Genomic DNA, 215,000 nt, shown 5'->3' with positions numbered 1-215,000 from the left:
TGTACAGCATGGGGCCAATGTGATTCATTGAAAATTGTATATGAAATGTGCTTAACCCATCAAATCCCAGACAATACATAAAAATTTTTGTGCTTTGGTGCCGATGGTAACTTTTCTGGTAGGTTTTACTATCTATTTTGAGTGCTTCATGAGGTAAACATTCTTTTCCATTTAAGCCTTTTGTGTTTATTTAAATCTGTTTTTGTTTGTTTTGGTTGCGACATTGTCAAAAGCCTCAAAATCTCATTTGTCAGTTTCTTTCTGAAGTTTGCATAAATTTGATAGATGAAGGACTCCTTGACAAAGGGTTAATATTGCAATTGTATGTTTAAAAGTTTGTAAAATAACATTTCTCTACAGTTATTATTTCATCTTCTTGTGATTTGTGCTGACAATAAAAGATGTAATGATAATCATGATATAAACATTCAAATATTTCATAAACTACATTTTGTGAAGTAGTATTCACTATGATAAAGAGTTTTGAACTTAGTGACAGACATACTGTATATATTGCTCAATGAAAGTGTCAATGCCATGCATTTTAATGTGCTGTTATCCCATTGAGGATGAGTTGATTGTGCTATAACAAGCATAATATACACAAGTATACATAGGAATAGTCTTCAACAGGTTAATAGCGGTTGCCACATTCAAGCCAGTTACAGTGTTCTTTGAAATCAGGTATATGTGTACGCCATATATTTTCATAGACTTGCACGCCATATATCTTCATAGCGAGTCTATTGTTTTGTTTTGTTTTCAAATTGGGACTTTGTGACAGTTTTGCAAGTTGTGAAATTCATGATCTTGGACTACTTACAGCAATGGATGGACAAATTACATGTGGGTAATTCCGTGAAGTTGGAGCACAAAGTGTGAAATTTAAGCATAACTCAATACTAATTATGCTATACATATATTATTGTTTATAGGCTTTACATTTGTATTGAGACCATACATTTTCCTGGAAATTTTGTGCCATTCAGACTCAATTTTGATGAAGTTATTAAAACGATATGTAACGGTGTCCTGTAGTATTGTGACGTGTCCATGTAGCATTGTGATAGATAAAATCTGGTCCTAAAAGACAAATTAATGCAATTAGCTTGACCAAAATTTGATATAATATGCATGGTTACTAGACTAGTCAGATAGCTAAATATCTTAACTCTCCTTTCCACAGTTTTACTTTTACAAGAAAATTACACAATGTGTCACTATGCTACGTGGTGTCCACCAAATGTCACAAAAAAGGACACCGCATAGCATCGTGATACATTTTGTAATTTTCTTTTAAAATTAAAACTGTGTACAGGAAATTTGAGATATTTAGCTATCTCATTCATATCTTGTAAATATGCATATTGCATCAAATTTTGGTCAAGCTAATTGCCATAATTTGCCTCTTAGGACCAAATTTTAAATATCACGATGCTACACGACTGTACGTGGACACGTCACGATGCTACAGGACACTGTTACATATTGTTTAATAACTTCATCAAAATTGAGTCTGAATGGCACAAAATTTCCAGGAAAATGTGTGGCCTTAATGCAAATGTAAAGCCTACAAACAATAAATGTATAGCATAATTAATATTTAGTTATGCTGAAATGTATTTTTTAAATATCACGATGCTACATGGACACTGCCCCAACTTCATGGAATTACCCATGTGTACGTCACTTTCATGTTTGGATCAGCCTTACTTTTTTCGTGTGGGACTCACAAAATTGGTAAAAATAAAAACCCAGTGAAATATATGCCTGTATACAATATTCCATCAAATCTATATGGAAACAAAACAAAATCTGATGTTTAAATGCTCCATTACCCTTTGTGAATGGTTGGAAACCTCCTGAAATATAAAGCTAGTATCTCACCAACGGAGACGTCTCCGCGACGTCTCCAACTTATCAGTCGTGCAGCAGTCGCGGAGACGTCTCCAACATAAAAATGTCTTGCGGTCTCACCAAGGAGACGTCTCTGAGACGAGTTATGGCAGGTGTAAAAAAATTTCAAGTATGAGGGAGCTGTTGCAGGATCACCTGACTTGATCTAGGCAGGATGTCAGCACGCAGATGGGTAACGTGGTTTCTAAAGTAGGTTAAACAGCGTCAAATAGAGTCGCAGAGACGTCTCCGCAACCTCTCACCAGTTTTTCTGGTCTCCAGCAGGTCTCGGCGACGTCTCGGAGACATCGCGGAGACATGGCGGAGACATGGCGGAGACGTCTCAGCAGTCGCGGATATGATTAGTCTCCACGACGTCTCCGCAACTGATGGAGACATCTCGGAGACGTCGAGGAGACTTCGCGAAAAATCGAACATGTTTAAATTTCTTGCGACTAATCGGAGACTCTGTAATTTTCAGGAGACGTCTCGGAGACGTCGCGGAGACGTCTCTGCAACTAGCAAAATCTGGAGTCGCGAACTAGTCGCGAACTAGTTTCAAGCTCGGTGAGATACCCCCTTAAGATAACCTTCTACTTTGCTCCAGGCCTTCTTTTTTGTTATGGAGGGGAGATAGGGTGTACAGGAGAGACCAATTTCTAAGAAACACATTGATAGAAAAATTCTATAAAAAAAAATCAAAAAGGTAAATGGAGAGATCCATAGAATATGCAGATCAAGCAAAGCTAGCAAGCAAAATTTTGTTTCCTGTCTTTGTTTTATGTTTTTATAGTTGTTTACTCACGTATACAGGTACACTGTACCTATAGAAATCTCCATCAAATTGTGTCTTTTATATGTTTTTTTGTTTGTTTGTGTGTTGACATGTGTTTTTTTAGAGGGGGGATAGGGAGGGGAGAATAGGATAGAGAGAAATTGATGGCAGACATTATTCTAATTTTGAGTAGCTAAACATCGACAACAACAAAACAAAGAAACTCCTTCTTGGCCAAGTATCCTTCAAAAATGATTTAAAGGAACATAAAATGGGACAATTAGATTGGCCTTTTTCTGAACTTAATGGGATGGGACCAAGGGTGAAAAATGTTACATACATGTAGGTGTAGTTGATTGACACTATGATTAATTTAATCAAACTGAGCCAAATTTTGTCAGCTCTGTTGTACATGACACTAAACACCACACAACGCTCCTTTCTCGCCTGTACGTTTCTCCCCCCTTTTTTATTGACACGTAAGATATGGACGAACATGTGTGAGGTGTCGTCTGCAGCGGGCCATGTATAATTGGTATTCAAACACACAGATGATGCCGGGCACTTTGTTTTCTAGGCATACAAGTGCTGCCTGAGTGTGCTAGGGCAGTCTTTATATGTCTCTCTCACATGTCTCTTTCTCCCTCTATCTCTCCCCCTCTCTTGCTCTCTCTCTCTTTTAACGGCATCAACGACGTTGGTAGTCGCGGATAGTGTTTGTCACACGGGGGCCTGGGCTAATATTTTGATAGCATCAGACGATTGACGATGTGACGCTGCTTCGTTACATGCAACAAGCTCCAGCAGCAGTTTGCCTGCAGGATTCTACTTGTCAACGTGGAGCAATATAAGACTATATCAAGACACTGCTCTGTGATGTGTGCTCAGGTCTGTTTCGCTTTAACAATACAGAGCGATATATTTCATATAAGACACAGCTCCGTGCTGTGTGCGCAGTTTAGTTTCCACTTACTATTACGCAACTGCTTATTATATTTCTGCCCCTTACATAGAAAGGAGACATTCCTATTTCTTGCTAAAATAATCACAAGAGAGTAGGTGATTACAAGATATCATACATGTTTGATTTGCAGAGTAATGGCACATATTTTGATATTCAAATCAGTTTCATAACAACTATTCAAAATTAGATATACAGATAAGCAGTGTCCTATCAAGGTATTTGAAGCTTTCTTTTCTGAATCTTCTCCTATTTCCTATAGAAAGGGGTATTAGTTGGTATTAGTATCGGCAAGTAGTGGTCAAGACAGTGTTTTCTTTTCTTATTCTTTTTTCCAAATATCCCCGTCTGCTATTCTCCAGCAACATATTTTATAATAATTAAAATGTAAAGTTTAAAGAGAAAGTTTCTCCAAATACATTATGTGCAAGCAGCAAATGTAAAAAAAAAAAGAAGTGACACAAATCACTTTTAAGCAAAATCATTCAGTCAGTAAAAAAATTGTGGCTATTTAAAGTTGTTACATTTCCATATGTAACCCTCGATCTCTAGGTGGGAATTGTACAACTTTTTATTACATCACAGTGGTGGAGTGATAAAAAAATGAGTAACAGGATTCTTTTAAGTCTTCATTCTTTTTTAAAGTACACCTTTTGTGGACCCATTAGGCCATCATTTTGTGTGCCCCCTGTAAGAACTAGGTCAAGTACCTTCAAATGTCGTAGAAATGCTTGTTTAAAATCAGTTTGTACTTTGTCCTGCAAAAAACAGTATTTGAAAAGAGCTTGCAGCAAGTTTTATTTATCAAAGGAAGCCACGGGGGAAGGTTATTCCAAATGTCATGGTTAGGGCAAAAACTGCCTGTTGTTACCATTTTTATGGTAAATTACACAAGACCGTGTGATCTTTCATATAAATTTATATGCCACATATTTTTTAGGTCTAATGTTTCGTCTGAGGCAATGTTATGAGTGGTAAAAATTGTGAATCTTACAAACCACATTGAAGAAATGCAAAACAGGTTTCATCTTTTATCATGAGAATTGTGTAAAATTATTACCTACCTGAGAAATGACACAATGTATTGTGTCTACAACAACTCGGGTAGAATGGCAGCCGAGATGATAGCTTGTGTTGTATAGTGTACGGTTTACCTCTTGTAGTACACTGTATCTAGATTAAAAAACAAAAATCAACAAACAAACAAAAACAACCAAGCATTACATTATCAATTCACTCTTTTTCCCCTCAAATCTTGTTTTCAAAATTCTACTTGTAGAATTCTTGAAAAGCCCCCAAATCACTGTCAGTAGTGTTGATGTCTGGGTATATGCCTATCACTGCAACTTTAATGTGTAATAAACCATTTGACTAACCACCAACATCAAGCCAATCAAAAATATTTCTACTGGGGAAACACACAACCGACATTTCATGAGATACATGTAGGTTTTATTGAAATAACCAGCAAAGGCACGCACCTGCGAATTGGCCGGGATCAAATATGCCTTGAAAAGAAAGAAGAAATGTGAGTATATACAATGTATATATATATATACGTAAGTAGAGTGTGAACTGCAATATGGCTGACAGTGCTCAACTATATAGGAGCCCATGTAGTACAATATATAGTAGGATGGAAGGCGTTGCTTTATTAGTGACTTAGCTGGACAGTCTGTTTCGGCCGAAGGCTTTGGCCTAAACAGACTGTCCAGCTAAGTCACTAATAAAGCAACGCCTTCCATCCTACTATATATTGTAATATATATATTCATATATATATATATATATATATATATATATATATATATATATATATATGTGCAATCTGTGGTAGCGTGATGACGACATGCCGAAAAAATTTCCCAGCCGCGGCCTGTTAATTTCCACACGCTAAAGACAAACCTGCGATTGATTCAGGAAGCCATATGGATTCTTAATTGATCACGGTTGAGTGGCTACAGCTTTACATTTAAATTTTGCATATGTTACAGACAGAGCCCCCTACCCCCCCCCCCCCCCCACCCTTCATCCCGTTTTAAACTACACGGTCTGTTACTTGGGTGTGCCTTGAAATATGAACCGTCTGCTATTGTTGTGGTATTGAATGTCACTCAGTACAATGGAGGTGTGTAAACAATCATGTTTATGGCACATGGTAGCAGATGACAGCTGTGTAAAAAAAAAAAAAAAAATCATGTACCTTTCTGATTCCCAGCATATGTGTGTGTGTGTGTGTGTGTGTGTGTGTGTGTGTGTGTGTGTTGTTTGTACGTGTGACAGAGAAGTAGAAAGATATTCATTTCATGGGAAGTTACCACATTTACAGGCTTAAAAATAAAATCTTGTTGCTGATTCATGACCCCATTTGTTTCTATTAATAAGATGTAAGAAATATCACACTAAAGCTACCTTCATGCACTTTTCTTTTTCATAAAACCACAACTGTGTAATATCTGCAGAAGATTGTCTGTGATAGACCATTTTTGACTCACACTTGTTAAATGCATCATGATTTGTGCAAGATGTGCTATAAAGTCTAACAACACAACAGATTCTTCTTTCAGGGTCCTGTTTTATGAAGAGTTATAATTGATTGCTGTAAAACGAGCAATGTTCGCGTGCATTTTAATTTCGTGAATTTCGCGAGCGCCAAGATTCGCGAAATTAAAATGCACGCGAAATTCTTGCCTACACTATACGCATTGAATGTCAGTGGCAGTTCGCGAAAAATTTCATGCTGCAAAAAAGGCTGTCGGCTCCAATTCGTGAAAAAAATCATGCCGCGAATATATCATGTTTTACAGTATATAGTTGATTCCTATCATAAGTACAGTTGTATATGGCAGCCTGTGTGGTAAGGAAATTTACAATTGATGTTATCTTTTGATAAAACGGGGCCCTGGTACACTGCAGAAATTATTTTTTTGGGTCATATCTTTAAATCAAATACAATGTTCATGGATTATTGCTTGTAGATCTACAGGAGTTGAGGATATAACCAATAAAATAAACATTAAGGTGATATCTTTGTGCACAAACAGTTCCTTGAACAATAAAAAATTAGGCCTACTAGAAAGTAATCCGTATTTGTTCAAGCATGTATGTGGCATATGATTGTGCATGGTTGTTAATTATTTGTGGACAGTGAAGTAAAGGTGTACACGGTGCCTGTAATGCTCAGACGAATGGTATTATTATTGTGGGTCTTTTTTTTTCTTCCAGCTGACGCTAAGCTAGGAGATAATCAATAGGTGCATGCAGGCTTTCAATAACGGAAGCTGTTTTGAGCTGCGCTGCTGTAATATTATTCACTAAAACGTGACAAGAGGCTTCTGCAGTGTGCATTGTTAATGCTTTTAGATTCTCACAAAAGAATGGAACACAAACTCTCCATTCACACATGCACACACACACGCACACACACAGACATAACTCGGTTTTTTTGTCGTATCAACATTTTTATTATCTTTTGAATATGATTTATTTTGGTAAAAGTGTAATAATTCTCATAACCATAATATTTGCTATTAGAATTATTTTTATAATCATGACCATCTCTGTGTCCAGTGTGGCTCAGTGGTTAAGACCACAGACTATCAATCATTAGGTCACTGGTTCAAGTCCCCTGCCTGTGCAGTGGTTGTGCCTCTAGGCAAGGAACTTTTAATACCCTAATTGCCCACACAGTCCTTTGAAGGGGACTTAAAAAGCTGTTGGTTCCATGCATGGCTGCTCACTGACAATTAATTACCTACTGCTACAATTGTACCTTAGTGGCCATGCAAGTCAAATCAGTTCAATTCAATTTTCTGCCACCTCAATCATTATTGTTATTGTTACAAGTATGGTTTGAATATCATTATGCTAATTTTAAAAGAGCACATTTATGATAAAAATGATTAACAGCATTTGTATTACATACATATAGTTTGTATATCAACGTCCGTATACGTGCTTATAGCAAACTTGATCATCAAAATTACAATTTGTGTGCAATTTACTTCAATTGGATATTCAGTCATTTTACACATCGTTTCAGCATATATTCACGTGGACAGAAGCAAAGCATAGTGATCAAAGTGTATGCAGTTTGTCGTTGTTGTTTTTGTGATAGTGGCTGGCATTAAGCTGCAACTCATGGTATGTTTTCACATAAAGAAAAAGCAATGGAGTATTATGAGCTGCCATGGTTGTGTGCAAAATGTGAATTGCTCAAGAATGTTGTACATTTTACATTTCGAGTGATCTTTTATGTCCAGGCTTTTCTATTCCTGAAGTGCAATCAATATTCACTTCTATTGGTGAGCTGTGGCCAACAGTATTTCACCATATGTGGCTATTGAGCAGCAGTTACGTTCTGTTCTTTATAATTTTTTTTTTTAATGCTGTATTCACGTAAATGGAACCATGTGGCACAGGCATCAATCATATTGAATTGAACAGTGTGCAAATATGGCAATTGGCATGAAGAGCTATTTTTAAACATTTCACGTCTCAGAAAACTATTTGAGTAGGATACAATGTTACAAGTTTATTGATTAGAAAAATGCCAGAAATAGCAAAGAACCAAAGAGTAGACAGGAAGTGGAAAATTAAAAGTGAACAAAAAAAAAATCACAGAATGGCAAGGGAATACTTTTGCATCGGTGTATTACGGAAGGGAAGTGTGAGCTAAAAATACAACTAACATGTGTGAAACTGTCTCCTGTTCAAAGTGACAAGAATGCTGAATGCATCAAGTGTTTTAATCAATGATTTTGTTTATGTCACAACAGGAGTGCACTGTATGTTCAAATATACAAGAGATACATTCATATCACACCAGACAAACTGATGACTTAAGTTTACCTCTTAGATATCTTACATCGAATAAATCTATCAAATGCTGAGAATTACTAGTTTGAAATTCTGTACCTGATTAAAAATTAAGTCGTGTCCGTCCATTGCCTATTTTATCCTGTTGAAGACGGGCTGACTTTGCTACAACATGCATTTCCCATAAACCTCTACCCGGGACTCGTCCTTAACGGATGAAGGATAAATATGAAATATATTTGATAAATGATTAGTTTCCACTGAAATTTAAGCAGATACTTACTTACTGTCTGCTGCAGTATCTTTATCTTCTTGCCATAGTTTGCTTGTTTATTTTTTCTTCTTCTTTAAAGTATATTTCAAAATTGTTTTATTTGGTTTTTTTTTCTCTTTTTATCAGTGTGTAGCATCTCTCTTTTTTGTATATTTTAATCCAATTTATAACGTTATGTTCACATCTTTGTTCTTTTGCATTTTAATGAGAATTTTGAAATGAATAAAATCAAATGAAATTGAAAAAAAAAGTATAGTAAAGGTCAATGTTGGTACTTGTCAAAGTTTATTGGTGAATTTTAACCCGTTGAGCTACAACACACATTTCCCATAGACACCTGCCCGAGTATACTCGGGACTCGTCTTCAACAGGTTAGGTAGTAAACTATGTGCAAATACATCAGTTGACATCATCAAGCCAGTTTATCTAAGAGGGAAATGTTGTTCAGTCCATCTTTCATCAACATCTTTATTGCAGGATTTGAAATATAAGCCGCAAAAGAAATTACAAATCTCTTACTATGATGGAAACATGAAGGATCAAGCAAAAGCTTCATTTTTTGTATGCGAATGATATGTAATTTAAAGTTTCTGTCAATGAAAGCTTTGTATAGCTACAGGGGTTTATAGCCAAATGATACTAGCATGGGCTTTTGTTTGAAATAAAAATAATTGCCAGCTGCTTTAGAAGATAACTTAATGCCTTAGTATAGATACTTGTACAGGGAGTTTCGAGTCCTACATTAGCATTGTCATTATTTTGCTTCCCAAAATTTATTTTACTGGTGATGTTATGTTTGCAGTCTGCAAGGGAACTATGTAAAGCCAGGATATTTCATTTAAGCATCATACCAGAATCCCACCCCATCCATTCTCCCCCCACCCCCTTCCTCAACACTTTACTGTTTCTCTCTGCTATTTCATCTCCTCAAAATGTACTTTTTTTCTTGTCTTCTGTCTCCCCGCGGGAACGGAAAGTGTCTATTTGACGTTGAGGTGCCAAATTATGACAGGAGCCCTGGAAGAAATAACATTGGCCAAAGGAAGTGACGCAAGAGAGGCCGCTTGCCGCCTCTTGCAAATTCGTTATCTGGTGAGAACGGCAAAAATCTTTTCTAAAAGGAAGGGGAAAGGAAAAAAACAAACATTGAGGTGTGATCAAATTTTACGGGCACACAGATTTGGACAGAGTGAAGACGATGCTGACACAAGTGATGAAAAGGAAGAAAGAAGAGGAAGAAATTGGGGAGGGGGAGGGAGGGCAGTGTGAGCTTCTGGTGACACCCTGGAAAGTAAAGATGCAAGATGGAGGAAGGGGGTGGGGAGGAGGAGGAAGAGAAGAAGATGAGAGCTTGGTAGGCGGACAAGAGAAGAAGAAGAAGAAGAAGACCTTGTTGTCAGGATATTGGAGGTGCACAAGGCAAGGTGTTGGTCTGGTAAATAATACCAGATGAGTCTCATGTGAATCGGATGAGATGAAGAAAGGGGGTTGCGGCTGACCGAAGTGTAGAAAGTGAGACACAAATATAAAGAAAGCCGATGTGGATGTATGCTGAAAGGTAAAAAGCGCAAGCGGAGGAATACATTCGGAGGGAAAACATGGTGTATGAGGGCAAGAGGGGTTCACTTGTACTCTTTGAAGACAAGTAATGGATAGGATGGGGTGGTGACCATTAGGGGATAATGCCCTTTATCAAGACTGCTTTGCTCTAGAATTTCATCGTGGCATTGCATGTAGGTTTTGAGGTTGCAGATCCCTGTGGATTTTGTTACTCTTTCTCTGCCATGGAGTCTTTTTAGTATCCAGTATTGCAGTAGGTTTACTCAAGTGGTAAATCTTACACCGTATTTACGACAGGTAAAAGATTTGATTCCCAAGCTGTTTTGGATCGTTCCGAGAAGGTGTTGCATAATCTACATATAGCTTTCAAGACGTGTGGCAAGTGATGGTAGAATAGCTACACTGCAAGCTGGAAACAGTTTGTGAAAAGGCCATTCAACTCAGAAGCTGATAGTTTGGGTCACTGTACATTATAACAAAACATGGATGCCTTTTCATTTACTTACAGTGTGCATATGCACAGCATACAGGTCAATTTCACATGCATTTTCACATGAAATGGAATTTAAAAAGCGTGCAATATGATTGATATGTGAGACTATTTGTTGACAATATGATGAAGGTGTGGCAGACTAGTGGCTCATTTTTAAAAGCAGCATGTTAAAAGGTTCATAAAGCACCAGGAATTGTAGGCTGCAGTATAAATGGAATATTTTAAGTACTTATTTCTGTAGTAGAAAATGTGGTTGGTAGGATATTCCAGCCTGAAGACTAGGCTACCATGACTTTGTCACAAAGGAAGTATCCACACTTAAATTAAATGTTATTATGTATCACAAATGTATTTTTACCTATTCATTTATAATATGTGCATTTATAGTTACATTGTATGTGTTGATGCAACATATTAGGTACAAATGGGTGTGCCTGCCATATATGTGTTGGATTCTGTTTGGTTGCAATCAAGTTCTCTAAGTTTCTTTAAGCAAAATCTCAAAGCCAATTTTTAAAAAGACTACATTTAATTATTTTGCTGTGATTACTTGAAATATCTCTGCATACTCACAATGGTGCCTTGCATGGGTGACTTCATTTGTTTGATCAATTTGTTGCTTAGCATCGTCATACAATACCTTGTACATTCCGTAAACTTTATCATATTCTTGGCATGTTGTATTCTTGCATTTTTCATCATTTTGACATTGACATATTGCACTAAAACCCTATATTATATCTTTGGAACGCACATCTATACAAGCTTTGCTTTTTAGTAGGTTCCTCATATTACACGTCACTTATATGTTCTTATACATTTGTGCAATTTTGTTTCAATTTTTTTTCTGAAATCAAATGGAATACAAAACTTTTATGAAATGTGGAATATGGAACATGAATAAAAAAAGTGTGATACATGTTTGCTGTAAGGAAAGAATTAATCCAACTTCACTTCTATTAGCAGAGTTTTATGGCAATGTGGGCAGCCACATAACAGAGTACAGTAGTAAACAATACCATATTCTCTTTGAAAGTACATCAGGAGATAGGAGACCCTGTCTTTTATATGTGTACCCATAGTAAGTGTTCCATATCATTAAACATATCGAAGAATTCTCAAATTTCCATCACAAAGTAATATAAGAGATACTTATTTACCACCAAATTTGTTGGAAGGAGGAGACAAAGGTTTTCTAACAAAAAGAATTTTGCCCAAACAAGAGCCTTGATTTTTTATTTTAATTATCAACTTTCTTTTGCTATTTTTCTTCTGTTTCATTTTGTTTTGCATAGTGCTTGGAGTTACAAACCTGTCCAATTGAAAATGAACAGGAAATATGGTGTAGCATTAAGAAACCCTATAAAACTCATTGTGGAAAAATCCTTTATTATTTGCGGACAGAATCTCTCTTTCAAATGCTCTTTTTTTTTTGGGGGGGGGGGGGTGGGAACCATTATTCTAAGGCTTCTTTTAGGAGAAATGTTTACAGATCTATGCAAGATCTGTATTCAGATTTTTTTTCACAAAGAAAAAGTAATAGTCATTCCTCATGCAATGTGCATTATGAAACACATAATAAATGAAAGGGGAGCAATGTGCTGTAATGGGAAAATCCAATTGTGGGACAGCTATGCAGAAGACCTGTCACCATGTCATCAGTACAGATCATCACATATCCCCCTTTGCAAATGTTACACAATTTTGTATTGTTGAAAAGTAATATCAGCCAACTTCATGTACGAAATTGAACAGTAATACACCTCAGAGTTTTGAAAAAAAAAGAAATGGAGAACTAACACCGTGTCACTTGAGAATATGCTCCCCGTTTGTACCATGAATAACAGTTGAAATTTTTCTCTCAATAAATACACTGCAAATCGTTAGCATTTATTCCCCCCTCCATTGCAAAGAAGTTTCCAGTTTTATTATTCTGAGGGGAGAATCTGCATTACCTACTGGAACAAAAGACTAGCTCATGAAAGGAATCTAATTTTTAGTGTTGCAAAAGGGACACACAAACTTTAAGATTTGATGAATCAAACCAGTCTTGGGCAAAGAGACTACACATGACACTTTGTAGCACTTTGGGAAACAGGCTAATCTGGAGACACATACACTCACATACCTACATTCATACACACATACACACATGCGTACACATGCAAACCAATCCAAGGAAAAACAAAAGTAGAACTGTCAATTCCCATGACCACCTTAAAAAAAATCAAAACAAAACAAAACAAAACAAAGCATGAAACGATGAAATGGAGTGTATTATGAAAGCGAATAAAAGAAATAGTTAAAAGAAGGCTGTAATGGGAGACTAGCACTCAGAAATGCTGTCAAGTATTCTCCAACAAGCACCGACTGTCTGAGGAACAATATTTTCACTATGATTTCCAGGTTAAGTGGCAGACTAATAAGCCAAACTTCTCGGAGTGCTGATTGACAAGCGGACCATTTTGTCTCAAGAACGGACTGATGAGGGCTGGGAGAGGAGAAGGAGATAGGGAGAGAGAGATGGAAAGAGAGAGATAGGAAGAGAGAGAGAGAGAGAGAATGATGGTAAGAGATCAACACAGTATGGCAGACAGAGAAGAAGAGAAGAGGAGGGGTGCTGCATAGTGGTATGAAAAAATAAGCATGACTTGTAATTTGGAGGAGAGAGCAGCATTATCGAATGGAAGCAGTAGAATGTGCCATTGTTGAGACTGACATAAATATCATGAGGAGAAAACATGGTTTTCTATCAAAACAATAACAACAAAAAAGAAACAGACGTGAAGGGATGAGGAAGAAGATTATCAATCGCAGAAAAAGAAACTTGATGGAAACTGATTTCAGTTCAATGCAAAGTGTGTTGATGTGTGTGTGTATGATATTCACACTGAAAATTCATTAGGTGTGTGTATATATATTAAAAAAAGATATTTAAACCAGAGACATACAAATATTTGGAGATGATAGAAAAAAGCAGAAAAACAGAACAGTCTTCCCAGAGATGGCTGTAAACAAGGACAGAGAAATGATAGCAATATCTGGATATTACAGGAATTGTTTGACGGTGGAGGATTAAGGACAATACGCTCCAGGGATATATACAAATGAAGCTTAAAAGAAAAAAAAGCCAGACAGAAAAAACAAGAAATGAGAACAAAAACCTAACGTAATCATACATATAGATTTTAATGTGTGGATAGAGAGGGAAAGAGAGAAAGAAAGAGGGAGAGAGAGAGAGAGAGAGAAGAGAGGGAGATAGAATGTGGAAGGAAAAAAGGAAGGAGAGATAGATATGTGATGTGTGTGTGTGTGTGTGTCTGTGTGTGTGCAGAGAGAGAGAGAGAGGGAGGAAACCTAGATACAGAAGAGCAAGTTAAAACAGGAGAGAAATAAACCGCAGAGAAGAGGAAGAAGACCAAAAGATGAGGGGGAAACCAGGGTGAAGAAGGACAAATGATGAAACGGAAGGGAATGGACATTTAAAGCGTGGGGAGAGATATAGTGAAAATGTAAAATATATATTCTTCCTCTTTCTCCTTTCTATTATTATGTTTTTTTCTCTCTCTACACACACACACACACACACACACACATATATATATATATATATATATATATATATATATATATATATATATACACATAACCATAACTGCTTCAAAATAAAATCTGTGATTGACTTGACAAAGCCCTATGGGCGAAAATTCATCAAAACTACGTCTTTCACGGAGTTTTCATATTGAACTACTGTTGTGAATATATATATATATATATATATATACACACACACATGTATATATATCTTACAGAGAGAGTGTGGGGGGGGGGGGGAGGAGAGAGATAAGAAGAGAGAAAGAGGAAAGAGAAACAAGAAGGATGATGCAAATGATGAAGAGAGAGGTGAACACTGGGATAGAGGAAGCAGGAACACAAGAAATATATATAATGAGGAAGAGAGAAAGAGAAGGAGAAAGAGGAGGAGGAGGAGGAGGAGAGGAGGGAGAGAGAGCACACAGGGTGGATTACTCTGCTTCATGGGATATGATTATTATGATAGCAGCATTGATTGAGAGCATGCAACACTATCCCAATAGTCCCATGTCAACAAACTGGTGTTGTGAAACCCGCCATCCACATCCCCCCATCGCCTGTCTGTCTGTCTATCAGTCTGTCCCATCTGTCTCGTCTGTCGGTCAAACATGTCTCTCGCCGTTCCCCGCGGGTCAGATTACTAAGTGCGCCGTGTTGACATTTTAAAAGGTAAATGATGTTTCTGTCATTTCTATACATGTAGTCTGTCTGTGATGTGACACTAAAGCGACATGCAGCTCCCAAAGAAGTCCTTCCATGCGTTGTTGTCTTTTGATGTATGCATATGTGTGGGTGTGTGTGTGTTATTTTTTATTGTGGAGTGAGGTTGGTACAAACTGAGGTTGTTTAACTTAAACCAGTATACATGTGATGTTGCTCTGGCATATTTGTGTACATAAGAGTGAGAAAATAGATGGCTGAATGTAGAAAGAGTTTGCTCATAACAAATTCAGCTATAGAATTAGTCAGTATGAAACATTCTACCCATGTCATAGTGTTGATCTTATTCCTGTACCTGTTCTATATAGTATAAATTTTGTTCAAGCATAGCCAATGCGCCAATGAACAGTAAAGATATAGAGTGTCTACATGTCTGTTTGTTCGCGTATATTTTTCTGAACAGTAAGAATGAAATCAAATACACTCTTAACAAATGTCAGCAAATGAAAATGTGATTCCCATAAGTTTTGATTGAAAAGGTGGGTAAATCCTTCAAGTAATTATTATTTCACTTCACATGAATATATCCTCATGAAGGAATTATGCCCATCTTCTCGAATAAAGAGTTCTATGCCACATTACTCCATTGACATAGTTTTCCAAAACATGTTCATATCTAAAGTAGATATACAACAGATATATTGTTAGATGTCAATAGCATTCTTAAAGTCAGTTGAGTATTTTATCAAAATATGTCAAATTTTCCAACTCTTCTACATTGTACTAACATACTTTTCAATCCCCGCCGAACGAGTTCGAGCAGGGGACTATGAAACGGGCTCCGTACGTGTGTGTGTCCGTGCGTCCGTCTGTCTGTCTGATTTCGATTCCGTTAGCTTTATGTGATGGCACTAGGTGAGGGCTTCAAAACTTCTACACAGAATTTTGACCTTTGACTTCTTTGACCTTTGACCTTGATTTTTTACCTATATTTTACATTGGCTACAAAATGCTACTCCTTCGCCATTTCTAACCCGATTTCGATTCCGTTAGCTTTATGTGATGGCACTAGGTGAGGGCTTCAAAACTTCTACACAGAATTTTGACCTTTGACTTTTTTGACCTTTGACCTTGATTTTTGACCTATATTGTACATTTTGCTACAAAATGCTACTTCCGGCGGGGACATATATTACGCACCGCGTAATTTCTACTTTTCCTTGTTTTTTATTTATTCATTTTTTTAAAACATGAGACATATTCAAATCAAAGTGACTTATAGGAACAAAGAAAAATCAGGTACACATTTTGGCTTACAAGTTCTTTTCTTTAGAGCTTTAATGACAGGTCAAAGACCCCAGATGATATAGAAGAAAGCAAGATAGTAGTTTTTATTCAAGCACCCACTTTTATATCTTTTTTTAATGTTGATCATTTAATCCTGATGACCCATTATGATTTCGTATCTTCCTGCCTACCACTTGAAATCCTCTTCTGTATATCTGTTTCTCCTCATCCATGTCTTCCCCCACAAGATGCCATCCTGAGCCCGGTATCATGAAGAACTTGTACTCGTCATAAAGAAACGAGCGTACCGTAGAGCTTCTGACTCTCATGTTGACAGTCGATTGGCTCTCGATGGGCTGCTGCCATGGCAACCGCAATTATTTGTAAGTTGCAGTGGTTAGAAAAGGGTCCCACAAATATTGCGGGGGCCCCCTCTGGAATGTTTCATGTTGCTTTTGCGAGCTCTGGGGAGCCGGAAAGTGCTTCGGTATGCGTTCCAATATGCAGGCATCACGATGGGCCAAATTGCGTGGCAGGAGCTGTTGAACTTTTGAGGGGTAATATGCTTGACTCTCTTCAAAATTATTGACATTTGGCTGCATCTGAGAAAAACATCTCTCTCTCTCCCTATCTATTTTTTTCCCTCTTTCTGCTTCAAAAATGGGGAAATAGAGAGTGATGACAGGACGTGAGACATGTCTGGGCACAGTCAGAAAATTTGCAATTCGCCAGTGCTTCTATCTTTTTTGGGTTTAATGATTGGTGGAATATATTCTTTTTTTCATCACTTCACTGCCAGACCGTGGCCCAAGTGCCAAATGTTTCTCTCAAATACTGCGCCAGGTTTTCAGGTGCTCTCTTCATCCCCAATATTTTGTATGCCGTTTGGGATTCTCCTATATTCTCTCGCAGTCTCTATTGACCTACATACTGAACATGAATCGTGGGGGACATGGGTCAACGATTGGTGTCACTTGTGCAGTCAGAATTGTGCATAGGGAAAATAATGTGTTTTATATATATACCTATGTGCTTAAAAAAAGCAATGCTGAAGAGTGGCAAATGTGCTATTACAGATTTTAGGCAAGTTTTAGATGATCTGTTTTTGAATGATCAAAAGTGTAATACTGTTAATTGTAGACTGATAAAGATTTTTCTGTTTTTTACGGAAGAGAAAAAGGGGCATAGACTGTGTTTGCTTTTGTGAATTTGTGACAAATGCCACAAAGCAATTAATTTTTCTTGGTTTCCAGTAAGTTGTTTATGGAACAAAGCGCATCAGATAAATAGATACTTGCAGTTTTTGTTTTTGCTTTTGTTTTGTTTGTTTGTTTGTTTGTTGTTGGTTTTTTTTTTTTTTTGGGGGGGGGGGTCTTGATCGGAGACTATTATGGGGCAGGGAGCACAGGGAACACTGGGATTAGGAGTAGGGTGTGTGTTTTGATTTGTACTTGTGGATTTCATGAATAGATTTGTGATGAATGAGTTTGTGATGGCGATATTGAAATTATGCTTGAGTGGTTGAGTGCTGAATGACATATCCCACTCCATTATCAGTATTGCAATTTGGCAGAAATGGAAAAAAAAAATGTTCAGGCAGTAATCGGAAGTAGCTTTGTCAACTTAATCATTTCCATGTATGATAGTATCATTATCATCCATACTTATGTTGTTGTATTTGCTGGAGTTATACTTCTGCAAGTGGTGGGGATATTAATTGCATCTTCATCATTGGCGTGATTGCTGTTGCTGCTGTTGTCATCATGCTTGCTGTGTACCTTTCTACTGATTCAGATGCCAATCAATCATTTCATTGTTTCTGAGCAATCAGTGAGTTTATATCTTGATTCATCGGAAATATGCGCGTGTCAGCTGATGACAGACTACAAGACAGGGCATAATTTTTAGTTTATACTATTTACTACGGAAATTATACATTTTCTTCATACCTTGGAATGCACAAACTCAATGAATGATATAAACTTATAAAAGGGTCAAAAGTCAAGTAAAAATCCTCAAATCCCCAAATACTTGCTGTCTTAGACAATATAGCCATGCATCCAATTAAACCCAGCGTAAGGAAAGTGAACAATCAACACATTTTTGACAAACATACATGTATCATTTTAATATTTTGTCAATTATGTGAAACTGTTGTCACACATTGTCAGGATGTACTATAGACCTATTGGGAGAACCATGCATTATGGAGGAGGTATGCCAGTCGCCATAGCGACATTTCTAGTTTGTTTTTGTTTTTTTGCTTGTTTGTTTTTTTAAACCAAACATATTATGAGATGAGAGAGAGAAGAGAGAGAGAGAGAGAGAGAGAGAGAAGTTCGTTCACCTCTTTTCTTCCATTGCATAGACCCTGTCAATGCTTTTAACCATTCTTCGTTGCTCCTGATCTAGCACTTCACGGCTTCGATTCACATCATCACGGAATTTGCTCTGCTGTGACACGTACCATTTGGAGCAAAATGCATTATGTAATATTTAGAGAGAGGACGAGAGAGCAATTAATGCGAGAGAGGATGAGGAGATTGGGGATGGGGTTTGTTGTTTCGGATGAAGAGGTGACATCCGGCTTCATGGCCAGGAATGTTGACCTGTCTGTTGACGGCGAGATGAGGGCGGCCGACAACACTTGATAATTCTGTCGTCAAATATGCGCGGCACAAACAGCCATATCGGACCGCTCATCGATTGGGCTTGGCGCCCCGAGTGCCTGTTACGTTTCGTTGTTTTCTCGAACGACCGATGAAGGACAGCCTGTGGATTTGAATTCAACACAAAGTTTGCAAGTTGTGACAAGATATTAGAGGGCTAACACTTTTGGTTACAGTCGCATATGGAAGTTGTCTTTCCATATTGCATTTCTATGACATAAATCTCAAAGCTAACAAATAAACACAGACTGATCATTGCCTACATTGACATTTGTGAGTGTCCCCTAATGTTAATGTGGCATTGTTTCATTTTGTTAAGAAGGAAGCAACTTCTTTAACCTGTTGAGGACTGACTGATTTTGCTCCAACATGCATTTCCCATTGACAGCTCCCTGAGTATAGTCGGTACGTGTCCTCAATGGGTTAATCTTTGACACACAAAAAAAAAACAACTGCAAATATGCTATTGTTTGTTTTATAAATGCTAAAATTTTTTTTCATTTTTCTGTTCCAGTGTGCATTTATTGCTATCATTCATCCTCCTCTGATGTTACTCAAATGTTAAGTTGAGTTGGAATTAATTTCAAACTTTGATAAGAAAGCCCTGTATGCACACATTTAATTCCTTTCTCGAGTAATGCACTTTCAGTACAGCAAAGAACCAAAAATTGTGTTTGCAGCATTTGCTTAACTTCATGCATGTTGAGGTTGATCATGTGTGTTGGTAAAGCTAATAGCTTGTTAAAGATTAATGAAGATCCTATATTAGCCATACTTTGGATGTTCAGATGCACTTTTGAAGTGTTTCTGAGATTTTTTTGCTTCCAATCTGTGTCTTTTAAGCAAATTAGAAAATAATGTAGCATATGTAACTGGTAACTGGGGAGTTTTGGGGGACCCACGACAATGCAACGTAGTGCGTCTGGAAAAATTGTAACCTAAGCACCCCCAGCTGCTGTCAGCAGTCCATCTCGTAGGCCCTTTTCTCCAGGACGCCACAAACTTTTCGGCTCAGATGAGTTCCTTCTCCGCAAACCTGTCATTCACGACCGTCTGTATATACGTCCTCGTTGTTTTACAATACACAACTTTGATTGGCATGGCCTTCTCTCGTAGTTAATCATCAGTGTCTTACAAGAACACTTTGAGAGCTGTTTATTTGTTTCCCATCTCTGACGGAAATGCATATTGTTGGCACGGCTGTCAAATCAAGATGTCAATCAATCAAATCAAGACATTGCTTTATTGCAAATATCCACTGTTTGTCACTTTGTATTTGGGTTATCACTCTGCCATTATTTTCTGTTGGCTTGCTGTGTGATGGAAAATTACACAATGCCAGCAAATGACCTTCATCAACTTGCTGAATTACTTTGATGCTTGCAGCAACACAATTCCTGCGAACACGGTATTCCCCCGACAGTCTCTGCAGGCATCGTTTTCATCTCCGAGCTGTGAAAGAGAAAAAATACACTCCGAGGGCTGAAAGACAGCAAAGATTCTTGCACTGTTGGACTTGGATTACCTCTGGGAACCACCACGCGGCTTCGTGATGTATTGAAGGGCTTGCGCTAAAGATGTGTAATCGGAGGTTCCATTTCTTGACCTGGCGGGAGGAGGAAGAGGAGGAGGAGGATGTGATTTAAAGCGCGACAGGCTGTTCAAACTTCTCGGGCGCGTTGATGGTGTTTGTAACAACGGCTGCATCAACAGGGTTAAGGGGAGTGGAGAGGGGAGCCGTAGGCGCCAGGATGCCAGCCAGAAATCTATGCATCAACCAAGTCTCTTCTGTTTGTCTTGGCCTGGCTATGCTTACCCTCTGCTTTTCTCATTATCTTGTATTTACCCCTGGATTTCCCCTCTCCCCCTCTCTCTCCTTCCCACTCATTTTCATTCTCTCTCTCTCTCACATTTTATCTCTCACGGTCTCTACATCTCTATCTTTATCTCTTCACTCTCTCTCTCCTCATTTCTCGCTGTCTCTATATATCTCTTTATTTTTTCGTTCTATCTCTATCTATCTTTCTGACTATCTTCATCTATCTATCTATCTATCTGTCTGTCTTTCTATCTATCTATCTATCTTTCTATCTATCTATCTATCTTTCTATCTCTTATACCTCTACCTCTATTTCAATATCTCTCTCTCTCTCTCTCTATGCTGCTTTATATATCTTGTCTCCATCTACTTCTCTAATCTGGTCTCTCTCTGACATCCTCAATCACGTCATTTCATTCCTCTCCATCTCTCTCCCTTCTTCTATATATCATCTGTCTTTCTGTCTCTTGCCGAAGAAATGCCACTTATACTGTCTGCCACTCTCCCTAACTCATTTCTCAGCACACTGATGAAAAGAGATGTTCAAACACAGCCTGTCCAGGCCACATGTTCTCTTTTACATATTAATCTTTCCTTTACATTATTTAAGTATCAAAACAAACAGACACACATACATGCACACACGCACACACACACAGTCACTTCAGATATATGTATATGTATATATATATATATATATATATATATATATATATATATATATATATATAATAAAGTCACAACAGAGGAATGCAGGAAATATTGGCTATTAATGCATTTCCTGCATTCCTCTGTTGTGACGTCATTATTGCTATTTCTAGTACTGCCAATACGCGGAACAACTGCAATATACATATGTATATATATATATATATATATATATATATATTATTAGCATATACACAGTCACTTCAGATAAATATTCAAAATATATATTAGCACACACACAGTCATTTCATACGCATTTTCTTTCTTTTTTTAATCTGTTCACAGACCTGGCTTTTCTGTTTCTAACTTGCTTCCCGTTGAGTATTTTTGTCACCAGCTTCATTTCAAGTTGGTATGAAGGGATTTTCCCTGTTGTGGGGGGAAAAACAATGATACATTCCTCTCCAGGGACTTTTCCTTGTATTAGGTGACTCAACCAATTACAGTGATTCATACCACGGCATGGGCTCCTGGTTCCGCTGAGATGATTGAGTGTAAAATGATTCCCGAACACTTCAGAATCCCAGTTTTGCAATTACTAAGGTAAACTTGCCTTGGGATTAAAGGACAAGTCCACCTTCATATACATAAGGATTGAGAGAATGCAGCAATATTAGTAGAACACATCAGTGAAAGTTTGAGGAAAATTGGACAATCTGTTCAAAAGTTACGAAAATTTTAAGTATCTGCGCAGTCACTGCTGGAAGAGAAGACTACTACAGTATATGATGTCACATGCGTACAACTATAAGGAAAATAAAAAGAGAATTTCACAAAACTTTGCTTTTTGAATAAAGTGCACAGTTCTTTGACTTGCTACTGACATATGTTAAGGGTAATATTATTCTCCCTGCCTTCTGAAAGAGAGAAGTCGAGTGTTCTTTTGTTATGGGAGAAAAATGGAAAAATGTTGAATTTTCTTTGTTCTTTCTTTATATCGTTGTACTCATGTGACATCACAAGCTATAGTAGTCTTTTCATCCAGCAGTGACTGAGCAGAAACTTCAAAACTTCATAACTTTTTAACAGATTGTCCAATTTTGCTCAAACTTTCACTGTTGTGTTCTACTAATATTGCTGCATTCACTCAACCCACATGTCTATGAAGGTGAACTTGTCCTTTAATCAATTTCTTAACAGTATCCACCTACCGTCCTGTGAAAAGTTTGCTTCCCTTAAAAACTTTTTTTCATCAAAAGGTTATTTCCTTTTTTTGCAATGTTGTTGTGAAAAGTACAGAGATGCCATGGAGAGGAATCAAGCGGTCTGTAGATGTAAGTTCTGCTATGCAGAGTTTAAGCTGGAAATTTTACCTCAAAAATATTCAGAAAAGACAGGTATATTCACTCTGAATCATATTGAGTTGTAAACTGATTTGTTTTAGTGTGCAGACAGACTTTGTTTCATGTTTTTATTTGAACTTAAATCATGGAAAACATGTCATTGGTGAGATTAAGAGCTTCATGATTTTTATAACTTTCCTTCAAAATATCTACACTCCCATTTCACTTCTATTCTGTTTAATTTACTCTATCGTATTTTCAAGAAAATGAGATATGTGATCATCTGTAAAACATATACAGTTTATATAATGATTATACAGAGCAGGCAACTATAATTTTCTACTATCTCTAGTAAGCTTCTTTTTTCTTTTTTCATCAAAAGTACGAAAAAGTTTTGAAGATGAAAAATAAGTTGTTGTCTTTTTCTGGAAATAGATTGAGTGCCTTTAACATATGTTTCCTTTTGTGTTCTTGTGTGCATCAGCATGTTTTATGGAACTAAGATTTTGGTAGTCCTGGTTATGCATTTAGGAAAAACAATAACGACATGCAAAATACACCGAGTAGAAGCTGCAATATGTAAGATTTTGCTGTTATTATGTTCCCTCAATGTCAAGGGACTACCAAATAAAAACATTTGAATGTGAATGTCAAATCCCACTTGTGAATTTCATTCCTTTTAATCTGTTGCCTCAAGTTTAATCTTCAACTAAAATCTTGTTCATCATTCTTTGATCTTATGTATGCTTCAAATATTTCTGCCTATCATGCTCTTTTGACTGTCTCGCAATGTTGGGACCTTCAAGAACACATGGATTTGTGCTCAGATATCCCATGATTAATCAACCCAGTTTTTGTAGCGATGAAGACACATTCAGTCCGCCTCATTTGGAGTGCGCGGTTTAATCTTTGAACAATAAGAAAATGAGCTCCGTGCTTTGGCTCCCTTGGAATTTTCAGAGCACATATTTGGAAAGCTTGATCGAGATTAACGCTGCCCTCCCGCGTGTGAGCGGGCAAAAAACATTCATCGTCTGGCTGTCTGCTACCTGGTTAATGATTGATGTTTTATTGATGATGATGATGATTAAACTGTAATTTGCTGGCTGGCAATTATTATGAGCTGTGGCCTGTTACGGCAACATCTCGTGTGGGTCTCTCGTCTTGCGCCGGAGCACATTTTTCACTTTCATGTCATGTCGTCTGGACCTAGGATCCTCGTCTGCCGAAAGTTGCAATATCTTACATCTTCAGCAAGCCAGCATCGTAGCACCCATCATTTCTTACACCACACGCAAGAAGCTAAATATTATTGAGCAATCTATTTTCCCCTGCCTTTTGAATACCTAACTACCCAGTCAATCACATTGGACAAATAAAGATGAAAAGAGCGATAAAGTTAATGTATAGACACAATCCCCCATGGCAGGCTTTGCACATTTTTGTTTTTAATGGCCATTAATACTTTATGCCCTGATTTGACAGGGCTAGCTACATATTTTATGATCCTGTGTTAAATAAAACTCACAATTTTTGCTGTCTTGAATTTATCTAGCACATTTTCTAAACATTGATTTGCCATTCACAATGATTTCATTTTTATAAGTGGAGAACTGATACAAACTGAAAATTAAACTAACTACAAGGTCATCTACTCTGAAATGTGACAATCTATACATTTTTTCTCCATATATTTTCTTTATTAATCTTTTATTGTTTTTCTCTTTATCTTTTCAAATAAAGACATATTTTTCAGTCGTCTACTTTCCTCTGAGCTAGGTGTTGCGACTTGTTTCTGTGCACTTCTCTTATTGCACATTTATCACGTCTATGGTGGTGATCATGGGGGGGGGGGGGGGATATATGAAACTTTGAGATCAGAATTTACCCACTACGTCCACACATTCCCTGTGTAGCAAAGTTGATATTCTTACAGATGAAGGTAGCAACAAAATGAAATGTATAGTGTCTGTCATTGGTTGTAGTTGCTTGACCAAACTTTTTGAATGCGGCGACCTATTGCAGGTCAACGGACTATCATTGACAGGGGACCACTAGAATCATGTGATAATGGGTGCGGACATGTGAACATTGGAAGCTGTGAAAGTCCTTGTCGTATAAATGTCAGAGTGACAAGGCACTGTTAGGTCGGTAATCAGGGATATGCATTTTGTTATATGAGGCATGCAAGTTGTCCAGTCACTGGCATATAAAACAGACCCACCCCCCCAAAAAAAAAAACAAAAAAAAAACAAAAAAAAACACACACACTAAAAAATAATAACAACAACGAAAAACTAACTGTTCAGGCATTGATGCCCTGTGGCTGTCCTTTGCAGTGGCAAGTTTACATTGTTGAACTTTATGGTACAGTGTACATCGTACTCTACATTCAGATAGAGTTGCAGTATTTAGGAAGAGTTGCAGAATTATGCTGGGAAAAGTGCAAATTGACGAATGCAAGTTCCAAACCTTTGACTGAGTGGCATCAATGTAGAAAATGATCATTCAAATACGGGAAACATCGCCTTGGGGGAAACTGTGCTTGTGCTGTTAATTGCCATGACTTTAAACATTGATTGTGCCATGACATGACAAAATCTAAACCGACTTCTTCACAGTACATTAGCATTTGCAGGGGAGAGCTATCTTTTAAGAGTCTGATCCTTGTAAAATCTGAAGAATTTGGAATGAATCCATTGGAAGAGAAATTTTGTGTTTGATTCTGCTCTAATTGTTTTGCATATATACTCTTTTTTTGTCTTGCTTTCTTTTGAAGATGGTAGGATTTATTGCCCGCACTTCATATTATGTAGGTGTGAAACAGATCCCCAGGGTAAAACCTCTGTTATGTGTGACAGACAGGTTCGTAAATGTGAACACACCCATATCGCTCTCTGCCATCTCCCATTGCGACATCACACGTGTCCAGGTGCCCTTTCGGGTTTGAAACGTAATGCATCTGATTCCCGCTGACAGCGAGGAGGGATAAACATCAGTCGTAAAATGTCAGCCGGGGAAGAGAAGTGCAGACGGCAGCTTGCCAAAGTGTCACACACATCTCCTTTTCGTTTTTTGCCACCACCTCAAACCTGTTGCTCGGTACTTGATGTTGTTGTTGTTGTTTTTTTTTGGGGGGGGGGGCAGGGAGGGGGGGAGGCCAGAGGGGATGAGGACACGGTGGGGGCGTTGGGGGAGAAGGCTATCTCAGTCACATGAATGTGAGGAACATGTGTGCTAGTAGGTCACATTTTGCCTGTCTTACATCTAGCTCCTTTGCTTGTCTGCTTACTTCAGTTTTCTTGTTATTGTTTTTGTGTGTGTATTATCATGTTATCCTTCTGACTTCAACTCTGTATCTGAATGTTTGACCTCTTCATTTCATGCCTGCCTGAACTTTCTCCCTATTTCTTCACTGTAACATCTGAGGTGTTTAGTTCAATGCCTCTTCTCTTGTATGTTGAGACTGTAGGCCGATTGCTTTATTTTTTTGTGTGTGTATTTGTATGGTTGTGATGCTCTCTCTTTCTCCCTGTCTGTCTGTCTGTATGGCTGTCAGTTTGTGTCTTTGTTTCTCGCTCTCTCTAAAATCATTTTTTTTTTCTGTCTGTGGGTCTGGTTGCACAATCATTTATTTTCCTATCATACGCACTTTTACTGCCTATATTTCCATAGGTCTATATATCTAGCCATCTATTTAGCTATCAATTTCTATCTGTCTATATATCCTCTATATATCCATCTATCTATCTCTCCAACCATCCAGCTCATTTCTCTACTCGTTAGGTTCAGTCATTCTATTCTTAAAAATGTATCAAATGTGAAATGAACACAAATCTGCTTTCAAAAGTTCTGTTTTCCCTAGTATCCTTTTCTGTAATCTGTACTCCTTTTTCTGTCTCTTTCTATCAGTCTGTCCTTCTATCAGTCTATCCTTCTATCTGTCTATCTAAATATCTACAGATTAGAAACATTGTTCCAAGTTGAGCTGCCCATTCTTTCTTGTCTTTCTAGAGCAGGATTCAAGGTTTAAGGGTTGCCTACGATGTACTGTAATACTTGAGCTTCATGCGGAATAAATTAGCAATCTACAGTGAGGGCCAAAAAGTCACTGGAGAGTGATAGCTATTCAAAACAATCATCACCATCAATGTTCTTGTCAAAGTACATCATTCATACTTTATGTTGATCAGAGACAATGTCCTCATTGATGACTATTAGTGATAAAAATTTACTCTCATCTGGATTTGCTTTCTTTTGCTGGGAGTCTCATGATGTAAAAACGTTTAATCTTGGTATAATATTTCTCTGCTCGCTGATTTCATCAAGAGTCATTAACTCAAATGGAGACATCATAACAGCCTATAAAAAAAAAGATGAAAAGCATCATTAAAGAGGTTGGCATGCAGTACATCGATCACTGATACGGGAAGCAAGGAAAGCGACAATTTGTGATACCCATCTTATAATGTACGAAGTGACCTTGCCACAAGTTTTCCGCGCCATTGAATCACCCTATAATGGCTTCTGCATGACTTGCGACGTCAGTCTTGCGAGCTTCATTCACTGGCCCATCCTGAGGGGTTATCCTACTCTACTCACCTTTTGGGCAGTCGTCGAAATCCACTCCGTGTTTCTACTCTGTCTTGATAGTCTGTATCTCTGAGTCGTAACATGATGCTGTTCTCATCATCGCATTGTCTGTTGTAATGATTGCATTTTGTTCATCTGAGGTTACTTCATGAGTGTATCAACCTTTGGGTAATCACTGTAAAACCATTTTCGCTTTCAGGAGTACGTGGCCTCACATCTCAAAATCCACAAGAGGTCCTCCAAGTCTAATGTTTTCCGTAGATCTGGAAGTTCATGTTATGATTGAACTATGTTGATTTCAAATATTTGGTATTTTTCTGAAGGAATAGTTGTTTTTTTCATAAAATCTCAAGTTTGCAAGCATGAAATTATGCAAAAGCACATTTTTTTTTTTTAAATCACAGTGTTTTGCAGACTCTAATTTGTCCAGTTTAATTTGTTTCCCCCATTGTCCTTCTGTAATATACCTGTGAATGTGTAACTGAAAACCTGAGAAATGATTTCCAAATGGCAGCAAATGCATTGTGTAATTACCATGCATGTCAAATTAGACTGTCAGCTCAAGTTTGGGATAAACTAATAATCCTTTCATAATGGTTGCTATAATTGCACTCCAATAGACCCTGAACTTCAAAGCCATTTGTCTCAAAATAGACTCTCCCATGAAATAAATTTCCTCTTTTTTTTTAATGCATTTATTTTGATCATAGATCATCCCTTCCTACTTTGTACGTGTGCAAACTCGTGCTACAAGTGTGCAACAGCATGTTCAAAGGGGCTATTGTCAGTGATTGCAATAATTATTTGATACCAAATGTGCGGCCAGTAAAAATAACGCACAGCCCACAGCCAGTAATGACTGCAGAGTTCTCCCAATCTGCTTCAGTATGTATATTGTTGATATTGCATATAATAGTTGGGATTTTGTTTGTGTTGATGATCTCAACAATTGAAGAAAACAACCAAGTTTTTTTTTCTTTTTTTTATATTCCTTCAATGTTCACGTTTGTTGCCATGCAACATGGTGACAGGTATTATCTCGTGACGTTCATGAAGAGTTGGGAATATTTACGTAATCGTTGTCTGGCTTAATGAATTGTACTCAACCTTTTTTGGGGGTCAAAAATTACATCATAGACATAAGCAAACTGACCTAGGGACTTATTGAATATGGCCCCCAGAGATCTTCTGGGAAGTCATGCATATTTGATGGATTGATTGCAAATTATCGATACATCTTGTGGAGCAAGGTTTTTATGGACGGGGAGACAAAGGAAAATAAATACGGGTGATAGGTGATGGGAGCTGGCATTGGGTTTGCACCAAAAGGCGCAAGCTGTCGTTAAAGGAGCGTGCACGTTGAGTGAGCACTCGTGTTAATTGGGAAGATCGATCTGGGCTGCAAGCGAAGAAAAAGAGAGAGAAAAAAAACTGGAAGTCTCCTCAAAGTGCTGTCGGAAAAGAAAATTGATTTGCCCCAATGAATATTGCCCGGGAAGGTTCGATGATCAATTGTAGCGCAATATTCATTGGTGCTGGCTGGAGTGAGTGACTCAGAACATCCGTTTTTGACCCATCCAATACTGTGCTTTCATAACCACCCAAAACTCAAGTCCCTCTGTATATCTTTGTAGTTCACACAAATTGAAATTAACTGAACTCACTCTTAACATAGAAAATCAAGTTTTCAGTTTCAGTAAGTTTTATTTCTCCATTTGTATAAAAGAAAAAAAAATGTATGACAATATGAAATATATTCACAAGTTGTGGAAACGTAAACAAGAGTTCTCATTACAAATATATAATCATGTGAATAATACATATTTTTCATTACAAATCTGTAAGTATACAGGTGGAGGAGACTGTTATCAATAGGCAAATCACTTGACTTGGACGACAGCCTCTAAACGTCATGGCTTGTAATAATTCTATTTTTGTTTTCAAGTTTTCACATTGGGCAGTTTTTGAGCAATTCCAGAAGAAGCGATGATAATCACTTACATTGTATGTAAAGTGGTTTTGTATGAAAGTGTAAGCAGTTGATTACTGTAAAAACGAGGAATGTTCACGAGCATTCTAATTTCGCAAATATCACGAGAGCCAAGATTTGTGAAATTAATATGCATGTGAAAGTTCTTGTCGTACACAATGTGCGTCGAATGATAGTGGCAACTCGTGAAAATTCCATGCCGCGAAAAAGACCGTCTGCTCCAATACGCGAAAATGTCATGCCGCGAAAATATCGTGTTTTACAGTAACCAGACGCCTATCTGATACAATCCTATACAAATTAATTGGTATACAAACAAAACTGCTAAAAATTTCATTGAGTCAACACGTCAATATTTTCACTTTAGAAAAAAAAAGTTCCGCCTATCTTCATGGTAGTTTGTGCTTCTTTGATTTTATTGCTAGAGACAAGTAGGTTGACAGTCCAAGAACTTGCTAGATGATAGCAACTCTCCATCATCATGTAAAAGACTTTGTTTATTTGTTTTTCTCTCCATATTTGCTACTTTAAACAGATATATGATGACGTATTGGCTAAAGATGTATGACGTCTCCGTTAGTCTGACCCTCCATAATTTGGTGGGACTTACATGACACGTCATGCATTTGGACACATCACACGCGATGTTGCAGCTTTGCTCTGCTGCAATCATGTCTTGAAATATGACGTGTACGGAAATCTCAGCCATGGTTACTGCCGAGGATCCTTCTGTGCTGACGTCCATTCCAAACTCGACTGCTCTCTGAAGAAAACAGAGACTTATCAGAAAAAGCGACAACAGATCAAATGTAAATTGATTGAAAGGAGTTTTTGTGAGGAGGTGCACTGCCTTGTGTCACAAATATTTTTGCAATCTAACGGTATGTTTCGAGGCGACTTCTTTCTAGGTTGTTGTTTGTTTGTTTTTTCATAACATTTCAATGTGTCTAGATACTCGGGAAATTAATTTGTTATCAAAGACGATTCTTAGTGGTAGACCTGGCAATTTATGCAACTCAGCTGCAGTTTTGTAAAAAGGAACTCTTTATTATATTTCTTTACAGCTACTTCACTAAAAACATCTGAATGTGCATTCAACTTTCTATTATTCGTCAGATTTAGTTAAGTTTTAATTTGTCTGAGAAATGAGATGGTATCAAACATTAAGAGATTGATTGCTATGCATACTCCACTGACGTGCTTCTGAATTTATATCATTGCATGTTTGATAGAATGATATCTATATATGAAAATTCCAATATTTTTGCATGATTGCTGTTGCATATCACTGTCTCGACAAGACTTTAAGTTATAGAGATGTAACGACAACGAATAAAAAAAAATAATATGTTGAAAATATACAACAAGTTAAAGATAAATTATGATTTACATTTGTATCATATGAAATATGAGCATGTGGCATTTAGTATAATTCCTGGAAAATAAACTTCACAAAACACAATGATGCGAATCAACGCTGGACTGTCATGGGCAGCGGTTTAGGAGATTTCAGGAGTCTCGTTTAATCTCTCATAGGCTGCGACAAGACATGGCTGGAAGCCCTCGCTGCAATTTCGTTCGGGCCGTGTTTGCTCAGTCAAAGAGCTAATAATTGTCACATGACTTGTCATCAATCAGAAAATTTCCTCGACTGACGAGAGAGAAGAACAAGAGAAGCAACCACCTCAATATCTTTCTCTTTTATTTCAAGTCCTGCATCACTACTTTTCTATCCCTGATAAATTACAGTCATCCATCCCCATCTTTTCCTTGGGGGCTTTTCTCTGAATATCACGACAAGCTACTTGTGTTTGTTCTCTTGTTCTCTTTATTTTCCTGTCGCCACGACTGGCTCTAATCTGATTAAATCGTCATTTGTTCTGGACGTTAGATCTCTGGTTGGGCATGAAAATAACATGACATGCGTCATAGTCAATATGAGCATATTTCACAATTCTCTCGGGTTGCAGAACGTAATACGAAAGGTTAATGGCCTGCTGTTCAGAGGAGATGAGACGAAAAAAACAAGCCGAGTTTTGTTTTTCTTGTATTTTCCTCCAATTGAAAGTGTGATGGAGACTATGTTTATTTGTTGTATGACTGTATCGAAAATTGTCGATCGTGGTGCACTATTTTTGCAAACGTAGACTGATGCTGTGACTTCTTCCTAGAGACAGCCATTTTTTTCATTGGTGGAATTGAGTTTTAGTGCTTTTTAGTCTCTTCTTGATTGTTTTCTTCTGTTTAAAAAAAAATTTTAAAAAGTGTGCAACTGTGACAGAACTATCAAACTTGAATATGTACATGCAATTGGCATTTGTGGATAAGTTTTGTTTTTCATCTTGTTTTAATCAAAGCATGATACTTTAAAGGTGCATGGTCTCGGCGTTTTAGTCAAATGCATACGCGGGCGCATGGCGCAAGTTTCCTATAGAGACCTACGCTATCGACTCCTCTTTAGCGCCTACGCTGTGGCCCACTTCCCCGAGTCCGAAGAAGTCCGATTCACTGTAGTCAGTGGTCGGATCACAGTTCAACTCATGATTTGGCTGAGGGGGATGACAGCTTTAGCAAACTTCTTTTATGATGTCATAATAACAAGCACATATGCACGCACCCTGGCATTACTACGAGACTGCGCGATGCGCAGAGAAGACAACGAAGGCAATGTTACTTAGCAACACCTACGCACTTTACTCTTTATGACAGCTCAACTTTGGTTATCTTCGTATCAATGCTGATGGTAATTGCCAGTATCATCAACAGCACCCTGTACACTACCGAACTATGCACCTTTAAGTATTGCTCATGCTAGAGCATATCTGCACATAAAAAGTTACTATGATAAGGTATCACTTGATGTTTGCCCCAGTAGTAGCTGTTGGAAGAAGGACTAAGCAGGTTCTGTAGATAAAGTGTAGGCATGGCATTGGTGGAATTTGCCTCTTCGCTAGTGCACTATCATTTGTTCATCTTTCTAATGATCAGATTCTAGGTCTGGAGACTGCTACAGGGCACTCTAAGGAAGCACTACAAGAATTGAGGTGGCTACCCAGATTGCCACATCAAGCCCAAATCAGATTGAATGAGAACCCCAAATATAAATTGAAAGAATCGCATATCATGCATCATCCCACATGCTATCACTAACGAGCAGTTATGAAACAGAAGAGTATATTTCACTTCCCATCTCATCTTTGTTTATTCTGTCAAAAGAGAAGTCCTAGTTTAAAAGATCTATTCTAAATGTTATCGATTATCAAATTATGCAATATCCTCGTAGTCAGAATTACTGGGTATTATTACATGTACTAGTATACAATTAAACTATGTGCAGTGATACAATGTGACAGTGACTGTGTAGTGAATCGTTTAAAGGGATCGTACAGTTTTGGTTGAGACCTAATTCCAGGTTTCTAACATTTTTTGGTGAAATAATGAGAGACCTCTTATTGAAATATGAAAGAGCACATAATTCTATGAGGAATTCAATGTTCATTTGATGAAAATTGGTTTTGAAATGGCTGAGATATCCAAGAAAGAGCAATTCTAATGAAGTGTGGGACCCACATTTTATTACGATCGCTTTGTTTTACTTTGTTTTTGGATGTTTCAGTCATTCCAAACCCGATCTACATCAAATAAACTTTCAATTCTTTTTGAAATGGTATGCTCTGTACTATATCATAAGTGTTTTCTTGGTATCTCACAAAAAGTTAAAAGCCCAATTCTCATCTCCACCAAGACTGTACCATCCCTTTAAATGTATGCCATAAGTTCTTCAAATAGAGAACATTACGATGGTATGATGGGGTGGTAAACCAATCATGTTTTGACAGAAATTCATTTCATGAGTACATGTTTATGGTAGCAGCCTAATTCTAGCATTGTAGCATTCGCTTTTCAAACCCAAGAGGTACAAGGTGATATTGCATGGGAAAGTGTGTTACTAAAGTAGATACTTTGACATTATGTCACAGAGCATTAAACTTTGAACATGTTTACCAGCCTGCATGGAGATCTTAGCAAGAATATGTTGGAAAAAAATGTTATTAGCAAATTTAAAACAACAAAAATGTAGTGATTCCTTCACAAATGTGTATGTACAGTGTAAATGTATATTTATTTGTAGATGTGTACATGTACAAAATGTACAAAAAAGGCATATGTTCATACGTACATATGAACATATATCATAGGTATACAGATGAAGAGTTTGTTTGCAAAAACCGATAAGTCCATATTTGTCAAATGGAGATATTTGCGATTAAAGGTCAAGAAAAATAAAGAGAATTATAAGAAAATTTTTGCTTCTTTTGACCATAACTTCAAAAAAATACCTTTATATGTAGTGACCAATATATCATTTAAAAGGTATTATTTTGTACTTTATGACAGAGACCGTACTTCAAAATCTTCAAAAATGGACTTGTCGGTTTTTGCAAACAAACTCTTCAGATATTTGTAGTTGCTGATTTGTATGTTATTGAAGACTTACTTCTTGGTATATGTTTCATTTGAGTTATACATGTATATATTTTTTTTCGTGCCAGTTCAATATGATTGAACTCAGAAGAAGTAACTTCACCATTTTCAGTTGTGTTTTTTAAAAGCTTATTTCCATATACATTTGCAGTCATTATAATAACAGATTGTGCATATGGTCTTATTCACCCAGGGTAGGTACTTCAGTGCAAATGTTGGTCTTTTTTCTTTGTTTATTTTTCGTGTTTTACCCTAGCATTGGCGGGGACCCTTCTATACTCCAGGGACCTACGTACATGTCATGTGAACTTTTGTGCATATTTTGTGCATTTTGCAAGAATGAATAAATCCCAGAGCACTGAAAGTTAAAACCAAAAAAATGCAAAAAACAAAGATAAGCAAACAAACCAGCAACAGAGAAAGCAGTGTGTACCCATTACTGCACATTAATGGCGAATGATCAATCAAATTGCTCTTATGTTTGTTTGTTTGTTGCAGACTCTGGCAATTAGGGAGTCCTTCTTGCGTGTTTGGCGGAGAGGGCACCAAGCTGGCGACGGTGTTCGCGAGTTCGGTGATCAAGACTTCAACCTGGAAGGTGGTGAGTGCAGCGTTGGGTGAGTGAGAAATTAACAATTGCAATCACATTCCTCCATTCTTACTAGGCGAATAAGAGAGCAAACGACTGCAGTACTCCACATGACTCCTGTTGGTTGACTTCAATTCAATTTATTCGGCACAAAATAAATCAAAAGTACATTATGTACACAGTAAAAACAAAAACAATGTGTATAAACATACATGCACATAGTTTGGAAATTAATGCCGGGACCCCTTTGAAGCATCTGGTGCTTGTTGTTGGGGCCCAAAACAGAATTATACAAAATACAGTTGCTAAATAGCATATTGTGCAAAAATTAAAATTAAAAAAAAATATATATATACAAAAAAATACTTATCAGCCCTATACTATGCACACACACACACACACACTTAAATTTGTATAATTTATCTTCCTTGTATGAGTTCATAACCTGCTGGTTGGTTTTTTTTAAAGCTTTTTCTGTGGTGTCTAATATTGTAGATCCAAGAGAAATTGTAAAAATTCAAATGGACAATGAATTCATGACATTTCAATTCCATCCGACTAGAGAATATTTAGCAAACTGTGGAAACACATTATTAATACCCCATTCCACTGAGAATTCTTATCATCAGTCACTCATCGGAAGCTAAGGACGAGATTGTTGCTTCTGGCCACCCACGGAAGTGTATCGGATCGCAATCTGATGAATCCGACTTGGTTGGTGGAGTATCAGGTGAGTGTCAGACATGATCCTCATCGCAGACAATCTTGCCTCGTCAGACCACCGCCCAACATGTTTGACACTGACCTGATAGTTGACCAACACAAGTCGGATCCATTATTGGACTGTGATCTGATACACTTCGATGGGTGGCCGGAAGCGATAAAGTTAGCTTCCGATGAGTGACAGACGATAGAAAATCTCTGTGGAATGGGGGTATTAAGGTTGAATTGCAGATAGGTGTGTGTATAACAAAGTGTACGAAATACATGCGACAAACTCAATTGCAAATCCCCCAATTCTCACTTCTATGATCTGCACTGGCTTCCAGTATGTCAGAGAATTTGATTTAAGCTCCTTCTCATCATGTATAAAGCACTATATGACTTAGCCCCCATCTATCTCATTTCGAACAAGTTTGCCTTATTATACATAGATGGATTGAGAGAATGCAGTAGTATCAGTAGAACGCATCAGTGAAAGTTTGAGGAAAATCAGACGATACCTTCAAAAGTTATGATTTTTTTGAAGTTTCAGTGCCGCTATTTCTGGATGAGAAGACTGCTGCAGCTTGTGATGTCACATATCTTGTACGTAGAGTAATACAAAGAAAATGTAAAGAAATCTCAACATATTTGTACTTTTCTCACGGAGCATTTGATTCGATTCTCCCAGAAGGTGGAGGAATAATATCAACCATACTAACAAGTCAAGATAATGTGTACTTTAAAAAAACAATGAAGTTTTGTGGAACTTGCTTTTGTCTCCAGCATAAAATCAGACCCCTCCCTTAGTAAACATGTGTACTGTATAAGCTGTTCACGTACAGATATTTTCGCGAATAAGGAGATCATGCACATTTTAGTGAGATGTTATTTTCATGATTTGACACCAAGGCTATCGTAAATCCAATATTAGCCTAGTGTATAGTGACATTTTCATGTGTTGTTCAATTCACGGTCTAGCAGTGATTGGCAAAATTTGCAAAAATTAAACCCTCTCAAAGATAACAGCTTACAGTGTTTCTCTTTGAGCATTGGTAGAGATGGAACAGAAAAGAGTGAAGGGGTGGGGGGGGGGGGGAGGGACTTGAGATAGAAGCACCTGCTTACCTGGGAAAGCGCCCTCGGCGAGGTTACAGCACGAGGTCATTGACATGCCAGGACCCAGATATACGCAGTTCTCTGCAATGGCTAATAGGAGGGGCAAGTGGGGGGGGGGGGGGGGGGGGGGGGGGGTAAGGAGGATCCCTCCACACCTTCTTGAAAGCTTGCCACTTTGCAGCGCATGAAAGGGTAGCAGCTGTGTTCCAGAGTTGTTAAGATGTTTAAGTGTCCGTTAAATGGCCGGCAGCAGTCACAAAATGAAGACGAAGAAAAGAATAGGGGAAAAATTATGTTAGAAATTGACTAAGTGCAATAGACTAATTATCTTGCATGAAGAGTTTTCTGATGATGTGTGGCAAGCATTCAGCTGTTGAAGCAATTATGAGAAATATCAAAGCATTGGGGGGGGGGGATGTGAAAGAACAGCCATCATAGTAACACAAACAAACATCCACTGTAGAAGAATAGGGGCTGTATATGCCATATATGTAGTGAGTTTAGTTCATTATAAATAGGGACTTTCCAAAAGTTTTATGAGTGGTTAAATTTGCAATCATTGGTGTTGTACAGAATGGAGAAATGTATGAGTGCACATTACATTCACATTGGGACTAGAGGCATTATTTTTGCATGTCTTTAAATTCACGAATAGCACCTGACTCACAAAATTTATGAAAAGAAAAACCTCATGAAATGTTTGGAGTATGCAATATTCTATTGTTCTGTTCTGGATGGTCTGACTGTTTGTCTATTCCTTGTTTGTTTGTTTGTTTGTTTTTCATCTGGCATATCTTTTTTTAACTCCCTCGCATCTGATTAGCATTTTTGGGGTGTTTTTTTTTTTTGGCTCTTTTTTCTGTGCTTTTATCTTTCTTGTTCATTATTCTATATTTTACTGATTTTTAAACTTTTGTATATATTCTCATATGCATGTTTATTCATCTTGAGCAGTTTTCCTTTCTCCTTTCTAGCTCTCTTTCTCTCTCTCTCTTCCATCTTTTCTATCTCTCCTGCTTTCCCTCTTTTTTTTTCTACCTACTTTTTTATCGCCCTCTTCAATTTTTACTCTCTCTATCTCTCTCTAACTTTTTCTCCAATTGCATCTGTCTTTCTCGCTCCCTCAGTCCGTTCAATTTTCTTTGTCAATGAACAGAGCTGTATTTTCTGCCTGCTGACGGCAGCCGTGTACTTTTGAAGCCAGAGTGTGAATTGATATGGAGTTCAGACAGTTTGATGGAAACTTGATACCGTTGCCTCTGGGAGGGATAAGAAAGCGTCACGTATCAATTTAAATGCATACAGCAGTGCGGCACATTTGTGTTTAATGTGCGCAACTTCCTGTTTTTCTCTCCCCATGGAAATGCTTTATCACCTGTCTAAAATGCACCGATTTATCTTGATTTTTTTTCTCCCCCCTCCCCTCCCATCGTCCATGTGAGCAATTTCGTAGCCACAGACAGTACCGTCGTGGGGAGAGATTCATGAGACAAAGTGTGAAGCACTTGGGGTATATATAATACAGCATGGAGCTTTTGCCATGTTTTCATTTGGTGCAGTCTCAAGGTATGATAAATTTTCCATTTACTCTATATGAATGCAGTGATGGAAAACAGATGGAAAGACAGTCGTGAATTTTATTCGTAACTGTATTCTATGTCAGCCTTTTATCTCAGTGTGAATGGTTTTATTCAAGGAAAACAGTCGCTTGACTATTTTTGAAGCCAGGTTGAGTATTCTCTTCTGTATGCAATATCTAGTGGTAACCATTTTATCATGCTGTACTTTATTTCCCATTCAAAGATTTCTCATACTTCATGCACTCTTAGAGAACTTGCAATCATTTTTTTTTTCTCGTCCATTTCATATCCAAAATCCTTCCATTTTGCCTTTTTCCCCCCTTGACTCTCCTTTATTAAGGTCTCGAAGACATGAAATGTATGAGAAAATGAAACAGGTGTTTTGAGAGCGCCGGGGGGAGCTAAATGAGATTACTCCAGATTCGAAGTGCTGGATGGGCCAATGGTGCACACTTTGATAATACCTGTTACCTGCTTCTTCTGAATGTGAGTTCATCAACACAAGTGGAGTCTCTGGCAAGAGAACACGCACGGGGGAGCTCCAAATTGGGTTTACCCCCCCTCCCCTTCTATAGCTTTTCACAAGTTTACTACAAAATGTTATCTGTCTCTATGGACACGTCTTTGTTACTATTTGTGAGTCGATTTGGCTGTCCTACTCAACATTTATATGAACACCTGCGTGAAAAACAGTACACATCGCTTGCTGCGTACTGCTTACACAAGGATGCCAGATTAAATTTTGTGGACACCAAACATGAGTTTGAGCACAGTGGCACAGTTTGTCCGCAAACTTCATTGTCAGTTATGGCCAGCATTCTGGCATCATGAGGATATTACTTGAATTAACAAACTTGTATACATGTAGTTGATAACCATTGCAGATATACTGAAAGCAATGGTAAACATAAATTATGCTTAACTCTTCATGTGCCATGGTGGAAACCCCCTTTGTGCCACATTATTCTGAGACACTAACGGTTTCATGCTTTGAGAGCACTATTCTGTTTTTCAAGTCTATGTAACTTCTATAGATTTCTGTTGATCTGGACAAATAGTGAGTAAAGTTGTAGAGAGAATGCCAAGCCTTGCTTTGATGTATTATTGTATGACAAATGTATGATTGTTTTTCTTTGAAATGACGAGTAGCTACATTACTGCAAAGGCGTAACTTTTGCACACAAAACAGTGACAGGAACTTAGAAATTACTCTCAAATCCAGTCAGAGAACACCTCTTGAAAATCAATCACTACATGAAATCCAAGCTGTATGTGAGAGGAACGGAAGCGCGAGAAACGCTTTCATTGTACCGCGGTATCCGCAGTATTTGGCTATTTATTGATCGGATTCGGCGGATTGTTGTATTTGAGCAGAATACTGTAAAACGAGGAATTTTCGCGTGCACTTTAATTTCGTGAATTTCGCGAGCGCCAAGATTCGCGAAATTAAAATGCACGCGAAAGTTCTTGTTTACACTGTATGCATTGACTGCCAGTGGCACTTTGCGAAAATTTCATGCCATGAAAAAGGCTGTCAGCTCCAATTCGCGAAAATTTCATGCTGCGAATATATCATGTTTTACAGTATGCGAAGTTGGCACGCCGTCGACTGAGTCGGACGTGCGAACGTGGCACATAAAGAGTTAAAGGGGAATTTACTCCAAATATATGTTTAGATTTTAGTGCATGCAGAAATACAAGTGGCACACAACAGTAAAGTTAAAGGAAAATTGAGGTGATCTGTTCATCATGCTGCTATTTCTGGATGAGAAGGCTATGACAATTTGTGACGTCAAAGGAGTGGAACAATATACACAAAATTCATGCATTTTCATTTTTCAAGCATAATGAAAAAGTACTTGACTTGCCTCCTTCAGAAGATGGGGGAATGATACTGTATTAACATGAACATATGTGCATGACCGTGCACCACAAAACAAACAAAGAGTCGCACCCCTTGATTTTAAGTGAGGACTCAAAAAAGGTGAAATGGTTCAACCAAGTCAATCTTGAGTTTTTCATATTTTTTGAAAGAGCTATCCTTCTTCTTCATTATTCTTCAGTTTGGTATCTTAACATGAATGGGAAAGTGTGTTTTTAACAGTTTTTCTTCAACCCTTTTTTGCGGAAGAGTAGAATGATCAGGTATGATTTAGAGGCCTCTTTTCATGTCTTGAAATCCTTTGCTCACTCTTCACTTTCAAGTCTAAAAACTTTTGAAAGGATAATGCTACTGCTTTGAAAGTTAGCACTAATCATGGGCAGAATGTGCTAATAGAACCTGCGTAATTTCAGCTTAATCTGATAATCACTTCACTGTTGTTGCTCCAGTGGTTTACATCCTGTGTTTTGTCCCTTTCATGGCACAGCTAGCACGGCTTGGTAAAGATTAAGCGCTTGAATAGACCGTGTACTTCAGAGCCTCTTTTCTCAGTTCACACTTTTCCAGAGTGTGTGCTTTCTTTCCAGCATTTAGGTAGGTTAGGGGAGTCCATTTGAATTGAGTTATTCATCATTTCAAAGCTTAGAGTCTGCTCTTTCAGAATCTGCCCTTAACTGAAAATCCACGTCTTGCGACTTTTTGTTGGTTTTGTGGTGCAAGGTCACATATGTCATTAACAGGTCAAGATAATGTGCACTTTTCTGTAAAGAATGATATTTTGTCAGATGCTCTTCACACTTCTTCATCAAAGTTGTACCATTGTGATGTCATACATATTCTTGTAGCCTTCCCATCTGGTGATGATGACACAGAGATCAATTACATTTCAAGAAATTCATAACTTTTGAAAATCCTGTCCAAATCACTTCAAACTTTACTGATGTGCTCCGCTAAATTGGTGCTCATTCATGCAATACAATAAAAAAACAACAACAGCAACAAATTCTCCCTCTTTTGCATTATACTTTTTAATGCACTTATGCCAAAAATCACACTTGGTAAGGAAGGTCTTATCACAGTCTTAGCTGGGTAATACTGGGACAGTGTCTGTGATTGAGATTTATGATTAGTGAATTGCATGTACTTAATCAAAATGCTGATGTTATATTGTTCATGTACGCAAATCTAGATAAATTGTACTCTTACATGTATTTGGCTGAAAGCAAGCACGAAAGGCGTTTTGTTTGTCTTTAAATCAATGGCCCAAGAGAACAATCGATCCACATTAACATCATATACCGTGCAGGATTACTTCTGTTTAATGTTTTAATGAATGCTCCTCTTAGTCAATTTGGCTGTGAGTTACCTCAGTTGGTAACGTGTCTGCTTCACATACCAAAGGACCCTGGTTCAATTCCCTGGTCCTACTTAGCAATATTGTGTGTAATCATACCATCCCCTCTAGTAAGAGGCAAAACACACTCTGTCCCTTGGATAGGAAATAAAATGGAGGTCCCATGTGTGAGAGAGATACAGCACATGCATGTAGAAGATCCCGCTTCATTTATTCATCACAAAGAGCAGGGTATTTAACCCGGTGAGGTGGTCCCGCTTTATATCCAACTGGACCCCATGGAAGACCAGCTATTGCAGCTGAATATGCACTATCCAGCCATCTTCTCAGATGGATATGAAACAAACAAACAAACAAACAAACTTGATTGAAAAATATGTTGGTTGAGTGTTCCCAATAGATCTGACGGGTGTGTACTGTGCCAACAATGCTTGTCTTAGGTAGATGTTAACCTAATGTCCATGTCAGAAGTCAACACGACATATCCATTCTTGCCTTCACTGCTTTCCTTCAACCGAGGTTGGAAAAACCCGTGGGCAGTGCACTTCTATCATGCGGCCAGTTGAGATATAATGTTCTAGTACCTTTGGAAGAGTTCTCTGGGTCCATCTTAGTCATACACAAAATCTGGATGAAATTTGCAAAGTGGGCTAAATGGTCTCATAAGTACTATCTTTGCCTGAAGAGATCTTTGTCATTTTTTCTCTTTTCCCCCATTATACGTGTCGAGTGACTCTTAACCTAGACTTTGCGAAAAGAAGACAAGTAAAAAGTCTGTTGGCATCAACATGGCTTCCTCCGTTCGTGGCTATTGAGGTATTAGTTCCTTCTTAGGACGATGCAGTACACTGTCAATAATCATTACATGTGGGAGTTGATCTGTGTTTTTTAGTTTCATTCAGCTAAGAGTGTATTCACATTGATTCTCTTACGTTGTAGCTATATCTGGTTTTGTCCTCTGTTTGTGGTTTGTTAGAGTGATTTGCATGGGGGGGGGGGGGGGGGGGGGAGGGGGGCTTTTCTTTGTGAACGTACATTGCAGTCACTCATTGTCAAGATTGTGTAAACCCCCATGCCTTTTCAGCTGGAAGTAATAACCACATTCTCTGTATGTCATTTCCGTACTTTTAGTCATGTTGCAACAGCGACCGGAAGTCTGTTTGACTCAAACATTGTCTGGATGTTTGTGCAAATGTATTTTTGGCTGTTGTGTTTTTTCATCTCTCCATTTTTGTCCACAGCCTTGAAAACTGTTAAGCAGAATTACACATACTTTGACCCGCACTGCCTTTATATATTAGTATTTATATAAGGATGCCAAAGTACAGGATTGATTTTTTTTTCAATATCAATTTTATTTTTGTATTTCTCGATGGAAAATACATAGAATATGAAAGAATATACTCATACAGAATGTCCAGCTTGGATATATACCAAAAAGAAAATGGAAACATAGTACATAGTGGTCAATGTGTCATTTTCAATCAAAGTAAAAGAATGCTAAAGAGGAATACAATGGAGCCTACTAAAAAGCATAACTTGCTGAGTGTAGTTCCCAACAAAAAGCCTAGTTTGAAGAACAGGATGAGGAGCGCAGGTACAACTAAAGACCAAAATAAAGAATAAACGATAAAAGAATGACTGCGAATACCCAGGGGTACAGAAGATTCTTCTCAAATACAATAAAATGAGAACAAGTAACCACATGCTACACACTATATAGCAGTTGCTCTAATAGCAGTTTTGACAGAGAAGTAATAATGTGAATGTGACATGATTTTATGGTTTTAATATTACAGCTTCCATTGAAACTACACAGGAAAATGTCGGAAAATGAAAGACATGTATAAACAATTCCTATATGTGATATACCAGCCAGCTGCAATGCAGCTGAATTGAATAGACAGAGAAAGAAAAAGATGAAAAGAGCCTTGTATTTGCATATCTATGAAACATATATACAGCCAGTAAGTACAATATGATAAACTTGATGTTATCATGTACCTTCAAGCTTCAGCCGAAACTGTCACTCAGTTGGGATGGGATAAGAAATCGAGTTAATACTAATATTGCTTTGAAGGCCATGATACTTATTGTAAATCAAGCCCGCCTTTTAAAATTCCAGATATCATTCAGGTATGAAAAAGCATTAGCAAGAGTATAATTTGAACCAAAAGAGTTAGTGGAAGGTGAATGTAAGTTAGACTTCATCGTATTGGGTTATGCAAAAGATGCTTTTATTAGTAGAAAGAAGTGGATTCAATCAGGTTTGACTGGTAGCTTGATTTACGAGCATATTGTGTGAAATGCTTCACTACCTTCAATGTAATTCCTTAACTTGGAAAAGCAAGGTTGCCCAGGAAGTTATAGTAGCTGAATTTATGAACAGCTTCAGAGAGTGCATCCTGCAGCACAATTCTTCACACACACACACAATTCTTCCAAAAAATGTCTGCTTCAGCAATAAATAAATAAAAATTAACAAACAAGCACCAAACTAGAAATTCTGCCAAGCAACAACATCAGCAACAAAAACATGTTGTTATAAGTTGGGATAAAAACAAGCCCCTCAAATCTGGCCAAAAAGAGGTGACCGGTCCAGTTTTCATGCCAGCTTGGAAAGGTCAAGCACCTTGGAGGTCACCGACCTGGATTTGGGCAACTCAATGAGAGGAGTCGGAATTGCAGCGGGGCGCGGGGGCAGCATACCTTCTTTCGCTTCTTCCGTCGCAAGTTCGTGCTCCATATACACTCAAATCTGCATCTATACCACTACGATAATGACGGTGCTTGTTCATTGTGGCGCAACTTCTTGTTTTATCCCGCCGATGCGGTCGTCGTCCTGACCCCGTTTGATTATTTGGATTTAATTAGGGCAAGCCGGGGAGCGCACAACGCAATTCTCACGCTGCACCAGCAGGGGAATATCAGTCGAAGTCCCTACGAAGACGTAGAGTGTGTGAATTAGTCACAGACCTCTTACTCAGCGGGAGCTCATACAACCTTTTGTAAGTGAGTGCTCACAAGTGAACTAGATGTAGATGTATTAAAAGTTACAAAATGTGTGACACAGGTAGTTATGGAAGCATGGGCATGATACTTGTTTTTGCAGGGTTGATCTACATGTAGGTCCTCTTGTACATGTATATCTATTAATTTTGAGGAATCCAGTTGCAAATGTGTGTGTGTGGTTTTTTTTTCTGTGTTCATGCAAGTTGCACATTTTATCAAGATGAAGCAGGGTATTTGTGTGCGTGTTATTTTATGTGAAAGATTAGGGGGAAAAAAAAGAAATGCAACAAAGTGCACCCACAAATACTTGTATGATTTACAGTTCACAGTAATGTACAATATGGCTAAATAATCTGAATGCCTGCTTTCAACAACACATATATGCACACACACACACATATGCACACACACACTCTCTCTCTTTCTCACTCACTTTACCTTGAATGCACACAGCAAGTTGTTACTACACTCTGGTGCCGATATGTTAATCCTACAGTGCCGGGTTTATTTTGAAAAAGAAAGACAAGCATCTTCGTATATCAATTCTTTTTTTTCTCTTTTTTGACAAAAGAAAAAATTTCTCAATCATTTAGATTCCTCCCATTTCCAATCATGCCCAGAATGAGAAAGAGTTGCATACAGTAAACAAGCTGCCCATCACTCTGTGTGAAGGTGGAATTGGCACACTGTCAGAGGCATTCAAAACAACTGTACAGAGATGAATCAAACAACCCCTGTTAGGTTGAAGGCTACTATATGCATTTGCTTGTCTAGCCCATGTTATATTCTACATAACACTTGTATATCACAGTGTACAGGCTATGCTAGACTGGAATGAATTGGAATTATGAACACATGTGAAGTGACTACAATACATTAAGGACTTAGATTATGGATTTAGATTATATTATGAATTAGATATGTCTGTAGAGCACATTCTGTATATGTGATTAAAACGCACCATTGTTTATTTAGCAGGATCTTTACCACATTTACTTTACCAATGTATTTTTTTCATATCCTTCTTATGATATGAAAAAGCCTCTTTACTAGATTTCACTATTATGAAATCAGTAGTTTTATGTAGTGTATGCACATATACACACATATAAAGAAAATAAAATCTATGTATTTTGGATGATTCTAGCTTGGTGGATTTAAGCACCCTTTTCTGCCATTGTTTGCTGGTATACTTTACTTTCTTGTTACACAAGCATTCCTAAGGAGCAAACTGCCAAAAATAGACTTTTTTTTCTGTGTCAGCGCTGGCTGTGCCCACAGTGACCAAGAAGTAATAAACTAGGGCGGGTAACTGCAATAAATTGCAATAGTATGAGCTAAAGAGCCATCCAGCACCTTTCACTGTGTGATGCATTTTGGGCCACGCTCTACGTGACACTTTCATGGTAACCTGCCCGGCAGGCGTCAGCCGCGAGGGCAGCATGCTTTGTTTAACTGCAAATATTTGTTCATGTGGCTCTCCGTGTGCCTGGATCCCATTATTAGCACTGCCGGAGCAACAAAAGGTGTTGGAACATTAGGGCTGTCATTTCTTAGCTATTTGGGGTGACTTTGCACCTATCCTTGTAAGAAAAAAAAAATTAAAAAGTGAAAGAAGACAATGATCATATGATAAAACATAGTGCCATGGAAAAATAGACTGCAAGGCATAACCATTTCCGAACTATGTTTATTGATGTTTTTCAATTACATGAAATATGAATTGTATTTGAATATATTCAAAGAGACGATTTACAGGAGTGTATTTTGTAGATATAGTTCAATGCGTTCAATGTATATAATACAATGTGTGTATATATGAACTTTGACCTCACTGTAGTTCACAGCCTACTGTAAAACATATATACGCGGCATGAAATTTTCGCCGATTGGAGCCGACGGCCTTTTTCATGGCATGAAATTCTCAAGAATTGCCACTGGCATTCAATGCATATTGTGTAGACAAGAACTTTCGCATACATTTTAATTTTGCAAATCTTGGCGCTCGCAAAATTTGCAAAATGAAAATGCACGCGAACATTCCTTGCTTTACAGTTATTATTGGCCTGCTTCTCTTCTGAACTCATGTAAATATTAAATGCCAGGAATATTCTTTGTAATTTTTTAACTTAACTCTCATTGAAATTACCATGTACCACTGGAAACTTGGTCTCTCTAAAAATGAGCAATTCTGAATTTGGTGGATTGATTATGTGCAGCAGTGAACGATGGGCCATAGGGACATTTACAAGCTGTATATTGCTATGGCAACATGTGTAAATAATGTGCGAGTGCGCTGAGGCGTGACATAGGATGAGCCCAAATGTCATCTTCATTGATGGGCGAAGATGATAGCCGAGTGAGGCTGCTTCACTGGTTTATGACCTCAGAAGTACTTTCCTGACAAACGGAACCGTGATGCCGCTAGAAGTTCTACACCGTCCGATTTCATCCTGACGAGCATGCCCAGTATGTGTTCAGTGGTCTCTCATGTAAATGATCCATGTAGAACTAGTTGTCATAATTTTGATTTGACCCGTCAAAAGAAGCTAGTGAGTACCTGACATATTTTTTTTCTTTAAGATGTGATGATACAATGAGTGATATTTATAGAGGTATGTGGATATTTTGGCTAAAATTACAATTATGCATTTTATATTATTGATAGGATATCATTAACTCACTCATTCATATAATTGGCTGTCCAAGAATTGTTTTGTAAAGATTAGGAAATCTTCACAATTACATAATTTCCTTGATTTTTATCCAATTTCGATCAAATTTTTTACTGTCGTCCTTATGAAATTCTGCTCTTTTGTATCAGGATAGCTTTTCACTGGTCTGGAATTCCCCTTGAAAGATTTCATTACCATGGATGTTTTTTACACTGTCATGGTGAAAGGTCGTATATATATGCAAGAGAAGTTGTCACGTATGTGCTTATTCTAGCTTTAAATCATGAAGCGCACTCAGTAAACATGTTAGTGTTTATCAAAATCTGATCACCACTGCTGCAAACTCATTACCTGAGCCCAAAGAACCCTTTATCCATTGGTAACTCAAAAGAAAAACAAAGCAAAGAAACTAAAAGCCGCCTCTCACAACCTAATGTGCCGTCAGTTCAAACTGAGATTGAGACTCACGGCGTACTGATGGCAAAGCAATTAAGAGATGGATTTTTGTAGTTTTTCCCGACAATTAGGAAAACTTTATAAAGACAACAGTTGACTACAGAGTGAGTTGATCCATTAGCTAGCGCCTTTGGGATTGAAGTAAAGGGTTTTTTTTCCTCTCGCACAAAGTCTTGTTACCGCAGGAAAGACACCTTTCATCTGTTACTCTACAGTGATTGCTTATTTTTCTATTTTGATATATGCTCGCTTTGCATTTTTTAGGCATCATGCACGTAGCACATTACCAATTAACACAGAAATCGTTGCTCACAGCGTATCCCATGGTGATGATTGATCGGAAATATGGCCGAAAAATCACCATCCTTTCCATCTGCCTAAAAGCTTTCTTAATGCAGCCATGCAGGAAATAAATCTAAAGTGTCGGGCAAATGGCTCCGTTTTGGGAAACCGGAGTGGACATGTAACGAATCGTGCATTAGGCCCTACTCGCATTATTTCCAGATTAGCGTGCATGAACCGTCAGCAGGCAAGTCTTTCAGGTCCTCGTCAGCCGTACAAGCGCCAACTCTGCGTGAAACGTGCGACCAGCGTCCGCGCAGTAAATTATTCGCACCATGTGCAGTATGAGTACAGGTGAAGTACAGCTGATGGGACTGAACCTGTCAGATCTCTGACAGCGTGCCAAGTTCCACATTGCACAATACCAGTTGCGTCAAAGCTTAAAGGCATTATTTACCATTTGCAGATGGAACAAAAACCCAGCCTTAGTGCTTCAAAATAGTTCTAAATTGTGAGTGAGAGATAGAAACAACCACTGTACAATTTTTAATCAGTATAATCAAGGTTAAGTAAATGGTTATACAAAATGTGAATGATACTTATAATAAAATAGTTTCTAGAATAAACTGTCTACAGTTATGATTTAGTGAGAAAAATAGTGCTATTTCTTAATATTTTAGCATTTATTGCATTTAGAAATGTCAGTATTGAGCTATATAAGTGTGATTTATTATTATTATTATTATTAATTTTATTATTATTATTATTATTATTATTATTATTATTATTATTATTATTATTATCATTATTATCATTATCATCATCATTATTATTATTATTGATTTTATTATCATTATTATTGTTATTATCATTATTATTATTGTTGTATTATTTATTACAAAATTCTTATATGGTAAGATGTTTTGTGATACAACTGACCTACACATATGTATCCAATGTGATAACTCAAACATGTTTTAAATCACTGCTACCCATGGTAAACAGTACCTTTAACAGGGCATCCGCTCAGAATAAAGGACCAGGGAAAACTGGGAACTTGCCAGTAACCACCAAAATGTGTAAAGGATTGACATACATCTCTTTAAAGAAGAAAAAAAAAAGGGACAATTAGTCCAGTAAAAATATAGCAACTAACAGATACAAGGATGGGTTTTACCTATTACAACAGCACAACATGATTTGGATGGAAAAGGCAATTGCAGTCTAAAGGGCATTATCTGCATATCGTGTAGCTTTGTATATCTACCATACGTACCAGTACAAACTGTGGAAGAGCAATGAGCTATAAAGCATTCTTGCGTGTATAATATGCTTATTGTCCTTTAAGTCTCGATTCACAAAGCATTATGCTTACAAAATTTCTGGTGTATTCAGTATTTGACACTTTGGTTTGCTAGTGTTGCATATGCCCTTTCTCTTATGAGGCAAATTTCTCAGTGATGGAGAGAGAGAGTGCTTGATAATCTATAAGGATTTCTGTGAACTTTGCGAAACCTTCTAAACAGCAGAAAAAGAGATAAATAAAGATTTTGCAAATTGCTTAATGTCTATTTCAGCCCAAAGTGTGGCTGACAACCTATTCTACAAAATAGATGCTGCAATAACATACGAAAGATCTCCATTGAACAGGTGGATGAAACTTGTACAGTAAGGGAAAGCTTATCAAAAGAGCAAATGTTTCTTAAAGGTATGTTTAGAGTACCGGTAATGATGTTATCTAAATAGAAAGGATATTTCTTGACTCTCTAATGACATATATAGAAAAACAGTTTTATACAAAATTCTTTCAGCTACAGGTAACCAGATCAGCGATTCAATATGAGTGTAATTTGACCCCCTACTTTTGCATGTTTCACCAGTTGAGCAGCACTATTGTGGACACTTTGCATTTTTCTTTTTTTTTCTCCCTCAGGAATGCCACAAAGAAGAACATTTCTTGATTTTTTTTCTAGGTGAAAGAAATGCATGTATCAATTTCTCTGTAGTCTATATACTTTTAGAATTACATTTTTTTTTTTGCTACTCTTGTGAAAGCAGACATAGATAAACACAGACATTTTTTTTTTGTGATATGCAATGTACATGTGATCTTTAAGTTGTAGGTGCTTTAAATAGCCATCTTTACATTAGTCTTGGTGTTATAACATTGGATGACATTTAAAAGTGGGCTTTATATCTGGGACACATTTCCCTGCATTTGTATGTGAAATATCCTTCCGTGGCTGACCATCATTCAAGATTCCGTTAATATCTCAACAGTAGCCAACATTCATTAGGACGGTCAGTTCTGATCGATGTAACGTCCAAGGACAAGTGAAGTGCTTCTCTTCTCCCACCAAAAAAAGGAAAAAAAGATAGAAAGAAAGAAAGATAGATATACCTCGAGAGCTGTATCCCGTTGACATCCCTCCAATTAATTTGATTCAGCCGGAGATAATTAATATTTGAGTCAATATTGGATCTCCGGATGGGAACTGAAGCGTGTAATTAACTTTGCAGATGGGACAATGCTATTAAGTGAATGGTAGTGGAATGTATTAACCAGGGCTTACAGATGAATACTGAGAGAAAAAGGGAAAATGAATGATAGGATGTCTGACTATGGCATAGTGAATTCTGAACAGTTTTTATAAGTAAGTCTTTATTATTTTTGTACACTTGCTCTTAAATAAATAATGTACATGTAAATAATAGGTCTTGTTCTCGATGAAATGGAATTATGTGTATGCAATCCTCAACTGTGCATTATGTTTACCCAAATAAGCCTGCAATATTAATACAGTATACATAATTCCCCCCAAAAGTATTTTTGTTGAGGGCATAAGGTTGCAGGGGAGGTCCTGTGTTCAATTTCTCCATATCTACATAGTGCTAATATTCCCCCACAAGATGCTTTTTAAAACCTACGATGTCATTGATGTGATAGGAATGAATGACCAAATGTACTGTTCTGTGTTCTTCTATTCCGATGTTGTCAAGGTACAAGTATACTTGATAGTGCAAGGCATGTGCCACTAGAGAAAAGGAAAAACAGATGATGGGTTTTCTGAAAATTGTTTCGACATATATATCTATATATTCGCAAACCACTCTTTTTGAAAGATGCAAAACATTGCATTTGTTCCCAGTCTAGCCATTAAGTATTCCCTTTTGGATTTACATTTAAGTGCTGTGTAGAATGATATGCTGTATGTAAGAAGGAGGAAAAAGGAGAAATGGAGAAAAATTACTTTCCATTTTGTTCAAACTGAAATATCACATCCCAAGTGGGCCCCAGTATGTAGGTACATTGCGTGGTTCCCTAGAGGTGTATTGTGTGTGTGTGTATCTATTTGAGATCCACACTCCTTTTAGTGAATTGTTATCGTGGTTTTCAAGAGATGTGCTACAAATAAAGAGCACTGAGTTTAAGGTAGACGACAGTGGCTAACCTTTTAGACTTTTAAAATTTGCAAAGCATGTTGCATAAATTACCACTGTATGTGTCATCATGCAATACATGTCTGTTTGTCTGTCTGTCTATCTCTGTCTTTCTGTCTCTCTGTCTTTCTGTCCTGTATCATCTTCCATACATACAGTGTGATTCTATTTTTCAATTCAATTCAATAGTTTATTTATTTCCATCATTGAAAATGAAAAAGAAAACATGATTCAAAGCAGTACAAGTTGTCAATCTGTCATTCATTCGTCTGGTAAGGACAGTTTTTCTCGAATACAATGTAAAGTATATGCATGAATGCAGTCATCAAAAAGAAACAATACACACACTTTGTCATGATTACAAAAAAAGAAGAAGTAAGTAATCATAATGATGGAAAACAGTGTACCAATAAAAAAGCCAAGCTTGTAAGATGAGGAACACTATTTTAATCATCCTACTGAAAACTGATGTGAAGCAGTTCTACAGCTGTATGTTTTAGTTGTGCATTTAGGATGATATTTTATTCCTTTCTGCATGATTGAATTTTTTTCACTTTGTTGTTTTTTCTTACTTTTTGAATTTTAACCAGCTTCCAATTCATTTACTTCGTAACTTCTGCATTTCAGAATTTTTTTTTTTTTTTAATGTGTTCGGATTTTTCCCGAAATTTTCATGGATCTACTTCCCAGATTTTTTTTTTTTTTTTTAACCATACAGAGCAACAAAATATGAGGATGAAATTCCCTTTAACCCCATAATGACTACCATTTCCAAATAGCATTGACATTGTCTGCAAAGAGATTGAAGTTGGTATTAGCAGTGTTAAAGAGAATAGATGATCAAGACAGGAAGGAAAGGAGAAGAATATGGAGAGAGAGAGAGAGAACAGAGACATATATTTTAAATGGCCAGATGTAGAGAAAGTGGAGTGAGAGACAAATTCATCAACTTTGCCCTCAATTGATTCATTCTCAGTTTATATCTTGCCTAAATCATACGGCTTTCCCCAAATCTGCCGACGCATGAATTAAGCTACAAAAATACATATCCCAATCCTGCTAGTCTTCATTCAATCCCCAAAGCTAATAATTTTTATGTGAAAATAATTTGAGCTAGTTTCTTCGCAATAGGCATTTTGTGTGCTGTCACCACGTGTATATTATTACTTTTTATGCCTCCGCCACGAAGTGGTGCCGGAGGCATTATGTTTTCGGGTTGTCCGTCCGTCCGTCCGTCCGTCCTTCCGTCCGTCCTTCCGTCCGTCCGTAATGAATTTTGTGGACAAGGTAACTATCGAAACCTGTTGAGGTATCCTAATGAAACTTGGCATGTATGTGTATTAGGGGGTGAAGTTGTGCCTATCAACTTTTGGGTGCACATGCTCAAGGTCAAAGGTCAAAAGGTCAAGGTCAAATACATAAAATTTCACTATTTCCACCATATCTATTGAATGCCTGAAGATATTTTCTTGAAACTTAGTGTATACATGTTTTACCCAATTAAGATTCTCTGGTGAAAGTTTGGGTCATGAGGTCAAAGGTCAAAGGTCAAAAGGTCAGGGTCAAATACATAAAATTTCACTATTTCCACCATATCTATTGAATGCCTGAAGAGATTTTCTTGAAACTTAGTGTATACATGTATTACCCAATTAAGATTCTCTGGTGAAAGTTTGGGTCATGAGGTCAAAGGTCAAAGGTCAAAAGGTCAAGTAAAAATATCAAAACTTCTTTTTTTTCTCCGTACCTTGGAAAATTGTTCAAGGTATCTTCATGGAACATAGTATACAAGTATACACGTACTGACTGGAAGTGATTATCTAGAGAATGTAGGGTTCATGGGGTCAAAGGTCAGGGGTCAAAGGTCAAGTGCAAGACTTCAAAATTTTACTATTACCCTCATATTTATGCAATGCCAGCAGGGTTGTTTTTTTACACTTGGTGTATGCGTGTGTAACCTACATGTAATAGAAATTCTCTGGAAAGTTTTTTTTTTTCTCTTTTTGCCTCAAAGGTCAAAAGGTCAAAGATCAAGTGAAAGTGCTGAACTAACTTTTTCCTCCATATCTCGGAAGTGGCTCAAGTTACCTTGAAACTTAGTACATATTATGCATGTTCTACCTGAAAGTAATTATCTTATGAATTTTAGGGTCAAGGCCAGATGAAAATGGTAACAATTTACTATTCAATTCAGAAATTGCACTTTTTCTCCACACCTGTACCTTGAAAATTACTCAATGCCTAAATGTATGAATGGGTCAGAGTCAAGTTAAAGTCCTTAAATCCCTAGATACATGCTCTCCTATTCATCCAATTAAACCTACGTCAAGGAAGGTGAACATTCAACACATTTGTGATGAACTTGTCATTCAAATATTTTGCCAATTTTGTGAAAATGTAATCACACAGTGTCCACATGTACTATCTAGACCTATTGGGAAAATCATGCATTATGGCGGAGGCATACCAGTCGCCAAAGCGACATTTCTAGTTTGTTGTTCTATTCTTCCATTATCACCATGAAAATTAAATATTTGATACAGGCTCTGGGGCAGTCATAAAGCATTGTGCAATATTGACTGTAAGATATGAAGTGTATCATCGGATTCCAAACAAAACTTGAAGACGTGGATTCAACAGGTTATAAAAATGAGGAGGGAAAAAAAGACTTTTGGAGTTGAGTGTAATTAAATTGGTTGGCGTACTGGCAATAAAGTGAGCCACCATCTGGGCAGCTGTGAGTGATCCGGCCAAAATAGATTACTCGCCGGACAAAATGAGATATATTAATTCTTGAAAGAAAGTAGAAGGACAAAAGGAGGGTGTAGAGAAAGTAGGGGGGGTGGAGGAGAGGGAGAAGGTGGAAGGGGGAAGGATCAAAGAAGTAAGAGAGAGATATAAGGGGGAAAAGAAAGAGGGAGGGAGGTTGCGTTGTACTGAATACACAACAATGGGAGCTAGAAGGCCATTGATTGTGTGCAGAGTCCATAGAGGTAACAGTGACCTTCTTGTTCTGTGCGGACAAGAATTCATTTTTGCCTCTCATAGATTTTAATCTGAGGATAGTACATTGTAGCATCACATTGTCATGGTGACTAAAAATGCCATGCCAACAATCTCTTTATCAGGGTGTGATGCAGATTTATTCTGATCATCAAAAACATGATGGCAATAGTTGTTGTAATAGTGTCAGTGATTATGGTGATGATGATAGTACAAAGCAGTGAAAAGTAATAGCAATGTTGATGATGTAAATGACAATGATAAAGTTTGTAATCTATGATGATAATCATAATTCTAACTATTGATAATGAAAAAAAAAACCAACAACACATATTTAGGTACAAATCAAAGGAAAAGTTGTGCAATCACAATGGCATTGCTTTATCTAATATGCATGCATATGTTGTCATTGTCTCTTTGTTGAAAATATATAACCCTTCTAAGTGCCGTTACTCTCACTTTATGTTTGTTGTAAAAGAAAAAAAAAAACCTCTGTTGTTCTCTTTGATTTGATACACTTTTTCCCTTAAAGTCAACTTACACATAGTGTGGAATTGCACTTTAAGCAATTTCAATTGATTGCTCTGATGAGCCATTGATCTCAAGGTGTGATCTTACAGGACTCAGATGTTCAGTGCTCTTACACCAATCTGCCAGATTAACCCCATGTTCAGACAAGGTCCCACATCTCGTGTTAAAGTCCCGCACGATGGGATTTTCCTTTCCCAAATCATAGTGTGCATGATGCTCAAGGGGACTTTTCCCCGGTGTCCCCATGAATAATTCTCGGGTCCGGGGACAAATTTAGGGGAGACGCGAGTGCCCTTGGGCCTGTAATTGAGGGTGCCCAGTAGTATTCATCAAATGTGTACATGCCTCAACTCTGATGTTAAATGGCATGGGATGCCATGCATGGCCCAACCTGCGATTGTCTCCGCATCTTGGGGGACAGTTGATAGTAGTGCGGATGGTCAGTCAAAAAAAAAAAGAGAACAGATCTCTACTGATTTTCCACAATACATGTGACCAAGTCGACTGCAAAGTGCCCAGACAATCATTAAACCCATGAACTACTGTGGAAGCTGCTGTTTTTGGCAGGATTTAATTCTAGCGAATTTCGCGAATCAGTGTTGGACCGCAAATTTAACAACACATGAAAATGTCACCATGCGCAATGCTACTAGTGCACTTACAATAGCCGCAGTGTCAAATCACGAAAACAACATCTCGCCAAAATGGCTGTGACCTGCTCATTGGCAAAAATATCTGTATGCGAAAATAACAGCGTATACACCATGCTGCAGCTGTATAAGGCTTTAGTACAGGGATGTAGATTTTCAAGCAAAAACCTGATTTCAGGCTCAAGTAGTATCAAAGTTCAGGCCCTCATTATTATGTGAAAAATACCTTCATGTAGATGTATTTTAGGCCCTCTCTTCCATACCAGCTGGCATCCCTAGTAGTATGAGGGCTTCTACGCTGGCCATGCGTGATTTCCTGCATGAACATAACGACGAGAGTGCAATTAATTTGAGAATGAAAGGGGCTTAGGAGGGTCGGGAGGCTAACAAGGATGCTGTAAACATGCAGATTTTGTAGGACTTGCCTATTTTAAATAAACAAAAAGAGCTTACTTATGGCTATGTAGGAAGCATACACATCATACTGTGTGTATAACCCAGATGTATTTCTTTCATCTAACGATACACTGAAGGAACCATACCAAAATGTCTTGATGCGTCAGTTAGTCGATCTTTACTTCTTTTTATTTTTCAAAATGACCTCTGCCTAATGTATTTAGTTAAGTTGGTAATGCTAGTGATGTGTGTGTATACATGTGTGTGTGTGTTTGACTGTCATCATGAGCAATTTGGTATTTTGACTCAAAGAGAAAGAAAAAGAGAGAGAGAAATTGATAAACATACATATACCTTTAGAGAAACATGCTGCATATATCTCCTAAAGTATGGAAAGTAAACCAATCAATTATTATCAGTTGAAGGTGTAATTAAACTAAAATTCTCATTGTTAGCCCAAGTTCTATTGCTGGTCATTCTCCCTTCAACCTGACCATGTGGTTTAGCTTATTCTGCATTGACAGTCCTCTTTAGAAACATAATTTCTTTTTTTATCATTCAAGAAGGCTTTGTTATATGCAGGTATTAATAGATTTAGCATCAAGAGCATTTCAATTGCCTTTAACCCCGTGGGATTGCTATTTTGAACTACCAGTGATGTTTGTATGCAGAGTTAATAGCTGGTGGCAGAGAAAGAGTTAAGTAAGAGTGCACCATTCTGCTCCATTGTTCGCTGACTACTTTAGCAGGGCGTTGACACGACGAGACACACGAGTCCCGCTGGTTTTGGACGTCTCGTGTTGATGATCAGTGAGATGTAAAACGGTCGTTTTCCCCGTCTCCTGTCTCCCACTTGGGATTCACGGAGATTGCCATTCGCAGTGCCGGTATACTGGCATCACCGCCAAGGGACTTTAAAGGCGTCAACCCTAATTTTCTTTTAAATGGTATGGCTGTGGCCCATAGATCAGTGATGGTACTATTCTCAAAGTCTAATCATATTAAATCATCTCAATTTGATGCTAATCAAGTGCTAATCTCATGCTAGTCTGATGCTAACCTGATGGAACTATTGCTCCTTGTGTTTTGCAAACTAAAAGCCTACATGTTCTGAATTCAAAGAATGATTTTCCTCTGTGCAGCTGTTTGTGTTTCTACTTATGTGATTGCAAATTATGGGAGGTTATCCGAATTCACGATTATTGATGAATATTGATTATTGAGTACGTATGAACCGACTTGATATAATAGAAATGAATGTCATCCATCGTTCATGATAATAATGATAATAGTAGTAGTAGTAGTAGTAATGATAATAATCATAATCATAATCATAACCATAATCATAATCTTAATCAACATCATAATTGCATTTATATGGTGGTTTATACTGGTATTTCTAAGCACACTGGTGCTATTCTTACGAAAAGACTAGAAAACGCAATAACATTAGGACAATGCAAAACCAAAATTACAGTCACAAAGGAAGAAGAAATATATATGATTCAATATATGTGATTCAGTGATACAATAAGTAATAGCTGGTAAAAATAATGATGAAAATTCAAAAAAATTCATAAAATTTCCCACCCTTCATGGATCCCACACCTGCCAGCATCCCATAAAATGTGATGCAGGTGAGATGGGCTAGCGAGGAGGAGAACAACCCTTTAAGGCACCTGTGTGCTGGGGACGAAGAGGTGCATCGTCGTCGTTGCCAGGGTATATTGGATGGCCGCCGGGACCGGAAGAGATTCCATGTTCCTTGAGGGGGGCGCATTGATTGGCATCCGGTCATCAACTCCCCCTTTCCCCGGTCCCGTGTTTGTTTAAGACTAAGTGATGTCCCAGTATGACCCAGCTCTCAGTAATGAGGATGACCCTATACCTTTTCTGTGCCAGGGATATTTGAGAGTGTGTACAAGACAACACTATGGGGTATTGTGTGCCAATCAGCACCCCAAGTACAGAGTGGCGTAACCCATTGAGGACGGGCTGATTTTGCTATTACACGCATTTCCCATTGACACCTGCCCGAATATTCTCAGGACTCGTCTTCAAGGGGTTAATACGGTTGGATCTCCTTCAAGTCAGCTGAAGGTGAACTTTTATCTAGTGTTGAAACTTTCCAATTACCAGCTGTTAGAATTGATATTTAAAAAGGAGCCCAGTTAAAATGTTCATGCTCATTATTCCTGCTCTGATTTGTGCAAGGTGTCAAATTTTCTCAGAATTTGTGTTCTTAGAAAGTCCTGATTAAGCTCTGTATTTGGTACTGATTGCTGATTTGAAACAAAAATCATGTCTCAAGAATATCAATACACAATTTGCATACAAAGACAACCCCCCCCAAAAACAAAACAAAACAAAACGACTGTGAATGCTTTGTAAGGAGACTGCGTACAGGTACAAGACTGCTTGAGCTCATGAATATCTCTGGATCTTGTGTTGTTCAGTATGTGCATGTGCAGCGAATGTTAAAGGGCTTAGCTTTCATCATATCCTGCTGACAAACTCGTTGCAGGAATTATTAATTTGATTAGATATGTACACAGTACCTGCACTGCTATGAATGATTAGAACCATCTCTGGCAATCGGGTGGAAGCTCAGTAATCTAGTGGATATGATGCCTGTCTAGCAATTAATTAGGAGGTTGTGGGTTTGAATCCCACCCAAGTACGTATGCCCATGGTGTTTCATCATGGCTACAACTCAAATGCTGAATCGGTGTTTATTTGCATTCTGATAAATGGCAGTTTGTCAATCAGTTGTAACATGATGCTGTGGTTTGAATGTACCTTGCACCTGGCGGATCCAGAGGGGGGCGAACTGGGTGCCCACCCCCTCTTTATTTTTTGTTAGAACCAAAGAAATAAAAAGAAAAGAAATGGGGGCAGGGCACATGCACCTCCCTTTAATTTTTTTGTAACGCGCGCCTCCCCTTTACGGAATTCCTGGATCTACCCCTGCAATCAGTTCAGTACCTCAGTTAGATATTTGGCATTACAGATTGATGTTGCATGAAAAGATCAGACAATTCAAATTCATGAAATTATTCTGCTGTTGAGTTGTTTTTTTTATTGCAATTGATTGACAAATTGCAATAAAGATCAGACACAGTCAGATAGAGGTCAGTCTCATAAATTCACACAGTTTGCTTTCGTCTCGTGATAAGCAAAGTGTACATTCTCTCTTTTCTGGCTGGGCTGAATGTTGGCTTTAAGAAGAAAATAGTCGAAGAAGGATAGAAGGAGAAAGACAGCGAGACTTCTTTTTTTTAGTCTTGAAGCCAGTGTCGTGGGCTACGTGGGCTACGGGAGCCTTCTCTCAACTCCGCCTGACATTTTAGGCCCGAGGGTAATGAGAAATTGAAGCGACCAAGGGGGAAATGAAGTGTGACTTAAAACATCTGAAGGAATTCACGATCGGGGGGGGGGGGGGGGGGGGTAATGGGGAGGGGTTAAGTTGGGTTGAAAGGAAGAAAAGGATGGTTAGGGGGAATGTAGTAAAAGACAGACATATTCTTGTTAACCTTGCCAGGAAATAACCATTGCCTCACCCCCTTCATCGGACAATCATTTCTGATTGGTAATTGCATTCCGCTAGAAGAAAAAAAATTACCCTTCCACCCCGTACTTAGAGCACCCAGTGTTGAAGCTGCTTGAGTACAGCACACATGTCTGAAATTAGGAGATTTCTTTGAAATGAGTCGACCCCCAGCTGATTTGTCTAGACATCTTGTTCGTTACAGTCCCATAAAGAGGCATGCTCAAACCTTGTGATTTCATTTTGCATTTTGAGGGGAAAATGTATTCCCCCCTTCCATTTTCTAGTGTAATAATGTGTGGAGAAGAGTAGAGTTATCACTAAAGACTGATAGGCTAAGACATAATCTCTATACATATATAGGTTGTACATACATGTACTTAAATACATATGATGTGTATGTTTATATAAATATGTATATCAGAGATAGAGAGATATTCATAAGTTACAGCTTGCATACAATATTATAAGCTATGTGTCGTAATGAAGTATACAGGAATATTTCTGTGTGGTGCCAGTTTGTAGTAACCCATGGATTGTAGGAATACATTGTAAATGGCTGATGCTTTGCTGGATTAGGTCAAAAAAAAAAAATTGTTGCATTGGTATAACCCGCCCAACCTAAAAAAAAAAAACCCAACCCTGAACTTAAAAAAACAAAACAAAAACAAGGAAATACATCGTTTTTACCGAGAGAGGGCACGATACTGGTTTGCGAATTATAAAAAACAACAACAACAACAGCTGGTGTCGGAAAATGGCCGCTCAGTACAGCGTGTCGGCAACCGGCAAGTCCGGTTCGAAGATTTTATTTGATATTATTCGGAAAATCGATTTGTCTGTGGCGCTGGATGATTTAGCCCAGGAATTTGTTCGTTCGTATTCTGATTGGTATGTCGTGACGGCTTTTAAAACGGTGATATACATGTAACAAACTTTGGATGCAACAGACCCTCTCTATCGAATGGGGTTTGGTTAAATATGAGTTTTACACGTAAAATACAGGTAGCAAAAAAAAATAAAAAATCCGCCCGCCCAACCCTATTTGAAAATCTCATGTTACGCCAATACAATTTTTTTTTTTCTTTTGGGGGGGAGGGGGCCTTAGTGTACAGATGTCTGTATCAAACTCTATGTAATATTGACATAGATAATCACTCTGATGTACCCTGCTAATCCACCAGTCTATGGATAACACAGCAGGGTGGGATATTTGCAGGGCGCTTAATGCATTGTTTATTTTCTCGTACTAGATATCAGGGGCTGATTTGAGAAGTGATGATTTCAGTTTTCAAATTGTTAGAAGTTCAGTGTATATTCATGTTAGCAGCAAAGGATATAAGGTGGGTGCATATTTAATACAAGTGTGCAAGACTTTGTACATAGTTACATGTACTTCTGACTTTCAGTATTAAAGTATGATGTATGATGTCTGTGTTTGCATATGTGTGTGTGTATCTCTCTCGTCTCTCTCTTATATTTGTGAGCATGCGTTACACTCAGACATAAGGGTAATGTATTACAGCATCCCTGTGAATGTAACATGTGGGAATTGCTTGCATTCACCTGCAAATCTGCTCATCATTCCAATATTTTTATTTATTCATTTATTTATTTATTTATTCATTTTCCAAAATAACAACCTGTAGTGTGTTCCGATACTCGAGCACTGCTCAGCGAGTCTCTCCTATTGTTTTTTTTCCTTTCCCTGGATTTCATGCCTGTGTTAGTTTCATGCTCGTTACTCACAGGAAACATTTTGTCACCTGACGGGAGGTGTACTTCTCTGGCTGATGTTAATCCTCTTTTCCCTCCCCCCTCACACGCTCCCGAGGGAGAACGCCGAAGTGTCGGCAAGAAGCCAGGGAGAACAACAGCAAGGCCGGGACTAGCTTTTCACAGCTCTGAGAATCTTAGCATTTTTTGTTTCTTTTCATGTATTTTCCTCACCAATCCTCTTCCTCATCCCTCGCTTACTTACATGCTCTTACTTTCTCACCTTCTTTGCCTATTTATTCGTCTTAAAGAGTAGACATTGATTAATATCACGCTGTAGTATTTGCATCAATCTGATCACAGAGTAGAAAATTCCATCCATGGAGCTTTAGGCACATGAACAGTGAAAATTCTCCATTGAAGCAGACTTTTAACCTGAGAGTGTTATAGTTGCTAAGCAACGTACAGCTCAAAAGTCATTTTAACCTTGCTGGATAAAGTGCATGCAGAGTGCAGTGATTTTTTTTTCCACTTTGCATTTATAAAGTTTGCTTGCATGCCTTGCAGTTAGAACCGTCGTGACACAAAACATCTACTTGTCACATACAACTTCCACCATTACCCAGATTACTACCCTACGGCCAGATTAAAATGCAGTGACTTGTATAACTTACAGCAAGCCCCCTCCTCCCACACACACATACACACACACATGTTCCTATGACACTTACTGTGTTGTTTGCTGCTGCTCAGGCAAAACAATAAACAAAACAAAACAAAACAGCAAAATGCCACAGCACACACACAAAAATTACTCCAGCGCACTTACATCACACTTTGCTATTGCATTGAGAATGAATGAAAATAAATGGAATGAAATGAAGTGAAGAGTAAGATTTCATACATGGTGGTGGGAGATATATATTCTTCAACCGCGCAAATTTTGTGACCTTTCCAAAAGTGATGTACGACCTTTAAGAGAATGTCTATGATGAAGGAGAGAGGGTGAGGGAGAAATTAATGCGTGGCAATGCTGATATACTTCCACTGAAATCATCGTTGATTCAGCCTGTGCTGGCATGGCATGCTTGATGTATAGTTTATGAACAGGGGTCATGCTCTATAAGTCTAATGTTAATGACAGGGCAATGTGTTTCATGTTTCCCCACGTGTCTGCCCTGTCTGATGAGCAATAGATGTAAGTTTAGACCCTGTGACCTTTTCAGTGAAAGAGATAGTGTCATCAGTTAAGGAGAGGGTACGGTGTTAACTCCACGTACCCTGTGCATTGTTCCAGTGCACTTCCAACTCTCGCAACCAGTGATTTGGAGGTCCTTGTGACACTGGTGTATACACTATGACATACTTTGTTTTACACAAGAAAAGACCATGCTCTATACAGAGAATGGCATTGTTTTTCATAATTTGACACCGTGTAGACACCAGGGCTAATATGGTTACACCGTGTACTCATTAAACACTTTGGCAACTAGAAAAGCACTCAGAGAGTGCAGACCTCTGCCGAACCAGCAACTCATGTTGTAGATACAACATGCAATTTCCCAATATAGAATCCCTTTGTTTATGTCATCAGCTTCCAGCTGTGCAATGCCTTGCCCGAGCAGAGCACGCGCTTTAGAGCGCGTATGCACACCTCAAATGCGCGCAGCTTGAACTCCCAAGTTCATTGACCCCATCTGCACAAAAATTTTGTAAAAATCCTTCAAAAATCCATAAAAATTCCTGGATCACTAGCAAGATTGAAGCATCTGTTCATTGTGTCATTGTGATCTTTTCCTGCAAGTTTTATTCAAATCCATTCCCATATTTTTTGAGTTATTTTGCAACCAAGGAAACCACCGCCGATGATCACTTAACCTCCTCCTTCCTTGGCGGAGGTAACTAGTCGATGAAAACTGTCATTGCTGTGAAGTTGAAGATGAGTTCCAAGTATGCTCAGGCAGGTGTCTATGGGAAATGCGTTTTGTAGCAAAATCAGCCGGTCCTCAACGGGTTAATAACTTGCCTATATGGGTACAATGATGACTTTCTCAGTGACTTTGCTCAGGCAACACAATATGTTTTCTTTCTTGACAAAAATGGACCAGATATAAAGGAACAAAGTGAGGAGAAGAAAAAAAAAAGGGAAGATGGAAAAAGAGAGAATGAAGAGTGTCAGAGTCAGTATCTTGGGACATATATTTCTAAAAGGTTGTTCTTACAGTGTAGCATGCAAATTTGATTTTCTCCTCAACACAATAACACTGAAACCAACACTAGCTAGACTCAAGGGATTACTATACTCCAGAGGCCTGGATTTAAAAAAATAACAAGCAGTGTAAAGTAAAAAAAAAAAAAATTTTAACAGCAAATCTTGACTTGAAAGTAGAGCAGTAAACAAGAGGGATATTGTCCTCATTGCATCTCGGAATGATCGAATCCAAGACAACCCAACTCAATGCCACAATTTGATATCACAAAGGACTCTCCTCCATAATGTCCAAAAAACGGTTTGATTCCAGTGGACAACCTGTAGCCAATTTTGCAAGCTGTTCCTTGTAAACGATATTATGGATTAGTCAAAGATACTGGACAGTAATCTATTATTATTATCATTATCACTGTTATTATTTATTATTGTTATTACTGTTGTTATTATCATCATTATCATTATGATTATGATAGATTATGATGATGATGATGATGATGATGATGATTATTATTATTACTTTTGCTATTGGCATTATCAATCTTTATTATTCTATCATTTATATATATATATATATAGTTTTTTTTAATTCATTCGTTCGTTCGTTCGTTCGTTCGTTCGTTCGTTCGTTCGTTCGTTCGTTCGTTCGTTCGTTCGTTCATTCATTCATTCATTCATTCATTCATTCATTCATTCATTCATTCATTCATCCATCCATCCATCCATCCATCCATCCATCCATTCATTCATTCATTCATTCATTCATTTATTCATTCATTCATTCATTTGGCATTTCAGCATAAAATACAAGGAAAAAGTCATATTATATTATATAAAGAGTGTGGTGATTCTAAGCACAGAACAGTGGTTGCCAGGGGAGGAAAAGGCAAACTTAATCACTGGGGTTTGAGGTATGTATTCATGTCACTGCATAATACTACAGATGCACATGGGAACATCACAGGAAATGTGCTTGGGTAAAGATGATACATCATGAAGTGCTTACCTTGACCACCATAACCTCATGAAGACAATACTTAAAGCACACTGCTATTATCATTTTTTATTCACAAATGAGCATGGATAGTCATATTTTTCAGACTAGGTAGTAACCTCTCTCTGTGAGTGCACACAAGCAAGTCAACGAATCATAAAAGGAAGTGGTATACTCTGTGGAACAGATACTTACTCTGTCTGGTAGTGACACAAAGTTGACAGATAATTGAGAACAGTTGCTTAAAGTCACATACTCCCCTCCCCCCATAGTTTTATAAATCAATAAACATATCCATGAGAACCGGTGCATTATGAAAGTGGAATTTCCTTTACACTCACCTGCAAAAAGCTACCTTGGTTAGCTGACCATAGTTTTTGTGGCATTATGTCCTCTATTGTTTCATATGACAGTTCCTAAAAAAAGAGAAAAAATCCGCAACCTTTTCCAAAGATTTTACTTTCTACAACATGAAAGATAGATAAAAACTTAATATCCTTAACTTGTGCAGACTACTGTGGTCTTGAAGTAAATGTTCGTAGCCACTTTTCTCAAATGAAAACTGTACTTACTTTGCAGGTGTAAGCTTAAGCAACGCTGCACAAAAATAAAGGAGACACAAACGGTAAAACTCTACTACTTCAAGACTACTTTTCATCATCCCTTGAATAGTCATGCTAGACAGGTCGATTAACAATCGAACAACTTTGCTACATTTCCTGGGGTGGAAATTGAATACCTAGTGTAGGTTGAGCGTGAACCCCCGTACATCAGTGTCTATACACTGTTCTTCCACTCTGTTGCTCTTTTTTTTTTCTTTTTCGTTTCCTGCGTTCTCACAGATCGTAAAATTGAAGGGGGGAAATAAAGTAAACTGGCTTTGTATTGCAGTCAGGAGACTGGAAGCAAAAGCTCTTTCCCATAAAATCCACTTCCACTTGTCTCTGATGTGGCAAAGTCTAGGCATCGTGTGAGACGGTTGGATAAGTTTCGGTGACATCCTCGTCAAGCGTGAAGTTACAGGTAGCATCCGTTTCCCGAAATATCCCCATCGGAAGCGGCGAGCGATGTTCTTTTGTTGCGGTGGGCTTGTCAGTGCTTGCTGTGAGTCTTGCCATGACAGACGTGACAAATGTTTGCATATTGATCCCTGTTACGAGCTTATCAAAAAATAAAAAAGAACGCTGTGATTATCAATGGGCTCACTTACCGGTTATCTCCTTTCATTGAGAGTCGTGTTCAGGACTTCTTAACCAAAAGGTGAAAATAGCCTATCAGCATATAGACATTGTATTCTGCTTGGTGAATAACACCTTTCAAAAGTGAAAGGTGCAAAAGGCATCTCCCAGTGACCTTGTAAAGGGATGATCCAAGCATTTATTTATCTTGCAAACATCGCTTGGACAAAGGATGTTGTTGCATTTTCGCAGCAGATATCCCTCGATGATCGTATTTTTTGCTGAGGATCCTTCTCGTTTAAGCCCTCCGCAACGCTTTTCCCTTAAGGGCCTCTGAATCGTCCTTAAAAATAGAAAGTGTGAATGCATTCTAGTCCACTTCCGTTTCTGTATGATCTGATTGTGCTGTCTGTCGGTCATGTTACTATTGGGATAATATTTTAGAAAATCATTACATGTTGGGGAATGAACTTCTGAAAGCTAGGTCATTACAGAATAAGGAGAAGCAAAACAAGAAATGCGAAAAGCATCTTTAGCAGCATTTGTTTGTTTCTTTATTTTTAGAAATCAATTCCCCTTTGAGATCTTCAAAATGGTGGAATCACATGGTGGAATTACATCCATCGAAACTCTTCTGAACAACTAGAAGCATAAAAAAGGCTTGCTGTAATGATGAGACTAATTATTCTGTCTCTAGAACAGAATTCACAAAGCGGACTTTACTATAAAGCGAGAAATATTTGCGGCATGAGATTATTGTGAATTGGAGCCCACAGCCTTTTTTGGGGCCTGAAATTTTTGTGAATTGGAGCCAATGGCCTTTTTTTTGCGGTTTTTTGCGGCCTGAAATTTTTGCAAATTTGCCACTGGCCTCCATTGCTTCTATAGTGGAGACAAGAACTTTTGTGTTCATCACAAATTCAGGTTCTTGCAAAATGTATGAAATTATAATCTATGGTTAACAGGATATTTTTTGGAGTCTCTCATTTCATCTGAGGACAAGTGTGAACCTCATTTTGACATTTTATCTCATCTGAGAATTACAATCAGATCTCACTTCACAATCTCTTAACAACTACTCCAATGCCTTATTCCCAATCTCAAGATAAAAAGAAAAGAAAAATGTAAGTATTAAGGCAAGTATTAAAATGCCTTTCCCCTATTGCTGCCAGAGTGATCTCGCAGATGATATTTTATAGTGGAATAACACGTGTGGATGTTGAATCAAAATACTCAAGTGTCTTCTGGCTGGAAATGGAGAAGAGATCATAAATTTCCCTCATTGTTTGTGATGCTTTTGGTGAAAACACATTTCCATCGAGTGAGAGAAACATGGTGACTTGGAACTACGTGTTGTGACTCAATGACTGCTGAGCATGCAGTCGTTGTCGACAACAATTAGTTCATATCTAGGTAAGATGACCTCCTTTCCCTCTCCGTTCTGCTTAACTATCACCCAAACGCTCAAGGCATCTCCCTCCAGACATTTTACGACCATGACTTTTAAAGGTATGGTTGAGATGGGGATTGAGGTTTTAACTTTTTGCGAGCTAATTAGTACCCACTCAAACGACATATTAAAGAGCATACAATTTTAAGTGGAATTTAAAGTGTATTTGATGAAAATCAGTTTGAAATAGCCAAGATCTCCAAAATTGAAGTGAAGCTAATAAAAGGGGAAAGGAACTTTTTGTTCGCACCACTTTGTTTTGGTTTTGGAAGTAACAGCCATTTTAAAACCAATTCTCATCCAATAAACTTTGAATTCTTCTGAGAATTGTTTGCTCTGTAATATTTTGTAAGTGGTTTCTAGTCATCTCACAAAAAAGTTAAGATCTTAATTCCTCCATCTCAACCAAAACTATACCAAAGCCTTTAAGAATGTATATCAGACTGCTCAGTAATGATTTTTTTCCTCTTCTTGCATGCTTGCATTCTTTTCTTTTTTTCATATTTCTCTTTTTCTCCGTATGAATGCATGAGGAGGAGGAGGAGGAGGAGGAGGAGAAACTTGAGAAACATGCATTTTCATGTTTTTTCCACCGAAACAGATAATGTTCTTGTATTTCCCAAGAGGAATTTGAGAGGCAGAGGGCAAAAAAGAAGTCAAGCAAGTCTGGACTTGTGAGAAGTTTCTGGCTTCTTCTTTTCAAATCTGATTATTCAATGTCTCTGAGATCCTGATGGTTGGGGTCTATGCATTTTTTTTTCCTCTCCCGGATGTTTTTTGCGAGGTCAGCTTCGAGGCAGAATCCATCATTTGTTAAAGGGACGAGGATATCTGAAAAATGTATGAAAGACACTTAGTTGACTGTGAATGAAGACGACATTCCTCGTGGTGACCAACTGACATTTATCAGAATTCATGAGGGCGTGAAAAATGAAGCTGCCTTGTTCCAAGATGCCTGGGGGTGAAACTAGTCAGAGAAAACCATAAAACACAGTATGGTAATGACAAAACAGAAGTTTTGTAGAGAAAGTATGAGTAAAAAATGCCCAATTCATTGTATAGGTCAAAGTTTGATCAGATATTCCACATGCCCAATACCCATGCTGAATTCCAACTTAATGAAGTCAGATGCTAAAGTAGGATGACTTTAGTGTGGGTGTTCTCAATACGATCATGCATCAAACATGAAGCTATGGGACTGAAAAGTTCAATGGATAGGTCTTTCTCCTGGAAAAAAAAAAGAGTCAAGAAATCCTGAAGTGTGGTTAGATTTTGTCAGGATCTATTTTTCTCTTCATTTCTCTCAAGAACCCAGCAGTTGAGATATCACTTTTAAATGATGCTGTTATTGAAAGCAACCTTCATATGTGACCCGCTACAACAAAAGGATCCGAAAGTTGGGGAGGGCAATTTTCTGAAAATGGCATGACATTATTCCCTTAATCTTCTACTTTAAGTACATATATAGCACAACTAATGAAAATACTCAGTTGCGGAGATATCGATGATTTTATTAGTGCATGTCAAGTGGATGAGGCAACCAGAGTTTCGAGAAAAACGCCTTCAAAGTTTTCCTTCCGATGCTATCAGTTTTCACCGCTTGACTATGGAAGGCATGTTCCTAGCAACCTCCACGATGTTCATTCAAGCTTAGCACCAGCGGTCTACGCACGACCAATCAGTGATCAGGCTGCCACGCACTGACTAATAAGATCACTCCCTCGTTGCTAGGGGCGGAGTTTAGCTGAAGCGCTAAATCCAAATCTTCGGACACGTTTTTCTAAAACGTTGAAAGTCAGAAAATCATGGCCCAGAAAAACTCTGATTTCTTGCCTTTCCTTTGATCATTTAGCTTCGAAATTTCGGCAGATGATAGACAAAACATTAGACTACAAAGTCATGCCAAAAACAGAAATCCGGTTGTTTCGACCAATTTTGATGATGCGACTTCAAACTCGATTTTCCCGGCTCAGGCATCAGCGACTTTAGGATCCTTTTGTTGTAGCGGGTCACATATTTCCTGCTGCTTTTCCCAAAATTTTGATTGATGAATGCTATATTATATCATTCTTGTTTAATTTTGGACTCTGTAAAATGGACTCTGATGTCTTGGTACAATTTTGACTGTAGTTAGACTTGTGAAAGGCATTATTTACCATTTGCAAATGAAACAAACACCCAGCATTAATGTGAGTTTGGGATAGAAACAACCACTGTAAAAATTTGAACGCGTATAATCAATGTTAAGTATTGTTAAATAGTCAAGATATGAACAATAGTTATAATAAAAATGTTGTCAGACCACACAGTCTACAGTTATGGCTTAATAAGAAAAGTACTAATATCTCCTTGTATTTTGGGCTTTATTGCAAAAATTTTGTATGGTAGGATGTTTTGTGATACAACAGACCTACACATATGCATCAACCGTCATATCTTTAACATCTTTTAAATCACTGTTCCCAAAGGTAAACAGGACCTTTAAGATAAAAAGAAAATGAATAGATGACCTAATATTGATGTGTATGTTTCAAGGTTGGATAACATACTTCTAAATTGAAGCTAGCAAAGTGCGACTTGATGAAAAAATGTTGGTCGATGAAGCGCCCTCACACTGTGTTGCTAGTAGACGAATTTCACACTCGTTCGGTCCCGTGTCGCTCTCGGAATCACCCGGATCTGACAGACGGCGCTGCTGCGTGGGGTAATCTGGGAAAGCAGTTTACTGCTCCAACACACACATTTCCTGCTCCGAACCTGATGTCGGATGAGTCAAGTTTCAGAACCTCCAGTGCCTATATTTACTCCTCTAATGCAGCCCAATGACCAATCAACCGTCCACTCGCTGTCCTATATGGTCATCACTATTGCTCACTTCCTCGTTGATAAATGAGAAGAAAGTAAGATAGAGCTGGAGATAGATAGAGAATGAAAAAGAAGAAGTGCAAAAAGAAATACGAGAGTGAGAGTTCTTCATCCAATAAAGTGTCATGATGGGGGGGGGGGGTAATGAAGTCATGTGGGTTTCAGAAACCAATCACCTTGAATTACACTCTGGGGCTGAGCGGTCAGGCGGGGTAAATACATATGATGAGAGGACTGTGGGCCATCTGGGCTTGGCAATTGTCCATTCTTCTTTTGTGTCAAGTGGTATCTTTGCGCTCTCTCTCTCTCCCTTTATATTTCTTTCTCTCCAGTTTTCTCTCTATTTCTTTCTCTTTGTTTTCTCTTTATGTGTATTTATCTCTCTGCTCTCTCTATCTTTTTTTTTTCTATTTCATATATCTCTAATTCTCCCTTCTATCTATCTTTTCTTTCTTTTATCTCCATCTCCTTTTCATTTGCTTCCTCCCATATCTCTCCTTTCTCTCTTTTATTATTTTCTCATTCTCTTTCTCTCCCCTCTCTTTCATTTTTCTTATCTCTCCTTGTCTGTCTTTTTCTTTCTATCTCTCAATCCATCTCTCCTTCAGTGTCTTGTTTGACAGTCTGCGAGATTATTTGGCGGTGAGACCCAAGAGTCGATGTGGCAGTGCCCAACGTGGGGGTTTCTAGAAATAGCAGCAGCACAATCAAATTTGTTGAATGTTGGTGGAAGAGGGAAGGGAAACAGGGGGGCGATGTAGCGTGCAACGTTTACCGACGGGTGAGACAGGAAGATGGTTGATGAACCAGTCACGTTTATTTTTGGCACCGGACGGATGATAGTCTCCGTGCCTTTTAGATAGATATAAATATATATCTCCACACTGACCCAGTGCTAAAGTACACTCTTTATGGTGACTTGTGTCCTCCACTTTAAGTTTTCCCCAGTGCCATTGTCAACTCATGTACATGAGGTGTCCCGAAGTTAAAGGAGTTGTCAGAAAATTGTAAGTTGTTTCTTCTTCTTTTTTTTCTTCTTTTTTTTTGGGGGGGGGGTCATTTCAAAACAATGAAATGTTACAGGGCAAGTCACCATTAGTATCCTTCATTCTACTGTCTCATAGCTCAGTATCTTACTACCAATCTTATATTATCAATATGAAATACATTATACACAATAGAGTCTGAATAAAAAAGAAAATAATACAGAGGCACTTTAGTAAACTTGTTTCACTGCACACTATGAAGGTATAGCTCTATGATATTAATTTTACAGTAAGTCATCCTGTTTTTTTTAATTTTTTTAAATGTTGTACACTCAGTTATGGAGATGCTATAGTCAAACCCATCTCCAACAACTGCTCAATCTATGCATGATATCTGGTCATTATAGACAGGTGGTTGTTATATGCAGGTTTTATACAATAGCTATCATGATGAATATCCTATATGTCCCGTATATGATCACATACTGTACGTACAATACCTGGATGCTCCTGTGTATTCCACAAAGTCATTTGTGCAACCTAATCACCCCGCTGCGGCCTGTTAACAGTCACTGGTTACCATGCCCAGCTCTGGGTGGTCATTATGTATTGTTGTTAAGTCTTCCTGTGGAAACTAAGTCGGTGGTGACTTGTTGCGTTAGGCAGGTGATTGCTATACACAGGTCATAACTAAAGCGTGTCTTTTTGTTTTTTAGTGCGAGGATTTCCATTTGGTCACTGTTTGTAGGTGGCTAGTAGTGATAGATGGGCACTAAAGCAGGTTTGATGGTGTATGTGACCCTGCATCACAAAACCAACAAAAAGTTGCCAGACATGGATTTTTAGGTAAGGGCAGATTCTGAAAGAACAGAATGTAAGCTTTAAAATGATGTATAGCTCAATTCAAATGAACTCTCCTAAGCTACATAAATATCGGAAAGAAAGCGCCCACCCTGGAAAAGTATGGACCATTAGAGAAAAGAGGCTGTGAAGAATAGGGTTTATTCAAGGGCTTAATCTTACCAAGCTGTGCTCTGTGCAAGGAATGGGACAAAATTAAGAGGTAAAACTCCATAAAAACAACAATGAAGTGATTGGTTGGCATCGATTCATCTCAAGAAATGATGGTGTAGCACTAGGCAAGAAGTTTGCACCTCCTAGTGCTCGTCCCACTCTTCAATGAAACGATTATAGCTGATATTAGGCATGCTCTGTTAACACATTCTATTCATGAGTTATACATCATCCGTTCAAAAGTTATTAGAGTTGAAAGTGAAGAGTGTGTAAAGGGTTCCTGAGAAATGGACGAGGGGCCTCGTAAGTCATACCTAATCACACTACTCTACCAAAAAATTGTTGTAGAAAAACTGCTGAAAACACACTTTCTGATCCATTTTATGAACCCAAACTTTAGAATAGCGTAGAAGAAGAATCAGTCTTTCAGAAAATCTAAATATCTAAAAATTGACTAGGTTGACTCTTTGCATCTATTTTGAGTCATCACATGAAATCAGGGCATACAACTTTTTGTTGGTTTTATGAGGCACAGTCACATATATATATATTTTTATATCAACAACAAAGACAGCTAGTCTTCTCTCCTGGAGAATTGACCCAAATAAAATGCATTGCCTGGATTCCAAATGTTTATCTTACAGCTGAAGAAGAACACTGAATGTAGTTCTATACGTCCCCCATCTGCATCGTCAGCCTAAGATATGAACATACTACAGAGAGTATAGTATGTTCATCAAGTTTAATTGTCCTTAGTGGAAATAATTTTTCGTGTGTGTGTTAAAAGTTAGCTCCTAACCTGCTTCTTATGACGTTTTGGATACCAAGTTCCTGCCATCAAAGGTTAATATTTGACAATGATTAATGATGTGAAAAATAATTGTTACTTATATGGGGCTATGTATACAGTGAAAGTGGAAGAAATTACAAAATGGGAACAGTGCACTAGAAACAAGGATACGTAAATTTGTTCATGGTGTTCAGTACTAGCCAGATGTGAGTTGATGTGTAGAGGAATTATTAATTGAACTTAGCTCCGAAACTCTTTATTTGCCATGGTGGAAACCCCCTGTGTGCCACGTTATTCTGAGACATGAAGGTAGTCCTGCTTTGAGAAAGAATTCTGTTTTTCCAATCTATATGACTTCTACAAATTTCTGTTAAGCTTGATAGTCAATCACCACATAGAATGCAAGCTGTATGTAAAAAGAACAAAAGCGGGAGAAAAGCTTTCATTGTACCGCGGGATTAGGCAATTTATCGAACGGTTAAAGTGGATTAGTGCATTTGAGCGGAATATGCGAAGTTGGCACGCCGTCAACTGAGTGGGACGTGCGAACATGGCACATAAAGAGTTAAAAATGAATACTTTCACTGAATCTCTGAGTTTTGTCGATATTGTTGTTGAATGTCTGTGATACCTTGTAGACCTTTCAAGGCACTGAGGATTAATCGCTTTGGCCTCTGATATTTTCAGCAAGACAGTGATCATCTTAGGCCTCCACCACTCCGTTTCACTTGATGATCCACAATCAATCCAATGGCATGCCATTTGAAATGCATACGCTGAAGCCTGATATTGGACAAAAATGATACATATCTCAAAAGATATCAAAATATCTTGATGTATCTGCCCGACAGTTCAAAGCCGTGCGGCATCGTTTGAACCTGGGACTGTCTTCCAATCAAAAAGGAATTTCTGAAGTGCACAGCTTACCATATGTCATGCATTTTCCTTAGAGTAAGAAAAGTGGTTATGGAAACCAACTATTGATCCTCCTATTTAACAAGTAGTCCCAGTTAAATATCATGGCATACAAAACAGGGAAACTTGGATTTGAAGTCATGGCAAGTGAAGACAAGTCTAAATTCATCCACATTTGTTACAAAAAATGGGAGCTGACAATCATTATAAACATGCCAGACCAGAAAAAAAAAGTTATCTGAGTTGTTATTATGAAGCTGGGGAAATCTGTCCCGAAATTGATCAGCTATCAAGTATAAGCATCATGCAGCAGCTAGTCATGATATACAAGGAGAGCTTGGCATGAATGAAGATTTCGTGTACCAGTTGGAACCATACTCAGAAGAGTTATGTAGTTATTGATTTTTGTTTTTTATATCATTTCATTTGTTTTCCTATTTTCCATTTGGAGATATATGTAGAACAGGAGATTCCCACTGAGTATAGAACTGTAGGTTCAAATGGATACATTAGTTTCTGACATGGTCTTTGGCACAGTAATTCATCTGTGAAGAGAGTCTATGGTGTCACCATGTAAAAATCCTCAAAAGGACTTGCACCTGTTCTATCTCTGGTAGCTCTACCAAGAACAAGATTGACTGAAGTTCTGTTGTTGTTGTTGTTGTTGTTATGCCTCCGCCACGAAGTGGTGCCGGAGGCATTATGTTTTCGGGTTGTCCGTCCGTCCGTCCGTCCGTCCGTCCGTCCGTCCGTCCGTCCTTCCGTCCGTCCTTCCGTCCGTCCTTCCGTCCGTCCGTAATGAATTTTGTGGACAGGGTAACTACCAAAACCTTTTGAGGTATCCTAATGAAACTTGGCATGTATGTGTATTAGGGGGTGAAGTTGTGCCTATCAACTTTTGGGTGCACATGCTCAAGGTCAAAGGTCAAAAGGTCAAGGTCAAATGATTAAAATTTCACTATTTCCCCCATATCTATGCAATGCGTAAAGATATTTTCTTGAAACTTAGTGTATACATGTATTACCCAATTAAGATTCTCTGGTGAAAGTTTGGGGTCATGAGGTCAAAAGGTCAAAGGTCAAAAGGTCAAGTAAAGTGTTAAAATTTTACTTTTTTCTCTGTATCTTGGAAATTGTTCAAGGTATCTTCATGAAACAGTATATATGCATGTACTGACTGGCAGTGGTTATCTAGGGAATTCAGGGTTCATTGGGTCAAAGGTCAGGGGTCAAAGGTCAAGGCAATACTTCAAAACTTTACTATTTTCCTTATATTTATGCAATGCCAGCAGGATTATTTTGTTTAACTTGATGTATGCATGTATAACCCAATAGAAATTATCTGGGATTTTTTTTTTTTTGCCAGGAAGGTCAAAGGTCAAATGGTCAAAGTGAAAGTGCTGAACTTACTTCTTTCTCCATATCTCGGAAGTGGCTCAAGTTATCTTGAAACTTAGTACATGTTTATGTATGTTCTGCCTGACAGTGATTCTCTTATAAATCAAAGGCCAGATGAAAATGATAACAATTTACTGTTCAATACGGAAATTGCACTTTTTCTCCATACCTTGAAAATTACTCGGTGCATAAACTTATGAAAGGGTCAAAGTCAAGTTAAAGTTCTTAAATCCCCAAATACATGCTCTCCTCCAATTCATCCAATTAAACATACACGTGTAGGTCAAGGAAGGTAAACATTCAATACATTTGTGACAAACATGTCATTTTGATATTTTGCCAATTTTGTGAAAATGTAATCACACATTGTCCACACATACTATAGACCCATTAGGAGAATCATGCATTATGGCGGAGGCATACCAGTCGCCATAGCGACATTTCTAGTTTGTTTTTATTTCCATCTTCATAAAAAAATACACACATTACAAGTTTCATATACATTGCATATACATACAGAAGAAACGGGGGATTGCCTGTTCAGTCATATTATCAAAATATGTCTGTTCTTCCACAGGGTCCCTAATTTACAGTACAATACAGTTCTAGGAACTGAGTAGCTGTGACTCCGCTACTCATTCGCCTTTCACACACACACAAAAAAAATGGTTGCCATTTCTGTGCTAAATTCAAGAATCTGTGTGGACCACATCTTTGATGTCCAAGGTGTTGTATAAAACAAATAGTGTATGGTCTTTGATAGTGCAATGGAACAAGATTTTGCACTCAATGAAAGATGAGGCACATTATTCAACTCAGCTTTGTGTCATAGAATAGAGTGGTTCAGTTGTTCAACTCATGCAAATTTTTGTACCATCGCACTCGTGACCGTTCACTATTTGTATACTATAATTATTTTGTTCAGTACAAAAACCACATACAATTCTTAATGAATATGCATTTACAGGTGTATGTATGTGTCCATGTAAAAATATATATGCACAGTGAACATAGTGTACATCTGCATACAGATTTGCAGTGTGTGAATTCTGTTCAGGAATTCTCGGGAGTATGAAAAGCAGAATGGCATCTCATCTCATTAAAGGATTGAAGGTGATATGTAACAGAGTGCGGCAAAACATCACGTACTACGACCACAGTTTTTGCATGATTAATGCGAATCCAGTAATAATGTGCCGCACTACATCAATCAGTATTTTCCCATACGCACTCCCCTTTTTCGTGTGCTACGTCACATTCTGGGTGCTCCATTGGTATGAGATGATTCCTTCCATCACGAGCATCATTAATAATGAAGTTTAATTTGGCTCGTCGGGTTGTTGAGCGGCCTGTCTCGTCTGTTTTTCCATTGTCGTTTCACACTGGAGTCTGGTGTACTTTCAGGTCATATGGCTGATGTGTGGACTGCAGGTTTTGCATTATATAAGGTGTAGGATAGGAAAACAAGTATTAACGATGAGTATTTCGAAATTGTTTGTAGTGATGACAATGCTATCAAACCTCATTCTTACAATACAGAAATTATAGACAATACTTACATTGTGTGTATATGTAAAAGTATAGCTCTATTTGTTAGATACCCGATGAATTTATCCACCTAAACTAATGGTCCAGCTGATATGGGAATTTTGTTTTTCTTCAGTATGATAGAGAAAGAGCCTAACTGGGGTACTGAAAAAAACAACAACATGAAGAAATATAAACATACTTTCCATTAAAACTGTAGTACCAGCAATGTTCAAATAGTTCTGCAAGGCACAAATAGGGTTGCCATTTTCAGCCAGTATGTATTCGGGAGGGGTGAGGAGGTGTGCTTTATCAGACTGAGCTTGGAGCATTCTATCGACAAAAACATATGCATATAAGAGTGTGTGTAAGTTTGAACGTAAAAGTGTGTGTGTGTATATGTGAGCGTTTCATTTCCCAATCTTCTCAGCGGTCCTAGAGTGCTCGATGCGGAGCGCGGTGGTCTAAGAATACCCCCCCGAACTCTCGGAGGCGAGATCTGCGATGCCTCCCGGGCCTGATTTTGGTCTCTTCATTTCCTGCAGAGTTGAGCCCGGCCGCGGCAATTAGTTTGATTTGACAGATCGCTCCGGCGGGAGACGGGAGCTCATGTGGAGGAGAGTGTCCGCACTTCCTGTCGTCAGCAAACGTGGGCTCCCCAGCTAGAAAGATTGGTTCCATTCCCATATATTAAATGTTTGGTGTATTGTCAGCTGATTGCTTGGAGGTAGTAAACTAAAGTCTTTTTAAATGAGGAAGGGGGAGGGTGATATCCCATATATAAGTATGTGTATATATCTATCTATAATTGTATCTGTCCTATATGCATATTATATATGCATGTATGTATATGTGTGGTGAATGTGTGTGTGTGTGTGTGTGTGTGACTTTCTTTTGCATAAAAAAATCTATGTTATATGACCATGTTTAAGTTAGTTGTACTGTTAGCAAAGGACATTATATTAAGAATTATTGAAATTCCTTGTTGTCAGAAGGATGGCGTTTTCCAAGGGTTTTTTGTTTTTGTTGCTGTTGTATGTGTGTTGACATTCAGATTTGTGGGAATTGAACTTGTCCTCAAACAGTCATTGGGTATATCCTATAAACTGGAAATCTGTTTAAGTCATCTATATTTTTACAGAAATTTTGATGATTTAAAATAGGAGAAAAAGACATAAAAAGAATGTTGTATATTGCTCTTATCCTTTGCTTCTTCTGCTCCTGATTTGCACCCATCTGACCCAGTACAAGAGATTTGCCTCACTCTTTCAACATCACTCTTTTCCTCTCAGCAAGCACTGAGTATGCATCTCAGTGAATGTGTGTGTATGTAATATATGCTTATGGTTGTACGTTCCAGCCCTGAGACAAAATTAAGGAATAATCCACTCCTCATACCATGTCATCCTTTTTATACGTCCATCACATGTTTCATTGTTTTATTTTTCATCATATAATTTGCATAGAGACCTGCCTAGTGCTGTCGTGGCAACTGCAGCATGTATGCAGGGGCATACATTTATATACGTATAAGAAACAAAATAAAATTAGACATACATGAGCACTCTTTTTGCTTTCTTATTCTCATTTTCCTTCTCTGTCTATTTCTCCATCTTGTTCTTTTTCTCTGTCTCATGTCTTGCTTCATAATTTTTTTCAGGGGGTGGGATTAAGGGGGGGGGGGGGGGGGGGGGGGAGGGTGGGTTCTCCCAGTGTTATTTCTTCACTTTGTCCCGGTACAGTCCATCGATCCATAACACCTTTTATCATGCGTGCACCCCTGGCCGGCCCGGAGCTTTTTAGTCTGTCAACATACTCGTGTGCTCCTTTCTCAACTCTACAGGCTGATGCACATATGTAGTCTTGCTCCAAGACCCTCTTCTTCTCCCTGTCTGAGTTAACCTTCTTGTTGACCTTCCCTGGTATCTTTTTCTCTCCCCCTCCCTCCCCCTTTCTCTCTCCCCCTTCCTCTCTTCCCCTTCTCTGCTGCCACTCCTTGATGTAGCCGCCATCCCCTCCCATTTATCTCTGACACCTCAAATCTATCTCCTATTCACTCGTGGTGAGCCAGTTCAGGTTGCAACTTTATGGGTTCATTATGTGAGTGATCAACCTTTCCTATCCAGCTTTCACTCATCTATCTCCCTCTCCTTCTCTCTCTCTCTCCCTCGCTCTCTCAATCCCTCCCTCTCTCTCTCTCTGATGCCAGCTCGTGCGTAGCACACACACACTTGATCCCGTCCACTCGGTATGGGGTTGCCGGGGCGCGAGCGTGATTCAGTCATTCCGCGAGGCAGAGGTGCCGGTGTGTGGACGTACCCTCACCACTGCTCTCTCCTCTCTCTCTCCTCCTCCTCGAGTCAGCTTGGATCGAATGAGGCTGTGTTCCTCGCTCTCTTCTCACCCTCCTCCGTGCCCATCTCTCCGTTTCTCTCAGTCTCTCTCCGTCTCGTATACTTACACACACTCACACAACCACTCCTGACTATACAGCGTACACACACATACATTCTCTCATATTCCATCCGTCTTTTCTTATCCTCTTTTTTCTCCCTCCATCTCTCTCTCTCTCCATCAGCAAGGAGATGCCCAACACCCCATCTCCCACCAATATTCCTATTTCTTTTGCCCCCGGGGCACAGCTCCTCGTCGTGGGTGCGAGCAGCCCACTGATTGATTCCGTGTTAAACTCAATTTGAGGACTCGTTGACGGGGGGCTTAAGCTCACCCTCATCTGCACACAGAAGCACTCATCTTATTTTTTGGTCATCTTCCCAAGGATGCGGGGAGAGGAGTAATTCTGGATTCAGCGGCGGTGCTCCTCCTCTTAAAGTATCTGCCTCCCGGGGCCCTGCCATCTACTCCTCCTGCTGGACCTGTGGATTTTTCCGTCTTTTTCTCTGCGCCCGTGAAGACATTACCATTTGTGACCGCCAGAAGGATGTATTCAAAATCTTCTCTCCCGCTGTCCCGATAAACATCAGCCATCAACACTGTGAAGCGTCAGGACCTTAACGTGTGGAATTTAAAGAGGATTTAATATGCATCTTTGAAGCCGATTGTAGATGAATTGCTGGCCGGCCGGAGCAGGCAAATTACTGTCTCTGTGACATGGATTGATGGAGATGTTTTATGATGTCATTCTTCTGCACTTCGTGTGATTTTTTAGGATAACGGAGGAAAGAGACTTGAACTCAGAAACTCCTTCCATGAGAGTTAAAACAGGTGATGAATTCATTGTGGCATCATAAACCTTCAGTTGTAACTTGGGAGTGGGATGAGGATGCTTTACCAATATGGATGAGATGTTGAAATTTTGTTGTGTAGGAACAGAGTCAAATCAATAGACTTGATGCTGTCAAGCCCTTGTAAGTTTCATACATTCCATAGTAGATGAGTTGTAGATGTGAAATATTCTGTATTGCATTTGATCTCCCGCTCTATCTCACTGCTGTCTTTTTTTTTTTTATTCTGATCAATTTTGTTTGGTCTTGTTTTCCAGCATGAAATTTTCTTGAATATTCATTTTCCTGAATATTTTCTGCAAGGATGAAGCATTGCTGCCGGAGGAATGGCACATGAAAAAAAGAAATCCAGAGTAAGATTAGTTGTTATCGTTGTTGTTGTTGTGTGTGCGTGCCTGTGTTTTGTTGTTGTTGTTTTTTTGCCGGAGGATGTGTAATATGCTGTGTGATATTAAGAGGAGAATGTGGGAGCGGAAGTGATTACAGAGAAATACTCGAACAGTGGGAGGAGAATAACATTCTCTGCTCTCTTCTGTTTTGTGTTCGTCTTTCTCTTCAAACTCCATATCTCTCCCTGCTCTCCTTTCCCTGCTCAATCATTATATTGGTGATGTATGTGATATATATATATATTTTTTTTCTTTTATTGCCTGGATGGCATTATTGGATTTCTGTACCTTCGACATTTTGCGGGAGCTTGCAGTGGGATAGATGTGGAATTGGAGCGACATATTGCCTTTGGACGACTGCAAATGTCATACCACCCCCATCATGTTACGTTAACCCTGCAACTCTCGAGGAAAAGAAGGTAGAAGATATAAAGCCCTCCGTTACGGTCTGGTGTCCCATGCAAGGTCCCACCCATTTATGCCATCGAGGTGATCAAATGTGACCTGAGCAAACGTGGAAGTTTGTTCATTGTATCCCTCCCGATTGCTTTTCAGGTGTGTTAACTGAAAAGGACCGGCAGGGATGCAGATAGACACGTAATATTGGAATGATCATTTCATCTGTTGAGAATGAGAAGGGCGTTAAGTGGTCGTGAACACTATGGGTTTAGTGGCAACTTAACGCCCTTATCATTCTTAGCCGACGATTTGTAGTCAATCTCAAATTGTGTTTTCTCCTAGCAAGAACTCCATGTACAGGAAAAAAGAACAAGGTTGAGCAATGAGGGCAAGATGTATGTATGTAAGTAGGGTAGTAATGCATTTTAGTCCAACAGTGCTATTTATGACAGACACCAGGCAATGCTTTGGCTGGAGTTGCATTGTTATCATAGATTGTTTCTCCTATCTTTTTTTTATATTTTTTTTGGCGAGGGCGGTGAAAAACAATGTTTGTTGATGATAAATTTGCGTTATTTTCTGTTGTGTGTGTGTGTGTTTTTGTGCAGGGAAGATGTGTTTTTTTTTTTCTCCATGGCATTTCCTTAATGCCACTGTGCTGCAAATGAAATCACACAGTTGATAGGTTTCATTTTAGATGCCCTATCAACTGGTAGAAAATAATATGGCTCTTTTTGTAGAAGCATGTAGCACTGTTTTAAGGAATAAAGAATTGGCCATCAAATATGTTAAGTAAAGACTGTAAGACTAGCAACTCGAATGCTTACTCTTTGAGTCAAGATGATTTAATTTGTATTTGCATGTAAAAGTTCATCCATACCACATCATATTAGGCCTACGCATACAGCTCAGCAAGTTAGCGCGCAGACGATGTTTTGATAGTTGATATGATGATGCCAGTATCATGTGTGCATACCGATAAGCATGCAATAACAGGTTCGTAGTCAATGGAATGCAGCGCTAGGACAGATGCACAGTATGAGCCAGCCAGCCAAACTCATGTGGATGTGGTTACTGTTAGGTGTTGATTCATGTGCGTAATTATTAACCAGTCAGGGCCCGAGGAAACGTTGCTGAAGAAGTTATCGTCTTGCCATCTCCAGATTGGCAACTCTGAATTTCATTGCATATCTTGGAGTGGACAATCTGTACAAAATCAGACAGAAATTTACTAGAATTTTACATTTGGAGAGAGAGACAGTTAAACTCATGTTGCCAATTTCAGAATCAGTCATTGATAGAGCAATTAAGAGGTTTTTGCAATTCTGCGACCAGTATATATTGCATTTCATCCATAAAGGGCTCAATCAAATGAAGAGGTAATGTATTTGCTTGATCTTGTAATATGATAATAATGAGTACTACAAACTACCCAAAAGATACAGCACCAAACCAGAAATACAGTGTATAGGACTGGATTGGTGAGTTAAACAGGATGCCGATCCTAAATCTACGTGCATCATATTGACGATGGGAGGATTACGTTTTTGCTCTGGAAATTAAAGAATTGTATATAAAGTGGAGTGATGAGGAGGCTCATTCTGCTTACTTCATTTTGTCTTCCATACAGGATTCTATGAGGAGTGAACTTAACCTATGGATTAGCCAAGGAGTGAGCGTGAGGGGTACTTTCTGCCTGCGGTGTCGAGACCATGGAGGTCCGCCATGCCGAGCTCTACCATGACTTCAAATTTTCGCGCAGGAAAACACGTGAGTGAGCGGTACACCCCGGGAAATAAAAAAGAGCGGGAGTTCCCGATGGTGAGAACCAAGATGCCGGATTGTGGGGACGAGACAAACACAACGAACAGCTCGCAGTCGACGACGACCGCGGCGCTGTCGTTGCTGCGAATGTCGCGCAGCTCCCGCAGCTCCAGCTCGCCGGAGCTGCACTGCACGACGGCGGACACGACCCCGGCCAACTCGACGCGGCCGGTGCTGACCTCGCATTCGGCTGACGAGCTGCATACGGAGGTGCACCTGCCGCGCAGTGAGCCGGTGCGCAAGACGTTTACGACACGGCAGAAGTACAATATTCAGTGCTGCACCCTCCCCGTGTGTCTCATCACATTACAGGTGCTGCTAGGTGTGACCGTCATTGTTTTTGGAATAACCATGCTGCTCATGACACCCTCTCTTAAGACTAGGGATGCGCCTTACTGGGCTGGAATAGTGGTGAGTTTGCACACCCCCCTTCTACAAATTTTAGATACCACACTTTTCATACAGGTAGATCTGTTTTGTTTTGTTTTTATCACATGATCTCTTCCTATGCTTTCAATGTGTACTCTAATATTCTGGTGTCATGTTTGTGTATTACGATTGTGCGACTGGTGACCGAGGACAAAAATTGTACAGTTTTGTGTCGTTATGTGAATCCAAATTGTTTGCTTGATGATATGATGCTGTTTGTGCGGTGCAAGCGAACATTGATTTTTCAAGCAGTGTATTATGACCACATTCTACATGTCGTTTCAAATTCCATACATGTTTAAAGTGGTATGAGCATTTCCCTTCAATTGGGAATGTGTCATGTGGGTCATCTCAGTATGCATACACAGTGTATCGCCTTGTCATTTAGAAGGAAAGGAAAAGAAACCCTATCCGCCATCTAGTCCTTGTGTGATGCATCGAACGCGAGAGCTCCACTCCAGCAGCCACCGACACCGCTGAAAATGAATGAGGGAGTCGTGTTTCCGCGGCTCTTTGACGCAAAAACCTGCCTGCGCTGCCTCTCCCTCCCACAATCAGCCCAGAATTATAACGCCATTATGGGCACCTCATCCATTTCATCGCACGCGCTCATGGCTGTGCAGTAATGTCACCTCTACTGTCTTAATGGAGGGGGCCCACCTCTCAGCGAAAGGCTTCTGCCGATACGTACGAGATAGCAATCCCTTCTTTCTGTTCTGGGTTCATGATACTCTTACTTAAGCAGAATGTTAGTAAAGTAGAAAAGCCAGGATTCACTCATTAAGTCTCTTCCTCGCAAGACTGCTGCTAAAGTAGATTTCTAACTGCTGTTCAACTAAAGAGGACAGTAATCTTCTGTAGCAGGTTCTGTTCTTTTTGTTGTCCGTAAGTCCTCATTTGTCGATGGCTTCTAGGCATGTGGGGTTGCAATCCTTCTACTGCTCAAGGCGTCTTTTCAAGTCACTGTGGATGAAAGGTCAAAATCATCGCACATTTCATTTGAGTTCCTTTCATTTTGATATTGTAGCAACTACTGAAGCTACAGGCACTGTGTTTTAAGTTTCCATAGTGGTAAAAAGAACAACAACAAAACAACAACAACAACAACAGAAACATGGATAGTACTTGGCAAGTGAATAAATGGATCAGGGTTGACTTGAACATCTTTCTTGACAAAATATCCATAGATTTAAAGGACTAGATCATCACAATTAATCAAAAACAAGTCACACTTGTAGATGAATTCATAATCATTCAAATATATTTGTGTTACCATGTGTAGACCTTGATAGTCTGCTGTTCTAACCAATTCTGTTATATATTTTTTTTTCATGATACAAGCTAATCGACAGAAAATCTAATCAAGATTTGAGGTATGTTATCAAAAATCTGTTGATCAGGCTGTAAGGTCTCAATGGATATCTGTCAGCAAAACTACTTATGTGACGGGGAGTAATTAACCAGCATGAAACACTTCTGTTTGTCAAAAGAGCACAAATCAAATGAGGACAAAATACAATGCAGACTTTGTGTGTGGTCTAGCAGTCAGTTATGACACTGTGTGAGTGACAGTGCCATCTTCTTTTGAAAACTTTGTAGAAATTGAATTGTTTGCACAACTCTGCGTAAGCACCACTAAGATTTCACAGGCAGTAAAAAGGGAGCTTAATTTTCCACCGATTGATGCTGACCATGTAACCAATCTGACCATCATGAATACTTTTGCATTCCTGTGTGAATATAGGATCACATATCAATCTCCCATTTCCCTGTCTCATGCTCCAAGAAAAGATGCAAGGTAGAATTTGCCCAGCAAATACCCCTTTTGAATATTATCCTCGGTCCAGCTGTGATCATACTTTGTCAGATGTGAAATAAACGAATAGATAAACATGTTTAAAAGATGAAGCAATAAATCTGTTCATTTTTGTTTATCAGTTGCCGATCTGTAATACATATAGACGAATGCAAATGTATACATTACAATTTCTTTTCCTTTCTAACATTTTGTGTGGCTGTTTCCATTTTTTTTTTCTTAGATTACATTTTATAGAGTCAGTCATAAATTTCTTTGAAAAGTTTAGCTGCTGAAAACAGTAAAGAACTGTTAAAAGCTTAGATGATTGTGCAGCAAATGGATCACGCAGGAATAAAACAAAAAACACATGCTAACAAATATATATCTTCTCAACAAAAATATGAAAACAGAAAGAAAAAGAGCTCTCACCATTTTCCTCCCGTTGTAGGAGAGCTTGTTTACAAGACTACTTTAACTTCGCAAGAACAGCTTCGTTTTCCTTTCTCCAAGGCACCTGACCTCTTCTCATACAGCCACCGAGCCTGGCCGGATTGAGGATATTACCCCTTCTGGGATGAGAAGTAATTGATTGCGAGGTCTTGTAATGATACAGATTATGGCTAATGACCTGATTGCTATCCCACAGCCATTCCTGCGGACGTACGTCGAGAAAGAGAGGGAAGGGCGGGGGACCGAAAGAGAGATACAGACAGACAAAGTGAGACAGACGGACAGAAAGAGGGAAAAAGTTGTAGATATGAGTTGTTAATTATAGGGAGGATTATTTAGGATTGGAAACGGGCAGCATGTCTTGCCGATCACAGAGTCACGCTGAGAAGACAAGAGTGTTTGCCATCCCTCGTACAAATCTCCCAGAATGGAAAACCGCAGTGAGCAATCAAATTAGGCCAATGCTTCGAAATAATTTAGCAAACAGGCGCTACTTATCTTTTTGTCATAAAGTGTGTTTCAGTTTCGGTGATTGGGTGAAAAGCAAAAAAGAGGGCTTTGGAATGAAGTCACATTATGTACTGCACACATGTCACCTTTCATCCCGGTAAATTATAGTGTTCAACCATCCAGCTAACATTCATTGCCCCCCCCCCCCCCCCCCCCCCCGATTTATTTATCTATAAATTTTGCATTTTGCATGGGATATTTGTATTTGAGATAGAAATTTGAAGTTTTTGCCTTGAGTACTGGCTCAAGCCACCTGAAATGTATGATAGATGGAGTCAAGATTACCAGTCATTTACCATTCTTCTGCATAATGAGGTAGAGAGATATAAAAGAAGATAATTCTTCTATTGCCAAGCCTCTTCTTGTATCCTTGAGAGCATCTTCAATTAAATCTGCGTACTTTTCATGCTGTATACATCAGGCTCTGTCCAATCTACTCCAGGTCTTTGATTTTAAGTCCCTAGCATCCAGCCATCTCATGAATGCATGTGACTTTCCTGTATTTTTCTGAGTAAACGACAAACGATACTAACAATAAAATGAAATCAAAGGTGAAAAAAGACAAACAGAAAGATAACAATTGATAGCAAAGGACTTATATAACTAAGACAGACTTCTCCTGATGTGATGGAGAAGTAAAAAAAAAAAAAAAAAGATAAAAAAAAGATGGTCGCCGATGTAATCACTGGAGATCAGACCCAACAAATCTTGGGCAAACCCTCCAGGATATATACAGGATGTCAATTTAGACAAAGAGGCAGGAAAAGTTGCCTCTTAATGGATCTTCCAGGAAGTAACTCCATAGAGGGCGCCAAAGTGTCGTAATGACAAGAACAACAACAACAACAAAAGTGTAGATATAGAAATTCATTTCTTACATCAACAAATATTTATATTCATAGGAAGAGCTTTAATGCAGAAACTGATCCATTTTTTATCAACTTGAGACTTTTGAGATTGAAGCTGCTAAGATAAAAAGAAAGTAATTCAATATAAAAGTGATAACGCTAATAATAACTTCTTGGTATGTAACAAGTGCAGTATTGTTGAAAAGATGTGATTTTCTCCATTTGATGATGACCTTCTTTAAGAAAACTTTTTGAGTGTTTTTTTTACATTTATACTTTTCATACAATGTATACATATTCATGTGTATGTACATTGCACTAAGAAAAAAAAGTGTTTTATGGAAGAAGAAATACCTTAAGATTGGCAGAAAGAAAAGAAAAGAAAAAAAATCATAGGCACAATGGCTGATTCTGTCTTTGAATTTTGACTCTTAACTGTGGGTTAGCATCTGAACAGACTATGCAGATTGCAGTGCCTCCCCAAAAAATAGATACGAAGATGCTTCTGAGTTGTCTGACCACTTGACAAGAAAGGGCTGGCAGGATTGAACAAGGCTGAGCACTACGATGGAAATGAAAATGACAATTTTCATGGAATATAAATGAGACAAACAGTCAACATAATCACTTTAATGAAGTGGGTCATCGAGATGTATATAAATAATCATATACATATATGCATAAATACCAATACCTTTATGTAAATTTATAATGAAACTTCCAAAGCATATCTCTCTCCAAACCTTGAACTGTACTGCCCATATTCTCTCACAGTGTTTTAGCCAGTGATGTCGTATTCCATGACATCCGCCATCAATATGATTTCGGCACTCCACCCTGTGAAGACTTCTCCCTGGAGACACAGTACATTGAAAAAAAAAAAATCCCACTGGATGTAGTCTTCTTTTCATGTCTTGGCCACTTCCATAATTAATGACGGAATCTGGGCAGGAATGGTGTTGGGCCGACTCAAATTGCCCGCGAAATTGTTATCGCTGAAAAACCTGACGAACTCCTGCCTTGCCTCGTCGGAATACTCATGGTACCTGATGTTCATATTCCGTCAGGTTGGAGTTTGATTATAGGGGAGAGGTTGAGAACATGGGTAGCATGTGTTAGTTTGATGTGATCATATTTTGGATGAAGAGGAGTTTAGGGGTAGCAAATATTTTCACCCCATTATAATCTTCAAATATTGTGCTTCTCTCGTATCTTTTGAAATACAATCTAACATTGGGAATGAGTGAACTTTTTTTTCATGAGTTTTAGGGTCTGATACTTACAATGAACAATGAGGAAATTTTTAATCATGTTTCCTACATCCTATTCAAAACTTTTCAGAGTTGAGTGATGTTCAGAAATGTGTTATTAATTAATGTGAATTTAGTTTGCTTCCAGACGTACAAACTAAACTCACAAGCATTGAATATGGTTCAAACTATGTTTACAAAGAAGTTATTTTGTAATTCCAGATAGCTGAAAGAACTTATTTAACTACCGGTACTATTCTTGACATTTCAGTTGGGGGAAAAAAGTGGAACAAACTTTGTTTGCTTGCTGTAATTTACCCTCTGTGGAAGTCTACAAGTGAGCTATCATGTTTAACTTTTGTCTTGTATCTAGTTTGATGTCTTGCCAATGGTACAGGTTAGAAATGCTGGAACGTATTCTTCGGTCCAAATGTAAACTTGGCCTTGACCATTACATTATCTATGTAGCTTTGCTCAATGTGTAGTCTCATGACTAAACTGGAGTGTTTGAATCTTCAAATACTAGATTTGTTAGTCTTGTTAGTAGGCTAAGAGTGTGTAGAAATGGCAGAATTCAGGCATTGATCTAATGCAGATATGAAACTACTAACATATGGGACAGTCTCTTGAACACTGTAAGATATGTAAAAGACACCACTGGTGCACTGTATCCTTCTTCATTGGCCACAACAAGACTTTACTTCATGATTTATATGCAAGGACAAATCTTTGAAGCAGCAATGATTGATTTTGCCCGCATTGTACAACTCAAATATTCATTAACCCCATGTCCAATGAAGAAAATGTTTGAAGTACTATAGATCATCAGCTGAGAACTAGAAGGGTGCTATTGCATTCTAAGATTTGAGCACAAATAAAAATGAAAAAATCAATTTACACATTTACTTTTTATACAAAAAGCTTATTTAAACAAAAAATGGGTAGATTTATAAACACTGTTCCAAATAACCGGTAAAATAGTGGCCTTGTGTTCTTAATATTTGACATTTTACTAAAAGTGACGATAATCTAAAATTGACGCCATAATGCAGAGGAGATTGAGCACAAAAATGTGATAACAATGATTGAATAACTCCCCCCCCCCCAAAAAAAAAAAGAAAGAAAAGAAAAAAAATTGTGATAATGCCCTTCTGTTTCTTAGCCAATATTATCTGCCTGTAAATTGCAGTTAAGTATTTATTAGCGCTGTTATCTGACTGCAGCTCAGTTCATGATGTGGAACATGATTGAATGCAAGTAATGAAGTAGATCTCTTGCAGAATGAAAAGAAAGAGCAGAAAGAGGGGAAAAAAAGGAGAACCGAGGGAGCAGAGGAACAGAAGGAATGAGAGAGAAGAAGAGGAAGAGAAGGAAAGAAAGAGAGAAGGAGAGTAACAGAAAGACATAGACAAGGAGAGAAAAAAAGGAGAGCAAGTGACTGAGAGAAAGAAAAAAAAAATAGACAGGAGAAATGGAAGCTTAGAAGCTAGATTCAAGAAAATCTTGATGCCATGCTGGATTTGAGGGGTCAGTACATTCCGTGCCCAATATAGCACAGACCTTGTTATTAGAATGTGAGATGGTCACTCAAAAAAGAAACCAACAACATGAAAGTAAAAAGTTAAAAAAGGAAATACCTTAGGACAGGGATGATTGTGTAAGTGTGTGCTAATTATAGGAAACGTCCTTGAAAGGGCAAACTGTATTTATCTTGTTAAGTGCCTCTTGCTTAGAAGTGCAAAATCCTCATCGGGCTTAAGGGGGGAAAAGAGCATTAGGAGTGGAGTTGTCTGGTATGCATAATGAGTGGGAGCATGAAATTAAAGGGATGGTATAGTATTGGTTGAGGTGAGGATTCAGCTTTTAACATTTGGCAAGAAATTTAGTAACCACTCTGTGAAATGTTAAAGAGCATACTATTCTAGGGGGAACTGAGAGTTTATTTGATGAAAATCAGTTTTGAAATAACTGATATATCCGAAACAAGGTAAAACAAAAAGATCCTAATAAAAGTCATGGCCTGTTGCATTTTATTGGGATCACTTTTGTGATGTCTCAGCCATTTCAAGATGCTACACAATTTTCATCAAACAAACTGTGAATTCTTCTGATAATTTCATGTTCTTTCATTTTTCATAGAAGGTTTCTTATTATCTCACAAATGCACAGAAAAAAATTGAAAACCTGCAGCCCAATCTAAATCTAAACTGTGCAATCCCTTTAAATGTGCTTTTAAGAGTTCAAGAGGGCAAGGACATTGAGAAAACTTGCAAGGTGTACTAAACTAGGGATTCAACTTTCTTTCAGTTTGTTTTTTGTCAGTATCCGCTATCGCAGGAAGATGTGATGTTTTTGTGCATGTGCAGATTGGTGCTTATATTTACGTGTTAATAAAATCATCACCTTATAGCTGCTAATGGCCTACAGCTTGGAAGTCTTCATTGTTAGCTGGGGGGGGGGGGGCATGGGATAGTGGATGTTTGGCGCAAATAAACTTGAGAACATTCTAGAATTTTCCTTAAAAACTAGGATGATATTTTCATTATTTATCCATCAATGTGATGAAGTGATCAGATAGTGTTTTTGTGTGTGTTTGACGGTGTATTCCTTGTAAGACATGATCGGTATTTGATACGGAGCAGACTTCTATCTACTATGGAAAAGGATGTAAGCCCTTGACACACTTATCAACCATATTATGCCAACTGGCAGGACGTTCATGTGGCATACCTTTATAGAACTTTGAGACACTTTCATGTTTGGGTTAAAGATGTTGGATGCATCTTGCCTTTCATGGTCAGTGATGCCCTTTAAACAAAATGTTTCACTCTTATTACAGTGGGTGGATAGGCTTTGTCTTTGATTATGAGAGATGACCTTTTAACCTTTGACCCTCGTGATACCAGAGTCATGTTTACTTGCAATCATGATTAACGCAACCGGTACTCTATAATTGCTTGAGCACCTCCTGTATTTTAAAAGTTGGTCAAATGCATTGTATGCAAGAATCAAAACCCTTGCACTGTACAGGCACCTTTCTCTCTCTCTAACTTTGACACCTTAACAATGATAAGAATTTTAATGCCAGTGATTAAAACAGTTACTTATCTTTACCTTCAAAATAAGCCAGGCATGGTCTGATAAGCGACCATCTGGGTGTTAGATGGGCAGTTCCATCAGCATATCAAAGGTTAATGACAAAGGTCATGCATCAGAGCGCTTTGTACCATTTCATTCTTTCTTTGGGAGAGGCCAGCGCCCCTTTCAAGCATGATACCCTACATGATTCAATTCTTGCTTCCTGTTGAGATCACATTGGTGTGAGGGTTATCAAAGAAGTACAGTACATTAGCCATATAAAGAAAAGTGCTGATTGTCATGAACAATGTTGGACCAAAAGGTAGCAAAGTTCATTCAAACATGTAATTTGCATGCCAGCTGGATACATTAACCGTTTAAACTATTTGGGAGAAGCTGTGCTGTGCTAGTCTTTACAACTGTCATCCATGGAAAACTTAGGGCTGTGTGGATACTTGTCTTGGGTTTTTCTGACCTAGCATTGAGTAACATAGAAAACAACCACCACGACGACAACAACAACAACAGCAACAATAGCAACAATTCCAAAAGAACTATTTACTTCGGGGCTGCACCCCTCAGTGAATAGTTCTTTTGGAGTCACCTCTACCCATAGTTTTAACAAGAAACTCTCAAGGCAAAGTATATTTGTATACTATGATGATATTTATAAGATTACCTACATTGACCTCAGCAACAATGAGAGATTTTGTGAGTAGGGTTGATACTTGTTCACCATGGTGTGATGTTGTTCTCTCAAATGTTGGCGGACCCTTCATTCTCACCTTGTCCCCATGGTAACAAGCAGAGATCAACAGAGTGTGCGTCTCTCACCTCTCCTTGTACAGACTTCATAAAGCAGGCTTATTTATTCTTGTCCAGTGAGTTAAACATTTGGTGGATCGTGCAGTCAGCAGCCTGGTTCAACCAGACTTGTTTTCAGGAAAAACAGAGGAAAGGGGAGAAAAAAAGGAATAAAAAGGGGAAAGCCAAAGACAGAGGAGGAAGAATTAGGAATAGATGTGTGCGTAATGTGTTACGAGACACTATCGAGTCGCTTGCGGCATGCCCGGTATAATACCATCGGATTAATTGGATTTTGGAAGTTTATTGTGGATGTGGTCGGGCCCATGCGGTGTGCGACATTCCATCCGTATCAGGCCTTAATCACAGAGATTGTCCCATCGAAGGAGAATATCCCGCAGTCGTCTGGTAAACCGAACGAGAGCATTATTAAGGGAGATGTCGCCCCTCCTTTTCCTATTTTTTTTTTCACCTGCCCTGCTTGATGGTTTGCCTAATTTCTTGACAATTCTGCCTCCGTACTGTAGACGTGAAGGGAATTATGGTCTGTACGATTTCCTCAAGTCCTTGCGACGGCAGGCAGCTGCAACTCCCATTTTCTTGATGCGGTCGAGAGACGGTTTTGCCTGTGGCATTCCCATAGTAAGCTGCTGATTAAGACTGATTACGGAAATTAGTCTGCGCAAATGTCGCTGTCGTAAGTCTCTTGTGCTAATGCCATGGAACAGAAATATGTCAACACCCACTGACTACACGTTCAGTATGTCGAGACCACCCGGAATTCGTAGAATTCCCCGGGGGAATCGATTGGCGTACTCTGCAGGTTAAATTGTAGCATTTTACTTTGACAAATGTTCGCACGCAATCGATGCTGAGGAACTCGGGACTGTCTGAGTGTATGGTGCAGTCTGTTGTAATAGCCTATAAATCTTCTTCCAATAGCAGCTTATGCGTATCTGAAGTTTGAGTTGTTGCCAGAAAGGATTGGGCAATGTTTTGGCCCAAATATTTCAAAAGAAACCTTTGTCCAGTGCCAGAAATGAAAGCATTCTACAAATGTCACTTTGGTTTTCTCTGAATGGTCAGTCATCTGACCGCAAAGAGATGAGATGGAAAAAACATCTTCCTCAATATACGTTGTAAATCATTGTACACTAAACAGTGTCAGTGGATAGATGGTGTCATATCTTTGCCCTACTTGAGAGTTGAAATGATTTTGATTGATTTGCTTCCTTACTTCAGGCAGGACTTTATTGCTGTACTTTCCACAAATAAGCCTAATACAGTCATTAAAATTTCACACCATTTTTTACAACTTAAAGTTCATTAACAGCAGAAGGAGATAAATGTAGCAAGGCACAGAAATGACAAACCATATCTTGAAACAGAATATATAGAGTGACTCAAGTTGAATGTGCATTTAAGGGAGCATAAATATTGGTTATAGAAAGTGCAGATGGCTGCGACATAAATCACAGCTTGAGGGAATGGATGGCCACATGAGAGTTGGTTGCATCTTAGTGCTACTATCACCTTGAGAAGAACACATGGTATAATGGCTCTCGAAATATGATGTCAATTTGGCCTTTATAAAACGTCCAGTGAATATTGTTGATTAAAGAATGAGTCTGATGGGTATTTCTCATGCAAGTGATGCATTAACAACTTTTTTATTCTCTATCTCCTTTTCTTTGGCATGGATTTCCAGATTTATATTCAAGTTTAGATTTTGTGAGAAAGGATAGAGGTAAAGACTCAGTAATCCACGCAGAGTAAATGATTAAATGATGCAAATGCACACGCACACACATACACACACACACACACACACACAAACAAACAGAAATATCGTCGCTGGGGCAACAAGACCTCGTATCTACAAAATGTCAAATGTTCAGGAGAGCCAAAAAACATGGCGGCCAAAGCACTGTGGTGAATGGGATAGCCTTTCCTTTGACATGCCGTGGTAGCTTCATTTTTGGAGTAAAACAGTTGGGATTTGGCCAGGACATCACTTAACCCATTATTTGACCATTAATCAAAAAAAGTCATTTTCACTAAAATTGCAGATACAAGGTCTTGTCACCCCAGCGATGATATGATAGTTGCATGAATAAACTTAACTATGACCGCACATGTTTATTGTGTGGTAGAACATTTGAGTTGAAACTTTCAATATCGAACACTGTGGAAGACCTGGGCCCCATTTCATAAAAAGTTGATATGATAGCAACTCTTGCTGGAATGGCAATTGTCATGGTAATGACAAGAATCCAGCTTCCTGATTGGCTGTTGCTATTGGAAGTTGCCATTCCAGCAAGAGTAGCCATCCTATTCTTATATGAAATGGGACCCTGGTGTACCTATTTTTTTTTCAAACATAACAAATTGCAAAGGGTAGCCCGAGTGTTAGAAGAATTAAACATCCAGATTTTTGTTTTCTTTATATGCCTCTGCCACAAAATGTCGCCAGAGGCATTTTTGCTCATAATTCCATGAAACAGGGTACCCAATGAAGTGGAGATTTTATTTTTTTTTTAGCTGGTTTTGCTTTCAGAAGAAGGAATGCAAATCTTTAGCGATATGACATGCCCATTATCTGAACCATAACAGCATTAGGTTTTCTCAGAAAAGTTTTTTTTTTTTTTTTTTTTTAAACGTTTAAGCAGCAGCACAGATGTGACACAAACAGTATAGACACACAAACAAACCAATCAGTCGAAGAAAGATGCTAGATGCTTTTAATTCTTCTACTTGATCGAGGGATGGTGGATGTTGGGAGGGAGAAAGGAAGACAAAGAGAGTAGAGAGAGGATAGAGAGGGAAACAGTTAAAGTTAAAGAAAGATGTCAAGATCATGCATACGAATAAAGCTGAAAAATTCAGCTCACAGAGTATTATTTGCATCCTTTAAGAGGAGCTAACATATTCTCAGTATTCAATAATTAAAATTTATATTTTCTGTATCTCTCTCTCATTCTTTTTTCTCTCTCTTTTTCTTCTCTTCTCTATCTATCTATCTCTCTCTCACATCTGTAGGAGACTCATATCTGTAATTGGAAGATTCTTTATTAGATTTTTGTTTACCACAGGTGTAAAATTGGCAAGATGATCTTGCGTCAATAATTATTTGGATGGAATCCAGTTTCTGCATCAGTTTTGTGGATTCTTTACAACTCTACCCAAAACAACACCTACATTATTGATTTGACTTATTTTGATTGAATTTGTATACTTGCTTCCTGTAGAAAAAAAAATATGAAGGAGTCAAGTAACCAGTCAAGCTAGAATTTCTATACAGGTCAGTTACCTTTAAGCGCTATATCATTTTAGAAAGCATTTATTTTTCATTCATTCATGTGTAGAAGCACAACTTTCAGTGCAAGAACCCCATCGGGATCTGTATGAGAAAAACATTATGAATGTTCTAAAAAGGCAAGGCAGATTAAAAGCTTTTAAGTATTCCGTTCTTGGCATTGTTAAGGAACACAAAAACCCTGTACTGGTATCTCTATGCATCAGATTTGCATAGATGTTCATTAAAAAAAAAAGGATTTCAGATCCTTGAATTATGTCTGTATTAAATAGACTGCAGAAAACGATCAAAACAGTACATAGCAGATTTTCTTTTGTTGATAATCTTTTCTCTTTTTTTTTCCATGTCAGATCTACAGCATTATTTTGATTATCTCCCAAGGGTGATATCAATATCATCTGTTAATTTTATACTCTCTTGTTTGGCCTGTCTAGTTGGTGTTGTTTTCTTCATAGACATGTGTGGGTGATGTTATGGTATGTGTGTGTGTGTGTGTGTGTGTGTGTGTGTGTGTGTGTGTGCGTCTTTGTTGGTGAGTGGATGGGCAGATGTTTATTCTAGCTCTTCCTTTTTTAGCACATATTTCCCCTGGTTTTATCCCATCTCCTGTTCTTCCATAGTCTCTCCACCTGTTTTTCTGCTGTCATGATCAAACGCAAATGAAGTCATTCTGATTCGGATGCTGTCTTTTGTAGCATCTGCACATTTCTTTAATGTGGCAGCGCCTTGATTAGTGTCTCTCATATGGCACTACATCAAGTGGAGTAGGCACAGCTTGTGAATGTGAAGTTGTAATCTCAAATTATCTTCTACTCAGCAGGTTGTTATCCTGCCTCACAGATGTCTAGTTCTTCCACTCCCCCCGTCCCCCTCCCACCCTCTGATTTTTCAGCAAATCTCAGTCTTTGCGTGAATCACCTTCCTCTTGATATCATAATTTCCATTTCTGCATCCCGTACAAGTTTTTTCACAGTATCAAATGTTTTATTTATTTATTTATTCTATTTTATTTCCACAGGGTAGCCCTTTCAGTTAGAAAAAAACTGATTTACAAAGGGGCCCTGCATGAAAACAATGCAAAAGTACAGTAAATCCAAACACACACACACATGGCATACAAACTCAATACAGAATCAAAACAACAAAATTGTATATGAAAAATAATGAATTACAGGCAAAATATATTCACAAAAAGGCTAAGAAAACATTTTCCACCATTTGCAATGTACATAATATATCAAAAGGGCCTATAGCTGTATTATCAGGGGCGGATCCAGGAATTCCTTAATGGGGAGGCGCCTTTACAATATTAAAGGGGGGGGGGGTGATGTTTGTGTTTGAAATGCATATTAAGCCATCTGTCAGATTAAGGGAAGTGCAATTGCAAAAAACAAACAAACAAGCAAACAAACAAACCAAAAACAGAACAATGCAAAACAAAGAAACAAAGAAACAAAGAAACAAAGAAACACAGAAACAAAAACAAAGAGAAAGTCTTAAAATCAATGTTTGCAACAAACCTAAAGCACAAAATTATGTGACCCCTCTATCTCCTCTAAAGCTGAGGTTGACCGATTCCAGCACAACACGATAGTCTCATGGGCAATGATGTAACACCACTTTGGGGATGTTACAGTTTAATTCCGGAGTCAATCTCAAGTAGGAATGCAAAGGTCAAAAATAGAAAAGGACAAAAAAAGAAAAAACTTGTTACTTCTCAAGTGCAAAAGCCTGTGGGTTTGTCTGAGCTGTAAGCTGACACCTGTTGTTTGCATACCAAATCCACGATTCAGAGGATATTTCACGGAACTTCCGAGGGCAAGCAAAAACAGAGCTTCAAGTGGTGCGTACAATCTGTAGCTTACATAACCACCACCCCCCATTCCCATGAGAGAGATCTTGTTTACATGCTTACAGTCAGACGACATTTCGTTATACGTTGTTTCAAATCACCTTGCATTTCAAATGCAAGCATTGTTCGACCATGCCGGTATGTGCGCTGAAACAATCAATGTTACGAGCATTATTTGACTTTGTAACATGTGTTCATACAATAATATTCTTGTCACATCTGGATACTCTCTCTCTCCTTCCATAATGTATAAGTAGGTGGTTCTTACAATACAATGCGTGTTGAGTTGACCCGACCTCTTTATTTCCATGACGGGCAGGGGCATGCAGGTGTCGTTGTTGAGAGAGCGCAAAGATTTTTTTTCCCCAGAGCCCCAACCGGGCGCGAGAGTGAGATCGGCGTACATGTATATAAATGAGCTTCAGTTGCGATGTGATAACCACAAGTGTAATCCAGCATGATGAATGTTTTCTTACCTTTATATGATTGTTGTGTGTGAGACCGGCGTGTCTTTCCAATCAAGCCATGGCAGAATCTAGTACAGAAATGATCATCTTTTCCTCATCAAATTGGCAACACTGAAGTTCACTGCATTTATATCTATTGCCAATTGTGAGTTTTCAACCATTGTTAACTGATGTCACCCACTATTCTTCTTCACTCTGTTATGCTTCTTTTTTTTTCAAATTACACATCATAATTTAGTCTAATTCTCATATATGAGATAGCATGATATAGCATTGGACCAAATCAGACAAACTTGCTATTTTGCTGTCTGTTACGCTTTCTTCTTCTTCTTCTTCTTCTTCTTCCTCTTCTTCTTTTTTTGCTTACATGTAACAATGTCTAGTCTTAATCTGATACAAACAAAGATGTTGACATGACATTGATTCAAATTCAATGCACAAGTGTAAAATAGACAGATTTTGCTCATTGGGCAAACATTGCTTAAAAGCTGTGAGGTAAATTTCCCAATTCTTCCATTACCTAATGCAGCAGTCACATCTGAATCTAATTGAAAAAAAAATATGAAAAAAAAGTGTGGAGTATTCATCATAAATATGTGAATTCTTTAAATGATAGTTTAGCATCAGCGGTTACTTAGAGGTTAGTGACCTCCTATCTAACACCCCCCCCCCCCACATGACTGAAAGAGACAGAAACACAGAGAGAGAGAGAGAGAGAGAGAGAGAGAGAGAGAGAGGGAGCGAGATAACTGTGGTCAAATGGCGGTCACTCAGGAGGTCATTACCTGTCTGGATGGCAGACGGTCAGCAGCGACACACAGATGACCTTGGCTTTCTGAGTTGATTGGCTCGGTCCCATCTCCTGTCTGGTTGCATCAGTCTGGTTCCTATTTTACGATCACTCTCAAACTGTGGCCATATACTAGTATGCCTGAACACATATCCAGCACTCTTATGTGTTTCACCACCATCTAATGCTAGCTTTTGTGGCATTGGTGTTGTTTGTTTGTATCTTTTTTTTATTGTGCATTATTGTACCTTTTATTGTTTGCACTTACACCATCAAGATTTCATATTACAAAGTGTATATACAATTCAAATTGTACCTACACATCAACTCCCCCCTGTGTTTCTTTTTGATCCATCATAAAACCTATACCGGTAATAAATGAAATGAAATGAAATGGTATGAAATAATATGAGTGTGAATTACAGTTGGATTATAGCAGGTAAGATTTGCAATACAAAAATATGTGTGCACATTGTGTAGGCTTAGTGAGAATAAAAAGCGGTGATTCCCATTTGTTTTCTTCGCAATAGAATTTCCTCCTCATCAACATTTATTCATAAAATGCATATGATTTTGTATGCATGGAAATATGAAACGGACATATTGCAGTTTAATGTGATTATCTGTTCATTACAAACTCATCAAAATGATCCCAAGAGCCTATAAGATAGGTAGAGAGTTTTTTTTTTTTTTTTTTGTGTGTGTGTGTGTGTGTGTGTGTGTTTTACCATGTGGTACTTTAATAGACTATTTGAAATGAAAGAGGATGAATGGGAAATTGAAAAGGGGGATATTCTTTTGCTGAAAAAAAAAACAGTTTCTGGCAGAATAAATATGAGTGAAGAGTATACATTGAAGGAAAGAGCAAGAATGAACCAGCAAACAGTTAAAAATAAGAATTGTGTCAAGGGGACTGTGATATGCCTCTACAAACATTTGATGAAGTTTTCAGTGTGAAATGGGGTACATGAAGCTGTCTACAGTTGCTGCAGAGTTTGATCAGGCTGTAGACGTGTTTGTCTGTTGTGTTGGTAGTGCATTCATATTGTGTTTGCCCCCGATATAATCGTGTTTGCAATCAGTATACAAGGGATCCCCCTCCCTTTGTATGACAAGCGGTTCACAAAACTGTTCAGGATGGGTTTCGATATGCTATCATGCCTTCGCTCATCCCAATGTCTGTACACCCCAGTTTGATATGTGCGCTGTATTTTTTTTTTTAACACTGACTGTGCTGCTCAAAAATGTTATGTGCAAGCCAATTCTTATATTTGGAGAGTTCCGTATGTTGTGCGTCCATGTTGTGTGTACGTGCAACCGATCTGTTGTGTTTCGCACAGGTGTTCTTCTAGAGTAATAAAGATATTGCTGAAATATATGTGCAGGTTTTGACTAATGTGCAAACACTGAAGAGCGTGCCCATCACATGATTTCACCATATGGATAATGATATGCACAGTGAAGTGAACATATTTATCTTCTTGTACATGCAGATTTGGTTTGTTTTGCAAAGGTACTCAATATGTGTTTTTTCCTTCACTCATGAGGCTCCCATACTCCTTGCTTACAATATATTACCGTGTTTTACAAGCCCAGCATGTGTGGCTCGTGAGATATGCTTTTTAGGTAATGGTAGACACTATATCACATCTCCACTTAATATGGAGATACCCTACAGTGCTGCTTATATGGCGCTGCTTTACAACCCATATTGCTGGCATATATTCCAAGATCATTAAATTATGCATGATCTCTACGAAGCTGGAGGCATAATTCCCGTCGTAGTTTTGCGTGACCGGTACTTCTTCCTTACTTTCCTTTTCTTCCTCCGCCGCTCCGATGTCATCCTCATCTCAGACTTCTCCTTTTAATTACTTACTTCTTTGTCATCCTCCTCTTGATAGTTTTCTGAAGTACCATTTCTTTTTCTTTTTAGTTTCCTCAAGTTTTATTTTATTCTCCTGTATTTGTTTTTTTTTTTTTTCTGTCTGTGATATCGGCTGTCTTCGTCCATTTATTTTATGGTGGACCAGGTTGAAATGTCAATGCAGTAACGCCTTTCCATGAACATACCTTTATTTCACATTTTATCTCTTTTATTTGTCTCTCGTTTCTCCTGTCTCATTACGTGTACTGATCTACACTTTACATAGTCATATACTGTGTGGTATAAAGTCATATGAAAAAGAGAGAAATATATAGAGAGACAGATAGACAGACAGACAGGCGTACATGTAATATCTTTCTATGGCTGATGTTCTTTTGCTCTAGCTTGGTATACTTCATGAATTCATTTCTATCAGATTATATTGTTTATCTTTCTTTCTTTTTTAATCAGTGCTTTTGCTCCATGCTTGTTTTACCTTTCTTTTTTCTCTGTAATCCTTTTTTTTTTTAAAGCAATCCTCCCTGTCTGGAGCTCATGGACATGCACACATTAGAGAATCACATATTTTTGTTTTCAATGATATTTTTTATTCGAATTTTGTTCAATATCACCATTGTTTTCACAATGAAACAAATACAAACATAATAATATGACCCCACACACGCATCTCACTTTTTGTCTCTGTGTATCTCTCTCTCTCTCTCTCTCTCTCTCTCTGTTCCTGCTTTTTGTGTGTGTTATAGTCTTCCTGACTTCTCATCTTTTTTATTTGTGGAAATCATTTTTCTCTCTGTTTATTTTGGCATTATTAATTTTCATCCGACTATCTCAGCCTGCCTTTTTCATAGTCATCATTTAGACTAATACCTTGGTGCATTGTATGTGTGTTTGTTCACGTAGTTCGTGCCTTTTTTTCCCCCTTGCAGACAGTGTTTGGCCACAACAAAGACATGCTAAGCAGTGTTTTTAAGCTGCAAAGTATTAACTTACATGAGCTGAGATCCCACTTTAATGTATGTGTGTGTGTGTGTGTGTATGTTTGCTTGCATATGTCTGCATATGTGTGTGTGTGTGTGTGTGTGTGTGTATGTGTGTGTGTGTGTGTGTGTGTGTGTGTCTGTATACTTATGTGTAGTGTTCAGTGTTCAGCAGGGAAAAGGGAACAGAAATGGCTTGTCTCAGCAACCGTGACTTGAGAATAAATTACCACAGCGCTCTCTCCCTGAACCCGTGCCCGAGACGCGATGGTGGAACACAAATGTCATATAGCGGGGGGACAGTCGCTCATTTTTCATTCCCATAATCCACAGGTGCTCTTCTTCGATCAATATTATTTCCCGATCCCTTTTGAAGTGGTTGATTGAACGGCGTCACGTTTTTATTTCAATTCTTTGTGAGTGATTTCTGTTCATCCACAGGGATTACTAAAACCATTCTGCTAATGCCTGTAGCAGCACGAGGCGATATCTATTCACAGCGGAACGTGTGAATTAAATGGCTCGGACTTTTGACAAATTAGACACAAACAGTATGGAGCAATTGACATGATATTAGTATTGACTGTGCGAATATCTGTCTCTACAAAGCTGCATAATTAAAGCCTCACTTTTACCTTGCCTCATAATAAATGTTCTGCAGCGCACTAATAAAGAGTTAATCAAATTGAAAGCATGACACTTGTTTGTAATTGACTTTTCACTGACTGGTCTCTATGTTCTATGAACATAACACCTACATAAACTAGTAACCACATGATATTTACATATTACAATTTTATAATTGTGGTCATGTATCTATTTCCTTGAAATACAATGTTATAGATGTACATTCATTGCATTGCTACAAATATTTTTCCTATTTTGAGAAATATGATAAACGTAAATTAAATTCACTTTTGCAATCTGGCTTTCAATCTGTAGTATTAAGTCTCTCTCTCTCTCTCTCTCTCTCTCTCTTTCCCTCCCTTGTTTTGCTGTGTTGTTTTGTTATGAGTTTTTGGAAGTTCTGAAGCTATTAGTATTTTTATATAAATCCTGCTTGGTATAGCCACATAGGGCTGGCATGTAGATTTCATGTGAACAAGAATATGGCATTATGCAGTTTAGTGATTTTATTATCTTTTTACAATATGTCTTGACCTTTGTTTTATGTTGACAACAATAAATGATAATAACATCAAAATAGTGATGAAAAGATAATTCTATCATGCCTTATCATTCAGTGTGGTTTTTTTTTTCTTTGTTTCGTGCGGTGCATTGATTGCAAGTGCACTTCGAAGCGCATAGTTTTACAGCAAACATGCTTCTAATGAATTGTCAGTATCAACATGTTGTAAGATTTCTAACAACCTGCATGTTTTCAGGAATTTTTTATTTAACTAGTCTCATGTCTTGTATGGACTATTCTTTTTCTTGATGATGTGTCCATACATGCGCATGATCTAGCATACAATTGTTGATTAAAATATGCAGGGATGTTTAATAGGATTCAAGATTCAAGATAATTTATTGTCATGTATAAAATATACATAAAATTTGTTTTCGGACATACATAAAAATAGAGGTGCATAAATGAGGAATATAAATCATGAAATAACTTAACATGAGTTAAGGATACAGGTGTATATAAATTGATATCAATGGGTGTGCATTACGTAACCCAACTTGCAGTGGAAAGAAGACAAAACATGATTCCACCATTTCATTTGAGCGACATGGAAACATCTGCCCCAGTTTCATTCCAATTTTGGCTGTAAGGTACAAGGTTCTGATCATCCGTCCAGTGTTTTTATTGTTGGTGTTGTTGTTGTTGTTTTTTTTTTATAGATAAAACATTCCCTTAGGAAACATCCTGTCAGGGATGAATCTCCCCGGATTGCAAATAATGTTTCAAGCCAGGCAGGCAGGAGGTGAAATTGGCATTGTTGCTATCGATTTCCGCCATGTTTTTCAAATATTCCCCAGTCTGCTGTATTTTATGTCTGTAGAAAAAGGTCACTGGCTATTACAACGTTTCCTCCCCCGTGACAGAAACAACATGAATTGTTTCAGTATTAGCCTTGGGGAAGAATGGGGGAAAAGTTGAGACATTTATGACTGGAAAAGGTCACTGCCTATTGCATAGTTTTTGCCCAAGAGAGAGTGAGGGAGGATGGAGACATGAATCGTTCTACTATTTTGCTAGGGGGAGGAGAAGGGAAAGTATAGACATGTATAAACATGTCATCTCTCCATGAAGAGCGTAAATGATGTTGTCAGTTTTTTCTGTATGATGAGGCTTACATCTACTGAATGTTAAGTCTTTATCCAGCTATAGATTTTGATAGCATGCCTGTCAATTGTCGTATCTTGATACATGCTTGTATGACTTCAACTTCTTTGCGTTGGCTCCTCATTCAATCATTAAATCACAAAAACGGGGAGAAAACTCATGCTACAATAACAACATTGACAAGAACATCGGCAGGCAAGATTTCCTGTGAGAGCAGTTCAATTTCATAACTGGAGATGAATTCTCTTTCATATCCAATCCAGATATATATGATATATAATTCATATTAGTCATAAAATCAACAGATACGTATCTGTATCTCTCTCTTAATCACTCTCTTTGTGCACGATATGCTTTGTTTTGTATTGTAATATGATAGTTTTGCTGTCTTTTTTTTGTTCAGAGATATGTATTACTTTTGTTGTTTTTTTGTGATATGGGAATAAATTCAATTCAATATATTTATGGCCCCTTATGCTGTCATCAAGTGTAACACAAGCTCTAGCTCAGAAGAGCGTGTCAGAAGTGCAGAAGAGTCTTTCGTTGAGAAGTTCAAGGCTCCGTTAGAGCCTTCTATGTGTATCATTTTTCTTTTTTAAACACTCAGAATAGGGACACTGGGGCCCCCTGCTGGCTTAATATCTCACAGGTTGGAATAAAAAGTGTATGATTAATTGTTGTCTGTTAGGGTTTAAAGGGGTAGTAAACGAGTGAGAGCGTGGTGCATATGGCCGGCATATAAGTCTTTGAAAATCATCCTTGGCAATTGTCCCTCTCTTTACCCTCCCCCCCCCCCCCCCACCCACATACACACCACGACCCACTGAGCGTGATCGCTGTTGCATAACGACAGAGAGGTCTTGTCTTTGTCTCACGCAACCTTTCTCAGATTTTTGGGTCTAGATAAACATCCGGATGTCTGCGTAATCTCGTAGAGTCTCGTTTCATGATGATCGATGGCATTTCTTGATTTGATCGAAATGTTCATGGTGAACATGTAAAGAGAGAGCGTTCTGAACAAAGGATCAGTAACTGGATGTTAGTGCACTCTATTTGCGGTCATGCAACCTGTGTTTTCTGGAAAGTTCAATTTATTTGCTCACTCCCTCCCCCCCCCCCACACACTAAAGATTCACTTCTGTCCAAGGTAAACCATGTCACTTTAAATGTTTATATATGTAAACCCATAATAGAGACAAAAATAACTGCCACCCTAGTGATATGAAACAAAACACAAATTGATTCATTGCTTTTGGCTGTGTACTGGATTATGCATAACATGTTAGAATGGGTTAATGTCACACTCCTGGAAATTTGCATTCTTAAGTATGTATGTTCTGTGTTGGTGTCTTTTTTTCATTTCAGCTACTTATTCAAATGCATTTTGTTTTATGTTGAACAAAATCACATTACTTTATACTAGTCAAATTTGACTAGCAGCTCAAAAAGGTAAGGAATAAAGTGTCTCTGCCTCCCCCCCTTCCCCCCTCCCAAAGATAACTAGGGAAGTAGTTCACAAAACTAAACCTAGCAAATATCCATGCAGTGGTCACAATGTAACCCACCCTCCACCCTGTACCCACACACATACCTTCCTCGTCACGTCCAATCCCTAACCTAAAACACAGGGGTAAAAGTAAAGCAAAAAAAAAAAAAAAACAGAGAGAAAAAGAATTTGTCAGACTGCACCCTACCCTTTGGAGTACCCCCTGCATCATCAATTATGAGGATCCCTCCAGATCCCTCCTCTGCCCGCAAGACTCCCGAAGTGGAGGGAATTGTGTGGTTGCCATGGTTTCTCAACTGCGCGCCTGACCCGGACATCACCATAGAGCGAGATGGAGAGAGAGAGGGAGAGAGAGATGGGAGAAAAAAGGAGATAGAGATATATATATATATATATATACAGAGATAGAGAGATAGAGAGAGAGAGAGAGAGAGAGAGAGAGATAAAGTATGTGTTTTTGTGAGTGTTAGTGTGGAGTGAGAAGACATGAAGTTTAATAAACAACAGTGTCATAGGTGACAGCTCCATTTCTGAGTAGCCATGGAGGTAGATACTAGTCAGATGTGAGCGGATAGATAAAAGATGTTGATAGATAATTATATGAATAGGTGGTCGGCATTGATATGGATAGGAAGTCGATTGTATGTTAATTATGTCAGCGATCAGACAGAGATACGAGTATATCCATAGGTCGACTAATTGTGAGATCGGCTGATTGCAAGGAAGGAGCGATGGATTAGAGGCACATTATTTAAGAGAGACAGACCAAAGACCATCCAGCTCACCGCCAAACCAAATTTCTTTACAAAGCATTTAAAATCATGATTTACTCACACCATTCATTATCCGAACTACGTATTGACTTGGAGATGAAAATATGAAAATGTACGGATATGATATTCTGTGAACTTCTTCTCCATTGCCTTTATATGTTTGGGGCATCTTCTTTATGTACAGTATTCATATTGCTTTTTATCTTTCTATCAACAGTCATTTATTCAATATCATGTTTAATGGTAGTTTAGTGCAATTCATAGACGGTGAAGTCACAAAAACTGCAAACCCATTGATGACAATTCCCGAGTATACTCTGGAAAGTGTCTATGTTAGATGCATGTTGTAGCGAAAGCAGTCCATCCTCAATGGGTTAATATCCAAGTTTGATATCTTGACTGGCTCCCCTTATCTCTGACATTCCCTTTAGCTGTCTGGCCTGTGTGGCAGAAGAGACCAAAGTTCACAATAAGAAGCATTTAGTCTCGATATAAATAACCTTCTCCATTTGCTGGAGAAAAGCAATATCACGCTTTTATTATCACTTGCACGATGTGAACTTGGCCAGTCTACTCATGTTGGTATAAAGGAGCTGGACACTAATATCCAGTATGGAAGATTCATGTCAGCAACAAAATGAAAGCATCAGAAGGGGACGAAGAAAAGGAATGATACTTGAATCCTTTGACATATATATGTCAACCGTATCTGCGATCTTCAAAAGCTAGATTTCTATTTGTGAGATGGCGGAATGAAAGAAGCGATGCACGCTAGACTAGCCTGAAGGACAGTGAGATCCTTTTGAAGCTGCGCTTGGGGTCCGCACAAAGCAGGCGATGGCGCTGTCCCCCACCGAGAGTAATTGGGCCGTACATGGCAGACGACAATGCCATTATTATGATGCGTCGCTTTCGAAACCGCGGCCGAGACGCGGCGAAAATGTCAGCTTTCATTCTACAGAAGACGGGAGTCACTAAATTATGACCGCTGGAACAAACATCAACAATCAAAGAAAGAGGAACCAAAATATACCGAAAATAGAAGAAAATGAATACACATATATAAAGAAAAAAAAAGAGGGAGCGTGTTTCCAGCATATGAAAGGACGCAATGCTCAGTAGCTGCTTAAAAAACAAAATAAAGCAGATGGCCTTGTGATTCTGCTTTTGATATTCAAGTCTTGATATGCAAGTATGGAAGATACTTCTAAAGTTTCAATTCATGTTTGGCACTTTGCATTTGATTCTCTATAATGGTCTCATGCCGTAGAATAAAGACTTTGTTGCTGATTCCTCAGATAGCCCTTCTGCTCTTCCATGGCATTTTAACAACAATGATAATAATTGTAAATTCATTTTGCACAACTTCTATAAGAATATATACTCAACTGGGTATAACAATATAATCAAAATATGGCTGAGACAAACTGATATCATAAAACAAATTTAATCGTAACTTGAAATCTTACAATAAAATGGGGATATAGAAATAAGAGAAAATGATAATAACATACATTAGATTATGATAAATAAAAGGCATTTGGAAAGCCTACAAAAATATGTTCCAACAAACATGGCAATGGAAAGCTTTTCATGAGCAGTCATGTATTTCATTTAGTGATGTTCAAATGGATGAAGAATCCTTCAAGCAGAAATAAAAGACATCATGTGAAAATCATGTCACAATTAAGAAAGCTTTGGATTGGTATGACCAGACTGATAAATCATTTAAAAATGGTTCAATTTAACACTGGTTTATGGACAAAAAATTGTACTCTTTGCTCTTTTATTTGATGAATATTATCATTTGTGATTGTAGTTTTTTCCCCATACTTTTATATTTGCACAATATCAGAAGTTACTGGTATAATGCAGGATCATTCATCTGCAAGTAGTTTAGAGTTTTGAAGTGGAAACATTATGAAGCAGTGCCTTTGAAAGACTTACATGGTTGTTGGGTAAAACATGATTGTATTTGTTTCAAATCATAAAGAAGTTTGACATGAAATGCTGCAGAGTCTTAAAAAAAGATGGAAAAACAAAACAATCCAACCATCAGAGTTGCATTCATGGGAGAAGTGGATCAAAATAACACTGCGTGCAGTTAGTTTTCAGTTGTCCTTGCACCAGTTCCTACAATGAAATCTGTCTTTTTCCATCTCCTATCATTCAAAACAAACACTTGATTACTAGAAACACGATTCTAAAGCTACTTGAGCCAGTATATTTCATCAGATTGCGTGCATTTTAAATCAACAAACCCATATAATGAACAGGCTGAACAATCGAAGGATAACGAGAATAAAAATCCCAAGGAGTTGAACTGAAGTATCTGTCAACCTAGTGCATGCAGAGTAGTTTAAAATGCTAATTTCCAGCAATCAGCAATGTAACCAAGTCTCTTAAATGCAGCTGCATTAGAGAGGTAATTCTACAGCAGATCGATGTGAGTTGTTTTTATACCGCCCTCGCTTACTGCAAGAATAGTGCGGGGCACGCATATCTTTCTCTTTCCTTCGGATAAGTCATGTCTCTGGCAAATCACCACCTAGGGCTATACCTGCATCATTTGTTTTTGTTGCATAATGGGGAGCACCGAAATGCAAAACTGAAGGATGAAAGGAGTTGAACTGCGGCTGCTACAATCTACAGATTTTCTCAGAAGATGCCTCATTGAATAGCAGAGATAGAGAGAGAAAAAAAAGAAAACCTCACCAGTTTACTTTTTGGTTGTTTGTGGTGAAATGTAACTGGGTCAAGAATAATTGCCAAGAAAAGGAAAACTGTATCGAGGTATCGTGGACAAAACGGGAGAGATTTTGTAAATATATTCACCGGCCAAAGGATACACGTACATGGAAGAGTAAAAGCGGCTCACCCAGATTGCATTGTGGGAAGGGATGCAGGAAAAGTGAGACAGGAAGTGAATGATGAAATGGAACTGGGTCTGCCATCAGGAGACTTTTTTTCTTCTCCGCCCTTAACCCTCATATTCTGGGGGAATTGCGCTGCTGAAATTATCAGCTCCCCCTCATTAGATTGGCAACTCTGAAGTTTAATGCACATCCTATGTGGAGTAAGATTAGACGGAGCTGGTAAAATTCATCAAATCTGCACAAAATTAGAATGAAATTTACAAATGTGTGTCAATTTGAGAGATGGGAGGGGGGTGGGGGAGGAGCTTTGATCCTACACCTGCTAAGACGTGTGTCCAATTCAAGTATTTGTCATAGATTTAGCAACTGAGGGGTTCGTGAAAATTCTGCAACTTAAAGAAACAGCCGATCAACAAAGTGTTCAAATGAATATAAAGGAAGAAGAAAATTTATATGCTTTACTCTACCATATGGAACACTAACAAAGACCAGGAAAACCCTGTAGTAAAAAGATACAGCACCAAACCACAAAAGGGCTCTTTCTGAGAGTAGAGGAGTTAAATGATCCTTTTTTTTCAATATTTGAGCCCCTGCCCTTTTTGATCAATCTTCTCATTGTGATCTAGGATGATTACTATAATGGGGACCTACTTTCTCAGCCACGAGTCATTTTTGTTTTTTTTTTGTCCTGAAATTTCTCTCCTTCTCTCCCTTTCCCCTCTTTATTCCTACTTTTCATTTTTTTTTCCCCCAGTGGCAGCTAGTTATTGATGTGTAGGCCTACATGGAAAGTTGAAATTGAGATTAAGGGGGGGGGGGGGTAGGCAGATTAATAGTATGCAAAATCAATGATGGTGAGCGTACCTCATGTTTTTTTTTATGTGTTGGGATTTATTTTTTCAGTTTTCTTCACTTTCATGAGGAAAAATTTTGGGTTGTTTCACTGTGTCACAAGAGCTCTTGTCATATTGCTTACTATGGTCATCTAATTAAAGAGGATGTACTTTCTGGTATCTTTTTGTTTTCTTTAGATGATACATCAGTTTTCATGTGTGAGTGTATCAAATGAATTGTGTCCATTTTCTTATTCCCATCACAAACTTTACAAGAGATTATGAGTTCCTCCAAGAGTGTCTGTAAAGTTGCATTAAGCAATTATGTGCAATAAATATGCAGCTGGCCATTAATTCTGATGTGTGCACTTAACACTCAAACATGTAAGATGACATTATTATCGAAAACTCTATTGGATCTGCTTTAAACTTCAGAGTAGACCTGTGTAGCAGGTTGTGTGGTCTGCATCTAGAGTCGTTATATCAATTGTCCTGCAATGGCCTGGGTCAAACAGGACAATCATCAGTGATATTGAAGAATATATTCCAGCAGCTACACAGTGTGGCCGGGCGTTTGCATTGGCTAGTGTTTCTGGGTCAGCCCGACAAAAATCCCGGCTCGGAGGAAACTTGAAGCCTGTCGCCGTTGCCATGTCAACAAGTCTGATGGTGGCCGTCTGAAGGTTTGGGTCGGTGGAATTGATTGGGGTGGGAGTGGGGGGGGGGATGGTGTGTTGGTACCGGTCATAGCCGTCATCCAAACACTTCCTTGCTCACACTTTCGGCACTCCTGCGCATCATATTACTTCTGTCGAGCAAACTGCAAGTGAGCTTGGTTACACCTCATGCGGGGCTAGCTTCTAGGTTCCTTCTCCATCCCCCCTGCTTTTTTTTTTTCACCTTCTCTATTTCCATTTTCTTCCTCTCGCCTGTCCGCCACATTCCCACTTCTCTGGTCTCTGGTTTCTCGCTGTTTTTTGGTCACTCCAGCTAAATGTATCACTGTCCTTCTCCCGTGGCAATGTGCATTCATACAAGCCAGGGGTTTGGCACACACCTCTCAAATTTGATACATTTTGAAACAAAACTGAGCCATACAGTGCCTTCTTCTCTGTCTCTGTCTGTTTTACAGTTCTCTTTTATACAGACACACACACCAACACACAAATATGTACACCTACACACAAACACAGACACACACCCCACACACCTTTTTTTTTTTTTTTTTGGGGGGGGGGGGGGTAATCTTTATTTCAAAGTTCATGAAATACATATGAAATTTGCAGAATCACCTTAGATGTGTTAACAGAATGGATAGGGCATTAAATGCAAAATATCTTTGTTAAACCATTTTTGTTTTGTTTTTTAAACAAAAGTACAAATAAACTGCATTACCATCAAAATGACTGAAAATACTTTGCATAAGCTTAATATTAAAATTATCACAATTAAGTAATGCTTTATATGATACACATTACATGCATGGACACACATCTATGCTGGCATTGTTTCATGTATTACTGTATACGCCATATATTTTGCAAAGTCTTGTGCTTGCCTTGAAGTTGAACTCTGATTCTGACATAAATGAGACAAGGACATGTACATTTCTCCATCCATTTCTGTACCCCACATTCACGAATCTAACCACTCATGAAATTATTGGGAAGTCCTGATTTACAAAGAATCAGAGCTGCCAAAAAATATGTTGTATATACAGTGTTTGATGTCTTCTTGCTACACTCTTCTTCTGTAAAGTTCAATGCATAGAAAACCCTCTCTGACTAAAGCTCCTTGCTAGGTGCACTTGAAGTTGATATCAGACTTAATCCAATTGAAGAGCGAAGGGCGCATGCCAGCCCGTCTTTACTGGTAAAGAAACGTCTGTGCGGAGACAGACGGTAACTTGAAGTGGCATCCGATGAGAGCAAAGATTCATTACCCGTAATTCTCTGGAATGGCATGTGTATAGGCACTGTGTTCCACTGGTGGGAAGTAGAGTGCTGTTTGCGCAATTCAATGTCTCATGCAATTCATGTTACAGGGAAGTGGTCCATGGAGCATTAGCTTTGACTCCTCTTCATCCTAAAAATGTCTATGTGCTGCCACTCTATACATGGATTTTTTTTTTTTTTTTTTTGGGGGGGGGCAGGGGTTAGGGGGTTGGGGAAGGGCATAAGTGATTAGAAAATCTACTTTATCATCTTTAGCTTATTAGTTTAGAATTGACCATGTCATCCCATTTCATCATATCATTAGTTATTAATTACAAAAGAACAAAAAGGCAGATGCAGAAGTTGATGTATACATTTCATCTCGAATCTTTTATTCCAGAAAATGCAATGATTCAGGGGAACATCAGAAACCTATAGTGGTCGGGCTAAATTTTGCATAGTGTTGCTAATTTCATGTCCAGATTCTGTATATTTGAATCGGTGCACCCTCATTGATATTTAAGCATCTTTGATCTCCTGTCTTTTCTTAACAGAAGTATAAGTGGCAATTCATTGTTCTGTTTGACGTAATAACAATATGGCAGTAATGCTGGTGAAACTTTTCAATTTTGCAAGTGGAATCAGCTTTGCCAGCTTACAAGACCGTTTAAACCTTGCTGTGCTATGTACACTATTTGGCATGCACGCTGGCTTGCTCCTTTGCTGACTGGCACAGATATCTGGAGACTGATTGTCCATGAATAGAAATTACCTAATCCCCCCTAATCCCTATTGTGTCACCATGGCATTCCTTGTGGATTAAGGTACAGTATCTGCATCTATGTATGTGGGCTTGCAACTATAATGAGGTCAAATTTGGATTGCTCCCTGAATGCTGATGAAAAAGCTTGACAAGTTAAGCATACCTTGTTAACTTTTGTTAGTTGTAAAATGAATAAATTTTGAGTTAAACTGAATTGAATTGAATTGAATTGAGTTGAACTGAACTGAATTGAATTGAAATGGAAAGCTAAGTGTCTGAGTACATAAGGGATTGAGAATCTTTTAATTAATCCATTAGTTTTATTGGAGGCTGGAACTGAAATGATCTTGTTCCATAATTTTAAAGCATAGAGTGATATATGTATGTAGAAGAAGCAAGTTGAGTTGTGATTATCCAGTGTGTTGTGCCCAAACAGCAGCAGGTGGAGAATGTGGTGATGTGGTCTAACAACAGATAAGCACCTGACTAACAGGACTTTGAGGTCTTGGGTTCAGACCCCATAATTAACTCTTTTCTAGCGTCTATTAGAAGAGGATTAACCTGCTGCCTCCATAATAATTTCATTTCACATAGTCCAATACATGGTACACTTGATTCCCTGCAAGCAGTGGGAAATTCATATATCAAATTTTGATACAGCAGTTAAAGAAAGTAAAAACCACAGAATATATATTTTTTTAATATAATACTTTTTTAAGATATGAGTGAAAGATGTATTTTCTATGGAGCAAAGGTATTCTGCACACTGCAGACTGACCAGAAGTGCATCTGCATGACTTACACAATGTCCTTTTGTTACTAACAATATCATGAGCTGGAGAGGTGGTACTAAGTATACTTCCATACATTTGATAGTTCCTTTGGCACGGGTATCAGAAGTATCAAAGCTACATGTACCTTGTGTTTTCTTTTGTTTTGATTTGTTTTGTTTCTGCGTGATTATGGTCACAGGCTAATATCATTGAAATGATTAATCAAGTTGAATCAAGTGTGAAGTATATTTCCTGGGCATTTGTAGCAATTACAGTTATCTTGATTTTACACTAGATAAATTTACCACTGGTTAGCCTGGTTAAACCAGTGCAAGGGTGTTTTCATATCTGTAGTAGATAACACATGATGTGAATAGATTCCATGGTCAAATAGGTTGCAGAGAAATATTGTTAAAGGTATAAACATAAGATATCCTTATGGTACCAGTTGATCATGTTGTTATCTTGGCATGGTAACTTTGATATAGATAATAGATTTGATCATCAGATCCATGTTAAATGGGAGACTTGGTGATACGACAAATGCTGTATTACATTTTCTTGATCGTGGTCGACTTCAGGAAAGTGACTAGACATGTATTCATTCATTTAGATAAAGAAGAGCATAATAGCTGCAAAGTTGCAGTAGGTCCATGAAGTCACCATTAAGTTCCCCATTTCATTAGTCACCATTAGTCACAGCCATGTGATGGCATAAATGTGTCTCTGATATTGTCAATTCTAATCTTCTTTCATTTGCCCATCCCTCAAGCCATCTTAATGTCTTTCAATGTTTGTGCACTTCTCCTATTTCTCTCTCTTCTTCCTCATCCTCCTTTCTTTCATTCTTTCTTTCTTTCTTTCTCTCTCTCTTCATCTTTTGTCTTTCTTAGTTTGTCTAGTAATCTAAGACTCACCAGAAGTACTGCAAATATCTGCAAATGTTGTCAACATGCCAAGTTTGTGATGGTAGTTGACATGGTATGAAATTGTAAGTAGTCAGGAACAGAAGGACAAAATTACAAGATATCTTTCCCTAGTGTCATATACAATTTTGTTTTCATGTTCTTTGCCAAAGGATGTTGAACTGTACATAATTGATCACAAAATGTTTATATGTGTATATATTGTCTAGACTGTGATTTTAATGTACATGAAAAAAAAATGTTTTTGATATATGTTAGACTCTTTTTTGTGGTCTTGAAAGAGAGAGAAGAGGAGAGAGAGAGATGAGAAGGTTCGTAGGAAGAGCAAGAACAAAGCAAATCCATTTGCTGGAGTCATATTGTTATCATTGATTTAATATATCATGATAGGTAGATGTAGATTTATAAAAAAAAAAATTATTGAATTTCAGTATGCTAACAAGATTCTGCCGGAAGAAATCCACATTACCAGGATAAGGAAACTGAGTTATTGACAAAGAGAAGATAAGTGTTACCTGCATGTGTGTTTATTTTTCTCTTCTACAAGTATATGATATATGTTAAACTGTAACGTCTCAATGTATTTTGTGCAAGCTGTCATGGCTGTGCTGGGTGCGAGTGTGTTGGACTGTTTTGCAGAGAGAATAAGAGAGAGAGAGAGAGAGAGAGTCATCGAGCGAGACAGACAGACAAAGAGACGGACAGGTAGACAGACAGACAGATGGAGACTCGAATGAATAGACAAGTAAAGATGAGAAAAAAACCCAGCAATCTTTTATACTTTTCACCAAAGCATGTGGGGATTATTTTTGGATGTTGTATTGACAGATGTGGTCTGGTATATGATGTTTAATGCGCTACAGGTTTTCTGAAAGCCATGGATTAAGGATCAGACATTCTGTAGGTTTTTCTTCAAAAACCTGTTGCATATGATGAGCTGTTTGACTGGAAGATAATTTCCCTGCATCAGTGTGCATACTTGTTGTACAAGATTGTTTGAGGATTGCAAATGTAATGCACAGATTTGTTTGTATGTGTGTGTGTGAGTGTGGGTTTGTGAGTGTGTGTGTGTGTGTGTGTGTGTGTGTGTGTGTGTGTCTGTGTCTGTGCGTCTGTGTCTGTGTGAGTGTGCATGTGTTTGTTTATGTTGGTGCATTTCCTTTCCACTTGCACTAATGCAGTATGTGATGCTCATATTTCAGCCGTTCTGTAATTGCTCATGAGCTTCACATTCATGTCGTTGAAATCAAATGCCTTGTGTGTTGATTCCAAGAACTCGCTGCATCTGTACAGCTGCTTCGATAGCCACCATGCATATTTTGCTTGGGGTTTTTTTGATAACCATTTAGCATTCTGCTCCTGCCTGAAGAGTATAAACCTGACACCACTGGCTCCAATTTAAAGTCTAACCACATCACAAGGACTGTATTCAAATTGTTAATGCCACAAATCAGTAGGTAGTATATTAAAAGAAAAAAAAATCAGTACTTATTACTGTAATTTTGTAAATACTGAATTACAGGCTTTTGACAATGTATTTTTGGCCAATTTTTTTTTTCTGAAATCATGTATATTGTGTGACAGTTGATGTGGCACACAGTGGGATGCATGAATCAAACAGAAATATTCTCCCTCTGTCACAGAAGTTAATCATGTGTGATATATTCTTTACATCATACATTTTTTTTTTGAAGATTTACTTTTTTTCAGTGGTGTTATTGATCTTTTCATTGCCACAAGAACTGGTGAATGATTTTCAAAGTTTATTCTTCTTTTTGTTTTAGAGGGTAGCCTGATATTTCAAGCCATGTCTTATTCATAATTGCCATTCATATGTGTATATATGCACATGCGTACGTGTATGCGTACATATCTGTTTGTGTTGATGTACATATACCCCCATACACACAGATGTATGTCAGGGCTCGGCAATAACTTTTTTTATTCTGTCGTGGCATCTTTGGACCACTAAAATGGTTAAATGTAACATTTGGGAAGCCCAAAAGAGAAGTGCGTTGGCCCCAAATCAAAGAAAACATAACAATCCATTTTGAATCTTACATGTAGATGCCCGATTGGACCACCAAAAGATTGCCATTTAGGAAATTTTGTAGCCCGGCATCAATCTTGAGGGGCCCTGGGGGGCCACTAATGTCCAGCCCAATGCATGTTTGTGTGTATGTAAGTATGTATGTATGTGTGTATGTGTATGTATATATATATATATATGTCAGCAAGTATTATCATTCTGTTCTGCATTGCATGGTTATGGCAAGACTAGATTGCAACCTGCTTATTTAAACTCCTCCCCCCCCCCCCCCCACTGCTTGCAAATGAGAAACAAATTGAAATTTTTATGACTGTCCCTAGTAGGTCATTCTTAAAGGTCGAGTAGCCTATTGGAGACTCTGAGTATACCCAGTATAGTGGAAATGAGTTCTTTTGGAGCATGATTTATGACAGTGAACAATAATAGTATAACCCACCCCTTTCTTATAGTTTCCATTTAAACTTGCTGTGAAGTTGGTTGGTACACTTCCAAAAGGTTATACTTCTATTTTGGGGTGAGCAGTCACATCAAGGAACAGAATCAATCATGCTAATCAAAAGAATTTGTACTTTGAAGTACTGGCCAATCAAGGGGGGGGGGGGGTGTCAAGGAAAGAAATCAGCTAAAGTTACAGACAAACAATAAGAAGCATCTATGAAGGAGTTACTTTATGTGATTGAATTCCCAGTTATAGAATCATGCATCTTGAAAAGATTTTCTTTGCTCTTACTCGATCACAAATGATGACAGATAATGAAATCTAGAGAACTGCATTCTTTTTAAAGTAGGGCACTATTAGACGTGAGGGAGAATTTTGAACCAAGAACTTACCCTCATACGTACTTTGGTGATGCCTATACCATCCATGAAAAGGGAAAATTGAGCCCACCCTAACAGTAGTAGCATGGCACTTTAAGCTGTAGGCTGCCCTGGATGTATTTAACCAACTTAGGTGTATAATAAAATGTACTTAGCCCCTGTCTCTGTAATCTCATGTCCCAAGTATTGTGACAATATGGATGTGCAATACCTAAGAAGTGCATACAGGAGTTCAGTATATAGTTTTAGACACACACACTCTCACACACACACGCTCTCACGTACACATACACACACACACACATACACACAGTGTGCAACGTGTCGAATCAATCCATTCCCTTCTATGCCAATCACGGTACCGAGGGAGAACATATAAGTTGACCTTTAACTGATATTGAAAATATTGAGTATATTGAAGAGGTTGATTGCCCTATTGCATTGAACTTTTTTTCCCCTCCGTATCTGATGGACGAGTAGGTTTTTTTTTTTAAAGTCTTTTTCCCTGTGTATTCATGCTCAGAGATTTCTAACCATGTGAAAATCCTATATCCTGAGAAATTTTCGTTGAGTTAAGCTCATGGAGTACACATTCCTAGCTATAAGATTGGTATAAATTTCAATTTTGCATTCAGTTTTAACTCTGTATGATGTAGGACCCTACAGTAGAGGTCATCAGGGGTGTCCCACTTCTGCAAGTACTGCTTTAGGGTATTCCTTGGCTTTTCTTCTTTCATTTTTGAGTGAAATTCTATCCTGATATCATGTTGCTCTACAAGTATGAAAACAGAAAAATCAGAGAAGTAGATCGTTGGAAATCGATCAGGGGAAGAATCGCACTGATCGAAAAGTTCTGCATTGCAAAAAAAAAAGAAGAGAAAAAGATTATAGAGTGAGACAAAGTGGTAACTCCATGTGATCTTGGAGCTGAACTGCTCTTCATTTGTTTTGTGTGCAATTTCATAAATTTTTGTTTTCGTCAACTGTTTGGGCTCAGGCAAGACTCGTCTGCTGAGGAAGACACACAAATGTATTATTCTGATTAATGATAATACAAAGAATGGGTCAGAAGATTTTTTTTTTCTAAGAAGAAAAATGATAATTGGTATAATTTTGGGGGTCAAATCGAACGAAAAGTCCCTAAATTCCTAGATAACGCACAGCTGCCATTTGTCTTTAATGTGAACTTTCATAATGTGTCCATTTTGGGGGCAAAATTTTCACTGACCTACTTCTCTGATTTGTATGTTTCTATGCAAAGCAACATGATGGGGGGGGGGGGATTTCCCTTTAAATGTATCTGTATCCTCCAGTACTTTAGGTAATATGTCAAAGGTGTGGTGTCTGTACTAAGCTAAACGTGTCATCCATTCAAATTACAAACCTTTCACATATAGAATCAAGAAATAATACATTCTGTCTTGGGCCTGTCAAGGAGGGAATTTCCCTTTAAGTGTATCTGTATCCTCCAGTACTTCAGGTAATATGTCAAAGGTATGGTGTCTGTACTAAGCTGAACGTGTCATCCATTCAAATTACAAACCTTTCACGTTTAGAATCAAGAAATAATGCATTCTGTCTTGGGCCTGTCAAGGAGGGAATTTCCCTTTAAGTGTATCTGTATCCTCCAGTACTTCAGGTAATGTCAAAGGTGTGGCATCTGTACTAAGTTAAAAGTGTCATCCATTCAAATTACAAACCTTTCACGTATTAGAATCAAGAAATAATGCATTCTCTCTTGGGCCTGTCAATCACAATGCACATACAGCTAATGAGGGCACCGCAATATCCAGTTTCAATTATCAAACTGAGGATGGTATACACACGAACAAGAAAATCTTCATCCAAAGACACAGCCAATCTGCGAGGGATGTATTTGCGTATGTCAGATTCTGAAGTGTACATGTACATATCTACTCGCCCATTCTTGATGACATGCACTCGTACATGCGCAGAATGGGTGCTTATGATTCCACAACAACCATTTTGAAACAAGTGCAATTGAGTCATGAATAATGTCAGATATTTTAAAAGAGCTATTAAAAAAGATGTAAAATAATTGAATTCTGTTCTGTGTTGCGTGAAGTCATTGCGTAAAGAATCAATTCATGTCAAAGAGTGACAGACATTTTCTTTAAATGAATTCTGTTCATTCTCAAATTTGACTTCTAAGCTAGAAATATTTTGAAAAGCATCAGCCCTCATTATCAGAGACTTCTTGTCAAGCTGTTAAAGAAGAAATATATGGTTCATCACAGTGTAAAGGTACAATGCCTGCAATTTACTTGTCATATTATGGTCATTGTGTAAAGAATCGACTCATTTCAAAGAGTTGCAGACATTTTCTGCATGAATTCATCTTGTAGAAAAAAGAAAATCTGAATGAGATTTCATATTAATTGAAAACACAAAGATATGTTAGGAACTTGTTGGAAAAAAGATCTCCTCAATCATTCCTACACTTTTTCCAAGGTTTTTTACACATGGGACACACACCTATGCCAGCATAAGCAAACAAAAGGTAAAAAGTCATAATTTTGTAAATTGTATGCAGTCTAGGGATTACAACCAAAAAAGAAAAAAAATAAAGGGAAAAAGAGGAGAAATGAAAAGCAATATTGAAATGCATGGTAAGGGCAAATGGTGTAGTACCAAAGTGCAATGGAATTAGCATATCCTTTTTCATGCATTCATTTTCATCATATAACATACATTCATATCTCACAGAGATTAATCAAAATACTCCACTCTCATACTTGTGCAGATTAATCATGTCAGTGCCATTTGGCAGTTCTGCATGCTGTTTTAACATCATGATCCCCAGAGCTGTGAAACACAGTCAAAAAGCACTTTCATTATTAAAAGCTGGATTCCAGAGTTGTGTATTGAACAAACAGTACTGGCCCCCGAGATTGTTAATACACTATAACATACCCAGTCTCATTTCCAATAACCCTAATGAGTGCATAAAAGCATCAAGGACAGGGCATGGGTGTGTGTGATATAGGTCTGTGAAATGATGAGGAGCATGCTTTTTTCTGTTTTTTTTTTCCTATCCCTCATTCTGTCCATCTCTTTCCCTATCTGTCTATTTCCCTCTCTTTCTCGTTCTCGTCTTTTTTTTCTTTTTTTTTCTAGTATGGGAATCTTAATCAATCTGCATGCAAGCATGTACGTATGTGCGAGATCATTATTGTGTATCAAAGGTAGGCATGAGCTGGATTTGCCATTAGAATAATTATCTTGATCCCTCTCTAGCTCTTCCTCCCTAACTCCATTTTTTTCTCTCTAAATATCTTATTTCTCACTTATTCTCCCCTATCTTTCTCTCTGTCTCTCTGTCTCTCTCTCTCTCTGTCTTTCTCCATTCTATTTGCCTCTGTTAGTACACTGTAGAGTTAAGACCCTATGTTTGGCCTGTAGGCATTATAACGTCTTCAGGTAGCAGTACTGTGAGATGGCAAATATTGATGAAACAATTATTCTTGGTGTATTGATTATAGCTGGTCATCATTAGGCCAGCAGATTCACGATGGAGGCAAACATTTGACTGTCGAAGCGATACGGCCGAGGGAGCCCCAGAAAAGAGTCGTGTCAACATCGATATCCTGTCAGTTTGTTCGTGTGACACAGGGTGGGAGGGAGGGGTGTGTTCCGTTTAGTTTGGCCAGTGCATACCAATTGAGATGCAATTTAGCAAAGGTGCATTGATTTCTTCTATCTCTTATCCCCACCCCTCCCCCCTCCCCCATCCCCCATCCCCCATCCCCATCCCCCATCCCCATCCCCCATCCCCCATCCCCCATCCCCATCCCCATCCCCCATCCCCCATCCCCCATCCCCCACCCCCCATCCCCCATCCCCCATCCCCCATTCCCCCATCCCCCATTCCCCCATCCCCCATCCCCCATCCCCCATCCCCCCATCCCCATCCCCCATCCCCTATCCCCCATCCCCCCATCCTCCCATCTCCTATCCCCCATCCCCCATCCCCCCATCCCCCATCCCCCATTCCTCCATCTCCCATCCCCATCCCCCATCCCCCATCCCCCATTCCCCCATCCCCATCCCCCATCCCCCCATCCCCATCCCCCATCCCCCCATCCCCATCCCCCATCCTCCCCATCCCCCATCCTCCTTCCCCCCCCCCACCATGTACTAACTGTAAAACTACAGTTTACCCCACTGCACTTTACGTCATTGCATCACGGCAAATAACTTGAAAAAAAAAGTAAATATGAAAATTTCAGTTCATATAAACTTTCACTTGATTTTACCACCAGCAAAGTGATGCAGTGATACCCGGTTCAATTCAATGTAATTCATACATTTATTCATCAGTAATAGAATCATTTGGAAGTACAATATAAAATGTTTACAAAGTGTAGCAGGTACAATTCAGTGAAAGCCAGAAGCTTGTTGAAAATAGAATATACCCTTTAAAGTCATTGAATAGAAATCAAGTATATGGAATACATGCGTGTCTTGCGTTTTCATGCATCAATCAGCTCAAGGGTATGAGGGATTACTTTTTAGTGTCCTTAAACGTTAGGGATCTTGAAACAATCATTTAACACTATTGGAAGCTAGAGGCAATGTTCGGATAGTGTTCCTAAGTGGCAATGCAGTATTTCACCCACACGGACACCTAGTTACTTTCAGGGAATGATTTATAATGCAATTCAAGACATACAATTTATGACATGAAATCATAGGTATGGGACTAGGCAAATGCTTTCAGCAAGTGACCTAGTTCTCACTGCTTCTTATACAGTCTAGGAAAAAAAGCATATAGCATGCATTGGGCAGTAGCTTTGATATTTGATTTGCTTTGTTGGAAATAATGAGTCCTTGAATCAGTGGATCCTACTTTTGACATTTTTATAATACATAAAGGTGAGGTCAGACCAGACCTATGGTTCTTAATTTCTTGGGGTAACAGGAAGTATTGTCCATCTTTTTTTCCATCCTACTCCTATTTTTTTTTTTTTTTGCATTTGTTATTTTTGTTATTTTAGGGGAATGAGTTGAAGCAAAATGATTTTGATGAAACTGTGCTTCTATCTTCTTCTTTTTTTTTTCTTCTGGCAGCAGTAGCATTGTTAGATTGATCATGAATTATTGGACACATGCTCAAATATTCTTTTTTTTTTTAATATGCATTTTCCTTCTTGATGGAGATTGGAATGGATTTTAGTTGACTCACTCTGATATCAGTCTGAGCATTTCCTTGGCAGCATTCAGTAGTGGAGTCCGAGATCATGTAGCCATGCATGGTGCACATGGTCCAGTGGCTAGGCCTGGAAATGATTATGACACATTTTCAAGTATTTGCACCCATGCCCTTGGCATTTTGAGTGCTATTTAACCCTTTGCCTGCCAAACTGAGCCCACACATTTTTACACTAGTGGGACTGTTTGTAGAATTGTGTGTATGTGCATGTGTGCGAGGTTTTTGTTTTTGTTTTTGTTTAAAAAGAAACCTGAATTTACCAAATGGATGAGCAGAAGTGCAACTGAGAAGTCAAAAAGCATTGATTATTTGAAATGCTAAAGATTTTGATACCCCCTTTGAATATATCTGATCTGATCTTTTTTCCTCTCCTGCATGTGCTCAAATAGTTCATTGCAATTCGTAATCATGAGAAGTATGTTTATTTGTTTTTGTTTTTGTTTTCATTCCTAAAAAAACAAATAAAGTAGCTTAAATTCTTACCTTCTCTTTGCTTTTACTTTCTTTTCAAAAGATGCGGGAGGGTATGTTATACCCCTTGTACTGCACTCTACCAATTACAGGGTAGTTCCCATGAACTTTGAGCGAGGTGTAATTGCGGGCGCAGAATATATCGCATGTATCACATCTAATCAAGAACGGGATCTTGCAGAGATGAGCAGGCAAGTCGCGAAACTTGATACGAGCGTGTCCCCGCTCTTGATTGGACTATTACTCTCCTGGGCGATTTTCGAGAGTGATCGCGGAGTGTACTTACAGCAGCATCCATTATTCAAAAGAAAAGAAAAGAATCATATCTCCCAGGAGAATATACAATACAACAAAAATAATTCTTTCCTGACTGTTGTTACAAAAAAAAAGATAATATAGTCAAAATGCTATTTCAGGAATTCATACTTTTTTTCCCCAAATCATGTTCTAACTTTGCTTTTCTTTCTTTCTTTCTTTTTTGTGTGTAGTTTGCGACTGACAAAAAACTACATCTACATGCCCATGCAGAAATACAGAAGCTTTGACTAATCTATAATAACTATCTCTCATGAAGTATGAGTAGAGTAATGTGGAGAAAAAATGAAGCAAATAAGAAAAAAGAGAAAGCACAACCTGTAAAGTTTGCAATATTTTCTTGGCATTGCTACCAGAAAAAAAACACACACACACATATATATATATAATATATATATATATATATATATATATATATATATATATATATATATATATATATATATATATATATATATATATATATTATATATATATATATATATATATATATATATATATATATATATATATATATATATATATATATATATATGTGTGTGTGTATGTCTGAACGTGACCTAATGCTAACCATTTGGCTTAAGGTAGATTTATATGGCAGGTGTAACTTGTAGCAAACCTTTGGAAAGCCTATTGTACTGCAGAAATTTGTCATATGTACGAAAGAACCGTCGTTCTCTTTTTTGTTCTTTTTCCTTTTATTTTTAGCTCTGACATCTTTTCATATGTGTATATGTATGTATGGCTTAGAAATCATTCAAAGTTTGATTGATACCTTGAAGGGACATTCTGCACAATTGAAATCATGTCTAGAATTTGATGTAGTTTGTATTTCCTAAAGCGTGCAGTGGATTTTAAGCATAAGTAATTGCAATGTCAGCACATTACAAACGAAGCATAACTAATTGCATTGTAAATAGAGAAAAAAACACATATATTACAGGAACACCTTATGCAATGACAGGTTGCATCCTATTGGTACCAATTATAAATTTGCATAATAATCAATCTGGACCTGACACTAACATCTTTCTTTGGTGGCCCATTTGGGCCAGTAAAATCTTTGAATCTTAAATTGTCATGGATAGAAAAAGTAATGTAGGGGCCCAATTGGGCCACCAAAATGAAAAATTGGTGGCCCGACATCAATTTTTAGTGGCCCTGGGCCACCGTTGAATTTGAGCCCTGGATTTATTGTGAAGTGTGATATGTCTGAACGAATATTTCTCCCCTTGTTGGAAGAGAAAATTCAAATGTTGCTGTGAAGCTTGAGTGTCGATCCCAAAGAGATATTATACAAATGATGCACGGGACAGAGTGGATCGGTGAGAATCGGATGCGCGAGTAAAAACTTTGGAACTGTTTAAACCCACGACCGTAGCGAGAGGTTTTAGATTGTTCCAAAGTTAAACGAGAGCATCCAATTCTCACTGATCCACGAAATAGGCCTGTGCATCATTTGTGCTATAAAATGGGCCCGTAAATTCATGAAATACAACCATTTTCCCCATCATACATCCGGTACACCTACAACACTGCATACAAGACCTGATCCATGCATTTGGATTTTACCGGACGCATGGCCATGTGTTCGGATTTTGCCGGACGCGTGTTTCAGTGTGGATCAGTAAAAATCAATGCATGATAATTGACCAATCAGATTGCAGAGATTCTAAAGCCCGTTTTATAACAAGCACTTAACCCACTGAAGGCTAGTCCAGAGTTTACTCAGGCTGATGTCTATTGGAAACGGGCATTATTGCCAAATCAGCTGGTTCTTTATGGATTAAGAGAGAAAAGAGAGATGCAGTGCACTTTTGTTATAATGGACACGGTCATAACGAAATTCTCAATACAATCACACTCAAAATTCAGGTTCCCAAATCATCATCTTTTTATATTCATATACTTTACTGTTCAGCTGTAATGGAAGAAAATGGATGATCCCGAGGACTGTGTAATAATGGGAGTCAGCTTAGTTAGCTCCGCCAAGGAAGAAGGAGGTAAAGTGATCATCAGCGTTTGTTTGTCTGTTTCAAAATAACTCAAAAACTTTTGAACGGATTTGGATGAAATTTACGGGAAAATTTGATAATGACACAAGAAACAGATGATTAAATTTTGGTAGTGATTTGGGAATTTCTAGTAGGTCTAGTTGTCATTACAAAAGATATAGGGAGAAAACGGGAAAGGAGCTGGAGAGAGAAAGAGAGGGAAGCATTTAAAAATCAGATTGACACATTGTTATGAAGTTGCGAGACAAGGGGATGTCCCTTCAAAATTTCCATGGATATCCCCCAAGAAATGGTTGCCTTCAAAATTTCCATGAATGTCCCCTAAAGAAACGTTGACCAAAATATGTCGCATGTCCATCAGGAGCTCGAGTTTCCCTGAAACAGCATGCATGCAAGAAAAAAGAAAAGGAAAGAAAACAAGAAAGAAAAACAGGAAGGAATCTTGTTGAAATGGCTTCTGTAGACAGAATCAATGGTTTGAATGCATTAGTGCCTTTGGCCTAGAAATAGTTTGTAAACAACCCTTGATTGTACATGTGGTTGCAGAAGGTACTGTCCCTACTTTTTTACAAACTGAAAAGCAACTGTTGATGTTGATAAATAAAACTGACAGAAAATGTAAACACTTCAAATGATATCCTTGAAAGAACTTCCTCCCCCCCCCCCATCCACAAAAATTCTCATAATTAACTTTGTGTGTTTCCTGTCATTTTAGGAGATAAAATAAAACATACACCTTAATATTTTTTTTGAAAATGTATTGATTTTTTTTTATTTGTCAGGAATCAGCAAATGGAAATGAAACCAATCAATTTGTATTATTGGATATGGCATCCCATCAATCATAGATTTGTCCTTGTAAGTGTAAGGTTGTTGACATTTTGAAGCTCCTTTAGATTAGGAATATGTTCGATATTGAACAAATTTTACGGGCATCATCAAGTAAAAGTATGGATTCCTTGCTCAAGTACATGTACATCCGTGTTTCTTCTCCCTGTTCCGTATCAATTGTTCTATATTTATTCCATCTCTCTCTCTGTCTTCTCTTTGTACTTCTTCCAGTTGTTTATATCTATAAATACTCCAATCATTGCAAACTTCCTGCTACTTCAGAAAAAAAGTTGATTGACTTTGTTACAAGATATATGTCGTAAATAATGCCATGCTTCTTTAGTCGCACTCTCTCTCTCTCCTTTTTTAATACTGAACTTTTTTCTTTGTCTTTCTATTCTTCCATTTGTCCGATTGTGTTGTCTGTAGATATTCTATTAACTTGATGTAGAATGGAATGGTGGTGATGATCAAACAAGTGTGATGGGCTGATGTTTCATGTAAAAATTGCCTTTGAAAACCAATTTTATAAATTGCAAATTATAGTTATCACACTGAAATTTTGTCAAGGTGAAATAATACTGGTAAAGACTTGTGATCAATATTATCTAGCCTGCATGTTTTATATATGCATCGTTGTGTCAGTACGTGTGTGTGTATGTGTGTGTGTGTGTGTGGGGGGGGGGGGTTAGTGTGTGAATGTGATTATCCACCCATCTCAGTTTGTAAGACCACCCTTTGACCATTTCTTCATCATCACCATCATCATCATCTCAATCATCATCATCATCATCATCATCTCAGTCATCATCATTATCATCATCTTCATCATCATCATCATCATCATCATCATCACAATCATCATCCTCTTCTTTCATCTTCTTTCTTCTTCTTCTTCTTCTTCTTCTTCTTCTTCTTCTTCTTTCCAGCAATATACCGTCATCATTGGAAAAAAAAAATGAGAGAGTGAGAAAAAAAATAACTGTCACTCTATCCTACAGATCTGATCACCCCTATATGTAGATCAATACTTAAACACACGTAAGCACACACAAACACACACACAAGTATGCCTTCTTGTTAGGCAAGGGATCATGTTATACAGATAGTCGGTGAGAAATTCTTTTTCCTGATGAGAAACAGCATTTTTTTTTTTTTTTGGGGGGGGGGGGATAAATGGTAAGAGAGACAGTGTGTTCAAGTCCAAAGGCTCTAATTGTTTTTCTCACTTACTTCCCCTGGGAGTTTATAATTCCATATCCCAAAGCAAATTCAATCTCATCCTACGCGAGAAAAAGAGTGAGAGAGGAGAGAGTGGAGAAAAGCGTCGTTTTACTCCACCGATGTACACTGTAGCTAAAATGAGTTAATGGATGGAGCCTTTGTTTGTACACCTCTTAATAGGATTCAACTTGTTACAGACAAACACAATTTTGAGAAGAAAAAAAGAAGAGAGGGAGAAAAGGAACCTCAGGAAAACGCTGGGCTCTTTGAATTTGATTACAAATGTGGTTAAGAATATCATCAACCATGTATGTTTCTGTGATATGACAAGAAGTGGAGGATGTGAATGTAATATCATCCAGTAGTGTGATTGTGGCTGAGACAAAAATAAAAAATGTTTTGAGTGTGAATTTGGTTTTTTTTATGACAAAGGTTTTTTTTTTTCCCTTTCTTTTCAGTTGTCATTCTATCATCCTTAGGCTGTTGTTCACTTCTTGTATTATTGTATTGTTACCATGACAACTTAGGATGACAGGTAGTCATATGACTTACTAGTATGCTATAAGCATCTTAAGTTTAGATGATCTACCCAGATTGGGGTCAAAGGTCATATGGCTTAAGGTCAATATTGGAAGCACTTACCAAAGAATTACTCTTGAACCATTTTATGAAATCATATTAAGCGCTCAAATAGTGCAATGTAAGCAGAGTTATTCACGGAAGTTGACACAGGTTATGATAGCCAAGATAAGAAGATATTTGTGCATTCCGTATGGTATTAATAAGTACAGTTGGATATATTACATCACTTTATTCCTTTACATGTATGAGGAAATTGTTTTTACAGAAATTATCTGGATTCTTGATGACACAAGCATTGTGGTAATTATAATTACCTCACTGAAAAGTCACAATTTAAACACTAAGGTAATATGTATCTACAGTACTGTACAATGACCTTTGTAAAATCTCTGCCTTAACCTGTTGCGTCCAATATATTGTAATTTCCCATCGGAATAATACAGGGTACACTAAGGTCTGGTAAGTAGAGGTTTAAGTGGAGAAAATTTGTTACCAGATATATAATTTTTTTTTTTTTTTTAAACTTTACCAGTCAGTTAGTGCTCCAGAGGTCATATCTTTCTGTTTGTGTGTTTTTGTTTGTTTGATTGTTTGTGTGTGTATGTGTGTGTGCGTGTGTGTGTGTGCGTATTTTGCTGTTTTCTGCTGATGGAATACCATGGAAATGACAGGCGATATTGCAAGAGAGGCTGTGCATTCTCTTTTAACTCTGTCACTCTTGTCGACATATGCTTGTATACAAAGTCAGTGGCATTTGAAATGGTGATCCCAGAAGGGTTGATAAATAAATTTGTTTGGCAGAATATCTTTCCATTGCTGGATATTGCAATAAGATGAAAGAGTTGAGACATATATCTTTATTGCAACAGCAACAAAATGTCCCAGTTTCAGAAATCATATTGCAATTTCTATAACGTCAGATTCAATGCTATGTGCTTCGTCATGACATACTTTTGGTTTTTATGTATTCATAACCAGCAATATCTTTCAGCAAAAAAAAAAGAAGAAACAATCCCTCCCCATGGCAATATCTTATAAATTCTTTCAAGTTTACAGAGTGTGTACTTGTAGAAGTGATATGAACATGAGAAATAAGAATGATTTTGTATTTTGAGTCATATCAGTCGCAATGGGTACATTTTTCTTTGGAAAAGCTATTTTGGAAGAGGTGGAAATAATATTTGGGGAAGGGGAAGGGCGGTTAGGGAGGTGGATTTCCAATTTGTTGAAGAGTGGGCGAAATGTCAACGTTTGAATTGAATTCTCCTGCAAATTTGTCCAGCATTTCTCAGAGTTTTCCACCATTATTGAATATGGTAAATGCTGCTGCACATGTAGTACTCCAATTTGTAAGATCATACACAGTGTAGATGCAGATTGCCATGTATTATCCTTTCTCTATATTACAGACAATATATATAGTCTTATAAGATGTGCAGTGTTTGTTGTACTGAATTAAAAAAAAAGATAATCCCATGTTTTCAAGATGTACATTTTGCAACATAGCCCATGTCTGTGATGTTGAACAGGGCCAAATGACGGAATGTTGGCTAATAGAGAAAATTTGCTGTCACAGATGGACAAAATTATGTCTTTTTTTATCATTCCCTACAATTGTATCCGTAGAAAGTACACACTGAACTTTTCTGAATTTATTTGTGAAAAAAAAAATCCTGATTTAGCTCTCCAGTTTGGAAAAAAGAATGTAGGAACTTCTGAAATAGCAGGAAAAGTGAGAAATATATACATGGAATGTGGATATAAAAAAGGATTGATGACAGAGAAGGCATTTTGCATTTTTTTTTTGGTTTTGCGTATCCATGTAAAAGAGGGGAGACTTGCAGTATCACCATGACATATTGTACATTGTGGTTAACTGTGGCCAGGCACGTTGGAATTAACCATAGTTCTGTATAACTGTACCTGCAGGCCATTAGATAAGGTTGGCCTGTATTACATTTGCTCCCCTTCTATCTTTCTGTCTCCCTTATATCTTTTCTTCCTTTTGTCTATCTCTGACCTTATCTCTCTCTCTTGATCTCTATCGCCATCTCCTTTCTTTCTGTGGCTCTTTTTTTTTTTCTTTCTTATAAGAGTTCAATCTGTTACAGATCTATCGACAAGTGAAACTGAACATCTGTTGAGGCTGCCGAGATTCGTGAGAGCTAGGGGACAGAATTTTGGAGCAATTTCCTCAGTTCTGGGTCATTTTTTACCCCCATCAGCAACATTCTCACCTATTACTTACATAGGGTTATAGTTTTTATGCCTCTCAATATATATCCCTTGTTCTTTATATGCCCCACTTCTCTATTTGCAGATGGGTATCCATTCCATGGGTCATGAAATTGCTAAGAGCTGCTGTAACAGTATCCCCCCCCCCCAAAAAAAAAAAGCCAACAAAAGTATTTTGACTATCAAAGCAGAAATATATCATATGCAATCGCAAAAGTTTGATTCACGTCTTTAGAGCTTAAAGTCTTGCAGGCTATGCTTTCCTGGAGACCTCTCTTTTCCATCACTTTATTATCATTTTCCTTTTCTTTTTTTACCATCACAAGCATGCATTGTTTTCACATTATGTAATCATTTGTTCATATATTTTGTATTATACTTTATGACTTCTACTTCTTTCGAATTGTTTAACAGTATGATTTGACAAATGCACTTTGTATTATGTATTACCTTCTGTCAGATGGAAATTATAAGTATAATGTGAATTAAATTGAAAGTTGAAATAGGATTATTAGTTGTCCCACATATCTACCTATTTAAAGGGTTTTTCTAAAGGCGCATAGGGTTTTGAGTGAATTATATGGTGTAGTGGAAAATAGTGGAATAAATTATATCCATTTCTGGTCGGTTTCCTTTTGTTTGCATTTGTTGAATCATATTGTGTGAACTTTTACCTCTTCCACAAAATCAAAAAGATCACTGTGAGATTTCATAGGACCAGCCATGTGATAGATCTCAAAATTTATCTTCTTCCTTTGGGATGAGTAATTATTAACAAAATTCAGGTTTGCTATGTATGTCACAACGTATATTTCAAACATGAGTACAGTAATTGTTTGTTAATTTGAAACTCTTTGAATGTTCACTCGAGACATTTAGCAGTGCTTGTCCTATCTAATACCAAAGTTCTTCCCTACAGATGAAAGTTACTGCCAGTGTGGTTTGTCAATGTGTCTTTTCAATTTCAGCACTTCTTGCAGAATTGATTTAAAGAGAGGGAATCGAGCACAAAATACAAAGTGTACATTGCATTGCATTAAATTGTTATCTAATTGTATTTGGTATGGAAAAGTGATCAATCCCACAGCGTTTGCAAAATGAACCCGCACCGGCTAGACAAACATGTTTGTTTTGGGATGATTGTCGAATCGCTTTTCCACATTCGACAGACGTAGCACATCTAATTTGCCAGTTATTAGTACTGTGGAATTGAGACTTGCAAACAGACAGGAGGTATTAAAGTGTACGTGTCAACTGATTGAATTCCACTGCTTCATGACTTCCGCTGCTGGGAAGCTAAACAGGTCTTCTAATTGCTTACAAATGTCACATGTAACGAGAATCCCACTAGGGGTAACTTTGTGTCTGCCTGTGGGTGTGTCTGTCTGCATGTCTGTCTGTATGTCTGTCTGTGTGTGTGTCTGTTTGAATGTATGTGTGTGTGTGTGTGTGTGTGTGTGTGTGTGTGTGGGTTGAATATGAGTATTAACATATCTTGTGTAGAGGTGCATGTCCATGTATACTGTCATGTATATTACATTAACCTTCATCTCTCTGGGTTCTTCATTCTTCAACTAACAGTCCTTTCAAGGACTACATGCACATGGTGTTACCGCAAACATCTCTCCCCCCCCCCCCCCCATACTACATCATGTTGTGTGTATTTACACTATAGGCAGGATGTGTACAATGCATTACCGCCATTGTTTTTTTCATTCTCTTGGTATGTTTTGAGCTTTGCTATTCAGAAAGCACAATGAAAGAAGGCAAAGGTGGTAGTAGAAATAGTGACTATGATTGTCTGTCACTGCCATATCTATTTTTTAGTAAAAAATGTGGTAAAAAGCAAAAAAACAAAACAAACAAACAAACAAACAAACAAATACTGGTAATTTCCCCTATTACAGTGTGAAGGAAGCATACACACCTAAAATGTCCCCACCCCATTAGCATAACATCATTATGTTGTAGAGTTTTCATTGCATACAACGATTCTCTCCTCTGACAGCGTGTACCTATATGCAGGAAGTGGCTTTCCAGATGCTTTTAATTACGGTTTTGTTCATCTCATTGGCTCTATGAGGAATGGATCCATTGCTTGCTCTCCTCTGTGATGCCAGAGCCTGGCTCGGAACGATTAATGCCTGCCGAAAACGATAGCAAATTCGCTTCACAACGCGCCCCGTGACAAATTGGGAGTCAGTGATGAGGTGTCAGGCGGCGGAGTGGGACCCCATCTCTTGAGGGTTGCCAGCCAGCTGTATGTAGTCTGTATTCCAGATGTTTGCTTATGGAATATATGTCTAAATATATGCAAATCATTCACTGCAAGCATGAGAAATTCCATCCAGGGACTGGGGACAATGCTAATTATTTTTTGGTATATAAAATATGTTTTCTTTATATGCATATGGCATGGTCCATGATGTCATATCATATATCCTCTCATGTATCCTCTGAGACCATAAGAGATGAAAGGAACTGTTGTATTTCTTTCTTTGCTTTTGTTTTGTGTTAAGGGGAAACATAACAAATATTGCCCGCCCTCCCGGAGATTATATTACACTTGTCTTCAATTTGTGCAATATGGTTTGAAGCTTGGGTAGTGTGTTACCTATTTCAACTCTTGGTTGGCCAAAGTTGTATAAAAGGGTGTAGAAATGCATAAACTTGTGTCATATCCTCCAGAAATGAAACAACCTCAATTTTTTTATCATGAAGAAAAATCATGCTACTATTTGGTGTGCCATTGTCACACAAAGTCAAATATATAGTATAAAGAAAATACAGAGACCTGCTTGCAAGGGTGTGGTTTTGAATTTTTGTTCTTAAGCTTTACTGGTATACCAACACATGGCAACGAGGATCCTTGACCATATGTCGGGTAGGAAAATGGGCGCAAGAACTATATTATTGAAAGGGACTGACCATAGGAGAGGTGATGAATTCCTACAAGGTTCTTTTAGGTACAGTCCACCTTTTTATTGCATATAACAAGTCAAAAATGGCACATGCTTTTTGTTAATTCCTAAAAGTCTGTAGTGAGTTGGAAAAAAACAGGCTCCATTCAGTCACGAAAAGCATGCTAAAAATCTACTCATATGATACACATCACTGACTCTTAACACCTTAGCAGTCTTGTCAGAGTTGTACATATGTATGACGCTTTGTTTTCTTTTGTTTTCTTCTTTTTTTTTCTTTTCTTTTTTTTTTTGGGGGGGGGGGTTATTTGACAAATTATATTCCAATATAAAATATGTTGTCATATGTGTATGCCAACACTGGGCTTGAACACCTGTCAGGCTTTCGTTGATTTTTTTTTTTTTTTTGGATACAAGTTAGGTTACACTTGTTTTTTACTCCATATTCCAGGAATGAGTTGCATAATTTTTGACAAATGAGATTCCAAGAAAAATATTGTATAATCATTTATCAGAAAACTGAGCTTAAACACCTGTTTATCTCCTGCCAGGCTTTTATTATGTTTTCTTTGTAAAAAAAAGAGAAAGAAATTAGGTTACACTTCAATATTTCATACTCCATATTCCAGGAATGAACATGTGATGACAAACCAGATCTGACTCTAAAAAAGTCTCCAGGCTATCTCGTCTCCATTCTTTTCTACCTCCTCACCTTCTTCTTGTTTCTTTTTGGTCCTAGTAGGAACATTCAATCATTATCTTGTCTCGCAGCTCACATGACGGAGATGGATGGGAGACGGGAGTGTAAATGGGGAAAAGATGAAACATGTTGCTTGTGGCGCTTGCGGTCATCAACGAGAAGGTGCATCTCTTTTTACCGAGGCGACAGCTGTGATTACAGCCTGCATTCATCATTCTTGTGGCATCCAAACGTTGCCCGCTTCTGTCTCTGTCCGTCTGTCTGTCTGTCCGTCTGTCTGACTGTATGTTTTTTATTGTGTCTTTTTTGCCCTCCACTCTGGTAATCACAATCCATCACTCCACGGGCAATAAAACCCATTAAGGATCCAGGTTTTTGAAAACAAGAAGGAAATTCACATGAAAAAATGTCTACATCATGTTTTTCCTTTGCCACAATATGATGGTTTGTGCACTTTTTTGTTTGTTAGTTAGTTTGTTTGTTTGGTTGGTAAGTCATTGTGAAGGTTAATAGCCTCAGTATACTTACTGTAAACATGGTATGTTTCATTCACATACCTACAGCTTGTGCAAATCTCACACCACTGCCTTTATTGGTAACAATGCTTTGATGGGCAAAAGTAATTTGTATGTATACATATAACTTAAGCAATAATATTTTTACGAGACAATGCAGTAAAAAAGAAGAATCAGATATATGACTAATTTCAGAAAAAGAACTTTAACCCATTGAGGATGGGCTGACTTTGCAACAACACGCATTTCCCTTAGACACTAGTCCCGAGTCTACTCGGGACTCGTCCTCCACAGGTTAAACCGCTAAACTTTTGCATTATGCGACAAGCAGTTATTGCATGTACATTGTGTGCAATAATATGTACGTGCAAATCCATTGTGAAGATGATCTGTGCAAAATTTTCTATGTTCATATAGAAGTCAAGTATGAAAGAAAGTAAAGATACTACCATTTCAGGGATTTTACCATGATTTTTCATAAACATAGATTGCAATGTCATGTGTGGGTTTTTAACGCTCATGTGCAAACCCGATCAGTCTCTGGGATTTTCTGTATCGATGACTCGTAAACCCGAGTCGCTCGAGAAAAGTTTTTGTTTCTGTATATCATGCATATATTCCCTTTCTTCCTGGGGAATATCACATGCTGGAAGCAAACGGAATTTTTGTGCATTTTGGTAAAATCCTGATGACTAATGAAGTTTGCTCTAATTTCCCACTGCGCTACATGGATCACCTACATTCCCTGGGCATTCTCTCTGCCCAAAGAGCAGTCGTATAATTTTATCTCAGCAGATTTTACCAGGCCTGCATTCCGAATCTAGCACATATCTTCCTCTCTCTCAATCATCTCTCGTCTTTTCCTCATCATTTCTGTCTTCCATTTGAGATGCTCAAAAATAAAAAATGAGGCGACGCCCTTGCAGCTCGTGCCTCCTGCGACCCGTTTGCCACAGTACATGTCATTGCTGATGGCATCTGAAGGTCATAATGGACTCGTTTGCCTTTTTTTTTGAGAGGAAATTTGGCAGTCAAAGGCTCCACACAAATTGCCGCCTGTCAAATCTCGTACTCCCATCTCTGCACAGAAGTAGAAGCCAGTTGCCTCTATTAACCTATTTTTTCCCTCCTCCCTCATATTTCCCCATTCTCTCAGTCCCTATCATACCTTGCAAATTGCAAAAAGGGAGAGCATCCTTAGTTGCTATGGTGATAAATAGGAACTTCTCAGCATCATTCGTGGGAGATTGGATTCTATAGTCAGTACCATTACATTCTTTTCTTTCTTTTTCATTTTGGCCTGCTCTGAAAATGGCTGATGCCCGAGGGTCATCTATGGATTTCATTGTCATTGTTAGATTCTTGAAGAATTGCTGTCACGGTCTCCTGACTGCCGCAACCTACATCACTGACAAAAGTCTGCGTTTAAAAAAGCGTGGATAGGATCTTTTGTCATACCGAAATAATGCGGCCATGCACCGTAACCTTGGTCGCCACGAAGCAGGGCATGGGGTGAATGGTGAGCGTATTTCAGAAGCAAGATTTCGTAAACCGTTCCCTATTCACACACATTTCTTTTTTCATGATTTCATTTCTTGATCGTTCAGTCTTGGAGCAGTCAGTCTCACTTTTGTTAAGTCTCTTCAGAAATACACTAATGGGCAGAGACTCAAGGGAAAACAGAATGGATGCAGTTGACTTTGGAGTGAGAGTTATGAAAGCAGGTCCATACGGCAGAAAATAATCAACAGCAAGAGCTATTTGGTGCTACGCTCTTTGGTTGTTACCTGATTCCACATCATTCCACACAGAGAAAGAGAGGATTTACGTGAGGAAGTATCTGAGAGAAAAGCCCATGTCTGTATAAAAACATACTGAAATAGACTCTTGAACAGTGGGCACTTCTTGACTCTCCCAATCACTGGCCAGACGAAGAGATTGGGGAGTCGACTTAAAAATCATTTGACTCGATCGTTTACCAGTCTGACAGCAATTGTCAGACACTTCTGGCTAGCCATCTGCAAATTGGCAATCCCACCGAATGCTAAAGAATGGCAGAAGTATCCAATTCCCCGCTTTGTTAGAGGTGTCTTTCTTGTTTTTTCGTGCTTTATTTGTAGCGCTCGTGTTGTCTCCATGTTCAATAAACGAATGATGCGTGACAGCGAAGCAAATGGCACAGCGGTGCGTGGGTATCACTTTCCATGACTTCGACACTGGCTACACAATGAATGATGTTAGTCTCACTGCATCGCTGTTGAAATGCTCTCCCTCTGAGTTTCTGAGGGTGTCCAGGTTGCTAGTATTTTCTTCATGCAGTGTCGAGATTCACAGATATTCCAAGACAGCCATCACCCTCGCATTGTTGTCCACAAGAATAAAAAAACAAACAGTAATGGAATTTGCCATTGCAAGGAGATTCCGACTTCTGGACGCAAGCCTCTTGGGATGTGTTTCGAAAAGAGAAGCGGCCAGCTAGGAATTTCTGAGAATTCTTCCATGATGACATCTTTGAACTGCACGTACATGTATACAGGTGTTTTTGCAGCATATGCAAATCACCTGAGGGATGTGGGGAGAAGCTTTTCTGTAAAGCAGACACCTGTATTTTTCACCATTTTCTCCTGCAATAGATACGTTGCACCTATCGTACTCTTGCACTTAATATCAGATTGCCTCTGATTTGCATTAAGCATGTAACGAGAGGGAGACTTTTTTTTTTTTTTTTTGCAAGTGGCAAATAGATAGATTCACACAGGGATAGAGTATGTTTGTGTTGCACAAATGTGTGTGTTGTTTGTACTCTACATGTGTGCTTGTGTGTGAATGTAAACTTGTGCTTGTTCACATGATTGTGTGTGTTACTAGATGTCTTGGTACGGGTTAAGCCTGTGAGTACCACCGGCTTGTCTGGGCATACAATCTCAACGTTATTTTGAGATTTTTTAGATAGATAGATAAAGGGAGACTCTCTCGTTTGAAGTGAGATCTACAAGACAGCACTCAAACATTTGATGGAAAAATAAAAACCATTGTACATACCGAGTATATATAATGTTCATAGCTGTATATAGACCTATTTAGTTTTAAAACACTATAACTTACATTGGACAGAATGGGGGGGGGGGGGGCCTTCCAAACTAAGAAGAATTGATAATTCAATGGGTTATGCAAAGAGTCACATGCATTGCTACGAATGTCAGTGCATAAATCAACTATTGTTAGACACATACTAAAGCCCCCCTCCCTTCCCCATCCCCCCCCCCCCCACCATCAGTTATTGCTGAAATAGCCTTTAACATAGAGAGAATAACACCCAAACTTAACATGTCTGTATCTCCCACACTGGTGATCGACTGGGTGTATTCTTGATACTACTAGCATTTGCCACTAGTTGAATGCCAGATTCCAAGTGGTTCAATCGTCCAAGAGATGTCCAATCTGGCAGTGATATGCTCGTAATAGCTACAAAGCGGTGAACATCCTTCCTTCTTTATTTCCTTTTGTTATGCTCTGTCTTTTATTCTTTTATTATGCTTTGCGGCCATCATTATCACAGGCACTACCTAGGACAAGATCCACAGAGGGATCAGTGAAGCGGCAGAGATTTGTATTGATCCGAGATGGGGGCTGTTAGCCGGAAGTGCAAAGAGTACTGGCAAGAAAGATCCATAATACTAGAAGAGGAAAGAGACAGAGAGAGAGAGAGAAAGGGAGAGAGTAAGAGATAGAGAGAGGAGAGTGGTAATATATCTCAGTGAGAGAGAAAGAGAAAGAAGGGTGGTATAAGAATACATTAATTGACAGAGAGAAATACATAGGGAGAGAGAGGGGTAAATGAAAATGAGTCAGAGAGGGGGTGAAAGAGGGAAGGAGATTAAGGAGAAGGCAGAGAGATGGATGACAGTGAGTCAGAGGGAGAGGAAAGAAGATGAAAGATGGAAGAGAGAGAAGTAGAGAAGGATATATATATATATATGGGTGAGAATTTTGAACGATGTACAATTGCCAATTTTCGTACCTTATGACATTCTTTCCCTTAGAACACGCCAGGATGATCTAAGCAACCAGATTTTTTCATGTCATCTCAAAGATTGGTAAATTTCCTTTCAGAAAATATATGGTTTGGTTGACTTTTGCCCGATATTTTTCATTTCACAAGGACTTAAAACGTAAAAATATGGTAAAAACGCTATTTTCACAATAATTTTTGTTTTTCAAACTAATGATGTGCATATTTAATGGTACGTGGCATCTAATATCTGACCATGTTCTGCATCTGACATATCATGGGTATGTACCACAAAATTATAAGAACTTTATGAGCACGTATAAAATTACAGAGAACAATTAAAATATCAAAGTCCTAAACAGACGAACGTCCGTGATGCTTTTATTTCTATCGCTGCTGCAAATTTTACTTTGTTGTCCCAACTGTAACGTATACGAAAATTTGGTGTTCCACCTAATGAAGATATCCTGCAAAAATTGTACATCTGCTGGCTGTACATGGGACGTAATATTCTTTTATACAAAATTATACTCAGTTTTCGTCACGGACGTGCTTCCGCTATTTTCTAATAAAGATCGTAGCCCATGAAACGTTATTGGCGATATTGTTCTGAGTCGTAATCAACTAAGATCTAGCAACACAATAACATGTTTGTTTTGAGTTTCTGTCCATCCTTTGTCAAATAGGAACCGAAATTATATTTTTAGACGAACCTCCAAGAAAAAAAGAACGTCCGTGATGATTAAAACGTTTCCGAGTGGGACACCATCTTGCTTTGATGGCGAAAGTGCATTTTACCTTTGGCTCTCTAGCCGAGGAGCTGCATGCCATTTTTGGAGCGGACTGAGGTTCGTCCGCAGTTTTTGGACCATGCAATTCACCAAAAACCAAGCAAATAATTAATATTTTCTCTGAAAATTCACCTCCTGATCCCCCTCTGAGCAATACATATGTTGTAAGGATGTCAAATTTCTTATAATTTGCATTGACAATACCTTTTCAAATTTTTGAAAGAGTTAGGAAGGCTAGGTACTCTCTGCCGATTAGTTATCCGTCCTGGAACATGACCCTAGTAGTAGAACGAACGTCCGTGATAATTCCAGAGAACGTCCGTGACGTATGCAATCCCTCCGATAGGGATAACTTGTCCCGAAAGTGTCCTGTATTCTTTAAAACTTTTGGCTCGAATAGCGACAAATAAAGTTTTACAAAGTAGAAAATGAGTTTAGAGCAGTAGTTTCAGAATTTTTAAGGCGTTATGTGATCATGATGAACAAACAATTGAAAATCTACTCACAATTTTACGCTTGTTTTCCCTCTAATTATACAAAAAACAGCTAAACACTTAAAACAAAGTTATAGGAAAATGGAGTTTTGCGTAATGTGTAATTTCTGTGCGTTTAAATTTCTTTCTAATGAGGTTCTGGAAACAATTTGTACTGTTACAGGTTCTGAAAGTTTCGCTCACGGACGTTCTCTCTGAGAAAGGAAATTTCTGACAATTACAAATATATCACTGCACATAAAATTAATGTTAGTTGAAAATATTACCAAATCACCGAGCCGCTCATACCCGAAAGTGAATAGTGTTCAGCACTCAATTTACCTGTAATAACAAACGGAAACGTTTTTTTCACGGATGTTCGTTAGTTGAATAAATCAGTGGATTACATAGTAGGAGAAAGAGGATCAGTGCCACTTTTTAGTGACAGGTGCTCTAAGTGTTTATCTTTTGAGTATGGTAGCTGCCGTCTCAAACAGAACACATCCAGTTTTGGTCTCCATAACGGACGTTCGCTGTAATTGTCATGATATTAAATGCCTTAATTCATTCTTATTTTTCTCTTCATGACGATTTTTCTCTCATTCCCTTAATAGCCTGAACATGCTGCGACCAAACAGAAAACAAAAACAAAACAAAACAAACAAAAACAAATCCGAAAAGTGCTACGCAATCACATTCAGGATAATGACGGAAGAAGTCTGTAATGAGCATGTGTTTAAGAAGAAACGGAAAAGTTTCAAAAGGACGTGGAAGCAGTTGAATGAAAATGACTGAGAAACAGAGAAGGGATCGAGCTCCAACACACAGAGAAAATGATTGCCAGTGCACTCCCGTTATGCCAAATTCTTCTGGAGAAGTTTTTGTTTGTTTGTTTATGTTTTTTATTCATCGAAATGCCGTCACAAGCGAACAAAAATCATGCAGTATACAATTATTGTCTGATGAAAACACACAAATCCTCCGCTTATCATCACATGGTGTTGTTTTATACTCATCAATGAAAAGCAATATTCATTTGTAATTTTTTCCAAGATTTTTTTTTCATTTTACATTTAAGAGACAGAGAGATCGTCAATTTGTTCGTGCTTTTGTGCTTACTTTGAAAACACATGTTAAAAAAAAGTAATGATTAAGAATAGGTTTAAGGTTGCACTTTGATACGTTCGCTCTTCCAAAGATTCGTTACTCCGATGTCCAAAGGTTTGTTATTCCAAAATGAAAAAAAAAATTGTAGTTAATTCAGGAGGTTTGTTATTAGAAATGTTCTTCGAAAAATAGATATTAAGGATCATTATTTTTAGGTCCGTTCTTCTAAAAGTGGAATGGGCCTGATGTTCGTTTAGGTGAAAACGGTTATTATGAGGTTTTGAAATTGGAGGATTTTAGTTGTTAACTTGTTTCTCCACATTTGGATAAGCGAACATAACTTTTCATGTTCTAATTAATAAGCCTTTCGGTTAACCTTCGGAGATTCCTATCATTTACCGAATAAAAAAGCTTCATAATTATATGAACTCCATCAATTTTCGTATTGACAAACTGTATGAATAACGAGCCTCCGAAATGACGCGCTACAAAAGGTTTGTTATAACAAACCTTATTGTATAATATCGAAGTCACAAACATCCATCCAAGTTATGTGGACTTTTTGTGTCTTGTTATGACGAAACTTCGCAGTATCGAACCTATTATCATTTCTGACTAATATAATAACACAAATTCTCCTCGGTAACAGTGTGTAACACAAGGAAGAAACACAGAGGGATTTCTTCCTAACGTATTCGTCTGCCCTCCCCATCTAAACTTCGTATTTCTATAACGGAGCACATTTCTGTTGTTTTTCTATATTAATTCTTTGTCATAATTTTAGCTGTGACCATGTTCGTTATATAAAAAGCAAATTTTGCATTGTAGACTTTATATAACAAGTTTAGGACCTGAATATTTACTTCATGATAACGAAATTTTGATAAATATATTCGTTCTCAAGGATGGACTACGTCACTGAGATTACACGTACGTTTGTACGTCCATTTACGAGAGATGGAAAAATTGTTTTCTTTGATTCCTCAGTATGAGAAGATAAACAAGCTTATATAATTGAGAATTGGTAATATCTATTCAGGATTTTGCAGAGGAGTTTGTTCTCGACATGAAATTGCTGTTTGTTCTGAGTAGAATGCGTTTCCAACTCAAGAGAGCTGCATTGTTCAATATCTTGTTTGTTCCGAACGTCCGTGAGCTACACGCGAACCTCCGTGATGAAAACTATGCTATGTTTGTTGGGTTATAGAGACTGCCCAGATGAGAAACATCTTAAAAAGGTATATTATTATTTGGGAGTGAGGATTAAAGTATTGGATAGTGAAATAAGAGGTGAAAATATTGAGTTTCTGTAAAATGCGCGTAAAGTTAAGAAAGTGTTTAGCGGAAGAGCAATATTTCCACAGAAATGACGAATTTAGTTAAATCATCAGTTGTCTACCATTACGTACAGGTTAAGAGTACAAGCTTAATATTCTGCAATCACGTACACATGTCCCTTAAGATATTTCGTTAGGATTTTGAACTGAATCAGATCTTTGGAAACTATGTTAAATGGTATTCAAATGAATGTGCATTACTATTCCTCACGGACGTTCGCTGCTCTGGACATGGTAAACTTCAGCGGTGAATAAAAACTTGTTCCTCTGGGAAAATCCTAGTATAATTGGGTTCATATTAAAGCGTGAGTTATACCCTTTCAGGTAAGATGAATGATTTGGAGAATTTCCTACTTTTTAAATTTTGCCTTGTTTTGGCTCAATTGTACATCGTTCAAAATTCTGACCCATATATATATATATAGGATGAGAGAAGGAGAGATATATTGGATGAGAGAAGGAGAGATGTATAGGATGAGAGAAGGAGATATATTTAGGATGAGAGAATGAGAGATATATAGGATGAGAGAAGGAGAGAGTATACAGGGTGAGAGAAGGAAGATATATAGGATGAGAGAAAAATTATATAAAGGATGAGAGGAGGAGAGATATAAAGGATGAGAGAAGGAGAGATGTATAGGATGACAGGAGATATATATAGGATGAGAAAAGGAAGATATATAGGATGAGAGAAGGAAGATATATAGGATGAGAGAAAAGGAAGATATATAGGATGAGAGAAGGAAGATATATAGGATGAGAGAAGGAGAGATATATAGAATGAGAAAAGGAGAGATATATAGGATGAGAGAAGGAGAGATCTATAGAATGAGAGAAGGAAGATATATAGGATGAGAGGAGAGATACACGTGTAAATAGGATGAGAGAAAGAAAGATATATAGGATGAGAGAAGGAGAGATATATAGAATGAGTGAAGGAGAGATATATAGGATGAGAGAAGGAGAGATCTATAGAATGAGAGAAGGAAGATATATAGGATGAGAGAAGGAAGATATATAGGATGAGAGAAGGAGAGATATATAGGATGAGAGATTGAGGAAGAGATGGGGAGAGAAAGAGGGGGAGATAGGGAGAGGGAGAGTGAGGGGAGCAGTATGGGAGAGTGAATATGTGATGGATGTGCCTGTAATTGAACATCAGTTCAAACCAAGCATGCGATCAAAATGAGGAAACCTAGGGCAAGCAAGAGGCATATGCTCTCCACTCAGTGTGCGTGTGTGTCTGTGTGTGTCTGTGTGTGTTTGTGTGTGTGTGTGCATGTTTGTGGTATATACATGTATGCATAAACACAAGAATGTGTGTGTGTGCGTGGGTGAGTAAGCATATGTGTGCATAAGTAGTATGTGTATAATGTACTGAGTGTGTTTGGTCTACTCTCATTCAGGACCTTTGATCCTTTAAATGTATGCAGAGTAAATGCCTTTAGTGATAGGTATCTGAAACCTGAAACACTTTATACACATCCCCTCATGAGGTTGTGTGAAAAGCCACCCCCCCCCCCAAAAAAAAGCAACAACAACAACAACAACAACAACAACAACAACAACAACAACAACAACAACAACAACAACAACAACAACACAACACAAAATGAAAACAAAACAAAAACACCTGCAATACAAAAAAAAGAGATGTCCCTTCAATAATTGTAAGCTGTTGCATGTGGCAAAATCTGTATTGCAGCAACAAATGATGTATCAGTACTAGAGGCAGAGTTTGAAATATAATCTGAAACTTACACCTGTTCTTTTGCTCTCTTTGGCGTGTGTGCAGTGTCCCATACCCTCTTGTGCTTGTGAAAACTCTTCAGTAGATATGAACACAGGATGAAAACATTAACTCCTCCCCTCCTCTCCCCCCCCCCCCCCCCCCACCGCCCCTTTTCTCTTCAGTACATTATTGCTGCCATGCTGGAGTAGAACTAATTACAATTGCTATGCATTACCCATTGTCAAGGGAAAAGCCAACATGGTGTGTGATGTTTGATTTGGCAGGTTTCAACAAGTGCTGAAATATGTCATGGTATAGCTCCCTGGCGTGTGATGGCATAGAGTGTTAGAGTGGAACAATGTAACTATTGTTCTGAGCCGTGCTACATTTATTTCTTTCACTTTCCATGCTCACAGGGGGACATTTCTTGCTGTATTATGATTAATGAGCTCAGAGCTTCTGCGTTTTCTCCCTTTTTTCACATTTTCGAAAAAACAAACTTTGATACAAGAAAACTCTGGCTGAAATTGTGTCTGAATGTTTCAGACAAAAACCCCATATATGCAGGCAAGGCAGAGAGTTTAAGTCAACAGCACTAAATCCAGATGGGCGTTTATTGCATGGATGTTGTAAAGCATTAATACCCTCCTACCCTCTCCACTAGCTAAGAGTGTTCATTGAAATTGACAATGCAAAAATTGAATGCCCGCCAGCTGATTAATCATAGTCTACCTATTGCCTTGGCAGCGGTGGTTATTTTGCATTGTCAATTGCAGGGATTTTAATCCTTTGGTTTTTTATATGGTGAAACAGGGTACCGAGTTTGATTTCTTTATTGAGAGCTGATACTTCCTTAACCCGCTGAGGACGGTTTGATTTTGCTACAACACGCATTTCCCATACACCTGAGTACACTCGGGACCCATCCTCAACAGGTTGATAAGATGCAACATCATGCTGTGTGTAGCAATCTGATGTTCATCATTGTACAGACAACTGTACAGGAAACGTATAAAGAATGTTCAATCCAAAGGGTTTTTCCTCAGCTGTTTAGGGTAGTAATCAGCCTCCACCAATAATATTAATTAGCCTCTACCAATAATATTGATGTACTTACTTTGGTCTCCATAGAGTAGCATTTCAAGCCCATAGTTGTGTAACATTCTGCATATATTTGCTCCAAAGAAAGCCATCACCACCTGTATTGCCTTGATTAGTAGAGTATTTTTGGAACACATACTTTCGCTTGTGAAAACACTACTGCGACTGAAATTGACAAATTGTCTCTAATTTGATTCAAAGCATTCCTTGGAATTCATGTACGTGTTTTCCTAAAACGCAGTGAACATACGGTGATCTATTGTTAGGAAGTATTTCTCTTTTGCATGAAAATTATCTATCATATGAAAAAATGGAAAAATATGTTTTTCCCATTGGCAGATGTAATACATGTTCAATTTTCAAGCAGCCATGTTTCTACAACCACTGACTGGTATTTGAATAACCCATATAGAATATTTGTCATAATCTAGCATGGCTTAAAGGCCTCTGCATCAAAACTTACATTTGTTTTTCCTATTAAGTATCAGTTAGAAGAATTCCCGATGTGCTGCCGCCAAAACATGGCCTTGCAGTCGGCTTACCCTATTTGGGGCAGACGACGATTTGGCCCCCAGATTACCCTGATTTAAGACGTCACGTGAATTGCATGCCCGTTAGAGAGGATTTACGAGCGCTGTCAAATAAACAGAGAAATTAGGACTTGTTCTTGACATTTTGAAAATAAGGGAAGCAAGGGCCCAGTTTATGGATGCCACTCATGCTCTCACGTGGTGTGTTGATTTGGGGCACATCAAACCTCCGACTGTAATCATTGTATGTTTGCCCTGTCGAGCCACGTATTTTTAGAAAGAACATAGTTTGTTTTGTTCATATGCTGGTCTATTTTTGTATGACAATGTGCCAGGGGCATTGTCTATAAAACTCTCTCTGAACTCTTCTTTGCATGTTGGATTGTTGTTACTGGAATGCACGAATGACCCTACGATAATGAACTCTTTACCATTTTTTTTATTTTTTTATTTTTTTTTTTTGGAGGGGGGGGGGGAGCATGGGAGCCAGTGCTGAAATGTTACATTCCAAACTGTTATCAAGGTGCACCATGTGACTCACAATGGAATATAATAAATTGTGCAAAGACACGATGATAATTTTTATAAAGTGTTGAGTAATGTTGCAAAGGTCTGAGCTCACAGAAAAGCTGAACTGGTTTTTCCCTGTAATCGATTTTTTTTTTTTTTTTTTTTTTGGGGGGGGGGGTATTTTTGCTACATTTTGCTCCACTGGCTGCTTGAAATATTTGGGTAGATCTCGAGTTACGATGGGGTTACTGTAACATAGTGGATAAGACTCCTGACCTTCGAGTTGGGGACCAAAAGTTGAATCTAATCCCATGTTTACATCTTTGGACAAGATGTTTTTATTCACCATGTCCCCCTTGACCCTGGTGTGTAAATGAGTACCTGGCAATGCTAGGGTGATAGTAATGGCAGGGCTGGCACTCTGGTAGAGCAGTGGCAACTCTGAAGAGGCTATTCCCTATTGGTAAAGGAGACCTTAAAAAAAGAAAAAAAGACAGAATTGTTATTATTGTTGTTGTTGTTATTATTATCATTATTATTGTTATTATTATCATTATCATTATCATTATCATTATCATTATCATCATTATCATTATCATTATCATTATCATTATCATTATCATTATCATTATCATTATCATCATCATTATCATTATCATTATCATTATCATTATCATTATCATTATCATTATCATTATCATTATCATTATCATTATCATTATCATTATCATTATCATTATTATTGTTATTGTTATTATTATTATTATTATTATTATTATTATTATTATTATTATTATTATTATTATTATTATTATTATTATTATTATTATTATTGTTATTATCATTTTACAAATCAGGCTTTTCACAATTACTGACAATGGCAGGAACAGATCTGACTGGCAGTATCAAAGGTGTCTAAGACCAGGCGTCCACTAGGGCGCGGACAAGTCGCGGACAAGCCCCGGAATGCAAATCTGGTATTCCGCACTCCTTCGGGAACCTGTCCGCACGTTCCTGAACGTGTCCGCTCACTGTCCTAAACATGTCCGGGCGTTTCCGCACCTTCGGGAGAGAGAAAAATTTCCGCGTCCAAATTTTGATCGAGACCAAAATTTGGACGCGGAAATGAACTTCCTGACACCTTCGGCGACTTGTCCTGACGATGTCCTGAGGATGTCCCGCTTGTCCAGAACCCTTCCGCTCCTTCCGCACACGCTCCGGAAAGAATCCCGCGGTGTGGGGAAGCTTCGCGAATGAAAGCGGAAGACATCAGGAATGTTTTAGGACAGCGCGGAGCCGATGCGGATCTATATATGCAAGTGTCCGGAACCGATGCGGAAATTTTGTGATCCAGACATGTAAATGTCGACACTTTCCGCGAGCGTCATGCCAATGAAACGCAAAATGAGCAAGAAGGGAGGCGAGGTCCCCATGCAAATATCCCCATCACAGGCACACCTTTCGTCTAGTGATGAAGAACAGGTAAATCTAAGGAATTTCCGGTCCCAGAAGGCAAAGAAGAAAGTAGTATAGAGACTGTGCCAAAAGCAACCAGAAAGAAGTGAAATCAGCCCCCTAACTTCCTAGTAAGTTTGTGTTAATTTGATCTTTTCAGGAATTATTTTTCATCTGAGTGACTTTCCTGGTTCCTATTACTTACTATGGTACATTTTCCTTCGTCTGTTTATGTTGTTTTCGTATTTTATTTGCAAACAAACTAGGTTGTCCCATGTGACAGCCTAGCTGAAAAATCACAAAAGTAGGTGGAAGTACAATCAGAAAAAAAAGCATAGAATTTTTGGCTAAATGTTAATGTATTATATAAACATGAACAAGTTGTTATTCATACGTAAATGCTTTCTAATGATACAACATCTTAGAACAAAAGACAAATTCATCACACTAAAAAGCATGAATTCAATTGCAAAGATATACCTGTGATCTCATTACAATGTAATATATTTGAAGCCCAGAATAACAATGAAAGCTAAAGATGATGGAGGACAATGAAGAATTTTCTGTCACTTCAAAATTCAAGTGAAATGAGAGAAAAAGCAATAAATCATGAACTCGAAAAAGTGTTAAATTTCTGTCTTTCTTTTGTTTTTTTTTGTGTTTTTTTTTTTTGCTGAGTGTATATATTTAGGTACACATTAAGCATCACAAATCATTTCAGAAATATTCTTTACCTGAATGACTTTCGTAGTTGTTATTACCTAATAATTTTTTCTTCTCTTTTTGTTTTAGTTGCAAATAAACTCGATTGTCCAATTTGACAGGCCAGCTAAACCCCCCCCCCCAAAAAAAAAGGAAATTAAAGTAGGTTGAAAATATTTCCCCATTTTCACACTTCATTGACAATAGGCTAGTAAGCTCTAAGCATGAAAAAAAAATTCTCGGACCTGAAAATGTTCAAAAGTGATCAAAATAAGAGAGGGTTAGAGATGCACAAGGGTAAAAATGAGAGAAAGAAAAACAAATTTAATGATTAGGATCATTTTGGCATGCTCTACAGAAGTATCAGACAAAACATGTATATACTTCACGATGGATAAAGCACAGGTTAAAAAAGGGAATAAAGAATATATAATGTATCAACATGATATATAGATATACATATATATATGAATATACATTTACATTTTATGTACATATATATATATATATATATATATATATATATATATAATGGTTCAAAAAGTTTGCGAATATCATCCATGTGACTGTAGGCAGAGAAAAAAAAAATTTCTTCCAGATGAGACAAATTAAAGGGAAAAAAATGAGTCGTCAGCCGACATGCAGACAATCCTATTCTTCGACTTTTGGTGGTCACATTATCAAATAATATTGACCAATCATATCAATATAATATCAGCAGCTACTGCGGAAGCACAACAAGGAGCATCAATGACGGTTAGCAGTCAAATGAGGAAAAATCAAAGTCAGCGCCAAATTTATACCTTTCCATTTTCCTGGTATTGTCCGCAGTTTGTCCGCATGCCTAACTTGTGTTGTCCGGAAGGCATCCTGATTGTCCGCGTTCATTCCTGGTGTAATCCTAGATGTTTCCGCGCTGCCCGGCTACGATTAGCATATTCCGAGGTATTTCGTGCTCTTCCGGAGTGATTCCTAGGAATGTCCGCAGTCAGTCCGCGGACAGTCCGCGGACAGTCCGCGGACAGTCCTAGGAATGTCCCAGGACAAGCCGATTCACAAAGTTATTCCGCGTCTGTCGCGGACAGGATGCCGAAATGACAAAATTTGCTTCCGCAACCCTTCCGGGGCTTGTCCGCGCCCAAGTGGACGTCCGCCCAATGGTGAAAGGTTAAGAGCTCATTCATCTTCTTATGATTTTGCTACTAACTGTGGGAAAACTGAACCAAGGAAACGCTGCTGAAATACGTTAGGAAAGAGAGAGAGGGAAGATGCTGAAACCTGAAAGTGAATATATAAGAGAGAAGAATAGAGCACTGGGATTATATATGTGTCTGTTGCAGCAGCTGTGTAGCCCCAAGCTTCTGAAAGAGAAAGAGACAAAGTGGCAGATTATCAACACAATTTCGTCTTTCTTTTCCATCCGCGGCACTTTAAGAAAATAAAAAGGGCTCACTTCTCGGTTTTGACAATCAGCTCTTAGGGTATGATTAGGCGTGGGGCACACATTTTAATATTATGCAGTATTTGGAAAACTGGGCTTTGGTGGTTGCTGGGGTTGGAAAATGAAAGTGATGATTCTGTGAGATTATCAAGGAGCAATATATATATTTTTTTTAATGGGTATGGCAGTAATCTCTTGGATGAGAAAATACAATATTACCCGCTGTCTTCAAACTGCACATGTGTGGCCATTTACAGTCTACACTGATGGAAATAGTGTATGTGATTTCTTGCCCTGCTTTTTTTCTTCCTGTTTTCTTTTTCTAGGAAGGGGAGGAGGTTGGTGTGTTAGCCTTTTCTTCTTTTTTGTTTGTTTGTTTGTTTGTTTTTTGCAGGATTTTTATTTAATGGGAGAAAAAAATTGTGACTAATGTTGGGTGCATTGTTACCAATAGTTTCTAGACTTGAAGCTGCAGGATGTTATGTGTATCACAACACCCTTAGCTGTATGTTGTTCTGGTGCCAAGAGGCAAGGTTCTTCTCCACTTTTTTTTCTCACTTTTTCCTACCCGGCCAGCCGGTCAGCGATCACCCCTGGTAATTCTACCCCCAAATCAAAATAAAGTAAATCCTGTGCTAGCACACACTTCACTGGCCAGACTAAACGCAGTCAGTTGATATGGAAATGATGGCCATTGTCATAGAATCTCACCCCTGTCTTTATTCCTCAAACAGTAAATGCTTTGACTGAAACCTGTGTGGTTTGAATATACAGACCATTTGGTTGACAAACAGAGATACATGGTGCCTTTTCTTCCACTTGCAAAAGTATGTTGACTTCTTTACAGATGTGCTAAGCACAAAAATAACTATAATGCTTGAATCTCAAACAGGATCTTATAGAAAGCATTACTGTCAAGAAGAAAAAAAAGCAAACAAACAAAATGAAGTAATATCGATCTAAAGTATGTGTCTGTAGCTTCTACAAAGTCAATACAATCTGCCTTTCATATTGAATCCTGGCATCTTCGCAGATAAAAAGAGGAGAATACAATTTCAGAATCAGCAAATAGAATATTAGAATGATAATTTTTATCATTTTAATCCAGGCCTTATATTCTCAAGTATGTAAAATTTGTCTCACTTTACGCATATTTTTGTGACGCTAGGATAGAAACACTTTGAATAAACCAATTAGCGTATCATGGTGTATATTCAACATGTCATCAGTTTATCGGTCTCAGCTTTGTTTTGCTGTCTTCAGATCACCTTGTTATAATGACTGTATTCAAACGAACTCCCCGTCTGTAAAAACATACCATATAAAAGTGAGAGTATGTTCCTTGTAGTAAATTCTGATTTTGCCCATTGGTTTGGGACTTGTAACATGTAGCTTCCAGAGAGCACCAAAAAGTGTCGTTCTTCCCTAATCCAAATTTGGATACTCGCAGAAATGCAGGTACCAATAGCTATTGAAAGTGATCGTGGCGCCTTGTGCCGTGAAAGGGTAATCAACTATTGCATGCAAAGTGAGAGCACTATAGTAGCAACCAACATACGAGGATCAGACCCCAAACATGAACATATTTGATTTCCATATGTTCTTTGCCAGCCCCCCTGGAACCCCTCCCTGTCTCCCCTGACCCCCCCCCCCCACATCATGCAACATTTGCACATGCTATTCCAGAAATACGGCCCTCCCACACATCACAATCGTTATTTATACGTCAGTATGTGTGGAAAGTGCGCACCTATACATACAAAAGCAAACCCATATGTATGTATATTCTTTTTCCGTCACCGCCGACTTGTTTGATTTGTAAATTGGCAACATGATTGCCCAAGGGAGCAACCAGCCGTGATGGCAATTGGAGACCAATATTGTGCATCCATCGCGAGACGAGCCCCCGCGAATTTGATAAGTCCACGCCGGTTCTAGCCCGCTGCGCAATATAAGCCTGGCCAGACAGGCCAACAAAAGGTTATTAGACTTTCTCGGCTGGATCACAGCATGAGGGCTTAGTCAGAAAGTGGTGTGCAATTTGTAGAATGGTGTAAGAGGTTACAGTCTGTCTGTCTTTACAGGAATGAATAATATATTGCAGCAATGACCTCTGAGCTTCAAATTAATCCCATGACCATTATCTCTTTCATTTTTTTTTTAAACCGAGAAATGGACAAGCAGGTTAAAGGGGTTGCTTCTCTTAATTTAAACACACACACACACACACACACACACACAAATGGGAGCAAATCATCCTATGAGATTTTGTAAACGTCATATCATTGTGTGTCATGCATAGAAACCAAAGTGGAAGCTGAGCAAATTATGTGTTGCTTTGAAGGTTTTGAAATTATTCTGCTACAAATTATTTCTTTCACTTTTGGTTCCAGCTGCTGATATATATACAGGGTTCGAAATTGGCAATGGTCCGCTGGCCATTGGCCACCCAAAATCATGTCGGACTAGCTAAAAATCATAAAATTCTGAAGTAACTGGTCCGTCTGGCTAGCCAAAATATTGTTTCAGTGTCAAAATTGATTCTAAGTATTCCGCCTGGCTAGTTAAAAGAAAAAGTTAAGTGTGACCCCTGATATAATGAGGGTATCCATTCAAACAGATTGCCTTTTGTGTCTCCATTGTTGGTATAGTATTCTAAATATATTTTCTGTTGGACTCGACATTTAAATGCAAATAGAGAGGGCGGAAAAAACAAACACATGCACACATGCGATGAGTCACTGTGGAAATTTCCACGGAACCTCTTGACGGGGTTGCACGAAATTCGGCATAACTCATTTGGGGGCTACCTCGGGGTCCCAGCTCATTTGATTAAAGGGCGACAAGAGGGTATATACCTGTGCTGCATTGACTTGGAATAGTTTAAAGCCATGATGCCATTAAATGCCATAATATCAATCTGTATACTGCTGGACACAATTAGAGACATGAATGATCATAATTGCTGTGGGATTTGAATAAAGCAAACATATTTGTTTTAGTTGTTTTCTTTTTCCTTTTTTTAGGGAGGGGGAGGGGTAAACAACCTAGAATTTTTTTACTTTGCTTTCTTAGGCTGCAGATGATTATTGTTTTTACCCTCCTCCATATATGACACTTCAATGATCTTTGCTTTTCATCTGTCAAACTATGAATCTTTAATATATCAATTTGTATGTATATTGTGTGCAGGTTGCTGTTGTATAATACATTGTTTTTTGCATTGTATGGTTTTCATGCTTTTTGCTTCCTTTTTTTCTATGAAGTTGTGGCAATAAATGGAATAAACTAGAATATGAAAAGAAAAATGAAATGAAATATACTTAAGCTAATATTGATAAGATTAACATAGGCTGGCAATGATTTAAAGGACATGATTATGATCATTAGGGGTAGTACAATTGTATACCATTGAACCTGACATAAAGATAAAAATAATTATTATAATGATGACAGGGATGATGATGATGATGATGATGATGGTGATGATGATATCAGTAATGATAATAGTACTGTCAGTGGTTTAACACATGCACATGAAGGACAGACCAAGTTCATTATTTCATGGAGGAAGACATAAAACATCATGTAGAGCGATAATGAAAATTATTCCCCATTTCCAACACAAATAATAAGTTCATGCTCTGTCTTCCCTACCTGTATTAGGGTATGTAATTATTCATTTATATGTGATTGTAGTCAGTATAAATGCTTTATTGTAAGGGGATCGTGGGGTTGTTCAGTTTATTTCATCTTGTCCATACTGTAAAAAAAAAGTAAAGATATTTGAATGGTCAACCCCTTTAGTTGTCTCAATTTGATGACAAACCTACAACTGCCTTTGACAATTTACATCAGATGCATTTCATACAGCTGCCAACTAGGAAACATTTTGTTGTTGTTGTTGTTGGTGCTGTTGCTTTACACCCCAGTGGGTAATGGATATGGAAGGTTATATGAGCATGAACCATACAGATTTACAGGAGAAATATTTAAATGTGCAGGTCATCAGGAAGGCTGGAGGATTTATGGCGGAGAGCATCTTCTCTTATTACAGTCAATTTCCTTCATCGCTCTAAATGGGTCACAGGGATGAAAACCAGTCAGTTGCTATGAAGAGGTCAGTGACAAGCTATGAGGGGAAGAATTATGGCAACTGAGCTGATTAACAGAAGGGATTTTTAATAGCAATCCATGCCTCAAAGATGGCAAATTAATATACATGATCTCTCTGCAGGTTGATTAATGAGGGACTGTAGTCTGAATACTACAGGTCATTACAAGAGCTACTGCAGAAGAAAAGAGTGAGTTAAATACATTCACGTTTTTTATATCAACCTCTTCGTCTGGTACAGTTGTAGGATGATCTTTGCTCTATTTAGCATTTGGCACATTTATGAAGCTGCCTGCTGTTTACACAAATGATTGCACATATTTCAAAGGGATGGTACAGTTTCAGTTGAGATTGGGCTTCAGGTTTCCAACTTTTTTTGGGCAATGATTTGTGGAGGTAATGAGAAACCTCTTATGAAACATGAAAGAGCATATAATTCTAAGATGAATTCAAAATTCATTTGATGAAAGTTGGTTTTGAAATGGCCAAGATATCCAAAACAAAGCATAATTCTAATGAACGATGGCACCCACCTTTTGTTAGGATATCTTTGTTTTACTTTGGTTGTTGATGTCTGTCATTTCAAAACCAATTTTCATCAAATAAACTTTGTATTCCTCATAGAATTGTATACTATTAAGCATTTCATACAGTATCTGGCAAAAAGTTCAAAGCTGAATCCTCACTCCAACCAAAACTATACCATCTCTTTAAGACAAGTTAGAAAGCTGAATTTACCTTTAATTCTTTTCATTTGACTACATGATATGATTTTCAACTTTGAAGTCTGTTGATGTTGTTATTTGGCATTTCATTTGGGTATAAAACGTGATGCAAGGGTTTAATAGTAGAGGCAATGGTTGCACACCTTGCTACTATCTTTTTAAGAATTGTGAGAGTGAGCCTGCAGAATGCATACGCTGCTGTGAGATAAGTGATGTGACATCATGGATCAACAGTGGATGGCACATGCATGTGTATTTTGTCTCACCGTGGGCGCGCGGCAAAGTGCTCGCTTATTTACGATGCAGACGAGACATCAACATGAGCGATCATACTTGACCTTCGCGGCATCGTTGTAATGCACCTCGGATCGGTCTCTGTGACTTGGGAGGGAGCCAGGCTGGGAGGCCGTTGAAATGATCATTGCAGTGAGAGAGAGAAAGAATGAGTTGGGGGGGGGGGGGGTTAGAGACAGAGTGAGCCATATTTCATGAGGAGAGCCTAGTGGTGGCAGGTGTGTTAGTGCTTGCTAAAATTTAACGATGGTTGAAATAATAGAATCAAATATTTTATAACTTCATTGTGTATGCTCAATATTTATGAGATGCTTGAGAAATGAGTAATCTATATGTACACGTGTATATCTATATATATACATATACATACATACATATATACATATGTATGCATACACACACACACACACACACATATATATATATATATATATAAATATATATATATATATATATATATATATATATATATATATATAAATATATATATATATATATATATATATATACATATGTATATACATACATTCAAACATATGTATAAATAAACAACACTTAAAATAATGTATATAACTTTTCATGGTATATTATTTAACAATCATTTACCATTGATACACTGTATGTGTTCTGGAAAATAAGTTTGGTTAGACAGTGGTATTAGATTTGTATATGAAACATATCTTAAGTGAGAAAATTCAAGTACATGTCTGATAAACTTTAATTTCAGTTTCTTCTATTGCTTAATGTATAAACATACAGTGTAATTTTCAATGAGTTGAACGTGTACATTTAGTTGATGTGTGATATATATATTTTTTTCCTGGTGACCCATTTGGGCCACTAAAATAAAGGAAAGAATTGATGGCCCAAAAATAGAAACATATTTTCCAAAAATAGAAGGAAACATAACAGTCCCTTTTGAATCCCAGTTGCCTGATCAGGCCACCGAAGATAACCGTGACACTTTTTGCGTGTCCAGTGAAGTTAGTCACTTTCAACTTACATTTCTTTCAGATTGGTAGCCATTTTGCCTTTTAATTTGTTTGATGTACCAAGGAACTGATAAAAATGAGCATCTCAGAGACAAGAGAAATTCCCAGAGGACACAAAGAGGATAGTCTGAGACAGATGGAGGACATCACACTTCAATTCTATCTCAGATGACATGCATTATTTCATTTTATTCCTCAAGTGAAAATACATTTATGCGAGAAGCACATTATTGCTAAATGTACAAACTGAATGCAGATAAATAGTCAATTTAACTTACTGTTCATTAATCCGTACAGTCCTAGATGTCTTGATCTACTCATAATGCAAAATTATTGCTATAGCACGCAAAGTTGTTGGTATTGCTTGCATTAATTGCATATATAGTATGCATAAAAAAATGAAGCACTCTTGAAGTTGAATATTCCTATACCAGCATTTCATATACAATCCTACCACACACCTCTCTCAATTTGCAGAACTGACTACCTATTATCCTTTATTTCAACAAAGGATATATTACACTGCAAATATTGCATATATCCAAACCAACAAGTCGGAAATTCATATAGTCTTCACTGAAGGTTCAAATAATGCTGCAGTTTGCATTGACGTTCCCTTAGCACACAAACTCTTTCATGACTTTCACCATTATAATCCATGACTCTGATATTTACATTTGTTTTGCAACCTCAAAAGGGGATATTTAAAAAAGAGTACTCATTCTTCCAATCCAGCCCTTGTTGAGAAATATGCACACCCTAACAGCTGTGACTGGTACACAGGCTTTCTTACAATATTTCAGATACAAACTTATACCACTTGATGCATACACTGTAGTTTACATCAAACCAAAATTAGGCTTTCATGTTTATGTGTATGATACAGTATTTGTACATTTATATTTACCAAAAACAAAGATGCATATACCACAAACTCTCATTTTGTTTCTGTGAAATAAATCACTTTTACCTACCAACAGTTTACTTGGCATATATACAAGCTTTACTATCTTGTCATTCCACAACACTTACACTAATGTACACTGCAAATGACTGATAATCTAGCCTTTGACAATTTTTTTGTCTCCATTTTACAAAGCAACCATAAACCAAACCAACATATATTTAACTTTCTATCATGCTTTGAGTAAGCTTACTTCTTTGGCCAAAACTTTAAACTTTCTCTTTCATATCAGCTGGCAGACATTTGTCATTTGGCGCAAGTCACTTAAACTTGATAGAAAAGCCAAGCAGCTTTCCCACAGACAACCATGCTTGGTTGTTTCAGATGAGACACACATATTCCTGCTAATATGCATAACATGCTATGGTATCTTTAAAAGAATGGAATGAAATTAAGCCAGAAATTATGATGAAATTCTGATTTGGTCAGTGAAGCAGTAAAAATTACAGAGAATTGATTTGTATATTATTAATTAGATGAAATAAACAATATATGGAAGTACATGTGTGATGAATCACAGGTTGCATTGATGCTAGTTCTGTTCCATAGCTGTAATGCTCATTCTGTAACATAAAGTGAACTAATCACTGTTCCCCTACATCCTGGTGTATTAAATTACTTAATGATGAAGTCAGTTAAAATCTAAAATCAAAAGTGATTTGAATGTGTAATCTGTACTGTTAATGTTTTAATGTGAAGCAGAAGATCACATAGATCCTAAAAAATCAAGGCAGCTTTATTGAACATAAATTTTAACATAGATTATTATGATGATGAGAATAACAATATCAATAATGATATGAAAATAGGTGTCAACCATTAAATGTAAACACTACTATAAGATTATTGTACTTCTCAAGGCTTTTGTAAAGGTTTACATATTTTTCTTTAGGCAAAATGTAATCATTCTGGTAAAAAGGTGCATGTGTCTCTAATGAAAGATATAGGGAAGCATTGGCAAATTTGCTTACAGTAGCTTAATTGAGAGTTGTTGAGTAAATGATAAAGTACCCATTACATGCATTATTACTCTTCAGCAGTGAATAATTTCACTTTCCTCCCACTCAAATTTGTTTTTCCCACCAATATGCATGAACACATTTCAAAATGGACTCTTTCTGAGGTGTTTTTGCCACACATTGTTTCTACATAATCATGATAAGATTGCCCTTCAAGAAAAGATAGAAATACAATTCAGTCTAGGTATCGGTGCATTTCAAGACTTTCCAAAGTGATTGCTAGTGTGACATTCTGCACTTTGGCACTTCTTCAAAAAGTCTCTCTTTTAAAAATTGTATATTATAATATGACAAGGAGTAATACATGCATGTAATACTATATCTCATAAGCTGTTATATTCGTGAACAGATATTTTCACAAATTAGGCGGTCAGGGACATTTTCGCGAGATGTTGTTTTCATGAATTGACACCAAAGCTATTGTAAGTATACTATTACCCTAGTGCATGGCAACATTTTTGTATGCTGTTAAATTCGCAGTCCAGCAATGCTTTGCAAAATTCACGAAAATTGAATTCTCACAAAAATAGCAGCTTATACTGTACACTGATTAAGTTGATAACATTTCAAGTAGATCTGTTTATTTTATCAATATCATTAGACAGTTTTCTGCTGCTGAATTCAACTTCTAACAGTTGCATAATACTGTTGGGGCACAGCACTTATTGGCCCATCTTTGGCCTGTCTCTTTCTGATAATAAAGACTATGGCAGCACAAAAGCAAACAGAAAATAAAACAGAAAGAAAGGTTAGTGCCAGGACTGCTTTGCTTGAACCCTGTCCATTTGTACCAAAGCTCTTGGCGTATTTCAGTGTTGGTAGACTGGTCACAGACTGCTCAAAAGTTGTTGCTTCTCCCTTCTGAGAGTCATCCATATCAAAAGTTGAAGTTACTGTGGGATATGTGAAATCCAGACAGAGCTCAGGTGATTTCTCACACTGTGGTGTAAAAGAACAGCAGCTTATAGAAGACTCAATGTCCATCCAGAAAACAGCTTGAATTTCATCAACTGAATGTTTAAGTTTATTCCAAAGTGGTGCCTTTTTGCCATTTTGGAAGCAGGCAATAGATCCTTGTGGATTTGAATCCATTCCAAGTGAAGCATTGCAGTGTACCTTATTCCAGTCAGGAGAATATGATGATGGCACTATCTCACACTCGGCTGGTCCAGGTGGAATGATTACATTAATATAAACTTGTATGACATCCTGATTGTGCCATCCACCATTTCTGTCTTCAGCAAAGAGAAGTGTGTAGATACCTGTGTCTTCCTTCTGCACATCTCTGATAGTGAGAGTCACCATCAGCTCATCCTCAGTGTTATTTGATATCACTGAAAACCGATCCATCTGTCCAGCTTTCATACACTTCTCTCCTACAAATTCTCCATTTTGATAGAGCAAACAGTCAAGCTGCCCACCATGGATTTCATATTCATACTCTGCATTAATCTGAAGTGGGTAGTGGAAGATTATATCATTGTCTGTTTCCATGCAGAAGTTGTAAATCTGGGTGGCCGTTGTCAGATGGCCAATCAAAATCACTGACACCCACAAGAGTAGGTTCACTCTCTTGATCACGGCCATTGTCATATTATGCATTTCTCTCAAGGTGTATGTAGAATAAGCAGTTGTAAGCTACACATGCATCCAACAGTGTTGTTCAAGTGAGTAGAATGACATATAATGCAATGATATGATTGAAGTCAAAGTTCAGTGTACCATGTAAATACGAGGATACATGTATGTTTACCCAATGCTTACATGTGTGCTTATATTTCTAAGGTTAAGGTACAATTGGTGTATGGTTTTAAAAAAAATGAATGTTTACCCTATACCTTTCTTCCGTGCTACCATTTCTGGGTTGGTCATGCAGTTAGATCGGGGGCATGTCTGACACATATGTCCCACACTTGATATTTTACAGACCTATTTGTATTCCTGCTTTCTGCTTCCTCTTACCTTGGCTGCATGGCCTGAACTAGATTCACCCTGTGACAATTCGTCAATCCTAACTATCAGTATCATTTGATAACACTCTTCTGGTAATTTGTCTTTGTTGCAGTTTCTATCTTCCTTGTCATAGAAAGATTCTTATGGAGAATCTGATGGACATATCTTTTTTCGTGATAATAACATGACTATGCCATAATAGCAAATGACAAAGAAAGCAGTGATGGCGCCAAAGGCTAGTACCAGGATTAGTGTGATTGAATTTTGTCCACTGCTATCCTCAGGCTCTTGGTATATTGTTAGGTTATCAGGCTGACTGCAGAATGCTGCAAAGTTGTTTCTCCCCTTTTCTGAAGGTCATCCTTATCAAGAAGTGGAGATCTTTTGAAATCATATGTGAAACCCACACACTGGTGTAAAAGAAAAGAACAACACTTTACAGAAGATTCAATGTCCATCCAGAAAACAGCATGAATTTGATTTGACTGATTGGGTTTCCTCCAAAATGGGGTCTTTTGCCATAGTGGAAGCAGTCAATAGATCCTTGTGGATCCCAACTCAAACCTGGCAAAGCAGAACAGTACGTGTATATCTCATTCCAGTCAAGAGAACATGACTATAGCCCAACTTCGCACACAGCTGATCCCATTGGAATGCTTCCTGTAACTAGCAGGATGAAGACACCTTTATCTTCTCTATGCACATCTCTGATAGTGAGAGTCACCGTCAGCTCATCCTTGGTGGTATTTGATGTCACCTCAAATCGATCCAGCTGTCCAGCTTTCAAACAATGCTTCTCTACAATTCTCCATTTTGATTGAATAAACAATCCCAATGCCCATGATAGATTTTATATTGAAACTCTCCATTAATCGGAAATGGCGAGCAGAAGATAATATCATTGTCCATTTCCAGGCAGAAATTGTAAACCTGGATGGCAGTTTTCAGATGGTTGATCAAAACCATTGACACCCAGCACCAGGTGTAGGCCCATTATCTTGACCTTAACCACTCTCATGCATTTCCTCCAAGCAAAGTTTGAAATTCAAATTTGAAAATATCTTATTGTCTTGTAAAAAATGTACATAAAATTAGTTTCCGGATATTTGTTTAGAATGCAATAGGGTTACAAACAGTATGGCAATTTCTCAGTATAGAAGACAATATGCAAAATATACAGAATGACAGTCAATACATAATACAAACAGCAGCAACTGAAATCACAATTATGTAAGTATTGCACAAAATATTTCATAGAAAAAGATGAGAAATGAAAGAACAACAGAGAAGGTAAACAAAAAAGGGTGTTATACTTTAATGCATTCTTTAACTTCTTAAATACCTTATTATAAGAGCTTAGTCCCATCCAGACATCCCACACAAGAGCATCTTTCCAACAAACTTATCAACAACAACATACACACACACTAGCAGATAATACATTCATACTTTTTGTTTGTTTGTTCTGTGATCGTTATTGGATTCCAATAATTTCACATGACAAAAAATTTCATCTTGAATGTTTAGGTCTAAACATGTCTGATTAGAAATTAAAATCAAACGGTGCATGACCCGAAATTCATAAGACTTACGTTTAACACGTAGACCTAAATGTACAATGTATGTTGCAGCTGCCAAAACAGAAAGAAAGAAAGAACAATTACCCTTTCTATCTGCATTCTTACTGCCCCCCCCCCCCCCCCCCCCCCGTTCTAGGGTTCCCACAAACAGCTAGATCTCACTTCAGTAAAGTATTTTTTAATCAATCAAATTCCATAATATATTCATATCCTCTTAAGATATATATCATCTCATAACATAGGCATTACCCATATGAGAAAGTAGCAGAAAGAGAGAGAGAGAGAAAAAAACAGGGTGTATACACACAAACACACACACCCATACATATACATACCCCTCCCCCCTCCCCAGCATATGTTGAATAAGCAATAATTGTTAGCTGTTCACCCAACAGGGTTCAAGAGAGTTGAATGTCACATTTAATGCAGTATTTGGTTGAAGCCATAGAAAGTGTGGGAATTTGAAATACATTGTTGTATTCAGAGTATATTTGCCCAATCCTCAATATTTTGTGCCAGAGGTGGATGTTATGTACAATTGGGTGTGGTGCCAGGGACTTTGGACAGTGTGTACAATATGCTTTGGGCTTTTCTGTGCCAGTATTGGCACTCAAATCATACATTCCACTCCTCTTTAGTGTGTACCACAACTTCTGGTTAAGTAATGTGGTTTATGTCAGTGGCATTTTGAGCAAATGTGCACCTCATGTGATTATTTGCAAGCCTTTGGCATTGTTTTCCTCAGATTAACAGTAAAGATTAGGGCCTTTTGTTCCCTGTGACATTAAAATCACACAATCCTTTCAACCATGGCGACATTAATTATGACTTTGCATCAGTTATGATTTTGCACCAGTAATTGACTGGTTAATGAGAAGGTCATGATCTGTGATTGGTCATTGCAAAGACCATTGAAGTTAATATAGTGGCAGTCGCTATGTACCGCTAGCCATTGTTCGTGGTTAAACTCTCTTTCTTGATCTGATAGCATGTAAAGTGATGAAAGGAAACTTTAAAGGTGTGTTGTTGTTTTTAAGCTGATTGCAAAGACTGCTCTTTATGCTCTTCTTAAAGCTTTAGATTTCCACACCAGCTTGTATCAAGTAGTATGGCATGTTAAAGTTTAATGATTCAATTGAATTGAATTGAATTTGTTTATTCATCTCATTTTCTGATGAAACAATAAAAGAGTACATTGAGTTTTACAGTACGATACACAAAATGATTGATTTAAAGGGCCCCCAAAATCCAAATGCATGTTGAATTGTTTTGATTTATGATACCCTCAACATTACTTTTGCGGTGAAATGAATATCTAGAAATATTATATATATTCTTAACGATTTTTCTCCTTTTTTTCTTCAGATTACTTGGGAACGCCCACAAAAAATCTTCCAACCCAATATTCCTCAGATTACCTCATCTGTCAATCATTGCTAAAGTACTGAAATGTTTAACAAAAGACATTGGAATGCACCTTCACCTCGACTCAGCATAACTTGCATGTTCCCTCGCCATGTCTTTTGTCAGTCATATTAAAATCAATATCACAGAATAGGTTTAATGAATTCAAACTTTCATTGTAGCATGTTCCACGATTTGTATAAACATAGGTTTCATTGTGATGAACGTGCACATTTAATTGACTAACATAATTATGATCTATGCATGGCTCAACAATGCTCTCCTTCCCATTTGGGTCATTTAAAATTAAAAAAAAGAAAAATTTGTTGGCCCAAAATAGAAGGAAACATAACCGTCCATTTTGAATCGTAGTTGCCCAATCGTCTTACCCAAATGTCAACCAGGGGGGCGTTTCATCAACGAGTTCGTCGGAGTTTTCACCGACGAATTTGCTATCAGCCAATCAGACGCAAGGATTTACACTGACAACTGTCAAAAGCTAATGAAATCCTTGGTCTGATTGGCTGATAGCAAATTTGTCGGTGAAAACTCCGACGAACTCGTTGATGAAACGCCCCCCTGGTATGTCAGTCATTTTCCTAACATTTCATTCAGAATGTGAGGCATTAGAAATGTATTTTTTAATTTTTATGTATCCATGTATTTGTTCCAAGACATTTATGAGAATGAGCATCTCAGACAAAAGATTAACACAGAGAGGACATCAAGAAGATACTCTGGGAGAAGTATAGGGCATCATGAATCAATTCTACCTTGGATATGACATCCATGTCATTTTCTTTTATTTCTCAAGTGAAAATACAGTCATTTTAGAAGCACATCATTGCTGAATAAACAAACTTAATGCAAATGAATGGTCACATTAACCCATTGAGGACACACTGATTTTGCTACAATACACATTTTCTTGTAGACATCTGCCCAAGTATACTTATGCCTATTCTACAACATGTTAACCTATTCTAATTTCCCTTTGCACCAAAAATCTTTCAAAACTATGTCATTCAAACCATAACAGTGCTTTAAATCTGCTCCTGCTCTTGTAGACAAACTCATCTTTGGTGAACCATCACCCATGGCTGGAATGTACATTGCTTTTTATCTTCAAAGCTGTATATTTTAAAAAGAATCCTCATTCTTCCAATCCATTCCTTGTTGAGAAATATACACATCTTAACAGCTGTGGTTGGTACACAGGCTTTCTTACAATTCAGATACAAAGTTATACCACCTAGTACATACTTTACATCAAACCAAAATGAGGCTGTCATGGTTATGTGTATGATGTACACGTACATTTTTATGTACCAAAAACAAACCTGCATTCACCACTAAGTCTCATTTTGTTTCTGTGAAATAAATCACTTTCTACTTCGAACAGTTTACGTATATTCAAGTTTTACTGTACTCATTACTATACTACTGCACTCATCTTTCCACAACACATACACTTATGTACACTTCAAATAAGTGATAATCCATGCTTTTGCAATTTTTTTATGTCTCCATTCAACAAAGCAACCATACACCAAACCAACATGTGCTTTGAGTAAGCTTTCTTCTTTGGCCAATGCTTTAAACTTTTTCTTCCATCTCAGCTGACAGACATCATTCTGTCATTTGGGGAAAATCATTGAACTTAATTAATAGAAAAACCAAGCAACTTTCTCACAGACAACCATGCTGGGTTGCTCCAGGTAAGACACACATATATTCCTGCCAATATGCATAACCTGCTATGGTATCTTTAAAAATGAATAATTGAAAATTAAGCCTGAAATAACAATAAACTTTTGATTTTGCTCATCGAAGCAGAAAAAATACAGAGAATTAATATGCATGTAATTATTGATCAGAAGAAATTAACATTACCTATAAGTATGATGAATCGAAAGATGCCTTGATATTGTTTCTGTTCCATTGACACTGATTTTGTTATATAATGTAACCTAATAGCTGTTCACATGCATCCTGGTGTGTTAACAGACTTTAACTGATAAGGTTAGTTGATCTAAAACTGGATAACACATCTCCACTAAATAGATAAGTGGAGTAAATGATTTAAAATGTTTACATTGTTTTTGTTTATGTTTTGATATGAAGCTGGAGATTTTGTAGATCTGAAAAAAAATGAAGGCAGCTTCACTGAATATAAATGTTAACATGAATTATTATGATAATGAAAATTAAGGTATCAATAATGATATGAAAGTGGGTGTTAACCATTAAACATAAAAACTAAGGTCAAATTACTGTACTTATTTTACAAAGTTTATTTAAAACACACCTTCAGGTTTGCATTTGTTGTTATTTTTTTTCTTTAAGCAAATCATTCAAATAAAAACTGCATGTGCCTCAAATGAAAGATGTAGGGAAGCGTCGACAAATTTGCTTCATGAGCTTGTCGAGAGTTGTTAGTAAGTAAATAATCAACATTGGTGAAAGTGATGGGACAAACTATCACTTCCGAGGCGATCTGGATGTAGCTATCTTTCCGAAGCGCAGCTGAGGAAAGATAGCGTACACATTCAGATCGCCGAACTTTTCTTCTCAGGTGATGTGATGGGCAAAACTACGCTTCATCATGTGATCAGCTCTGGACTAATCCTATTGCGACATTCTTAGTATGTGGAATACAATAAATAATAAGGTACCCCTCACATGTATTATTACTGTTCAGAGGTGAATGATTTCATTTTCCTGCTACTTATCTTTGTTTTGCCAGCCAATATGCAAGAACTCATTCACAAAAATGACATTGACTTATTTTTGCCACACATTGTTTCTGTGTACTTTGTTTGAATATGTGTGAATTTCAAGATTTTCTAATCTTACCAATATGATTCTTAGTGAGGCATTGTGCTCTTTGGTGTGTCTTACAAAAGACTTTCAGTCAACAAGTATCTCTGGTAGGATTCATGCATATGTGTGATATGCTGATGTTGGTAACCTTTGTATAAATACATGATGATTTGATCAATTTCAGGATAAGATAATAATCTGTTAGTGATTTATCTCTGCTTCAATTCGTATTTTTTCTTTTGTCATCTGCAGGTATTCTTAACGATGCTTAGAGACACATCTATTTGCGATAATAAAAACTATGACAGAATAAGAAATGACAAAGGTGTATTTCAGTATTGGCAGACTGGTCACAGACTGCTGCAAAGTTGTTGCTCCTCCCTTCTGAGAGTTGTTCTTATCAACATCAGCAATTGGAGTTCCTGTGGGATATGTGAAATCTAGACAGATTTCAGGAGATTTCTCACATGGCAGTGTAAAAGAACAGCAGTTCATAGGTGACTGAATGTCCCTCCAGAAGACAGCTTCAATTTGATCAACTGAATGTTTAGGTTTATTCCAAAATGGTGCCTTTTTGTCACTTTGGAAGCAGGCGATAGATCCTTGGGGATTCAAATCCATTCCCAGTGAAGCATTGCAGTGTACCTCATTCCAATCAGGAGAATATGATGATGGCACCATCTCACACTCGGCTGGACCAGGTGGAATAACCATATTGAGATATACTTCTATAACATCTTGATACCATTCACCATCTCTGTTTTCAGCAACAAGAAGTACGTAGACACCTGTGTCTTCCTTGTGCACATCTCTCACAGTAAGAATCACCATTAACTCATCCTTGGTATTGTTTGATGTCACCTTAAACCGATCCATCTGTCCAGCTCTTATACACTGCTCCCCTACAAATGTTCCATTTTGATAGAACAAACAGTCAAAATGCCCATGATAGATTTCATATTGATACTCTGAATTAACTTGAAGTGGGGAGCGGAAGATCATATCATTGTCCGTTTCCATGCAGAAATTGTAAACCTGGATGGCCGTTGTCAGATGGCCAATTAAAACCATCAACGCCCACAGATGTAGGTCCATTCTCTTGACCTCTGCCATTGTCCTGCATTTCTCTTGAGGTGTATGTGTAACAAGCAGTTGTTAGCTGCTCACCCAGCAGTGTTGTTCAAGAGAGTGGAAGTTCCACAATCAGTGCAATTATTGACTGAAACCAGATGTAAGCATCAATGCCATATAAATATGATTTCAGAACATTTAGGTGATGAGGTCTTTATTTACCCAAGACTCAACATATTTTTGTACCAAGTATGGATGCACTGGTTGATTGGCTTCAATAAAAATGTTCACCCAACTTCATTCACCACCTGGTCATGCAATCAATTATGGACTTGTCCAATGAATGTTTACATCATTTGATGTTTTATAGGCCTTCCATCTGGTTTGGATCCGGCTTGCACTCTGACATTACCATCAGGCATTCATTGCAACCATGACAGTGGATCCTAAGATATTAGTTGTATTTGTTTGCAACAGCAATTAATTAATGAAGTGGTTATGATCATATCATATCATCATATCATATCATACAAAAAATTTGTATTGGTCACTGTAAAGACCACTGAACCTATATGCTTGAGTGAACATAGCGGTGGTTGCTAGGTACACACTAGCCATTTTTCATAGTGGAATTTTCCTTCTTGATAGCACACATGATGAAAGCAAGCTTTAAAAGTGTTTTTTTTTTTTGACTGATTACCAAGACTGCCACCCTCTTAATATTTCCACACCAGCTTGTATCATGTTGTATGTCAAGATATAGAGTAATGATAGTTGAATCAAGGAGGTTGAAGAGATGGAGTAACAACAGAGTTATTCCCTGTGATCTGTGTTCGAAGCTGCCGCTCAAAAATATTTGAAGCATGTGCCAAACAGGATCTGCCGCACTGATATGAAGACAATTGACTCGTGTCTCATTGCATAATCACCAGCCACTTTCAAAGGAAGATATGTCTTTGTGATGGTAATTACTTTTTGCTATCCCTTCTTATAAAAGGTAGGTGGTACAGACACGAGGATGTGCGAACAGAAATTGAGGAAAAAATGCTGAAATGAAGATGAAAATTACTCGACTGGGCATACCCGGGCAGTAATCTGATATATCTATCAATAAAGAATTACACTTGAAGATTGTTACATATTAGTTTCATTTGGGGAAATTAAGTGGAAAAGTGATAAAACCAGCTTTCCAGGATGGTACAGCTTTAAACATTTTCGCATAATACAGCTCTGATTTACACTTTTGCACAAATTTCTGAATGGAATTGACTTTTGTTTTACATGCTTTATTATCAAGTGAAATTTCATTTCATTTAATGAATAAATAAGCAAAATATGGCCTACATTATGATAACATTCAAAATGAATCTTCAGATTGCTCACAAAGACGGCGGCTTGGAACATCGATCATCGAAGACACAAGTGCACCTGTGCAATTCTTTTGTACATCAATAGAAATCTAACAACTGTTTGAATAATTACAGCCAGTTGGAACTCTATGTATAAAACCTCCTTGGTTGAATGATGTCATGTCATAACCAGGGAATCAACTTCTCCAAACATTTGGCTCTTTTTTGTGATTACAGTCACAATTATTCAGTGCTCAACTCTCAATCTCAACTGGTAGTCACACTGGATGGTATTTCAGTGGTGCCATTCTACAAATTGACTTCAAAGGTGTTACTGCTGTTGATCCCGAGTAGTGGGAAGAAAATTGATTGCAAAGAAGGTCCTGTCACGAAGAGGTCTTCTCGGGATTGGATCTATGATGAGTACATTCTCAATTCAGCCCAGTCTTTACACACAAGCAATCATGACATCACTCTCAATAAAAACTGTTGGACCGACATTATGAGATCAATAGAGCTGTAACATAAACTTGTGTAACCTAACAGCTAGGTCTGCCACTATTGTGCAGAATGATTGAAAAACAATTTCTGAGTTCATCACAAAACAAAAAATGTGCCTCGTATACATGATTAGGTGTTTCTTCATTTCTTAATTGAGTATCCAACAGGTTTGAAATGCTGAAGTCCATCAACACTCAATGAAACAATGGTTCTGCCACAAGTAGTGAGCTATGTGTGTGTGTCTGTATAATAAACTGTATCTTTATATATATATATATATATATATATATATATATATATATATATATATATATATATAAACATGTCATAGGCAACAATACGTAAAACCATGTATATAACTGTGCAAGGCATGTTATTCAATAATGGATTACCATTTAAATAGTTAAAAGATTCTGATCATTCAGTGGTATTAGATTTGTATATGAAACATATCTTAGCTAGATAATTCAAGCATAGGTTTAATGAATTCAAACTTTCATTCTGTAGCTTGTTCTATTGTTTGTACAAACATAATTTTCTTTGAGATGAACATGCCTATTCTATTGACTAACATAATTGTGATCTATGTGTATGCCTGGCTCTTCAATACTCCCCCCCACCCCCCCCCCCCCCCCCCCCGGCCCATTTGGGCCACTTAAAAAAAGAAAAGGAAACATTTGTTGGCCTAAAATACAAATGTATTGGCCCAAAAAAGAAGGGAACATATACAGTCCATTTTGAATCGTACACTGTAAAAACATCGGTGTTAGATTTAACACCATGGGTGTTAAATCTAACACCGATCAAACTTCAATAGAGGACCACACCCACAGGTGTAGAAAATGCACTGTGATGGTGTTGAAAAGTGTTCACCTGACACTTCGTGGTGTTAATTTGACACTGTACCTGGTGTTATTTTGACACTGTACTGGTGTTAATTCAAAAATGACACCACATGGTGTTGATTTGATATTTGTTGGTGTTAATATCAATGGTTTAACACCCGTCCAGCTTCAATAAGAGACCACACCAGCTGGTGTTACTGTGGTGTAAATTTATTTTCACATTTTTTCAAAAATCTAGTATTTTAATGTAAAATTCTTGATCGTCTTGTTTAAATTAAAAATCAATAAGAAGTGCAGTTACTAAAAAACTCTTCAAAAAACAGTTTTATATTTGGAAATGACACCCGGAGGTGTTAATTTAACACCATAAATGAGCACCGAAAATTTAACACCAGCACGGTGTTCACTATTTAACACCGGACTTTTTGCAGTGTAGTTGCCCAATTGGGCCACCAAAATACCATCCAGGTATGTCAGTCATTTTCCTAACATTTGTTTCAGAATGATAGGCGTGAATGAATTGAATTTAAAATGTCTTTTAATCTGTGTATATATTTGTACCAAGAAACTGGTGAGAATGAGCTCAGAGACAAAAAAAAAATAGTAATAACACACAGAGGACATCAAGAAGATACTGTGAGACAGGTATAGGGCATCATAAATCAATTCTATCTCAAATAAGACATCCATGTCATTTAATTTTATTTCTCAAGTAAAAATACATTCATTTTAGAAGCACATCATTGCTGAATAATTAAACTTAATGCAAATGAATGGTCAAATTAAGCCATTGAGGACACACTGACTTTGCTACAATACGCATTTCCTGTAGACACCTGCCCAAATATACTTATCAACATGTTAACTTACTGTTTGTGAATCTGTACAGTCTTTATGTCTTTGGTCCACTCATAACACAAAACTATTGCTTTAGCGTGCATAGTTGTTGGTAATGCTTACATTGTAGCAATACCATGCATTATAGAAGAATATGTCACTGTGAACTTGATCTTGAATATTCCTATTTTAGCATTTTGTATTCAATCCTACAACATACCTTTCTCAATTTATAGAACTGACCACCTATTATTGTTTTAGTATTTCAGCAAGCCATAAATTGCACTGCAAATTTTGCATATTATCCAATCCAACAATATTCCAAAATGCATCTTCAAATGCTGTAGTTTGCATTAACTTTCCCTTTGCACCAAAAATCTTTCAAAAATCTGTCATTCAAACCATAACAATGCTTCAGATCTGCTCCTGCTCTTGTAAACAAGCTCATCTTTGGTGAACCATCACCCACGGCTGGAATGTCTACAATGTACATTTTTTCTTCTTTTTTTTTTACTTCAAAGGTAAGATTACTCATTCTTATAATTCATTCCTTGTTGAGAAATATGCACACTCTAACAGCTGTGACTGGTACACAGGCTTTCTTACATTATTTCGGATACAAACTCATACCACTTAGTACATACTTTACATCAAACCAAAATTAGGCTTTCATGTTTACATGTATGATGTAATCAGATTACTGTACTTACCAAAAGCTTTTGTGAAGCACACCTTCAGGTTTATACAACTGTATATATTTTGTGTGGTTTTTTTTTTCCTTTAAGCAAGTCATCCTGGTAAAAAGTTGCATGTGTTTCTAATGAAAGATGTAGGGAAGCATTGGCAAATTTGCTTATACAGTAGCTTTATCGAGAGTGGTTGAGTACCCATTACATATTATTACTGTTCAGCAGTGAATGATTTCACTTTCCTGCCACTTAATTTGTTTTTCCTACCAATATGCATGAACACATTACAAAATGAATTCTTTCTGAGCTATTTTGCCACACATTGTGTGCATACTTTGTTAAGTTATGATTGCCCTTCAAGAAAAGATAGAAATAGAATTCAATCAAAGTATCAGTGCATTTCAAGACTTCCCAACCTTACTAATATGATTACTAGTGTAACATTCAGTAATTCTTCAAAAGGGCTCTCATTTAACAGCTGTCTATTATATGACAAGGAGTCAAACATGCATGTAATACTATACAAGCTGTTATATTTGCGTACAGATATTTTCACAAAGGAGGCGGTCAGGGACATTTTTGTGAGATGTTGTTTTCACGAATTTACACAGCAGCTATTGTAAGTGTACTATTACCCTAGTGCATGGTGACATTTTCGCATGCTGTTAAATTCGCAGTCCAGCAGTGCTTCGCGAAATTTGTGAAAATTAAATTCTTGCAAAAAAAATCAGCTTTTACCGTACTGTACACTGATAATGTTGATAATGTTTTAAGTAGATCAGTTTATTTTGTCAATATCATTAGACAGTATTCTGCTGCTGAATTCCTCTTCTCACAGTTACGTAATTATCTGGGGGTACAGCACGTATTTGCCCATCTCTGGCACATCTCTTTATGATAATAAAGACTGATGTGACAGCACAAAAACAAACAGGAAGAGAGACTAGTATCAGGACTGCTGTGATTGAATTCTGTCCATTTGAACAAAGGCTCTCGGTGTAATTCAGTGTTGTCAGACTGGTGACAGACTGCTGCAAAGTTCTTGTTCCTCCCTCCAGAGAGTCATCCATATCAAAAGCAGGAGTTCCTGTTGGATATGTGAAATCCAGACAGAGCTCAGGAGATTTCTCACATTGTGGTGTAAAAGAACAACACTTTATAGAGAACTGAATGTCCATCCAGAAGACAGCTTGGATTTGATCGACTGAATGTTCGAGTTTACTAGAAAATGGTGCCTTTTTGCCATTTTGGAAGCATGTGATAGATCCTTGTGGATTTGAATCCATTTCCAGAGATGCAGTGCAGTGTACCTCATTCCAGTGTGGAGAGTATGATGATGGCACAATCTCACACTCCACTGGTTCAGGTGGAATGATTGTATCGATATATACATCTATGACATCATGGTACTGTTTGCTGTCTCTGACTCCTACAACAAGCAGGATGTAGACACCTTTATCTTCTTTCTGCACATCTCTGACAGTAAGAATCACTATTACCTCATCTATGGTGTTGTTTGATGTCACCTCAAACCGATCCATCTGTCCAGCTTTCATACAATTCTCCCCTACAAATTCTCCATTTTGATAGAACAAACAATCCAAATGCCCATGATATATTTCATATTGATACTCTGAATTAATTTGAAGTGGGGAGCGGAAGATCATATCATTGTCCGTTTCCATGCAGAAGTTGTAAACCTGGATGGCAGCTGTCAGATGGCCAATCAAAACCATCAACGCCCGCTGATGTAGGTCCATTCTCTTGACCACAGGCATTGTCATGTATTTCTCTCGAGGTGTATGTGGAATAAGCAATTTTTGGCTGTTCACCCACCAGTGTTGTTAAAGAGAGTGAAGGTTCCAAATTCAAGCAGTGCAATTATTGACTGATACCAGATGGAAGCATCAATGTCATGTAAATATGATTTTAGAGCATTTAAGTGTTGAAATCTCTATTAATTGGCCAAGATTTAACATGATTTTGTGCCAAGTATGGATGTGCTGGTTGGTTGGGTTCAATAAAAATGTTCAGTTGACTCCTTTCACCGTCTGGTTCTGCAATCAATTAGGAGCGTGTCTATTAAATGTTTATATCATTTGATGTTTTATAGGCCTTCCACCTTGTTTAGATCCGGCTTTACCATCAGGCATTCATTGCAACCATGACAATGGATCCTAAGAGATTAGTTGTATTTTTGCAACAGTGATTAAATTATTAATGAAGTGGTTATGATCATGAAAGCAAGCTTTAAACGTGGTTTTTTTTTTACTCATTGCCAAGACGCTCCTCCTACTTTTCTTAAAGCCTTAATATTTCCACACCAGCTTGTATCATGTTGTATGTCAAGATATTATTAGTTACCCCCTGCTTGTTCACGAAATACGGGCAAATATCTACGGTCTGGTGCCATATTCCATGAGGCCGAAGGCCGAATGGAATATGGCACCAGACCGTAGATATTTCCCGTATTTTGTAAGAACAAGCAGGGGGTAACGATTTTATCTTTTAGTGTAAGTGCTAACCTTCTTCTCGCTGATTTTCCCTCGTGAATGATGTTGAAATCGCCGGCTGTCAGCCATGACCATGTTGACTTAGGCCTACGTCTCGCGAGCTGATTACTGTATGCGCGCATACAATGTACAAATACGTACAAGCCATAAGATACTGCAGTAGCCAGATACGTAAGTTGCTGTTGTCGTTTATCAAGCGTCTAGTGGTCTCAGGTTATGTGCGTAATACGCTTGAGGACCACGCGCTGTCCATTTGTGTTGTACAGGATTAGCGCGCACTTTCCTATAAGCGTCTTTGGTACACGCGCAGCTAGCTGTGTAATATGACGTCATATCACGGAATACGGAATATATTCAGTGGTGGATTTAGCGCATGCGCACAATATGACCTTATCACGGAATACGGGATATATTCAGTGGTTGATTGACCAATGAGATTACAGAATTCACGATCACTAAAAGATAAAGAGTAATGATAGTTAAATGATGTCATGTCATTGCCAGGGAATCAACCTCTCCGAACACTTGGCTGTTTTCATGATTACAGTCACAATTATTCACTGCTCAACTCTCATTCTCAACTTGTAGTAACACTGGATGGAATTTCAGTTGTGCCATTCTAAAAAAACTTGACTTCAAAAGTGTTACTGCTGTTGATCTGAGCCGTGTGAAGAAGGTGCTGTCACAAAGGTCTTCTCGGGATGGGATCTATGAGGAGTGCATTCTCAATTCAGCCCAGCCTTTACACACAAGCAATCATGGCATCACTCTCAATAAAAACTGTTGGACCGACATTATGGGATCAATATAGCTGTAAAATAAATTTGTGGTATACCTGGCAGCAAGGTCTGCCACTATTGTACAGAATGATTGAAAAACAATTTCTGAGCTCATCACAAAACAATAAAAAATGTTCATCGTACATGTGATTAGGTGTTTCTTCATTTCATAATTACACATCCAACATGTTTGAAATGTTGAAATCCATTAACACCTAATTAAACAATGGTTCTGCCACAAGTAGTAGGCAATATATGTGTGTGTATGATAAATTGTATCTTTATAATGTATTTGATGTATATATAAGATATAGATCACTACTTTTATATATATATATATATATATATATATATATATGTTTATATATATATATATATATATATATATATATATATATATATATATATATATATATATATATATACATGTCATAGGTAACAACACATAAAACCATTTATATAACTCTGCAAGGCATGTTATTCAACAATGGATTACCATTAATAATTCAAAAATTCTGATTATTCAGTGGTGTTAGATTTGTATATTAAACATTTCTGTGCTGGATAATTCAAGCATAGGTTTTATAATGAATTTAAACTTTTATTCTAGCTTGTTCCGTTGCTTGTATAAAAATAGTTTTCATTGAGATGATAGGTATGCACATTTAATTGACTAACAATTATGATCCATGCCTGGCTGAACAATACCCCCCCCCCCCCTACAATTTGGGCCACTAAAAAAAGAAAGAAAGAAAGAATTTATGGCCGAAATCGAAACGTATCATCCAAAAATACAAGGAATCATAACATTCTCTTTTGAATCACAGTTGCCTAATGAGGCCACCGAAGATAACCTTGACACTTTATGCATGTCCAGTTATGTCAGTCATTTTCCTAACATTTCTGTCAGAGTGGTAGCCATTTTGCCTTTCAATTTTTATGTGCACCGAGGAATTGATAAGAATGAGCATCTCAGAGATAAAAGATCAATACCAAGAGGAAGAAAAGAGGATACTCTGAGACAGATGGAGGACATCATGACTTAATTCCATCTTGCATGACATCAGCATCATTTTATTTTATTTTTCAAGTGAAAATACATTTATGTAAGAAGGACATCATTGCTAAATGCACAAACTTCATGCAGATGAATAGACACTTTAACCCAGTGGGGACACGCTGACTTTGCTTCAATACGCATTTCCTGTAGACACCTGCCCAAGTATACTTATGCCTAGGTCTTTAACATATTGACTGACTGTTTGTGAATCTGTGCGGTCTTTCTGTCTTTGATCCACTCATAACGCAAGATTATTGCTTTAACACGCATAGTTGTTGGTATTGCTTGCATTATAATGTGCATTATAGAATAAAACACTCTTGATCTTGCATATTCCTATACCAGCAATTTGTATACAATCCTACCACACACCTTACTCAGTTTGCAGAAGTGCTGAATGCACAAACTGAATGCAGATAAATAGTCACTTTAACTTACTGTTCATGAGCCCGTACAGTCCTAGATGTTTTGATCCACTCATAGCACAAAATTGTTGCTATAGCACGCATAGTTGTTGGCATTGCTTACATTGCATATAATGTGCATAATAAAATAAAACATTTTTGATCTCAAATATTCCTATACCAGTATAATCCTAGCACATATCTTACTCAATTTGCAGAACTGACCACCTGTTATCCTTTATTTCAACAAAGAATATATTGCACTGCAAATTTTGCATTATCCAAACCAGCAACATTTGGAAGTTCTTATCATCTTCACTGCAGATTAATACAATGCTGCAGTTTGCATTAATGTTCCCTTTGCACACAAACTCTTTCATGACTTTCACCATTATAATCCATGACTGTGATGTCTACATTTGTTTTGCAACCTCAAAAGGGGATATTTAAAAAAGAATACTCATTCTTCCAATTCATTCTCTGCTGAGAAATATGCACACCTAACAACTGTGACTGAAACACAGGCTTTCTTACAATATTTCAGGTACAAACTTATACCACTTGGTGCATACACTGTAGTTTACATGAAACCAAAATTAGGCTTTCATGTTTATGTGTATGATACAGTATTTGTACATTTATATTTACCAAAAACAAAGTTGCACATACCACAAACTCTCATTTTGTTTCTGTGAAATAAATCACTTTTAATTACGAACAGTTTACTTGGCATATATACAAGCTTAACTATCTTGTCATTCCACAACACATACACTTATGTACACTTCAAATGACTGATAATCTATGCCTTTACAATTTTTTGTGTTTCCCTTTTACAAAGCGACCATAAACCAAACCAGCATTTATTTTACCTTCTATCATGCTTTGAGTAAGTTTACTTCTTTGGCTAAAACTTTAAACGTTCTCTTTCATCTCAGCTGGCAGACATCTGTCATTTGGGGCAAATCACTTGAACTTCATGGAAAAGCCGAGCAGCGTTCCCACAGACAACCTTGCTTGGTTGTTTCAGATGAGACACACATATTCCTGCCAATATACATATTAATGTGCTATGGTATCTTCATAAAAAAATGGAAAAGTGAAAGTTAAGCCAGAAATTATGATGAACTTCTGATTTCACTCAGGGAAGCATTAAAAATTCAGAGAATTGTAATGTCTATGTAATTATTTGTCAGATGAAATAAACAATATATGGAAGTACATGTGTTGTAAATCACAGGTTGCATTGATACTAGTTCTGTTCCATAGCTTTAACACTCATTCTGTTATATAAAGTGAACTAATCACTGTTCTCATACATCCTGATGTGTTAAATCATTTTAAATTATAAAGTCAGTTAAAATCTAAAATTGAAAGTGTTTTAAATGTGTAATCTGTACTGTTTATGTTTTAATGTAAAGCAGAAGATCACGTAGATCCTGAAAAACCATGGCAGCTTTATTGAACATAAACATTAACACGAATCATAATGATGATGAGAATAACAATATAGATAATGATATGAAAGTAGGTGTCAACCATTAAATGTAAAGACTATAATCAGATTACTGTACTTATCAAAGCTTTCGTAAAGCACACCTTCAGGTTTATATTTGTCATTTTTCTGTTAAGCAAATCATCCTAGTAAAAAGTTGAATGTGTCTCATATGAAAGATTAAGGGAAACATTGACAAATTTGCATGCAGTAAAACTGGTCAAGAGTTGTTGAGTAAACAACAAGGTTCCCATTACATATTATCATGGTTCAGCAGTGAATAATTTCACTTTCCTGCCACTCAATTTGTTTTTCCTACCAATATGCATGAAGACATTACAAAATGGACTCTTTCTAAGCTATTTTGCCACACATTGTTTCTGCATATATGTTAAGATATGATTGCCCATCAAGAAAAGAAAAAGGCAATGCAATCAAGGTATCAGTGCATTTCAAGACTTCCCAACCTTACTGATATTATTACTAGTGTGACATTCTGCAAGGAGTCATGCATGCACGTAATGCTGTATAAGCTGTTATATTCGGGTACAGATAATTTTGCTGGTCAGGGACATTTTGGTGAGATGTTGTTTTTGCAAATTGACACAGAAGATATTTTAAGTCTACTATTACCCTAGTGCATGGCAACATTTTTGCATGTTGTTGATTTAGCAGTCCAACAGTGCTTCATGAAATTCATGGAAATTAGATTGTCTAAAAAATAACACCTTATACAGTGCACTGATCATGTTGAAAACATTTGTATACCTGTCTATTTCATCATTGTCACTATACAGGACTCTCCTGCTGAATTTCTCTCCTCACAGTTGTGTAATTATGTGAGGGTTTTGTACAGCACGTATTGGCCCATCTCTTCATGACATAGACTATGACAGCACAAGAAAAAACAAAAAGTAAAACAGGAAGAAAGGTTTGTACTAAGACTGTTGAGATTAAATTGTGTCTGTAGTTCCCAAAGCGCGTGGTGTATTGTAATGTTGGCAGACTGGTCATATATTGCTCCAAAGTTGTTGCTCCTCCCTCCTGAGAGTCATGGATATAAGCGGGAGTTCCTTTGGAATGTGTGAAATCCAGACAGAACTCAGGAGGTTTCTCACACTGTGGTGTCAAAGAACAGCAGCTAATAGAAGATTCAACATCCATCCAGAAAACAGCTTGAATTTGATCTACTGAATGTTCTGGTTTACTAAAAAACGGTGCCGTTTTGCCATTTTGGAAGCAGGCGAGAGATCCTTGAGGATTGGAATCCATTTCCAGTGGAGCATTGCATTGTACCTTATTCCAATCAGGAGAATACGATGATGGCACAACCTCACACTCGGCTGGACCAGGTGGAATAACTATATCGAGATATACGTCTATAACATGATACTGTTCACCATCTCTGTCTTCTGCAACTAGCAGGATGTAGACACCTTTGTCTTCCTTCTGCACATCTCTGACAGTAAGAATCACCATCAACTCATCCTTGGTATTGTTTGGTGTCACCTCAAACCGATCCACCTGTCCAGCTTTCATACACTGCCCTCCTACAAATTCTCCATTTTGATAGAGCAAACAATCAAAATGCCCATGGTAGATTTCATATTGATACTCTGAATTAATGTGAAGTGGGTAGCAGAAGATGATATCATTGTCCGTTTCCAGGCAGAAGTTGTAAACCTGGATGGCCGCTGTCAGATGGTCAATCAAAATCACTGACACCCACAGGTGTAGGTCCATTCTCTTGACCACTGCCATTGTCCTGCATTTCTCCCATGGTGTATGTGGAATAAGCAGTTGTTAGCTGTTCACCGAGTAGTGTTGTTCAAGAGAGTGGAGGTTCAACATTCAGCGCAATTATTGATTGAAACCAGATGTAAACTTCAATGTCATGGAAATTGATTTCAGAGCGTGTAGGATGTCGATGTGTTTACCATGCAGGCATGTGTTTGCCCAAGTGTAAACTTTTTTGTGCCACGTATTTACTAGTATGACGTGGTAAAATTGGGGTGTGGTTCAATAAAATTCGATGTTCACACACCACTCCTCACATTGTGTTCCACCGTATGGTCTGTGCAATTAATCAATTAGGGGCATGTCCAATTAATGTTCACATCATTTGATCTTTTATATGCCTTGCAAAATGCCTGTTGTGGATCTGGCTTGCAATCTGACATTACTGTCAGATGATCATTGAAACCATGGCAACAGATCCTAAGAGATGATTTTATATTTCCAATGGTGATTGACTGATTAATGAAATTGTCATGATTGTATTCTTGGTCACTGTGCAGACCAGTGATGCTATGCTTGAGTGAATATATGGTTGCTAGGTGTCCACTAGCCATTGTTTGTGGTGAAATTATCCATCTTGATAGTGCACCTGATGAAAGGATGCTTTGAAGGAAGCTTTGAATAAGTTGATTATTTGTACGAACACTTTTTGTCACATCAATACTCTCGGAACCCCATGGAAGAACAGCAGTGTCTTTGCTGACACAGCTGAATGGGCAATCCCTCCGTATCCATACATACAATATGTATACCTCATCTCTCTTATGTACTGGATGTCTCTGTAAGTGCTATATGTGAAGATGTGTTTGTTTATTAGTTTGTTTTCTCTCTGCTTTTTGTGTTACTCTTTTTTTATGTTTGAATACAGAAATACATAGATTCAAAATAGATACAAATACATGGTGATTTTCTTCAAATACTTATTGCTGAGATGACTCTACATGCTCTTCTTAAACTCTTAATATTTCTATACCATCGTGTATAGTGTCATATTTCAGGTTGAAGCAAAATGATAGTTGAATAATGTCATGTCATCACCTGGGAATCAATCTCTTTCAGCTTTGATTGGCTCCTTCTGTCATGGTAGCCACAATTCATCAGTGCTCAACTCTCAATCTCTAGTGTGAGTCCACAATGGGTACATGTTTCAGGATGTCAATATGAAATATGTCACTTGAAGGTGTTACTGCTGTTGATCAAAGTATCGGGAAGAAAATTAGTAGAAAGAAGGTTCTAAAAAAGGTCTTATAGGGATTGCATCAATGATGAATACATTTGTATAATTCAGCCCAGTCTTTACACATGAGCAATGATGAAATTACTCTTTCTAACAACTTTCGACAGATGATAGCAGATCAATGGGTGGAACCTGGCGACTAAGTTTGCCACTATTGAACAGAATGAATGAAAAACAATTTCTGAGCTCATCAGAAAACAATGAAAAACATGCATAGTGTGATCATGTGGGTAGGTGTTTCTTCATATCATAATTCATACAGGTTTGCAATGTTAAAGTCTGTACACCTTATTAAATTGTGGTTCTGCCGCAAGTAGTGGGCAATGTGGCACGTACAAATGTCAGCGCACAATGTATTACATTCGTGATCACTCAACAACAAAACCGGGTTCTACACTGCGCTCAGTCAATGATGCATATTATATGTGCTGATACATCCAGTCACCTGTTTCACAGTTGTCATTGATTGATAGACCCGATAGCTTTGCCACTTTTTACCGACGCCCCCTCCCCTACACTCATCTCGCTCCCACCTGCGTTTAGGAGCGGATGCAGGAGTTAGCCACAGGTAACTGTCGCAGATGATGCCTAACGAGCCGTGATGATGTCGTCGCTGGTGGAAATCGTCCTCCGAGCATCGACGGCTCTGCCAAGCGGCCCACACTGTCAGGTGATTGACCGCCGCCCCATCATCCATCTGCCAATTATTGATTTCCTGTCAAACAGTGCTGGGGCTATTCATTGGCTCCAATGATGTATCCGGCTACATCTGAAACGGAGTCTGTGATACAATCAGTTAGGAGGAGAGTGAATAAGGAAGTGGTATTAGTAAGAGATGCATCTCATAGGAGAAACAAGCAGATAGAGTAAAGAGGAGTCAAAGCGGCTGATGTGAAGAAAAAGTTATGACATGTCATTGGTTGAAGGCTGAAAATGGAATAATACTCAGTGAACATGATATAGATACATGTAGCAAGTTAATATAGCTGTGTTTTTTTTTTTTGTTTTTTTTTTTGAAGCTGTATTTATTAGCCATATTATACTTTTGTGCTTACCTACTGCTCATACCACATGTCCATGGCATGGCATGCACTTCATCAAGTGATATGGCCCTTTTCCTTTTCTCTTCTTTTTTTTTTTCTTCCCATCTATTTCTTTCACACCCAATCATTCTTGTGCCTGGCGTGGAAAATTAGGAGGAAAATCATTGCTTTATTTATTTATTTTATCATTTTTAGAACTCCACTGTAAATGTTTCTTTCCTCGTGGTGACTGAAATTGGTCTAGACCGCATCAACAATGATCCTCAGTATGTCTTGAGTCTGTAGCTGATGTCATCACTGTACTATGTCACCTGATAATACAAGTTTTCAGATGGTTGGAGTGCATTCCGAAATGAGTGTATTATGACAAAGATGATCAGGTTATCAGGCCAGATAACTTTAGATGTACAACATGCATACTTTTTTACTTACTACCTTACCAATCATCAATATATATTACTAATTACTACTTATCATATGCTACATAAGTGCAGAAATGTATCAAATGATCTCTCCCAAGCATATATTTTGATAGATATGGTGTGATTTGATATTTTTTTAATGACTTGATTCATTGTAAGATGTTGTCAGCTTGCAAGTAAAACTGTTGGGTGGGAATGGAGTCTAGGGACCTACATATTGGTATGTTTGATGCATGGCTTTTCTTCTGCTGTATTTGCCAGTTGATATCTTTAGACAGAGAATATAATTATGTAACCCATGTTCAATTGCAATAGTATTACAGAAAAAAAAATGTTATGTTCATAAGTGACCTTTTTGAAGATTTGCAAAAATATACCATGTATACAGTATATATCTCTCCCTTTCTGCCATCTGTCTGTTTGTCTGTCTTTCTTCATAAATATATTGTATGTGTGTGTGTGTGTGTGTCTGTGTGTGTTTGTGTGTGTGTGTGTGTTGTGGTATTTTCATTTCAAAGATCTCCTTACAGGAGGCATCACCTGTAGAGAAAATAGGTCACAAGATGCTTATACAACAAACAGGCAAAGTCATCTTAAAGTCTGCCGACGTTGCACTGTCCACCCAGATGCATGCTATCCTTCGTCGAATCTCACAGGTTTGCCACAGTACTGTGGCAGAGAGCGGGAGTTAGAGATGTGAGAACGGAGGGAGACACCGCGGGAGAAAAAATAAAATAAACAACAGGAGAAAAAGGAGGTTGAGGCTGTGGTCTTGGAGACGACGCCCGGCTTGAATCATTCATGAGTCTGGTGAAGGGACGCTTCTTTCCCCGTCCCAACGCCCTGCATTTTGGCATGGCTGAACTGATTTCAGTTGGGGAAAATTCATTTAAAAAAGAGAGAGATGGGAGATAGGGAATCTTTAAGGAGTAAAATTGACAGAAAAAAAAGGAAAGGAAGGTAGGAGAAGAAGAGAAATGTTGATGTGGAGGCCACAAAATGTTGAAGGGAGCACAGAAAAGACTTGCACAGAATGACTAGCACAGATCAGATGAGTTGGTACAGTGGATGGAGTTTATTAAAAAGACGTACAGCTCTTATTAATCCCTTTTTACACAGATACAGTGTGGGCATTTTGGCTATTTCACATCATCTCCCCATCAAGTCCCACAACTACAATCCTGTAGAGAGGTGTTGTATCTGTTTTATCATATATTTCTTTACTCTTCATTGTTTAGTGTTTCAATAGTTAGTATGAAAATTGTTCTTCCATCAATGTTGTAATTATTCTTTTAGTTTGATTGACAAGCCCAAGAGATTATGCATTCCCAAGTCTTTGTCATGTGCTTGTATTTCAAGTGGGGGATATGATGGTGCTGCTCAAAAAGAAAACAAAAAACTGAGAGCATTTCATCTGAAATGGTGTAGATTTTATACTATGACAAGTGGTCATGGACACACTTTCAACTGAGTGGAGTGTGGAAAAACAGTTTTGTTGAATATCAGCTTTACAGAAATCATTTTTTTTTTAGTTTCCTGTTATTAAAACTTGTTTGTTGTCTTTAAGTCCATATTAACCATTTGCATTTTCCTTTATAATAATATTTTTTCTGCTGTATGATTTTATCATCTCATATTTAGTTCTTATAGCATGGAAATATTTTTGCAATCTGCCTTGTTGTGTGAATTTCACCTGTTTTTGAATAAGTACTGTATTTTGCGGTTGTTTAATTCTGTTGTGCTGATTGATTGTTTTTAAATGGCAAAACTCTCTGAATATGTTTGTACACGTTACCATGGTCAAACTATGCAGACTGTGGGCATATAATGATTTGGAGGGTTTGTTTGTTCAACCAGGGAAGTTGTTTATGCAGTACTAGTTGATTGAGAGTAAACGTGTGCAGTTGTCATCATGATCATGACAAGTTCAAGTCAGATTTAACTGGTCTTTGTTTTTGTTTTTTCTTGAAGGTGCTAAAAAGGGGATTGATTCTGGGGTTACTGTCAGGATTAATTTGAAATCTAACTATCTTTATGTTATTCTGTTCAAGAATGTCCAAAGAAGTATTGTGCTGCATGAACATTCTATCATTGTAGACAAGATAAATCAGTAATCAGTACTTCTCAGACTGTTAACCCGTTGAGGACGAGTCCCGAGTATACTTGGGCAGGTGTCTATGGGAAATGCGTGTTGTAGCAAAATCAGTCCACCCTCAACGGGTTAAAAGCAGGTGACCCTTGACTGCTTGAGTTAGATGGTTAGCTGCAGTCTGGGTCAGCAGTTTGTGTGCTTTGAGTGAATTCTATTGCACTGTACCCAGGGTCCAAAGTCCCTGGTACAAAAAGGGTTAAGTGTGAAAGAAATCAGGGTTAGATTCCCCCATCATGAAGTAGGAGCTCCTGTAGTGTTTAAGTTTAGAAAGTTGAACTTCAAATTATTGTTCCACAACTTTTTAAACAAACCTTGCCATCAATATTGTACATACTTTTATAATGTGTCTTTTGAAAGCAAAACAATATTTAACCACAGTTATATGATTTCAGTATATCATTTCCATGTGGTCACAAAGCAAGCAAAAGCAATCAGATACCCCGTTTATACTGCGAGCGGGTTTTCGAGCCGCCTCGAGGAGGTTCGAAAACCCGCTACGAAAAAGCGGGCTCTCGTCTGTTTATATTGCGCGAGCGAAAGCAGGCCCGAGCGGGTCTTAGCAGGGTCACGGCTTCCGTTCCTATGGTAACCGAAAACCCCTCCGAAAACCGGCGCGCGCTTTCGTGGCATCATTTTCGCGCGGAAACGTGACTGCTGAGCGCGAATTTATAACAACGTGAGTTCGCGATCCGGTGCAGTTGCTTGTTTACATCATGAACGCGCGATGACCTCCAGTGATAACTTCCGGGTCGGCAAAAAAGCGGCTTTTCGAACCCCCTAGCGTTTATACTGCTCTCGAGCCTCCTCGAGCCTGCTATAGCGGGTTCTGAAACCTCCCCCCGTAGGAGGTTTCAGAACCCGACCGGACCCGACCCGACCGGATCGCCTTTTCTGAATTCTGTCTGTTTATACTGAGCTGAAAGCCTGCTCGAAGCGGCTACAGGGGGTTTCAGAACCCGCTTTTTCCTTAGTATAAACGGGGTATTAGAAATGCAGTGGAAGGAAATTTGTGTATGCTGCAGGAACCAGCCCAGTGTGTATTCAGTGACTGAAGAAATAATTAGTCAGCATTACATCAGTGAAGTTTATTGAAAATCAGGTAATCTGTTTAAAAGTTATAAATTGTTGAATTCTTTGCTAAATCCAGGTGCCATCATCACTAGACAAGAACACTGAAACAATTCATGATGTCACAGTAGGGCAACGATATAAAGAAAACAGAAAGAGAATTCAAGCTATTTCCATATGTCTGGCATGATTAAAGAGCACCTGACTTACCTTTTTAAGAAGGCAGGGGGGAATATCATAACCTTTAACATAGATATCAGTATCAACTCAAATGAATGTGTACTTTTCATTAGAAACTAAATTTTGTGGAATACTCATGAACATTTTCTCTTTCTTTGATTGACTTGGGAAATGTCTGGATTATTTTTTCCCTCTCTTACTAATATCCACAAAACCGTTAACACGATCCTTTGAAATTATTTTGACAACAGTGAAAAATTGTGTTGTCAGGTTATTTGTCATTATTTGGGTGATATCAGCTGCCACAACAAATTCTATTTATGTACATTTTATGCTAGTCTGCAGAAGTTTTCACATAGCGATGGAAAAATAAAATGTACGCAGACACGCATTGTGTGGAGAGTGAGCGACAGTGTCGAATGCATCCTTGTCCTTTATTCTCGTGGGTGGTTTGAATTCAAGCTTGAAGTTTATCCATTTGGGGTTTTCCTTTTCAGACGGTGTTCTCAATTCAAACACCATTTGGATCTGAGTGTCTTGAAAGAATTGAAACGTGTGTAGCTCTGCCAGGAGGCGACAGACTTTATTTCCATTTGCGATCCGTATCAAATGTCAGAACACTCTACTCTCATCAGCGTCGACGGGAGTCAGTCGGCCCGAAATTGCGCTGATTAGTTAAATGGGCATGCATCCACCTGAAAATAACCCAGATTGAATTAGGGACAATTATCCCGCAATTTGGTTGCGCAAAACTGAACTTTACTCTTCATGCGTCGTTAGACCAGTGCTTTGGAGTTTCATAACACGGCCATTTACTTTTTTCCTTTTTTTTTTCAGTCTTTCTTTGGTTGATGGTCACTTATCTGGGCAAAGTAGTGTCATGCACTTTCTGCTTCTTGGTCAGATTATGGAAGCCTGTATGGGGGGACAGCTACTCTTTGGCCGCACCAAGCTAGAAGCTGTGTACATGCTAATGCGCATTCTGAAAGTTACATCACCTTTTGGAAGCCTTTTTTAAGAGTCTGAAAGATTCATGGGAGTCCACTGGTTGCGTAAAACACAGAAAGAATGGCATGAGAGGTGCTGACCTCACTCACTGTAAAGTTTTTAAGCCTCAAATGGCATAGCATCTGGCTGTTTTTGCACTTGTATACCTGGAAAGACTCTCAAACTCATTTGCCTGCTGAATGCCTCCTTGTTAGTTTCATTGCACATGTTTGAGGTGCTCTGTCTCCCTTTAAACAATTTTTGACATAATTCCTTATCTTTTTTTTTTCATGGAATACCCAGTTGTGTTTTTCTTGATCTGAACCTTAGAAGCACACATGTCACATTAATTGATGAGTATATCTTGTGTAAAGAGGAATTGCCATATGTAAAAAAGACATTTCATGGATCAGTGTCATTTTTTGCTGTACCTTCTTTTAGCTCTCTGATAATTTTGTTCCTTCACAATCTTTATTCTCAGCTGTTTCCAGGGATACCACTGCTGAGCTGCAAATGCTAGCCAAAAAAAAAACAACAACCAACAACAACAGCAACAACAACCAAAAAACAACCCTCTTTGAGTATCTGATAAATTTTATTTACGACACCAGCAAAGCAAAGAAGTTGACAACTTGGCGACAAAACAACACAGACCCTTCCCCCCCCAAAAAAAAACAACCAACAACAACAACCAACAGCAACAAAATGAAATTACAGATTTATATTTGAATGATCCTGAGCTTTAAAGAGCTTCTTTGATTTTTTTTTCTATATTTTCACATTGTCAAACACTTACTACACTTTATCTTTGTTTGGCATTTTCTGCTTTCTTTCTTTTTTTCTGCCCAGCTTCCCAGCAGCTCCACCCACTCACTGCATGTAGAGACAGCTCTGAGCTTAGTACATGTAGGTCACTGCTGTATTCTGAATTAGCTTCTAAAAGACACCACTAAGTTGACTGCGCCAAGTCATCAAACCTGAAGAGCCATGTTTATAATCAATTAGAAGTCAGCAATCACTCCACCGAAAACGTCGTTGCGTTATTAATTTCAGCGTAACTGCCAATCTACCTGGTTTCTGAAGTGGGTCATCACAGTTGCGTCAAGCTTATATGTTTCCATTCCAGCGTAATTTCCATGCAAGTTACCCAGCTAATACTTAATACAGTGGAAGAATTGGGTTTGATTTTCATTCCCTCCCCCCCCCCCATATCTTTCTATTGCAGAGTGATGATGTGTGAGCTGTGTTTTATTCCTGTTTCCTCTCAAAGAAAGAAGAGTATCATGGCCAGCGAATGATCCAATCTCTTTAATTGAAACCAACTGGAATGTGGTGGCCTAATTCGGCGACGTACTGCTACAGCAAAAAAAAAAAATAATAGAAATAAACACAGGCACTCATTTGGTCTACTGGAGCAGCGGAGGTGCGCAATTAGCTTTGGATTTCATCAACGTGAAATAATCTTTTGATCAGTCCTGATTACATGCGCAACTGTTGACGTTTGCCGGCGAGGAAGCGCGAGGGGTCGTTATTAGCTGGTGCATTAGCGCCACCCGAAATAAAGGGGCAGCGCAGAATTGGATGCAAGAAAGACGCTCATGGACTGTGCTGGGGAACGAGGGCATAGCCTGATTAAAATTACTTACATGAGTGCATCAAGCTATTTCTGTCCCTGATTTAAATTAAGGTGAGGCTGGGGGAAATGTCCCCCTGTGTGACAGTGGAGTCTTAAAGTCTTCAGCATCAAGTCATTAAAGAGAGAATGGGGGGGGGGGGGAAGGGAGTTCTAACAGGATTTCTTCACAAAGAAAACTGTATCAATCTAAACTAGATTTTTCTTTCTGACTCTGATTTTGTCTTCACATTTTCTTTCTTTTAATTGTTTACAAAGTATCTTTAAATATCTGTACATATGTAACTCTTTGTAAAGATATAGATATGTTTGTTTTCATATGTGCATTAATGTCATAAACTTCAAGATGAAGCCACTTTCTTTGGAGCAGAATTGGGATCATCTTGCGATCCAGCTCCATCACTCAAAAACTAAGAGAGGATATCATGAGAAGAAAGGGGTTAATATATGTTTGCCTCAAATACCTTGCAGACTATAGCCAAGAAACTTTACATTTATCACAATCCTTGTCAAGCATAACTTTCATTTGTGCCTTATGCAAGCACACTGAAAACATCCTTGAAGTCCTTGAAGAATAGAGCCAATAATCTTTATCAATTTTGTCCCCTTTAAGTTGGCAACCCTGAACTGAGTATCCCACAGTGGAGAAAGATTAGATGGAACTGATTAAATCAGTCAGAACGTCATTTTCAAAACAATAGGAGCTGGAATTTTCTTGATGTATTGCCAATTGAAGATTAACCATAAATTTAGCAATAACTAGGCTTCTGAACATCTTCCAGTGGAATTGAACTCTACATGAACTGCACAGAGCTCTAGTGGAAGACTCTTTTAAATTACTTACATAATGAAACAATAAAATAAATGTATGACAGTAATGATGATACTACAGTGTATGCAACACCAAACCGAAAGAATGTGATTACTGGAACCCAAAGCCCTAAAATTTGCTTGTCCTTATTGCAACCCTTAAGATTAGACCCCTTTCATAAGCTGACATATTGTAGAAGTAAAGTAATTTAGACTTTTGCTCAGAATAATAGGACTAGAAACTTCTTTATGATTATTGGGGAAACATTAATGAAAATTTCCAGTTAATCTATTTAGAACCAAGGTCCCCTGCCCTCACCAAAAGGAAAATCTGATAACGATTGTTGGTATGAAAGAAGAGCATATTCTGGAGTGATATGGGCCTAGTTTTTCCTTTTTTTGTATATTCTAAACTCTTCACTAAATTACCATAATATTTCACAAATGCTGTTTGGAAACATTATTCTTCATCCATGCAAAATTTTTGTGATGTTTGCCAAAGGGACATGCGACTTCTTAACCAAACTTTATTTCAATTTCCAGGAATTCAGACTTGCCTTTAATTCCAAACGTGAAAAACAAACCTTGTGCTGTCCTGGACAAATGGCTGCCATGGTGGTGGGGATGGAAGACAGGAGCGAGAAGGGTGTCAAGTTTAATGCCGTAATATTTGTTTATCCCTCGGAGAAGAGGGGAAAAAAGCAGGAAAATAATGAAAACAAAAAATCAGCCCTGTCAATCTTAAAGATTGAAATTTATGGGCTGGGACATTTAATATGAAGGGTGCGTATGGATCAATCTTCCAAGGGTTCCCGTTGTGGGTGCGTTATGTGATCCGTGGCTTGATTGGATTTACAGTCACATGTGTGTACACCATGCACATTCAGCTACTCTGTGTGTATGTGTGTGCATGTCCGTCAGTCTTTCTCTGTGAATCTGTGTTTGTTCCTGTCTTAGCATCTATGTATGTATGTGTGTGTGTTTCTGTGTGTGTGTGTCAGTCTGTGTGTTTGTCTGTCTGACTCTGATCTTTTTCAGCATTATAGTGTGTGTATGTATGTGTGTGTGTGTGTGAGAGAGAGAGAGAGTCTGTCAGACTGTTTCAGTTTAAGCATCAGTGTGTGTATGTGTGTGTGTGTGTGTGTGTGTGTGTGTGTGTGTGTCTTTCTGTCTGAGTCTATGTTTGGTTTTCTCTGAGCATCCATGTCTTTGTGTGTCTCTGTGTGCATACAAGTAATGTTACAGTGGGCTATTAGTTGTCTCTAGTGGGTATAAACGTGACTGACAGCCTCGGTGTCTGGAGATCGCTGAATTACAGATCGTCTGCAGAAAATGGATATTCTGCCGGGGCGTGTACGTGATGCAGTTTCAGAGTCACAGGCATACGGCTGTCTGATGGTGAAGGTGAAAGACAAGTCTGAGCGGGAGATTGATTCTCACAAGAAACAAGGTCTGACAGTGTGATACCTGAGATGAAAAAATATATATATCCTTCAAGGTTCAGCAAAAACAAAAACAAAATGGATTCTGCATAGTATACATGTAGATGTACATGTACATACATGGGATGGGATTGATGTATGTATGTAAGACATTTCTGGATGTGTTTTTCATAGGAAATTCTGGCATCAAAGACTAAACTTGGATTTTTACTTGTGAATATGATGAAAAGACAAAGTGTAAAGATATATCCCTCCCTACTCATACCCTCAGGCCCCTCCCCATTACCTCTTCCACACACACAAAAAGTAGAGAATCCATATGATACTCTCACGTAATGAAAATTAGATGAGAGTAAAATAAGAATTCTGCGTGGCAATATCCCAGGGCAAAAACATACTCTGCGCTACTGAATTGTGCATAAACAAAATATGATAGATAGCGAGCGTGTGATGTGAGCTTTGTTTATACTGAAATCATAAATTTGTTAGCTTTTGGTCAGTGATAAGCAAATATCTCAAGAGCCTTGAGGACAGGTTGGGCATGGTTTTGAACACATTTAAAAAGTGCAGTTTTCTTTTTCTGCCTTCTGGTAAACATGCAATTTAGATAGAGAAATTAATAGTAACAACAGCAACAAAATAGCAAAACTAGTATCACAAAAATATTGCTTCATTTTAGGGTGTAGTAAACAGTGAATGAAACTATGGAAACCACGATGTGATATTGGTGCATTTGTATGCAAATGTGCCAGGTGCAGTGTGTACTTTCTTCTCATGTGAAATGCTGCAGCTTTCATGGCACACAGTGTTTTCCCCAAGCTACCACTACACATGTTTATTGCAGGAAAAGTAGTAATATTGTTTTTGTATCAAATTATGCCTTTTCAGCACTCAAGAGTACTACAGTGCCATTTACCACTTGTCATTTCTGCAGCAGCTTAGATGTCCTTATATATTTGATCATTCATTACAACAAGTGCTTCAAGGAAACCAAAACGTAATGTATGTGAATGGAGTGAATATTAGAAGAATACATCAATGAAAGTTTGAAGAAAATTGCACAATCGATTAAAAAATATGAATTTTTAAAGTTTCTGTGCTGTCATTTTAGCCAACAGTTTAAAGCTAATATGAAGAAAAGTCAACATTAAAAAAAAAGTCAACATAATTTCACTAAGCATAGTCAAATTTCAGTTAATTTACCTCTTTCTCTTTCAGAAAGCGGGGGAAATAATATTGCCCTGAACATGTGTCACTAACAAAATGATTGAATGTGTACTTTTCATGAAAAATGAAGTTTTGTGGAATTCTCCATATGATTTTCATTATATATTTTAGTCCCAAATGATGTTATGAAGTGTAGTAGTATCCTTATCTACCAATTAAGACACTATTAGTAAAATATGTAACCACTGAATCAATTGTCTGATTTTTCTCAAATTTTTACTGATATGTTCCACTAATATTGCTGCTTTCACTCAATCTACATTCATATGTGGGCTTCGGCTTCCTTTAGAACTAACAATATTTCTGAGATCATGTTGCATATGTCATATCAGCAGAAATATGGTAGAAAAAAAAAGTGTGTTGCAAAAAAAAAAAAAACATGGAAAATTGGTTGGATGGACACAGGTTGAGGTTTTCATCACATTAAGGTGATCACACGGTCGGCGGCGCAATGACAATATTGGGAATTCCGCTCATTCTCCAAGGGGGCAATGCAAATGCCAAGAGTCTGGGCCCCTTTGCGGCGGTGCCAGATGTTCACACGCGAGGACCGATGTGCAGCGCGGTGCAATAGCCTGTGACGCAACCCGACACCGTGCGGTGGTGACGGATCTAGGTGTCTCGCCGGGGAGATATTGGCCCAGGTGATCTGCGGTGTGGCGGCATCGCTTGTTTGATTTGCTCCCTCCTGCGTTGCATCCCAGCGGGGTTGTATTCGTACCCTCGATGCTAGAAGTGTGAAAAAACAATAAGAGGAAAAGCAAATAAGTGTCTGTGATGCAGGAGGAGGAGGGATATTTAATGGGAGGGGTATAAAAAGAAGGAGAGTGGAGGTATGATGTATAAGGCACTTTTCATCCGAAAGAGGGCGGCATCTTTTATTCAATCCACCATGTTGACTAAGTCGATCCATCTTTGATTCGTAAGGTGTGTGGCTGTCTGGGAACAGTTCTTGTATTCCCCACATGTGATAGGTTAAGACTAAACCTCCAAATGATCTGAATGTTGCATGAGGCTGGTATGTTAACCTGTCCTGTATGAGGTTCTGAAAGCCCCGTAGGCTCTGCTCAACACCCGCAGGGCTCTGGTAGATGATGTGTCAAGCTGCCAAAGTGAGCAAGATGTGATTTATCTCTTTGTGCATTCATCAACTTGCTTCTGGTGCAGAATAAAGGTTTCCAAACAACTTTCAAGGAGTTTTGGGCCGTTGATAAATGCAAAACTGTTTTGACTATGGGGTCAGAAACAAATTTGTGGAATTTTGTGGAATTAAATCTACCCTTCAGACATACAGGCCTAATTTGTGAACTCTGTATGCAATACTTGACTGTGCAACAGAGCGTCAAAACTTGCCAATTCCCATGTTCCCCTGAGCTAATTATAAGTGAGCAGAGTAGAGACATCAGAGCCCCTTCTGTCCCAGGGTACCTCTGAAAAGAAAAAGTAGTCCATGGTAACTGTCGTCACCATTAATACGTCACAGCTACTTAAGAGGCAAACACCTGTAGGTATAAAGCTGTTATAATGGTTTCTTGCATTTTTAATCTATCAATGCTTTTCGTGTTAAGTACAGAATTGAAAGAGAGCTTTAGTCTGGGCCACTTTTAACAACAAATGAACTTCCTTTTTTTTAGCATGATGCTCATGGAAGTTTTCACTAAAGATCGCATGGAGCTGCATTTGATTTAAAGGGACACATCTCCCAAGCTGTATAAAAAGCAGATCTCTATGCAATGTAGGTGTGTTTTCTCTCCAACTTTTACACAGGGCAGTTTTTGAAATAAGGGTTTATGATAGAAAAAGAAGGAAACAAAAAATTCATTCTGTGTTTGATTATTGGAGACCATCATAGTCCACTGGAGAAGGCTTAATCCAATGAAGTCTCCAATAAAGCAAGTTGAGACAGGAAAGCAGTTAACTCCTGTATACTGGAGAGACCTCTTGACGTCCCATCTAACAAGGGTGTAGCATTTCCCCCGATGTGGTTAGCAGCCAATTTGCCTGCGACGACAGGAACATCTTCCCTCCCGTGTTCGTGTAATTGTTGGGAGTTGCTTGGGATTGAAAAGGTAGAAATGAAGAAGAAGAGGTAAATAATTGACTTACTGCGGGAGATGGCAAGGAGGCAGGGCAGGGGAATTTAATCTACCTGTCAGGGGGACTTTTCAAAGGGATTAAGGTGGAAAGTAGGACACAGGGAACTTTAGACTTACAAAAGAACTTTTTTCTCTACTGTTTTAGAAACAGAATTCATGCTAACAAAGTTTGATTCATTTGTTTGAAAGCAACCTTCGATCATATTTCTCCCAAACGGATACCTTCACCTACATTCGCCAGTTGAGGTCAGGTGGATTTTTTTTTTCACTTGAGTTGTGCTTGATTCGATCTGGGTGTGATCCAGAAGCTGAAGAACAGTTTGGCCCCTAAACACATAACTGTGGAGGTATAGGTTAGCTAAACCTTACAGTCACTCCCTCCATGTAGTTCATTCGTGTAAGTATGCACTCTTTCATTTAATATTGTATACGCCAAATATTTCGCAAGGTTTTCATTTTCACAAATTTCGTTAGTCAGGTGCTAATCGTGAAATCAAAGACACGCAAAAATATTGACTCCGATCCCAATATACTTGTGACATACTGATGTACACTTCTCCGTTCAGTACAAGGCTCCACGATCGCAAATTTAACCACTCGCAAAATCGTCGGGAATTTCCGATTCACAAAAATTTAGACTGGCAAAATGTAAGGCATATACAGTACTTTCATGTAAGTGTGATGTAAAAGTGGACAATTATTGATTTGTTGAAATTTTGGTGCATTTCGCACAATGTGAAACTAGCTAGAACCAAAATACAAGCACATATTTTTTTTTATTGTTATTTGTAATAATTCATATATTTGACCTCTATGTAGGTATGTTGTTGGGATATAACTGGTATGCTCTTTACAGTTTTCTCCATGTTCACTAGTCCTCCAGCGTTAGCAATCTGGCTGTCGCATTGCAAACTAGTTACCTTTTACTGTGTAGTACTGTAAAAGTGGATATTTTCGCGCGACTAATTTTTTGCGCTTGGCCTGTTCAGAAGAGTTTCGCATGTTTTTAATTTGGCGGAATCAAGACGTCATGCTCAGGAACGCATTGCAAGCAAAAATATTTGCGTGCTTTTATTTTCGCGCTAGTTTCTGGTTGCGCGAAATGCGTGAAAATTTCAACACCGCGAAAATATCCACTTTTACAGTATGTGCTGATGAAAGTCCTTAACCACTGTGGCAGCTGTAAGCTGTTTAAAGTGATCACTTGATTGTCATGACTATCTGCAAATTTGAAAACATGCAAAATTCATCTTATCCAGCTAAAAAAGAAGAAGAAATTTATATGATGTATTAGGGGAAAACATATACGTGTTGATTTACTGCCGTGGATTAGTGATACCCAGCTCTGGTTTGGAATGTGTTTTGTTGTCAGCAGTTCGTGAACAATGATTTTGCTGTCTGAACACTTTGTATGGAACTCGAGACTCATTTTAGAACTGTATTTCAGAAATGTGATGGCCAAACTTGATCTGTGGTAAGTCTAAAACCCCCTCATTGTAGTGTGAATCTCCATATCCCTCCACCCCACCCCACCCTTGTAGCACCATTGCATAGTCAACATGACACATGCTTGTGATTAAACCGGCGTCATTCATTCAAATAGTCTTTCCAATTTCACACAAGATAGATGCGTTTGCATGGTTGGACGTCCGTTCCTACGGTCAATTACCAGCATTTATGTGGGCTTAATGACAGGCCTTGTATTTTATAGCACTCTACGGCCTTGCAGCTGTTGGTTCTGATCGATGAAGCATGAAGTGCATCCATCCGTGGTCAACATAACATGCTATGTTTCTGCTGCCAGTCACGAATGTGATAAGTGGGCACACTTTATTGCCGTCTGGCTGTCTCTTCTTTGAATCGGAAAAAAAAAAAATTTAAAGAAGCACCAGCTTGGAAAGACTATTAGCTCAAATTTGTTGTGTTTATCATATGATTCTGTGAAGAAATTCACACAAGGTGTGAAAAAGCAACAAAATGAAAAAAGAATCAGCAATAACAGCAACCGCCAAATATATACTGAAATATTAAAAATACAATAAGAGGAGATTGATCTCTGAAATAAGTCATGGGTAAAAAAAGTGTTTGTTTTTTGTAGCAAAGTAATGTATATTTCTGTGTGATTCATTAAATAGTGGTTTATAAACATGTATAGAAATTACAGAGTCCAGGTAATATTTCTCAAATCTCTGTTTGAGATTGACACTTAACAAGTTTCAAATACAAAATCTGCAACTCTCACATAAGAACAAGGCATATGGAGGAATTAACAGGACAAGGTAAAATTGCTTCTTCAATTACCTGTTGGTGAAATTCAAAAGATTTGAGATTGAGTATCTCACAGATGGCTTGCAATACATTGTTCACACACATAATTGCAATCTTGATCAAATGAGCTTTGTAAATACACTTTGAATTTTGTCAAACCTGCTCTAACTGTTCATCATTAAATTTCAAGTGAGTTCATGACCTCTGTCAAGACTGGTCTTGATTACAATACTTGCAAACCATCCTTGTTTAAAAAGCCATAGAGGACATTGTGAAACTGTGTTCCGTCTAGTGGCAAGAATCCGTGCCATAGATGCTCCAGTTTTGCTTCAAGCAAGCCCCCCTCCCCCTTAACCCCACCCCCTCCTTTTTGCCTCCTTTGCCATCACCTGCGATTGTAACCCACAAAAACACACTCCTCCAAAGGTGTTGATTTACGCAGACAGAGAACTCAATCCGGCTGGCGAGAGCTGTTGCATCAGATGATCCCCTTCTGAGGGTGCGGGGATTTTCGAGGGGTGATGTACCGGGCCGGGCGAGATTTTTAACGGGGCGTCGGAGGAGCGTGAGGGCCGTGCAGATGTTCGCCGTCACCGCCCTGCTTTTCCACTCGCATCCGAGCCGGGATCGGAGATCTGGGGTTTGATTTCCAAACATGGATGTGTTTTCTGATGCTTTATCTGATCGCGGGCGATGAGGGCCTGGGAAAAAAAATGCAGGGATTTGGAGGACTGGGGTAACTAGAGATTTGATGAGCTTTCCACTAAAAACAGCAAGCCTGCTCACTTGTGTCAAGCTGCCCATGTCAGAGTTACAAGGAGGATAAATTCGTGACACCATGTTGTCGTTGTTTTAAAACTTTATGGCAAATTTACAGCTAAGGTTAATATCCTTACCTGCACTAAATCATGATTGTGGTCACTGAAAGCTCATTTATATTGCAATGCATGTCTTTTAGATGATAGAAATTCAGAATTTGTCAATCAAATATAGTGTGTCTCTTCCATTTTCTTACATCGCAGAGGTTAGAATCATTGAGTATGCACTTAAATGAACTCTAAAAAACTTGTTAATTTTTAATCATACAAGATGTCAACTGATGTAATCTATCAGTTTGAATATTGCTGTGACTGTGGAGAGTGCACTTTGGCAACTGTGACTTTGGAGAGCGCACTTTGGCAACCGTGACTGAGTTTTCAAAACAAGATGGAATTAAACAATATTAACCTGATAATCAAAGATGCAACTATGATTATGACAATTATCCTCATCAATGAGAAATCATCATTATTGATGAGAGTATTGACAGTAGAAGAAACATTATCGTCATTTTGTGTTTTATATCATTCAGTCCTACATGCCCCAGATAGTCTCTTCTGTGATCAGAGAGACATTCCAGGGGCCCATTTCATGAATGTGTTTTGCAATTATTGCGAGTTGCAATATTCATGGTTTCCATAGCAACCATTTGCATGGGAACTAGAAGAACTCTTCCCCCCCATACTGTTATTGCAATAACTTTGATTAATTCAGATTATGAGGACTGCTTACCACTGTATGAAATGTACTCCAGAGGGCTACAACCTATATGTCCCAGTTTATTTGATTAATATCTACATGTAAATAAAGACCGATAACATACAATATGTAGCACTTACGTGAACTATGTCAAACATTCGAAGATGAAAAGTTCTAGCAAGAATACTTTGCAATATGACTTGCCTATTAGGAACTTAAAAAAAAAATCAGGAATCTCCAGTCTGCATTATCTCCTGTTACTTAACATATTTTCAGTCATTCTGAATAATTGTCATAAGATCGGTATTTTTTGAGCCTTTTTTCATGTGTAATCTACAGTAGATGTTGACCTACTGTTCATTGAAAGCTTAGTGTTCCTATAATGCACATATGTCACTGCATCATGTGATGAATTTGGGCTGTTTTAAGGCATTCTTCATCTAGTGCCAGTCAGTAGTCTTTTCAATAAGAGAACTTGTCAATCAAGTGAGGAATTTTGATGAAACTGGATATGCTTTCACAATATATGCAAAGAAATGTTTCAATCTTGGTGTATGGTCTATAGGGCAGAATTCAAAATCTGGGTCGAAGGTCAGGGGATAGAAGTTCATGTTACAAACATTTCCTTGTTATGAACAGGCAGGTAATGGAATTTTTCTGGTTTTTTTTTTTTGTTGTTGTTCATACACCAACCTTGTGTGAGCTTGCCAAATGATAATGACTTCTTCGATAGAGAGAGATGGAAATTCATGTCACATTGTTCAGAATTCCTGTAGAGTTGTTAAAGTGGACGTTGAAGTGGATGTTGAAGTTATATCTATTGTAAGTTTCCTGAGGAAAAAAATGTAAGAAGCATGACCTTTATGACCCCCTCCTTCTCCTCAGCTTTATGATGAATGTTGATCTAGTTATCTGGTCATCAGCCAGACAAGGCCAGCCAAGGTGGCAGAGGAATGGCAGCCAAATGGGCATGATTACGTCCAACGCGTGAAGCACGTCATCCACTAAATTCCATTGTCAGTTGGACGTCACTGCATCAGTTGGATGTGTGCCTAGATGCTGGAAGAAGAGGGGGAAGGGGGAGGGGGGAAGGGGAGAATGTTCACACACCTTGGAAGAGATCCCTGGTAGCAGTGCTTTGCAGTTTTTGTTGAGTTCTGCTCGCGGCAGAACAATTGCCTCCTCGATGCATAATCCCGGGAGGGCTTCCGCGACATGTCAGCGGCTGCTTAATAACTCGGCTTATTTATTCCCCGTTGGCCACATTATCGCTCGCCACTGATTAACCTTTTCCGAAGGAGTGACGGTTGTGCCAGACAGCATATCTTGTTCATGCCATGTCCCCCCCCCCCCTTCCCCCTGCGGGCATGTGATTAAGAACCCCTCGCATCTGTAGCAGTTTATTATGATGACATAATAGTCCACTAGGGTAAAGATTAATTTGTGGCCTGTGCTTGGCAAAATGTTGAGACAGTCTGTATTCACAGACATTTTTTCCCCCTGCCAGCTTTGACTACACGTACCTCTTTCTGGCATTCATTCAACCCGCTGTCGTATGTGCATTTTACAGTTACTGTCGACATTATCATGAAAGAGAAGATTGATTTGATTAATCATATGCCACCTTCAAAGGTCATATTTTGAGAATGGTATGCGTGTACACATGATTGCAAAAGTCATTGTTTGTTGCTTCCACGTGTTATGTAGAAGCCAGTCGTTGTTTTCAGATTCCCGTTTGGAATCCTGAGATGACTGTTTTGCTCCTCGACTCTTACACAGGTTCTCATGCACATGCCTGCTTAACCTCTTGAAGACGAGTCCCGAGTATACTCGGGCAGGTGTCTACGGGAAATGCATGTTATAGCAAAATTAGCTCGTCCTTAATGTTCTTCACGGTAGTGCCTTTGAAGTTAATAGCCTACTCTGACTTAATGGATACTGATGATTTACACATTGCATGTGTAGCCGTAGTTATCAAATTTCCATGCATCAATCACATCATTCTAAAAAAAAAAAGGAAAAGAATGGAAAATGAGACTAAGTCAGGTTAATAATTTATGAATCGGCTTCTTTAGATATGTATGATAAATCGTATGTACTGTAAAAGTGGAAATTTTCGCGATGTTTGAATTTGCGTGTATTTTGCACAACCAAAAAGCAGTGCGAAAATGAAAGAAAATGAAAAAATAAAACAAATATTTTTACTTGCTGTACATGTATATTCCAGTAGTGCATGTCTTGATTCTGCAGAATTTAAAACAGTTACTCTCGCAAAAATATCCACTTTAACAGAAAATAACTCCCTAGACAAAACACCGTCTTAGGAGATTTCCAATGTACAGCTTGTCCAGTGATGTGCGAGAGAAAGGAGAATTATGTGTTGTGTGAACAGGGCCAGGATTTCTGCTACATGCTTTTAAGAGAGTAGCAGTCCACAGACAATTAGAGCTGATTGCTTTTGCTGAGAGAAAAAAAAAAGGGTTCTGCGCGATTGACGTTAAGTGTTCGCTCCCATCATTACATGGGAGTCAAGGGGTACACTAATGCAGAACTGAACCCTCTCAAGACCGATTCACTGGAATGGCATTAAGATCGTATTCTGTGCGATTGATGCTAGTAGTAATGGGGTTCAAGTTTTGACTTGCGATGCTCTTGAGAGCATCTTCAAGGTCTCTTCCTTGCGCTTGTACATTTTTGTGTTCATGTTTGTGATGCGCTACATGATGCTGCGAATGCTCTGCAGTACACCGCGTCTTTGTCACGATGGGTACGCAGTGCACCCATTGATTGATCCAAACAGAATAGGATTAATATTTTCTATGCCTCTTTCTTCCATTGCTAACACTGCTCAGAAAGTTTAATCTAGGTTTGCACTAACCCCTTTCCTCCGCAGTCCAGATGGTACTCAGTGTTTACTTGCCTTGTGAGGTTTGTGTCCATGTTAACATGATGTACATATGTATAGACAATGACTTTTAAGAAGAACAGTTAGAATGATAACATTGAACTATTTGTGCATTCATTTGATTCACTGCCAATGTTCTGAGACAATGGTGGAAATAACATTTAATGGATAGTACCCATGATTATCCCTATGACAAATGAGAGTTGAATTGACACCATGTCAAGATAAATGAATTTTGCAACTCACCATGACAATTAAGTTCCATTTCCACTTCACAAGTGGTAACCACTAGACCTAGAACCTGAGGGTAGGGGTCATAAGGTGAATGGAGGTGAATGACACACGCTGTAGACCTCCATGCAATGATAAACCACCATCCTTCTATGGCTCTTCTCACATACTCCAGCATATCTCCAGCTCCAATCTCCATCCACCACCCTCCATATCTGTCTGTGTGTGTGTGTCTCTCTCTCTCCCTCTGTTCCCCCCCCCTCTTTTTTTTTCTTCACACTTCTCCTTTTCTGTCAATTACAAGGGCTTGTGGTCAATTTATTCATAATTATTTGCCCCGACTTCCAAACAGTTGACCCCCAAAATTTCAAATCCTCTCCTCCATTCGAATCTATGTATCTGCAAGTTGGCAAGCCATGCCACATGGCTGCCTGCATTGGTGTTTTTGTATCAGTTATGCCAAATGCCTCCTCTGAGCTAGGCAAAACAAAGTCATATCTACCTACTGCAAGCTGTGTGTGTGTGTGTGTGGGGGGGGGGGGGGGGGATCACATCTCCCCCCCCCCCCCCCCCCCATTTCCTCTGGGAAGAACAGGTTTGATTGGTCCATCCACTTCAAGTAACTTAAGGGTTGCTCATCGCTATCTCTGCAAGATAGCCGTAGGTGTTCGTGTCATGTTTGTACAATCGATCCCCGGGCATTGCGGGAGGGCAGTTGAAGTTGTGGTGGTGTGATGTGCCCTTGGTGTGGATTTCTCCGTGGAAGGATGAGTTTTGAAAACAATTGGATGATGTGGAGTAGCAACTTCACGCCTTTTCTGCCCTCCCCCACCCCCACCCCCCTCCCCCCACCACCACCACCACCATCACCAATACTGTTCCTTCAATGTGTGGAAATGTCACAAGAGTTTTGCTCTGTGTGTTTGTATTGCTCGTTTGTGTGTATGGCCATCATAATTTTCATTTCAGAACCAGTGGCTGAGGTTACTCTGATAGCTCTGCCCTGTTACTGTAATTTCTGTGAAATGTTCAATTTAGTCTTCTCAATCATTTTGTATCCCTTTTTGTATCACCAATGAAAGTGTTCTCACTCCATTAGTTTGGTATGGACCTTTCACTCGTTCGTCAACCTAAACTAAATGTATTTCCTGTTACTTCAAATATCTATGGGTTTGACATACGGTAATATGTTTTAGAGGGCATTTTTGTTTTTATTCCTGAAGTTTCTTTCATATTCTGTAATCTTCTCTCTCTTTCCAAACTCTTCTCTGATCGGCCCGAATTCACGAAGGTGGTGCAATTGAAACCATGGTTTAAACTATGGACAAAGACCCTAGTTTTGTATGTGGTGCCCAATGTCACATGGTCTATTTTGCTACGAAGTCAGTCATTTCGTCGATTTCGTCAACGAAATGTTCATTTTGTTAAGAAAAGTTAACATTACGTTGACAAAATGATTATTTCGTCAACGAAATGACTTTTGTAATGAAATAGGCCATGCGACACTTGGCATCTCATACAAAACTACGGTCTTTGTCCATGGTTTAAACCATGGACAAAGATTGTACCACCTTCGTGAATTCGGGCCATTGAATCATTCTGTAATATAACTCTGTCTGTCTGTCTGTTTTTTTTTTTCTCTCTCTCTCTCTCTCTCTCTCTCTCTATATATATATATATATATATACCTATCTATCTATCTATCTATCTATCTATCTATCTTTTCACAGTATAGATTTTTGTCTGTTTGTGTCTTATCTACCTGTATATCTTTCTGTTTTGTTTTTCTCATCTATCTCTCATATCTATATCCTCTTACTTACTTCCTCCTTCCAATAAATATGTTGATCTGCTTATTTCAAAAGAACACTTGAAGAGTTTGTTTGCAAAAACCGATAAGTCCATTTTTGAAGATTTTGAAGTAGGGCCTCTGTCATAAACTACAAAATAATACCTTTTAAATGATATATTAATCACTACATATAAAGGTATATTTTTGAAGTTATGGTCAAAAGAAGCAAAAATTTTCTTATTATTCTCTTTATTTTTCTTGACCTTTAATCGCAAATATCTCCATTTGGCAAATATGGACTTATCGGTTTTTGCAAACAAACTCTTACACAGTCCTTCCTGTATCCTCCTGTTTTTAAGGGTAAATTAGTAGAGTATTTGGACATTTTGTTACTACCTTTGTTGTTTAATGCCATCATTTTTTTCTTTCTTGTCCTTTCTTGTTGCAGTTATTTATTGCCGGAGGCCTGGGTTTATACTTCAGTGCCATAAGATCGGATGCTTACCAGGGGAGTGTGAAAATATTTGCTGTTAAGGTAAGAAGTCATCCCCTGTTTCTGACGTTCTCCTATTTCAGACTCAATTCACAAATGCTGTAATTGTTTGTATTTCATCTTCCCTTGGAATGTTAAATTAAATGATGTTCTGTGCTATATTCTTAAAATAAATTCTTATCTCTTCATCTTTCATGGCATTTGTTCAAGGTCATGTTGGAATGTTACAACCATTTTTATTCAAGCCCTAATTTCTGTCTTCATTCCTTTGGAGAAAGAAATTGCATCGTTTTCATTTTCAAGGTATTATTTGTCATTGTTATTCTGGACTCTTTTCTAGACTCTTCTTATATCCATTACTTTTCAGACGTAATTTCACCACTTTGACATCAGTCAATATCATCCAAATATTGCCTTACCAAATATCCCCTGAAAATCCCTGTTTTTCCGAGCTTGCCAGACAGTTAGCAGTCTTTCATTTTCATTTCTATTGATTCCACAAATCAAATCCGAAAAAGAAATCAAATAATGCAATAAGTGAATATTCCTTTTATAGGACCAGGGAGATATAGCAGTGAATCTTGATATTAGAGTATATATATATCCTTTCTCATTTTGATCTGATAAAATGCTTGGGACAAGTGCAATTGCACTGAAATTGCTAGACTTATTTCATCTGACAACAGGCAAATACTCTAGTCCAAGCCAGAAATTTGAAAAGCTTGATTTCTGCTTGTTATGAGGATGAATTGCAAGCCAGAAGCTGAAAAGAATTCTGGTTGTGTGGCACCCTGCAGGGCCCTCTTTTGAGTGCTGACCTAATATCTGCTTCTGCTCCGCTGCTCCCCGTAATTATGACAAATTTCTGTGATTGATCAGAAAATTAGGCATAATTGACACAGAACCGAGATTTATTAGCCAATAAATATGCGGCGATAAACAGGCCCAGTGTCATGTAAACCTTTCTGTGATCCCAAGAACCGGCAGTGCCCCCCCCCCCCCCCCCCCCCCTCAGCTAAATCCGTGGAGAAGGAGGTCGTTTAAGGGATGTATCAACCGGCTCTATGTAATCAGTATCAATCAACTTTGACTGAGCATGTGGAATTTGCTCCAACGCGTGAGTAGTTTTGCGCGAGAGGAGTCCCCGTGCTCATAGACAGCAACGACTTTCTCAGCAATGGCGCCAGAAGATCGCAACTGAGCGAGTGTGGGCTATGTTTAATTAGAAGACAGGATAAATTATCCATTCAATTTGTCAATTATTGCTCAGTAACATATTATTCATGGAATTCTGTGGAAAGGAAAGCTGCATAATGCAAGAAAGTGTCCTGAGCTATATTTCTGACACAGTCACAAGGAAGCTCGTATATATCTTAGTGCTCTGTAACATAGCACTGGTTGTGTTCATGGCTTTCTATGATTCTTATTACAAAGTGGAATGAAAATGTGGATTTCTTTGTAATTTATTTGCAAATATATGCTCATATATAGATATATGCACAGAGATTGACATACTGTTAGCATAACCTTTTGGGCTATAAAATGTATTCCACATTTTTTGTCATTATCCAACTGAAATTGTGTTATCACAGGGTTATTTTCTACATTTCTAATGCATATTATATGTGTCCATATTAGAGAAAAAAATAAGGCCAGTTTCCGCAGGCATATGGAAACTATGTTTTACCTTTCAAATAAGTATGTCCCTGAACAAGCCGCATTTGTTAGAATTTTTGTGAATTTACTGTTTGCCCAACATTTTTTTTCCTTTTTCATTATGGCTACACTATCACATTGTTTGCCCAGCTGGGTTTAACACTTACTTCAAAATCAGTTAATTTGTACAGATTAAAATTTATCCTTTCTTTCAAATTTTACCAAAGTTTTACCAGTGTGAGGCACATGCCCGAACATTCCATTGGTATTGCATCGTGATTATTAAAGTAAGGGTGTGTTTTGTGTATGTTTCAGGGGCATGAATGGGAGATGAGGAGATCGTTGGATCGTTGGAACTATGCACCACTTTCCAAACACTTAGGACAAAAGTTACCTCTTCAAAATGGATCAGTGAAGATAGAATCCCCCCCCCCCTCGGTATTCCACATTGTTTGCCGATAGTTTAGCACTAACGTGAGAGTAGACATTCAGTCGGCCAAAATGTGCACTACTCCCCCATTTGCACACGGAGGCAACCCGGGTGCTTCAAAAAATGTTTGCCCCGCTCAGAGTGTGACAGTCTAGATTGTCTCCACTGTGATTAAATCTCGTTCCCCGGGAGTGTTCGGTTTCCCCCAATGACGGTCCGCCATCGGAGTCAGAAGTCGTACATGGCAAGCACCGCTCATGGATGGTGATAGTTGGCACAAAGCCAACCAACTTCATTTACCGTTGCTCCGTTGTGGCCATTTAGAAAATTGGCAGGTTTCTTTTTTTTTTTGCCCCCACTCCCCCGGGGGCGCGTGATGCCCCTGTAATGGGGAGTAGGATGTCTTCTAACCTACAAATTAACCATTTGGAGACTCACTGACATTAGTAAAATGTTGAATCTTGGCACCTGTATTCAGTATTGATGAATGCATGCCTGAGGAAACGGATATGTGACTCTGCTCTATGAGTAGGAGGACATGTTACTTCAAATGCTGTTTTTTTATTGTGGTTTGTTTTTTTCACGTGTGGAATGAAATAGCACTATTATGTATAGAGTAACAGGCATTAAGGTGTGGCAATCAAAAGAAGGATTCAGTCTCACGAATGAATAAGAATTGTTGATGGAACTTTGTGGGAGAGAGAGAGAGAGAGAGAGAACGAGAAACAGAGAAGAAAAGTTGATCACATGATGAGGAGTTCTGCTCAACAAGTCTTGACTTGCTTCGAGCCTGCTGGGTTGTTGACAAGCTGTGCAAATTTTAGGCTTCTTGGAATGAACAGGACAAGTAAGCAAAAAAATAATAATAAAAGGAAGTAAAATGTGCTTTTACACGTGGGGACCTTGTGAAAGGCATCAACAAACTATTTGAGGCAGGCGAATACATACGGCTTTGAGGGGTAGTTTTCATCCTCAATATTCTGAGAAATTGCCTGTTTTTATCATGGTATGTGCAGACGAGGTTGAAAACTCTTATTTTCTTTCTCTTCATCCATCTCTTTCTTTCTCTCCCTATTTCAAACAGTTCTTGTGTTTGCCAAGTTTTTTTTCCTCTTGTTGAAGAAATGTCACTCATGAGAATAACGAATGGCTCTTTATATCATCTGATTATCCTAGAAGGAGACTCTTATACAGTCCTCTAATTTCCAGTCATGGTAGAATCTAATTTTGGATGCAAACACTTGTTAGTCCAATTTTAGGGACCAACTGAGGTTAGCTGCCACTTATGGATGATTTATAGCGTCATCAGGGTCTACCTTTTCTGAGAAAGATTGTCGGAATTGCCGAAGCGCTCGTGACTAACGTGTGAGTTTAATGGAGCACTCCTCTCTTTCAGAAATGTAGGGAATCTGGCAAAGTTGCTCTACCTGATCTAATTAACCCAGTAGTGATATTTACATTGTGGTTAAATTTCCAGTTTGGCTCAAAATCTTGTCCTGATAGCCTCGACTCCACACTGTAATTTAAAAAAAAAAAAGATGTTGAAAATAGATGCTAGGAGAGATAATCTTCCAATTTCACCGAAACTGCCCTTTGCTGTTTTTATCAAAAAGATTGAATGCTGCACTTCCTTGTGAGGATTTGTTCGAAAAATTATGCATGAAGTTTTCAAAGTGATCTTAACCCTACCTTTTCGGGATGAGAAATAGCAATGTTTGAGCTCTCCATTCCTCTATATACTTTCAGTAAAAATTTGCCGAAATAAAATGCATTTGTCACCTCAGTACGCATATGCTATTAGCTCAGCAGTATCCGGCTTACAATTGTGGAAATGGTGTAATGATAAGTCAGGGAGTAGGCAGCACATTATGTGTACAAAATGCAGGGAGAAGCTTAAACATTTGTCTGAAGTCACATGACACCAATTGTGACCTTTTTGCAGGGAGGTTGTCTTTTTGCGACACCCCATTAACCCACATTCATGCAAACTTGGAAATAAAACTTATCACTCCATTCTTCAAGTGTTAATGAAATGTTTTGGGTGCCTCTGGGCATGGTTGCCTAGCAACTTTGACCGAGATGTCAAACAGCAGTGTTTTGTAACATGTGAGAATGATTCCCTCCCCTTTTTTTTTTTCCGGAAATGATCATTAGAGCTCCATGAGAGCAGAATATGATCGTGTTCATGCATTGCTAAAAGATAGAGTTTTCTATGAGCTCTTTATGCCACCAGTGATGATGAGCTGCGCATGTGTAGCCTTGTACATGATCAGTATTGCCTTCATGCACCAAATCAGTGTATTACCCTATCCATCAACCTATATCCACAGGAAGTTTACCCATTTCATTACCCATTTTTTTTTTTGAATCACGCGTATATCACTGCATTTTTGCTATCTCCACACGCCACCCATGCCACTAGCTTTTGCAACCCTGCGAATCTCGGGGTATGTTGCATTGGCCAGCAGCTAAAACATTAGGGAGATTGAAATGACCATCCTTTTCATGAGGGTCTCAGCTTCTTCTTTTTTCCAGCCACCAGCTTGCTATGGTAGCAAAAAGTAAAAAGCAAAAAAAAACAAAACAAAACTGATACCATCATTTTCCCATCTTCTGTTCAAGCCAAGGTGGTATCATGCTCCTATATCACAGATTTATCCCTTCATCCCACTGCTCGCGGTCTAAATATTCAGATAGATATGCTCTCTGCATAATCTGCATCTAGACATGTAAATTGTGATGTTGAAATGGATGAAAACGTTTGATGGCTGCCTTTGCTTGCCTCTTGAGCTGATGAAGCTTTCGGGCGATGAGTACGTCATGTGACGTATTTGCATGGATTTAGCTAAGCCGTGGATCAGGAGAGTGAGCTCTTACTTTAATCTTTATCCTATTGAAGTATGGCGATGCCCAGGGAACTTAAGTCAGCAAAAGTTATAGCAAGCACAGTTGCCGTATTTTCATGAATATTATTCATAGTAATCAATATTTGGGCAGGGAAAAAAAAGCGGCATTCTTATTAAAGTCTTGATATTTATTGAACTTCCTGGAGCAGAGATCAGTTGAAGATTTAAGGTAAAATGGAAATATTGATTAATTGTAAAGTCATTTGCCCCCACAGCATAAATCCAGTGTTTGCCGCCTCAATATATTTGTCAACTTATCTATTTGTAAACTAAATAAGTTTGATATGTATTGTATATTAATGTTAACAGGGCTCTTTTTTAAAGCAGGCCTTTTGGCTCTGAAAAGACTACCCTGTTTTTAAAGAAGACTGAATAAAAAAATAATTAAATAGATAGATAGATAGATAAATAAATAAATGAATAAATAAATAAATAATCAATCAATCAATCAATCAATCAATCAATCAATCAATAAATCAGTAAATCAATAAATAAATACATAAATAAACCAACCTAAACTCTGTTACCGAGCACGATGTTATGTTCATGTTTGTGTCCATATAATAAACAAACTATGTGGCACCACCAGATAAGAACACAACTTCTGATATCAGTAATTTCTACTGAAAAGAAAGATTGAGAAAAGCATGGCATTTATTCTTCTTTCTTCATTTCAGAATGCTGCCAGTGTGTATTTGTATGTGTTGGTATGTGTGTTGTGTGTATGCATGTATCGGTGTCTGTTTGTGTGTGGCTTTCATCTACAGTTTATGATACAAGTAAATAATTTGATACTAAAAGGTAGTATGCAATGTAGAGAAGTGCATTTCTATTAGGTCGTGTGAAACAATTTAGGTGCACCTCATCTGCCATATTATGTGCCATTTTGTGAAATTGCTGTGACTCACTTTTGAAAGATGTGAAGGTAGTTTACTGTAAGGGGCAAATGTGCGCAAGTGAAACCATGGAAGATGAATGGATTAAGACGACATGAAGCTGAAGTGTCCATTGCTCTGGATCGAACATAAAAATCAGATGGTTCTTTTATAGTTCTTGAAGATAGATCTTGTAGGATGGTGCAGTATGTAGGGAATTTCTCTCTTTGATATATCTGATCTTGACATTTTGTGGAGGTCCATATCCCATCGAGGGAATGGCAGTAGGAATTTAAGAGTACAGACTTTTTGGATGGCAAGTTGGAATGGAGACAACAGGGGAATTGAATCTTTGCCGAAGTTGTCGAATTGTCGGACGCAGATTGATGTAGTTTGCTGGATCAAGGCTGGAGAAAGTATATTGCACAAGTGCAGCAACTGGAATCACAATCAAACACAAATGCCCCTCCTTTGGTGGGGGGGGGGGGGGGGGGGGGCGGGGAGGGGAGAGGGGGAGATAAGATAGGAAGAGGAGTGGAAGAGATGGTCGCAAGATAAAGGCTAAGCAGGAGCTTCGTGCCCTCAGGTATTCCAGCTCCCATTAATCGTATGATGTGGAGTAAAAAAAAAAATAAGAAGCTAAAGTGAATGAAATGTTCAAATTTGCTGTTAACATTAGCAGGAAATTATCAGGCTATTACGTTTCCCTCCCCTCCGCTCCATCCCCCTCCCCATTAACCCTATTGACTGAATAATTAGGAGATAGCAGGTTTTATCGCTTCATCACCTTGGAATAATGAACAGAGGTATGGTGAAAAAGGAACTTCTCAGTCAGTAACCTTAATAGAAATGGAAAGTTGGGATAAATAGAACAACGAGCAAAATGAAAAAAAACTACCACCTGATTTGAAATACAGACTGTGTGAAAATGAGAGAACAATATTAAAGGAGGGGCATATGGGCTATGGATGCCATATTCGGCACATGGTAGATATGATAGTAAGAGACTTCAACCCATAGAGGATGAGTCCCCAGTTTATTATACCCCTGCCACACATAGTGTGAAGGGGTTATATAGGAATCACCGTGATGTTGGTCGGGCAGTCGGGCGGGCGGTCGGTCAGTCTGTTGCAAAATCTTGCGTCACGAACTCCTCCTACAGTTTTGAAGCAATTTTAATGAAACTTAGGGTAAATGAGTGAGGTATAGATGTGCAAGACATGTTTGTTGTGTTTGTCGGACAATGCATTGCCATGGTAACCATAATTTTACCAAAACCTTTTGGATTGTATAACTTCCATAGTATTTAAGCAATCAATTTCAAAATTGGGATCTATGATGATCTATAGGTGTAGTTATGCAAGACACTCTTTGTGTTTGTACTTGACAAAGCGTTGCCATGGTAACCGCATGTTTTCTTCGAAATCTTGTGGAGTGAACAACTTCCACAGTTTTGAAGCAATTGAAATCAAATTTGGTAGGCATTATGGCCTTGAGGCATAGATGTGGAACACATAATTTTTGTGTTTGTCGGACAAAGCGTTGCCATGGTAACCATAATTTTACCAAAACCTTGTGGATTCAATAACTTCCACATCATTCAAGCAATTAAGGTCAAATTTAGTATGTATGATAATCGGGAGGTGTAGTTATGCAAGACACCAATGTGTTAATATAAGAAAAATGTGTTGCCATGGTAACCACTCATTTTTGTATCAAATTGAACCATTTAATCTATGAAGGTGAACTTTGGTGTTTATGATGCTCTTTAAATGTAGTTTTGCAAAATGTCCTTTGTATTTGTATCGGACAATGCATTGCCATGGTAACTGCATGTGTTTTGTTTTTTTTATCCTGTGGAGTGAACTTCTTCCACAGTTTTCAAGCAATTGAAACCAAATTTGGTAGGCATTATGGCCCTGAGGTATAGATGTGGAACACATAATTTTTGTGTTTGTCACACAAACCGTTGCCATGGTAACCACAATTTTACTAAAACCTTGCAGATCGAATAACTTTTCCATCATTCAAGCAATTAAAGTCAAATTTAGTATCTATCATGATCTAGAAGTGTAGTTTTGCAAGACACCAATGTGTTAGTTTAAGGAAAATGTGTTGCCATGGTAACCACTCATTTTTGTATCAAAATAAACCATTCAAGCTATGAAGGTCAAATTTGGTGTGTATGATGGTCTTTAAAGGGGAGGGCTAGTAACTGATCAGTGGGAATCGGTGGTAATGCTGGGGGATGATTTTTCCAATCCATGTGAGATTCATTTAAGAGTACATGCAATAGCCTTGTTATGTGAAAATTATTTGCTTCAGAATGGTCTCATATTCAAGTAATGTGCAGTTCAATGTTTCCAGTTTAGCATGCCTGTACAGTGATGGAGCGATCGGGAAACATTAAACTGCATATTACTTGAATAAGAGACCATTCTGAAGCAAATAATTTTCACACAACAATAGATATATAATGTTGTCTTAAATGAATCCCACAAGGATTGGGACAATCATCCCCCAGCATTCCCAGTGATTCCCACAGATCAGTTACTAGCCATCCCCTTTAAGTGTAGTGATGCTGGGGGAAAGCATGTTTCCATTTGCTGTAGGTTTTATACTCAGTGTCAACTCTGTAATTGTACAGTAAACTAAAATTATTCTGTTTCCAATTCGACAAATGCACAAACTTAGTATTAACGTCATTGCCATCATGACATTACATACTATAAAGCAACACTAGGGGCGGGGGTATTAATCACCTTTAGTGATAATTCTAGTTTGAACAGGTTTCTATGGAAAATGTGTGTTGTAGCAAAATCAAACCATCCTCAATGGGTTAAAGAGCACTGGCAGTGTGTTGTAAATAATCGTCATAGGTCATTACTTCTTTCAGTGAGACAAGAGGCACTGGGTTAAGAGATGATGGAAAAAATATAAATACATGAACTCTAACCTTGCAAATTGCTATTTATGATAGAGTTGTTTAGCTGATATATAATAGTCTAGTTATTCAAATGTCCCTAGTTAGGTCAATATTGATATGTTTTTTTTTTCAGAAATAGTACTTGCAAGTAGTCATGCTTTCTATTAAATAAAGATGTGTACAAAGCACCATGTCGCAAATCGGTATGTGTTTAATTAGTCTTCACCTCCAAATTGCACTCAAGACAATGACAAGCAATCCCTCTGCATATCTTCACTTTTCAAAGATTTCAACGAACTCAAATCTATTCAGTTTTGGTTTGTTTCAGTTTTTGACTTAATTACGATGGAATGAAATTGTCACCGTCTCTTGCAAAAGCAGGATTCTGCTTTGCAACTAGTCCCCTCTGGTTCTTCAATGTCTCGGTTCCACAGTATCAGCTGATACAAGTGAAGACACACGGCCATACGATGCATAGGTTGGTTACTCATACCCCCTGGGGACCTGTCCAGGGCTCATATACATGATGACATTCAATGTAGACATTGGTGACACATCATCCGCAAATGGTTAATATACCCTCCTCCTCCCAACACCCTACCCCCCCCCCCCCCCCCCCCCCCCCCCACTCCACCAGCCCTAGGTCTGTCTCTATGCATGCAGTGCTCCCCTCAACAAGTCGATCAGTCCCTGGGGGCGGTTAGGTTACACCTTCAGGGCAGTGACATTCAGATGTGAGCTCAGTCCCGCTGTGAACACATCTCATGTAGATGTGTTGGATAGCCTGTGTCTGTATGTCTTGTTTCATGCATGTTTGTGTGTGTGTGTGTGTGTGTGTGTACACAAAAATATACCCAGGTGAACACTTACATGTGTGCACCCGCGAGTGTGTGTGTGTGTGCATTGATGATATAACCTTAAAGAGAAAGAGTCTGAATCAGGAAAAGTGAAGGGTTGAAAATGAGGAAATGATAATGATTTGCTACACAAACCCTCAACTCAGAAAAAGCATGATTTTTTTTTTTGTCTTTTGTTTTCTTACTCAACTTGCATCCAGTATTTGGATTGCTATGCTTATGGCTATTGCGTACATCACACATTGCTCACCAAGCCAATGGCACATGCATGTTACAAAGCAAAACAAGATTAAAAATCACAAATTTGCTAGCTGGTGTGTGGTAACATCACATTTTGTTGTTATTGTTGTTGCACTGTAAATGGATAGAGTACTACAGTGCAATCCTTATTGTCAGTTACAATGAAGTCCACAGGACCATGCAGACCACACATCAAACATATAACTACATCAAAATGTTGTTATAGCTGAACAACTAAGGTACTGTATACGCCGAATATTTCGTGAGGTTTTTATTTTCGTGAATTTTGCGAGTCAGGTGCTATTCGCAAAATTAAAGACACGCGAAAATAATGACTCTGATCCCATTACGAATGTGACGTACACATATATATTTCTCTGTTCAGTACTCCACGGTCGCAAATTTAACCACTCGCAAAATCATTGGGAAGTCCCCATTCACGAAAATTTAGACTCGCTAAATATATGGCCTAAACAGTATATAAAGATGTATAGATAATGATTTTGGTACCTGAATTTTCACTTCATTGTAACAAAAATTTTGTTGTTACTGTGATGTTATAATGGAAGCTCACTGTATTTTTTTTTCTAGTGAGAATGGACTCCGAGTGATAAAGTTGCTAAATGTGAAAAGGGAAGGAGGAAAGATGAGGAAAGGAAGGGATAGGTTGAAGAACAAGAGAGAGACAGAAAGAGAGAGGGGATGGGGAAGGTAGAAAAACCTGGAGAGGTTGATGTTAATACCTGGTGAAGGTCAATATCCTAATTAGTGATTACCATCTTGGCTATACTGAGAAAGAAAGGGGGGGGGGGGGAGTTAGGGAGGAGGGTCTGGATGGACCAGACCATTACATGTGATGATTAACTAGCCATACCAGGGCAAGCTAGATAGATGGATAGAGTGACAGATACCTACACACACCGACAGAAAGAGAAAGTGAATGAGAGAGGAAGAAAGAGAAGAAGAGGGGAAGAAAAAGGTTGTTGTGTCCCATACAGAAAGAGAGGGCATTCCAGCTGGACTGGACGTGCAGTAAAGGAGAGTGAGAAGGGAGGGAGCACTGACCTAACGAATCACAGCCCGACTAAGTGACCTTTCAGACCCTCTCCACGAACGAGACCGTAGGAGACCGTGGCATTATATACGCGGGACGGAATTATGGATGGTGGCAGGGTTGCGAACCGAAGTGTTGACATTTAAACACAATCCGAAAAAGGTGCGGGGAACGATCAGGATCAATCTCGGTGCAACTGAATATCGCTCTATTTAAGGCAGCCACCCACATGGGCATGCAAATGGACCATATTTGTCTATCTCCAAGAGGTGATACTTTGGTGCCCAAGAGACAGTGTATCTTCCGCCGCGTCTGAATTGTATATTTCGGTCGGTAGTGTGTCAAGGAGCAGCAGCAAAAAGTGGCACACTTGTCATGAATTTACGAACGTTCTAATGCAGCATATTGTGTATGTGCATGTGTGTGTGTAGCAATAGCAAACAAGCAGGCATTTGGAATTTGATTTGAAGAAGGATAGTCATAAATCGTATGAAAGATATTGGTAGGAGTAAATATCATTTAGGGTAGATGAAGATTTGTTTTGGTTGGGAAGGGAAGGGCTGTTTGGGTTTTTATGAATGATTTCATTCTAGATTTGTATAATGTATTTGTTGTTTATTTTTGTATGTACAGTCAAACCTGCCTTAGCGGCCACCTCTCTATAGCGGCCACCTGTCTATAGCGGCCACTGAAAAATCCCCCGAGAGAAAAGCCATGTTAAAGACCCTGTGTATAGCGGCCACCTGTCTAACGCGGCCAGCGGCCACAAATTTTGTTTCCCGCGGTAGATTTTAACCTGTCTATAGCGGCCAAAAACCCGATGGAGCCGTAGCCGAGCTGATAATTCAGGGTGTTTTTCTGCTTTTTAGCCGTGCCAGTCATTTCTGGGCAACATTCAGTGATCGCCACCGTTGCATTCATCACTTATTCAGTCACAATAATGCACTAATTCATGACTGTGCACATGCTACATCTAGTGTACTGTGCAACAATTTCATAAACACCGGCATTGTTCTATGCATGATACACACATGTGCATACATACACACATAAATGTACATGTATATACAACGATGATACATGTACATGTAGGCAATGCACACAAAGTTGGATTACCTGTCTATAGCGGCCACCTGTCTATAACGGCCACTTTTCCGTATCCCTTGGGTGGCCGCTATAGACAGGTTTGACTGTATATGCTCGTGTAAGTGAGTATATGAGTTAAACAATTCTATATATTCAAGGGATATATGTATGGCATATGTCAATATTTTCTTGTGAAGAAATTATCAGTGAGATTGATTCATAATGGAGTTGTTCATGTCGAAGAGAGATTATTTGCAGTATAAATTGGCAAATTGATTTGTTTGTGTTTTGAATTGTATTTGTATTGTTTTTGTTCATGTAACACCCAGAATGGGTTAATTCATGAATAATTTGAATGAAATCAATAAATATCAAGGAAAGACAAAAAAATAAAAGATATTCCCCACCTTGACATGGTATTTTTAGTCTTGCTCTGGTATTTGAAACATATGACCTTTTGCTTTAGACAAGCTGCGTTTCCCTTTTTCATTTCATTGCTAAGCTGTTCAGACTCACAGACTCTGTGACAATTCCACCTGTCATAGATCATTTTTCATGTTTCCCATTTCATTTTCTTTTCTTACATGCCAGAGAGATGCCAAAAATCACCTCAAAATATTAAAAATACTCATTTTTCTGATGGAAGAGAAGCACATACAACTTCATCATATCTATGCAAATTCTCTGCAGTTATATATAGCAACAGAATCTCTAAGGAAAAGGAAATGCTGACTAAAGATATGACTCATCTCCCCTTTTCATAGAGAAAGCTGCAAATGCATTTTGCCATGCAACAAAGTAAATAGAATAAGATAGAATGGAGGGAGAGAAAAGGTTAGACACCCAGGTGAAGGGAAATAGTTTCAAATTTGCAATCTTTTTTAAAAATCATATTTCAACAACTTCTGTCCAAATTTCAAAGTTATAAGACAAACTTACAAATGACAAAGAAACTTTCTTTTTCTCAAGCATTTCCTTTTTCATACTTGTCAGGCCATTTCACTAAATTTGGAAAAGTGAGAGAGGGCATTTGTAAATTTTCACAATTAAGAAACTTAAGCCAAGTATTCAAAGAAAAGCTATGCCATGTCATGCTTACTGCCCCTCCATAGATATTGATAGACTATTCATAGAGTATTGATAGTTACTGACAAGTAGAAAGTGGCAAAATAGCTATATCTGACTTGCATTACCTCTCCCACCTCCTCACTCCCCCCCCCCCCCCCTCATGCAAACATAAGACTACCCTCTTTTTACCCAAACTGGATTTTTTTTTGCCTTCTCTTACGAATGTTTGACTACAGTTTGCAATGGTGTCAAAATTGTACCTACAAGGTCATGGAGTTTTGAACAATTTCTCAATTAGTTTTTAGTTTGTTGCAGTTTGTGTAACTAAAATTTTAAAAAAAGTAAAACAGACTCCACACTACTTGATTCCTTGGGGGCAGAATAATGGACCAAAAAAAAAAAAGAAAAATAAGAATCCGAATGTGGATGTACCTTGACTTTCACAGGCATCTGTGATGGTTGGTCATACAGCAAACATCCCACATGTAATCAGACAGAGTATAGGACTCACCAAACATATGGTCAGAGGAAGCACCGCGATGTCAAAACGTGCGGCCCTTTTGTCCGATTAGCAGGACTATTTTAAGACTGAAGCTCAGAGGTGGGGTTGTATAGGATCAGGTCGTGAGCTTATACAAGATCTAAATTTGATTCTTATATGAACTGGGAGCGAAGAGAAAATAAAGAATACAAAAGGCAAAAAATTTATTTTAAAAACCCTCCACTCCCTTCTCCATAAAGGGCAACATCTTCATATGACGGCAACTGCTTTGTTACATTTGCTTACCTTCAATAAATAATTAGGCTTGTCAATTTTTCCTCTATTTTGTCCCCCTCTGGTATAGAGAAACTTCATTGATGAGGTCCTTCTGTCCACCCGAGCCGGGAACTATAGCAATTAATTATGGATTATGTCTTGTCCGTACATGCTAGTAGTACAGATGGGCTCTCTATCAGCCTGATAAGATTG

At 38.1% G+C, this 215,000-nt stretch overlaps 1 protein-coding gene across 1 annotated transcript; it reads left to right on the top strand.

Moving 5' to 3' along the window:
- Nucleotides 1–79,236: 79,236 nt before the first annotated feature.
- On the top strand, nucleotides 79,237–200,974 carry LOC139743064 (uncharacterized; the record flags this gene model as incomplete). The annotated part of the gene is made up of 3 exons (XM_071653572.1): nucleotides 79,237–79,351; nucleotides 81,790–82,394; nucleotides 200,888–200,974. Coding segments are annotated over exons 2-3 (597 nt in total), but the record flags the coding sequence as incomplete, so codon positions are not given.
- Between the last annotated feature and the right edge of the window lie 14,026 nt (nucleotides 200,975–215,000).

This window comes from Diadema antillarum, unplaced genomic scaffold, assembly GCF_040938485.1.
Source record: "Diadema antillarum isolate AM-2024a unplaced genomic scaffold, OU_Dant_1.0 seq00001044_RagTag, whole genome shotgun sequence".
In the NCBI taxonomy this organism is placed as follows: Eukaryota; Metazoa; Echinodermata; class Echinoidea; order Diadematoida; family Diadematidae; genus Diadema; species Diadema antillarum.
The sequence above is the reverse complement of the archived record's forward strand: the minus strand, read 5'-3'. Positions and strand labels throughout refer to the sequence as shown.